General features: G+C 56.1%; 3 protein-coding genes across 8 annotated transcripts; all 3 read left to right on the top strand.

The window, feature by feature from the left end:
• Positions 1–4512: 4512 nt before the first annotated feature.
• On the top strand, positions 4513–31093 carry STARD10 (StAR related lipid transfer domain containing 10). The gene is made up of 7 exons (XM_087433410.1): positions 4513–4609; positions 4973–5283; positions 26835–26982; positions 27612–27715; positions 28448–28565; positions 30389–30441; positions 30673–31093. Exons 2-7 carry the CDS (start codon positions 5077–5079, stop codon positions 30916–30918), a joined length of 876 nt encoding a protein of 291 aa, XP_087289536.1. The 5' UTR covers positions 4513–4609; positions 4973–5076; the 3' UTR covers positions 30919–31093.
• A 2018-nt stretch (positions 31094–33111) lies between these two features.
• Positions 33112–94030, top strand: ARAP1 (ArfGAP with RhoGAP domain, ankyrin repeat and PH domain 1). 5 transcript variants are annotated; one of them, XM_087433407.1, is made up of 34 exons: positions 33112–33188; positions 54128–54679; positions 65789–65958; positions 66577–66644; positions 67296–67426; positions 67563–67718; positions 68090–68159; positions 68464–68584; positions 68993–69195; positions 69971–70077; positions 72730–72929; positions 74845–74930; positions 76121–76303; positions 77376–77550; positions 78728–78862; positions 80709–80844; positions 81124–81226; positions 82088–82283; positions 82561–82612; positions 82722–82885; positions 83050–83262; positions 83593–83698; positions 84128–84275; positions 84364–84450; positions 84538–84606; positions 84933–85050; positions 86457–86570; positions 86786–86931; positions 87469–87501; positions 91208–91290; positions 92003–92053; positions 92144–92207; positions 93469–93618; positions 93861–94030. In XM_087433407.1, the coding sequence occupies exons 2-34, from the start codon at positions 54171–54173 to the stop codon at positions 93876–93878; spliced, it is 4365 nt and encodes a 1454-aa protein (XP_087289533.1). In that variant the 5' UTR covers positions 33112–33188; positions 54128–54170; the 3' UTR covers positions 93879–94030. The 5 variants fall into 5 exon arrangements, with proteins under 5 accessions (XP_087289533.1, XP_087289534.1, XP_004434017.2 ...); XM_087433408.1 differs by lacking the exon at positions 33112–33188 and adding an exon at positions 45287–45304; XM_004433960.3 differs by lacking the exon at positions 33112–33188 and adding an exon at positions 49843–49925.
• Positions 94031–105231: 11201 nt separating this feature from the next.
• Positions 105232–197145, top strand: PDE2A (phosphodiesterase 2A). Of its 2 annotated transcripts, XM_004433957.3 has the most exons (31): positions 105232–105401; positions 132359–132431; positions 165174–165263; positions 168888–168976; positions 176103–176212; positions 177035–177090; positions 182558–182617; positions 183209–183362; positions 183596–183648; positions 183844–183918; positions 184019–184060; positions 184590–184658; positions 184922–185052; positions 187732–187843; positions 188305–188344; positions 188482–188545; positions 188960–189032; positions 189183–189360; positions 189585–189697; positions 190345–190422; positions 191325–191447; positions 191928–191998; positions 192287–192409; positions 192727–192814; positions 193059–193106; positions 194124–194198; positions 194361–194460; positions 194719–194831; positions 195248–195286; positions 195424–195530; positions 195879–197145. In XM_004433957.3, the coding sequence occupies exons 1-31, from the start codon at positions 105331–105333 to the stop codon at positions 196087–196089; spliced, it is 2829 nt and encodes a 942-aa protein (XP_004434014.1). In that variant the 5' UTR covers positions 105232–105330; the 3' UTR covers positions 196090–197145. The 2 variants fall into 2 exon arrangements, with proteins under 2 accessions (XP_004434014.1, XP_087289530.1); XM_087433404.1 differs by lacking the exon at positions 105232–105401 and having other exon boundaries at positions 132309–132431.
• Positions 197146–220090: the final 22945 nt, after the last annotated feature.

The raw sequence follows: 220090 nt of genomic DNA, 5'->3' as shown, positions 1-220090 counted from the left end.
GTCTGACAATTGTGACTTGGGTGCTGTCTGTACATTCCCAGGCCGGGCGAGGGACCAAGGTCTGTGTAAGAACTAGTGTGCGATTGTGTGGGGCTTTGAGGCTTTGTGATGTGGGTGTGGTGGTGCCTCAGGTATAAGGTTGCCAGATGTAGCAAATATTTGGGACATATGTATACTAAAAATGATTCTTTGCCTATCAGAAAATCAAACCTCACTAGGCGTTTTGTGTTTTATCTGGTGACTCTGCTTTGGTGCTCTGGGTGACCTGGCGTGCCCAAGGGTGTGTACCTGTGCCGGCGGGCCACACGTGAGACTAAGGAGGTGTGTGGCTGTGTGGGACTGTGACAGGACACCAGTGTGATCATATGTGGCTGTGACATTGTCACCAGGAGAAGCAAGATGTGGGTGACTCTGACTTGTACCATGTGCCTCTCTGTGACTCCCTCAGGCTCTAGCAGCTCCCTCAGGGCAGGGTTTGGGCTATTTGCTCAGTGAGGCCCAGCGGGGATAGGAGGCCCGCCCTGGGCAAACACTTAGATCCGGTTCCAGAGGGCACTGGGGTGCATAGCCTACTGCCACTCGCCATCAGACTGTAAAGGACACGTCCCTCTCAAGGCCAAGCCATTTCTGGGGGCTTCAGAGTGCTCTGTCCTGGGCCCTTCTGGAGGGGCCTCTGGAACCACCTCTCTGCTCTGCTGCTTCCTGGTGACATCACACAGGTCACTGCCCAAACTTCTAGAACAGTGCCCCCAGGATACTGCCTCATTGCCCTAGGCAACCTGGGAATCTTCTCCACCTAAACTGGCAGGCCAGGTTACCCCTGAGGAGGGTGTGGGGGGAGAAGGGGCCAGGTGGGGGCCTTCTCCTCATCTCCCAGAGGGGAGATTGAGGCAGCCATCCATCTGACTAGATGGTGAGTAGGTGGGAGCACCCAGGAGCAAGTCAAGACTTGGTGGCCCCTCATTGTCCAACACACTGGGCGGGGGGGGGCCCTGGGTGGAGGCTGAACCCTGAGGCTGAGAGAGGGTGGTGACTGCACCAAGGTGACCTCCAGGGCAGTGGAAGGGGGAGCATATAGTGGGGAGCAGGGCCAGAGAGGAGCTGGGAGACCTCGGTTCTTATCTTTGCTTTGTCTCTGTTAGCTGGGCCTTTGTTTCTCCATCTGTACAGTGAGGGGCTCGTTAGTCTGAGGGTTTTTAGTTCTGATGGGGACACAGTGGGGGCAGTTGAGGGGAGTGTTAGGGTCCAGGTCATGCGTGGCTCCAGGCAGGTGCCCTGACCCCTGCTCCAATAGCTGTCAGGGGGCAGTGAGCAAAGTCTGATGTGAGTCTCTCCAAATGATCCCTGCCCCCATTCCAGGAGTCACAGTCCTGAGGTACTAAGGTCCCCATATGGGTTCTGACTTGCTATGTGATCCAGGGGTGTCCCTGTGCCTCCCATGGCCTCAGCTGCTCTCTGTGGGGGGCACGTGTAAGACCCAGTGCTAGCTCAGCGCCCTGGGTAATGATTCCTCACATTCCCCTGACGCCTCTCATTTTGCTAAGCACCTTCTCCTGGTATACGCTCCCGCCTTCCACACCCACTCTGACTCCTGCTCCGTGATGCCCCATTCTGGGGCTGGGACCCAGAGAGGAGCCAGACCTGGGTCCTGCCCTGGGGGCCCAGAGAGGCACCTCGATCCACCTCCTGTGAAGGGGCCCTGTGGCTGGGGCGGGGGGCTGCAGGGGGCCAAGCAGGGTCACACTCCGCCAACTTTGTCCACTGTTTAATCTTTTATGAGAATCTTAACAACCATCATATCAGGATGTTACCTTAACACCTTTTTTGGTAACATGCCATTTTTGGCCGGTATATTCCTCCCTACCCCTGCTCCAGTCATTTTTTGGTTACTTATTTGGGCGTGAAACTGACACGTGTTCAACTCTTTTCATTGCAGTAATTCTCAGAGAGTAAGTAGTAGTATTCTAGATGAGGAAACTGAAGCTTAGAGAGGACATGTCACCTGCCCTAGGTCACACTGCTAAGAAATGCTGTAGCCTGGATTTGAACCCAGGTCCACAGGCCCTTTGCACTGCCAGGCTGTGGGAGGCAGGGGTGGCCAGTCCTAGGACTCTTCTCCAGACTCCTTCCCCAGGCCCTCCCTCCCAGCCCTCCCAGGCTCACTCTTCTGCCCTTGAGCAAACAAAGCCCGTCTCTCTTCTTCTCAGGGGTATTTGAGACAGGATATGAATCTGCTTTGATCTGGGCATGTTTGAGAGGCTGTCATGAGTCCCTGAGCCAGAAATTCCTAAATTCCTGGGGGGGAGGGGGCTTCCAAGGGCAAATTAATGATGATTAGAATCGAGAGTGATGCCCATCTGCCCACCCACTGGCCAGCTAGCCTGGCCAGAACCCAGGACCTAGGGATGAGCACAGGGCATGGCCATCTAAGCCCAGGGGTACCAGGTCACCCATCTTTTCTGACCCAAGACCCAAAAGATTCATTCTTGGTTAATCTGTGTTTGGATTTGAGTGATGGTTTGGTTTCTGCCATCTGTACCTCCAGGAGTTTGTGTGTCTCCTTCAGACTGGCAGCTCTCTGGAGGTGGGGAAGTCCTTCTGTCACTCTGCCCTCACTGCTATCTCCTGCTGTCACTCCAGCCTTCTCTCTTTTACCTTGCACTGAGTGATGGGCATGAGAAGTTTACTGCCCTAGTGCCTGCTGTCGGCTGAGATGTGGGCTATTGGAGCCCTAAGAAGGCAGGAGCCACCAGGCCAGCGCTCCCCTCTCTTTTCCTCACGGCAGACCCTGGAGGCTACAGTTAACAAGCAGGCTCTGCATACCCCTCTTTGGTTCTCCCACCAGCCTGGGTGTGAGGCTGTCAGATAAAACCATTGAAGCCAGGGGAGGGGCCATGACCTGCCTAGAGTTGGGATGGAGGTAAGTAGCAGAGAGCCAGAGCCCTGGCCTCCTGAACCCAGAGCTACCCCGCTGCCACGCAATCCCATACACCTAAAGAATGTGTGTTAGAAGGGGGAGGGGTGCTTATCTGACAATGCCCCTGCAAACTGGAGATCTAAGGTCATCACACAGGCCTCATGGGAACCTGCAACTCATTTTACAGGATTTACTTTGCAGAATGCCCCTTGGGCTCAGTTGACATCATGGCTTCCTGCTCACCCACACCACTTTTAAAATTGGGCTCGATTCACAAACATCTCGGAGCCCTAAGCACTTTAGGAAGAAACACTTCTATTTGTGAACCCACCGTGACAACTCCTCATCTTTAGCGCCTTTAGGAAAAGCTGTTCCATCCCAGAGCTCTAGGATGGTGAGGCTGGGAGAGTAGACATTCTGATTCCCTCATTCTACAGATGGGAAACTAACGCCCAGAGAGGATGGGGCAGCCAGAGCAGAGGAAGGAACCCTGGGGTGGGAGGAGGCTGAGACCCGGGTTCTAGACAGGATGGCCATGTGCTCACTGTGTGACACTGGGCAAGTGGTGGGCACTTGTTGGGCCCTGTTAACTGACCATCCAGGGGAGCTCACCGTGGGCCCTCGCTGCCCTCTGTGGTCAAGGGCTAGTCACTGAGGTCAGTGAATGCTCAGCCTTGGGCGCTTTGCCACACTCATACTGGCCTGGCCTCAGAGAAGTTGAACTGTTGGTCTCAGTTCACACAGAGCAGCTGGAGGCAGAGCTGGCACTAGGACCCAGGGACAGGTGGCAGCCTCCCAGGCTGGAAGGGGTGACTGGAGTGCTGGTGGACTTATCTCCCCTGTGGCTATGGAGTTCTGGCCGGCTCTGCCTGGGGAGGGACAAGGGAGCCCCAGAGCTCGGGAGCCAGATGCTCTTGAGAGCCTAGTCTAGTCCATGGGAGGTGTGTGGACACACGCATGAGTGCTCAGGATGGTGGTGGTGGACAAGGGCCAGAGTCCAGGGCTGGAGGGGAGCCTGGTTAAAGCTCTCAGCTGGGAGTGAGACTGGAGTGGAGATTTTGCCCAAGTCCGGCCAGCCTGTGAACTTTGAGGCTAGTGGTTGGCGGGGAATGCAAGCTGTGGGCATCTCTGAGTTGCTCTTGATTGTGTCTCTGGGGTGTCGTGTGGGGGTGTCTCTGGGTTGTTCTGGGGACAGCGTGCCCGCCTGTAAGTAGGCTGTTGCAGAGGTCAGTACCTGTGAGTAGGGGAGGGGTGTGAAGAGAAGGCGTTCACAGTTAAGTTCCAGAATCCCTCTTGTAGCACCTCCTCGCCCTCCTCTCAGAGCCAGCTCTGTCTTGGCCCCGCCCCGCCCCGCCCCCAACCCCCGCCTGAGGACTGGTCCCTCCCGGACCTGGTCCCCTCCGGGGCGGGCGGGGGCGGGCGCTAGGACCCTGCGGGGCGGGGCGGGGCGGGGCGGGGCTCGGAGCTCTGTCAGCGGTACCTCCGCAGCCTGGAAAATACCGAGCCCGGCGCGCGGAGCCGGGGCCCCGAGCCCGGCGCGCGGAGGGGCAGCGAGGGCGGGTGCGCGCGGGGCGGGGCCGGCGGACCCACGGCTCCTCCCCCAGAGCCCCGCGCGGCCCCGGTCGCCCGGGCAGCGGCGGCGGCGGCGCGGGCACCCCGGCCCGGCGGGCCCCGGCGGAGCGGCGGGCACAGGTGAGCGGCCGGCCCGCTGCGCCGCACCCGCCGCCCGCCCCGCGCGCTTCCCGCGCTGGCGCCGCCGCCGAGTTAGTTGAGCCGGTCCGGCCAGCGCGGCGCGGACGCCGCCGGACCGCCCGCCCCCTGGGGCCCGGCCTCCCCCGGGTCCCGCGGGCCCCCGCACCGATCCGCAGCCCTCGCTCCGGCCCAGGAGGGCTGGGGTCGCTCCTTAGGGGGTGGCCCCGTGACTGCCCTGTGCCGGTCCGTCCTCCCCAGGGGGCCAGCCCCTGCCTGTCTCGAACTCTCCACCTGCCCAGGACCCTGGACATTCCCACCCGCGCCCCCAACGCACTGACTCCGGTCCCCAAACCGGTCTTGCAGGTCCCAGGAAGGTGGCGTCAGCATCTGCAGCCGCGTCGACGTTGTCGGAGCCTCCGCGGAGGACCCAGGAGAACCGGACTAGGACCAGGGCCCTGGGCCTCCCCATGGAGAAGTCGTCTGCCTCCACGGAGCCCCAAGGGCCTCGGCCAGTCCTGGGCCGCGACAGCGTTCAGGTGCCGGACGACCAGGACTTCCGCAGCTTCCGGTCAGAGTGTGAGGCCGAGGCGGGCTGGAACCTGACCTACAGCAAGGCCGGCGTGTCTGTGTGGGTGCAGGCTGTGGAGATGGATCGGACCCTGCACAAGATCAAGGTAGGTTTCCCCTGCCCCACGTGCGCCTCCGCTGCGCCCTTGCCGCCTCTGACAAGGAGTTTCCTGGTCCTCCCGCAGGGCCACAGACACCTGGTTGTGCACCTCAGAAAAAGTATCCTGCCAGGAAGCAGGAGGAGGCACAGTTGGCTGGGCAAGCCCCCATCACAGAGATGGGACAACTGAGGCCCAGAGAGGGAGTGTGACTCACTCTGGCTCACTTAGCCGGAACCCAGGCTTCTGCATGCCCATGCCTGCTCCAGAGAGGTGGGCTGCTGCCAGGTCCGTCTAGGAGAGTGGTCTCCCTCGGGGACCCCTCTGCCCCCGGAAGCCTTCTCCTGCTCCCCTACTTGAATCATCCCAGGTGGGAGACTGAGCCCATCTCTTCCTAATTCCTGGTTCTCTCAGCCTGAGCTGGGTCTCCTTCCCCACTCTCTGCACCCTTGGGTGCCAGGGCCCTGATTCCTTCCTGCCTGGTGCTTGCTCTTCCTCTTTCCCTCCCTGGCAGCTCCCTGAGTCTCCTGCAGGGACTCAGGACTGTGGCTGACGGATCGTGAAGGCAGGGCTTGGATGACCCTGTCTTACACAGAGCCAGGCGGGGGGATGAGGTCGCCAAGGGAGGTACCTCGGCCCCCTCAGCCAGCAGCCCCTCCTCACAGCCCCATGATTTTCTTCTCTTTGCCACCACAGGGCAGGCTTGGGGTTTGGGACCCCATGAACCCACCTCCCTTGGGGGACTAGGTGGGGCAGAGGCTGGTGATGACTCTGGTCTAGAGGCCTCAGTAGCTGCCCCAACACATCTGGCATTGCTATGAATGCCACATTTCATCGGGGGCAGGTCTCTCTTCCAGGGTCCTGGCAGTGGCTGTGTACTTCACCTCCCTTCCCTTTCCCGTGCCCTCCCCTTTTTGCTTTCCTTCTGGAAAACCTGTGTGGAGGAGTGTATTCCTGTTGCAAGTGGGGCAGGGCACTGGACTCAGGGTGCTGCTACCCTCCCCTTATTCCAGCCCCTCCTGTTTGGAGCTGCTCTCTGACTGAGCTTGGGCATCTTGGCCTCACACCGGGGCCAGAGTTGCCTGACCTTCCCTCTCTGACTCTGTGCCTTTCTGCCTCGCCTTATCTTAGTCATTTACAGTTTTGTCCATCTGTCCCCATGTGGCCTTCTGGCTTGCCCCTTCTGCCTTCCCTTCTCCCCTCTATGACTCTCTGTCTGCACTCTGGCCGTCTGACTGTCTCTTACTCTCTGTGTTTCCATGTGTGTCTCCCCATTGGGGCTCTCTGCCAAGGCCTGAGGACCCTGGGCTGGGAGTTTTGGCGGGGGACCTGACCTATGTCTGAGCCAGAGAAGCAGGGAAGGGAAGGGCAGCTGATATGTCCCAGCTTGGTGCTCTCTGAGGGTTGGTACAGGTTCTATCCCTGTACCAACATCCCCAGCATCCAACAGACAGAGCAGGGATGCTGTGGCTGAGGCCTCCTGAAGTGACCCAATCATCCCTGAGGACTCTGGCTCAGACCTGCTGTGTGACCTTGGCAAGCCACTCCCCTTTCTGGGTCTCAGCTTTTGCATTTATCAAACAAGAATGGGATGAGAACACGGAGGCCTTCAAAGAGTTATTGATGGGGTCAAATGCCATAATGTTGACTAAGATGGGAGCCCAAGTGGAGAGGAGCAGGGGCTCTGGAGCCAGGCCAGCCTGAGTTCCACTCCTACCTCAGCTGCTGTGTGACCTTAGGCGAGTGACATCACCTCTCTCAGCCTCAGTTTCTTTGTTTGTATCCCAGCATCCAACAGACAGAGCAGGGATGTTGGTTGAATGAAGGAGAGAAGGAGGGAAAGAAGATAGGAACAAACTAAATGAAAGGTGAGCGAGGTTGTTGTGAGAACAAGGTTGTCTTCCTGACTATGACCTGGGAAAGGCTTGAGGCCGGTGCTGCGCAGTGGGGTGGGGAAGTGTAGTTTCCAGAAGGAGAGTAAGGGGAAGGTCTGAACTGAGTCCAGTACTCCCACCCTCTGTGTCAACAGGGTGGAGCTGCCTCCTCCATCTGGCTTGGTTAATGAATAAACCCAGCCCAGTCCAGGACTGGAGTTGGCGGGTTTGAGTCCAGACTGCCAACTGCTGCAACAGACAGACCCCTTGTGGCCAGATCAGACTTGTCAGGTGGCTTTCCTTGGGAGTGGAGGAGACTTGGAAAGACTGGGGTGTTGTGGGCTTCTGGTCAGGGCATACACCTTCCCTGGCAGCCAGGACCCCGACCCTCCTTCCCTCTCAGACTGAGCAGAGGTTGGAGGTGCCAAAGGGCCCTTTGAAATCCCTATTTTGTACTCCCCTCTCACTGGGGTACAAGTATGGACATTGAGGTCCAGAGAAGGGCAGAGGGGCCAGCCCAGCGTCACACAGCCAAGTCCCAGCAGAACCAGGCTTGGAACCCAGATCTCCAGCCTGCCAGCCTAGCCCTCTCTGTTCTGTGGAAGGAGGGTTGGAGACAGGAGGTGAGCAGAGCTGGGGCCCAGGTTAGAGGCTGGGGCCTTGGTTATGGGCATCCTGGGATCCCTGATCCTCTTAGCACAGCCAGGTAGGACTCTGGGAGGTGGGCAGAGGTCTCTGAGCTCCCCATCCCCAAGATTCCAGGAATCCCATTTCTGATAAGAGCCCCTGCTCTGAGCCAAGCATTTCTCTCTATCATTTAATTTACCCTCAGGCCAGTCCTGGGCAGTAGTAGGCTTGTCTCCATGCTACAAACAAAGAAACTGAGGCTGAGAGAGGTGATGTCACTCGCCTAAGGTCACACAGCAGCTGAGGTAGGAGTGGAACTCAGGCTGGCCTGGCTCCAGAGCCCCTGCTCCTCTCCACTTGGGCTCCCATCTTAGTCAACATTATGGCATTTGACCCCATCAATAACTCTTTGAAGGCCTCCGTGTTCTCATCCCATTCTTGTTTGATAAATGCAAAAGCTGAGACCCAGAAAGGGGAGTGGCTTGCCAAGGTCACACAGCAGGTCTGAGCCAGAGTCCTCAGGGATGATTGGGTCACTTCAGGAGGCCTCAGCCACAGGTGTTTGTTGAGCTTCTGCCCCCTCCCCAGCTCCTGCCCCAGCCTGTTCTGGGCCTATCCACTGAGCTGAGCAAGCCAGCTGCCCCCTTGACGTGCCTTGTGCTTGTGATCCCAGGATAGGAGTGGAATTCCACCTATCCATCTACCTGATTGATTTCCTCTGCCTCATCTCCCTTCTCCCAGACTTATCTTCTCCCTGCTCTTGTGTCCAGAGGTCCCTGGAAGCCACTGTGGCTCTGGGTGCAGCATTTGGAGCCAGGACAAAGGGAAGAGGCTGTGGGAGGCCACCTCCACCCTTTCCCTCTCTCCTGGCCTGCCCCCAGGCCTGCACTGTGCTCTGGGTGGTGGAGAGGAGGCAGATACCACCTCCTGAGAGGTCAGGTCTTGTCCCAGAGGCAGACATGCTGAACATGGATCCTGGGTCCAAGCTAGAGGACAGCTTGGAACCTGAACCCAGGTCTCAATGCCCAGGCCAGGCTTCCCCACAGCTCCTGTAGTGGTGTGAGAAATGGGAAACCAGGGGATCTGTCAGTCATTCAAGCAGGGCCAGCTGGGGAAGAGCCTGGGGTCCAGTCCGGGCTGTGGTATCTTCTTGCTGTGTGTGTGACTGTGGGCACAACCCTGCCTCTCTCTGGGCTGTTTCTCTATCTGTGCCATGGGGTTCTCCTGGCTCCAAGAGCCTCTAAACTCAGTGCCTGTGCTGGGGCCCACAGGAGAGGGATGAGGAACGGGGGACGAAAAGCAGGAGATGACATGGCCTGCCCAGCTCTGCCCTGGAGGCTCACGTGCTCAGGTTCTCCAATGCGGCTGCATGCCCAGCCATGTGAGAGGCAGAGGAGGAGACCTGGCCCCTGTCCTCAGAGGTTTCCAGACTCTGGTGGAGAGAAGACTCACAATTCCAGGTGACCCCCTCCTGAGGTAGATGCTCACAGGCTGATCACAGAGGCAGGTGTGGGCCCGGTGGGCAGGGGCCTTGAGGGGCTCGGCGGCTGAATTAGGAGTGTGAGGTCTCTTGAGGGAGTGTGGCTGAGAACCTGAGGTTCCTCTTGCCACAGGAAGCTGGGCAGTGGGGACCTGTCTCCTCTGACTTCCTGTCCTACAGCGCCTCCCCTTCCCCTTTGGAGAACGCTCCAGTGCCCCCTCCCTGCCCTGTCTCACTGTACCCCTGCTCTCACACGCCAGGCCCCCTGGGTTCCATGCTCTTAAGCCAGTGCTCAGGGCTGTCTCATCTCAGTGCTTCATTCTCTCCCCCTGTGACCTTCGGGATCACCTCAGGGATCTGCAAGGGCCCTTCTTACTCTTAACAGTCTGTGGGACTCAAAAGGGTCACGGGGAAGGTGGGGGCAGGGGCAGGGCCAGGTGTTCTCTTTATGTCTTTGCACTGAGTCTTCACAACTGTCCTGTGCTGTGGGTCTTATTAACCCCATCAAACAGATGTGGAAACCGAGGCTCAAAGCAGGAATTCACTTGTGCAAAGCCAAACAGCTAGAAGGTGGCAGCAGCAGGATCAGAACCCAGGTCTTTGGGACTCTAAGGCTGAGATCTCGCCACTCGCTCGGTCCTGCTTATTAGCACCATTGGGCCCTCTGTCTCCAGGACCCTGTGGCTTACAACTTACCCCTCTCTTCTGCCTTGGGTCTTCCTGTGCTGTGTCACTGTGGGAAGGCACCCTGGAGGGGACCCAGCTGGGCAAAAGCCCAGTCTTCTTATCTGTGGGTGGCAGGGGCAGGAGTTAATCTAGTTTTAGGGCCTTGGACTCGGTGAGTTCAGTTCGGGCTGGCCTCTGCCACCTGTGGGGCTCAGTTTCCCCATCTCTACAGGAAGTTGCTGGGCAGGTGGGTTTGTAGAGGCCATCCGGGCCTTAGGCCATGGTAGGGGGGTCTGCACTGCTGGACACAGAGTAAGGATGGAGAGCTAAGGCCTTGCCAGTCTGTGCCTTCAGAGAGGTCCCTAGATGGGGCTTCTGAATCCAGGGTTAGGCCCTGAGGACCCCTGTCCTGGCTGGCTCTAGCTCTTGGCCTGGGGGCAGCTGGATGAAGTAGCTCCAGAGCTGTCCTCAGGGAACAGGCGCCCAGAGAACATGACCTGAGGTAGTCAGGGTCCAGACCTTCAGGTGGGGGAGCTCAGAGGAGGGAAAGGTCACAGGTTGCTGGAGGCTTTAGGGAAGTCTTCCTGGAGGAGGTGCTTGGGTTTTCCTGCGGCAGTAGGGGAGAGAGCACAGGATCCAGAGTCCTGGCCATGTGGCCTTGGGCAGGTTGCTGCCCCTGCCTAGGCTTTAGATTCCTCATCTGTCAAATGTGGATAGCAGGGCTGCCCTGCCTGACTTCCGGCACTTCCTTCATTCATTTGCTCCTTCGTGAACACTCACTGATAGCCTCTGCGCCTGGCCTCTGCTGGAGATTGGGGATGGAGAGGGGAATCAGACATGAACTCTGCCCTTGAGGAGCTCCTGGTTGTTTGCTGGGACAGACACTTGTCACAGAAGCTGTGGACACCCAGAGGGGGCCTTTGAACCAGGCTTGAGGGCCAGGGAAGGCTTCACAGAGGAGGAATTCTCAGGTCATCCCTTTGGAATTGGGTGGAGAATGAGGAGTATAAGTTTGATAGCATCGGGAGCATTCCATACAGAGAACAGCCGTGCAAAAGCCCGGAGTGGGGAAGCAGGGTAGCGCGTTAGGAGAACTGCAGGTGGTTCAGTGTGGGACGTGGAACTCAGGGGGCTGGAGGTGATCAGAGAGCTGGACCAAGGCCCTAGGACTTGGGTCCTAGAGGTCCTGGAGGTCCTGGGGTGCCAGGGGTGGGTTTTAGACAAGGCAGGTGTAGGAGGAGGGTGCTGCCATATTTGTCTGGACAGAGGGGCTGAGGCCTGCGCCAAAGCAGGGGCTGTGGGGGCTGGAGCAGGGGATTGCGTGCAGAGAGATTTAGGAGGGATAATAGTGGGGACATGGTGGTTACAGCATAACTCTTTGCAATGTGCAAACTTTGAAGTGTTGTGCAGGCCGGGATGTAAAATGGTATGGATGTGCAGCCCCCCGGGGGTGAGAAACCAGTGGGAGTGGGGTGGGTGCCTCCAGTCAGTGTCCCCCAGGGCTAGAAGAGCCCTCAGCCTCCAGGCTGGCTCAGGGCCTCCACGCCCAGCTCCCCAGGCTCTGGCTTTTAAACTTTAACGAGCCCCAGCTCAGTTTCCTGCCGAGAGTCTTTAAAGTTTCAGGAGATGAGAGAAAGGAGGGAGTCCTGGAGAGAGATGGGTTTTCTTTCTTCCCCTGCATCTCCACGCCTGGGGGTGGCCAGCTGGAGCCAGGGCTGTGGGTGCCATGACCCCAGAGGCCTGAGACTCTTTGGGGAGCTGGGACCTTGACTGGGCCGCTCCAGCCTGTTCCTGAGGGGCCAGTGGGCACAGGCCGGGGTGCCAGGTTGCCACCGAGATAGATGGGGCTAGAAGCCCTCTTCCAGTCCTGCCCCTTACCTTTGCCCCTTACCTTTGCAGATGAGCATGCTCCAGCAACATGTGGGAGGAAAGCTGCTCAGACCAAGTTTCAGGCTTTAGGGGTCTCTGTCCCTCTCTGTGCCTCACTTTGTCCTCTCTGACATGCTTGGGCTGGCCTCGATGCTCTGGGGCCCCTAGAGCCTTGGAAACACAGGCAGTGGAAGAAAGTAGCAGGCCCAGAACTTAGTGGTGGGTCCCATGCCAAGTACAGACTCCTCTTACCTGTCATTAAGGAGAGCCTGGGGCAGGTGGCACAGGGCAGCTGGAGCTGTTCTCTGGGGCTTTAGCATAACAGTTGCCTCCCTGCCTCCCACCCTGGCTCCCCGAAGGAAGGCAGCTACTTGCTACCTCTGATGTCTCTCTAGAATTTTTTGGGACAGATGAACAATGCCTGCACACGTACATCCCCCACCCCCGCCATGGGAATTGGGGGTAAGTACCGACTGGTCTCCCCTGCTGCGGTGCCTGGGCCATTTACTCTCACCCTGGGTTGTGGGTTTCATGCCACAACCTGCATCTACCCCTGGTTCCCTGAGATCCCCTCTGCCATCTCCTGGATGCCCCTCTCTGTCTTTGGACCCTTCCAGATTGCCTGGCACCTGGTACTGGACCAGGGAGGTGATAAGTCTTAAGGCAGAGGCCTGACAACCAGAGAGGATGGAGTTCCCTTGTGTGTCTCCAACATTCGTTCATTCAACACATATTTATTGAGCACATACTGTATGCCGAGAATATCCAGGAATTTCGTGGCAAACCAGACAGATCAGACCCTGCTGTCATGAGGGATAACATGTCCTATATCCTGAGGGGGAGCCAAGCAAAACAGAAGCAAACAAGTAACTAAATAAGATACCAGATGGTGGTTGTGTGTTATGAGGACAGGATGATGTGATAGGAGTTGTCCGGCCTTCTGTGTGTGGGCCTTCTGTGTGTGGAGCTGGATTGTGGGCGATTGAGTGTGTGATATGGTCCTTAGTTGGGTGGACGGTGAGCCCCTCAGGGGCAGGACTGGGTCTGCCCCAAACTGTCCAGGTGACAGCCCTGGGGCAGGCACCTGACAAGGGTCATTAAATCTGTACTGAGTGTGTGTGTGTGTGCACTTGTGCATGCCCAAGATTGTGTGTCTGTGCCTCTGAGTGTGAGACTGTGTGTGTTTCTGTGTCTGGCGTTACTCTGTGTGTGTGAGTCACGCCCCCTCACTGCAGCAGAGTTGTCTGTGATCCAATTATGTCTCCTCAGCTGTCTCCTGGCGCTCCCGCCCCCTGCTCAGCTCTGGCTCTGCCTCGGTGTTCCCCTCCCTGCCTCCATCCAGCCCCTGTCCCTGCCTCTGGGCCTATCTCTGGGTCTCAGAGTTTCCCCTTAGAGTGTGTTTTCATCCCCGTCTCTGATGGTCACTGCCTCTGCCTTCATGTCTCTACTTGTCCCTTTTCCTCCTTTTTTTTTTTTTCTGTCCCAGTTATTTGTTCAGCAAACCTCTCTTCATGCCTCTCACCCACTCTTCCAGCCACGGTGCTGGTGCTGGGGAGCTGGAGATGGATCAGCCCCAGTCCTGCTCTCAAGGCCTAGTGGGGAGACCGATGGAGACAGTGACAGCCCTTCGTGAGAACTCAGGCGAGGGAGGCCAGTGGCTGACAGCATGGTGGGGGCAGTGGTGTCTGGGTGGGACCTGGGGGGCCCAGCAGGAGGCAGGTGGCATGCTGAGAAGGTCTTGTTGAGTCTCTCAGTGAGGTAGACTCGTGCGGCAGGGGTGCGGGCTAAGGGTGAGGAAGGAGCAGAGGCAGAGCCAGAGTGAGGAGGACATTTTAGAGTTAGGATTTGATCCTGAAGGCAGAGAGAGAAGGCAGAGCCTTTCAAGCTGGGCAGTGCCATCATCAGCTCTGGGTTTTAGAAAGCTCCCTGGCTGCAGGGACAGATTGGCCTGGGAACCAGGAGACCAGAGACAAAGATACAGCCGCAGTGGTCCAAGCAAGGATGGTGAGGCCTGCCTGGGGTTGGTGAAGAGCTGTTGGGAAGGTCATGGCTGAGTGGAATCCCAGGGATGAGTGAGGGATGAGTCCAGAACCTGGCCCAGGTTCCAGGCACAGGAGGGGAGCGGAGGGGAGTGGGCACTGGGGGTAGATAATACAACGGTAGTGGACATGGTGAGTGTGCGCCTGTGGGCTGTCTGGGGCGTGATGCCCAGGAGGCTGTTGATGCAGTCTGGAGCTTACTAGAGAGCTTTGGGGGCATCAGGTCACTGGCAGTCCCTGAAGCCATGGGAGGTGTTTATCCAATTTGTCTTTGTCTTGATGTCTGTGTGTCAGCCTTGGCCCCTGTCTTGTCTCACTGGTCTCCCCCCACCCCCTCCCTTTTCTCTCATTCTCTGCTCTCAGCTCTCCCTCCTCTGTCTGGCTCCCTGTTTCCCCCAGGGCTGGAGCAGAGTGGCGGAGGTCCAGACCAGGAGGTCAACTTCTGAGATGTCAGAGCAGGATGTTTCTCATGCTGCAGAGCTGGGGCCTGCCACTCTGAAGCCTGGGGGGTGGAGATGGGGGTCCTGGGAGACTGAAGGAAGGGAAGGGGGAGGGAGGCAGAGCAGGGATGAGTCACTCAGCCCTGGATGGAGAGCAACCGAAGGGCCTCGCTGGTCTGCCTGAGCAGACACGGGGAGCTCTGTCTAGGGGAGGCGTGGCAGCACCTCCACTCTCCACCGCAGTCTTGGGGGGGTCCACTTTTAGAGAGAAGATGGGTTGGGCGTATCCAGTGCCAGATCTCCTTCCCTTCAGAAGAGAGGGCCACAGGGCTTGTCTAATCATTTTACAAGTGGGAATCCTGAATCGGAAGGTGGAGGAAGGAAACCCTGCTTTGGGCCTACAGCATACCACATGTGCTCTCTCTGTCCTTCCAGCTCACCTCACTCCAGGCAGAGCCAGCCTTAACAGAGCCAGACTAACAGCCCCTGTCCCTACTGTGGACCCCCCAGGGATGGTCTTCATCTGGCCAGGCACTGGCCCACCTGGGATTCCCTGGGTCCTTCACAGAGCAGAGCCTGGTTCTTAGGGAACAGCCTCGGGGGTGGACTTGGGGTCACTGGGTTCGAGGCTGGTTCCTCACTTCACTTTTCTGAGCCACCATTTACAAATGGGCATAATCCTCCCCCCTCTCAGGTAATTGAGAAGATGGAATTAGGTGAATTTGCAAGGCCCCTAGCACAGAGCCTGGCACAGAACTGGCACACCATTCACATTTGCTGAATGGATGGGTGAATGAACAGCCTGAGGTGCCCAAGGGACAGCTCCATTTCCTCCCGCCTCCATCCTTGTTCACTCAGATTACCTCATGGAACTGCACAAGCCCTCGCCTTCCCGCAGCCGGTCCAGGCCATCTCCAGGCCCCAGGCTCATGCCAGCACCTCTGCCAGCAGCTTCCTCCTCCTCCTTACATCTGGGTGCCATCTGCTCTTCTGCTCATCCTTTAAGACTCTGCTTAGGTGCCCCTCCCTCTACCTGCATCCCTGGCTTCCCTCTGTTCCTGCCCCGTCCCCCGCAGGGTTGTCATGCCTGTGACCCAGCCCAAGGGTAGTAGGGCCCTGAGTCCCCTCTGGCTCCACTCCCAGCATAGCCGCACAACACGGAACATTTCCAAGGTAACTCAGCATCAGCACGGCAGCCTCAGGCCCCGTTTCAGCTGAGTCCAGGCTTCCAGGTCCAGGGAATGAGGAGCTCGGGATTCTGGACAACACTCTTTACTTAGAAAAAAAAATGTATAGTTTCTACATCTTGCATAAACTATATTGTACCAACAGGAACAAGAATCCAAACATGAAAAATAACTCAGGGCCTCAATTCCTGAGTAAAACTTTCCTTGGTTCCTTCTAGCTCTCATTCAAGGATGCAGATAATTTATACATAGTTTAGACCATGGCACAGGTACAAGTTTGTATCCTCTTTTGTTCATTTAACATTGCATCTGTAGAAGTTTCTCATATTGCTCTAGAATTATTAATTCATGAACATTTCCAGCAGCTGCTCCCTGCCAGACCTGTTCTGGGTTCTGAGGGTTCAGGGGCGGCTCAGCTGTGCCCCTGCCCTGGAGGAGCCCACAGTCCTCAGTAGCTGGGCAATGATCATCCAGGTGATGTGTCATTCTTAACCCAGCCAGGCCCTGCTATTGGTGGTGTTCCAGGATGTTCTCCAATTGTTGTTACATGCCATCAAATCAGCTCTGACTCCTGGCGACCCTGTGAATGATGTCCACATTGTCCTGTCCTCAACAGCCCTACTCAGCTTTTGTAGACTCCTGCCTGTAGCTTCCTTTATGGAGTCAATCCGTCTTGTATTTGATTTTCCTCTGTTCCTGCTGCCTTCTACTTTTCCCAGCGTTATTGTCTTTTGCAAAGAGTCCTGCCTTCTCATGATATACCCAAAGTAGGACAGCCTCAGTTTTATCATTTTTGCCACCAGCGATAGTTCAGGCTTAATTTGCTGTGGGACCTACTTGTTCGTCTTTCTGGCAGTCCAGGGTATCCATAGAGCTCTCCTCCAATGGCATATTTCAAATGAATCAGTTTTTTCCTGTCAGCCTTGCTCACTCACCAGCTTTCGCATCTGTACATAGTAATTGGGATTATGAGCATGTGGGTAATCTTGGCCTTGGTCTCTAATGACACTTCCTTACACTTGATGATCTTACCTAATTCTTTCATTGCTGCCCTTCCAAGTCTCAGTCTTCTCCTGGTTTCTTGGCTGCAGTCTCCAGTTAAATTGATGACTGAACCAAGGTAAACAGAATCTTTAACAATTTCAGTGTCTTCATTGTCTATGTTAAAGTTGTGTAGTTCTTCTGTAGTCATGATTTTTTCTTCTTTAGGTTCAAATAAAGTCCTGCGTTGGCACTTTCTTCTTTCACTTTCCTCAGAAGTCGTTTCAAGTCATTGCTGCTTTCTGGCAGTAAGATGGTGTTGTCTGCATATCTTAGATTGTTGATATTTCTTCCAGCAACTTTCACTTCTCCTTCATCTGAGTCTGGCTCAGCTTTTTGTATGATATGTTGTGCATACAGATTAAACAGATAGGAAGAGAAGATGCACCCTGTCTGACACCTCTGCCTATAGGAAACCATTCTGTCCCTCCATGTTCTGTCTTGACAGTGGTTTCTTGTCCACAATACAGGTTACGCATCAGGACATTCAAGTGCTGAGGCACACCCATTTCTTTCAGAGCAGCCCATAGCTTGTCATGATCCACGCAGTCAAAGGCTTTACTATAGTCTATAAAACATAGACTAACCTTCTTGTGAAATTCTCTGGCGCACTCCAGTAGCCAACGAATAATCACAATTAAATCTTGTGTGCTTTTCCCTTTTTGAAATCCACCTTGGACATCAGGCATTTCTTGCTCCACGTAAGGTAAAGGCCTTTGCTGCAGCACCTTGAGCATCACTTTACTTGCATGGGAAATTAGAGCAATGGTCCTGTAGTTACTGCACTCCTTGGCATCTCCTTTCTTGGAGACTGGGATATATATTGAGCGTTTCTAGTCTGTAGGCCACTGTTTTGTTTTCCATATTTGTTGGCATATTCTTGTTAGGATTTTGACAGATTCAGTCTCTGTGGCTTGAAATAATTCTATCGATATCCCATCTACCCCGATTACTTATTTCTTCCCAGTACTTTCAGGGTAGCTTTCACTTCACTTTCTAGAATTATGAGTTCTTCCTCATAGGAATCTTCTTCTAAGGAGTCTGTCATCCATTTGTCTCTTCTGTACAGATCTTCAGTGTACTGTTTCCATCTTCCTCTATTTACTCTTGCTCAGATAGGGTGCTTTCCTGCTGGTTGTTCTGCATTCCTAGTCTAGGTTCAGATTTCCCTTTGATTTCTTGAATGTTCTGGAAGAGACCTCTTGTTCTTCCTTGTTCGTTGTTCTCTTCTATCTCTTGGCGTTGGCCGTTAGAGTGGTTCTCTTTATCTCTATGTGACAGTTGCTGAAAAGCCGCTTTCAGGATTTGAACCCTGCTTTGTCACCTTTTACTTTTGCTTCTCGCCTGTCCTTAACAAGTTTTGGTTTTCTTCTGTCGTCCATGTCGATTGTTCTTTTTACTTCAGGCATTGTCTTTTCGCATTCTTCTTTAATAATATTTCTAGTTTCAGTCCATAGTTCTTCAGGTTCTTGGTCAATGAAGTTTAACAATGCAAATCTGTTTATCATGTAGATAAACAGAGAAGCTCACACAGGTAGACTTTGAATTTGTTGGGAATGTTGTTTACATTATATTTGGCACTATGATTCTTGTAGTGTTCTTCCTAAGCTTCACTCTGATATTTGATATGAACAGTTCGTGGTCAGGACCACAATCTGCTCCTGGTCTTGTTTTGGCAGAGAGAATACAGCTTCTCCATCTCCTGCTTCCAATTACATAGTCTATTTGATTTCTATATTGGCCATCTGGTGATGTCCATGTAGACAGTCACCTGTTCGGTTGCTTGAAGCATGTATTGCAATGGACAGATTGTTGGCTTTGCAGGAATCCTTGACCAGTCTCCTGCTTCGTTTCTGACCCCTAGTCCAAATTTTCCAACGATGTTTGATTTTGCTTTATTTCCTACTTTTGCCTTCCAGTCACCTATAATTACTATCATGTCGTGTTTTGGTGTATGATCAATTTCTTCTTGAATATTTGCATAAAAACTTTCAATTTCATCTTCTTTAGCATCTGTAGTTAGAGCACAGACTTGGATGATGATTATGTTCCTAGGTTTTCCCAGAAGTCTGATTGATATTATTGGCCAGACCTTGCATTATAGCCCCTAACTGCCTGTGCTATATCTTGCCTCAGTATTAGAGCCACATCATTTCCAATATATTGTTCTCCAATATATTTTGCTAATTACAAATACAATAATATAGTCCTGAATATTGTAACAGAACTTTTTTCTTATTTTGTGTTTTTTCCTGAGTGTAAATTTCTGGTCCTGAGGTTCCGGGAACTGAGTTGAAAAATACATTTTTATGATTTTAAAAATATTTGCTAAATTTCTTTTCAGAATGGTGGAAACAATTTTTGGCAACAGTTTTACCATATCCTCATAAGCAGTGGGTATTTTATATATTTTTGCTAATTTACTAAGTATAAATTGGTACCACAGTACAATTTTAAATTACTTTTCTTAAACTATCAGAACTATTAAAGATCTTAAAGTCCTGGCATCTCCCCTGAACCTGTCTCTGACACCCCTTACCCCTAGACTCCATTTTATAAGAGGATGATGGCAGAAGTAGTAATCAGCCTCAAGTGCCACAGAGATTTTTACCAGAGTCCAGGAGGTTTTCATGACGACTCTTCCTTCTGACTTCCACAGAAGCACTGAGGGCCACTGGCCACGGCCCCAGCGCACTAACGGTCAGAGAAGCTCACACAGGCACAGCCTCTCTGTTGGCTCACCTGTCTGTTCTGCCATTCAGGCAACAGTTCTTTACCGAACTGTGCCAGACACAGGGGAAGCCAAGATGAACCGGGGCCACAGCATTGCAGGCAAGTCAGTGTGTCGCAGTGTGTGCTGATGGACGGAGGCACTAGGGGTGGAGGAGTGGCAACCTGAGGAATTTAGGGACAGGGTGGGCTGCTTGGACAGAGGACAGCCAGGCTGAAGTTTGAAGACAAAATAGGAAAGGAGCCAGCGAGGGGAAGTCCTGGGAAAGCATTCTGGGCAGGCCTCAGGGAGGAAGGGCCTCAACCACTCACTGCAGGACTGATTAGACCTCTCTCCACGTCCCCCTTTCTGCCCCACCCCGCTCCCCCTGACCCGTGTCAGTGCCCATGAGCTACTCTTGACATTTGTTGGGGGGATTTAGGGGAAGGTCTTAGGGGTCTCCATTCTAGGGGCCCCAGAAACCAGAGGCAAGGGCAGGTGCCCTGTCAGCCTGGCTCGATGCCGGCTCCGTGGGGCCTCTGGGAGGGGCAGAGTGGAGCGCCCTGAAGCCAGCAGGCGGTGAGTGGGCCCTGGGAGGAGACTGGGAGCAGACAGGGCAGAGGGGCCGCTGGAGCTGGGCGCTCGTCTGCTGTGTGCCCCCGGCCAGTCTCTGCTCTCTCAGCGCCTGGTCTGACATGGGGAAGGCAGTGCCTGGCTGTGGTTATAAGGGTGGAACCTCTGGTTTGTCAGGGCCCTGGGGTAAGAGGGCTGCCCACCCACTTCCTGTCTGTCTACCCTGTAGAGGGACCTGGGGCATTTCTGTGGTTTTAAACTTTATTTCTTGTCCCTGTATATCCTTCCCTTTGGAGACTAGCAGGAAGGTGCTCCTCTCAGCAGGGCCTGAGAAGTTAAGGAAAGCTGCTGCTGTGGCCTGGGGCTGGAGGGGGGGCAGCAGGGGCTTTATGTACAAGTCCCATTTAATCCTCACAGCTCCACTCTGAGGGAGGATTATCTGTTTGACACATGAAGATACTGGGACTCAGAGCTGATGTCCGTTGCCCAAGCCAAGGCCACACAGGCAGGATGTGGCAGGACAGAGGCCTGTCTGACCCAGAACTGCTGCTTCACAAATAAATTGTGAATCTGTGGGGCCCGGCTGGGTCTGGTGGGGCCACGCGGTGGCTGAAAGGTTCTCAGAGGGGGCTTCCAGGTGCAGAGTTCCAGTGCTGGGTCCTGGAAAAGCGTGGCCCTGTCTTTGAGCCCAGTGAGGTCTGAGGATCAACTCAGGAGCTTTGTTCAGAGGAATAATCTCTGAGCTTCGCCTCCCTGGTCAGCAAGCCCTCTGAATCCAATGAGTGCTGCATAATAACCATCATTTAAGACAGTCTCCGGTTCCCAGGGTGTTTGTTTTAGCTGGGCCAGTCCTGCCCCTTGATGAAGGTCGCAGAAAGTCCTGACACTTTGGGGTCAGGCTCACCCAGGCTCTGGTTCTCTGCTTCACCATTGTTAGCCATGTGGCCTTGGTCAGTCATTGTACCTCTCTGGGCCTCAGTTTCTGCATCTGTAAAATGGGGATGATGATACCCATCAGGGTGTTGGGAGGGTAAGAGATGATGTCTGCACGGGATGCAGCTTGGTGCCCTTGACAACTGGCAGAGGTGGTTTGGCCTAAATTTCAGCCCCTGTGGGGCCCACAGTCCAGGTGCTGCTGTCTCCTTTGTGGGATGAGGAATTAGTGATTTGGAGCACATGGTCATGGTTATTGAGGTTGTGGCTATTGTTCAGGGCTGTGATTGATTTGATGCTTAGCACCCCACCCCCAGTTAGGAACTTGGCCTCTGATTTGAATATAGTTCTGTTGGGAAAGGGTGATTTGCCTAACAGTTATTCCTTTAAAAACACTGTCTGCTAAAATGCAACGTGGTGAGCAGTCAGCACAGCCTATGGGATGTCTCAGAGCCCAAATGAACCCCTTACCCTTTTCTGGGCCTCAGTTTCCCCAGTGGTAACCTGAAGAGTGGTGAGTGGTGGTGGAAGAGATCATCTCCTGGGTCCCTTGGACTTTGGGATGACCTGTGTGCCCCACATAGCCCATGGGCAAGGATACTGGAGACCTGCTGTGGGCGGTCTTGGGGTGAGGGCCAGACTGGGTCCACCTGTCTGTCAGTTTGCTTGTTACTGCCCTGGCCTTTGGCCCTCAAGGCCCTACCACAGCCTCATGGAGGGAACCTGACTTCTTTTCCCCTGTCTCAGGCCGGCTATCTCCCTGCGTCCCTCCCACTTCCCTCCTCCTGTGGAGATTCCTCCTTCTCTAAGCTGAGCTCTGGGAAGGCCCCCTGGAGAAGCAGAGAAGCGCAGGGCAAGGGGTGGAGAGGGGACAGGGAGAGAGAGAGCGTGGGCAGTGGACCCTGTTCTGTCCTTATTTATTTAAGCCTCCACGCCTTTGCACTCACCAGCCCCTCTGCCTGAAATACCCTCTCTCCCCTGTCAGTAGTTCAGCTCCTTCTGCTTTTAGGCTCTGTCGCCTTCTGCTCCCATACTTCCCACAGCATCCAACCTGAGAATGCCTCTTCCCTCGGGGCCGCATGGGGCTGGTGCTGGTCCCAGGGGTTCTGGGCAATCCCAGTTCTCCAACTCATGGGGTTTGGACAGAGCAAATGCAAAGGGATACAGTCTATAGTTTCTCTGGTGTCACCTGCTCCCTCTGGGCCTCAGTTTTCTCAGCTGTAAAATGGCTGCACGTCAGGCTCCCTGCGGTAACCAGGCTTCAAGGGCTTTGCAGCCGAGCATGGCTCCTTGGCTGAGCAACAGCTGCACACCTCCACCCGCCCCCGCCCACCTTCAGTTCTAGTTTGCAAGGGGAGCTCCCAGGTGTCCAGCTGAAGTAACTGACTTGCCCAGGGCCTAATGGCTGTGGGTTCTGGTAACAGGCCTGCCTACCAGGTGCTCCCTCCAATGACTCACCCCTACCCCCACCGGTCCTTCCAAAGCCTCTTAGAATTACACCTTGCTGGTGTGGCAGCTGGCTGCAGCTGCGGGCAGGAACAATGCTGGATGTAATTTACCCCTCAGCGCAGGCGCTGCCTCCTGGGGGCTGTGGAAAGAGCCTGGCCAGGAGCCAGGCCCAGTGCCAAGGGATGGGGACGCCTGAGGACGAGGACGCTCTCTGGACTAGCCACCGGCCTGCCTCAGTTTCCTTACCTGCAATACCACTGCCACAGCCAGGATTCTCGCCTTCCCAGTACCCTTCTCCCAACAGGGCCCTGCTGCTGGCCTTCCTCCCTGCGAGTCCGCCATGAGCCTGGGAAACTTTTGATGTTTCCCTCTTAATCTTAAAGATAAGATGTTATGCAGAGTTTACAGTTAACTGGTGCCCGTCTGTCTTGCGGCTCTGCGCGCTCCGCCCACTGCCTGCTGTCTCAGAGGGAGGACTTTGGCTCTGAAGCCACAGCAGCCCTGATCCAGAGGCCCGAGGGAGAATGGGCAGTGTGGGCCCCTGCTCAGTGTGCCCCCGCCGTGGTGCAGCTGGGCCCTGGGCGCAGGGTGCCTGGCCCGAGGGAGGAGGCATTCTCAGGTTGGATTCCAACCTACGGAGCATATTTCTGTTGTCCCTGCCCCTCCGTGCTGTCCGTACGCTCACTGTCCAGGGCAACATGTGTGAGGACTTGCAAAGCCAAACTTGTTTCCAAACTTGGATTTAGAGAAGTTCTGGTTTCCTCAGAAGCCACACTCGAGTGCTCCTTGGTGGTTAAGACTACGGGAAGATCCGGTTTTGAATCCCTGCTCTGCTGCTTTCTTGCTGTCTGGTTTGGGCAGCTTGGCTCAGTCCTCTGAGTCTCAGTCTTCTATTTTGCAGCAAAGGAATAATTCCAGCTCGTACATTCGGGGTGAAGAGCGAGTGTGTGTTGAACGTCTGGTGCAGCACCCAGACCTCCACATGGCTGCTCCACAGAAGGCTGTCTGGATGCTCATGATGGAGCCAGATTGGGCCTCTGCCGTCTTCTCCAACCCCTTTCTCACCATCACATCCCTCCCATCACTTTGTCCAGTCACTCACTCACTCATTCATTCACTCATGTTTCATTAGTCTCCTTCAGTCTGACATAGTTCCTGAGTCTTTCCTTGCCTTTCATGACCTTGACACTCAGAGGCTAGTTATTTTGTCCCTCATTTTGAGTTTGTCTGGTTTTCCTTATGATTAGATTTAGGTTGTGTATCTTGGCAGAAATATCACATAGGTGGTGCCTGTATTCTTTTCATTGTGTCCTGTCAGACAGCACCCAGTTGTCACTTGTCCTGTTACTACTGATGTTCACTTTGATCGCTTGATTAAGGTGGTATCTGCCAGGCTCCTCTACTATGAAGTTACCCATTTGCCCTTTCTAAGAAGTATTTGATGGGAAGGCACTTTGAAACTGTGTACTCTGTTCCTCATCAAACATTCAATTTATTTATTTATTCATACCTGTATATACATTGGTTTCCTATTTTATTCAGTGGAATATAATCTGTTACTATCATTATTTATTTATGTTTATTATTTATTTGTTTATTTTTGGTGAGGAAGATTAGCCCTGACCTAACATCTTTTACCAATCCTCCTTTTTTTTTCTTTCTGTGAGGAAGACTGGCCCTGGGCTAACATCGGTGCCTATCTTCCTCTACTTTATATGGGACGCTGCCACAGCATGGCTTGACAAGCGATGCACCTGGGATCTCAACCTGTGAACCCCGGGCCGCCGAAGTGGAGCATGTGCAGTTAACTGGGGCGCCACCGGGCCAGCCCCACCAATCCTCTTTTTGCTGAGGAAGATTATCCCTGGGCTAACATCCATGCCCATCTTCCTCTACTTTGTATGTGGGACACTGCCACAGCATGGCTTGATAAGTGGTGTGTAGGTCCACACCCAGGATCTGAACCTGTGAACCCTGGGCTGCTGGAGCAGAGCATGTGAACTTAACCACTATGCCACTGGGCCTGCCCCTATCATTATTTATTTTAAAGATTTTATTTATTTATTTTTCCCCCAAAGCCCCAGAAGATTGTTGTATGTCATAGCTGCACATCCTTCTAGTTGCTGTATGTGGGACGTGGCCTCAGCATGGCTGGAGAAGCGGTGCGTCGTTGGTGCGTGCCCGGGATCCGAACCCGGGCCGCCAGCAGCGGAACATGCGCACTTAACCGCTAAGCCACTGGGCCGGCCCATCATTATTTATTTTAATACGCAGGTCATCCCAGCTTTAGCCTGTGGTAGAGTGGCCACCTGTCCTAGTTTGCCCAGGAATCTTTTTTTTTTTTGTGAGGAAGATCAGCCCTGAGCTAACATCCATGCCAATCCTCGTTTTGCTGAGGAAGACTGGCCCTGAGCTAACGTCTATTGCCAATCCTTCTCCGTTTTTTCCCTTTTTCTCCCCAAAGCCCCTGTAGATAGTTGTATGTCATAGTTGCACATCCTTCTAGTTGCTGTATGTGGGACGCCGCCTCAGTATGGCCAGACAAGTGGTGCGTTGGTGTGCGCCCGGGATCCAAACCTGGGCTGCCAGCAGCGGAGCGCGTGCACTTAACCCTAAGCCACGGGGCCGGCCCCTGCCCCGGACTCTTAATGCTAAAACTGGGAAAGCCCCAGCAAACCCTGATGAGTTGGTCACCAAATCCGTGGGAGCCCTTCACGCTGGCTCCTGTGTCTGCTGGGAAAGGTCCCTGTCATTCTGTGAGTACTACTTTACTTTCTGGCACAATAAGATGTCCCAGGTTCATCCTGTACTAATTCTGACCCAGCCCCAGCATAATGCATTTCTCCAAGAAGACCTGGAACCAGCACTTTTTGAGTTTTAGGCTGCACCATACCATGGGAACTGGAGCAGATGGACTCATTCACTTCCCTACAGGCCACACTCTTGTCTGCCTCTGATGAGAGGGTTCTGCGCCTGAGCCCTGGCTGTTCTCTCTGTTCACACCTTCCAGACTGAGCTTGTCCATGAAGCCTGATCCCCCACCCACCCCGCAGAGCTGACCTCCTCCTCCATTTCTCCCTGGGCAGTTTTGGGCACCTGTCCATTTCCAAGTTGGTCTCCTTCCTCGACTGGAAGCCTCAAGGACAGGCCCCAGATTCATCTCTGACTTTTGTGTGCTCCACACCAGGCTGGAACCGGGGGCCATTTGTTAAATGATGGATGTAGTCTTACCCCTCATGGAGCAGAAAAGCAAACAGGGCAGAGAGGGAGGGTGACTTGTTCAGGGTCTCACAGTGAGTCTTTGCAGGCTGGAGTCTGTCCTTGAACTTCGGTTTTCTGAATTCCAAAATGGGGCTAATAGCTCAGAGCATTGCAGTAAGAATAAAATGCTGCAATGTCTGGTGTGATGCACGTATAAGGGTATAGTACCTGGCATGTGGTGAGTGCACCTCTCAGTATCTCTGCGGGGACCTTATTATTTAAATTTTTTCATTATTGCAGAAGCAGTACTATACATTTTAGAAAACTGGAAATACAGACAGAAAAGAGAAAATAAAACCATCATATTTTTATCATTTAGAGATCGCCACTGTTAACACCTTAGGAAGTATGCTTCCTGAGCTTTTTCTGTGCGTACATGTCCCCCCGCCCAAATGAGAGGAGGACTGGGGGATGGCAGTGGGACCCCTCCCTCATGTGGTTGCATGTATCCCCTTTCTAGTAGAAAGGAATGTGTGTTGTTCCCTTGGCACTGTCTGAACGCCCAGTTCTGGGAGACCTTTTTAAACTACACAAGAAAACTTGTCCATTTGCTGAGGGGAACTTGAGCCTGAGGTTTGGGCTCTCAGGTGAAAAAAATCACAGAACAAGGGCATGGACTGAGTTTCATCTTGCAGAGTGCAAACCTAGTGAAACCTGGTTCTGTTTTTACTTGCTTTCCAGACATGTGATCTGGGTTAAATCCCAGCTCTGCCGCTTAACAGCTGGGTGACCCTGGGCAAGTTACTTAACCTCTCTGAGCCTCAGGTTCCTCCTTGGATTTCTTGCTTGGCAGAGTTGTTATCAGGGTTAAATAAAAAAGGAAATCCTTGGCTATTTTCTCCCCTAGGTGGAAAGCTCTTTGAGGGCAAGGCTAATAAATAAAAAAAAAATCCAAAGATGTTTGTTGAGAGAAAAAAAAAAAAAGGAGAACAAATGGTATGACTGGGTGACAGAAGAGAAAGAAACGCATTTAGGCATTTGTGTGTTCATTCATGCTTTCATTTCATTTAACATGTGCCCATACGAGGCTTGAGCCTCCACCCACGAGGACCTCTCAGGGGTCTGGGAGGGCACAGATAGAGAGACTCAGTGTATGGAGCCCAGAAGGTCTGGCTGAGTAATTCAGGAAGGCTTCCTGGAGGAGGAGACTGGGACGATTGGGAAGGTTTGGTGGGGGCTGAGATGGGGGAGATGGTCTCCGGATACAGGGGCTGTCTGTCTCCTGGCACAGGTGGCTTCTGGGAGGGTTGGACAGGGCTTGTGGCAAGAGGGGAGCCCATGCTGGCTTCAGAGGCTGCTGTTCCTCCGTGCCCTCCTTCTCCTCCTCTCCCCTTTGCCTGTCTGCTCTCTGGTCCCCTGGCCATGGCTCTGAGCCCTGTGCAATGCTGACAACCCACATGTCTGTCTGCAGTGCCGGATGGAGTGCCGCGACGTGCCAGCCGAGACACTCTACGACGTCCTACACGACATTGAATACCGAAAGAAGTGGGACAGCAACGTCATTGAGACTTTTGACATTGCCCGCCTGACAGTCAACGCTGACGTGGGCTATTACTCTTGTGAGCAGGCACAGGCTCTCTGATCCCAGTCCCCTCCGCCTCTGTCCAGGCCTCCAGCCCAGCCTCCTCCTCCCACCTTCCCTTCTTGTGGGCTCTCCCATGGCCAGGGGGCTCAGAGACCTGAGTGCTAAGACGTAGGGCCACCCTCCCTGACATCCCTGTCCACTCCCAGACCCTTGGGCACATACACATGTACACTCAAACACACATGCACTCCCATGTTCATGTATACACATTCCACACAAACACTTGCATACACAGTCATAGATGCAACCCAGAGCCACATGTCACATGCTCACAGTCACACATTTTCATGTACACACACTCACAACAATATGGTTGTTCTCCCATACACTGACATTCATGTATACAAACAGGCCCAGCCACAAGGTATGGGCTGTGTGAGGTTGTGAGGAGCAGGGATGGCCGGAGCCAGGAGGGGAGAGGGTTCTGCTGTGTCTCTTTCCTAGTTCCAGCTCTGGGACTGTGGTCTGGTGGATGGGGGTACCTGTTTGGATCAGGGGGAGCCATCAGTTAACTAGGCATCCCTGTGTCTCTGGCTCTGCCACGCCCTCCCTTGCAGGCAGGCAGGCCAGAGGTCTGGCTGAACTGTCCCTTGCCCTCCACAGGGAGGTGTCCAAAGCCCCTGAAGAACCGTGATGTCATCACCCTCCGCTCCTGGCTCCCCATGGGCACTGATTACATCATTATGAACTACTCAGTCAAGCATCCCGTGAGTTGACCTGCCTTCCCTGCTTGGTGGCCAGGGGAAGGTGCCAGGTAGGGCTGGGCTGGCAGGCCTAGTCTGGGGAGGGGCGTGTGGCTGCTACCGTAACTTCCCTGTGACTTCAGGCCAGGCATGAAGCCTTCCGGCCCTCAGTGTCCTTCCTATATAAAGAGAATAATGGCTCCTTTCTCCCTCCTGAGACTCTCAAGCAGATGAGGAGAGTGCAGTGTGGGCCATTACTGTGGGCAAGCAGGTGGGATGGGCTGACTTTGGTTGGTTGGGCCCTGGGGCGGGCTGGCTGGGAAAGAAGAGAGCAAGAGGTGAGAGGCAGGGTCCTCTGGCCCTCCGTGAGGCTGGGCTGCCTTGATCTCCATGGCAGGGAGGACAGGCAGGTACAGCTGGCCTGGGCAAGGATGAGAGAGAGAGTGTGTGTGTGTGTGCGCGCGCGCGTGTGTGTGTGCGCGTGCGCGCGTGCCCATGTGTGTGCTCCTGAACCCTGAGCCCAGCCTGGGGTCTTTCTGGAGGGGAACAGGAAAAGCTTAAGAGGGGCAGAGAAAGCTTAAGAGGGGCAGGGATGACTTAGTCTGACTCCTCCCTTTCTCCTCACCCCAGCATCAGGCCTGGCCTGGAGTAGACGCCAGGGGATGTGAACTAACTAACTCTGTGTGTGTATGTATTCACAAAGGCACCTCCTGTGCCCCCACCCTGATCTCACCTCCCTGTGCCTTCCGTTCCCAGAAATACCCGCCTCGGAAAGACTTGGTCCGAGCTGTGTCCATCCAGACGGGCTATCTCATCCAGAGCACGGGGCCCAAGAGCTGCGTCATCACCTACCTGGCCCAGGTGGACCCCAAAGGTGAGGGCTTGGCCCTGGCAGCCTATCATGGGATCCTTCCCTATACCACAGGGGACGGGGCTTGATCTACTAGGGACCTAGAAGGACCTCTGTCAGGAGCTGTTTTGTATTTTAGGGCATCTCCATCCAAAACATCATTTGAACTAAGGTTTGAGTCTTTACAATGGTTTGAAAAGCAGGGGCCAAGGTGGTAGCCACTGCTCCACAGTGAAGCTTGGCGCTCCTCCCTAGGGTCCCACAGCCCCATGTTCTGACTTGCTCTCCACTCCCCAGCTGCTCCCACTCTGTCTGTCTTGCTGGCTCCCATCCTCTGCCCATCTTGGAGGCCTGGGTTTTCCAGGCTTCAGTCCTCTTTCCCTTGGGAAGGCTTGGCCACTCCCAAGGCCTCTGTGGCCAACTGACCACATGTCCCTCTCTGCTGAGATCCAGACCCCTGTGGCCTCTGGCCTCCTGGACATGTCCCTCAGGATGTCTTCTAGGACCTGAGACTCACTGTGTCCAATACTGAACTCACCGTCTCCCCTCCTAATCTGCCACTTCTCCTGAATCTCCGCCCTCCAGTCACCCATGCCAAGAACCTGGGAGTCGTCTGGGGCTCCCTCTTCTCAGCTCCCAAATCCAGTCACAGATTCTTATTGATTCTACCTCCTAAATAGCTCCTGAATCGCTCATCTCTCCATACTCAGCCACCTTGTCTGTCCATACCAGCTACCAGAGGAATTTTTCCAAAACATTTATTTTCTCATGACTCTTCTGCTTAAAATTCTTCTGTGACTCTCATTGCCCTCAGAGTGAAGTCTGAGCCCCCTCCCCCAGTCTCCCAGGCCCTCCTCACACCTTACACATTCCCACCTCCTTGTCTAGTCAGCCCTTTCCCTCAGCCCAGAAACCCTTCCCCTCCCTTCCTCCCTTACTCATCCCAGGGCTGCTTCAGATGTCACTACCTCTGTCCCTGATGTCCATAGGAGTCACTGGCTCCCTGCTATGTGCGCCCATACCCCTCTAGCAGAGCCTTGGCACACTGTTGGGCCTCCCCAACAGCGAGTTCCTCTCTGGGTCTCCAGGGCTGGCCCAGGGTGGGTATCATTGAGTGAATGTGGAGTGACTGAGTGACGGAGTGAATGACTAGAGTGTCCACTCAGGGGACTTAACGCAGGCCTTATATTGATGCCCTGAGAGCATCTTTCCCTGGTCACACCCTAAGGTCCACCGAGGGCCCAGTGGCCCAGGCTCAGGACTCCCCAGCACCTCACTGAGTGAGTGCGTTGGGTATCAGAGGCAGAGCAGACACTTGGAAGTGAGACAGGGTGGAGAGCTGGGATTCCAGGTCAGGCCAGGCTGGGGTGCTCAGTTAAGAGGCCTCTGTAGTCAGCGAGGTTTTCCAGAGCTGGGGGCTTGGAAAGACAGGCAGAGGAGGGGCTGAGCATCAGGGTCCTTCATGGTAGAGGGGCTGAGGTGAGAAAGGATGTCAGTGTGAGTGGAGGAGAGGCGCGGAGGGTGGGAGCTTGGTGGGTCAGGGTTCCAACCCACATGTAGCCTGTGGTCACCTAGGACCTGTGGTTCTCTCCCATGCAGCCCTCCGGGGCTCAGCAGAGGCGGGGGACACACGACAGAGTTGAGTCTGAGGAGCTTGGTCTGCGGTGGAAAGAGGGAGTGAGGATGAAGTCCTATAGGACTTGCCTCACACCTTCCCCTCCGCACAGAGAAGAGGTGGCCTCCCTGGAAGCCCGGGCTGGAGGGAGGGAGCTGGTCTGTGTTTGGTGGGGGCTGCCTCCCTGAAGCTGCTCCTTCCCTTCTCCTCACTACCCTTCCCTGCCTCACAGGCTCCTTACCCAAGTGGGTGGTGAATAAGTCTTCTCAGTTCCTGGCTCCCAAGGTGAGTGGCCTTAGGACTTGGGGAGTATGGCGGCTGGGGGAGACAGTACCAGGATGAGGGGGTGGAGTCAGGGATGGAGACTGGGAGCCAGGGGGCGGGGTTAGGGTTGAGGGGCGGAATCACGAAACTGGGGCAAGAGGCAGGGTGCTGGGAGCTGGGGGCTGAGCCGCTGGAGGGTGCGGGAGTCCCGCGCCCCGTTCTCCCCTGACTCGCTGTGCGGCGGGTCTGCAGGCCATGAAGAAGATGTACAAGGCGTGCGTCAAGTACCCGGAGTGGAAACAGAAGCATCAGCCGCACTTCAAGCCGTGGCTCCACCCGGAGCAGAGCCCGTTGCCCAGCCTGGCGCTGTCGGAGCTGTCGGTACAGCATGCGGACTCGCTGGAGAACATCGATGAGAGCGCGGTGGCAGAGAGCCGGGAGGAGCGCTCGGGCGGTGCAGGCGGGGAGGGCAGCGACGACGACACCTCGCTCACCTGAGCGTGGCACCACCACAGGGACCGAGACAAGACTGGGCGGAGCCCGGGGGTGGCGGATCCTTCCGCGCTTTCTCCCCTCCCCCACCCCCTGTACCTCCTGGGGACGCTGGGCTTAGGCCCAGGCTGGCGCTGCGGCCTGGCTGGACACAGCCCCAATAAACGATCCCACAGCCTCAGCTGGCTCATCGCTGTGCCTGCTTCCGACCTCCCCGGGGCCTGACCGCTGCCCTTGGCCCCATTGTTCCACAGCTCATTTTGTTAATTTTATTAATTATTTTGCTCCTTGAGGCAGCCCCCCATTTCCCCATGTGTAGCTGGGGCAGTGTGGGGTGGGGGCGAGGTGGTCACCCCCTCCTTCTGTTCATGGTGTGTTCTGTTCTCCTTGTGTCTATTCATTAGTTCACTCTTCATCCATCCACCTGTCTTGGTTGCACTTCTGCCATTCACCCCAGGCTATTTGGCTACCTTTCACTGCTCTAAGAGAAGGAACAGGTCTGGACAGAGGCCCTGGGATGGGGGTCAGAGGATGGAGTTCTACCATGTGACCTTCAGCCCAAGGCCCCTTGGGTCCAACCTATGGACTGGGGGTCTGAAGCTCTCCAGTTGTCACAGACAGGACAGGGAGAGGTCACTGGGTCTCAGAGCACACCGCTTGGGCCCCAGAGCAGAGGTTGGGGCAGCATGTTCTGAAGGAAGGAGGTTGGGGTTGGGGTGAGGGTCATCAGACTTCAGTGCAGTGGAGGGACCATGCCCTATGATTCGAGCCCTCCCTAGGTCATTTTGAAGACCTCAGGCCTGTGTTAACAGAAAGGGTGGGGCCCCCAGCCCCTTGCCAGTGGTCAGAGGCCAGTTCTGTGTTCCACGTGGCTGCTTTGAGGTCTAGAGGGATGCCTGGGCCTCCCCTGTTCTCTGCGGCCCCCAGGTGCCCTCTGCTGCCCGAGGGACACCCTATGCTCTACCTCTCTCCAGTGTTTTTGTATGTACCCCACTGAATCTGATGCTAGGAAGTTCTCCCCAAGGTCTGGTCTTGCCCTCCCCTTCTGGGAAGTGACTTGCATTAGCCTTGTCAGGAAGACACAATCTAATTGGAATTGACTCTTTTCTAGAGAGGCAAGGTGAATGTCCAGTGTGGGGTAGGCAGGAGGTTCTATAACTCACTAAGACTTGGGTTCCAATCCCAGGTTTGCCCAACACTGGCTTTGTAACTTTGGCAAGTCCTGGAATTTCTTGGAACCTCATTTCCTAATTCATAACCTGAGGGGATGCTTTTTGCGTTTAAGCAGAGGTATGAGGATTGAGATAAAAAGAATAAGTTGCCCAGCACTGGGCCTAGCATGTAGTAGGTGCTCAAAGTAATGACTCCCAATCTCAGAGTAAACCCCCATGCCCCACCCTGGTGAGAGCCATTCTTCCAAATATCTCGGTTGGGCATTTGGAGAAATAGAAGCATGGAGAAGTTAAGGTCTCTGGCTTGGCTGTGTCCAGAGGTGCCCTGGATACAGGACACCGGAATGCCTGCCAAACCCCAGGGCCGTCATGTGTGTGTGTGTGTGTGTGTGTGTGTGCGCGCGCGCGCTGACAGGATAGGCAGGAATCTCGCCATCTCTAGGCCAGCGAAGGTGCCCCGGTGCCAGGACCTCAGGCTGCAGGCTTCAGCCAAGGAATCCTTGGGCGCTCTGACTGAGCAGGACTCTTTCCCATCACCCTGCCTCTGGGGGAAGTGGGCCCAGGGAGAGAAGTGGCATATCCTAGGAGAATGAGGTCGGGAAGAATTTCCTGGAGAAGGAGGTCAAGGATCTTGGTTGTTCTGCTTCCTACCGCCTCTTACAGCCCTGGGGGTCTGGGCCACGGGGAGGCAGGGGGCTGTGTAGCTCATCCCTCCCAGGGGCAGAGTCACCAGAGAGGGATGGCAAGAAGTAGGAAGACGCAGGAAGAGATGCAGACTCAGCGGGCGGGGGTGGTGGGGATAGACCTGAGCCTCAGGAGACAGAGACAGACCTGCTCCCAGAGGGGGCAGGGGAGGCACACAGATCGACCTGTCCGCAAAGCGGGCCAGGGCAGCGGACTCAAAGACCGGGACTAGGCGGGGCCGGGGAGGGGGCGGGTCCCTGCCCCTTCTCCGCCCCCCCTCCCCGGGGCGTCACGTGGGGCGGGCGGAAGCGCCCGGCGGGGTGGGCGCGCCCGGGCTGCGGCCGCGAGTTGGCTGCGGCGGCGTGAGTCTGTGGCGGCGCCGGGACCCCGGGTTCCGCGTGGAGTCTCCGCTCACAACAGGTCAGTGCGGCGGCCCGGGCTTCCCCACCCTCCGCCCCTTCGCCAGTTGTGGCCCGGAGTTTCCCCATTCCGCAGAAGGGAACGCCGAGGCCGCGCGCCTCTCTACGCCCGGCGCCTACTTCCGCGGGCATTTCTCCCGGGTCGTGTTGTGTGTCCTCCTGTCTGGTGGTGGGGGTGGGGGTCGTCTCCTGAGGATGGTCGCGCAAGAGATTGTAGGGAGGAGGGCGAACTGGTGGGACAGGGGGCTTCCAGCCGTTAGTCCTTCGGTGACGGCTCCCGGGATCCGGAGCCAGCCTGCCCTCGGGCGTCTTGCTTTTCTCATCTGTGAAATGAAGGCTCCCACCCCGTTGACCTCGGAGGCCTTTACAGCTCTACACCTTCCTGTGACCTGTGCCCTGGACCTGGGTCTCCAGCGACCTTAGGCAGACTACTTCCGGTCTCTGCGCCTCGATTCCCCACCAGTAAATGGGGGCATGGCCTCCCAAGAGCCCCTACCTGGCCCAATTGCCGGAAAAAGGAGCAGGTGTGTGTTCACTGAATGGGGTCAAGCCGGGAGTGAGTTATTGGGACTGGAGAGAGCAGACTTGGAGTGCAGACTGCGGGGCGCGGACTGGTTTTTGATGCTGGGGAACTCTGGTCAGGAACCATCACAGTGTGGCTTTCTGGCATATGCGCCCTCCTCCCCCAAAGCTCCTGTCCTGAGGAGCCTTCCCTGATCCCCAGGTTTGGTGTCGGGGGAGGGCTGCAGGGGCAGATAGATATGGGGAGGTACTGAGAGAAGGATCTGACTGCACTGCTGAGAAGCAGGGTCCAGACAGAGGCACCAGGATGCCTGTCCTCGGAAGGCAGACAGTGCCCAGGCTGGGGGAGACCTCCCAGCAAGCTCATTACAGGGTAGAAGGAACTCAGCAGAGTCATGAAGACAGGTGCAGACAGGTACTGAGATGGAATCAAGGACTGGGACTCTTGGAGGGGGAGGGAGGGGGAGATGACTGGAATGGGCTTTAGCAGTTAAGTGGCAATTCACGAGGATAAGCACCCTCCAGAGGAGGGCATAGCTTGTGCAAAGGCAGGAACTGGCTTGGTGTGTTTGAGGCATGGAAAGGAGACAGTGTGGCTGCTGGAGGCAGCAGGGGCAGAGTGTAGAGAGAACTCTTTCCCGTGTCCCATGGCTGGTTGGGGATTGTCCAGACCCTGGCTTGGGGACCCTGCCTCCCCATTTGCCGCTTGTTCACTGGAGAAGGGCAAGAGGGGGTTGTCCCAGGCAGAGTCCTGACAACTGGTGCTGTGAAAGTGGGCAGAGGCAACCGGGGGCCCAGATTACCCCCAGGCTTTATTGGGGCATTCAGGCCTCCCCACTGGGCCCCAGCCTCACCCCCACCACCTCTCGGGCTCCAGCCATGCTTTTCTACACATCAAGCCTCAGCCCTTGTGCAGGTTGCTTGCCCCCCCCACCCCCCCGCAAAGTTTTCTCCCCATGCAAATCTCCTAGGTCCTTTGGGACTTCAGAGTTGGGCTGCTTATTGCCTCCTCCTGCCTAGCCTTTCAGGCCTGTGAGGTGGCACAGCTTAGGAAGGGCCTCCTTGGAGCTCTGTGGGGAAGGGACCTGCAGAGCCACGGGGATGGCTGGGACCTGGGGCAGTTCCTGTGCACTCACCAAACACTATGTGACTCTGCAAGTCCCCAGACTCCTCAAAACCTCCATTTCTCCATCTGCAGGGTGGGGTGATAAGCCGGGGTCCCATGCTCCAAAGAGAGGCTGTGCTGGGGCAAGAATTGGGCCTGAGTCCAAATCCTGCCCTCAGCAGTGTGTTTGACTGGAGAAAAGGGAGAACCTGGGGGGAAAGGGTCACTTCAGAAGGGGAAGGGGCTTCTGAGAGTCCTAGGGGCCAGTGATGGACTAGTGTAGTACTAAGCCTAGGGCATCCGCTGGAGAGAGGGGAGTCCCCTCCACTCTCCGGGGCCCTCTCCCCTCCCCTTTGGCCAAGCTCAAAGCCAGCCGGCTGGTGCCCAAACAAGTAGCCTCTGTTCCCGGGGTGGGGGGAGGGGAGGCAGGCCTTGGGCTCCAGGCCCGTCCATCCAGCGCTGACCCTGGCCCCCCGCCCTTCGCTTTGGATCTTAACCCTTGGGGCCCTGGGCTGCTTGAGGGCTGGCACCCATTGCTCACCTGCCGTCCCCTCCACCTCATTTCAGGCTCCTAAGGGTTCTGTGCAGCAGGAGGGGTGAAGTGGGACCTGAGTTGGAAATGGAGAAGGAAGGAGGGAATGGAGGTGAGAGGGAGGCTGGAGCAGATGTGGCCATGGACAGTTAGAGACCAGTTGGCCCAGAAACTTTTTTCACAGATGGGGAGACTGAGGCCAACGGCCAGAGATTGGACCATGATCATACAGCAAGCCCTGGTGGGGGTCAGGACTGACCCTGACTCCCAGTCTGAGCCCTCTTGGGGAAAGGAGGGTGAAAGGGAGGGAGTGCTCCTTGATTTGAGTACCTGCTGTGTACCTGACACTGCACATTTGTCACTGTATGTAACTTTCCATCATTCCGTGAGACAAGGATAACCTCCAGTAACAGGGGAAGAAACAGCCTCCGAGGGAGCTGAGTAATAACCTCAGTGAGAGTGACAGTGTCAGCAAATGGCACATAGCACAGTTGTTGGCACTTTTTTGTGTGTTAACCAGTTTCATCCACCCAACAACTCTGGAAGTTTGGTACCATTCTACAGATAAGGAAACTGAGGCACAGCGAGGTCGAGTAACTTGCCCAAGGCCGCAGCAAATAAGTGGGAGAGGCAGGATCAGGACCCAGGCATTTGCTCCTTTGGCCTGGTTTCCTGTCCCCCAGCCTGACCTCACCGCTTGAGCTCAGTCCAGGGTCCTGCGCAGTGAGGGCCTTTCCCCTGGGTGGGGGCCAAGGCAGCCTCCAGTGGACTTCGACCCCAGCTAAGCAGAGGGCCCTCCCTTCGGAGCAGAGGCCAGTCCTTCAGGCAACCCCTCTCACCCCGTCCTCTGGCCTCAGTCAGGCTGGACTCGTCCCCCTCCTCAGCCCTATGAAGGGGGGCATTTCATGTTTCAGGAAGGGGTTCTGTGCTCAGGGTGGTTGCCCCAGGAGTCTGAACAGCAGGAGGATATGGGGGGCCCTCAGAGATCCCTTACAAGTGTACCCCTGACAGCTTGGCCTGCCACAGACTCAGTACCAGTACCACCAGGCCTGATCAAAGACTACATCTTGTCCACGTAACCCCACCCCTGTCTGGCCCCAGACCTCTCCATTCCAACCAGGGCTCCAGGGAGGACAGTCCTAGCCCAAAGAGGCCAGTGACCCCTGGTGTCAGGGATGGCCTGGGTGGGGGGCAGTGCATGGTTGACCTCCACAATGACCTTCCTGGGGAATTTGTCTGGCTCAGCCTTTGGAGCATAGTTCAGAAGAGAAGAGTCTGTCCCAAAGTCAGGACATCTGTCCCTGACCGTTGGGGCAATTGGAGGGGCTAGGAGGGGATGTGGAATTAAGAGACCAGTTCAATAACAAAATTATTATTTAATAGTAATAATAGTAATAATAGTTGCTGGAGCTACTGTTTTTGGAAGCTTGCTGTGTACCAGGTGCTGTGCTAAGCATTTTATGTGCAGATTTCGTTTAATCCTCAGCAATAGTCTTAAGAGACAGGCACTGTTCCCATTTTACAGATGAGGAAACTGAGGCCCAGAGAAGTTAAAGTGATTTGCCCAAGATCATCCATTGCGTAGAAGTGCCTGGAGTCTGAATTTCTATTGCTTCACAGTGAGAACCCTGAGCGCTGGGACACACTGCAGGCAGAGGAGATCCAAACCCTGTCCTACCCCGGGAACTCCCAGTCGGAGTGGTGGGCAGGGACTGGAGGGCCGCCTGGTCAGGTGACATTGGTGGTGACCAGCCGTGGGGGTGGGATGCCTGCAAGGGCATCCTGCTTGCAGACTGGACTGACTCCTGTCAAGTCCTCAGCCCCCATGGGCCTAGCTCTAGGATGAGCACTTCCTGGGAGTCTGCTCACTGCTTTTGTCCTGTCCTGTCCACTCGGGACACTGTTGAATACGGTGGTCCTCGCAGACCATTGAGCTGATGAGGAAACGGAGGTCAGTAGAAGTTATGTGACTTGCATATGGTCTTTCAGCCAAGAAAAGGGAGAGCTGGCGCTGGCACCCAGGCAGGGGGCTCTGAGGCCTGTGGGTCACCTCCCTGCCTGGGCCTGGTCAGGGCCTCGTGAGCTTCCTTCAGACACTGCCCACCTGCTTTGTCACAGGGTCCAAGCCTTTCTCCCTGGTCAAACCGGGGTCCTGACTCCTCTTAAGGTGCCTCTTAAGGGACCTGGTACAGCTGGGTGCCAGTGGTTGAATGAACAAATCTGGGGAACATGGTTCCAGAGCTAAGAGGCCAAGAAGCAGGGACCAGCTGTGGTTAAGAGTGTGGTGCTCAGGCCCAGGGGGGTCCAGAGAAGGATTCAGGGGTGAGAGAAACCCCCAGCCCCAGGGAAAGATGTGGCAAAATCTTGCTCCTCTTCATTGTCTCCATTGTTGTGTAGGGCAAAGATTGTGAAGGTAAGGGGGAGGGAGAGGAGGATTGGGACCTTTCATGGCCATCCCTCTGTCCGCATTCCCAGGGCCGGGAGCCGGAGGTCACACCTGGAATCTCAGCTGCCCAGGGCTCCTGGGGGAGCCTGGCCGGCGCTGCCTCCTTCTGCCAGGTCGGTGCTGGCTCGGCCCCTAGGACAAGGGGAGCAGCAGCAGGGCTGAGCTGCCACTGCGTATCACCCCCAGGGGCCTGAGTCTCCTCTGCCACCTTCCCTACTGCCCCAGAGGGCACTGCCCCGCCCCTGGGCATCCCCTTCTCTCCTCCCCTTCTTCCTACCATGATGCAGGGCTGTGCCTCTGCCTGTAATCAGGCCTGGAGTCAGGAGCCTGTGGTCTGTCCCTGGCCTCCCCTGGCCTCAGAGTCAGTGAGAGGCCTCAGGCTGGTCGCTTATCTTCAGTGGACTCAGCTTCCCTGGAGCTTCAGGGAGGGAGCAGGAAGCAGCAGCTCCTGGGACCTCCCAGGGTCACCAGCCCCCAGGTGTGGACAGGTTGGGACAGGAACCAGCCAAACAGGGCAGGTGAGGCTTCTCCCTTCCTCTCCGCTCCCATCCTCCCTCTTCCCACTTTGGGCAGCTGGGATTTTAGGATTCTGAGTGAGATTCTCGGCATCAGGGAGTCAAGGATTCTAAGGTTTTATGTGCCCGCAATTCCCAGCTTCTGAATTTCAGAAATTCTAGGTTCCAAGAGCCTGCAAAGCCTTGAATTGGGCTGGGTGGACCCTGAGTTGAGGCTGAGCCTTGTGCCACACCTTGGCTGGCTGGCGTCAGACAGACAAGGCCTGGAGAGTTTCTCGGGGCTGCTGGGGGGGGCAGTGGCCCAGCTGGCCTCCTGGCTCCGTGTGCTGTCTGCATGTACCACCTGCAGCATACACACCCGGCTGCCCTCTTTTAAGAAATCTGAGGACGAGGCTCGGGAAGGGACTAGGTGGTAGAAGAAGAGAGAGCCATCTTGGGGGAGAACGGGAAGGGGACGGACAGGGGCCAGGCCTCCTGTTACTCGCTGGTGGTGGGACTGTCCTCCTGGATTCCAGGACGCGGTTGAGGGGAGGCCCAGGGAGGGCTGGTGGCTGGCCGGGTCACACAGCAAGATCTGAGCCACTCTGCTGGGCGAACCAGGTCCTCCTGGGGCCAGCATGGGATGTGGCTCAGCAGGCCCAGGTCCAGCCTTGATGGGCCAGTGCCAAGCTCAAGGACCCCAACAGAGTCGTGGACGGAGACCTGGTCCCAGGAGCCCGAAGGGAGGCGTTGCCCCTCCTCGGGGGTCAGGGAGGCTGGGCCTTGGCTGAGGGCCTTCGAGTATTTCGCAGTGCCTCCTCCAGCTCCTTCCCGTGCCCATCAGGAGCACAGCAGCTGCCCTCAGAGGGCCCTGGGCATGGGAGTGGGAGCTGCCATGTGGAGGGGAGGCGTGTTGCCTCCCCATGAGGAAAATGCCTTCCTCCTGGAAGACTTCCTGGCTGGGTGAGACCACATCCCCCTGGGGGAACTGTGTGTGCTTGTGTGCACACGCGTGTGCTCCCTCGTCCTTAGAGGGAGGACCTGTGCTGTTGCCGTCTGTGGGTGTGATCAGCGTTTGGTGTCCCAGTGGTTTGAGGTAGGAGGTGCCCGGTGCTGCACCGGTTGATATGTGAGCTGGCGAGGCTTTTACCCACTTGAGTGGGGCCCTTCATCTAGGCGGGCCGCTGTGTGGGTCTGCAGTAAAATGGGACAATTTGTTCCCAAAGGCTGCCCCAACCTGGTAGGCAGAAACGGACCTCCCTGAGGGGAGGGTTGGGGACTGAGCTTTGCCAGATGACAACAGGACAGCTTTGGGGTGGGGTCTCTCTTGCTTGGTGAAGGGGTGCCAGAGCCTCAGCTGAAGGCCTACCTCTCCCCTCAGACCGGGGCTATTCCTCCTCCTTCTGTTTCCTTCTCAGTTCTAAAGATGGACCTGCCAACCCTAGGGAGGCCAAAGACCCAGGGAGCATCTAGTGGTTCTGGCCCAGGACATGAACCAGGACACTCATCTGCCTCTACTGCCTGTGGCCTGAAAACCCGTATTTCGCAGTGCAGGGCCAGCCTAGCCCACTTGGAGGTGGGGGGTTGCTCCAGTATCTCTAGGGTCACCTGAGGGGACCTTCCCCTCCCAGTTCTTCCAAGGAGCAGGCTAGTGGAAGTGGGGGGCTCAGGTTGGGGTCCTGGGTCCTGGTCCTGACTCATGTGGCCCTGGTTAGGTTCTTGCCCCTCTCGGGGGCTCACTACCCCTTCTGGAAGTAGGGAGGGTCGGATTAGGTGGTTCCTAAATGCCTGAGGAGCAGGTGGTTGGGTGTGGGGTCCCAGGAGTAGGCAGGGCTGGGGTCTGGCAGGCAGGAGGGGAGAGCTATAACTGGGTGGGCTCTGGGGGGAATGGGAGGTGCCTGGTCTGGGAGGCTGGAGGCCAAGTTCTGGCTACACTTCAACCACTGATTGCACTGTGACTTTGGGCACATCATCACTTGCCTGGGCTACTTGCTTGCCATGTGTAAAACTGGGAGATGTTCGTTCAATCATAGATATTCACGGTGAGCCAGCCTCGGGCTGGTAGCTGGGGACACAGAGGAATCAGCCCCTGGTCTTGCCTTCAGGGAGCACACAGCCAGGGCTAGGGGTGAGAGAGAGAGAGTGTATGTGACACGGTCAGAGATGGTGACATCCTGGTGTGATCAGGGCTGTGACCATGGGAGTCAAAGACTGCTTCCTGGAGCAGGTGACACTTACACTTGAAGAGTGAGGTAGAGAAAGACGTTTCAGGCAGAGGGAACAGTATAAGCAAAATTCTGGAGGCAAAGTGTCAGGCATTGGAGGTGGAGGGAATGGGACTGGAGAGGAGGAGCAAGTGGCAGGAGCCAGAGGGTGGAGGCCTTTGGACCCCTGCTGGATAGTGGGGAGCCTTGGAAGCGGTAGGCAGGCAGAGGAGAGGCAGCACCTGCCTTGAGTCGGGGGTCGGGGGTGGTTGGTCTCAGAGGCTCCGGGAAGTCTAGGGTACTTCTCACCTGCTCCGGAGAATGGTTGAGGGGTGGGCAGCATGAGGCGGGGTCGGAGAGTCAGCACTTGCCCGGTGTGGGTGAGGGCTCCCCCAGCAGCGCTTATCAGGCCAGCACAGCAGGAAGTGGCTGGGGCAGCCTCCGAGGTGGAGAGTAGGGGCAGGCCCAGCCTGGAGGGTGCCAAGCGCCTCAGAGTCTAATCTTTGACTCCTAGACCTCCGGTCTGAACCTTGACACCTGCCTTGGCCAGCCCTCCCTCTCCCTACCCGTCCAGCAGGCCCCGTCCCGTGCTCCTGAGGAGGGTGAGTCAGGCCTTTGTGGATGTCCATTTGTCCATGTCACACTGTTTATCGAGCATTTGCTGGGCACTTCTAGCCATTGGGGATGGAGCTATGAATGAGACAGTGCCCCTGCCTTCCAGCTGAGAAGACTGACGGTGAACAAATGAATAGATAATTCAGTGCCCCACAGTGATAAGTGGGATGCTGAAGAATGAGACAGGCTAAGAGACTGAGGGGGCACTCCCTTTTACATGGAGTGCTCAGGGAAGGGATCCCTAGTGTTTGAGAAGGTGCCGGACGTGGTAGTGAGTCACGCAGACGTCTGGAAGAGCCGTCGAGGCAGAGGGAGCGCCAGTGCCCAGCCTGGCCTGGAGGTGGCAGCACACGGAGTGGGCTGGAAGAGCCGCGGTGTGGCGGTGGCAGGGACAGGCTTTGGCTTTTACTCGGAGGAGGTGGGAAGTCGCTGGGGAATGAGAACTGGTCGGGTTTGGGATCTGTTTTGAAGGCATTTTTACATTTTTTCCTCACAAGCCTGCAAGGTGGAGCTGTCATAATTCCCATGATACAGATGATGGAACTGATACTCATCTGAATTCCCAAGCCTCACAGCAGTGGGAAACTCTGTCTGCCTGCCTGTCTGTCGCCCGTGCTCCATCCCCAAAGACTCTGCTGCTCTTCACGGCTTCCTGCTGTCTAGACAGCAAGGGCGAGTGTCTCAGCTTGGTCTTCAAGGCCCTTCTCAGCCTGCACACACCCTCCCTCTCCTTTTCCGGCCTGACCTGCCTGTGTCCTCCCTGGTCCCTGCCTGTCTCTGCACTGTCCCCACTGAGGAGATGGAGAGGAGGGAGGGGCCCAGGCAGATTCAGATTCTAGCTCCTGTGTGATCTTGGGCAAGTTACTTAACCTCTCTGAGGCTCAGTTTCTGCCTCATCTGTACAGTGGGCTAAAACCATCCACTTTCTCAGTTGTCGTGAGGATTATGTGAAACAATCCGTGTAATGTGTTTAGCACAGTGCCTGGTAGATGGTAAGCACTCCATAACCACAACCTTCTGTTTTAAGCAGGGACGGCTGGATCGGATAAGTGGGTTAGAATGTTCCCTATGAGTTGGAGAGGAGAGGCTGAGTCAAGGAGTCTTTCTTGTCTGCTGTCTGATTATATGGGCGGGAGGCTGAGCTCACACATCAAATTGGGGGCCAGAGCCTGTGGGGCTGGTCCCCCGTCTCCCTCCCTTCGGGCCCCTGCCCTGCCTGTCTGGTCACCTCTACCCCACCAAGGCCGGTAGCTTCCCCTTTCAGGTGCCAGTAGGAAGGGGCCCACTGATCTTCTGGCTTCTCTGTTCCAGGGGCCACCTAGGGAGAGGGCAGGTCCGGGTCCCTGTTCTCCTGGGCTACTAGTTCTGGGGTGCAGGGGAGCCCCAGGCCCCTGGGGTGGGCAGGTGCATCAGGTTCCTGCTCAGCTCAGAGAGGATGGAGTCGAGTTGCCTTGTGAGCAACTCACTGTCCTGTGTGAGGACTCACACAGGAGCTTGTCCTGTGAGCAAGTCTTTGACTCTGGTTCTGTCCACTCCTGCCGCCCCGGAGTCTGTCGTCAGCCCTGTGCACTCCCACCCCCCTGTGGTCAGCCCTGGTTCTGCCTCATTTACGGTATTGAGTCCTCTCCCGCCATGGGGGGCAGTGATCACAGAGGAGAATCTTCCTGGAGTCACTCTGTAGCACCTCAGGCTCCCCCTTGCCTGTGGGGGGAGGTGCGCCCTGCCCTGCTCTGCCTGGGAAGTCCCCCGCCCAGTAGGTGTGTCTGTGACCCAGAGGCAGGGCACCAAGCTAGAGCCTGGGGTGCTCCTGGTCAGAGTGCCCCAGGTCTCCACAGGTGCTCTGGGGCTGGTTGGGTCACCCTTTAAGGTGGCCTGAAGAGTGAAGGGTAGGGGCGGGTAGGGAAGGTGGGTATGGGTCAGGGTTAGGGTGGGGAGCTCACCTGGTGGTGGGTTAGAGGAGTAGGTTAGAGGGTGCCCTGGCTGCAGGCAGGGAAGGGTAGGGGGCAGGGAGGAGGGCCCAGGAGTCCAGGCAGGCTGGGGAGGCCTGGGTGGTGGGGGCAGCGGGGATGGAGAGGAGGGGGTGTGTGGAAAACATAGTAATGAGGAGGCAGTTGGGGGAAGGGGAGGGAGTGGTCCAGAGTGATCCTTTTGGAGGTGGGGGTACGTGGTGGGGCCGAGGGGGATCAGTATGTCATAGACTCTGACAAGGCCTGGAAACCAAACCATTAAACTTTCAGCTTCTTTATTTACAAGTGAGGTACTTCAGACGTTCACACTTCACCCCCACACCTCACTCCCTCTCTGACCCTCTCCAGGGTGGGGCTTGAGCACGAGGAGGGCCCAGGTGAGGTTTAGGGGAATGTGGGTGAGGCTCGGGGCTGGGGTGGGGTCAGATGCTATCTAAAGCACAAGCCACAGGGACCCTGGAGTCTCGAGTTTGCTCATGGACCTCAGTCCGTTTCCCACTTGAAGGTCCGTGGGCTGCACTCTGCTACTGGCCTCTGGGTCCCCGGGCAGGGCGACCTTATTTGATAAGCTTTGTCTCAGACCTTTGGGAGGGTAAGACGGTGGGGGGAGGGAGCAAGCTTTGGGTCTGTTTCTCATTCTTCAGTCCAGATGGCCCAGGAAATCAGCAGTTTCGTTTGCAATAGTTTTCGTAGTAGTCTATGCGTGTTGTATTTAAAATCATAACGCTACTTTATAATGATGGTTTTGGGGAACAAACTGGAACAAACTCCATTCTAATAGACTTAAAATACTTTTATCATTTTTTCTTGTAATTATTAAAGTGATGAGCAACTGTAAAAACTTTAAACAGTATAGACATGAAAGTTGTAGAAAGTGATAGTCTTTCATGATTGGGGTGGGAGTTAGGGCTAGGCCTGAAATTGAGGTCAGGGATGTCACTGTCCCTTAGTCTTTAATGTGTCTTGGTCATGGATAAAACTGCTTTTACATTTTATTAGGGGGGTGTTAATGGGGCTGCCCCAAGGAGGTTGTTAAAATATCCTGCCTCTCACCAAGGCCACTGTATGGATGTGTGTGTTGTACACTGCGCAAGGGTACCTAGTGGGGGGAGGAGGGGGAGATCTGGGAGAAGGAGGACTGAAACCCAGTTTGCTCAGAGGCTCCGCCTAGGTTGGCGGCAGCCCTGCTTTCCCCAGAGAGGGAAGCTGGTGAGTTTAGTGTGGGATGGGGAATGTGCGGTGCCTGGGGCCACCCAGGAGGAGGTCCAGGGTGCAGTGGGGTATGCAGTCTGGAGCCCTGCAGGGGACATGGCTGGAGACAGAGTGTGGTAGTCATTGGTATCTGGGGTGCTGAGAACTCCAGGATGCTGAGAGGGTCCAGACTAGAGCCTGGCTACAAGGCCGGCACCCAGGGCTCCTCTGGTCAGGGCCAGCCAAGGCCTTGGGGCTAGGAGCAGGAACTGTCTGTCTCAGCAGTAGAGGAGTGAGCAGAGGATGAGTGAGCGTGGCCTCTAGTACACACGTGGTGACGTGTCACGGTCATCTGGGTGACAGCTCTGCTTTGTGGAAGGGGAAGCTGAGACTCAGAATGTGACGTGACTTGCCCAGGGCTTCAGGCAAGAAGTGTCGGGGCCAGGTCTGGAACCCAGGCGTGCCTTGCGATTCGCGGGGAGGGCGCTCTGGCCTGGAGTCCAGGGACTCGCCAGTAGCCCCCAGCTCCCAGCAGGTGGCTGAGGCTGCTCTTTATGCACCCAGGTCCTTGGGGCTAGGAACAGGAAGTCACTGCCCTGAGGGCTGCTCCTTGTCAGCCCCCTCCATTCGTGGGACCCCAGAGGACAGGCTGGCGCCACAGATGGGGTGGGGCAGAAATCCGGTGCCGGGGCCAGTGACAGGGCAGAGACTTGGGGCTGGAGTAGGGCAGGAGACCCCTGTTTTGCCTCCTTGGGACCAGTATGCAGTGGCCATGAGTCCCTGAGAGACAGAAAATAGGCTTCTTGGCCCAGCAGTGAGTCAGCTGGCCGCCCGAGGGCCCACCTGCTGCCTTGCCTGGCAGGGCTGAGGGAGCTGGCTTCTGCAGAGGGGCGGGGGCCGCTTCTGCACCCTCTGCGCCAGGAACCCTGCCCCCACCTAGTTCCTCATATCTAAGGGAAGTGTCTCCAGTCCTCTTGCCTGCATTAGCGGAGTCCTGCGAACACCCAGGCGGGCGGCAGACCCAGGTGGCCCTGCCCATAGGTATCGCCTGATGATTGGGCTGGGGGGTGGGGGTGGGGGGATTGGGCATCGTGAGGCTCAGGGGCAGTTGTGCACACTCGAGTTGTTGGTAGGGAGTGTGGGGACTGAAAGCTGTGTGTGTGGCGGGGGCAGGTCTGCTGTGTGGCTGCTGTGTGGGGTGGGAGATGTGTGTCCCAGGAGGTTGTGTGAGGTGTATGTTTGTGGTATGGGTGTGGTGTGGTTTGTAGACCTGGCCTGGCCAAAGCTGGGTGTGTACTGTCCTTGGTTCTTGTGTGGGGAGCTCTGAGGGGTTTTCTGCCCAGGCTGCCTGGGGTGGGAGGCTGTGCAGGAGAGGAGGAGGTGAGGGGCGACAAGCTCAGGCCTCAGGTCTGGACTGCTGGGGCTGCCTTCCTCCCCTCCTGCTGCCCGCACCGCTGGGGCGTGCTTTGAACCCAGAGCACAGCTCTGTGCAGAGGGGGAGCTGAGGGTGCAACCTGGGGCAGGGTCTTGGCCGAGGGGGCTCTGGAGCTGAGTGTAGAGGGAATTAGGACCTTCAAGGCTGCCCTGACCCAGGCCTGACTGTCGCATGCAAATCGGAATGCAAAGGAGGCTCACAACCACACTGGTCAGCAGGCTCTGCGGGTGACCGAGGGAGGGCGGGACCCCAGACTTCCCTGAGTGTTACTACTGTCCTTTCACAATCTTGTTCCTAGCACACTGAAATCCCGTCGTCTCTGGATTGGCCGGGTCCTTTCCCATCCCTGGGCCTTGCACACTCCTTTCTTTTAGCCTGGAAGGACAACCTCCTACTTACCCTTCCAGGCCCAGCTCAGGAGTGCCCTCTGAAGCCCTGCTGAGTCCTCCAGACAGAGGCAGTCACATCCTCTGAAGGCCCCATTGGCTCTAGCAAGGGACCTGGGCAAGTTTCCACCTCACACGGCCTCCGTGAAGTGGGGTAAAAATCCCAGGCCTTGGGGTTGTCCTGAGGACGACCGAGAGCGAGGTGCAAATCTGCAGGGGCTGGGCATGCGGTGGGCACTTAGAGAGTGAGGTGGGAGTGTGCCCCTCCTTGGAGAAGGCTCTGGGCCACCTTCCTGCTGGACTGGCGGAATTTGTGTCCCTAGTCAGTATGGGCAGGGATGGCACGAGGGAGATGCTGGGCTGGGATAGAGAAGGGGCAATGAGATTTAAACTCTGCCCTTGGGGGTTGAATTGGTAGTTAGAGGACAGAAGGGCGAAAGCTTTGGCTCCAGCCAGAGGGACTCAGGCCAGACTTGAAGAAGGACTGGCTGGCAAAGATTAGAGATTCCAGACGACCCTTACTTACCTCTGGACTGAGTGCCCTTGTGAACCCAGCCAGGTCCCGGGCTCTACTGTGGAGGGCAGGGGAGACAAGAGGGGGTGCAGACTCTCAGGATACCCCAGGCCAGGCTGGGGGTTGGGTGGAGGTGGACCCCACAAATGGAACAACCAGAGATAGAGCAGGAGCAGTGCTGAGCTGCATGGCTCAGCCTCCGAGGCCTAGGAGCCCGAGGGGGCTGTCAGGGAGGACTTTCTGGAGGAAGCAGCCTGAAATCAGTACCTGAAGGTGGGAGGATGTGGTTTATTTACTCATTGTCAGCAGACAGTTTCGGGGGCTCTCATGTGCCAAGCTGGTGCCTGGTGCAAAAAGTGAACCGGAGGGAGTCGTGGGCCAGCGCAGCCTGGCCGGGGCTGGGGGTATATCATGGACGGTTTGGGCAAGTCATTTCCTCCCTGTGGGTGTTCGTTTCTTCATCTGTGAACGTCAGGGCTGGAGCAGGTTGAGTGACGGCAGAGGAGCTGGACCTGAGGGTGCTGGGAACATGGAAGGGCTTGGAGCAGGGTTGGGACTGTGGCTGGCCCAGCAGAGAGGCACTGCGGGGAGACGGGAGAACAGGGGCGAGTGGAGTGGTGGGGTGTTGAAGTCTGCGCTGGGCCCTTGGGGTGGAGGAGGGGAATCCCCCAACTTGTAGCCCTGCTGTCGCAACAGGATGACACTCCCCTCTGCTGGGTCCCTGCTTCCCTGGGGGTGGAGACTTGGTGATGTGTCGTGGCAGCTGAAGGGCTTCAGCCTCCAAACCAGGGCCAGGATTCGGCGGGTGAGGAGTAAGTGGGCACTTGCCTCGGATGCAAAATATAGGAGGAGTGCCAAAAAGCTCAGTAATCCAGATAAGTGATATTTTTAAGCAATATTTTTTTAAAAATCAAAATTAATGGGAAAAAAACCCCAAGATAAACAAAATATCAAAATTTTAAATAAAGAGGTTCAGTATTGCCATTCTTTCTTTGCCCCAGGCTCTAGCCTGACTCAGCAAGATACTGCTCCAAACTTCATTTTTCTAGGAGCTGCCTCCTCCAAGAAGCCTTCCCTGACCCAGCCAGGGCCCTGTGGGCTGTTTTCGCTGGCTGGGTCATGTTTGACCTCCTCCAGCCTGAGGTGCCTGGTCCAGGTCTGAGGTCTGGCTCATGCTTTCAGCGCCTTGAACAGCTCTGCCCTAGAGAGGTGTCAGTGCGGAGTCCCCGGAGTCCCCGAGTCTGACCTTGGCCTGAAGGCTTTAGTGCAGGAATAGGAACTTGAGAGAGGCCCAGGAGGGGGTGGGGCCCTTCTCGGGGACAGAATTGGTTTCCTGTTTCCCCGCCCTGGTCATTCCCCTAGGGTGGCTGGGGCCTTCATCACTCAATCCGTGTTGAACCCTTAGAACAGTGCCTGGCCCGCAGCCGCCGCCGTTATCGTTCTTGACCACTTTGGAGAGGCAGTGAACAGAGTGATTGAGAGTCGAGAGCTGCACCATCCAAGACAAACAGAATGTGAGCCACAAGTGCCATTTAAAATGTTCTGGTAGTCACATTAAAAAGAAACTATTTTATAAATAAAATTGAAATTAATTTTAATATGTTTTATCCAAGTATCCAAAATATTATAATTTCATTATGTAATAAATAGAAAAAAATTATTGAGTTATTTTATATTCTTGTGTTTTGTACTAAGTCTTCAAAAGCCAATATGTAGTTTATACAGCACCTCTTATTATGCATCCACATCTTGGGTGTTCAGTAGCCATCTGTGGCTACTACTGGTTGCTGTATTGGACAAAGCAGACCTAGACTGTATTCAAACTGCCCCATCCTAGCTGTGTGACTTTGGGCAAGTTACTTAACCTCTCTGTGCCTCAGTTTCTTCATCTTAAAGTATGAGGTACGTACCTCATAGGGTTCCTGTGAGGATTGAATAATACAAGGTGCTCAGGTACCTGGCATATGGTAAGGACTATTTATGTTGTCTATTGTTCTTTTTTTAAAATTGTCATTTAAGTAGCACTGCCATTTTGTCCCCAACTCTTTCTGAAGTACTAATTACTTAAAATTTATTTTTAAAATACTCACTTTTAAAATGTATACCTATTTTACTCCCATCCTAAGAAATAATCTTGGAGTCTACCTAAGATGAATACCTAACTAGTAAATTAAAAATGTTCACGAATACCCGCTAAAGCCATCACGCAGAGCCCAGCAGTTAGCGGCTGACCCTGCCCATTCTGTTACCAGAGCAGGAACCGTGGCTCTGCCCCAGACCTGCCTGTTCCTCCAACTCCCAAACAGCACCTGGGCCATCTGCTCTGTGTGGTGGCCCGCCCTTAGGATGGCCGTTCCCTTCTCCTCCTGCCTGGAAACACCCTCTTTGGGCTCCCACACGTGTTTAGGAGCAGGGCGCCTAGGGTCTCATGCCCCTGCCTCAGTTCCCCCTTCCCCGTCCTCACCCCACCCCGTGGCTCCCAGGCTTGGTGGAGGGGGTCCTGTCTCCCCAGGTCTCCCCAGGGTCCCCCATCTCTCTCTGACAGGCTATGTGTTGTGAGGGTGACTGCCTCAGTCATAGAGCTGCATCTGGCCCTCCCTGTGTCCTCCCTGGGGCTCATCCAGCCTCCTGGCCAGGCCCCTACACATCCCAGCTGCTGGTCCTGGGGGAGGGCCCGAGAATGGGGAGTCTTGACTCCCCTTTACCACCTGAGTGGCCCCCACCTCTGAGCAGTCCTGTCTGTCTGCCTCCTCACCCCCGCTGGAAGGCCTTCCTCTCGTCTAACCTCCATCCCCAGGCTTCTGTTAGGCTCCCGGAACCCTGCCTTCCTCTTCCTTCTCCTCCTCTCCCCTCTTCCCCTTCTCTTTTTTTTTTTATTTTAATTTTATTTACTTATTTTTCCCCCAAAGCCCCAGTAGATAGTTGTATGTCATAGCTGCACATCCTTCTAGTTGCTGTATGTGGGACACGGCCTCAGCATGGCCAGACAAGCGGTGCATCAGCGCGCGCCCGGGATCTGAACCCGGGCCGCCAGCAGTGGAGCACGAGCGCTTAACCGCTAAGCCACGGGGGGCCGGCCCCCCATCTCTTGCTTCCTTCTCCTCCCTTTTCCCCAACCCTTTCCCCCTTCTCCTGTCCCCCTCCTCCTCCTTCCCCCTTCCCTCCTCTTCCTGACCTCCCTCTGCTCAAAGTAGCCTTGCCTCATGGACTTTCTCCTTCACCCCTGTCCTTCCATCCACCTCAGGCCAAGATGAGGAGCCGTTGAGAGTAGCTGCTGCCTCCGGGAGGACCCGGGCGTCCTGGGCAGGCCAGCCAGTGAGTCAGGAGGTGAGTCGGGGTGGGAAGGCCGGAGCCAGGCTGGGTGTGGCAGACTAAGCCCCAACGTTGCAGCTGGGGAGGTGAGACCTGAGGTCCCATCTTCCATTTTGAAAACTGAGTCTGAGAGGCAGAGACGATGGGGCCCAGAGACCTTGCGAAAAGCCTCCCAGGAAGGCTTTGGAGGGATGGGACCGGGCAGGCACCGGCGTTGGGAGTGTAGCTGCTTGATTCCCTTTGTACCTGGTGAGTTATGGTCTCTCTCATTCCCAGATGATCATGTAATCTTTTAAATTTTATTTATTTTTTTGAAAATTGTACAAAATTAAAAAGATACAGAGGGTATCGTAAAAGGTAACCCTCCCTCACTTGTCCTCCCATCTGCCAATTCTCTGCAAAGGCGGTTTCTTGTAAACCCACCTGGAAGCATTCTCTGTGTATGTGTGCATGTATGTGTATGTATACTTTTTCTTTACCCCAGTTGTTTATGTCATGAAACGCTGTTCTGCACCTTGCTTTTCCACCTAACAGTAAATCTTTAATATCATTTTATATGAACTTCAGAATCTGCCTGTCTAAACAAATTCCAGTGGGTAAGTTTGGTTGGGATTGTGTTACAGCTTACCCCTGAAAGAGCTGATGTCTTTATAATGTTGAGAGCCGGCTTATCCAAGAACATCGAATGTATTTCTGTTTGTGTCTTTCTTTCGGTCCCTCAGAGCCTTTTAAAAAATATTCACATAGTTCAAAATTTAGGTGACAGAAAAAGATGTGGAGAGGAAAGTCTCCCTCCCACCCAGAAGTGCTGGACTTGAGCTTCTGGCTCCTTCCAGGGCCCCGGGAGGGGCCCGGGCAGTGTGTGCGTGTGGTCGTGTGTTTTTGTAAATTTTTACAAAGGTAAGATACTCTTTTTTTTTTAATTAAAAAAATGTTTTTATTGCGATGTAATTGACGCATAACATTATATTAGTTTCAGGTGTACAACATAGTGATTCGATATTTGTATATATTGCAAAATGATAAGGAAGATACTCTTGTATTCTTTTTCATAAAGAGGGCCACCACACTGTGTAAGCGTCAGGCCCCGTGAAGTCGGGCTCTGCGTCTGCTCCCTCCGGTCCCCTCAGCCTTCAATTTTCCTCCTCAGGGGCAACCAGCCTCACCTTGTCTCGTGTGCATCCTTTCAGAGATGTTTTATGCATTTACCCGTAGACGCATACTGATCTATCCTCTCTTTTTTTTTTTTTCACATAAAAGGCAGAATGTTATATATACTATTCGGCACCTTTCGTTACTCACTTAACAACCTATCAATATGTCAGGAGTTTCCTCATTTCTTACGGCTGCTCGTTATTCTCCTGTATGACTACACTGTAATTTAGTTAACCATTCCCCAATTTATGGATGTTCTGGTTATTTCCAATCTGTTGTTATTATACACAGCGCTAAAGCCATAACCTTTTTTATTGTCGTTTCGGATGTGTGCTGATAGGACTGCAGGAGCCGGGCCCGAGGGTGGCTGGAGGGAAGGGCAGAAGCGCTGGGGTTTTCCCAGCTGTGTGCAGAGGCACTCCTGCTGCAGGCCGGGGAGGGGAATGCCTCACCTCTCACCGCTTAGTGGGGAGGTGAAGTTCCTTTTCGGATGTTTAAGAACCATTTATATTTCCCTTTCTGTGACTTTCTTATGTACGTATGTGTATGTATGTATGTGAGTATGTGAGTGAGTGAGTGAGTGAGTGAGTGAGGAAGATCAGCCCTGAGCTAACATCCATGCTAATCCTCCTCTTTTTGCTGAGGGAGACCAGCTCTGAGCTAACATCTATTGCCAATCCTCCTCCTTTTTTCTCCCCAAAGCCCCAGTAAATAGTTGTATGTCATAGGTGCACATCCTTCTAGTTGCTGTATGTGGGACGTGGCCTCAGCATGGCCGGAGAAGCGGTGTGTCAGTGCGCGCCCGGGATCCAAACTCGGGTCGCCAGTAGCGGAGCGCGAGCACTTAACCACTAAGCCACGGGGCCGGCCCTCTGTGACTTTCTTTGTTCATATTCTTTGCCCATTATTCTGTTAGGTTATTGATCTGTTTCTTATTTCTAGGTGCTTTTCAGTTGTTAGGGAAATTCACCCTATGTCGGGGGGTGCGAGTGGCGGACATTGCCTAGTTTGTCATGTGTCTCTTGGCTTTCCTTATGGTGTTTTTTATTATACAGGAATGTTTGATTTTTATGTAGTTGAATATTTCCCACTTTTCTTTATCCTTCTGGGTTTGTATCATTTCCAAAAGGCTTTTGCCTCTCTCAGATGATTTTTTAAATCCTTTCGTGGTTTTATTTTTTATAATGCAATCTTTGATTCATCTGTAATTTATCCTTTTGTAAGGTGTGAGGTAGGGTCCAACTTAGTTTGTTTCTAGATTGTTCCACAGCTTTCCCAACAACTTAATAATCCATCTTTTCTCCACTAGCTTGAGTTACTTTTATTGTATACTAAATTCTTATATATATTTGGGTCTATTTTTGAACTTTCTGTTCTGTTTAATTGATCTGTCTGTTCAAGTGCTGGTAACATGGACTGTTGTAGTTACTGTGGCTTTATATATTTTAATATGTAGTGAGGCTGATTCTCACTCTTTATGCTTCTTTTCCCCACCCCCCCACACCTCCAGAATTTTCCTGGCGCTTCTTGCCTGTTTGTTTTTCCACATGAACTTTCAAATCAGTTTGTCTGGCTCCAAAAAAAAATTCTGTGTGTGTATTTAATAGGATTGTGCATATGTATAAATTAACTTAGAATTAATATCTTTATGATGTTGAGCAATGCTGTGTCTTTCCATTTGTCCAGGTCTTCTTTCTGCCCTGCGGTAACTTCAAATTTTTCTTCCTATACCTCTTGCACATTTCTTATTGAGTTTATTCTTGGTGTTTTATATTTTGTGATGCTATTGTGAATGGGGTCTTTCATCCTGGTTGCTACCTGGTTATTGCTTACGAGTACTGACTGCTGTTATTTATTTATTTTTGATTTCTATTATATTAATTTTGAAATCGACTATCTTACTAAATTCTTTTATTGTTTGCAATAGTTTCTCAATGGAGCTTTGTGGATTTTCCAACTAAAAATTCATATTATACATATTAAGATATTCTAATAGATTATCTCTTCCTTCCCAATTTTTATACCTTTTGTTTATTTTTGTTCTCTAGAACTTTCAGAGCAAGGTGAATAATAATAATAGTAGTAATAATAATAATAAAAAAGAAATGGATATCCTTGTCTCATTCCTGACTTGAATGGAAGTGGTGCTGGTTTTTAGTTTAAGGAAGTATTAGTCCCTTTCTATTTTAGTAAGATTTTTGTTTAAGTCTGCTGGGTATTGAGTTTTAGTATCTGTGGAGATGATCAAGTGACTTTTCTCTTTTGATCTGTGAATCACTTTCTCTTTGCATCGTCCGTTTAGTGACTCTTGCCAGGCCAGGAGCTCTTGAGAGTGGGGGTGGGACCTGAGTCCCCATTGCCCTGTGCAAGGCTATTTTCAATGAACAAATGCATGAATGGCCTTTTCTATACATCACCCCTTTTCCCCCCTTGGTGGTGGGAGGGGTGACTCACTCACAGGGCCTGGGCCCCAGGGGTTTGTGATGCTAGGCTGACTTACCTCCTGGAGCGTTCCGCTTCCTCCAGGGGCTTGGAGGTGGGGCGAGGCTCAGCTCTTAGACTGGGCCTCTGGGGGGACCAGCAGTGGTATCCCTCAATCCCACCTATACTCACTAAGCCCCTGGGCCTGGCCCTCTGCTGGGAACTGGCACCTCAGAAGGAAATGGGCCCTTGCCTGGGCTGTGCAGAGGGCAGTGGAGGGTGTGTGTGCCAGACACAGCCATTGGCCAGCCTTGCAGCAGTGGCTGAGGCTGTAGATGGGGGTTTGGGGTGCTGCCAACTCTGGGGGTCCTGGAGGGCTTCCTAGAGGAGATGGGAGCTGAATACTAGGCCACAGCGGTGGGGCGGGGGTGGGGTGAGAGTGTCAGGTTTCAGGCAGAGGGAAAAGCCTGTGTGTTCAGAGACCTGTCAGTATCTGGCCTTACCTGGCACAAGAGGCACAGGGGAGAAAGTTCAAGAACAGAGCTTAACCCTATGGCATGGGAGAGCCACAGAGGGTTGCTGATTGGGGAACTACACCTGGGCGGTCATGCCTCTGACCTGTGCCCATCTGTCTGTTCCAGGTCTGGACAGAGTCCTGCTGGCTGGCCTCTGCTGGCAGTAACCATGGCAGAGGCTGGGGACACAGCGCTGTCGGTGGCCGAGTGGCTGCGGGCTCTGCACCTGGAGCAGTACACCGGGCTCTTCGAGCAGCACGGACTGCTGTGGGCCACCGAGTGCCAAGGCCTCAGCGATGCCCGCCTGGTGGACATGGGCATGCTGCTCCCCGGCCACCGCCGCCGCGTCCTGGCTGGCCTGCTCCGTGCCCACACGCCCCCAGCCCCTGCCCCCCGCCCCACCCCGCGGCCCGTGCCCATGAAGCGTCACATCTTCCGCTCACCGCCTGCGCCCGCCACTCCACCGGAGCCACTGCCCACGGCTGGAGGGGATGAGGGGCTACCCCCAGCCCCACCTATCCCGCCCCGGAGGAGCTGCTTTCCGCCTGCCTGCTTCTCTGCCCCCTCCACAGTTGCCCCAGACCCTGTGCTGCCTCCGCTGCCTGCCAAGCGGCATTTCGCAGAGCTAAGCATTCCACCCGTGCCCCCGCGCACTGGGTCCCCCCGCCAGCCAGTGAGGTGAGTGGATGCCGTCCAGGGTGGGAGGAACATGGCAGAGGATCCTAAAGGGTGGAGGGGGCGTTTGTGGCCTTTTGCACTGTGGTAAGAAAGGCATCTCAGTGGAAGGAGCAGCATATGCAAAGCTCAGAGGTGGGAAGTGCCATCTGGGACACTCTGAGCAGACAATGTGGCTGACTCTTGGGTGGTGTGGCTGAGGCTTGTGGATGGTGCTGATGGGCCATGCTGTGAAGGCCAGGTGGGGAGCCAGGAAGGTTTTAAGCACAGTGATGAGATGACAGCTGAGTACTAAAAGGATGACTTTGGCTGCTGGTGAGGTTGATGGGGGAGGAGGCTGGGAGACCAGTGAGGGGGCACAGGGCCAGGTGAGAGGCCCCCACGCAGGCTGTGCCAACACGACTGCAGAGGAGGCAGATTGGAGCGGGAGGCTGGCCCTAGAATGGACAAGACGTGGGGACGGCCTGGGCGTGAGCAGAGGGCACAGGGAGCCGCAGCGGCATCCAGGTTTCCGTCTTGGGTGGATAGTGGTGTCATCACTGGTCTGGGGACCCAGGGACAGAAGTGAGTTTGGGAGGAAGTCTGGAGTTCAGTTTGGGGCCTGGTGAGTGTGAGATACTGCGTGATGGGAGGACATTCTGGAGTCCGTGTGGAGAAAACAGAGAACTTAGGGTGATGAGCCTAGGGTGGAGAGCCCGGGACGGGGAGCCCAGGGTGGGGGCCCCAGGATGGGGGGCCCAGGGTGATGAGCTCACCTCAGGAGAGAAGGAACTGCCCAGGGCCTTGTTCTTGTGTTCCTGTCCTCTCCCTTCACACTGCTCCTGCCAGCTGTCACCAAATCCTGGGTACACTTCTCAGGCCACATCCTACTCACCCTTCCTCTGCCTCAGAACTGTTCTCCCCTCCTGGCTCCTGGTACTCGTGAGTTTCCTCCTACTTCTTGGACGTTCCATTTTAACCTCCTTCGCATATGCCCTCCCTCCTGCCGTTTGTGGGGGTGCCTAGCCGGGAGGGAGCATCCCCAGCTGGGGCTGGGTATGTGTTCAGGGGTGTAGTGGAGATTCATTGCAGTACTGGGACCAAGTCAGCCTAATCTAGGAAGGCTTCTTGGAGGAGGAAGGGAGGTGCAGAGAGAGGTCTCCTGGTCCCTGTTACATGTGTTGCTTAATGACGGATATGTTCTGACAAATGTGTTGTTAGGGGATTCCACTGTTGTGCGAACATCATAGAGTGTACTTACAGAAACCCAGATGGTATAGCCTGCTACACACCTCGGCTCTATGGTGCTCATCTTATGGGATCACCGTCGTCTATGCTGTCCATCATTGACCGTTAATGTGGCACCTGACTGTGTTGTGCGCTGTGCTGGGTGCTTTGCTTACGTGATCTTGTTTGATCCCTGCTCAGGCCTTCTGGGGGATTTGTGCCCTGTTTTCAAGCAGAGAAACTAAGGCTCAGAGAAGGGAGGGGAGCACTGGCTGAATCCAGTCCAAGTACATGCTCAGGGAGCCCCTGTGGGGAGGGTGTGGAGGTTTTCCCACCAGAGAGGGGCATTAAGTAAGGGGACCGTGAAGGCCAAGCCAGGGCTGTGGTGTTTTGAGGTTTGATTGGTGGAAGCACAAAAAGGGTTTTGCCATTCCTGATTCACACAACTGGAGGGCGATACTAGGGTCCCCCAGGAGCCTGGCTTGCAGCCTAGATTGGAGTTTCCTGTTGCCACTGCGCCCTCTAGTGGCCATTCTCCTGCATGCAGCAGTAATTTCTATTTCCTTTGACTCCATCATCAGGATGGGGAGAGAGAGAGAAAGAGCGCGAGTGTGTGTGTGTGTGTCGGGGAGGGCCAGGGTGGAGTGGGTGAACAAGGGCAGGAGACAGGGCCTTGTCCATATGGAGCTCACGAAGGCTGAGGAGGCAAAACCTCCAGTGGGGGAGTTGAGGCCTGGGTTCTAGGAGGCCGTATATCTGGAGCAGGCTCAGCTATCTGTGTGACTCTGATTAAGAGCTGCTCTGGGCCTGTTTCCCCATCAGGTGCCCTCTTTGGCCCTCCTGGTACTAACATCTGGGTTCAGGAGACTTGCTGGGTAGAGCAAGGGTGCTGTCCACACCCCAGGGTACCAGCCCCCACTCTCAGAGCCCCAGTCTGAACTTAGCCTCTGGGGGAGGCCAGGGTCCCCTGGACAGGAGTCTGCCCTTTGTAGCTGGAGGACCCAAAACTCATTCCATGCTGAGAGAATTTATAGGCAATTATTCCTTATAATTTGGGACTATTCCTTGGGGCAGCGTGTGGTGGAAGGTGAGCTGCCCAGCGTGGCTTCCTGTGTCCGGGGGTCTTTGACATTTGGGAAGCTGGGTGTCTGCAGTCCTAGCGCCCTGGGCTCCCAAGGTGTACGGAGTCTTTAAAGCTCAGTGGTAGAAAAACTCATGGCAGGTGGAGCCTCATCCATGTGTAACAGGTGAAGGCCAGGCAGGTTGGGGGGCAGGATGGAGCCTGACTGGCCACCCCGTCCCCTCACAGCCCCTTCCCATGACTCCAGGGTCCATGGTACACGGTGGAAGACTGCTCAGCCTGGCCTGCTCCTGCCCCCCTTGCAGGAGCTTCCTGAAGTTCCTGCCCTTGCTTGCACCCTCTCGTGATGGGGCTCTCACTCTCAATTGCAGGGCCTCTTGCACTAGATCATGCGGTGACTGAGTGAGCATTACTGCTAGGCCCCCGCCATCACCAGGCTCCCCAGCGGAATTTGGGATTCTCTGCTGCATGTGCGTGTGTGTGCTCTTGAGGTTGTGACTGCATGTGAGGGCACCCCTAGTGTGCGTGTTTGTGCAAGCTGTCAGGGTAGTAGGTGTCTGTGTATTCACACGTCTGCACAGGTCCTAAGGGGGGCGATGTGTGATCCTGATATGTACACGCAGGTGGGGATTCATACAGTTTCAGCGGTGATGTGTGTGGTGTGTGTGTGAGCTCACCAGGGCCTGTGTGCACATACATGTGCCCATGTGTCCTGGCCCAGTGGGGACTCCAACAGTCCGTTTGTGAGTGTGAGTGCTGTGGGTGGTGTGAACTGGCATGTGTGTTATTTGTGTGCTATCAGGTATGAGCCAGTGTGTGTACCTGCGTGTGCATGTGCTGACAAGAAGATGAACCCACTAGAGCGTCAGCTCCGTTAGGGCTGAGATCCTTGTCCATTTTGTTTACCGCGGAATCCCCAACATCTGGAACAGCTCCAGGTGCCTGAAAGGCCCTCAGAAAGTGCGTGTTTGAGTGAATAGAGAGCTGCATGAGCTTCCGTGCTGCCCACGCTGACTCAGCATCCAGTGCATGCCCTCAGCGCACATCGGACTGGACATTAGGGTTAAAGGGCCCTGAGCTCACCATCCCCCATCCCTTCCCGTTACCCAACCCGTGCCGCCCCAGACGTCTAGGAAAGGAAGAGGCCTTCAGAGGAGACAGGCAGAAAATCGGCAGGGGTGGGGTCCCCTCCTCCCTCTCCCAGCTGGGTCAGGACTCTCAGAACCAGGCTCACCATTCTGCCTGGCCTGGGAGGACCCCACTTCACCCCTAAATGGTCTGCACCCCACCATTATTTAAGCCTGTAATAGGGAACTTGCTGATGAGTCCAGAGATGCTGAGAAACTTGCTCAGAGTCACGTAGCCCAGCAGAGGGGAAGCCCATGTTCAGACCCTGCCTCCTGGCCTGGGGCCCAGTCTGTTCAGCTCCACGTGTCCTTGATGTGAACCCCTGAGCCAGCATCCCCAAGAGTGGCAAGGTGGTCATTTGTGATCCGAGGTTCCAGGGTCACTCTACAGAGCCCCACCCAGAATGCTCTGGGCCTCAGTTTCCTCCTCTGATACCTGGATGCCTGGAGATACCTGGTGAAGAGGGAATATTTGCCCAGTGGGGGCAGCCGCCAGCTGGAGTCAGACTGCAAGGGCCCCCTGCCTGTGCCCTTGACTGCCCTGTAGCCCAGCCAGTCCCTGATCTTCCTGAAGGCTCATCACTTGTTGCTGGGGCAGAACTTGCTCCCTTCAAAGAGCCTCTTTCCCAGCCTCCCTGGGCCTCCCTGTGGGGGTGGGGAGGGGCCAGCCAGGGCCAGGGCTTCCTGGGTATCCACTCTGTAAGGCCCTGCTAGATGGCACTGGGGTGGCTTGTCCCATTCCTGCTTGGGGGGGGGGGGGCGGGGCGCGGCCTGGGAGCGGGGAGGAAGTGTCTGCCCCAGGGGATTCTGGGTGACTTTTCTCTCTTTCTCAGTCAGTGTTTTCAGGAAGTGTGTGTGTTGGCCAGGGCTGCAGGGGGTGGGGGCAGTGGAGAGCAGGAAGCCAGGGGAGACTAGAGCTGGATGCAGAGAGAGAGAGAGGCACATACACACACAGACAAACACACTCACTCCCGGACAGATCCACAGATGTTTCTGTGTGTTATACACAGAAACACACGCTCAGACAAGTGATAACAGACACGCAGAGACACGAATCACAGGCGTGCAGAGCCATACGTGGACCCAGACAGTCCTCAGACGCCCCCGGGGAACGGGGACCAGGCTGTCTGCGAGACAAGCCAGGTGGGCCACAGGCTGCGCGGGCAGCACGCAGCACACTGGAGCACTCGCTGGGCCCGCCTGGCCGGAGCCGCGGGCGTCTGAGGGTGAGGAGGGGCACCCTCGGGCTGGGCTGTCAGGGGGGTGGGCAGGAGGAGGGAGGCTCCTCCTGAGGGCCTGGGAAGACAGGAATCCCTGTCTGTCTGTGTGTCTGTTTGTCACCTCTGGCCGGGTTTTCTGTGGTGCTTTTCTCCTCTCTCCCTTGTTTGCTCTCAGAATTTTCTCTCTCCTTTCACTTACTCCACATTTTCTGTTTTTCCCCTGCCCCTTCCTTTTTTCCCCTTCTCTCCTTCCTGCCTCTGCCCTGGGCTTTCCAGGTCTCCCTCTCCCGTAAGCCTCGCTCCTGTCCACTGGGACCCACGGTGCCTGTTGCTGGGCCGGACAGACTGCTTCTCTGTGGGGTCTCTGCCCTTCAGGGACCTGGTGCTGATCTCCTCAGTTCTGGCTCCCCGCACCCCACTGAGGATTCCCTCGGGAGGCTTGGGTGTGGATTCTCCCAGTATCAAGTTCAAGGGTGCTGTGGCTCTGGGCAGCTCCTACCTGAACCCCCTTGCCCTCCCCCCGAGTGCAGGGTGATAGGGAAACCTGTGAGGGCTGGCGCTTCGTTGGCATGGTGCCATCCCTCCTTTCCGGGCTGGTGTGTGGTGGTGCCTGTGTTGTTGGGGGCTGGGCTGGCCTCGCCCCCCACCAGTTGTTGTGGATCCCTAATGAACTCAACAACCCTGTACTTGGGTCACGGGGAGCATAAAGATGCCTCTAACCAGGTCCTGTCCGTGCGCCTGGCCCTGGCCTGCGCCCTCGGCTCAGCTGTCTGTAGGGCCCAGCAGACACCTGCACCTTCTCCCCCTGTCAGGCCAGCCCTGGGTTGGGCACCCAGGCTGGGCACTCAGTCCTGACCTCCCTGAGGGCTGAACTTCCTCCCGCTGCTGCCCTCATCGGCCAGCACAGGGCCAGGCCTGGGAAGTGCACAGAGCTGCCATGGGAGACCTGGGCCTTTGCCTCCTCCTGCCCACAACAGCTGGGCTGGCCTGTGGGGAAGCTCAGTGTAGGCCTGGTGTTAGAAGGTGCCATGAAGGACCCCACAGGCTGTGTAAGCTTTGAGGAGGGAACAGTTGGGTGGACTTCCTGGAGGAGGAGGCATGTCTTGAGCACAGTAGAGTCGATGATCTGGGTCATTGTGGGGATTAAATGAAAAACAGCCCCCAGCAGAATGCCTGTCACATAGTGTGTACTTTGCAAGTGGTAGCTGTTGTTCCAGGAAGAAGTGCTAAGAGCTGGGTGAGGCCTTGGTTGTGAGGGTGGATGCTGGGTTAATCAGGCACCACTCTATGGAGGGATGGGCAAGCTGCTGACCTTCTCCAGTGATGAGGATATGGGTGGGAGGGTGGTCATTCAGTCATTCAACACACATTCGCCAAAGCCCCCTCTGTGTTGGATGATGCCATGGCCCAGAGGGGGATTGGCCTGAGGGGGCTCCCAGCATGTGCAAAAGCTGAGAGGTATACCACAGACATCTCATCTAAGCAAGTGAAACCCCAGGAAGGGCTTTCTGGGCTGTGGCCTGGGCAGAAGTATACAGAACAGAAGCAAGGAGGCCTGGAGGGGCTACTTTCAGGTCTCATGACGGAGCAGGAAGGACAGGGGCAGCCATGGAGGAAGCAAGAAGCAGAGGACTGAGGGCCAGGCCCTGCATAGCCAGGGCATGGATGAGGAAGTAGACAGCTGGGAAAGTTTGCCCCCGTGGGAAGGGGAGGTCGGGGTGGGAGACGGATGTGTCCAGATCACTGGGCCTGACCCCGCCTCTCGGCCCTGCTGGTGAGAGTCCAGGGGCTGGGATTTGGCCGGGTCCCTCCACAGACTGTGTGATACTTGAGGGGGTAAGTCCTGACTCCAGGACAGGGTATAGCCTGGGTCCTCGGTCCTCTGAGGTCAGTTCGGTGGAGCAAACATTGACAGACACGACAAACTGAGAGATCAGAAGCGTGGAGGCTGGAAGAGCCCCAGGAGGCCCCAGCCCAGCCCAGGGCATGAGGGGAGGCACAAAGTGGAAGGGGAGGATATGTGATTTGGACCTTTTGAAGGAAGAGTAGGAGGTGGCCAGACAGGGAAGGGTATTCCAGGTGGAAGGGACAGCATATGAAAAGGCCTGGTGGTATGCATTTATGGGATGCAGCTCAGTCAAGGATGGCTGGACTGTGGGTGTGAGATGAGTTTAAGACCAGTCTGAGATATTCCGGCTGCTCCACTCTGCGGCCCCCCTGCCCTTATGGTGAGTTCTGGTTCCTTTGGCCAGAGATTGACGTGGACAGGAAGATGCGAAGGGAGAGCCAGGGGCCACCCTGGAGGAGGAGGCTTTGAAGCAGGTTCCTGGCCCAGCCTGTGGAGCCTGAGCCTCCTTCAGCCAGAGCCATGGTAAGAAAGCCGTGCTGAGGACGTGTGCAGTGGCTCTCCTTACTGAGTTATCGGTCAGCCTGCAAGCAGATCGGAAGGGAAACTGGGGCTCAGAGTGAAGTGACCTGCTTTGTGAGGTCACAGACTGGCTAACAGTCGAGCTGGGATTTGAGCCCAAGTCTGCCTGGCTCCAAAGCTCTGGCTCTTAACTGGAGTGACCACACATCTCGTTTAGCCTGCAACAGGCTCTGATTACACCTGTGGCCCTGACACAGTTGTTAATAGTGCCTCTTTAACTCTCAGAAACATTCTGGTTTATGTGGTGGATTATATGGTCACTCTACTCTTGCCCATTCTGCCTCGCGACCCTGCCATGGCCCCCAACTCCTAGGCGGAAGACTGGCGTGTGTATTTGCCCTAATCCAGTACAGCAGACCTTCTTAGGCTGAGGGCCCCGGCTGGGCTGGCTCAGCCCCTGCCCCTGCCCAGGAGTGCCCGGTCTTGCTGTGGGCGTAGAGGGGAGAGCGGATGGGTCCACATGTCACGTGGATGGAGGAGGAAGGAGCGGGAGAGCCAGGCGTGGGTGCAGGGGGAGAGCAGCTCTGCGTGGGCGTCTTGGAGGCTGCCTGGAGGACAGGCCCATTGAGCTGTGTTTTGAGGTGCAGATGGGCTTTCCATGGGCTGGGATGGCAGGGAGAGGGCAGTGAGGAGGAAGCAGTATGAGCAGAGGCTTGGAGGTGGGGCTCCTGAGCACATGCTCAGGGTTGGGACCAGTCTTCTGCTCTAGTGGGTCAGGGGAAACATCCCTGTTGGGCCTCAGCTGCAGACTGGAGCTGGGGCCGCTCTTAGGGTGCAGGTGCTGAGTGGCCAGGACTCTGGCTGGGGGGGGACCGTTCTGTGGGCACTGTCCCTTCCCCTGGGGTTTTCCTTCATGACACTACTTCTCCTTTTCTGGGCCTGGCCCTGACTCAGCACGGCCCGGGTCGCCTGTGGTGGGCAGGCAGGGGTCAGCCAGGAGGCTTCCTGGAGGAGGTGGCTGGAATGAGGCCTGGAGGTCTATGAGGGGCCCCTTTGCTCCCACCGTCTTGGCACATAGCCCTTTTCCTGCAAAGGCTCTGCTGGGAGAGGAGCCCTTTGCATCTATTCCCCGCTCCCTTCTTGCTATGGTCACAGTGGCCATCAGAGCTGTGATCACATTCCCTCTTGGACGGAACGTCCGCTCCAGAGCTGCCTGGATCCTGAATCAGAGCGGCAGTGTGAGAGGCAGGCCTCAGAGAAGCCCTCAGATCCCGGCTGTGGCCTCGTTCCGCACCGATGGCTGAGCTTGCGGGCTGCGGTGCTGGACTCCCTGGGTGAACATTTCCGCTGAGGGGTCAGGGAGGAGGTTCTTCATGTCTCTGTGCCTCAGTTTCCTCATCTGTAAAGCGGGGGTAACAATGAGCCGCACCTTATAGATCCCTAGTGATGAGTAAATGAAGGAATCCATGTAAAGTACTGAGAAGATGGCTGGGAATACATACACGCACATAATTAAGAAGAAGTAATTAATCCAGGTCTTCATTTATTTATTAATCCCCGCTGAGCGCTGGGCGTGCACTAGTGAAGAAGGGAGATGTGGTGCTTGCCCCAGGGAGCCCACCTGCTGGGGAGGTGGGCCTCGGGGGGGCAGATCCCTGGCAGGTGATTCGGACGGTGATGGGGGAAGATTGGGGGGCCAGAGGTGGGAAGGCCGATGCTGCGTGGACTCCAAGGATGGTCTGTTGCCACTACCTTCCCCTCAGCACTGGCCCTCAGTGCCAGGGGAAATGGGGGAGCCAGGCCCACTCAGCCCTGCTTGTCATTAGAGGGGCGGGCCTGTCCGCACCTCCTCTGGGCCTGTCTGACTGGTCCTGGCCCCACAGCTTGGAGTTCTGCTCTCAGCTGATGACATGCCGGGCCCCCAAGGGCCCCTTCCTCTTGGAGTCTGGGAGGCTTTGCCTGTCAAGAGGTCTCCAAGGCCATTGCACCTGCCCAGCTGGGGGCCCACACCTCAGGTCATGCTCTTGGGCCTGTGGGTAGTCTCTCAGTCTCTTGTCATCTTTTACCCTTTCATTTGCTTCTCTTCTAGCCATAAGGGCCAACCTATCCACCTACCCACCCATCCATCCATCCACTTACCCACCTGTCCATCCATCCACCCACTCACCTGTCCATCCATCCACCTGCCCACTGGTCCCTCCCTCCACCCACCCATTTCACATGCCCTTGTTGCTGACTCAGCCAGGCCCCTCACTGGGCCGTGGGGATGAGTCGAGTCCGATGCTGCCCCTGCCCTAAAGAGACTCAGGGTCACGTAGGGGAGACAGCCTGGTGCAATGCCCACCAGGGCGTCTTCTTAAGTCCACTTAAACATTTGGGCTCCCAGGACTACCATAGGCCCTCGTGGCCTCAGATTCTGTGTGAAGCATATAGGGAGGGAGCAGTTGCCACCAGGGCAGTGGTAGGTCTTCCTCTGCTGTGGGGTCCTCGGAGCAGTCAATGCTACCGACCACACAGCTGTCCAGGACCCATTCTCTGTGGCCCTCCAGGGGACAGCTTGGGGCAGGGGGACTGAGACTCACAGTGGACAGGTGTGGGAGCCACCCTGGCTTACAGAGGGGCCAACGTGTCTTCTAACAACCCCGCAGGTGTGGTTTCAGGTCCCTGCATGGGATGTGCCAGGCAGAAGCCACCACACTCGGGCTTCTCCACCATATTGAGAGACCACTCACAGTTTCTCCCAGTCAAGGGGCAGTTCCTCACTCAGGCCACTTTTGGCCACTTTTGCCAAAGGCACTGTGGCCTAGGAACCTGGCTGACATCCACCTTTAGCAAGTGTCTAGGGGAACAGAGTGAGGAAGCCAGCTGAAGGTCAGCTTCTCACCCGGAACGGGAGGCTTCCGTTCATTGTTCCCCACAATGGAGAGGAGGCAGTTAGCGCGCAGGGCGATGTGGGAGTAGCCGCATGTCCTGAGAACACACGGACCGTGGAGTCAGGGCTCAGGTCCTGGCTTAGATGCTAGACAAGACCTGGCCCAAAGGAGGGAGATATTTTTAAAAAGTGTTATTTGGAATAATTTGTCTGAAACTCCCAACAGAAAGGAAATGGGCAGGGACGGGGGGAGCATGAAGGAGGGGTCAGGAAAGACTTCCAGAGAAGGGGCCTTGACTTTGGGGTGACAGGATGCATAGATGTGCTCCAGTCAGAGACCAGGGAGACGGGCGTTCCCGGAGAGGGCAGCAGCAGGAGCCGAGGCCTGGCGCCTGACCACGTCCAGTGCTTCTTGCTCTCGCGGTGGTCGCACACTGTCAGTCTCTGCCAGGACCTGCGGCCGTAGACCAGGCTGAAGACAGCCAGCGGGAAGGGTTGCCTGCCCACCCTGCTGCTCCTCCTTGGCCCCTGCCAGACGCCTGGGGCCAGGCCTCTAGGGCTCAGGCACCTTGTTCCAGCTGGTGGGCCCTGCGCGTCCTGTGTGCTGGCACACGACACCCTTGTCTTGGTGAATCCTCCAACCAGGTCAGCGACGTAGTCCTCACTTTACCGAAGAGGAAACTGAGGCTCAGAGAGGCTAGGTGCTTGCCCCAGGACACACAGGAACTAAGACTGAGGCAAAGTTCAACCCCCCCCTGATGCCAGAGCCCTTCGGGAGACACTCAGCCTGCAGGGAGCAGTGTGGTCTGTGCTGAGACAGAGGGGAGCACCGTGGCTGTGGGAGCCTAGGGGGCCCCGAACCTGGCCTTGGAGTCAGGGAAGAGTTCCTGGGGGGATGGTAGTGGAGATGAGGAGCTGGTGTGCACGAGCAGTGGGGTGGGATCAGATGTTTGTCACAGCAATGCAGGGCCAGCTCATGCAGGCCGAAGAAGGTGCCTGCATCCTTCAAGCTTTGGGGGGCTTGGAGGGTTTAGGGCAACGGAGTAAGGCGAGGAGGGCTGTGTGGAGGAGGGCTCCTGTCTGAGTTTGTGGAATGAATGAGTCTTGCTGCAGCTCAGGTGAGCTCGGGGCTCAGTGGGTTTGGGTCCTGACTCTGTCGCATGGTGACACTGACCCAGCTCAGTGACTGAGCTGCACTGAGCTAACCCCTTGGTGCCCAACTTTTGATCTGTTCCCAGCCTTCCTGCCAAGGAGGAGGAGTTACTGTCACCACCACTGTCATCCCCCACCCAACCAGAGCCTGAGGAGCCCCCGACCACCTTCCCTTGGGGGCATCCTCAGCCTCCATCTCCACCTCCCAGCCCGCCAGAGATCCCCCCGAAGCCTCTTCGCCTGCCCCCAGAGTTTGGTGAGTGCCGGAGGCAGGCATGGGTTTTGGGCGGGTGGCCTGGGATCGGGGCCCTCAGGAGTCTGCAGGGCTGCAAGGATCGCACTCCCCTTTTTGTTGAGCCCTGCCACTGACCTACTCTGTGGCCCTGGACAGGTGAACCCGTTCTCTCCATCCTCACAATGGAGACAGCACCCACCTCTCTGACCTGCTGACTTTTAGGTGCAGGCACGTGGCAGACTTTGAGTTGCCCGTGGTCTAAAGTCGGGGAGTATCTCCCATGGTCGTGAGTGGTTGGCTTTTCCTCAGATTGTCCGCTATTCTTGAGTCTTGATTCTTGTTGCTTTTTTTAGCCTTTTTTGAACAGTCCCCGCCCCTGACCCCGAATCCCGCTGCCCATTCATACCTCCCTGTGGTGGCCTGGCCTCTTCTTTGGCCACCCCCTGGGACCGTCCTACGAGGCCTGAGACTATAAATAGCACTTCCTGTCCGCTGTGACTTTTGTTTGAAAGCCAGGCCCAGGTGGGGGTGGGTGTCTCTCTCAGGACGTGGGTGACCTTTGTGAAGCCAGGCCCAGGTGCCCAGGAGGGGAGGCCAAGCTCCTTGCTTCTGAGTCTCCCCCATCCTATCTCTCCCCAGATGACTCTGACTACGATGAGTACCCAGAGGAGGGGCCAGGGGCCCCAGCCGGCGTGATGACCAAGAAGGTGGGGCAGGTGGTGGTGAGGGTTTGAGCTGTCTGCCTGTCAGCATGGAGGGCGGGCTGCCCAGCTGCCTTTCAGACCCTGGGACCACCAGATAGAGAAAGGCAGCTGGTTCCCTGGGGAGTTCCCTTCCCCCTTCACTATCTGCCATGCAGGGGTGTCAGGGGTCAGGCACAGTCCCAGAACGCTGGGCCGGGGATCTGGGGCTCTGGTCTGTGGCTCCAGCTCCAGTGGTCAGCTACATCTGGATGGCTGTGTGTGGCCTCTTCCCTCCCTCGGTGTTTTGCGCACATCTGTCTTGGAGTGTCTGCCCCTCTGTCTCTGTTTCACTTTCTGTGTCCCCATGTCACCCTCTCTCTGCGTGTCTTCACTCTCTATCCCTGAGTCTTTTTCTCTGTCCCTTTGTCTTTCTGTCTTTGTCTGTGACCTGGGCCTGTGCCTGCACTGAGTGTCTCTGTCCCTGTGACCCCGTCTCCCTGGGTCCCTGTGCAGTCTGCTGGCAGGGGAGGGGAGTGTGAGGAAACAGAAGTAAAAGTACCGAGTTGTGTGGGTCCGAGATGGAGTGGATGGAGGGGGATGTGGCAGCCCCTGGGTGGGTGTGATCTGGGGCTCAAAGGGAAGCATTTCGACACTGAGTGGCTCTTGCGGGGGCAGGAGGAGCCCCCAGTGAGCCAAGTCCCACGGGCCGTGCGTGTGGCCAGTCTGCTGAGCGAGGGGGAGGATCTGTCCGGGGATGACCAAGGGGGTGAAGATGAGGATGACCACGACTACGAGGGCATCCCCAAGTGAGTGTCCACTCCTCTTTGGCGGTTCTCCCACCCAGGCTCCCTCCTTCTCCAAGGCCAGCCCCCCATCTCCTCAGCCCCCACCCTGCGGCAGCCCCCACCCCGGCCCCTCTCATTCCCTCTCCTCTTCCCCCAGCGGTGGATGGCACACCAGCAGCCTGAGCTCATCCTTGCCCAGCAGCCTCCTGATCCCCGAGCTCCCACCACACCCCATGGACGGGCTGCCTGGGGACCCCACCTCCATCACACCGGTCATCAAGGCCGGCTGGCTAGACAAGAACCCACCACAGGGGTGAGTGAGGCCTGTTGGGTGCTGCCAGTGCTCTGCATGGGGTAGGCGGTGCTTTAGTGTTCTGGTACCATGGATCCAAAAACCAGAGGAGCCAAGGTTATTTGAGCAGGTCTCCTTTCAGGCAGACTGTAACCACCCATCATCATGTGTTTTATGACCCCTAAAATTGGGAAGTCCTTCTTTAAGTCTGATTTCAGTTATTCTTGCTGTAGGTAAAGTCTATCTTCTTCTCAGTGACCATTTGGGATCCTCCCTTGGCCCTGGCTATTCCTCACTTTGTATGGGGCCGCCGGAGAGGGCTGGGGTAATCCTGGAGGACTGGGTAATCCCCAGTCCTTTGCTCTGTTGTCCCTCTGCCTCTGCCTCTCCAGATCTTACATCTATCAGAAGCGATGGGTGAGACTGGATGCCGATTACCTGCGGTACTTTGATAGTAACAAGGTGAGGCTTGTGTTGGTCCCTGGTGTGACGCCTCCTCCAGCCTGGTCCTAGGCTGAACCCCGACACTGGACGCAGGTGGAGCTGGGTCCTCACCCGAGCTCCGGTCTGACTCCTTGCACCGTGTCCTCCTGGCCCTCTGACCAGCCATGGGCTGTGGTCAGGGTCGGCATAGAGGTTATCCCTGACCACCTGTGGGCCGCAGGCCTGCAGCCTTCATTTCACTGAGGCTGAGGGGGTCAGGGAGGGGCTGGGCCTCTGGGGCCCCTCCGCAGCCCCCACAGTTCAGCTCCTCTCTCTTCCCCAGGATGCCTACTCTAAGCGCTTTGTCTCTGTGGCCTGCATCTCCCGCGTGGCTGCCATTGGGGACCAGAAGTTTGAAGTGATCACGAACAACCGGACCTTTGCCTTCCGGGCGGAGAGCGATGGTGGGGATTGGGTGGGGAGAAGACTGGCAGTTTGGTCTGATAAGTGGGGGAGGAGAACCAGGGTACATCTCCCCCCACATCAAACCAGAGAGGAGTCAACCCTGTGTGAGGTGGGGGAGGGCAGGGGGCACCCCCTGACCGGCTCTGTGCTTGAGACACCCACTGAGTCCTCTGAACCACACGTTCTCATTTACGGGGAAACAGGCTCGGGTAGGCGAGGTGGCTTGCCTTGTGTAAGTGGCACAGCTGGGATTGGAGCCTGAGCTCATCTAAGTCAGAGAACTCGGAGATGGTCAGAGATAGGTGGGCTTTCTGGCGGAAGTGTTGCCTGAGGAGCCTGGAATGGGGAACCCTCAGCGGGCTCCCTGCCAGGCTGAGCTGGCCTTACTCCTTCCCCTTTGCCTGCAGCGGAGCGGAAGGAGTGGATGCAGGCCCTGCAGCAGGCAGTGGCCGAGCAGCGTGCCCGGGCCCGGCTGTCTAGCGCTTATCCGTTGGGTGTTCAAGGCTCAGAGCAGCCTGACCGTGCTGGCAGCCTGGAGCTACGTGGCTTCAAGAATAAACTGTATGTGGCCGTGGTAGGGGACAAAGTGCAGCTCTACAAGAATCTGGAGGTGTGAAGGGGTCAGCCAGGCTGTGAACCTCTCCCCTGCCCCCTGCCCACCTGGTCCCTCAGCCTGTCCCCTGCCCACCTGGTCTCTCAGCCGTTCCCTTGCCCACCTGGTCCCTCAGCCTATCTCCTGCCCATCCTGGCCCCTCAGCCCCTCCCCTGCCCACCCTGGTCCCTCAACCAGTCTCCTGCCCACCTGGTCTCACAGCTCCTCCCCTGCCCACCTGGTCCTTCAGCCCCTCCCCTGCCCACCCTGGTTTCTCAGCCAGTCTCCTGCCCACCTGGTCCCTCAGCCCTGCCCCATGCCTGCCTGGTCCCTTCGCCCCTCCCCTGCTCACCTGGTCCCTGAGCCCTGCCCATGTCTACCCTGGTCCTCCCCTGTCTACCGTTCCCTCAGCCCCTCCCTCTTGCCCACCTGGTCCCTCAGCCCCTCCCTGCCCACCTGGTCCCTCAGCCTGCCCGTTTTCTTTCCTCTTTCCCCTGACAGAGCCCAGCCCTTTGCCTGCCCCCCTTCCTGCCCTTAGTTCTGACCCCATCCCCTGTCTGGTCCCTGAGTGTTACCCTCCCATCACCGCCCTGGCTCCTGCACTCCCTACGTTTGCTACGTGGCTTCTGAGCTGGGTCTCTTTTCCCATGCCCACATTCCTGAGCCTTCCCTTATCTCCTTCCTAGGCACTTTCTAGTCCCTAGGGTCCTACCTCCCCCTCCTCTCTGCCCCCTCCCTGGGCCTTGAGCCCCACCCCCAGGCCTTGCCTCACCCCTTCCCACCTGCCTGCCAGGAGTACCACCTGGGCATCGGCATCACCTTCATCGACATGAGCGTGGGCAACGTGAAGGACGCAGACCGGCGCAGCTTCGACCTCACCACCCCCTACCGCATCTTCAGGTGAGCCTCCCTCCCCTTGCTCACTTGTATCCTCACTCCCTCCTGGTATTTTCCTCTGGCATGTGAAGCTACCTCTTCTTCTAGGATAGATCTCTCCCCTCCCTTCCCAGCCCTGCCCGCCTCTGCTGTCTTTTTCCTTCACTTGCCAGCCTGCTCTGATCCCTCCCCTCTAGGAAATCTCATTTTCACCCCACCTCCCTCTGGCCATCTCCATCCTCCCTTCCCCGCCACACTGCTCCCAGAGTTGTCCATACTGACTCTGCACCGCCCACTCACCCTGCCGTCCCCTCCAGCCTGCCCTGCTCCCTGAAAAGTGCTTGTCTGTCATTAATACTTGCTCGAGATCAGAGGCTGCTATTCCCTCCTTGTCTCGTAGGGTCTATTCTGGGTGCTCCTCCCTGAGCCTCCAAGACTCTACCATCCTGGCTTCCTCTGACCTCAGCCATCCCTCAGCGGTCTGTCTCTGTCCTCTGTCCTCTCTCTGGGCAGGCTCTCCCCCTCCCGGGCCTTCAGCTGCCACCTCTGAGGCACTGTGCCGTGCCTGGGTTCAGAGCCTGTGATGAGTCAGCTCGACTACCATGAAGGAATACCACAGACAGGGGGCGGGGGCAGTGCTTAAACAACAGAAGTTTATTTTCTCTCAGTTCTGGAGGCTGAAAGTCCAAGGTCAAGGCGCCACCAGGGTTAGTTTCTGGAGAGGCCTCCCTTCCTGGCTTGTAGACGGCCACCTCTTCACTGTGTCCTCACACGGCCTTTCCTCCGGGCAATGTGGAGAGAGAGAGTCTTGTGTCCTTTCCTCTTTATAAAGACACAAACCTCGTCAGAGTAGAGCCCCACTCTTATGACATTATTTAACCTTAATTACCTTCCTAGGCCCTGTCTCCAAATGTAGTCACTTTGGGGGTTAGGGCTTCAGCCTTTGAATTTTAGGGGGACACAATTCAGTCCATAACATCCTGGGTCGACCACTGGGTCACTGTGTGACTTGGGCACATCACTTGGCTTCTCTGTATCTGTTTTCTCCTCTCTGAGCAGGACACGGCAGTCTTGGTAAAGCTGTTATCTGGCACGGTGCGCAGTGACTGCCTGGTGGACGCTAGCGTTATCATCCCTCCATCCTCATCGCTTTTGCCCTTAGCTCAGATTTCTGTCTCCAGCAGGGTCTTTCTCCTGATCTCTAGACCTCCATGTCTGACAACTTTGTGGACATCTTCCCTCTTCCTCTTCAACTCACTGTTCCCTCCTCAGGTGCCCTGTCTCAACCCCGGGGGACCCCTGCCTCACCCGTTCACCCCTGTGCAAGCCTGTCTTGCCTGCCTTGCTCTCTCACCTCCACCTGGTCCCTCCCGTCTGCCTCTCACCATTTTGCTCTTGGCCTGTGGGCCCTCTGGCCTGGTGCCTGCGTCCTCACCCTTCTGCTGCCTGTCTGACTGTCAGAGGGGTCTTTTTTGTTCTTTTTGTTGAAAGCCAAGTTTCTTTTTTCTTTGCTGAGGAAGACTGGCCCTGAGCTAACAGCTGTTGCCAATCTTCCTCTTTTTGCTTGAGGAAGATTAGCCCTGAGCTAACATCCGTGACATTTTGTATGTGGGTCGCCACCACAGCCTGGCTGACGAGTGGTATAGGCCAGCGCCTGAGATCAAACCCATCAACCCAGGCTGCCGAAGCAGAGCACGCCCAACTCCAACTGTTATGCCATGGGGCCGGCCTCAGAAAGCCAAGATTTTATTTGTTCATTTCTTGCCTTTGGAGTACTCTTCAATGACATCCTTGTCCTGAGATTCTTTGCCATCATCCTTTCACTATCAACTGCAACCAACCACTTTCCAGAGGCCACTTTCCAGAGGCCCATCCATTCCCCTAGTTTCTCGTTGTCATCAGCCTCGATGAGGTTGAGTTGGTGTTCAGCACCAAGAGCCTCCACTAGCCTGGCAGACGTAGGCTCACACAGTTGGATGCAGGCACACAGACATGGGCTGGGTGCTTGGCCAAGGCCTTGGCAGCTTCCTGGGTTCCACGTGCTGGTCCATTACAGCTCCAGCATCAGAGCCTTCTTTGGCCGTGGCAGTGGGTTATGGGTGGAGCTGAACCTGAATGCACACACGACTCAGTGGTGGCAAGGAAAGAGCCAGAGGGGAAGACGTCTCTGTACCCCCACCCTCCTCCCCACTGAAGCCCTCTAGTGCTTCTCCATTGTCCTCTGGATGCACTTTGACCTCCTCTGCCTGGCACAGGCTTGTCCCTCTCTGTCTCCCACCTTCTCTGCCAGTCTGCCCATCCTGCCCACAGGTGCTGGAATGCCGTGTGCCATCCTGCCCCTTTGCACATGCTGTTCCTTCTAGAACACCTTTCCACCTCTTTAACTGGCTAAGCCCTTCTCATCTGTCAAGTCTAAGTGCTGGCATCATTTCTTCCCAGCAGCCTTTTCTACTCCCTGGGCGGGGCAGAACCCCCTCTGGGCTCCAGCCCCCAAGCTTCTCTCAGGTTTGTGGTGTCCTTCCCTTTGTCCAGAGCTCCCTCCCCCCGTGGACCCAGGATGCCTCCCTGTTCTGACTAGGAGCTTTCAATGCCCTGTTCCCCCCAGCTTCATGCTATGCCCCCCTCATGCTGCCCCCAAATCCCTCTGAGCCCTCCCCTCTACTTCTGTGTCCCCAGCTTCTCGGCCGAATCGGAGCTAGAGAAGGAGCACTGGCTGGAGGCCATGCAGGGAGCCATTGCCGAGGCCCTGTCGACCTCGGAGGTGGCCGAGCGCATCTGGGCCGTGGCCCCCAACAGGTTCTGTGCCGACTGCGGGGCTGCGCAGCCTGACTGGGCCTCCATCAACCTCTGTGTCGTCATCTGCAAGCGCTGTGCAGGTGTGTGTGGGGTGGGGCCCCAGGCCAAGGCCTGACAGGGCTGCTATGTGGGGATGGCAGGTGGCCTGTCTGGCTGGAGGGGCTGGAGCGAAGATAGTAGTCAGAGGTCATTGTCTTCCTTCCCACCCTTACTCACGTGCAGTCCTTACATTGCAAAGCAGGGATTCGACTTCTCATGTCGTGGGTGGGGACACAGAGGCACAGGGAGGGAAAATGGTTCATTTGGGGTCACCTGGCAAGTAAGTGAGTCTGGATTTGAGCCCAGGCCTGTTGAGGTCCAGTGCCCTGTCACATCAGAAGAGTGGAAGGGGGTGAGGCAGGAGGGCATGGCAGGGGCCAGGCCGGGACAGGGCTTTGCCTGCAGAGGGAGCAGCTGGTGATTCATCTGGAGGGGGATGGGAGGCAGGGTGGGAGGGACGTGGTCAGACTTGTGCATCAGACTCTGGCTGGTGGGTGGAAGCTGAGTTGGAGGGGGCGAAAGGAGAGGCCAGTGAGGAGGCTGCTGCAGGATCTATGAGAGAGAGGAGGAGGAGGAGGCCTGGCCTGGGGAAGCGATGGAGAGCATTCGAGAACGATTTAGGATGTACGGCGTAAAAGTCCCGATGACAGATCAGATGAAGAGGATGAGAAAGAAAGAGGGTGGAGCCCAAGATTCATTCATCTATTCACTCAACATTTATTGAGGGTCTGTGATGTGCCGACACTGTGCTAGGTGCTGGGGATTCAGCCCCCATGGGAGCTGACAATGCCCAGGTGGCAGCTTTGGGCGGTGGGACGTGGGGATCCAGGGGGAGGAACAGTTCTGGGGAAGTTGCTGAGCTCAGTGAAAAACGCTGAAGCCTGTGGGACGGTCAGGGCAAATGTCCAGGAGACTTGGGCTGTGAGGTCTGGGTGCAGGAAAGCGATGGCTCGATGGAGACCAGATTAGGGAGGCGTTCACGGAGGGGTGAGGGTGACTGGAGTGGATGAGGGGCTCCGCAGGAGGTTGCAGAGGGAGGTGGGGCCGAGGCCAGAGCCAGGCAGTGCCGGGCACTCCTAGTGCCCCCAGCCCCTCCCCGCTGCAGGGGTCCTTTGTGGAACCGATAGCTGAGCAGGGCTGCGTTCCTTCCAGCACCAACCCCCTCTCTCCTTTCATTCCAAGAGATTTATTAAGTGCTCGCTATGTGCCAGGCTTTGTTCTAGGCTCTGAGGCTAGACCCTAATGCCTGTAGTCAAGGGTCCTGCTCTCCTGCAGCTTCCTTTCTAAAGGGGAGAGGCAGAAACTACATACACAAACCAATGGAACCACTAGAAGTATCAGGTAATAACAAGGGCTAGGCAGAAATGTGTTTGTCTGGGAAGCCTTCTCTGAGGAGGTGTTGTGTCAGCTGCAACGATCTGAATGACAGGAGGGAACAGCCCTGGGGAGACGGAGGAAGAGAGTCCAGGCAAAAACAACAGTGAGTGCAAAGGCCCTGAGGCAGGAATGAGCAGGGACAGTTAGAAGAGTGTGGCTGTGGGTGGGGCATGGGATGGGATTGGAGGGGAAGCAGGTAGGGAATTTAGATCTAATTCTGGGGAACCACTGGAGGGTCTAATGCAGGGATTTGAAGGGAATTTGCATTTTAAAGAGATCATTCAGGCTGGGATGTGTGGAGAGTGGCCTGCGGGGGACCACTCGTGGCTATAGGGAGCCAGCTGGGGGGCCGCTGCAGGAGCCCAGGTGCCAGTTTCAGGGCTCAGTCCTGTGTTGCGGGGAGGAGGGGTGTGTGGCTGGATTCTGGAGCTGTGCAGGAGGTGGAGCTGCAGGCCTAGCCCCTGGGTCCTGCCCGTGGCCTCTCCCTCTGTCCCTGGATGGGCACTGTGGGGGGGGGGGGTGAGTGCTCATGTGAAGGAGAGGGCCCCAATGACCCCGAGTCTGGCCCTCTGTCTCCAGGGGAGCACCGTGGCCTGGGCGCTGGCATCTCCAAGGTGCGGAGCCTGAAGATGGACAGGAAGGTGTGGACGGAAACACTCATTGAGGTGGGAGGCCCCTGCTTGCCGCCCACGTTTGGGGTCTGCCCCACTCAGCTGCCGCCTGGGTCTCCCAACCCGGTCTCCTCCATCTCCCCGACCCCAGCGCTCTGGAGCTAGAAGAGACCTTTGGGATCATCTGGTGGGTGGGGATTTGGGAAAAGTCGATTTTTGACAAAGTCAGCAAACTGGCCAGTGAGCTAAGCATGTTTTTACAGTGTTAAAGGGTTGTAAAAAAAAAAAAAGAAAGAAAGAAAGAAAGTGTATACAACAGAGACTGTGTGTCCTGCAAAGCCTAAAATATTTACTTAATTTCATCTGTACTCACATGTGCCAGTGGGTGTGAGTATGTACGTTTGGGGGCACACTCGTGTGCATATTTGTGCCTGCATACTTGGGGTTCCCAGGACCCCTGTGTGTGGTAGTTCCATGGGAGAACCTGTAACAGGAGGCTGGCACAGGGCCTTCCTGACAGCCCCAGCCATGCTGCTGCCTCCAGAGCAGTTTGGGTGTCACGTGCCCTGTGAGTTAGGGTTGAATCCCCAGTTTACAGATGAGAACGTTGAGGCCCAGGGAGAGAAAATGACTTGGCCGAAGTCACCGAGTGAGTCAGTGGTGGCAGGAACTGTTTCCGCTTTGTTCTCTGCTGTGACCCCGGCACCCACACAGGACCTGACAGAGAGGCCAGGTGGGGAACCCAGGAAATGGCTATGGAACGAATGATCAGCAGAAGGAAAGAATGAATACGCTAGGCCCTGGAATGCTGGACCGCTGTGCTCCCCCAGAATCGCCCCCCAGCCTCCCGCCGAGCTCAGAGAGGAGTGTCAGGGACTGGAGGTGTTTCCAGAATCCCTGCCCACCCCATTGACTGACAGCGTGGCCCCTCCCACCAAGCTGTGATAACCTTGGGAATGCAGAGTTCCAGATGTGGGACCGGGTGTGGAAATAGCCAGGCCCGCAACCAGGCGCCTGGCCTGCCTGCCTCTTGTCCCATCACTGAGCTGAGGAAGTGGGCTCAGGCCAGGGCTGGTTGGGGAGCACCCACGGCCACCAGCAGGCCAGGCTGCCCTCAGCTTCCGGGATGGGAAAGTGGGCCGGTGGCCTGGCTCTCCCGGCCTGACAACCTCAAAACCAGGATTTTGCCGGGCACAGGCCCCTGACCGTAGGCTGCCCCTCTAACCTCTTGCCCACACCCGCAGCTCTTCCTACAGCTGGGCAATGGCGCTGGGAACCGCTTCTGGGCTGCCAACGTGCCTCCCAGTGAGGCCCTGCAGCCCAGCAGCAGCCCTGGCGCCCGGCGGCGCCACCTGGAGGCCAAATACCGCGAGGGCAAGTACCGCCGCTATCACCCGCTCTTTGGCAACCAGGAGGAGCTGGACAAGGTCAGGGCACTGGGCCTCTGGGGCCCCTTGAGACCACCCCCTTTCTTCTTGTCCCCCCATTCCTCTCTCTCAGCCCATCTTTTCCACCAGCTCAGAGCGATGAGCTGGCATATGGGGAAACTGAGGCCCAGAGGGCGGAAGGGCCCTGCCTAAGCCACAGGGAGAGTTGGGGCAAAGCAAGGAGGAGCCGGGCCTGACCCTTGGGCCAAGGCCATGTCTCCAGCATCTGTCTGCCTCCCTCCCCTCCTGATTCTTCTGTCTCCCGCACCCTGTCCTGCTCCTTCTGAATCCTGCCAAAAGGAGTGAACTTGATGGGGATGCTATTTCCTGTCAGGCTCATGAAAAACAGCTGGCTGCTCTGACCTACCTCCCCCTTCCACACCCTATTCAAGATGAGGCCCCCTATGGGCCCCAGGCCCCGAGAGGCCGGGAGCCAAGCTCCGTGCCCTGGTCTGGGTCAGCCTGAGTGGGAGGTAGCCTGTTCTGAGGCAGGGGGATGCCACTTGTGACCTCTGTTCGGCCTTCAGCCCCTCCCCCAAGCAGCCCCACCCAGGCAGGCTCAGTCCAGCTAGGAGCCCAGTGGGAGCCAGGCCTCCACCTCCCAGGAACCCAGGCGTCCAGCCCCCAGCCCAGCCCAGTCTAGCCTGCCAGCCAGGAGGAGTGTCAGCTCCCATTGGTTGGGAGGGCTGGGCAGGCAGTGAGGAATTCAAATGTGGGAGGAATTAGCTACAAAGCACCCCCTCTGCCCTTCCACAAGGCAGAGGGAGCTGGAGAGCCTCTAGAGAACAGGCCTGGAGCTGACAGGGTCCTGGGGGCTGCCAGCAGGGGTGAGGCCTAGGCCTCTGGGACCCCTGGCCTCTGCGGGGCAGCCCCTGCCTGCCCTCCCCCCTCGGCCTTTCTCTTCCTTCTCCTCTCCTCTCTGTCTTTCTTCCTCTTCCTTCTCTCCTTCACCCTGAGGATGGGCCCCCAGACCTGGGTGTCTCCTTCCCCTTCCTCCCTCTCCTCTTCCACGCCCCCTTTCCCACTGGCCCCTCGCTCCGGCTTGGGCTGACCCTCCCCTTCCTTCTCCCAGGCCTTGTGTGCTGCAGTCACCACCACAGACCTGGCTGAGACCCAGGCGCTCCTGGGCTGCGGGGCTGGGGTCAACTGCTTCTCAGGGGACCCTGAGGCCCCTACACCCCTGGCTCTTGCCGAGCAGGCGGGACAGACACTGCAGATGGAATTCCTTCGGAACAACAAGACCACGGGTGAGCGGCCAGTGGGACTGTCCACCTCGAGGGCTGGGGCCTCCCTGCTGCCAGGGTCTGGGCCTTTGGAGGGGATGCTGGGTGGGGGGGCCGCCAGCGGCTGTGGGTCGCCCTGGGAGATGTGATTTACATACCACTCGAGCTGTAATTGCAGCTCCTTGAGGGGCCCTGGTGCAGCAGTGTGTGTATGATTTGGGGTGTGTTTGGGTTTGCACGTCAGTGTACTCTTGTGCATCTGGCTGCCCCTCCGTACGCGTGTCCCTTTGTGTCTCTGCGTCTCTCTCTGTGTAGAGAGATGGGGTCCCTCCCTAGGACTCTTTGTGGGTCTCTTTGTAGGTCCCTTCCTGACCTGCAGTGTAGGCCTTCAGGGTGGTGTCTGTATGCTAGTGTCTGTGTGTCTCTGAGCGGCTGTGGGTCTGTGTTTCCTTGCACCTGGGTGTGTTGAGGGCTTTGGGGTTTGTGTCTGTGCAGAGTGTGTCTGTGTTGCTGTGTGGGTGTGATGCATGTCTCCATGTACGGGTGACCCACCAGGGCAGCCCTGTCTGCTGCTGTCTGGGTGGGGCTCTGCCACAGACTGGGGTTGGGTCCCGTTTGGCTCCCACTCTGGGGGTGGGTGAGAGGGGATAGTGGGGTGAGCACTGCTGGTCATGCCCAGGGCTGGCCTCTGGGGCCACATCCCAGGACAGAGGGTGGAGCTCGGCAGCCGGGGCTCTGGGCTCGGGGCCACGGGTGGGTGGGGTGCGCTGGGCTGGAGAGAACCCAGGTGTCCAGGGAGGCACAGGAGACCACCCAGCTGGCTTGGGCTTTGGGACCGCTGGGAGCAGGGCTGGAGCCAGGCTGCTTCCTTAGCTTTGCATCATCTGGGACAAACCTCCCTCTGGAGATTGTTAGTGAGTTTGCCCAAGGTCCCCATCATTCTCGTGTGTTGACCCTGTGCCTCAATGGGGAAAGTGCTATGGGCTGGGCTGGGGAGTCAGGGGGTCTTCCTGGAAGGGGAGATACTGGAGCTGGGCCTTGGGCGAGGGGAGAATGGCTGGGGGAAAACCCTGGATGTGGAGTGAGAGGGTGCCAGTCAGGGGACCCCTGAATGAAAGCTTAGATGCCCAACCTGGTGGGATGAGGGGGGACACCCTTGGATGGTGAGCATGACCAGCCATTCTTTCCCCTTTCCCAAAAGAGGTACCCCGGCTGGATTCGATGAAGCCCCTGGAAAAGCACTACTCGGTGGTTGTGCCAACTGTGAACCACAGCGGCTTCCTCTACAAGACTGCTTCTGCCGGCAAGCTGCTGCAGGACCGCCGTGCCCGAGAAGGTGGGTGCCGGGCCAGACTCCGCCCTGGCCATGGCATTCTGGCTTGGTGGCAGGGCCAGGGAAGCCAGGTGAAGGTGCCAAGTGCACTGTGGCAGAGTCATTCTGAAGGGCTTCCTGGATGTGGTCTCTGGTACACAGTAGGTGCTTAATAAATGGGCTGATTGGGGTGGCAGTGGGGCACAGCACTGCAGAGCAAGTCACTGCCAGGGTCTCCTGTAGCCTGAAGAAGTCTTTATTGAGCCCCTGTTGCTGGTGGGCCTGTGCTGGGCGTCTGGTATCTGCAGCCTGCGGAGGTAGGAAGTTGAGGACTGAGCTTAAAGCTCCGTCCCTCTCTCATCTCTGCCTTGCGTTCGCTCCCCAAAGCCGAGTCAAATCCACGTCCTTATGACATCCCACAAGGACCTGCACGTCAGCCGCCCCACCCCGTCACCTCGCTGTCCCCTCTCCCCTCACTCACTCTGTTCCAGCCTTACTGGCCTCCATGTTGTTTCTCAGACATGCGTGTTCACTCCCACCAGGGCCTTTGCATTTGCTGTTCCCTCTGCCCAAGATGCTTTTCCCCAAATATCTGCATGGTCAGTCCCTCACTTCAATCAGGTCTCTATTTAAATGTCACCCCTCAGAGACTTCAGCCTGGACCACTTTATCCAAAATAGCGCGCCCTATTTACTCTACTTTTATGCTACTTTCACACCACGTATTGGGCACTAATTTGTCTTATTTTTGGGTCTATCTATTGGTTCTCTGTGCCCCACTGGAATATGAGTGCCTCCTGACCGCCACTGTAGCCCCCAGCACCTAGAACAGTGCCTACTGCCCAGGGGGCACTTGGCACATCTCTGCAGGGTGAAGTGACTGAGGCAGGGCTGGTGCTCCTGGAGGGAGCTCAGCCTGGGGAGCAGGCTCTGGCACTCACCGCCCTCAGAGGGCAAATGTCATGTCCTCATAGACTGGGCGAGAGACAGTGCCTGCTGGGGGAACATTGTTGAGGCCCTTGCTCACTGCATTCCTCAGCACTCCTGATGAAGCCCTGCAACTCCCCAAGAGATTTCTTCAGAACTGTGTGCTGTTCACTGCCTCACTGCCCCCAGGGCACTGTCCTGGTCTACCTCCCTCTGCTGACAATGTCCTTTATGGAACTACCCGAGTCATCCTTTTTGCCCTGGGTGCCAGGAAGCTCTGCCAGTGTGAAGCTTCAATGCTATGAACTATACAAGCCTGCATGGCCTTGATATTCTTTTCTTTCTCCCACCTTTCCTGGTCCAGATTCCTTTTCTGCTCCCTTATGGGATCTTGTCAGTCTCCTCAGAACCATTCATCACAGGAGGAGGCAGAGTATAGAGCGCTGGGTGCTGCTGGCAGAGGAGGGGGGGCTACGAGGGGGGCATGGAAGGCATCCTGTGGCGTTTGGGCTGGCTTTGAAGGATGGAGAGTATGGAGGAGGGGACAGGGTGAGCAAAAGCAGGGAGTGTGGGGTGTGTGGTCAGAGAGGCAGCTGCAGGGGCAGGCCCGGCAGGGCCTTGAATGCCAGGCTGAGAGGGGCAGGCTTTGTCCTGAGGAAAAGGGGGGCATGGAAGGATTTTGGGCCGAGGAAGGACGGAGTCTGATTTTAGCTAGATCACTTTTGAATCTTGGAAGAAGCGAGGCTAGGAGACCAATGAAGAGGCTGCTGCAGTGGTCCAGGGGAGAGCTGTGGTCTGAGGGGAGGAGGATGGATTTGGGGGAATCTTGTGAGTTAGGATGAAGAAGACGTGGGTCAGGTGGGAGTGGGGCCCAGGAAAGATGCAGGGTAGTGTTCAGGTGAGGGTGGGCAGCTCCCTCATGGCTCCCCTGCCCAACTTCTCAGAGTTCAGCCGACGCTGGTGTGTCCTTAGCGACGGGGTCCTGAGCTACTATGAGAATGAGCGGGCAGTGACTCCCAATGGGGAGATCCGGGCCAGCGAGATTGTGTGCCTGGCAGTGCCCCCTCCCGACACTCACGGGTGAGTGCCCCTGGGCAGAAGCACAGACTATTCTTGCTGTAAGGTCCAACCCCCACTGGGGAGACAGGGAAACAGACCCAGAGAGGGGCAAGACCTCCCCAGGGTCACACAGCAAACCCAGCTGTACAAGGGCTGAACCAGGTCTCCCGAGGCCCCAGTCTAGGGTTTTTCCACCACCTCTAAGGGGGCCAGGGGAGGGGCAGTCACGAGGGCTGCGGGTGCTGGGGGTGGGCCAGGGCGGGGTGCGGTGGGCCTGAACTCTGGCCTGTGAGTCTACAGCTTTGAGCACACCTTTGAGGTGTACACGGAGGGAGAGCGGCTGTACCTGTTTGGGCTGGAGAGTGCGGAGCTGGCTCGTGAGTGGGTCAAGTGCATTGCTAAGGTGGGCCTGGGTTAGCGGGTGGGTGTGGGGGGAGTCTGCAGGGCCCAGGGTGGGGCCTCCTGGCCGATCCCATGTATCCCAGCTCCCCACCTCAGGGAGCAGGGGCTGGATGGAGGGCAGCAGACACAGGGCTGGCTATTTGGGCCAAGGGCCTGACATAATGTGCAGCCCCCTGAGGGGAGGTCAGAAGACCTATCTCAACTGTGTGGAAGAAAGGCTGTGGGCCCTGCACTCCATAGATGCTCAATACACGTTTAATAATGAATGATAGTCAGAGCCATCTTAGGATGGACAGTGCTGCCTCCAGGGGGAGTGAGCTCCTTGTTCTGGAAGAAGGAGGCAGGGACACTGCAGAGGAGAGTTCTGCCCTGGGGACTAGAGCCAGGTGCCCTCTGGGGTCCCCTGTGTCGTGAGGGCCTGTGACTCTTACTTGATTGTTCATTGATCAGTTGTTTGTGAGCCTCCTGATAGTCATTCCTTAGAGCCCAGGGCACCCAGATCAACCAGTCTGGGTCCTGGCTCTTCAGTGGCTGTCACACTGGTGGGGGATACAGGTGGGGTCCAGACAGCACCAACACTGAAATCGGTGCTACAACAGAAGGCAGGAATGCTTTGCCACTGTGGGGCCCCAGAGAAGGGTCATCTCTGATGGTGTCTGGGAAGGTTTTCAGAGGAGGGCACTTCTGAGTGGGTATGAAGTGGGGCATGATACCCGAGTTCATTCTCTGCTAGGTTCTGCCCTGGGGAAGAGAGAGGAGGCAGCTGGGTGGGAAAGGGGCACGTGCCCACAAGCCAAAGAGCTGGGGTGTCCTGCGCAGGCAGTGCTGTTGGCTGATGCATCTCCCCCGGCCTCCCCACCAGGCGTTCGTGCCTCCCCTGGCTGAGGATCTGCTGGCCCGGGATTTTGAGCGGCTTGGGCGCCTACCCTACAAAGCTGGCCTGAGCCTACAGCGGGCCCAGGAGGGCTGGTTCTCCCTCACCGGCTCCGAGCTCCGCGCTGTCTTCCCAGAGGGGCCCTGTGAGGAGCCGCTGCAACTTCGGAAACTGCAGGAACTTTGTGCGTGGACCCGGACCTGGGCCCCCAACCTCCAGGGAACCCCATCCTGGGCTCCCAGGCCCCCAGCCCTTCCCTGGAAGTCTGAACTCTACCCTGACCTGGCCAGAAGGAGCCAGCTTGCCCTCCCATGTCCTCTCCTGCCCTTGGGGTGTATCTCAGTGACCCCATGTGTTGGCGGGTGGGTCCCAGGGGTGTGTGTGCCCAGAGAGCCTCAGGAGGGAGCCGGTTGGGGACCATGAACAAGGCCTGGGCCTCACCTCCACTGGCCCCTCCACAGCCGTCCAAGGGGACAGCGAGAACCAGGTTCTGGTGCTGGTGGAGCGAAGGAGGTGAGCCCTGGCCTCCCTGAGGGGCTCTGAGAAGCCTGTGGCCATCTGACAGGCCTAGGAGGGGTGGGGCAGGGGTAGACCCCCAAGTGACTGACTGTCCCTGGCCCAGGACGCTGTACATCCAGGGGGAGCGGCGGCTGGACTTCACGGGCTGGCTGGGGGCCATCCAGAAAGCAGCGGCCAGCTCGGGGGACACGCTGTCGGAGCAGCAGCTCGGAGACTCAGACATCCCGGTGATCGTGTACCGCTGTGTGGACTACATCACGCAGTGCGGTGAGCCCCGCCCCCAGGACCCCTGCCCCACCCGTCTCAGGGAGACTGACCTCCTGCCCGCCTTCCCAGGATCCCTTTGCAAGTAGCGAGGCCCCGCCCCGTGACCCTCGCCTGCAGCCCCTCGGCATTGTCCCGGCCCCCAGCTCAGCCCAACCCGTCTCCAGGTCTGACCTCTGAGGGCATCTATCGCAAGTGTGGGCAGACGTCGAAGACGCAGCGGCTGCTGGAGAGCCTGCGGCAGGACGCTCGCTCTGTGCGCCTCAAGGAGGGCGAGCAGAACGTGGATGATGTCTCCTCGGCGCTCAAGCGCTTCTTGCGGGACCTGCCCGATGGGCTCTTCACGCGAGCCCAGCGCCAAGCCTGGTTGGAGGCCTCAGGTGCGCCCTGCAGCCATGCCCAGCCTGTGACCCAGGCCAGTGCTGCCGCCTTGTTCACACCTATCTCACGACTCCCTCTTCCATCACGCACATCACGCCCCAGCGGACAGGCGCTGGTCCCCTCCCTCCTCTGCTTCCCATTTCCATTGTTGCCCTGTACAGAGCCAGGGTCTCCTGGAGGTGGAGAATTCCTTATCCTTGCTGAGTGCCTGGCGGGGTTTGACTTGGTGGGGGGGGCAGGCAGCGCTGTCACCTAGGGTGAGAGGCAAGGGGAAGGACAGGGGAGGTGCTTACGGGGGGGTCCTGACCTGATCTATATCCCCCACCCAGAGATTGAGGATGAGGAGGAGAAGGTCTCCAGGTACAGAGAGCTCCTAGCGCATCTACCCCCAGTCAACCGGGCCACAGTGAAGGCCCTCATCGGCCACCTGTACTGGTGAGGAGTGGTACTACTGCGGGGCTCCGGGGGTGGGTGGAGAAGATTCTTCGACTCCCCATCCTGTCGACTACCCTCCCCTGGGAACCAGGGAGGCCTGGAAACGGAGTGTAGACTTATGATGTGCCTGGATCTCGGACACTTTTTCCCCGGCTTACTTCTTGCAGGGTGGGAGAGTCGAGGGGGTTTCAGCTCGGGGCCAGGGGACCTTGGCCAGGTCACCCAGCTTCCCAGCCCTCCTCCTCCCCGGGACCCAAGACATGGCCAGAAAGACTGTCCCCTCTTCCCCTTAACTAGTGGTCCACTCGGACCGGGACCTTCTCTGGCCTCACTCTGGGGGCCAGTCATGGGCCTGTCAGGAATTGGGAAGGTGAGGGGAAAGTTCTGGGTAGGACTCCTCACTCAAAGCCTCCGTCCTCCCCTCTCCAGTGTCCAGTGCTTCTCAGACACAAACCAGATGAACACGCACAACCTGGCGATTGTGTTTGGGCCCACGCTCTTCCAGACAGACGGGCAGGACTACAAGGCCGGCCGCGTGGTGGAGGACCTCATCAGCAACTACGTGGTGGTGTTTAGTGTGCGTTCCCGGCCAGTGGGCGGTGGAGGGCAGGGCTGAGCCTCCCGGCCAGCAGTGACCATCTGTCTCTGTCCTTCCCCCTTCCCAGGTGGATGAAGAGGAGCTGAGGAAGCAGCGGGAGGAGATCACCGCCATTGTGAAGATGCGTGTGGCTGGTGCTGCCAGTGGGACGCAGGTGAAGGACAGGGCCTGGGGCGGGGGACTCAGGCCAGCCACCTATACCCGCTGCCCAGCCCTCCATCTGAGCCCTGTCTCCCCACAGCATGCTGGTGACTTCATCTGCACCGTGTACCTGGAGGAGAAGAAGGCGGAGACCGAGCAGCATGTCAAGGTGGGGGACAGGGACCTAGAAGCCAAGGAGCTAGAAGAGTCACCCTGGGCCAGGCGCGGGTTCACATGGTTGGGGGAGCAGGGCTTCCATCCCAAAGGGACCCCCAATTTGAGACCTGTGTCTGGCTGGTGCTGGGCCTGTCTCTTCCCTTCCTTCCCACCCAGCTCATCAGAGACACCCCACCACTCTGAGACACCCCCTTGCATCCCAGGACTCTAGAGGTCCCTGAGAGGGGTGGGCTTGGCCCTGGGATCACACAGCAAGGTTGTGGCAGAGCAGGAGTGGGGGACGGGATAAGCTGATCTCGTCCTCCACGGTCACCACAGATCCCAGCATCCATGACAGCTGAGGAGCTCACCCTGGAGATCCTGGATCGCAGGAATGTGGGCATCAGGGAGAAGGACTATTGGACCTGCTTCGAGGTTAACGAGAGGGAGGAGGCAGGTGGGTGACCACCGGGACTGGGGCAGGGTGTGGTGCAGCCTGTTGTTGTCTGTGCTGCAGCCCTAGTCTGTCCTCCCTGCCCCGCAGTGGGGTGACAGTGTGGTGGAGGGGATTTTGGGTGACAGAGTTTCTGTCATGCTGTGATCTCAGTGATGATGGTGTGGTGTGCTGGCGGGGATCAAGGTGATGGCTGTAATGTAGCTGGTGGGAGGGACAGTGAGGGGATGGATGGTGTCGGCTATGACGATGCTTTCTCAGGGGTCATTGAGAATGGTGTTGCTTGCAGGGGTGATGCTGAATTTGATAATGGGATTGCGGGTGACACTGTTGGTGGTGAAGGGGGTAGCTGGTGGTGATGACCTGCGAGAGGAGTGGGGTGGGGTGGTGGTGTGGATAAGGGTGGTTGTAAAGGGGCCGTGGTGGTGAAGGGGGGTGATAAAGGCATTTTAGGGTGAATGGTGGTCTTGATGGCAGTGGAGGGTGAGAGGGTATCTATTCATGTTTTACTGTTATTTGTTGAGTCCAGGCTCTGGGCTGGGGAGCAGACACACAGTCCCTACCCTTATGGGGGTTAGTCTGGTATGGAACAGAGACATTAATCCTGTGATCACACCAAAACCATATGACTACAGCTGTGTTCACTGCTGGGAAGGAAAGGGCCGTGGGGCCACCAGCGCTTATAACAGAGTCAGAGTCCCTGAGCTAGGAGGTGAAGGAAGAGTAGGGGTTACTTGGTGAAGAGGAGTGGGAATAGCACAGGCAATGGCCCTGTGGTGGCCAGGACACTGCCTTCTAAGGAGCTTGAGGTAAGGGCAGTGAGGGGGTTGTGGCATGGAGTGGGGCTGGAGATGGAGGCAGAGGTGGCCACGTGGGGCCTGACAATGATGCGAGGCCACTGAATGGGCAGTGATTGGCACTTTGAAAAGATTGCCGCTTGCCACTGGGTGGAGAGAGGTGGGGGAGAGGGGAATGAGAGCACATGCAGGAGGCCACGTCAAAGGCTACAGTGTTAGTCCGAGTAGAAGATGGTAATGTGGCCAGGGGGGTGGCCATGGAGGCAGACAGAAGCAGAGAGATTCGACATGTGGAGGGAGGTGAGAGGGAGGAGGGTTTGTTTCTGGCTGGAGTGGCCTGGTGGGCGGTCTCTTTGCCCTGGTGGGGAGACACAGGGAGGATCGCTGGCTTGGTTTTAGACGTGTGGGGTTGGAGCAGCGTTGGTCCCAGCCAGATGTGTCCAGCCTGAAGCTCGGGTGTGGGAGGGCTGGTCACGGTGATGTGTTGTGGCGCTGGGAGGCGGTGAGAGTGCACGGTGCCGGTGGACATGTGGGTGATGTGTGTCCGTGTGCCAGCCCTCAGTGCTGGCAGGCCACGTGGCCCTGGTGACAATGGGTGTGACCTCTCCGCAGAGCGCCCCCTGCACTTTGCGGAGAAGGTGCTGCCCATCCTGCACGGGCTGGGCACGGACAGCTACCTGGTGGTGAAGAAGCACCAGGCCATGGAGGCCATGCTGCTGTACCTGGGTAGGTGGTGTACCTGGGTGGCTGGTGGGTCCATCCATCCAGAGCCAGGGGTGACCTGGTGGTACCAGGCAGGAGCTGCTCAGGCTGAGGGCGCCAGGCGGGCAGGCATCTTTGGAGGCTGGGGCAGTTTCCTTCGTCCTGGGACCCTGCCCTAGGTGTCTCTGTCCTTGGGCGGGGGGTTGGTGCAGCCCATGCCCACTCCTCTCCTCCCGTAGCCAGCCATGTGGGTGACACCAAGCACGGCATGATGAAGTTCCGTGAGGACCGCAGCCTCCTGGGCCTGGGCCTGCCCTCGGCTGGCTTCCACGATCGCTACTTCATCCTCAACAGCAGCTGCCTGCGGCTCTACAAGGAGGTCCGGGTAAGTGGCCTTGCTGAGTCCTGCCCTGGGCTGGGCACCTGCACCCGAGTGTGCTCAGACACCCATGTACAATCATCCCCCTGGGTCTGCCAGTGGGTGCATCCCCATCACAGGGTCTTGGGACAGCACAGCAGTGGAGGAGAGCTGTGGACTCTCAGAGACCCTCCTGCTGTGCTCTGGAGCCCCACTAGGCCCTGGTACCTGGATGCCGTCACATCAGGCACGTGCTGTCTCACCTGGGCCTGGGCCTTGTTGCGGCACCCACAAGAACAGGCTACCCGGTGACAGCCCCAAGTTGTGGCCCATGCATGTCTTGTCGCTTCACAAGTCGTCCCTCTTCCCGGCCCACTCCATGCCCACTCTGTCCTCATGCCAGGTGTCCTCCCACACCAGACTCCAGACTCCATCCTGGCACCACCCCCCCACCCACCGTCTTTTGCGCATACATGCCGCATCCCACCACGCACCACTGCACACACTGCTCTGGCTCTGGACCTGGGCCTCCTTCTTCCGTAACCCTGATCCTCTATCAAACAGAGCCAGAGGCCGTGGAGCGGGGCCCCTGAGACCGTGAGTAGCTGTGGGCCAGCTGCCAGCTGCCTTACACCACCTGGGGGCCAAGCGAGCCTAGGGGGAACAGGAGGACACAGCCAGAGCTCCTGGCCATCTCCAGGCATGGTTCCCTGCCCCCTTGCCAGTCGGCACTGGCCTCCGTCGTGGGGCCAAGACTCCTGCCCTCTATCCCCAACCCTGTCCCAGAGTCATTTCCCTAAGGTAGGGTCCGCCATCAGTGTAATGCTCTCGAATTTTCCACAGGGCTCAGTGTGAAGGCTGTGGAACCAGTAATGGAGGCCCCTAGGTTTGAATTAGAGCTCTGATCCCCGTCTCCTATCCCCCCTTGAGAGCTACAGCTACTCTCTGTCCAGCCGTGGAGACAGTTGCAGGGCTATCAGAATGTCCTTACTGCCCTGATCCTAAAATGCCAAGGTGGGACTGCAGAGGCCTGTGGCATATTCCCCACCTGTGATAGGAGTTCCTTCTCCACCTCCCTGGCTGGTTGCCAGCCCTTGTTTGCAAACCCCTGGGAGAGAGAAGCTCCTCTCCTCCCTCGGGGCTGCCCTGTCTGTAGAGGGATACTTCTGCCTGGGAGAAGGCCCTTGCTCGGGTTTAGCTGAGAATCTGCCTCTCAGTATGTCCCTGTGGGTCCCAGCTGTGCCTCAGAGGCCACAGAGCAGAGATACCCTGCAGAGACAGGCAGCAGAAGCATGTTTCCAAGCCCAGGGGTCAACCTGAGCTCCCACAGCTGCCCCACCAGTGTCTCCAGGCCTTCCTGTCCCTTGTGTCTCCTAAGGATATCTGGACAGACCTGGCTGCCATGGAGGGAGCAGAGCAGATAGAGCAGGACCCTCACCTCCTTCTCTTTGTACATTATACCTCTATTAATGCATCCTGGGCTCCTGTTGACCCTTGTGGCAAATGCCTCCTCTTCTCTCCTTTGCCTTTCTCTGATCACTTTCTTACTCCTGGGCCTGTCCACCCCTCCAGTCAGTTCCCCCTGGTTCTGGGATGTTATTTCCCTGGCCCTCTCCGTCTAGCGGTGCTTAGCCCCTTAGAGCAGAGCAAGACCATCAGTGTGGGCAGAGGGGAGGGAGGATGGCTGAGCACTTGGAAAAGTGGCTGCCGATCCCTTGGCATGGAGGGAAGAAGGCAAGACGGCTAGAAAAAGGAAAAAAGATCTAATGTTTATCAAGCTAGGCTTGGTGCCCCGGCCCTTCACATACTGGGATGTAATCTCACCACTGTCCTGTGAGGAGGGCGTCATCCCCATTTCAGAGGTGAGAAAGCAGGCTTCGGGTGACTGGCTTGAGGCTGTCTCTGGGTGGTAGACTGTGATTCAAATCCAGATTTGTTAGCATCAGAGCTCCAGCTCTTTATCCCTTGAAGTATAGGAATGAAGGACTCAGCAGAGAGGGCCTGGCCAGTGCAGGGCTGAGTGGTGCTCTTCCCAGGGGCAGCGGCACCTGGGGCCTGACTGGAGCCCCAGGAAGGTGTGTTTTGGCTCCCGTGGTAATCCTGGTATTTGCTGGTGTATGAGGCAGCAGGACAAAAGATTTGAAATTGGGACAGTCCCTGGCAGTTCAGGATATGTGAACACCCAAGCCTCGTCCTGGGGGTCTCCCATTGTTAAAGACCCATTGGCACCTGGGAAAGGCACATTCTAGAAAGATCTTGGTTCCAGCAGTGGTCTTTGAGCATCAAGGAGTGAACTTCATTCTCCTCCACTGACGTCAGACCTGAGAGATGCTGGAAACGTGAGCTCTTTGATTAGAAATAAGTCTTTGGGGATCAAAAAAGATTACGTGGACTGACATCTCCTCTCCCCGCCATAGCCCCCTCAACCCTTCCTGTCTCGGCCATGCTCATGCCATAAGTGTGCCACGCGTATGCCACGCACACCGGAGCCTGGGGAAGCGGAGGCCTGAGGATTGTTTTTCCAGATTCTCAGGGAGCCACAAGCTGGTTTGAGTTCGATTCCCACAGTCTCTCCACGCCCTGACTGGAACCATCATTCCTGTCGCACCCCCGTTCCTGCTCCTTCCACTCTTGATTCAATTTACTCCTCACTTCTAGTTCTCTTCCCCTCGCACCTGCAGCCTGACTTCTTCCAAGCCCTCAGCCTGCTTTCCATTCCCTCAGCCTGATTCCTCCTATATCTGCAGCCCGGTTTTCCCCACATCCTTTCTTCTATCATGCCCAGAGCCTAGTAGTGTCCATGTCTGTAGCCTCATTTCTTTTACAGCCTCTGTCCCAGTCTTTCCGTTTCCACTACCTGGTTTCTTCCAACCCGCAGTCTGATTTGTTCAGTGCTCTCAGCCTTGCTTCTTCCCTGCTTGCGTGTGGGTTTCTTCCTTGTTGCGTTCTCCCCACACCTTGTTTCTCCCAGATCTGCAGCCTGATTTCCCTTCCCACTGCCCTGTTTCCTCCCTACCTACAACCCTGATCATCCCAGTCTGCAGCCCAGGCTGTTCCAGGCTCTCTTGGGCACGTGACCTTTGTCAGGTCAAGTGCTATGTGTGGGAGACATAGGGCTCCCCAATCAGGGCCTTGGTCATTAGGGGGGTTGCGGGGAAAGCAGGGTGAAAGGTCCCTAGTAAGCCCCTCTGAAACCACACACCCTGTGACAGCATCAAAGTCTCCACCAATCCTTAGGCAGCCCATCCTTTTGTGACCTCGCAGGGAAGTCCACCAGTTCCCGAAACTCTCCACTTCCCTGGCCATTCCCTAGTCTCCTCTTTTTGTTCCTGCTGAGGAGCCATGCCTGGGGGTGGGTGGGAGCAATGGTGGGGAACAGGGTGGAGGTGGCTCAGTCTTTGACCCCCAGTTTTGGTTGTAAGTGAGTCCCCCATCCCTGCCGTCCACCCTGGTGCCCCTGCTGGCGTCAGGGGTGCCTGGTGGGGGCAGGGCCTTGAGCAAGTGGCTCCCAGAGCAGGAGGAAGGCTCATTAATCTTGACCTCCACCCAGCCTCTTCTCCGGGGGTCATTGCCCCCATCCCCCTGCCTCCAAGCCAGCCTGCTCCTTCCAAGCCCAGACCCATATACAGAGGTGGGGGCCAGAGGTGAGCATGTCAGTGACCTGGTGCCCTTCCCCAGTACATTGGTCTTTTGCTTCCTGACCTAGACCACTGGGAAGTTCTTCCTTTGGTCTACCAAACAGCCATTCTGCTTCAGCTTGAGTCATTAGCCTTCCCCTCATGGAATCAAAGAGCTAGTAACTGCTGACCTGCACGCCTTCTGTTCACACGGTCAACCCTGGAGCCTCCGTGGGGCAGGGAGGGGTGAGGAATCAACAACCTGAAACAGACACAAGCAGCAGCCGAGGCTCTCAGCTCACACTCGCTCGTCAGTTCGGTGTCAGAGAGTGTTGTGCAAACTTTTCCCTCCACCGACCTCTGTTCAGCCGAGGCTACAAGTCAGTTCTCCAGTTTGCAGGGCAGCGGGGAGGGACTGGGAGTCTGCTCCGGATGCCCCACTGCGACGGCTGCCGCGGGGACTGAGGGTTGACTGTCTGACGCTGCTGCAGGGAGAGAGGCCTGGGGCTTCGTTGGGAGAGATTGTGAGCAGGGAGGGCTTTGCCAGGAAGGCTTCCTGGAGGAGGTTCCCCGTGCTGGGATGCAAAGGGGGCTGGGGAGAGGGAGGAGGGTGGTGCTCAGTTGGGGAGCTGCCGCAGAGCCCGCCCTGACTGACTGACTGCCCTCTCCGTCTGCCCTCTGCCCAGAGTCACCGGCCTGAGAAAGAGTGGCCTGTCAGGAGTCTCAAAGTCTACTTGGGAGTGAAGAAGAAACTGCGGCCGCCCACCTGGTGAGCGGGGCCGGGGCCTGCGGGGGCTCAGAACTGATGGGGAGGCACAGCCAGGACTGTGAACCTGACAGGGGTTGGTACAGTGGTTCTGAAGGTGTGGTCCCCACGCCAGCAGCATCAGCATCACCTGGAAACACGTTAGAAACCCCGATTCTCGGGGGCCACCCAGACCTGCCGGATCAGGGATTCTGGGATGGGCCGGTGGTCTGTGCCCTAACCAGCTGCCTAGGGAACTCCAATGCTGCTCCTGTTTGAGAACCACTGGCCTGGATTGAAATCTTGTCCCTGACTCACTCTGGGACCTCTCTGTGCCTCCCTTCACATCTGTAGAATGGGGAAAATAATGGTACGCCTGTTTCAAAGGACGATTTTATGTTTTGAAAGTTGAAAAGTGGTGCATAGCCACTATTATTGTTACTAATTGCAGTCACTAGACTTGGTTTCCTGACTTTTTCCTCTCATCCCCTGGCTGTGCCTGCTTGTCGCTTGGGGACTAGGGCTGGCCTGGGGTGGGGTGGGGTGGGGTGGGGGGTGGCGGAGCCTAGGGCCTGGGAGGCTGGTGGGGGCTGAGAGGAAGAGGCAGCGGCCAGGATGTGCTGTGCCTGTGAGAAGGTCCTGAACTCTGGCCCAGGCTTCTGGGCTCTGTCCTGGGCACCTAGGCTGTGAGGCCTCTGTGGGCTGTCTAGTGACCCCACCCACTCCTCCTCTGCAGCTGGGGCTTCACGGTGGTGCACGAGACAGAGAAACACGAGAAGCAGCAATGGTGAGTGAGGGCCCGGGCCGAGGAGAGATGGTAGCATGTCCCGCTTGATTGGGTCCCCCTCACTGTCCACGCCTGTGCCCTCCCCTGCAGGTACCTCTGCTGTGAGACCCAGATGGAGCTCCGGGAGTGGTTCGCCAGCTTCCTCTTTGTGCAGGTACCCGGTGCAGGGCGGAGGTGGGGTCCGGGGAGGCTCTGTCATGGAGAATGGCTATGGTTGCTTCTTTTCTATTCAGGCCACCAGTTGCTTCAAGATTTTGAGTTGCTTTTAATTCATTCATTTGTTCATTTACTCAGTAAAGCCTTCCTAGTGCCCACTCTGGTCCAGCCCCGAGCCAGGCACACTAGAGACAGAGGACGCAGACCCCTGCCCTTGGGCACTCCCCTGTGGAGAGGAAAACAGACCCAGGTGGCCTGTTACAGTCCAGTGTGGTCAGTGCTGTGGTGACAGAGGGAAGCCAAGGACCCTGCCTTGTGGAGGTGGTGGGTGGGGTGGGGACAGCAGCAGGGAGGGGGTGTCGTGGGAGCTGTCTTTGGGGACCAAACAGAAAGACAGGTGGCCGTGACGGCTTCTAGGCAGAGGGAACAGTTTATGCAAAGGCACAACAAGAAAACTGCAGGCTGTCCAATAGGGTGTGGAGGAAGAAGCCAGGAGTGCCAGAAGTTGGCACAGGAAGGGAATTGGGAGCAAAATCTCTGAGAGCTTTGAAGGCCATGCCAAGGAAGCTGAACTTGACCTAGTCGGCAGTTTTAAGGGAGAATTTTAAGCAAGAAAGAGTGGTGTGCAGGTTTGAGTCTCAGAGGGCTCGTTCTGGGTGTGGCGTGCAGGAGAAGGTGGACTGAAGGGCCGAGCCTGGCGGTGAGGGGGGCCAGTGAGGTGGCTGCTGCAGTGGGCCAGGCGGGACAGGCTGGGGAGGACTTTGAGCCAGAGCAGGGCCAAAGATCGGGGGTTGGACTTAGAACAGAGGTTCTTAAATGAGAGCTCAGAATTGTTTAGGGAGAAGGGAGACAAAACTGTACCAGGGCACTGGGCTGAGTTGTTTTAGCTCTGAGCTTCCTGGTAGTCAAGGTCTAAAGGGAAACAGGGTAGATTCTATAGTTTTCTTGGCTCCTGGTGAAAGGAGGCAGATGTGTTTCTCTAGAACTGTTTTCTTGGTGCTGCATTCCTGGAGCGGTTTGTTTGTGGACCAGAGATGAGAGTTGTTTAGTAACATAATTGGCTGGGTCTTGCCAGGGATACAGTCATGTTCTCCTAACAGCAGCTGCTTTTCATATCGACTGGGATCAAAGCTGAGGGTGTCACCTCAGACTGTAGCAGGAGACATTCCTGGGAAGGGTGGGTGGACCCAGAGCTGAGTGTCTGAGCGAGCTGAAGCCGAACCCAGGCCTCAGTGCCCCTCCTCTCCCCTGCTCCCTAGCACCACGGCCTGGTGTGGCCCTCAGAGCCCTCACGTGTGTCCCGCGCGGTGCCTGAGGTCCGGCTGGGCAGCGTATCGCTGATTCCCCTGCGCGGCAATGAGAACGAAATGCGCCGGAGTGTGGCCGCCTTTGCTTCGGACCCCCTTTCTGTGAGTGGCTCTCCATCCCCATGGGCAGGGGGCTGGCGACGTGGCTGGAGCCTGCCTTCCACCTGACTCACCTCTCTGCTTCTCCTCTCTGGGTGCCCCGCCACATGTCCCTCCATTCTCGGTAGGCATCCTCACAGGCCCCTTTGGTTCACATAGTTCACAGGAGCCCCCTCTCTGGCCCCTGGGCCCTGTGAGCCTTCACAAAGTGCTGATGGAACCTGGGCTTCTGTGCCTTCCCACAGCTCCTCCGAAACGTCTGAGCACAGGAGCCAGCCCCTGGCTCTGGGACTCTGCTGCCATGAAGCCTTCCTGTTCAGACACCCTCATGTCCTGCGTGCCTGGTGTGAGCCCTCAGGGGGTGCATGAGGAAGCCGCACCCTCACGTCCTGACTGCAGCATGGGGTTCCCTGGTCGGGGCAAGGGGGGCAGCAGGGTCTGCCTGAGGAGGAACCCCTCACCTGTTCCATCCAGGCGCTCGGTCCTCCTGGTCTGGCCTGTGCCCCCCAAGGGGCACCCCCCCTGAGTCTGAGGGGTTGGAGAGATGGGCATCAGTCAGGAACTCTGGAGGACCACCATCTTTTCAGAGGCTTGAGGCCCTGGGGCCCCCGCTGGAAGGGAGCCCACCCTCTTGCCACAAACTCCAGAACAGCAAAAAAGGGATGCTGTAAAGGAACACTCAGCTGGGGTGGGGAGGGGGCTCTTGGGTAAGTTTCTACAGGGTCGAGAGCTGGACTTTGGGGACTTCAGCCCCCGTTCTGGTCTGGGCTGACTGGGAGGGCCCAGGCTGCCCAGTGCCCCTTCCCCACTTTGGGGACCTTTTGATAATATAAATATATCTGTATATTTTATCCTGTGGTGCTGAGGCCTGTGATTGGTTAGGGGTTTCGGGTGTCCCGGGGTAGGAGGGGATAGGAGGTCAGGAGACCCAGAGGTGAGTGCCTAGTGCCCTGAAGCTGGGGACCTGGGCTCTGCTCTCTCCAGGCCCTGAGCTGTTCAGACGCCCTCTCCGGCCCCCCGCAGAGCCTCAGCCTGGCTCTGCACCATCTCCATTGTGCTCCTGTGCAGCCAGGGTGGGGAATGCCGGTCCTGATCCTGGCCAGGACAGACCCCCACTGGACTGAGCCCCTCTCCCTGCTGCAGACTGAGAATCTGAGCCAGGGCCTGGGGGTGGCACATGAGTGACTCAGGGCAGTGCCTCTGGACACACAGGGTCACAAAGTCACAGGGGCTTTATTGAATTAGGAAGAAGGGCCTCAGATTACCCTTGGCTCCTGGGCACACCCCTCCAGAGGCAGGCCCTGCCTTGAACTGGGAAGCTGCCTTCGCTGGGCACTGCCTGGCCATCTCCAAGAAGCAAGGCCCTGGCAAGTTGAGGAGATAATGAGCTGTTCAGAGAAGGATTTGGGACTCCTTGGGAAGGTGCCAGACACCACATTCCCACCTCTGCCTAGAGCCTCATTACTGGCCTCTCTCCAGGGGCCCAGCGGGCAGACGGGCTGACCTCCCAGCCTCCGCCTCAGCCTCAGCCAGTGGGGCTGGGCAAAGGAGGTGGAGGATGGGTCATGTGACCTCTGACTCATGTGATCTGGCTCAGTGGGGAGGCCTGGGTGCCCGTGGGGGTCTTGGGGACCTGGATTCCAGGTTCCTTGTTCCTGTCTCTTGGGAAGTGGAGGTAGATGCTACACTGGAATGAGTTTCCTGGCCGGTTTCACAGGGGGCTAAGCTCCTTAGTCTCCCACTCATCTTGCCCTAGGTGGGCTGCTCCAGGCGAGGCTGACTATGCCACCTGAAGCCAGGACAAGACCTTTGTCCAAGTTCTCAGGGGCTGGAGTTCTTCCCTGGACCTGACCTGGGACCGACCAGCTAGCCCTGAGGCCCAGAGAGAGGGTGGGTGAGACGAGGTCCCTCCCCGCTAAGCTGCCAATGTCATTGCCCCAGCTCAGGGACAGGCTGCAGTGACTGAATTCGGCCACCAGGGGGCAGCCACAGATAGCTCAACATTGCTGGTCCCAGAACAGGTTCTGGAGGGTCCAGTGTGGCCGTCCTGCCTCAGGCCTTGCTTTTGGAGTGTAGGGTGGGACCTGACCCTGCCTTTGACCCCAAGGCTGGTGATATTCTGGAAGGCAGCACAGTGCGGGAATGCACTTGGGACAACCAGGCTCTAGGAGCCGGAAGGAAGAGGGAACAGCCCTTTACAGTGGGTCAGCACCTATGCCTCCTCCTGGAGAAAGCTAGGCCCAGAGAAGGGAGGTGACTTGCTCAGGATCACACAGCTCTCCTAAATCAGCCCTGAGTCCCTTTCCGCTGCCTCACTTTGGGGAGTCTCCCTCCTCCCCTCCCCTCTTGATTCCAACTCTGCTCTCTTCTGGGTGGCCCTGTTTGTCCCCTGCGGAAGGGGACCTCAGCTGTCAGGAGTTAATGATAGCTTAAAGTGCTTTACCTTGGGATCGGAGATGACATCCCAACAGGAGCCTTCGGGCACAACCTTAATTATGGCAATGACAGCAGTGTCAGGTGGATTAAGGCAGGAGGCTCTGCTGGACTTTGTCACAGGATTCCTAGAAGTGGGGCCTCTTGGGACCCCGGGGTGGTTTGTTCACAGAGTGAGGTTGGTTTGGGGGGATGGATGAGGAGCCCAGAGCTGGACCTGCTGAGGGGTGGGGAGCAGCTCTTGGAGAGCGAGGGGGCTTCCTAGAGGCGGAGGTGCCCTGAGCTGGCCCTGGAGACTGGAACCATGCCAGGTACACATGGTGGGGAAGGGGGCAAGTTGGGGTGGGGGCGAGTTGAAGTTGGGGGAGGGGTACAGGGCTTTGAGGGTCAACCCAAGTCCGAGCCTAATCGCAGGGGGCCACAGGGAGCCCTGGGGGAGAAGGCTGTAGAAGACCGAGCCTGGGTAGTGTGAGGGGGAGGGTATTGTGGATGGAGAGGAGCCTCAGGGGGGAGAGTAGGAGGAGGGCTGGGAGGAGGAGTGGGATGTCAGTCTCTCTTCCGCCTCCTTCCTGCTCAACCTGCCCTCCCTGCAAGGCGTTCAGCAGCCATGGAGGGCCTTTGGGCCTCAGGAGACCCCTGGGCTCCACAGGAAATCGATGGGGCGAGGGAAGGGAAAATGGGCCCTGCCTCCTCCTCCGTTCCCCCTGAGCCAATTGGAGGGGCCTGGAGCTGGGCCTTCTTTCCTGGCTCTGGTGGCTTCCAAGGCCCCTGCCCAGAGCTGGCTGTTTTGGAAAAGCATGAGTCTGGATGCCAGCTGGGCAGATGCCAACGCTACCATCTCCCTACACAAGCTGTGTAGCTCTGGCTGAGTTCCTGAGGTCTCTGATCCTGGGTGTTCTCATCTGTACTTTGGAGATATTGATAGTACCTACTGATGGGAGGATTAAATGAGCTAACAAGGGTGGCGTACCTAGCACTGCCCCCTCGGTAATCCCCTTCCCACATAGGTCTGGGGAGACGTCATGGCATCTGGAGTCCTTTCCAGGCCCAATATATTTTCATTCAGCAACCCTTTCTTCAATACCTACTGTGTACAGAGCTTGACCGAACACTGAGTGGGAGCAGCTGAGCAAGTGGGGTGGGGGAAGGAGGAGTATTGATCAGGAAAGTGGGGTATTGATCAGGAAAGGCTCCGTGGAGGAGGTGAGCCTAGAGGGACAGCAGTGTTTCTGCAGGTGGCTTGAGAGGGAGACTCCCAGGAGAGGGATGTCATGAGCCGAAGGCCAGCTGCTGTGACCCTGCAGAGAGCACTTGGTGTGGCTGGGGCTGGGTGCCCCATGGGTGCTGCAGGGCTTGCTCCCCCTGCCCTGTGTTGGGGTCTTCGCCTCTACGTCCCCCTCTTAAATATGACCACATCCCAGTCTCATGGGCTCCTTGAGTCTTCCCCCAACAGAAAAAGGAATAGTTCCTATTCCTGTAGTCAGCTCTGTGACCTAAGTGACCCAGACCCTAATCTGGGCAGTCCGTCTGTGTCATATACGCATAAGTACAGCTGGCGTAGGTTCAGCTGGTTGGTAAGAACCTCCCAACCGCTACTCCAATATGACACCTCCTTCAGGAAGCTCCTCTGGATTGCTCTTCCATCCAACTGTGCTGTGTGCACTTAGGGTATGTGTGTGTGTGCCCAGGTCACTTGCACCCAGTGAGGGACTGGTCCAGGGAAGTGCTGTCAGGGACAGGGTTTCCCGGTCAGCCCAAGCTCATCCAGCCCTAGCGTGTCCCCTCTCCCATGCCACTTTCAGCCTGTGGAAATTTCCATACTTTCTCTGCCCTGGTTGTAGCTCCGACTGCTGTATTTATCACCCTGGAGACACAGTGGCACAGGCACACACATGCCATGCATACACTCATGCCCTGCACACACGTGATGCCTGCACACCTCAGCCTGCACTTGCAGACACCCACAGGCACGGCACGTGTATGAACGCCCCCACACACAAAGCTCTCTAGGAAAATTGCCCCCCTTCCTCCTGCTCCTCCTCCTCCACTCTGTCCTCCCACCACCACCCACCTCAACACACTGAGACCAAAGAGATGGGCTGGACGGTGCCTCCCACCAGTTGTCAGCCTGCAAGGCACTTTCCCCTCTGTGACTGGAGTGTGTTCTTCCCCACCGCCCCACCTTCCCCTCCCGCCTTCCCCTCCCGTCTGTCCACAGCTCTCCTAACCCTTTTCCTTTCTCTGCCACTTCCCTGCACTCCTGTATCTCTCCCTCCACCTCAGTCACTCTGAGTCCTCTCTTTGTCACTCTTTTGACCCTCTGAGGGGGAAATTGTCCTTCCTCCCTGCCTTCCCTCCTGAGGGGCTCAGGACAGGGAGTTCACGGGGGCTGACGGAGACAGAGGGACAGGCCAAGGGGGCCCGAGGGCCTGAGCCTCCCTGTCACGTTCAGTCCCTCCTCCTGGGTGAGGGGAGGGCTGTGTGCCTGGCACCATGGAGACCAGCGTCATGGCAACACAGCCTGGGTGGGCACAGCCTGCCTTCTTTGGGGGGGGGCCCCATAGCCCCCAGGAGGAGCTGCCAAGAGGCTGAGGAGGCGGGCCTTGTGCTGGTCCCCAGCAGTCACTGCCACACCCGCTTCCAGCTCATACCCCCCCCAGGCACCTCCACCCTGACCAACTCTCTCTGCACCACAGCTTCCAGTGCCACAAGTCACTAATCGCAGTGGGGGGAAATCCTCTTGCAAACACGAGCTCCAGAGCTGGGACTCTGAGGGCTCATTTATAGACTGAGGGCCAGAGAGGGCAGGGGCCCTCCCAGGGGCACACAGCAAGCCTGGCTGAGCTCCTGACTCCAACCTCAGTTCTTTCCTCTGTCTCCCGCCTTCTACCCAGGTCAGCGGTCACTGGGGAAAGGGGTCAATCCAACCTGGGATCCAGCCACCTGGGAGGTCTCTAGCCAGTCCTTAGTGTTGGCAGTAGTAATGATGCTGAGAAGCCATTAGGAAGCACCCATCACCTACTGGGTTGAAGCTTTGCATGTGTTATTTAATCCTATGACAAACCTGTGAGGAAGATACTTTTTGCTCCCATTTTATAGGTGAAGAAACTGAGGCAGGGACTTGCTAATGTCAGGTGACTAATAAGTGATGTAGCTGGGAGGGGACACAGGTCCTTCTCAGACGGTGCAGGCGAGCCAAGGCTTCATGCCCGGTGCCCTCCCCAGCAGGCGCTCTTTTCTAAATTAGTGACAAACTGTGTTGTCAGTTCTTTCCTTCTGGAGAGAGTTAATGAGAAAGATCTGGGGCTTAGTCTAGGTCTGGCCTTAGGGTTTCTAGAAGCCAGGAGATTATTTTTCTAAGAAGATAGAGAGGGAACAGAGCTTCCTAGTGTGGTTAGCCCTAGGGAAGACCTCCCTTGCAGTCCAGCAATGCGGAAACTAGCTCGCAAGCCCCGGGTCCTTTTAGGGTCATGTCTGAGCCCAGGCTGGAGCCTCGGGATGGAGGGAAGAGACCCTGCCTCCGGGCCCAGCCTCAACTTGTCTCTCGACCTTGATGGAGTCACGTTGCAGCTGCCTTCCTCCTGGCTTATGTAATCATTCAAATATAGCAGCTGCCTTTATCCCACTGAGTCACACCCCCTCCTGCCCCCCCTCAGGTGCGGGGAGTTAAGGGGGAGGAGGGAGATTAGGCCTGAGTGGGTGGCTCAGGGCCTCCTGCAAGGGGGAGCCTGGTGTGCCTGAATGGAGGGTGGAGGTGGTGAGGGAGCTGGCGCTGGGGCCCCAGGGAGAGCAAAACCTTCCCCAGAGCATGAAGCCGCAGGGGCCACGTCTGCCCTAACTCATCCCTGCAAATTCCTCCTCCCTGGGGAACCCTTCCAAGCTGTATCCACAGCCTTCTCTCCTGGGCCTCTGCCCCAGCTGGAGGAAGAGAGAGGTGGAAAATTAAGAGGAGGAGGAGGTAGTCTGGTGGGGCAGTGGTCAGGAGTCCCTGGTCCTAGGCCTGGCCCTGCCCTTTCCTCACTGTGTGACCTGGGCCGGTCTCTGCGCTCTCTCACCTCAGTTTCCCACTCTGTCCCAATCCCAGAGAGGGATTGGACTCCACTGGCTCTTGCGTCTTATGCTGCCTGATTCATATCCCTGGAGGTGACCTTGACCTCAGGCAGAAGGCACTTCCAAGTGTCTGGTGGACTTCCCTCTTCTCTTCCTTTTCTCTGCCCGCCCCAAATCTGGCCATCCTCCCTGGGTCAGTTCAGCGCCCCCACCCCATCCAGGGGGCAGTGTCGGCAGGAAGGGTCACTGGATTCTGGGCTGAGGGGCTGAGCTCTGGGTGCCTTTCCCTTCCCAGAACTTGCCATCTGTTCCACCACTTCATCCCCCTGCCTGGCAGCAATGGGGAGTTCACTGTCCCCACGTAGGGTCACCCCTTCCCTCATAGGGCAGCTCTGACTGATTCTGGAACCTGAAGCAGGCCCACAGCACCCCAACCCTTGGTTCTGGGTCCCAAAGCCACCTTGTTCCTGAGGTGTTGAAGAAGCTGCTCCACCTTAGAGCTCTTCTGGAGGCTGTGGCGGCCTTTCCTTCCTTTGTTGGCAAAGGCCTTGTCACCCATGGTGTGATGGGTCCACGCTTGGTGTGGGGACGCAGGGAACTATGCCAGGCCCTTGCCAAGGACATCGTGCTCCTCTAGCCATTGGCCTTGCAGCCACAGGCGGCAGCCTCCTGGCCGAGGAGGAGGCGGAGGAGCATTGTGAGATGGCTCCGCAAGCTCCCCACTGCCCGCCCCCTGGGCTCCTGTTGCCGAGACCTAATGTGGGCCCATCCTGGCCCCCAGCCACAGGGACTCACCCAGGGGTTTTCAGGCCAACCCTCCGTGAACTCCATGTTCCGCGAATTACCAGCCTTCCCTCGGAGAGTTGAGGCTACTTCACACTCTACAGCCTCATTCTGCCCCTGGGGGAGAGGGGGATCCCCACCAAGCAGGTCAGTGAGGCCCTCCCCACCACCAGCAGTGTCCCCACATGCACCTGCGGCCTCTTCTCGAGGACTTGGTTCGATGTGATCCTGGACTGAGCTCTGCATTGTCTCATTTCCACACTCACCTGTCTCTCCTTCCTTCCTACTTTTGTCTATTAACATTTCTCATTTGTGGGGCTGGCCTGGTGGTGCAGGAGGATTGGCATCGGATGTTAGCTCAGGGCTGATCTTCCTCACACACAAAAAAAATTCTCATTTGTACCTGGTGGGACTGCTCAGAGGCTGGGGACTGGGGCTGAGGTGAATAGGACTTTGGCCTGACCTTGAGGAAAACATGATCCAGTAGAAGAAATGAGATGAATCTGAGTAGGGGGATGAGGTGGTGGGATGGTTGGCAAGTTAGGGAAGGGAGAGGCAGCCAAAGGCTGCTTAACCCAGAACCCGGTCACCTCCCCTGCCTGTTCGGTCCGCTGTGGGTGGAGGCAGGGTGTGTGCTGAACTGGCCCAGGAAGGATGGGGCAGGATTTAGGATGGGCAGAGGAAAGAGGAGAGAGACGTCAACCTGGGAGGGGAAACAGACTGTACCAAGTCAAGGAGGAGGAAAGGACTGGCATGTGCTTGGGGACCAGACCCTGCTCCATCTAGAGCAGAAGATGGAGAGGTCAGTCAGGGCCAGATCATGAGACACCTCAAATGCCAGGCTGAGGAGCTTGGCTTTTATCCTGAGGCCATGGGGGAGCCATGCAAGTGTTTTGAGGAGGAGTTACATGGCCAGATAGATGTCTTAGAAAGCCGGCACTAGGTGCAGGGTGCAGGTGGAATAGAGGGGTTGAACTGGGGTAGGGGACTGGAGAATGACCGGGGGAGGGGGAAGGAAGCTGGGGCTTGGGGGATGGAGGGAGTGGACAGATGTGAGAGAATTACAGAGGGAGAATTGACAGGCCATCAATACAGATTTGACACAGGGAGTGGAGGAGAGGGAAGAGGCAAAGCGACTTTGAAGTTTCCAGACTGGGCATTAAAAGTTTGCTGATGCCTTTGATAGAGACAAAAGATGTGATGGATGTTGAACATTTGAGTGAGGAGCCTATAGGATGTCCCCAGAGGAGATGTCCAGGAGGCAGCCTGGACCAGGCATCTGGAGCTCCAGAGAGAGGGCTGGGCTTCAGGGGGCACTCGGAGTTGTTGCTCTGTTGGGAGAAGGCTCCATGCTCCATAGGAGTGGGGTGGAGAATGAGGAGAGACAGGCGCGGTGCTCCTGTGTGGAGCACCCATACTGAGGGAAGCAAGACAGGATGAACCAGTGAGCGAAGCAGAGGAAGGGCTGTCTGGAAGGTGGGAGGGAAACAGCCTCGCAGGAGGCGGCGGGGGAGGGCGCTGAGAAGAAGCCGCCGCCTTGGGCGATGAGGAGGTAGCTGGAGCCCACGGGGCCTGCAGTCCTGCCGAAGCGGTGGACGCAGGGCGGAGGCTGGATCCCAGAAGCTGCATCCTCCCGTCGCTTTGGGCAGCCACCTGCCTCCCAGGAGCATTCCACCTCCCTTCAGATCCCAGCTGGCAAAAACCAGTGTCTGCTGACCGGCTGCGGACGGTGGGACAGGGCCTGTGGACGCGGTACACACGGATCAGCACCCTGGAGAGCGGCCGGGACCCGGGGGCGGGGCCTACGGCGGGGCGGGGCTTCGGTTCCCGCGCCGGCTGGTCTTGCAAGCCAGTTCAGGTGGAGGAGGGAAGAGCAGGCCCGGACAGTCTCGGACCGTCTTCCCTTTCTGGACCTACACCCTCCCAGCACTGCCCTACAGGACTGCCCCACTACCCCAACATTTGGGGCTGTTACTCCCTCAGCCACGTCAATTCAACCTCTTCAGGGAAGGGGAAGGGAGGAGCATGGTGTTTATTGGGAACTTTACAGATGTTCCCCAAACCTTACAACTCTTCGAGCTTGGAATTTATGACCCCATCTTTCAGATAAGAAAACCAAATGGAAGTTCGGAGAGGTTAAAAAACTTACCCAGGACACGTGGCAGAACTGGGATTTGAACTTCCGACCGCCTGACTCTTAAGTTCTGGAGTACCCAGTATCCTGGATCTTGCACCTTGTTCCTGTAGACTCCTTAATTCTGGGGCAGCTATGGAGTCTGGTGTGGGGTGGGATGGGGAGGAGACCCTCCCTCCCACCTGACTCCCATGTGTATATTCCCAGGAGATTTCCGAGGACGAGGCCTCCACCATGGTTTCCAGAGTGGGAGGGCAGAAAGGAGGCTGAGGGCTGGGTGAGCCCTCAATGCACCTGCTCCCCCCACACCCGGGAGGCGCCCTCCTTTGAACTCCTCTGACTCAGCTTTTTGCTGCCAGGCCTCAGGGTGTGAAGGGGAGCTGTGAGAGGCCAAGACTGGACATGGTCCAGGGCCTTGGCTTTCTGAGCTCGCAGAATGTCTCCCCAGCTGGCAGGCATGGAGCAGCCAGTCCCAGGGATGGGTCAGGCTGAGAAAACAGTTTGCCCAGAGCTTCCAGAGATCTAAAATTCTACCTTCTGGGGCCACAGTGGGAAGGAAAGGCTCCCTCACATTTTCTTTCCTGACACTTCCTAAGCCATGAGACAACTGTTTTCTGTAGCCCTCAGCCTGAACAGGCCTCTTGCACAAGCTCGGTCATTCCAATTCACACCCACCACTGTGCACCCCATGCCCTCAGCAGGGGTCAGGTTTCCACTCAGTCTCATGGGCTTTCTGCCTGGAACCTGGTGTGTGTGGTGGGAGTTATTCCCCCCACAGCTCAGAGAGGTGGGGTTACTGGTGAGGATTACATGTGTCTCCTCTAGCCTGGAATACACCCTTTTCTCCTGGGATCCCCTCCTTGCCTTTAAAGACCCAGCTGATATCCTCTCTTCTGGAAGTGCTCACCACCCCCTGACTGGGTCAAGGGCCTCCTCTGGGCACAACAGACCTTGTGCTTCCCTCTGTCACACTGCAAGTCCCCCCCGCCTTGCCTGGGTGCTTCTCCGAGGCAAGGAACAGTCTGAGTCATAACTGATGAGGTTGGCCAGTGGTAGGTGTTTGTGAATGAATGAATGAGTATGTTAGTGGTGGAGCCAGAACTTGAACCCCTATCTTCTACCTCAAAGTGTGGAGCTTTTTCTCCTACATCCCACAGTAGCTCATCCAAGTCTCAGCTTTGCTGTGACAACTCCCTACCTGTCCCATTGCCTAAAATGCCCCCATCCCATCGGGTTAAGGCTTCTTCTGAGGAGTCCTCTCTGGGGACAGGACAGAGGTGCTGCAGGCCATCCCCCATGCCTGTAGCCTGTTGACAGTGAAGGCCATGTAGAGCATGCTGTGGCCTGTGTGCCCACAACTCCTAGTAGAAGTCCATGCTGGAGCATCCACTGCCACAGTGTCCCAGCTAAGCAGAGCCAAGAGATGGACTCTGGACAAGGCTCTGCGTCCAAAGACAATCAGCAAAAGCCCCCTGAGCCTCCTGTGTACCCATCTTCGTGCTGGGGATGAGCCCTAGGACATAATGCAAACCCAGTCAGGGAGCCCAGAGGAGCTAGTTCTGCCTGGAGCCTGGCCTTTCCATACCTGAGGAGGGTACAGGAGTGTCCCCTCACCCTGAGGGCCTCTGTGATGGCGTAGCAGAAGGTCTGGGTCCCGTCCACCTACCCGTCATCCCCACATCCCATCCTAGCCCATGAACATTACAAATCCCTCATCCTCACACCTCTCTCTGGGCTCCTCTATTGGCTGCTTCTCTCTCCATTTCTGTCTCTGCTTTTTTTTTTTTTTTCCTTTTCTTTGTTCCTCTGTGTGTGTCTGTTTTTCCCTATGCCTCTCTGATTTCTGTATTTCCATCTTGATCTCTGAGGGGCTCTCACCTGTCTCTCCTATCCTTCTTCAAATGTTTCTCTCTGCCTTCCTGTCTGTTTCTCTCTCAGTGCCTCCTCGTGTGTGTGAGTCTTTCTTTTCCTCTCTCCCAGCCAGTCTCTCTCTACCCCTCCCTCCCTCTCTCCCTCTCTGTCTGGGCCTCTCTGTTCCTCCTCCCTCCTCCCTCCTCCTTCTGCATTATCAGACCTGCTCCAACCTCCTCCCAGAGCCAGCCTAGCGGCAGAGGCAGTGGCGGTGGGAGAGACAGGCGGAAGCAGCTGGGGCAGCAGGGCTGGATTGGGGTGTTAAGTCCAGGCTGAGTCGGGGACAGGCTGCTGCTCTTGGTCCCCGTGCCTGCTGGGCCAGGCGCCCTTCCTGGAACCGCAGGCAGGGTGGACAGGGCGAGGTGCCACCTTAGTCTGGCTGGGGAGGCAGACGATGAGGAGCGATGGGGCAGGCATGTGGCCACTCCATCCTCTGCAGGAGCCAGCAGTACCCGGCAGCGCGACCGGCTGAGCCGTGAGTACTATTGAGGGGCTGGGGTCCGGGTGAGTGGCTGCACTGGGTGAGCGATGCCATGGACAGGGTACTGGAGTCCCTCCAAGGAGCTGGGGTTGGCGTGGAGCTGAGCCACGTGGGAGGATTGATCCTGCTCCTGGGGCGCTGGGTTGCCTGGAGTGTAGCCTGGGGGGCCTCTGTGTAGGGTGGGGGTGCTTCGCATCAACCTAGGGGGTGATGGGGCCAGGGTCCCATAGAAGAGGCTAGTGGCTGGGGGAGGGGTTGTTGATGAACCTGAATCATCCCTTCAGGGGCTGGTGTGGGGAGGTCGGGGGAGCAGGGTGGGGGGCGGTTCCAATGAGCTCTGGTGGAGGCTGTTAGACTGATTGTGGAGCCGGGAGAGGGATGATGCTCACGACCACGGGGCGTGTGTTTGTGTGTGTGTGTGTGTGTGTGTGTGTGTGTGTGTGAGAGAGAGAGAGAGAGAGAGAGAGAGAGAGAGAGAACATGAATATGAATGAGGAAGAGTGGCCGTGAAGCAGAAGAGGGTCTGGGAAACTGCCCTCCATGGCATTGGGATTGGGATTCAGAGCTGCCAGTTTAGGCAACTTGGCCCCAAAGCACCTGTCCCAGAGAGAGCCATGGAGCTGGTTGGAATGAGGCCCCTGTGCTCCAGCCTCGTGTGCACGCACGTGCAAGGGGATGCATGTGCGGGTGGCGGGGAGTTCTGTGGACGTGCCCCTCCACCGTCTGAGGGCTGCCAAGGTGACAGGCGAGTGACGTGTGTGCCTCCGAGTCAGCGGAGGTGCAGGTCTGTGCCAGGCTATGTGAGGGTATGTGTATGCATAGGGTGTGGGGGGAAACGTGGGGTGTAGAGGGGCTTGTAGAGTTCTGGGGTCCTTGGTGGCTGGATGTGCAGCGGTCTGTCAGCATGTGCGAGCATCCCAGTGTGACTGCGAGGGTTCATCTGCGTATGTCTGAGTGCAGGTTGGGATGTGTGTGTGTTAGTTTGAATTTATATGTTGACATGCATGTTAATACGTGTGCTGTATCTGCAGAATAGAGTAACTCAGTATTAAGCGTGTTGTTTGATTCCATGTGCATTCACGTTGGTGTGTATATTTGTTAGTCTGTAAATATTAGTGTCACCGTATGTATGTGTGTGGGTGTGTATGTGGATGTGGATGTCTGTGTTAGCATAAGTGTTCTGGTTTGGGTGTGTGATCATGGTGCTAGTGTGCATATTGATGCTTGTGTGGTTGGTGTGTGTGTGTGCGTCTATATGTGTGCGTTCATCTGAGTGTGTGTGGGTGGCTGTTTCCTTCTCCTGGTGTTGAGGACACAGCTGGGACACTGTGGCCCACTGAGGTAGGGCGGGGGTGGCTGAGTGTGTGACCACCTCTGTGAGCCCAGGACAATTCATTCTACACCCTATGGGGAGTTGCAGAAAAGAAATAAGCAATAATGGTTCTGCCCTCTGGGGCCTCCTAAGCTTCCTAGATATAAAATAGCTTGAGAATAATTAAGCAGTAAGGACCAGGATCAAGCTAACAGGTGGGAATTGGGGTGGGTACCGCATAAACAGAGGCCCTGGGTTGGAATCAGGCATCTGCCTGGAGCAGTGAGGAGGCTGGAGGGGTAGGCAGGAGCTACATCTTGCAGGACTTGGAATTCTGGGCCTCTTGGGCTTTGTCCTGAGGGCCCTGGGGAGTCCAGGAAGGTTTTATGCAGTGGAGGGACATAATCAGATATGCGTTTTAGAAAGTTGCCTCAGTGGCACTGTCCAGGCTGAACTGGAAGAAAGAGATGAGGGCATGGAGGCGTGGAGGCCAGGCCAATGCGGACATCAGTGAGGTCTGGGGCCCAGTGGGCCAAGGGGCAGACGAGATCAGGGGCATTCTGAAGGGAGAAGTTGGAGGGCTTGGGAAAGAGGATGGGGAGGGAGCATCGAGGTGGCTTGGGCTTGGACTAGGGTGGGGGGTGCAGTGGGAGGACCTGAGGGGCTCAGAATGTCGAGAAGGAAGAGCTCCTGGAAGGCTCAGGCGAGTAAGGTAGTGGAGAGACACCTGTGGGCTTTCCAGCCAGGCTGCAGATGGTCAGAGATCATGGACCCATCTCTTCCCAGACAGGGAAACTGAGGCTGGGGCTTTGGCACCCTCCTCTGGCTGCAGGACTGGGGCTGAAGCTCTTCATCAGTCCCGAGCCTCAGTCTCCTCCCCGCTCAGGGCCTGCACGGACCTCTCTGCCTGAACTGGGTTGGCGCAGTGAGGGTTAACTGCCTTTATGCTCCCTGCCCCCCCCCGCCCCGCTCCCCCTGCCCACCGACCAGCTCCTGCCACTCTTCCTGCTTCCCACTCTAGCCTCCTGTCCCCGGGGATGACTGATGGCTTGGCTGGGATCTAGCCAAATGGGGGAGGCAGAACTCCCGGCAGCACCCCCTTCAGTCTTAATGGGCTGGGAGTCTCACCCTCAGCCGTGCTGCTGTCGGGTCAGGCCTGCACTCCTCGAGCTTCTGCTGCTTGGGCCTCCCTCATGTGCTTCCATTCCTGCACTCATCCATTCACTCATTCATTCATTTACTTAACAGGGATTCCCCAGTGCCTGCTTGGTGCCCACTGGGCTGGTCACTGGGGACACAGAGAGGACACTGACCCAGACCCTGCTCTCAGGAGTGCCCAGTCCGATGAGGGAGGCAGAAGTGGAAACTTACAACTCCGTAGTGGAAACAGTGCTGTGCAAAGGGAAGCCTGGGGACTGTGGCAGCCCACACCTAGCCAGGGCTTCAGAGGAATACTTATAGCTGGGTCTTGAAGGATGGATAGGAATTTCCCAGGCAGGGAAGAGCAGAGAGAGCAGTGTGTAAAGGTGGGTAGATGTGAAAAAGCGCGGCATGTTCAAAGGTTCACAGAGTTTGGGTTGGCAGGAGCGAGAAGGGCGTTGAGAAGAGGAAGAGAAGGCAGAAGGGACCAGATACTGTAGGGTCTCAAATGCCAGGCTAAGGGGCTTGGACTTTTCCTCGTAGGATTAGGGAGCTGGGGAAGGGCTTTTGAATAGCAAGCCTCCCCTGGGAAGCCCTCCTTGGTTCACCCTCCCTCTGACCCCGTGATCCACCCTGAAGTCTCCCTTCGTGATGGTACAGGATCAAGAATGCGGATCAGACTCAGCCTTCCCCTGTGACATCTCCTGTGTGTGAGCTCCTTACCCAGCCAGCCAAGGAGTTCCTCAAAGGCAAGAGCCACGTCCTCATGCTGCATAGCACAGGGCCGGGCACCCAGGCTCAGTGCAACCTCCAGGGAGGAGAGGACATGAAGAGCATCTGGACCACATTTTAGCAGTTGCTTCACTCCTCTCTGCAGCTTGCCCGCAGATCTCTCCAGCCCTGCTTACATACCCCCAGGGACAGGATGCTCACCCATTCCCTCTTGGGCAGCCCTTCTCTTGTAGTGATTATATCTGCCCTGGGCTCCTCTACAGGGCCTGGCCTTGTGTCATTTCTCCATCCTGGGTCACTGTCCTTCCTCCTGAGCAGGGCTAGGCTGGGGCATAATGGTTTGAGCACATCCTGGGCAAAGGTGGGGAGGGATGAGCAGCCTTTATTCCAACTACAGATGGTAAAATTGAGATGGGGCAGTCCCTGACTCCTCTCCAAAAATAATGATAAGGAGGCAGGCATGGCCAGAAAAGGGGATGAGGATAGACAATAGGAAGGACTTTCTAGAGCAGCTGTGGAATCTCCTGGCTTCATGAGAGTGAGCTGTGGGCGTGAAGGGGAAGTCTCCCAGGACAGAAGTCATGATTGGAGGCAGAGGCACTCTCCATCCCTGTCCCTCCTGCAGGGGAATGATGTCATCAAGGGAGGGGAACTGGAGGGGCTCAGGAGACAGGGGAGGGGGATCGGGATGCATTCTTTCCTTCATTCAGTCAGCAGCCATTCACTGGGTTGTGCCCAACCAAACATGGCAGCCCTGCGGGGAGATGGACAGAGCCAATGACCATGTGGAGGGAAGGCCGTGGTCTTCCCTATCTCTCCCAGTGACAGGGGAAGGCATTTAAGAGGAGGGGCCTTGGGGCTGGCCTCAGAAGGAAGAGTCACTTCTCCAGGCAGAATTGAGGGAGAGCTCCAGGAAGAGGGAATACCATGTGCTAAGGCCTTGAGGTGAGCACAAGCATGGTTTTGTTGATGTGAGAGTTCAAAGTGGCTTAAGCATTGAGTACAAGGATGGAGGAAGGACTGGGCACAGATTGAGCAGGAGAGGAGCAAGGGAATTGAGGTTAGACTATAGAAAGCACTTTCTGCTACCAAGGTGTCTGCCAACAGACATGATGTGTAGGTGTCATCATAAATTTCCAACTTCTTGGTCTCTCCCAGTGCCCCCACCAGGGCCTGCTGAGGTCGCCTCCTTGCTTGAGAGTGGGGTGTTCAGTGAACAGAAACCCTGCAAATGAGGGAGAGGCAGCGACTGAAAAATGTGGACCCCTTCCAGAAAGTGGCATGCAAATGAATGCAAAGTAATATGCAAATCAGCTGGCTCGGGCTTGGCAGCTTTGGCTTGGAGGAAGAGGAGACATCATCCTCTTCCATGCTGGCCTCCCACCCCCTCTGCCCCAGCCCCCAGGACAGCCGGAGCAGCCTTGTCTGCTGCTCTGAGTGCCCCAGCTTATCTCAGATTGTGGCATCCAGGGCAGGGGCCACAGCCTCCCTGTCAGCACCCCCGTCCTCTTGGGAAGTCGATATATTTAGTAACAGAGATGTTTTCAACACATTTATTTCCCAGCTGCCCACTCTCTGGGAAAGGCCAGGTCCCCAGTGACATGACCCACTTCTTGAAGTCCCTGAAGTCACCCTTCTCACTGCCCTACCTGAAAAACAGAAGGCAACTGGGGCTTGGTACAGCAGAAGGGATTTAAGTCGGACATCTGGGAGGACTTCCCAACAGTGTAGTTGCTGAGGTATGATATGTAGACCTTGGGGCTTCTGGGCTCTCACTCTGGTTAGCTACCCTGGGTTCAGAGGAGGCTTTGAAAATAGAATAGAGAAGGTGGCAGACAGGTGTAGGGTCAAATTTCTGCACCACTGCTCTGTAGCTGTGTGCTCTTGGGCAACTTACTTAACTTCTCTGAGCCCTGTGTGAATAGTGGAGTAGGAATAATAATCCTTTCCTGGCAGGATGACTGTGAAGAATCTGGAAGTGGATAGCTTAGTGCCAGGCATGCAGCAGGTGCTCATAAAGGTTAGCTGCTGCCATTATGAACCACCCACACTCACCTACACTTTTAGAAAGATGCAGTGGGGGCCTGGAGGGGGAGAGACCAGAGCTAGAAGCCCAGAAGCTGTCATCGTGTGGGAGAGAGGAGGAGGGCTGAAATGGAGCCGTGGTGGTGGGAATGGGGAGATGTGTGGATGCTCTGTGGGAGGGGCCGAGGGGCCTCAGAGACATGTGACCACCTCCCTAGGCTGCGCTGTCTGGCCTGAGACTAATCCCCAGAGAGTACAATGGAGGAAAGGGCTTGGTGAGGAAGGGTTTAAGCCTGTGGCCACGCCCGTGGCAGTCTGTGAGTCATTCTGGGAGTTGTAGTCCAGTGTGAATTTCAGTAAGTACACTTTGTCCTGCCTCCTTGGATCCAAATCCACACCCTGTTGCTGGGGCTGGCGGGGGCAGGCCCTGGAGGGTGCTGGGCTATGCGGGGCCCAGAGGTAAAGCAGCCTCAGTTCCTTCCCTCAGGGATCCCTCAGCCTGCTGTGTGTTGAGGGGTGCAGGTAGGGACAGGGATAAAAGGATTAAGCCATAATTATGACTCTTCACACATTCATGCAGAAGTTTACAGCTTCCAGAGCACTGTTTTCACATCTATGATCTCATTTAATCCTCACCACAAACCCAAGAGACTGCAGTTTTCTGGATGAAGAAACAGAGGATCTGAGAGGGGAAATGATTTGCCCAGAGGTATTCAGCCAGGGGCTGGTGGAGCCAGGCCTGGAACACAGGCTGTCTGCCCCCAGAGCTCCCGTTCTTCCCGCGGATTATCGTTCCAGATGGCAAAGGCCAGGCTTTGAAGGCCAGGCACGACATGGGTGATTAGACATCTCAGCAGACGAGCAGCTGGGCGGAGACCTGGCTCAAGCGACGGAAGGCAAGGGCTGGGCTCCTTGGGCTGTGAAGCTAAGAGGGGACTAGCCGGCCCCAGAGATCTGATTCCAGGCTGAGAATTTGGACTTCTCACTGTGGCCCCCCCAGGATCTACCTGAGGGGTTGAGCAGGGGCAGGACTTGATGAGAGTTGGGCTTTGGGAGGGTTGATCTCACAGCCTGGGCTGATGGGTTGGCTGGAGAAACTCCAGACAGCCCGAGGCTTCTGACCTCCATCCTTGCTGCAACCTGCACTTTGCTCCCCTTCCTCTTCCACACTCCTTCTTCCTCTTCTCCTTCTCCTTCTACCCTGCTCCCTTCCACCCCAGCATGGGGGTGATGACCGTGTACCACAGAGCTGTGCTGTAATGCCACATGTCATCAGTGTCACATACAGTCCCTTCCAGCCTGGATCTTCCTCGTGTTTGAAGGGCCAGGGGGAGGGAAGAGGCTGGACAAGGAGCAGGGATGAAGGGGAGAGAGAGGGCTGCCCACTGTTCTTCCCTTCCACTGGGCCGGGGGCGAGAGGGCCCTGCTGAAACAGCCTAGGGAGGGAGGCAGGCTGAGGAGAGGCTGGCGCCCACACAGCAGGACAGACACACTGGAGGGATAAGCCAGGAGACACGACATTTTCTCCTCTCAGTTCTGGGACCAGCTTAGATTTGGGAATGGACTTAGAATGACAATGCAATTGGGATCTGGGTTTCTATTGGATTGTGATTTACTTGATCCTGAGATGGGGGGGTGAGAGTTTTTGGTTTCTTTGTGTTTCTTTGTGTGTGTATGTATGTGTGTGCCTGAATGTGAGCTTTCAGTTGTGCACATGTGTGTATGGTTCTGAGAGGGTGAGAGTATGTGGACCAGTGTTTGTATAAAAGTGTGGACATATTCGTATGTATGAACATGTGAGTGTCCATTTTTATGCCTGATATATTGGTAAATGGTTATGTGCACGCGAATGTGTCTGGTGTGTGTGTACCTGTGTGCAAAGTGTTATGTATATGTGTTCTAGTAAAAATGTGTGTGGGTGTGTATCTCTCTATATGGGTGTCCGTGTTTGAGTGTGAAGCGTGGGTGAGTGAATTTGTGTGAAGGCACACGCACCTGCTCTGCTGACCCAGCCAGGCCACACCCAAGGTCTGGCTACTCCACACTTTCTCTCCTGGGTCCCACCTGCCTGGAGGTAGAGGCAAGATATATGTCGACTTGGGCTGAATGAGCTGTCATGTCAGGGGCTGGGCTTCCCTCAGAGGACTCTGGGACCCCGCTCCCCCCAGTCAGTGAGAGCCCCAGCAGGATCCTACAGGTTGTCTTTGTGTTCAGGCTCCGGTTGGGGCAGCCAGGGTCCTGGGCTATCAGATAGAGATGCTGGACTTGGCAGAGAGATGACTAGGTTCCATTCTCCCTGGGAACTCTCAGTGGCCACACCTGCACCCCATTAGAGAGTTTCAGGGACTCCAGTCCAGTCTTGTTGTATAGATGCAATTATAGAACCCCAGAGAGGGGTAGTGATCAACCCAAGGTTACACAGCAGGATCCAGGGTGAGATGGCAAGGCTTGGAGCAGAGAGAGGAGTGTGCCTGGCCTGGAAGTTCTCCCTCTCGCCAACCTCTCCAGCAGGCGGGGAGCTCGGAGTAGAGATCCAAGTCTGGGGCAGGAGGCCGCCTCTTGCACCGGTGCATTTCCACTCCTCCCAGGCTTCAGATGCTACCTTTGAAGTTTCTACCAGAGCAGCTGCCTGCTGTGAGCCTCCTCCCAGGAACTTGTGAAGTCTGCCATTCCGTGGAGCATGGAGACTCCATGGAGAGGAGCCCAGCGGTGGGTGGGACCAGGGGAGGGGCCTCCTCTGGAAGCCTCAATTTCCTCATCTTTGCATCAGATGCTTTTTTAGGTTTCTACTGTTCTAACAGTCAAAGCTTTCTTATAATCCCTCTTTGGGCTCTTTGTACTGAGACAGCACGGGGCTGTGGGGGGTCCTGGAGGCCCAGCTTGGCTCTATGTGAGGGAGGCAGGGCAGTCCCAGTGGGAAGGGGCTGCCCTGGGAGGGAGGGATGAGCTTCCTGTCCATGGGGCGGGGACGTGTGAGTAGGGGCTGGGCAGCCTGGTTAGGGAGGCTGCAGGTGAGCCTCCTGCCCCAGCAGGGAAGTTGGTTGCAAACTCTCTGAAGTCAGTTCAAGGTGGAGCTGCCATGGAGGGGTCAGAGAAGGACACACCTCAGCCCTGGGGAGGTTGGAGTCCCAGAGTGCTCCTCCTGGTGGCCTGGGCAGGGGAACGGTGTGAGGTTAGACTGTCCAGCTGGAAGCAGGGAGATCCCCTTCCCTGGGGAACCGGAGAGAAATTTGTCATTCTGGAGGTTTGGGATTGGAGGCAGGGGGCTGCCTGTGAGGACACTCTGGTGGAGATGGGGGTGCGAAGGGTAGGACTGGGCCACTCTGCAGCAGCTTTGCTGGTTTAGCACTGGCCAGGAGGGAGCAGACAGCAGACAGGCAGACAGGCAGCCTACTTTGTGCTGAGTCGTGGGGGACTCTAGGGTGGGAGGCTCGTGGCTGGGGGCTCTGACATTGGCTCTGGGGGGGCAGGCGTGGAGGCTTCCCAGTGCTGGGGCCTGGGCAGGAGTTGGGATAGGAGAGGAGAGAAGCTGGCAGCCCGGTATTGCATGCTTCCAACGCCAGAGAATTCAGTTACCTTAAAACTCCAAGTGGGGTGGGGTTTGGGGGCTGGATGTAGAGCACTAATGTTTACAGAGTTAAAAATTTATATTTTTAAATTACCTTGTTTAATCACCTCAACTCTCCTTCAAGGAGCTAGCCCTGTTTTGTAGAGGGGAAGCAGATGACACAGTCAAATGGTTTAATTGAAGGGAGTTTGATGAAGCAACTATTACGGAGGTGGGGCAGGATAAGGGAACCAACAGGCCATGTTGGGGTACTGAGGACTAGCATCCAAGAGGCCTGCGGGGCCAGGAGGGTGCTCCAGATCCGAGAGCAGGGGTCATGGATAAGGGGCCACCCGACAGAGGCTGTCACAGGAGGTGGGGTGGGTGAGGGTGCAAATACCCCGAGCCCGCTCACCTCTCACTCTGCTCTCCCACCCTCATTGGCAGAACCCCACTGGAGGCCAGAGGGCGAGGGCTCTGAGTGAAGCAGCACTAGAGGTCAGCCTCCGGGGCACAGAGCATGGCAACAAAGAGTGGAGGCTTGGAGGGGCAAATGGGTGATGAGAAAATGAAGCCCAGAGAGGGTGCTGGCTTGCCTAAGGTCACACAGCTGGTTGGTTTCAGAGCTAGGGTCAGAAGCCAGGTCTCTGAACACCCACTTTGTCATGTTCCCTGAGGCCTGGTGGGTGCCCAGTCACCACTGGTGCTTTCTGAGGGCACTTGCGTGCACCTAGTCACCTACTGCTGGGCTGGAGCCACTTCCTGCGGTGACTGCCCTGCTCCCTGTCTGGACAGCACTGGGGCTGCTGAAGAATCTCATTCAGGCCATGGGTTTAGGAAGCTCCAACTGGAGGGTGAGTTAGAGGGGCTGGTGAGGAGGCTGGTGTGCAGACCCAGGTGAGAGGCAAGAAGGCTGCATGGGGTGGCTGAGGACACACGAGTTGTGTAGACAGGTCTGAGGAGGAGTGACGGCCCCCATCGCCCAGCTCACCCACCTGAGCTATGGCCCTCGTTCCCCAGTGTCCGCCCACCAATGCAGGGCTGTGTGGCAACTCTAGACCCCTCCCAGGGGCATCCCTCCCTGCCTGTGGCTCCCACCCTCGAGAACACCCATCCATGGCCCCCAAGAGCAGAGCTGTGTCACTGCTGCCTCGTCTCTTGGTAACACTTATGACCTGTCTGCTCCCAAGTCTAATCAAAGTCCTCCTTTCTAAGACCTTCGCCCTGGAGTTTGATCTCGATCCTTCTTGCTGTCCAGAGCCTGGGCCTTGGGCCTCCTTGGGAGATGAGTCAGTGTGTCGGCCCCCTCCTGGTGCTGGGGGGTTAGGGGCTTCCGCCCAGCCAGCTCGTCTGAGTGCCCATGCCAGTGGGGACCCACTTTCAGCCTCTCCTGGGCCTCAGGCCACTGACTCATTCTCAGGGTTAATTAGCATCTCTGGTGCAGCCTCTGCCCTACTAGGTAGGTGCTTGACAACCATTATGTGCTCCTGTGGACACCTGGAGTCCAGCTCTAGCACCCCCCCACCCCCACCCGCCCCAGGCTTCTCCTCTGGCCCCAGCTGCCTGAGCTGAGAGACCAAGTGTCCCAGCCACACACATACAACTCTGGGCATGGGAAACAAACACAAAGAAACAGAAACACTCAACAGACAGAAGCCCATACACAAAGAAGCAGACCATAGTGCACACACACTCAGAGACCCACACCACACCACACGTACAACACAGACATCAGTATACACTGAGAAACAGACACAAGATGAATCTAAAAATTAACCTAGAAACAAAAGAAACAAAATGAACTTCAACACACATGCACATAACCTAGGTATACGTAACCAGACTTGCAACACAGACATGGATTCAGCACTCGCATGGTGCAGACCCACAGAAACATTCACGTTTGGCGTAGACACAGACTACCGCAGGTAGCCAGACTGAGCTACCTTTGGTTCCTCACCTACACAGCATCTCTTACCTCTGGGCTGTGGCATATGCTGTTCCCTTTGCCTGGAACACCCTTACTCGATGCCCCCTCCCTTCACCTGGCCAACTCCTATCATTCTTCAGGTCTTGGTGGCCCTTCCTCATTCCCCAACCTCGGAGCTCTCTCCTGCCACATAGCATCATTGACTGTTATCCAACTAGTCTTTGACAAGTTTGGGGATGAAGGCTTTAGCCCATGCCTGGTGAGTGACTGTGGTTGTGAGTGGGTGATTAGGGCTGAGAAACTGGACAGAGACAAAGATGGGGGGCAGTGAGTCAGGAATAGCAGCGAGGATCCCTGGCTGCTCAGGGCCTGAGCAGGCATTTAACCCACAGGCTGGCATAGCCAGATGCCCTCTGCCTCATTTTTTCAGGCTCTGCCTGATTTCTTTTGTGTTTCTTCCAGGCCTGCTGTCTGACCCAGTTCCCTCCTTCCCAAAGCCAGGCCTGCCTCTCGCCACCTCTCTGAGCTCACACATGCTCACTTGCCTTCTTCGGTTGGATGTACCCACCTCTGCTTCTAAGCCTAGTGAAAACCTCATTATTCAAGGCCTGGGGTCGGAGGCATGTCCTCTGCACATGGCTTCCTGACCCATGCCACTTAGTGTGGCAAAGGGAGGTGACAGAGGCGAGTGATTATGAGCCTTGGGTACTGTCTCCTGGTTCAAATCGCAGTTCTTCCACTTCTTAGTTGCAGGACCTGTGCGAGTTCTGCCACCTTTGTTCCCTCATCTGTAAGAGGAGGACAATAATAGAGTCCACCTCATTAGCTCTGCTGCAAGGATTCAATGAGACGGTGTGTAATGCACCTGGCATGCCGTTCGGCTTCCTCTCTGGGCCGAGTGAGAGCAGGGGGAGAGCTAATGAGATCAGGGATGGGCATGTGCACCCAGGAGGTGCTAGGTGAGTCCTTGCTAATTGGAACGGAGTGAAACAAACATCTGCTGTGTGAGTACCTACTATGTGCCCTCCATAGCTGGTTCTTTGCCCCTCCCCTCCTCCACTTCTGCATGGTGCCAATCCTGCACAGCTGTTATGCTGTGGAGGCTCAGAAGGTGGGGGTGTGACTTCTTTGGTAAATGTATTTTTATTTTTTTACATCCATTTTACTGAGGTATGATTTACATACAATAAAAGCACCAATTTAAAGTAAATGATTCAATGAGTTTAGGTAACTATATAGAGTCATATAACCACCATTTCAATCAAGAAAATAATTTTTATCATCCCCCTGAACTTCCCTTGTGCCCTTTGCAGTCAATCTCCTTTGGGGAGTGACTTCTTACAGGGCCGTGAGAGGTGCTGGGTTTTCCTTGAGCTGACGACCTGGGCACATAGAGTGGGGCTGCCCCAGACATGCTGGGAGACACCCAGGAACTGCTTGCCCTCTCTGGGCCTTGGTTCCTGAGGATTGACAGAGGCAGTGAGGCCAGGGAGGGGAAGGGATGCTCAGGCCACAGTCTCCTGAGGGTAGGCTCTGGGTCTGAGGGCTGGGTCGGCTGGCAGTGGTGGCCTCAGAAATGCACAGAGTGGGCAACAGAGAGTGGAGAGTTGGTGTCCCCACAACCTGCCTGTCCTCAGATCAGGTGTGCCCTGTGGCCCTGGTGGAAATGGCCATACGTTGGTCCAGATTGGAGCAGGGGCCTGTCAAGATGACGTCACTTTTCTCTTAGTCTCCCCTCACCAGGGGCTATAAACCCCTCTGTGGATTAGCAATTCCCTGAAAAGAAGGGGGGGGCACTTTTGTTCCCCAGTTCTAGAACCAAATATTAAAGCAATTATGTAACTAGCAATAAATTACTTAAAGTAGTGACTCACTCAGCTTAATTAGAGCGAGAGCAGGGAGGGATTAAGGTATTTTTAGAGCACACACCTCACTCGCTCCTGTGGAGGGAGGCCTCTGTGCAAGGTGGAGGTGGAGGAAGGGCTGGGAGCTCATAGAAGCACCCCAGGTGTCTGCAAGGAGATGAAAGCTGATCCTCCACCCCATCGAGGTCCCAACGAAGAGGGGCCAAGTCAGAGCTGCAGCAGGAGGGATTCAGATCAGACTCAAGGAACACTTCCAGTGGTGCTTGCTGGAGAACTGGGACAGGTAAATTAGCTTATGAACTCTTTGAGGGCCGGGACTAGGTCTGTGACCGCCTTCCCCACCCAGAAACAGAACAAGAATGAGACTTGGGATCAGACACATCTGGGTTTGAATCCTGCCTTTACTGGTTACTAGCTATGTGGCCATGGGCACGTTACTTTATGACTCCAAGCTTCAGTTTACTTCTCTGTAAAATGGGCATAATAATGCCCACCTTCATATATATTGTAAGGATCAAGTGGGTTAATGTGTATAAAGCAAACCCCAGTTCTGACTTTACAGGACCAAATTCTCCAAAAGGGAGGGAGTTAGGCCTGTTTTGTTCACTATTGTATCCCAACCTCCATTCACAGGGCCACACATAGTAGGAATCCAATAAATGCTTGTTGAGTGAATACATGTTAGTTTCACTCATTTTCCTGCTCCACATGGGTTCTTGGTTCAAGGTTTTGTAAATAAAGGAACTAGCTGAGAGGAGGGCAGGGGTGCCTCGCAGGTGGAGTCTGGCGGTTCTTTGCGGGGCTGAGGAACAGGTGACTTCCAACAGGAAAAAGCCGGACGTGCAGGGTTCAGACTGGGAGGGTTCAGGACCACGGACAGCACCAGCCTGTGTTGATGGGCGTGGTCTTCCAGCTGCTGGGAGGGTAGCTGGGATGAGAGGGTCCACCCTGTGTGCCCTCCACAACCCCAAGAGGGAGAAGGAGGAGCCAGTGGTCCAGTCTGACTGGGGAGACCAGGACCCTCACCCACCATCACCAAAGGGGAGTTCAGAGGAGGGTGGGTGAGTGCAGGGTGCGGCATCTTGAAAGGCTTCCTGGAGGAGGGGACGGGATTGGCTGGGAGGATTTAGGCTGAGAGAACATCCAGGCATCTGTAAAACAGAGTAGTAATTCCAACACTGTAGGTTTTCTGGGAGGGTTGAATAAGTTACTTTTTAGGAATGCCTGGCGCCTATCTGCCTGGAGAGGGCACAATGTATGGGCTCACTTCCTCCCCCTTCCCTCTACCCCTTCCCAGCCCCTGTGACACAAGGAGGGATATCCTCCTGCCCTACTGGGGACAGGAGGGCCTGGACACCTGCTCACAGACGCTGGGGTGTGAGGCTTCATATCCTGGCCTTCACGGACCCCCACCTCTGAGGTTGGACTGAGCTGGACACACAGTAGGTGCACGGGACAAACTGGGGGAAGGTCTGTGCTCCTCCTTCCTTCCAGGGCATTGGGAGGCTGAGGGGAGAACACAGCTGGATTAGGGTGACGGAGTTTAATCCTTGACCCTCTCCCAGGCCCACAGCCCCAAGACTCCTGTCCCCGTGGCCACTCTGATCAGCTCTGACCAGCTCTCCTCACACCTCCCTGGCCTCCCAGGGCTCGGGCCATGAATTGGTGATGACAGCGTCACAGTATCGCTATGACGACCAGGAGCGTTCTTAGCCTCCAGGCAGGGTGCAGCAGCAGAGGCCAGAGAGCCCTTTGGGGTGTGTGTGACAGGGGCTAGGGCCCAAAGGGGAATGGGAGAGAGGTGAGTGGGGGATGGGGCAGGGACCAGGGCATGGGGGCTCCATCTGGAGTGGACTAGGCTTCATTCAGATTGTTAGATCCAAAGGGACCTTGGGGACAGTTGTTGCTCTCCCTCCCTCCTTTCTTATCTCTTTTCAGTCCTCCCTCCCTTCCTCCTCCTTCTCTTCTTTCCTTTTTCTTTAAGCCCCATTACTGTTCGAGGCCCTGAGCTGCCCACCTCTTCCCCATCCTGGGAATCAGGCCTAGCCCAGCCCTCACCCTTGGGAGCTCAGAGTGTGATGGGGACACAGACACATCCTGGTCTAGGCTCCAGAGAAGGTGTGTGTGGGCCACCGGTGGCTCTGCAAGGGGGTCTGGCTTAGTTCTGCCAGGGGCTGTGCAAATGGCTTTGCAGAGGGGTGGTACCTCTTCTGGCCTTGTTGAGTGAGGAGGAGGTTTTCCAGTGGAGAGGCAGAGGTCCAGGGGTGAACTGGTGACCCCTGAGGCATGAGTCCGGAGGTGAAATGTACAGAGGGATGGGGGATGGAGGGAAGTCCAGAGCAGCCTAAGTGTAGGGTGTGTAGTGGGGAGCACAGGAGGGCGGAGCCTGGGAAGGGCTGGGAGGGAATGGCTGCAGTGAGGAGTTGGCAGTTTGTCCCCCAGCACAAGAAGAGCCCTGAAGATCTTTGTTGCAGTTTCTTGTTTGATTTTAGGGACCGGAAAACAGGCTCAGAGAGGGAAAGTGATTGATGAGCTCACTGAGGTCATTAGAGACAGACAGACTGGGCTCTGCTAGGGTCCTCCTAGACCCCAGCTAGGACCTCTTGCCCCAGACTTGCTGGCCAGGGTTTTTCCAGGTAACCACTACCTCCAAAAGGTGGGGAGGGCCTGTGGGTGACTTTGCCCTCAGTTTGAATGAAATTTGCATAGGCAAGGGCTGTGCTTATGGCCCTTTGTGCCTCTGTGGGATGGGCTGGGAGGGTGTGTGGTGGTGAGAGTGGGGGAGGGCATCCAAGGAAGGACCTGGGAAGTTGGGGGCTTGGCTAAGGTCAGCAAGGGATTAGGGTCAGAAATTGATTCACACTTGGGTCTTTGGGCTCCCAGCCCAGACACCGTGCCACATCCCCTTACTCCACACCCTCAGGGATCTCTGACTGAGTTGGGCTCCTGTAGGAGGTAAGGGCATCTCTGAGCCCCTCACACTCTCCTCAGGGCTCTTCCTGGCCCTGGGGCCTGATATTGGGCCTGCTGTGCCTGGAACATATCTGGGCAGAGAGAGACATTTAACCCCACTGTCCTGATGAAGAAACTGAGGTCCCAAGGCAACAGTAACTCACTCAGGGTTACTGAACAGGTCGGTGCTGGGCTGGGCCTGGCTGCCTGGCCCTTAGCTTGTCCACACTTCCCCCACCTCACAGCTGTCCCTTGACGCTCTTCCATCCCGCTGTGCAGCATTGCTGGGCCCGCCAGCTTTGATGGATGGTCCCACAGCTCAGCCTCCCTCCTATTCCTTTCCGGATGCTAGGCCGTTAGCCTTGTAATCACCAGTCCTGCCTGGTGGCCGCCAAGCCATCCATCTCCCCCACACAGCCTCGCCCAGCACAGGTGGTTTTTTTTGGGGAGGTGCAGCAGGTCCCTTCTCTGAGGCTGAGCTGAGAGTGCAGCTGTAGCCCCTATTCCAGGGGAGTCGAAGATGAGGGAGCAGCCTACGCCCCCTTGCTGGAGCCCCAGAAATCCCTCCTGGATCTCCCAAGGGTACCTACACATGCGTGCAGGCACACACACACACATATGCTCACAGTCACAGTAATAAAGGCTTCTATGTATCAAAAAATACTGTATGCCGAGCATTGTGCCAGAGCTTTGCGTGTATAATCTCCTTCATCCTATTAGTTGGGTGCTGTTGGTAACCCCACTGCACAGGTAGGGAAACTGAAGCTCAGAAAGGTTAAGTGACTTGCACAGGGTCACATATCCAGGAAATGGAGGAGCTGGGATTTGAACTCAGGTCACATGGCTCACATCTTGTATTTGCATCTCCTCTGCTCTACTGACTTACTTATGCATGCACACACGCACGCACACACATGCACACGTGCACACACGTGTATGCACGAACACGAGCCTCCATGTCGGCCCTTGCACCACCCATCTACCTGGACCTCATGGGAGGTTCCTGAGGAATAGGAAGAGTGCTGGGCTGAGGAAGAGATGAGGGGTCACTGCTCATTGTCACCAAGCTGCCCCCAGACTCTCACCCTGGCAGTGACACTGATCAGCTGGGAGACTGCATGGAGGAGGCAGCCACCAGGCATTGGGCAGAGGAGACTGGGAAGCAGTTGATGGATTGATCATCCCTGCGGCACCGCCTTCCAGGAACCGGGGCCCAGGGGACTGTGGCGCCAGCGGTCGATCTTTTGGGCTGCAGCCCAGGCCCAGTGTGCAGGGCGTGTGTATGTGGAGTGAGGCTGGTGTGCAGCAGCCTGCTGTCCCCTGTCCTCCCCAGCCCCCTGCTCTCCCTTCCCCCTTCGTCTTGCCTTTCGCTTCAGCCTGCGACCCTACACCTTCCCCCTGCTCCCACCACCGCCCCCACCATGGGCACTGCAGGCGGGAATCAAACTACCAGTTCCCAGGCACCTGTGCGCACCTACTGCTGTGGGGCCACCCTGCCCCAGAGGCTGCTCCCGGGGTGGGTGCTGCGAGATGGGGGGAGGGCAGGCAGGGAGGCCAGGGGCCAGGAGCCTCAGGAGGTGCGGGTGAGCCCTCAGAGCCCTCGCTGGACAATTTAATGAGATAATGAAGGTCAAGTGCTTCACACCACCAGGGGCACGTAGTGGGTGCTTAATTCTTCCTTGTCTTGTTCCTCCCTCAGGAGTCTGGAGAGAATGAGGCTGATGCGGGTGGATGGGGTGCCTCTCGGGGCACAGGAGCTCCCAGAGCAGCTGTGAGGTGCCACTGACAGTGTTAACAATCCCAGGAACAAGTAGCGCCAAGAGAGATGTTAATACCTGACACCTGACAGGGTTTAGCCAAGCGCTGTCACCCATTCTGACATGGGGAGGGGGGACCTCTGGTGCTGGGAGGAGTGGTGGCCAGAGCAGGGCTTGGGACCCTCCCCACCCTCCCCCCTGGGGAGGGCCACTGAGCAGGACTGGATCACCCCCTTCTTAGAGCGGTTGCCTCCCCCCTGACAGAGGGGCCTCCACCAGGCTCTCCAACTTGGGTTCAAGTCCTGGTTCGACTGGGGGTGGTTAGGACAAAGTCACTTTCCTTTTGGGGGCCTCAGTCTTCTCATCTATAACAGGTTAGGGTGGAGATTAAATGAGATATCACCTGTCAAGTGTCTGCCACTTCCCTGCCCCCAAGGGGCCAGCCTGCTCTGGGTTCCTCAGGGCCTGCCTTCCCTAGTCACAGCCCCAAGAGGGGCAGCTGTGGGCCATCTCTTCACTGGATGCTGCCTGCTCCATCCTTGGGTCCCCAGTGCCCCAAAGGAGGGCCTGCTTTTGAGGAAGAAGGAAGAAAAGGGGACCCATCTTAGGCTCTGTCATCTTCTTGTTCACTCTGGCAGGCGGACAAGTGTGTCTCTCTGTACTGCTGTGCCTCTGACTCAGGTGAGGGTGGGGAGAGAGCTCTAGACTGGGATTCCCAAGGCCTGACTTCCCGCTGTTTCACATATGGCCTCACTGTAGCATCTTGGGCGGGACCTGTCCCTGGGGGTAAGAGAGGCACGGGACCTCTGACTGGTCTCTTTTCTAAGGGTCTGTACCTAGATGATTCTGTGTTCTGGGCGAGAGGCCGGGTGGTGGGGTGTTGGTACAAGGCTGGTGACACCACACCACGGATGGGCAGACCCAGGAGGAGGGGATCAGGACTGGGCCAGCTCAGGACTCCTGTGACCTCGGTGCCCTTGTCCTCGTACTGCCCCGTCTTGCCCCTGCTGCTGTCTGCTCGGCCCAGCAGTCTGCGTTGCTGCGCCTGCCCCTCCGTTCCTAGTCCTCTCTTCCTTTATTATCTTCCTCTATATTGCCTCCTGCCTCAGGCTTATCTCCTCCTGTCACGCGTCCATCCATCTCTGTCATTCCCCTGCGGTTCCTCCTGCTCTCCAGCACACCCTCTCCCTCCCGGGAGTCGGGCCTGTCTGGGAGTCAGTCCCTTCTGGCCGATTGTCTGTCTGAGTGGACTCTGTGACTCTGGCCAGCTCTATCATCTTCCACCTTCTCGCACCTCCCTCTCTCTGATGGTGTCTCTGCCTTTCGCTGTCTCTGGACTCCCTTTGTCTGCAAGTCTCTTTCTGCCCTTATCTCTGGGTCTCTGTCTCTCAAGGCCTGCCTGGTCCTGTCCCATCTGTCTCCTTCTTCCCCTTGCAAGCCTGGCCAGGGCAGCAGGTCCAGCCCTCCAGCCTGGAGTACCGAGTAGTCTACCCTCCCCGTCTCTTGCTGGCTGCCTTGGAAGCCCCTACGATGCCCTGTACCCCGCACCACACCCGGGCCTTGTTGCTAGGCCATGGGCTGGCAGCATCTGGCTTCCATAGCGACGGGTGCTTGGAAACAAAACACCACGTCTCCCAGTCCCACCACCGAGTCTTTGCGGACAGAATGCCTTTCGATCAATCAGAGCAGGAAACGTGGCTGGCTCTAGGCTGCCTCCAGCTTGGGGAGGCGAGAGAAGAGGGGAACACGGTCTCTGCCTTCTGGATTTTGGGGGCCCGCTGGCTTGGGAGGAGCTGCTCCAGTGTGGCCCTGAAGCTGAGGGGAGAGCAGGGAGGGAGCGCCTCGGGCTGTTCTCAGGAGTCAGCCTGCTACTGGGAGGCACAGATTTGCAAGGGGCCAGGTTTGGATTGCTGTTCTACTATTTCTAGCTGTGTGACTTTAGGCAAGTGACCTCATGTCCTGGGACCTCGGTTTTATCAACTATAAAGTCAGGCTAATAATATCACGAGGATTAAATGAGAGAATCAACGGGTGGGCCTGGCACTTAGATGGTAGTCACTGCTGGTATTCCCCTCCCTTCCACTTTAAAGTTGTCTGAGGTTTTATTAGCAGAGAGGAGGGCGAGGGAGCCCTAGGAGTGGACAATGGTGTAAGCAAAAAGTTGGAGGCCCCAATACAGCTCCCACATACAGGGGGTCCCCGCAGCCCTCTCCCTTACCTGGTATTCCCAGGGATTCAAGCCCATAGGCCGTCAGGCTCTCAGGGGTGTGGAAACCCTGGTGTTGGGGTCCTGCAGTCCTGGCATCTCAGGCAGTTAGAGTATAGAATGTTAGAACCTTGGGCTCCTCCATTCTCAGGACTCAGGCTCTCGCGTTCATAGAACGTAAAAAGCACAGACTCTTCAAATAATGGGATGTTATAACAGAGGCTCTGGTTTTCTTAGAGCACAAAGCTCTGCGAGTTCTTGGAACCTCAAAGCCACAGACTGGGGCCTCCCTGAATGACAGTTTCTGAGTTGGCAGATAGTTTTCAGAGCGTGGGGCCTTGGGTCCCTGTTGCTTAGACTTTCTTGTGCCTTGGTAGCCCTTGTGGCCTCAGCTCTGAGCAGCCCTGGTGTGTGTGTGTGTGCGCGTGCATGTGTGTGCATGTATGTGTGTGTGTGCATGTGCGTGCGCATGTGTGTGCGTGCATGGGGGCTGGGGTCAGTGACCGACTGCAGCCTGATGCACTCTGGCGCAGGGCCAGGCCGGGAATAGCCGGTGGAGGAAAGCTGGGCGGCTCATGGGCTGCAGCTGTCCAGGCTGGGCTAGGTGGGACTCTGGGCAGCCACCCTTGGCTGAGGACTGGCCTGCCTTCCTTCATCCACCCGGGCTGCCAGCCAGGGCTCAGGAGGAAGCACCTCCACGTGGCACTCCTAGGGCTGGAGTCAGAGCAGCCCCTCAAGGTCCTGCAGACTGGAGGGCAGGAGGTGCTGGTGGGGGGAGGAGACAGGGTGGGTAGGGCCATAGGGGATGAGAAGGAGTGGCTCAGTGAGGGGATGGGGATGGGGATGGGGATGGGGCTCAGTGAGGGGGTGGGGTTCAGTGAGGGGATGGGGATGGGGCTCAGTGAGGGGATGGGGTTCAGTGAGGGGATGGGGATGGGGCTCAGTGAGGGGATGGGGCTCAGTGAGGGGATGGGGCTCAGTGAGGGGATGGAGTTCAGTGAGGGGATGGGGCTCAGTGAGGGGGTGGGGTTCAGTGAGGGGATGGGGTTCAGTGAGGGGATGGGGATGGGGCTCAGTGAGGGGATGGGGCTCAGTGAGGGGATGGTGCTGAGCACTGCATCTCAGCACTGCATCTCAGCACTGCACTCTCTCTGCTCTGCCCCACACTCCTGAGGATGGTGGTTGAGGTTGGGGGAGCCTGAGCACCTTGAACCCACTTGCCTGTCCCTGGGGTAGGCTGAGAGCCAAGAGCTTGTTTTCCCACCTCTGCCCAAAGCTGGATAGGTTGGTAGAGATGCTGAGAAAGCTGGGATCTGCCTCTCCTTTTGCTCATCTTCCTTCCTAGTTTCCATGGGAATCTTGGTCCAGGATGATCAGGGTTTGATAGGATGGTGTTGTGGGAGGAGTCAGCATCAGGCAGAGCCATCCCACCTGGGAAGGGGTTGGCTGTGAAGAAAATGAGCTCCATGGCCCTGGGAGTGTGCAAGTAGAGACTGGATTGCCAGTCAGGCTGACTTCAGAGAGGGGCTCAGAAGGTGGTCAGTAGGCCTCTTCCTTGGGATGGGTGGGCTTTGCCAGGTGGCCCCACCTTCCAGGCATCCCTGGGCCTCATTGAGGGGGTCACCATGCCCTGGGCTCTGCTGGCTGTGGACACACGGAGCTGAATCAGATCCAGTCTCTTCCGGGAGGAGCACCGGTTCTGATGGGGGAGGCGTACAGGGAAGCAATACAGTTGGGCAAGTCCTACATAAGGGGACAGACCGGCTGGGAGGAAGTTCTACCACTGATTTGTATAGTCCATAGATGTCTTTTTGAGCAATTCCTCTGAGTCAAGCCTCGCTCTAGATGCTGGGGTCACAGCAATGAGAAAAACAGAAAGAGTCCTGTCCCCTGGAGCTGGCAGCATAGTGGGGAGGCCGAGCGCCTGGCTAAAGTGCAGAGGAGTGATGGGAAGTGCTGGCTGGAGGGTTGGAGAGCGGTGAGGAATGTGGCCAGAAGGCAGAGTGTGAGCTTGACAGGAAAGGAAGCTTTTCCAGGGCAGTTAAGGGCCTTGACGGCCAGGACCAGGGCTCCAACTTTATCCTGTGGGCAGTGGGGAGCCAGGTGGGTGTGGGTGAGGCAGGGCTGGACTTGGGGGAAGAAAAGATTATTCCAGCTAGTACAGGCATCGGGGAGAAGGATGCACTGGGGCAGGTGTGCCCACCTGTGCCTCTGTGTTTAGGAGCCATGTGAGCGTGTGTATAGGGCTGTATATGTGTGTGTAGGAGTGATGGGAGTGTGTATGTGTATCTGTGGAAAGACGGTGAGTGTGTGTCTGATTGTGTGTGGCCTGGGGCAGCCTTGTGTGGCAGAAGAATCTTGGGGTTTGCGGATGATAAGGAATAGATACCAAGGCCTAAGGTGCACCAAGGCCCGAGTCCTCTGAACCCCAGCCCCGATGTGAGCCGGCAGGTCCTGGACTAGTCCTGGACTAGAATCCTACAGGTTCCCTTCCCCCTCTAGAGTCTTAGAGCTGGCCATCTGCTGCAGACAAGACAAATGCATATGAAAATAATATGAAAATGATATGGAAATGGATGAGACCTGTGGCTGACCCACCGCACTTCCCCTCATCCCCTGGGTCTGAGTTTACTCAGCCTGTGCTCTTTCCCACTCAGAGCTGCTGCCAGGACTCTGGGAGCAGGCCCTGCCCACTCAGAGCCAAAATCCATATTGTCCCCAGCATCTGCCTGCAGCTAGATCATTTCTCTGTGAGGGCCACCCCCACATTTGGGGCCACACCCAGTGGACACACAGAGCTGACCTGGGCTAGTGCACAGGCAGCACCCCTGTCAAGTGTGAATTTGATCATACACACACACACACACATTTGCACACACATTCGCACATGAATGCATTCGTGCACGGTACTTGGACATTGTGCACACATACAACTGTACTGATGTGTGCATACATACACCTGTACACAGACACATACCTATCTGCACACACACACATATGCACACTCCTGTAGATACATACACATCTGTGGACACACACACAAGTTCAGCTATACCATGCAAGTGTCACCCTCCCTCACAAAGATATAACCCTACAAATTTGTACTCATACCCTCTCCTGCCTTCACCCACACCATGCCCACAGCCCAGGATGCAGGGCCTCACACATACACACAGCTGCCTAAGGGTGGCTCGCCCCTCCCCAGGTGCACACTCATGCCCTCCCCAGGGCAAAGCATTGAGGACAGGCTTGGAATGGAGGCAAAATCCACAGAGATGTCCGCTCTCTCCAGGGTACTTCTTAGGTTGTCCCTCTGCAGGGCCCCTTGGATGGTCGGGCCCTATTTTCGTCCGTGGGCTCGACCCCAGGTCATGGAGAGACTGAGTCACGCACATTCTCTCCTGAGGAGCCTCCCATATTGGGATCTGGCCCTTGCTCACAGTCCTTGGGCAGGGCATGCCCAGGCAGGCCTGCCTGCCCAGGGGAGCTGCCTTCTGCCAAGCTAGGCCTGCCTGGATCCCGCCTCTCTCCACCTGAGCTGCCCTCAAAGAGAACCAGGCCAACCTTCACAGCTGCTGAGAAGTCTGAGCCAGAGCGGGCCTGAGGTCACTCAGCATGTCAGGGCAGGACTCAGGTTTGAACCTGGGCCCTGGGGGTTTGACCATGGTTAGCAGCAACAGGATAGGTGCATGTCAGGCAGCAGACAGGCTCATGGGAGCAGGACACACAGTCATGGTGGGCAGTGGTGGGAGCAGATTTGGGGTCTGTTGAGGATCTGCTGGTGCCAAGTGTGAGAGATGGAGAGATGGCGAGGAGGAAGGTCTGCTCGCCTCCTGGGTGAGGAAGTGCTTTGTAAGCACAATGGTCCACCAATGGGAGGTGTCATTATTATTAGGAACGAGGGAGGGCCGGTTCCTGGACAGGCCCTGCGGTTGAGTGGGCCTGGTACCCAGGTTGCCAGGCTCACGGCTGAGTCACCTTTTCCTAAAACACCCAGTCTGAGGTAGCTGGGCCACCGGGCAGCTTAGAGTGGCCCGTAAGGTGGGAAGACCAAAAGAGGTGGCTGAGGGGCTGGGCCAGCCACTCCTGAGCCAGAGCTGGGAGGACAGAGATGGGCAGAGGGTTCGGGGACTGGGAGTGTAGGCCCCTCAGTCACTGCATTGTTGGGGACAAAAGGAGAGGTGGGGAAATCTGTTTTTTCTCACATGCCTTTCCTCAGGAGGTGGAGCATGAGTTTAAGCCACAGAGTGGAGCCAGATGGCCTGGGTTTGAATTTTGGCTCCACTACTTACTAGCTGTGTGACCGTGGGCAAGTTACTTAGTCTCTCTGTGCCTCAGTTTTCCTTATCTGTAGAAAGTGGCTAATAATAAATCCTACCTCACACTGTTGTTGAGAAGATGAAATGTGAGGCACATGGTAACTGCTCAATACGTGTTAAAGCCCCCCAGACACAGAGCCCCCAGCCCCAGATGCACACACACCCAGCCTTGCGGGGCCACCCCTGACCCTCAAGTATACGGGACTGAGGTCAGCCAGGGACAAGATGCAGCTAACCCAGGATCCTCAAACCTGGCAGCAGATTAGCATCACCTGGGAACATTTAAGAGTATCTGGGATGGGGCAGTCCCAGACCTGAGCCCAGGTGAGAACCCAGCACAGAATCACAGAATCACAGAATGTAGAGTGGGGGGCAGGGATGTGGTGGGGAGTGGAGGAGTCCTAGCCTTGGAGGAAGGGTTGCTTCCTGGCCGTGAGAGCTCAGGCAAGGCGTGTCACCTTGCCACCTTGAAGAGCCTTGTTTGGGAGGGGGCTGGTTGGAGAATTTCAAGGATAACATGAGAGAATGTTTGTGAAAGGGCTCTGTATCCTGCCAAGCATCAAAAGAAAGGTTTGTTTATTGAACCTAGTGTGTTAACATTTCACAGATGGGAAACATGAGGTTCAGAGAGGTGCCTTGGTCTGCCTAGAATCACACAGCAAGTCTATGGCAGAGTTAGGATTGCTTGAATCTGAAGGAATGACACAGAAGGAATCTCTCTGAGTTGAGGGTCATAGAGCATGTACCTGGAGCTCCAGCCGTTGAGCTGCATATGAGAGACCAAGTAAGATTTAAGAACTACTTCTGAAGAGGTGAGCGCTGTGGAGGTCTTGCCTAGAGCTGGGAGCCCAGGAGAAGGTGGCTGTGCCACGCCAGGGTTGGCTCTTGACTGTGGGGTCTGAGATGGCCTCCCCTGAAGAACAAATAGCTCTGCCTGGTGGCTGTAACAGACACCTCCTGAGTACCTGTGTCCCACCCAGGCTATCCAGACTCCAGGACTGAGCTGGTGAAGAGATTCGTGCCCTGGGCTTAGACTCAGTCCTTACAATAGCTCTTAAATTGGTCACCCTCTTTACAGAGCAGGAGACTGAGGCCAAAAAAGGGAAGGGAGGCCCCTTTCTGGGTCAGAACCTTTACACATCTTGCAACGTTTTCTACAGTGTTAATAAGTTGGACAAATTGCCCCCGGTTTGAAGATGCAGTAAAATACATTGACTTGGCCTGGATCACTTAGTGACAGACAGGCTCCCCATCCCTCCACATGCCCCAGACATGACTCCCAGGAAAGATGCAAGAAGGGAGACCCAGAGGACTAAGGTAGCATTGGATAATGCTACCTTACGATAAGCAGACTGACTGGATCTGGAGGGCAGTGGGGGTGGGGTGGCATGGGCAAAGGTCTGGAGGTGAGAATGAGTCAGTCACCCTTCTGAGTAGAGCAGGAAGTATAAATTTAAGGAACGGTGGCTGCAGTGGCAGTGAGAGGGTCAAAGCTGGAAAAACAAGTCAGAGCTGTTATAGAGGGTCTGGCGTGTCAGGCTGGGGGTTTGGGCTTTATTGTGCTGGTGGTAGGGAGGCACTGAAGGTATCTGAGCAGGGGAAGAAGCATGTCCAGAGCCGGGCCTCAGAGAGGTAGGAGAAATCCTGGCATGGAGGGCCTCCCCCTGAGCTGTGGCACAGCCAGGGCTCTGCCCAGCCTGTGTGCCAGGTGCCTGGACTGTGTCCAGGACTGGGCTCAGTGACTCAACATTGAGGAAATCACTCCCCAGAGAGAAAGGGCCCAGATGAATCAGCCCAGTGAGGTGGGGAGGCTGGGGGCTCACTGAGTCACCCTCCAAGAGGTGGTGGTGGGGGCTAGTTGCAGAGAGAGGGGTCTGCAGTGCAGTGGGAAGGATTCAGGTCAGACCACAGCGAGGGCTGTCCGGGAACTCTGGCTGCCTTCCCACCATTACCGGCTTTGATTCTCCTGGCAGTCCTGTGAAGGAGATGGGAAAACTGAGGCCCAGAATCCTGGGAGGGGATCTGACCAATGTCGTGCAGCAAGTCGCTGGCAAAGGCCAGGCGAGACCCAAGCGCACCCTCCAGTCCAGACATGTCCCACTGCCCCAGCCGATCTCATGCCAAGCGGACCTAGGAACCGGGTGGGTCCAGACAGGGAGCGGGCCCAGGTGACCCCTCCCCCCTCCGACCCCCAGCCAGGCAGACGGCAAATAGGGCCGGGCTGCGCCTCCGCGATGGGCCAGCAGGGGGCGCAGGAGCGTCACGGCTGCCGCAGGCGCCTGAGCACCGAGGCCGCTCTGCGGAGAACTGCGCTCCGGGCGCGCGGGTCCCACCGCGGGACTGTGGACTGTGTGGCCCTGGGGCCTGCACCCTCTCCGGCTTCCGGGGACGCCAACGCAGACGTGCTTGCCCAGCGCTGGGGGCCCAGTGCCCCTACCCCCCGCTCGGGAGTGGTGCGCCTGTCTGTGTGCGCGCTCGCGTGTCTGTGCGCACGTGTCTCCCGCACAGATTTGCTACTGCTCCCAGGGCCTATCCGTCCCGGAGCGACCTCTAAAATTCTCCCTGACTTCCCCCTTTTTCCTGGAAGAGGAGCAAGCCCAGGCCTCCTTGTATCGTATCAGCGGCCGCTTCCTCCCTATTCCCCCCCTGTACTCCCCCTTCACTGCGCTGGTCTCTGCCTTGGGGCTCTGGCCTGGCTGGCTCCAGGACTTTCTAAGTGGTGGGGAGAGGCCGTGATCAGACAGGGTAGGGGCTCTGTGAGGCCCCTTCGAGGTAGTGAAAGGAGTGGCGAAGGGGCAAGAGAAGGGAGCGAGGGCTGAGAGCCGGCTACGGGCGGGGGATCCTAATAGCGGACAAGCTGGAAGAATCTTGAGAGTGGAGAGATGAGGCAGGTGAGAGCTGATGGGGGGCTCTAGTGGGGGTCCGAAGATCGCACCGTCTGAGAGGTGCTGTCCAGGGTTGCGGGCAGGTAGGCGGGGCTGGGGCGGTCGAGGGGCGGGGAGTGGGCGGGCCGGGGCGGGGCCGGGGCGGACACTCGCGCGGACCCGGCGAAGCTGTCGCGGACGCGCTGACCGAGCGCAGCTGCCGGGCCGGCGGGCGGGCGGGCGGCTGCGAGCATGGTCCTGGTGCTGCACCACATCCTCATCGCTGTTGTCCAATTCCTCAGGCGCGGCCAGCAGGTCTTCCTCAAGCCGGACGAGCCGCCGCCGCCGCCGCAGCCATGCGCCGACAGCCTGCAGGTAGGGGGGCCCCCCGCGCTGGGCACGAGGAGAACCTGCTGTCGGGCGAGCGCCCGGCCGGGTCCTCCGCGGAGCGTGCAGTCGCCGGCTCCGTGGTCCGCCCTGCCCCTGAACCGTCCTCAGGGTGCGGACCCCTCCCCTAGTTCTGAATCCCACTCCTGTGCTGGGACTGCAGCCCATACCCGGAGTCCTTGAATCCCCAGCTCACAGTCCAAACCTCACCCCAGACTCTGAACCCCTTTCGGATCCGGAACTCCACCCCAAGCACTGAACTCCCAATCCACAGTGGGACCCCAGTCCACACGAGAGCTCTGTTCAAACCCAGAACCCGCTGCCTCCCAGATCAGCGGAGGACCCCTGCCCAGACCCCAGAACACCCACTATATATATTGGACTCCAGGTACACCCAGAACACCTGAACCCCCAAGTCTCAGCCAGAACCCCACCTCAGAGCTGGAGCCTCACCGCAAACCCCTGAACCTCTACTCCACAGCCTCATCTGCACCCCCACCCACATTCCTACTCAAACATCAGGACTTCAGTCCTCTCCTGGGACCGACCCCAGGGTCCAAACACCTCTTTTCATCATGGTTTCTCTCCTTCTCGGCAGGCCGCCCTCCCACCCTTATCCTGCTTTCCCTCCCTCCCTCACTCCCTCTTGTACAGGAGGTCCCCTAGTCTGTTCCAGCTGGTCTCACCTTCTCCTCTCATTTCCCTCTGTGTCTGGTGGTCCTGCTTTATTCTCTGGTTCTCTTCTGGCTTCTCGGAGTCTTTCTGGGCATCCTCTCTCTCTGCCCCCCTGTTTCTCTCTTGTTTGGTCTCTTTTGCCCATGTGACCACTTCTCTCGGTCTGTCCGTCACTCCCCCCAATTCTCTAGGTGTCTATCTTTGTTATGGGGTCTCTGCCTATGGTCATCCCTTCCGCTTGTATCTGCCTCTGCTTTTGGGTGGTGAGGAGGCTGACTCAGAGTACCTGGCCAGTGTCCCCAGGACCTCCAGCCCCCCCATGTTGTCAGGCATGGCATGGTGTTGGCGCTGGTAGAAGGGACTAACATGGAGTGTGCAGCCCTTGGGCGGTGCCCAGGGATCTAAGGTGGGTGGGGATTGTGTGGTGGGGCAGTGGGGTTCATAACTTATAAACCGCCTCATCCCTGCTGTCCTGGTCTTGACTAAGGGCAGCTGGGGGCCTGGGATGGGGGAGGGGAGGAGTAGACTGCAATCTGGTGTCGGTCACCTGTGGTGGGAGGTGTGCAGAGCTGGGGGAGTCTGGGTGTATGTGTTTGTGTAGGATGTTGGGTGTGCCTTGTGTGTGATCATGTGTGTTGTGTCATGTGGTATTGTGTGTGTCATCACAAGTGGAATTATTTGGGGGGATTTGTGAGGGCTCATGGTGAGTGTGAGGATTGCAAGTGTATGGCGTTGCATGCCGTGTGTGGCTGGGGAGGCCATGTGGTGGGTGTGGAGCAGTAGCTGTATGTATGACTGTTGTGTGTGTAGGGAACTTATGGTATGTGGTTGTGTATCTGTGGGGTGGAGTTGTTGTAGGGGCAGCTTGCTTGGGGGATTGTGTGTGTGGTTGTGTATGTTTGCTGTTGTGTGTAGCCAGGAAGAGCCACTGTAGGGGCCTGATGAAGTGTTTCATTGGATGTCTTGGCAGGGGGGTGGTGGGGGTATGTGTGTGCCCCAGTGTGTTTCCAGCCTAGCTGACTGACTTAGAGTCACTGTGGTACACTCTAGGCTTGCTTGGGAAATATGTTAGGACCTGTGTGTTGGTGTTTGAGTGTCATGTGTCTGTGTGGTGGCTGTTTGTGCAACTCTGGGTAGGAAAGAGTGCAGCCAGGGCTGAGGGGTCCAAGGCAAAGAGCCGGTTGACTGAGTGTGTATGTGTGTGTATGTGTGTGTGTGTGTGCCCACGTGTGTGTGGGGAGGAAGCAGTATGCAGGCAGGATTGTCCATGCCGAGAGGCTGTGTGTGCCCACAAATGTGTGACATTTTGGTGTGACATTAGGTGTGTACATTATCTATGCAGGGTGTATCTCCATGTCTGCGTGGTGTGTGTGTTGAATTTAATTGGATGTGTTTGTCTGTGGTTGGGGAAGTGAGTGTGGGGTGTATGAGGTGCATGGTGGGAGATTGAGTGTGAGTGTGGTGTGAAGTGTGGGTGTGTGGGCTGTGTGACTTTTTGGTGTGACGTGGATTATGTGATCTTTTCTCCCTGGGAGCTGTTTATGTGTGTGGTGAGGAGTGTGTGAGGGGTGTCCAGTGAACTGGGGGTGTGTGTGGGGTGAGGTAGTGTTGAGGGCTGTGGAATGTGCTGCCAGGGGTAAGGGAGTGTGAGCAGAAAGCATATGGGGTGAGGAATGAGGTACATAATGTTTGGGGTGTGTGGGATACGGCAGGTGTCCCATAAATGTTTGTGGAGTGACGTGTGTGTGCAGGGAGGGCTTGGCTGCCATCCTGTGCTTGCTTCCCTCCCAATTAGGTCCCCAGAGATGCCCAGTGACGTTCTCGTGTGGCCCCCCCAAGCCGGGCTGCCTACCCTTTGCCCTTCATCCTCCTCACTCTGACCAAGGCCTTTGTCTTGGGTTTCCGGCTGAGCAGGCGCTGGACAGGCAGGCGGCGGGCGATGTCGCGGTCCGGGAACCTTTGTTCTTTTCCTCTAGGCTGTCTGGTGTTTTGGGCCGGGATTTGGAGGGGGCGGGGAGAGGATGCACGTGTCGCGGGGTCACTGTGTTTACTACCACCTCACAGTACTCCGCAGAGGGGAGGAGTCCAGGCGCAGGCGCTGAGGCCTGGATGGCATCCCCGGTGGCGCCTCCTTGGCACAAGAACAGCTTGGGCCGCACTTGGAGTTGGACGAGTTTGCCAACCATGAGGTCTTAGTCCCATGGGTGGCCCAGCGCCCATCCTGGCTCACATCATCTCTGGGGTGCCGAGCAGCCAAGCGCTCCCTTCTGCATGCTGGCCTGTCCTCTTCCTTTCTCTGTGTGGCCCTTGGGGAGGGTCCTTGGGCTGGGAGACAACCAGGAAGACCTCAATCTATCTCCACTTTTTTTTGAGCCTGTATCTGAAGGGGGGAATAGACTCTGTCCTCTTATCTGAAAAAGGAGGCTTGGTCACACCTTTGGGGACCGTCTAGTCTGATGGGGGACATCTCATTTGGTAGGAGGATCCAGATTGTCCTCTAAAGAAAGCTCTGGGGAGACCTTGATGGGCAACCTGCCAGCAGGTATTTGAGAGCCTGAAAGGCCAGGAATCCTTATGGTTGGAAGGTACAGAGACTATCAGAGTCAGTCAGGGGAAGGGGCTGGGGGCTAATGCCTCAGCATCACATTCCAGAAGGTTCTCCAAAGTGAGTGGGTTTGAGCAGGGCCTTGGGTAGGCAGAGAAATGTGGCCTGGAGCTGAGGAAGATTCTGGCCCAACTGGAAAAAGGGATCTTAAAGGCAGCTGATCCTTCCCAAGCAATACTGTCTGGCTTTGCATGGCCATCCCTTGGCCTCCAGCCATCTCAATCTTCTATGTCACCTTTTCCCATCTGACTGTCTTTGGCCAGATCATTGTCATTGTCATCATCATCTTTTAGGCAGCTCTTTCCAAATTCCAAGCTCCTTTCACAAATGTCTCATTTAACAGATTGACTCATTCACTTGTCTAAAAGCATTTATTGAGAACCTGCTATGCACCGGGCAGGCGCAGTTTTAAGTGCTGGGATCATAGCTGGGGTCAGAGCAGTGACCAAATAGGCCTCCTGGGGCTCCCACCTTCTGTGTCTGAGGATGCTCATTTTGATTGTCAGATGTCCATAATCCCCTGTAGGATTGGCAGCCCAGCTGCCATCTAGGGAAACTGAGGCACAGAGGAGGGAGGGGACTTTAGGCAGCCTCCTTTTGGGCCCTCCTTTTCCCAGCCTTACCAGGGACTGAGAGAGATTAGGTGACTTGTCCAGGTTTCACAGCAGGGTGGCAGGGCTGGTCCCAGAATACAGCTCTCCTGGCCGCCAGGCTGGGCTCCGGCCCCAGCACCACGCCGTTCCCTGGCTGGCCTCCGTGCTGCCTGTGGTGGGTAAACGATTATTAATGACCCCCCTGGCAAGGAGACAGGAAACGTTTCCCAGCCACAGCTGGGGACCTGCTCCCTGCCAGCCCCAGCCATCCATGCCCGCCCTGGCAATGGTGTCCGCATTGACGTTATCTCCACATCGCCTTGGTCTTCTTTGCTCCTCCTGCCCATCCACCTCCCAACTCCCTTTCCTCTCAGGGTCAAAGGATAAGAAGAGACAGCTTTCTCTTCTACATCTCTGTCTCTCACCACTTTCTCCAACCCGATTCATCTCCACCTTCTTCCCTGCCCCAAACCAGCCAGAAGTAACCCCTCCTCTAGGAAGCCTTCCCTGAATGCACTGCCAGCCCTTCCAGTGGCCCTATCCTGGGCCCTGGCCACTGGATCTCCCTCATTGCAGACTCTGGTCCCCTTTGATGGTTTGCTCTGATGACCCTAAGGCTGGGCTAGGGACTTCCTGTGGCCTGTCCTCAATTGCTATCTTAGGACTGACTCATGGAGGATTCTCCCAGATGCTTCCTCCAGGAAGTCCCCAGCCCAGCCCAGAGACTCTCACTTCCTCTGAGCATCACAGCTCTGCCTGTCTATGCCACTCACTATATACTGCCAGGTCCCCATCGGTGGCCATTTAGTGAGGACATACCGTGTGCCCGTCAGAGAGGGTAGATGGAGATGAGCACAGTGTGGGCCTTAATGCCACACATGACCCCAAGTCTGAGCAGCAGTGTACCTGCGGTAGACAGACCTAGGTACCAGGGCTGACGGTGGGCAGGTGATGGGGTGGGGAGGGGGCACAGACAAAGATCGATGCTGGTAGATTGTGTGGTGAGGGCAGTGCTGGAGAGAAACTCGGGGGCCATGGTGGGACAGAGCAGGGGCCCCTGCTTCAGCCCAGAGTGGGAGGGAGGGGCAAGTTGGGGAGCTTCCAGAAGGAAACATATCCAGACTGAGAGCTAAGGGATGAGCCAGGAGAAAGTTCCGGACAGAGAGAGGGAGAGAATGTGAAGCTGGTGACAGACAGAGGGAGGAAGCGCATGGTCCTGCAGTTCCGTGGAGCTGGACCTGGATGCCAGGGTGGCTGAGTCGGGGGGACTCAGGGGAGGTGGTGAAGCATCAAGAGACGAGGCTGGTGAACCTGGCAGGGGCCAAGTTGTGCAGGACTTACAAGCTATGTCTAGGAATTTGGATTTTTTCCAGAGGGAACTGGGCGCTAGGGGAAGAGTTGAAAGCAGTGCAGGGTCTGCTCAGACCTGCAGCTTAGGGAGCCCCCTGGGCCATGGGATGGAGAGCGCAGAGAAGGGGTGAGGCAGGAGGCCGGGTCGGCTGTGCAGAGACTGGTGCAGTGTGGTCCAGCAAGGGGTGATGAGGCTGGGGCAGCGAAATGCCAAGGATGGATGGGTGGGGACAGAGGGGCGAGGGGTGGAGGAGGGAGCCAGTCAGCTGTAGAGGTGAAGGGAGACAGAGAATGCCCCCCACCCCGGATGTCTGGGTGGGCAGTGAGGGAAGACAGGGCTTGAGGGCAGATGCCTGGGCCTGTGTCAGGGCCCTCTAAGGACCAGAAGGTGTCAGGAAGGCCTCCTAGCTCAGGAGGTTTGAGGCTAAACGGAGACTAGGAGACCTGGACCCTGCTTGCAGCTGCTGCGTCCTCCTCATAGCGTGGGGACTCGGGGTCTGCCCTGGGCAAAGAGTGTTCAGAATTCAAAAATTAAAACAATCTGTGAAATGTAATATTTAATAAAATTCAAATCCAGAAACGTATGAGTACATTCCAAAATGAGTTAAAATGTGAATGTATGAAAATGCGAAACATACAGTGATGATTCTAATATCAATTGTAAGCCTCAACTGCGTCCCTCCACTTGGGATCAGGCTCCCTTGAAGCTGCCGCCTCTGGTGTGGCCCGACCCCCAGGGGTTCCAGGACCTTCCAGTCTTGTGTCCAGGGCGCTTCCTCCGGGAAGCCTGTCCTCTGGCTGGTGGCTGCAGGTGGCAGGCATTTTGCTTCTCCTGTCCCCAACCCTGAGGGATTTGGCCCCTTGAACTCCTCCTGTCTATGGTTGCCTTTATTTGGGGGGCCTAGAGGGTACAGACCTAGGGAACGGGAAGGGTAAGGGAGTTGCAGGAGCTGAGGGTAACAGGGGCTGAGGGCTGAGGTGCTGGCTACAGGGCCCAGTGGGGGTGGAGTGGGGGAGCAGGAGGAGTCGGGGAGGGCCTGGAGGGAGAGTTAGGGGAAGTGAGCAGAGCTGAAAGAGCGGCGTCGCCCCAACGTAAATACTAGCGCACTTGGCCCTTCGGCCCTCTGTATCCCTGGGTTCCCCGTCCGTGGATTCAACCAACCGAGGTTCAAAAGGCATACAATGGTTGTGTCTGTACTGAACTTGTATAGACTTTTTTTCTTGTTCTTATCCCCTAAACAATACAGTATAACAGCAATTTACATAGCATTTACATTGCATTTGGTATTATAAGTGATCTGGAGATGATTTAAAGTATATGGGAGGATGTGCGTAGGTTATATGCAAATACTATGCCATTTTATTCAAGGGACTTGAGCATCCGTGGGTTTTGGTATTTGCGGGGGTCCTGGAACCAATCCTTCAGATACCGGGGGACGACTATATTTCAAAATGTAGAAGTTGCACCATTGCTGGGACTCTAGAATGTTGAGGTCCCATTTTGCAGTCTCGGGATTGGGCCTTGCTTGGCTCCCACTCTGGTAGTCTTGCACAAGGCCGTTTTCTGGGCTGCATTTCTCACCTGTAAGGAGGAAGTTGGGGTCAATGTCTCCAGGGGTGTATGACCTCTAGCTCTAGGAATGGATAACTGAGAATTAGCGTTCTCAGTTTGTGGGGTTCGAGCCTTCCATGTTCTCAGCTCCTGGCCAGGCTGTGCAGATGTGTGGCGGTGTGATTCCGACATTCTGTGACTTTAAGATGCTGAGGCTCCAGGAGCTGAAGATGCAGACATTCTGTGAATCCAGGATTCTAGGATTTGATGACTTGATGATTCAGTGATTCTAAATGGGGCTGCTGGGAAGAGCTGCAACCACCTGCCTTGTTAATGTTGATGTTCAGTTATTAAAAACATAACAAGAAGAAATGGCGACAGCTCGCATGGTGGGCAGCCCCCACCCCCAGTGAGGGAGGGGAGGAGGGGCTGGGCTGGCGTTAGTGGGGAACGAGAGACCCTCTCAACCTGGGTCAATAGGCTGTCTCTCTTGCCACAACAGAATTGGTGTGTGTGCACGTGTGAGATCTGCCACTCCCTAAGCTTGCCGGGTAAGGGGTCATTCCCTCCATCCCCCTACCTCCATTCCTCCCCCATTTCAGACTATGGCAGAGAGAGGAGTGCCCTTCCCTCACAGCCCCTAAAGTCTCGACAGAAATGTTGACAGTGAAGGAAGGAGAGGCCTGCTCCCCCGCCTTCCCGGGCAGCTCGGGCGTGAGGGGAAAACAGGACATGAGCGCTTCCTGGACACAGACACGGAAGTGCACGAACCCCTGCCTGGGAGGGCCCCGAGGACAAAGGGCCTCAGACTAGGGCAGAGGCCAGGGCAGCCAGAAGGGCAGTGTGGGCATCGGCTGGTGACCCGTCAGCACTCCTTGAGCACAGGCTGAGGAGGAAGGACCCTGCTCATGCCCTGGGGGTGGCTGTGAGAAGGGCTTAAGGAAGGGGGGTCCCAGGCCGGGGAGCCTGGAGAGCTGATGACCGATGGGTGCTCCCCTGCGGCGCGGGCCCACGGCCCAGCCCGGTACAATGCCGGCCCATTTGTCCAGCGGCTTCCTGCCTCTTGGGTTGTGCACATGCCTCAGTACCCACACCACCCACAGTCAGGGAGGGAGCATCCAGGCGGGAGAGAAGGATCTCAGCCCTCTAGGGAGCCCGCTCTGCTGGGTCCCTAAGAAACTCAGTCCTGCTGCACGAGTCCCAGCCTGGTGGGTTCACACCTCAGGTGACGGTGCTGGGAGCTGGCTCAGATCCCACAGCACAGCAGGGCCTGGAACCCGGCTTCCTGACTCCAGTCCTGGGGGCTCCCCATTGCCGCAGCTCCACCTTTCCCTTGGAACACCTGGGGAGCAGGTGTGGAGGCAGGACTTGAGTTAGGGGGACAGAGCCCTTGTCTGTCACCCCTCCATCTTTCTCCTCCCACAGGCCAGAAGGCAGGTGGGGTGGCAGTAGCTGCTCCCTGTCATCCACAAGGCACCATTGTCTACCACATCCTGTCTTGGCCCTGAGGACAGGGTCCCCAGCAGGGAACCCCTCCCCCGCTGCCCAGCCCGCAGTGGGCCTCCCTGGGGTTCTCCTGTCTCTTCACTCTGCCACTCCCTTCTTCCCACTGTCCCCTCCCTCACTCTCATCTCCGCTTCTCCTCGGGCTCTCTCCTCATCCCTGTAAGTTTCCATCTCTGGCTGTCTTTGTGTGTCAGTTTCTCTCAAAGGATTGTTAGACTTGGAAGGGCCCTAGGAGATCATCAAGTCCAGCCCTTTTATTCTCCAGATGAAGAAAGTAGCTCAGAGAGGGGACGGTCCTGTCCGAAGTGGCACAGCCTGGGTCACAAAAGAAGACTGCCCTTGGTGTCAGGCATCTAGGGTTTGAGGCCTGACTGTGTTAAACCAACCCGACAGGCTTCTCTCCTCAGCCCTGAGCTGTCTTCCCTTCCTCTTCTTTGCCCTGACTGCTCTCTTCTCTGTCACTGTGCCTGCTGCCTGGCTGACCCATGCCTCAGGCAGACCCTGCCTTTGGGACACAGACCAGAGCTCCCGACGCCATGACTGGGATGTGCACCCATGCACACATGGACACACAGACACATGCCACTACATGCATGAGTACATACCAGTCCCAGGTGAAAACCTGTATCGCATAGGTGGAAGGCTGTCCTCAAACCTAGTGTTCTCTTCTGTGGGGCACCACACACCTCCTCCAGGGAGCCCACCCAGGACTTCTCTACAGACTGTCTCCACCCCACCAGCCCCTTTGTGACAGCTGAGTTCTCTGAGCCTAGGTTTCTCCTCTGTGACCCCAAGGGCGTGGCTGAGTCTCCCCCTGGTCCTGGAGCTCTTCTTTCAGTGTCCCCTCCTTCTGTCTCCAGAAGAAGTCTCCAGGAGAGGCTCAGCTTCCTGTGACTGGGTGGGGAGAGCCCTGAGGTCCCCAGAGGCCAGTGGGACAATGGGGAGGCAGTGACAGATGAGACATTGTGTCTTCCCCAAAGCTGGTTCCACCCTACCCTGACCTCCTGGCTGGTGTCTGGGGCACAACTTTGGCCTGTGGGCCCTTTAGGACTAGGGTCCTGGTCTGACCTCACACCCTTGACCTCTCAGTGCAGAGGTCAGAGAATCAGAACCCCTGACCCCCCAGCAGCAGTTCTCTAACGGGAGGCTGTGGAGTCCCCAGACCCCCAGGGCACCAGCGGCATATTAATGGGGCAATGTAGCTGGGAGGGGTGAACTGGGCCTCTGGGAGGGGTGAACTGGGCTGCTCTGACTGTGGGGTGGGCAGGAGGGTGGTACCCACTGAGGCTGGGCTGGGATTGTGAAGACGCTGTGAGGGACCAGCTGTGGCTCCCCCATCCTGTCCACCATCCTTGCACTTGACGTCGGGTGATGGGGAACCAGGGGGTGAGGGGCAGGAGCCTCTCCAGGGAGAGGAGGAGGGGCCTGAGGGGCAGCTGGAGAGTCGAGTGAAACTGGCACTGCCTCCTCTGGGGAGAGGGAGGTGGCTGTCCCCGGCCGCGTGGTGGGTGGACCGTCGCTCAGGCTTGTGGACAAAAGGGCTGGGCCCTGGGCTCAGGTACTTATCTCAGCCCTCGTCATTTCCTCTGCCAGACATGGCTGGATTAGTGGGGTCATCGCGCAGAGGGAAGGAACAGGCCGGAGCTGGTGCACAGCAGGCCCTACAGTAGACTCAGGCACATGGGCCACCTTGTCACGCCCTGGGCTGCAGTCAGTCCCCCGTAGAGGCCCAGCCATGTGGCCATAGTCACTCTGGGAGATGGCTACCTCTAGACCGTCACCCTGCACACAGACCCAGTCATCCTGGGTGATGCTCAGGCCCAGCTGCAGGCACGGCTGAGCAGGGAGACCCCACAGGACACAGGGACACATGTGGGACAACCAGACACCCTGCCACAGCCACGCCATAAGCATCCACACACCAGGTGCAGCTACTTTCACCCCTGTGGTGACCCAAGGAGAGTCACAGATTCCAGCAGTCATGGGAAGGCATCCAGGACCTGGATGAGAAGAGGGGGGCACAAGGCAGGGAGCCCAGACCCACCCCCCCAGCTCGCTGAGTGCCTGAGGCTGTTTATTTCCTAGCAGGGATGGGTGTCTCATCCCCCTCCCCCTCCCCATCCCCACCACACGCTTCTGAAGCTGCCAAATCAAATCAGCCCCTGCGCCCGCGCCAAGCTGGCATGGCGGCCAGCAGCTGACGGGAACAAAGCCAGGCTCAGAATATCCCGTGCCTGTGCCTGTCCGATGCCTGGGTGTGCTTGCCTCGTGGGGGTGGGAAGGGGCAGCCGTCCCCTAGGCAGTGTCTCTCAGAGAGGCTGGGGTGGTGGACACCGCCTGGGTGGTGGGTTCCCGGAGAACCAGTGAGCAGGTCCCGGTGTGTCTGCCAGCACTCGGGGGTGGGGGCTGGGGAAGTGGTGCTGATCTGATGCAGCTTGGAGGGTCCAACTGGAGCCCAGACGACTGGGCGCCAGGCGGGGGCTGGGGGCTCACACATATGATCACGTTCATTTAGGATTCACAGGAACCCCTGTGCGAGCCCCACCCAGGGAGTGAGTGAGCTGGACATTGCTGATCCCCTTTTGCAGGTGGGGAAACTGAGGCTTAGAGAGGGGTAGTGAATTTCCCTGGAGAGAAGCAGACGTGGAGGGGGCCTCAGAAGGGGTAAGAATGTGGTTGTTTCCACTCCTGAGGAGCCCCAGGCTGAACGAAAGAGCTCGATTTTGTTCTCAGAGTCAAGTGGCAGAGAATACGCCAGAACCAAAAGTGCCCATGGGAAGCAGGAGCAAGAAGGGAGTGTGGGGAGAAAGCAGGGTGCAATCAGGCAAGGCTCCCTGAAGGAGGCCACCTGTGGGAGCCAGGAGGCCCAGCGCCTGCTGGGGCGGGGGCGGGGGCAGGCTGGGGGGAAGGGGAGAAGGCCTGCCCAGCCTCAGCTCCTGGCCTTCTTGTCTCTGCAGCCAGCCAGGACCTCCTTGCACAGGAGCCAGTGCCCCCGGGGAGTAGAGACGGCCAACTGGAGGTGAGAGTCAGCGGAGGGAGGAGTGGGTGGGCTTGGGGGGTGGGGGCACAGGCTGGGGGTCAGTCTGAGCATTGCCCCCACCCCTGGGAGGACTGGGAGGCTGGAGCCGAATCCCTGCCCCATCCCCTCCAGCCTAGGGTCACCCCACACTGAGACTGCCTTCCCCACCCTATTCCTGCCTGGGGTTCCCTCCCCCTGAAGATTTGTCCTCCTCCCAAGTCACTTGGGAGTCATTTCAAACTCCTCCCTTGTCCTCCGCACCCTCATCCAACAATTCTCTCCCCTAAGTATGTCATGAATTCCTCTCCTCCTCTCCATTCCTGCTGCCTGTCCCAGTCCTGGTCATCTTTCCCCTGGACGGCTCACTGGCTGGCTGCTTTCAGTTGCCCCCCCCCCCCATGTGGCTGCCAGAAGGATCTTTCTAACACGCAAACCTGAACTTGTCACTTGCTCAAAAATTCTCCTTGCTCCCCATCCCTGTGCTCCCCATCCCCGTGCTCCCCCTGCAGCCCCAGCCAGGCCACAGTCCCCCCTTCATCCGTTCCGCCTCCCAGACCCGCTCCTGCTGGCCTCTTCCTCGCTTAGCTTCCCAAATCCCTCTGGGCTCAGCTCTAGCCTCTCCTCCTCCGGGAAGCCCTCCCTGCCCCTTGCACTCCCTCCTCTGAGCTCTCCTGCCCTGGCAGTCAGATGCTGGGCATTCTGCTGTCTGTGCCATGGGCACCCTGTTTTCTCTGTTAGGTGACTCTGTATGTCTTCCCCTCTGAACTCTGAGCTCCCTGAGCCAGAGGACTGTGCCCTTTTCATTCCTGAGTCTCCCACTGCCCTCCAGAGGGTGCCTGGTGAGGACTCAGTAAGTGCATTTCCTTTAAGATGAGGGGTGCCATCCCCAGCCCCTGACCGTGCCTTTAGGGTGCCTCGTAGGAATCTTCAGTGCTCAGAGGGGCCTTGAGCAGCAGATGGGATGGGCTGGGGACAGGGAAGATTGGCACAGAGGAGGCGTGTAAAATGGGACCACACGGCCAGACTGGCATGAGCCCGCTCTCGTGCCCAGGCCTGGCCGAGAGGAAGGGGAGCCTGCTGCTGTGCCAGCCCCTCCCCTGTGCCAGGAGCTCCCCTGTTTAATCCTCACAACCTCCCTCTAAGGCAGGGCTGTTCTTATTCTCCGTTTACATTGGGGAAGCTGAGGCCCAGCGGGGTCACGCAGGGAGTGCATCAGGGGCAGAGCTGAGAGTGGAGCCCAGATGTGTCTCGTGCCCAACCCTCACTCTCTCCCTGCCCTCGGGTAAGATGGGAAAGGAGCCACCCACACAGGGCCTGGTGCACAGGGCGCTCAGCATGGGCTCACTGCTGGGACGTGGGCCGAGCCCTGAGAATGTCCCTACCAGTGGGGGGGAGGGGGGGCCTGGAAAGTCATTATTAATTTATTTATGGCCATGGAATTCCTCATGGGGCGGGGGCTCCCCCCGGAGCTGGGACAGATGGCGTTCCTGGGAGCCAGCAGTGTCTCAGCAGCCGCTGCCACCTGCCAGGAAAGACTGGATTTGTCATCCTCCCGGGAAGCCAGGAGGGAAAGGGCTTTGGAGAAGCTGAGACCCTTCTGGGCGATGGATGCTGGGCCCCGAGGGACGGAGCCAGGCCCAGGCTCCTTGTCTGTGCCTCTGTGCACAGCCCCCTCTGCCTAGGCCCTTGGCCCTGCTCCTGCAAGTTCAAGTTCTGCCCCTCCTTCCCAGCCACCAAGCCTCACCCTCCCATGAGCCTCCTTGGATCACCCCCATTTCCTCCCTCTATTCTCTCCGCCTTTCCTCTGCCTGCGTCCTGCTGCCCCCTCCCTCAGACCGAGGATCTCAGGCTCTGAACCCCTCAGCTCTCAGCTCTGTCCTGTCGCCCAAACCCACACCCACCCGAAGATGGCTGGTGTCTGCCTGGCCTCTTGACAGAGCCTGCTCTATTTCTGGGTTCAGTAGCACCCCCTCCTGAGTGCCCAGGCCCACGTTCAGCCCCGCTGAAGAGAGACCCGTTGGCGCCCTGGGGGACTCCCCAGCCCAGAAAGGACAGGACTGGAGAGAGTAGGAACTTGAGGGTGTTGCTCGGACTATAGGGCCAGCTGGAGGGAAAGAGAGAAAGGGATGGGGAGACTGCTGAGGAGCCCTCCTGTCAGGGTGCAGGCAAGGGAGACACGATGGCCTCAGCTAGTGGACAGACCATGGGGTCGGATGGGCATGAGTTCAAGTCCCGGCTTCACCACTTCCTAGGTATGACCTTGGGCCAGCCCCTTAGCCAGCCTGAGCATCAGTGTCCTCACCTGTCAGAAGGGGCTAAGAAGCTCCATCCTTACTGGATGTAATTGCAATTATTGGACGTAATCACAGCAGAGCTGTTGGGAGAAGTTGCAAAGACAGTACATGTGAGGTGCCTGGCCCAAAGCAGGTCCTTGGAGGGAGGTGGCACCCTTCCTGCTTCCCTCAAGGATGAGACCCTTGGAGCCAGGACGAGGCTGTGCACCCGTGAGACAGGGTGCACTGCGGGGCTGGGCCGGGGTTCATGGAGGTTCTGTGGGCACGGCACACTCTCCTGGCACTGGCAGTGGGGGAGCCAGCAGAGCAGGGCTGCCAGCACCCATCCCTGCCCAGCGGGCCTCTGTGCAGCACACTCTCTTGGGATGGCTCCCTGGCCCCTGTGCCAGCCGCTCAGGCTCAGCCTGGAATCCTCCTTCAGGGCCAGGAATGCTCTTTCAGGGCCAAGGCCATCACTCTCTCTGGATGTCGGGGCTGAGGCAGTTCAAGCAGTGAAGTGAGTACACTGGGTCCGTGCCCTCTCTGTGCTGGATCTCAGGGCCCAGCTGGGAGCTTGGGAGTTCCTGCTGGGGTGGGGCTTGGGGAAGAGGCAGACATGGTCAAGGGCACAGGTACCCATACTAAGCACCCTAACGTGCTGCCCAGCACTGGCTCCTCTGTCATTGCCCATGGGATAAGTAAAGGCCACCTCCTTGGCATGGCATTGCTGACCCTGCCTGCTGGGCCTCTCGTGTCCACCCCTTGCCCACAGACGCTGGCTCTTCCTGGCCTCCCTGCCTTTGCTAGTACTAACCCCGCTCTCTGGAGAGCCTTTCCCTTTTTCCTCCACCTACTCTGTTTTCAAGCCCCCAATTAGATGTCACCTCTTCTGTGAAGTCCTCTCAGATTGCTTCCTCCACCTCCGGTCTAGTCAGTCTTCCCTCTTCTGGGCACTCACAGCTCCCAGGCTTCCCTGAGCTTACAGTCAGGTAACTTGTTACTTCATGTGGTTGTGTATCCTTTTGTTGTAAACACCTGGGGGATAGGAACCAAGGCTGAGCCTCCTTTGTCTCTCCTGGGCCCACGTGGGGCCTGGCATAGGCCTGGTATATAGTAGGTGCTCAATAAATTCTTCTTGATGGAATGAGAATGTCTGTGACAGAGTTGGAGTGATTCCAAGAAGATTAGGGGCAGTCTTGGAGACTTCCTGGAGGAGGCAGAACTTTGGAACTTTGAAGGATGGGGAGGGTCAAGGCCACTGACTGATGAGGCCAGAGATCAGCTGGATAGTCAGAGAGGTCCATGTGGTCAGCTTCTGAGAGGACAACAAGGACCAGCACAGGACTGGGAACAAGCAGACAGAGGAGCCTGGAACAAGGACTCAGCCCCAGACGGGGCTGTAGGAGGCTGGCTCGGTGCTGAGAACCCAGCTCCAAAACCTCTCTGCCCCTGGGTCCTGGGCTGAGCAATGCTTGGTCTCAGAGTCTGGGGTCAAGCTGAGGCCACCAATGGTGAATAAGTTGGCCCAGTGTGGGGGATGGTGGTAGGCAGGGGCAGGATCCAGGGTGGTCCCATAAGGTAAGATTGTCGTAGGGGTTGAGAAAGGCTTCGTGGGTGAAAGGAGCAGCTTGTGCAAGGGCCTACAGGCAGGATGCCCCCCGGTCTCCACAGGAGGAGGCCCGACATGTCAGTGGTGCCCAGGTTCCTGGACAGGGAGCACTGGGCTGGGGCTGGAAGGGCCGGGGCAGGCTGCACTTTTCAGGCCCATATTTAAAAGTCTTGAGTGAGTGCTCCTAACTGGCAGATGTGCTAGCCTCCTCCTGGATTCTGCACATCAGGAGCAAGTGGTCTCGATGATGCCCCATGGCCCCGGGGGAGCTGCTGCCAACAAGTTGGCTGTAGCATCTGGCATCCATGGGGGCCCTGAGGCCCCGCCATCTGTCTGTGCCCACCTGTTGGACTGTACAGGCCCGGAGTGTGCAGGGACTTGGGGCCAGGGAGGCAGTCTCAGCTGCCACGCCAGCCTGTCTCTCTGTCTGTCTGTCCATCCATCTGTCCACGCGCCTGACTGACTGAGGACAAGGCAGAGATGGGCAGACACAGGTCCCGCCATCAGAGAAGCCTAGTCTGGAGGGGGAGGCGTCAAGCACCAGGGACTCACAGCCAGAGAAGACATAAGCTGAGGCTGGGCCAGGCTTGTGGGCAGGTCAAGGTCCAGGGAGGTCCAGCCCCTTGAGGGCTTGGAATGGAGGCTCAGAGAGAGGCAGGGACTGGCCCAGAGGCGCACAGCAGGTCTGAGGCAGTGCTGGGCTAGATACTGCGGGCCCAAGGACGAGCTTCCTTCAGCTGCCACCTCCCCCACCACCCTGCCTGGCCCCTGGCTGTAAACACAGAGAGAACAAGTTCCGTTTCCCGGGAAATATTTATCTCAGGCCGTGTGGGGAGCGTGCGCTGGCCTCTGCGTGTCCTTCCTGTGGACTGGTCTGGGGCAGGAGGTGAGGGGGTTTGGCAGCCGTGGGGGGCAATCTGTGGGGCCCCCCAAAGGAAGGGCTTGGCCCGAGGCTCCTGCTTGGAGCCAGACTCTGAACGCTGGTCTGGGGAGAGGAGGGAGCTGATGGAGAGAAAGCTGTTTTTCTCCACATCCCATCACATAAGCTCCCCGTCCCTCATGTTCCCATCTTCATCCCTGTCAGCTCTGTCTCCTCCCACTTCCTGCCTCCAAGCCTTTGCTCCTGTCTGGTGCCCCGACCTGGGATGCCTTTTCTTCCTCTTCCTTGCATTTCCCAGCTCTCAGCTGGCTTCCTCTGGGAAGCCTTCCCTAACTCTCTAACCCCCTAACCCTTTGTCCTCCACCTTCCACCCTCTGTCCCTCTCCGGCTCCCAGCAGCTTCACGCTGAGCCCCAGAGACCAGCTAAGGTCTTGTCCCAAGCTGTTCAGACAGTGTAGACAGACTCTTCTAGGCTGCCTAAGGGCCCCCCTCCTGGGAAGCCCAGGCCTGGGCACCCTGGGAGGAGGGCAGGGCCCAGAGGTCACCTCCTTCAGTGGAGCCGGCAGAAGCCCAGGTGCACGGGGGTCCAGGTTGATTGAATGGGGGAAGATCCCATGGGCCCAGCCAGAGTGAGGCGGGCAGAGGGGCCCAGCCTGGGCTCTTGAGCTTCGGGCTGTGTATCCCAGGCTGGGCCGGGCCTGACTGGGGCCCTGACAACAGGAAATCCTTGGAGGAACAAGCAGTGGCTCAGGACTCTGAGCACAACAACAGGAAACAGCCTTGACACGGAGCTGCAGCTCGTGTGCCCAGCAGGGTGGGGGTGGGGGCAGCTTGTGGGACCCAAGGTGATGCCGAGGGTGACACTGAGACACTGACTGTGGGGCAGTGGGTGTTCTACTGAGTGTGTGACACTGAGCTTGTGACATTGTGTGATATCAAGTATGTGACCTCAATCATGGGATACTGTGTGGAGAGTAGGTGAGTCACGGAGCATGACACTGTGTGACACTGAGTGATACCAAGTGTGTGACACCACTTGTTGAAGACTGTGTGAGACAGTGGATGTACCACTGAGTGTGTGATACTGTGTGACATTGTGTGATGCTGAGTGATACCAAGTGTGTGACGCTAAGGATGTGACACCATGAGGATCAAATATGTAAACACGATTGAGTGACACCGTGGTCCTGAGTTTGTGGCTGAAGCATCTGGTACTGAGTTGTGAAACCAAGTGTGTGCCCCAGGCATACGATAGAGTGAGGCTGAGTGTGCATCCAAGGGTGTGACATGAAGTGACAGCAAGTGCGTGAAAACCAGTGTGTGAATCTGGGTGACCCTGAGCCTGACACTGAATGTGTGATGCCGTGTGTAATGGTTGTGATGATGTGAAATGTGAGCACGTGACACTGTGCATGATGCTGTCGTTGAAAGACCCTGATGGGCTCAGGCAGGGAAGTGACATGGTCCAATTTATGGGGTTTTTTTTTTGACTCACACAAGTTTTTATTCCACTGATCTACATTTAGTATCGCATTGTTTTAGTGGTAAGGGAACTTAAGAATTAACAATGCCTCCTTGCTAATACACAGCCCTCCACATGCGCAGGGTTCTGGGACTGGAAATACTATCTAATAAAACTATCATTTTGAGTATTGAACGTTCTGTATCACTTTTTCCTTCAATCTGTAGATCAACTCTTGCTTTATTTCTGGAAAATTTGCTCTGGAGGAGGAGTATATGTGGGGGACGAGTTGGACGGGCCGAGAAGAGGGGGCAGACAAGTTGGAGGCTACTGCAGCCCCCCAGATGGGAGATGGTGGTGCCTGGGCTCAGGGTTTGTCAGAAATGGACGAACTTTGGAGATATTTGGGGGGTAGAAATGACAGAACTTGCTGACCAATGAGAGGAGAAACGGAGGATGGCTGCCAGGTTTCTGGCTTGAAGAACCAAGTGATGGACGATGGAGATGTTGCTGAGATGGGTGAAGACTGGGGAAAGGTCAGGGTTAGTGGGATGGGAGAGAGCAAGGCAGCAGAAATTAAGAGACCTGTTTCGGACAGAAGTCCAGCATCCAGTTGAAGATGTCCAGTGGGCAGCGGAGGCCGGGCTGGGGCTCTACTGGGAGTCGACAGGCATGGATGGTTTATCAAGCCGCAGACCTGGCTGGGATGACCTAGGGAGAGCGCATAGTGAGAGAAGAGGCGAGCACTGAGGACTGAGCCCCAAGCCCTGCATACTCCATCGTCTAGAGGTCGAGAGGGTGAAGAGGAGCAGCAAAGAGACAGAGGAGAAGCGACCAGGGAGGTGGAGGTGACCAGGAATGTGAAGCCGGAACCCAGAGGTGGGGAGAGGTTCACAGGGGAGGGATGCAGCTGCCCCATCAGGTGAGGTGGGAATGGGGGATTGTGCTGGATTGGGCCATGTGCCACAGTCAGCCTGACCAGAACCACGTCAGTGATGGAGTGGGGCCAGAAGCCAGATGGCCTGGGTGGGGGTGAGGGGAGGTGGAGACAGAGCATAGTCGGCCTTCTGGAGACGTTTGGCTGTAAAGGAATGCAGAGAAGGGCGCAGCCACTAGAAAGAGGTGTGAGGTCAAGGGAGAGTAAAATTATTTTATTATGGAATATTTTAAACACACAATAGTAGAAAGAGTAATACAATCAGCTTGCCATATAGCCATTACCCAAATCCACAGTTATCAAGATTTGGGCACATTTAGTTCATCTATCCTTCCTCCCCCACTTTTTTTGTTTCATTTTTCTTTCCTGAAGTACTTTATTTTCAAATTTTTAATTCTGGCAAAATATACATAAAATACCATCTTAACCCTTTTTAAGTGGATAGCAATGTTAAGTATGTTCACATTGATATGCAACCATTCTCCAGAACTTTTTCATCTTTCCCAACTGAAACTTACACCCATTAAACAATAACTCCCCACATCACCCTCCCCCAACTCCCGGCAGTCACCATTCTACTTTCTGTCTCTAAGAATTTGACTACTCCAGGCACCTCAAATAAGTGGAATCATACAGTATTTATCTTTTTGTGACTGGCTTATTTGACTTAGCATAATGTCCTCAAGGCTCATCCATGTCGTGGCATGTGACAGGATTTCCTTCCTTTTTGAGGCTGAGTAATATTTCATTTTATGTATATATCACATTTTGTTTATCCGTTCATCCACTGATGGACACTTGGGTTGCTTCCACCTCTTGGCTATTGCGAATAATGCTGCTGTGAACATGAGTGTACAAATATCTCTTCAAGACTCTGCTGTCAGTTCTTTTGGGTATATACCCAGAAGTGGAATTGCTGGATCATGGGGTAATTTTATTTTTAGTTTTGTGAAGAACTGCCACACTATTTTCCACAGCAGCTGTACAATTTTACATTCCCACCAACAGTGTCCCAGGGTTCCACTTTCTCCACATTCTCACTAACACTTGTTATTTTCCAGGTTTTTGTTTTTTGGTAGTAGCCAACCTAATGGATGTGAGGTGGTCTCTCATTGTGGTTTTGATTTGCATTTCCCTAATGATCAGTGATGTTGAGCATCTTTTCATGTGCTTACTGACCATTTGTATATCTTCTTTGGAGAAATGTCTATTCAAGTCCTTTGCCCATTTTAAAATCAGGTTGTTTGTTTTTGTTTTTGTTGTTGTTGAGTTGTAAGAGTTCTTTAGGTATTCTGAATATTAACTCCTTATCAGATATATGATTTGCAAATATTTTCTCCCATTCCGTGGGTTGCTCTGCTGAAGTATTTTTAAAGCAAATCCCAGACATGATGTCATTTCACCAAAGATGTTTTTTTTTTTAAGGCTGGAAGGTCCTGGATGATGCTGAAATGTGGCAGTGCACACAGAACCAGCTTGGAACTGTGTTTATGACACTGTGTGCGGGTGACGCTGTGGACATTGGGACCGTGGTGTGTGACAGTGGGGATGTGGGATGCCCTGAGTGAGGGTGATACTGATAGTTTCGCTATGTGTGGCCCTGTGACACTCAGTGATGTGTGATGCTATGGACATTGTGAAATGATTGTGTGTCACTCAGTATGTGGGACATGCCATGTGAGGGCGACAGTGGTCATGTCCCTGTGTGTCGTCCTGGGGTGATGAGTGTGACACAGAGCGGGGTGCTGCGTGAGAGGGAGAGGGATGGCGGCTGTGCTATGGGTGACAGGGGTGTGTGTGATCCGTGTTGGATCAGCCCCAGCCTCAGCTGCTGACCATCAGAGGGGACAGGCATCATAGAGTGGACGAAAAGAAACACCCCACAGGGACGGAAGTGGTGTCTGGGCCCAAGTGTGAGCTGCTGTGAGGCCTCCTCCTTGCTCTGAACTCCCCAGGAAGGCTTCCTGGAGGCAGGATGGGGCCCTTCAGTGGGTGCCGCAGGGTCGGCGTCAGAACCAGACTCTGGTATCAGATGGCCCTGTCTGTCTCTGACGTTCAGCGAGTCATTTTCTCTCTTGAGCCTCAATTGCCTCCAGTATAAAATGGGGCTGTTGGGAGGGTTACATGAAACAGTGCTTTTAAATGAAGGCGGTACCTAGTCTCTTGGGGAATACCACCCCTCCTGTCCCTCTGCCCAGGCACTTAGTGTGATGGGCGTGCAGAGAGGGTGTACTGAATGAGTGATGTCGTGTTCCCCTATGCCCACAGACCCCCACCTTCTGTCCCCTGTTCAGCATTGTCAGTGCCCCCTGCTCCCACACCCTCCTCTCCCGGCTCCTGTCCTCACCTGCTGTCAGCTTCCAGTCCAGGCTCCTGCAGCCTCATTCAATTAGGCCGATGCAATTTGCTCAAGAAGAAGCCCCATAATTTGGTTAATCACACCAGCAGGGGTTCTGGCCTGAGTGGGGAGGGTGGGGATGGGTAGGAGGTCCATACCAACAACTGAAGAGACAGTTCTGGAAGTGCCTGTCTCTTGAGACCCCCATCCACTCCCTTGGGCTTCGTTTAGCAGCTTAGAGTGCAAAGCTTGGGTCTCCTCCACTCCAGCTACAGAGGTCTTGAGACAGGAGCTTGGACTGACTGGGTTCTCTTGTGTCCCTGGGAGGGTCCCCGGCCCTCTCCGTGTTTCAGTCTCCCCGTCTGACAATGAGAGTTGAGCTGGGTGGGGGTTCTGAGCCTCTGGCCAGCCTAGCTGGTCTCTGCATCCCAGGTCTGGTCAGTCCCCCTCATGGCTTCTAGAGGGCCTTCTCCTGGGCTTTGGGGAGGGAGGGCTGGGGGGTGGGTCATGGGGACAGAGCCCCCAGGGAAGTTAGGAGGGGGTGGGTGTCCTCAGAGCCTCCTCTGGAACATGTCCACCCAAGTTCGTAGTCAGAGACCCTCTGGCCCCAGGCTGCCCTCCTGGAGTGGGGGCAGGAAGGAAGGGAGCTGCAGTGTCATGGTCACCTGCAGGGCCACAGCCTCCAACCTCCAGGCTGTGCTTGGCACAGGGGCTCCAGCTGAAGTGGGGCAGCACTGAAACCCAGGCCTTCCTCCCCTGCTGCATTTACACAGAGCGGGGGTCACCTCTTCTAACTTGCACAGAGGTGGCCTCGCCCCCTGCTGGAACCAGCTCAGGCAGGATACGGATGGTTCCCCTTTAGTCTTCTTAGCAGCTCTGGGAGAGGGCGCCATTTTATAGATGAGGAAACTGAGCCCAGGAAGGTTCAAAGACATGTCCAGTGCCACACAGGTGACGTGTGGCTGGGTGGAGATGTGAGCCCCGGTCTGGCGGAGGTGATGGGAGGGCACAGGGGAGGAGAATCAGACCCCCTGCATGCACAGACGCCAACGCTCTCAGCCACACTCATTCAGAGACAACACCAGCCACCAGCGCCCTCACAGTACCTCCAACAGTTACACACTCACTGTGCACAGCCAGGCTCACAGAGACGTCGACCACCCAGATCACACCCACGCGGACACAGGCCGTGACAGTCACCCGCACGTGCAGATGGCTCATGCAGAGGTGTGGACGCAGGGGTGCCGCCACATTTACACTCACACACATTCTCCCACAGAATCACACACTTTCACACAGACATTCCCCTAGTGACCCAAGGGACATATTCTGCTGTGGTCACATGATGGCCTGTGGGGACACCCATTATGAGTGACTAGTGGGCCGGCCACACACGTGCTTCGGTCACCAACAAAGCGGGAGCTCCCCGCAAAGCGAGAGAAAAGGTCAGTTTTGTTGAGTGTAACGGTTTTGGTGAGCATATCCAGAATTTTGCAATCAAAAAAGTCACACAAAAGTGATTTTAATTTTCATTTCCAAGACAAAATTTATAGAAGGTGGGGGCGGGCATCATCATCTTTGTATGGTTTTGGGCTTTTAAAGCAGCTGCACAGATTCCCAGGCACATCCTGGGCTCACATGGTAACCCAGCCCTGGGCTGCGTGTGTGTGTGTGTGCACGCGTGTGTGCGTGCACATGCGTGCTCGGTGGCTCCTGGGTCCTTGGGATGTGAGGAGAGAGAGTAGGAGAAGTTCCAGAGACGCCGGATGTTTGCTCTCTGGCTTTCTGGGCCCTCCAAAGGCAAATAACTTTGGATGGCAGCCTGCCTGCCCGGGGAGGGTGGGTGGGGTGGTGGGTTGTGTGAGGAGCCTGCCTCTGCCTCTGGAGCCCCGCTGACGGGGACCCTGCATAATGATGCAGCGTGACCGAGGCCCGTGGCCAGCTTCCCATGGGCTCGTGGGCCTATTACCTCCCCTCTCTGGGGCTCTGTTCCCCCATCTGAAAAATGGAGGCAAGGAGGAGGTGAGACTGGATGGGCATTCCCCTAGAGACTGAAATGGAGAGACATTCCAGGCCTAGGGTGCAGAAGAGAAAACCAAAGCTGGGGAGGGGAGGTGGAGGAGCCAGTAAGCTCCAGGGTTCAGGCAGGGCACGGGGCCCCAGAGCCTGCGGTGTCTCCCCACCAATGTCCCCTCCCCTGGAGAAGGCTGTGCCTCAGGGCCGACATCTGCTCGGGGGCCCCTCCACCCAGCCCCTTGCTGACCTGCCGAGGGGAGCAGTGGAGGGGATGTGGGGACTAGGGGATGTGGGGACGAGGGAATGTGGCGACGAGAGTCCCGTGGGCGCTGGAGGACAGGACCGGGGAGTGAATGGCGCGTGGCGCTAGAGCAGAGCAGAGCAGCTAGGCCTGGACGGACAGGAGGGGAGAAGAGAGGATGGGCCGGTGCAGAAGCTGGAAGTGGAGGAGCCAAGGCCTGGAGGTGGGAGGGCCGGAGGAGTGGGGGCAGTGAGCTTGGAGAGTTGGGAAGAGGCTGGAGCCTGCGAGCCTGGAGCCTGGGTCGCGGGGGTCAGCAGGAACAGCAGTGGCCCTGACCTGAGTGCTAAATGCTTTACAAACAGTTCCCAACAGGCCCTGGAGCTCAGAGCCTATCGGGGCCCCAGGGGCTGTGGCAATCTTGTGCAAGGGAGAGACACAGTCAGACTTAGGTTTTCACAGAGCACTGCAGGTAGGGGTGGGGGCAGCTCAGAGAGGCCCCTGCTCTGGGGAACATAGAGGGTGGGAGCCCAGAGGCTGGGGCATGCCTGAGATGAACCCTGCCCAGAAGATTCCTCACTCCGACCCCCAGAACAGGAGGGCTATTTTTAGGAACAATAAAAGTGCTGACACATTCCTGCAGGGGCAGGGAGGGGGAGGGGGTGCCAGGAGCCCGCGTAGAGGGAAAGGGTGGACCCCACTCCTCCCGCCAACTCCGGCCTTGTCTTCAGGGTCTTCCCCTCAGGGCCTGGGAGGCTTTATGACCCTGGCCAGCCCTGCATCCCCAGCCCCTGTCCCCAGGGCCCCTCCCGGCTCTTGTCTGTCCCTCTGCCTCTGCCTCGGTCTTTGTCTCTGTCTCTTTCTCCTACTCCCCCTCCCTGGGATTTGGGCAACAGCTGGGATGGGCCAGGCCCTGAAGATAGAGCCAAATACAGTCCTGCGGCCCGGCTGTGAGGCTGTGGGAGAGACACATGCCAGAGAAGAACAGACAGACAGCAAGAGGGACAGACACGGAGAGCCCGGGAGGCTGAGAGATGGAAACAGAGAGCTCGGGACAGAGTCAGGGAGAGCCCCAAGGCAGGTGTCGATGGCAGTGGCAGCCGCTCTGTGTCCTGCTCCCTGCCTTGTCTGGGAGACCAGCTCTGCCAGGCCCTTGCTCCCTCCATGCCCACCAGGCTCTCCCCAGAGCAGCCCTCCCTCCCTGCCCTCTGCAGGCCCACCCTCCCCCTGTGCCAGGCCAGCGCCGTCTAGCATTTACCTCCCACTCCGGGCACTGGGTTTGGCACAGAGGGCGAGACGTGAGGCCCTGCCCCTGGCCTGAAGGAGATACCCAGCCTCACCCCACATCTGAGAGGGGCTCAGCCCATCCTCTCGCCAAGGCAGGGAACTGGAAAGGCCCCAAAGACAAACAGCGCTCATGAGGGAGGGAGCTTCCTGTGTCCTGAAGGGCTCTGGGCTGGGGCATGGCCTCCTGATTCCAGGCGAGGCCCTGGGCAGGTACTTTCCTGCCTCCCCGGGCCTTTGTCTACCCCCATCAGTCTGGGGGTTGGGCTCCGTGAGGCCTAGGGCCCTCTAGCTCTGGTCCTGTGGGAATTCTCAGGAGGCCTGGGAAGAGGACAAGTGACCCACCCAGGAAGGCTGCCTGGAGGAGGTGACCTCACTCATGAAAGAAGGTGACAGTGATAGTGCTCCTCTCGGGGAAGAGCCCTCCTTTGTGACACGTTGTCCGCAGCCCCGTCTGCACTGGGAGGCAGTCCTGGAGCACAAAGGGCCTCCTGACCCATGGAGATCCCTTGAAAAGGTTGCCAAAAGCTCTCATACAAGGCACCCTCATTCCTCAGGCTCCTTCTCTAAGACAGTCACTGTGTCAGACTTGGGAAATGTTGAGAAGTCTCAACTTTTTTCTTCCCTGACTGGAGGCCTCCGGGGGTCGTGGGGTCCACCCCTCTGCTCGGTGATGGCATAAATCCACACAGCCCATCAGCCCCTGGAACTCAGGGGTCCAACCGACCATTTGATGGCTCAGCAAACACGTCCTGACACTTGTGATGGGCTGGGGGATGCTGGGGCCCCTGGGAAGAACAGGACACAGCCTCTGCCCTCTAAGAGTTCCCAGTCTGATGGGGGAGCCAGAGGGGAAATGCATGGATGCAGGGATGCATGGACACAGGCCGTGCCATGATGGGGGTGTGCAGGCTGTAAGAGCCCCCAAAGAGAGGCTCAGATTTGCCTGACAGGGAGCAGCAGCAAAATGTTTCTGGAGGGAGGCCCAGAGACAGGAGGTCATTCATTCATTTATTCATTCATTCATGTGTCCAGTGTTCCTTTGGCCACCATTTCCTGAGAGACATACACTCTTTTCTGACACTGGCCCAGCCGGTCCCTCAGCTCCGTCCTCCTCTCCTGCTTGGGCCCCGTCTGCCCCTCAGAGGTTCTTAGACTGCTCTGTCCTGCTCCGGCCCATCATGAAGGCCATGTCAGGGGCTGAGGCTGAGGAGGGTTTGAAGACATTTAGGGTCATGGAACCCAGAGCTGGATTCCCAGCCAAGCCCACCAAGCCCTTTCCCCAGGGCCAGACTCCCTGGCAGGGCCCTGTCCTTGCTTGCACACCCTGGGGGAGCTCACCCCCTCCTCCTGCCAGGCTTCTCTTTTGTGGTATGACTGACGCACAGTGAGATTATGTCTGCCTCCTTGTGACTGCCCACTGTGCCTAATTCTGCCCACACGGGCCCCTGGCCAGGAGTTGGAGACAGTAGAGGCATCAGGTGACCAAGATGGTTGGGACAGCAGTGATGAGGGGGATGCTGGGGATGTGCTTGGGAGGAAGGCTGCGGCGTCGAGGAGAATGTGTATAATGGGAATGGAGGTCACTATTGGCTCTGCCATGTGGATGAGGCAGCCAAAGGTGGGGAGGGGGCCGAAGAAGCCCTGATCCTGTCCTGGCCCCCCTTGATCTGATGTCTGCCTCCCAGGGCCATCTTCCCCCTCCCGACACTCGCTCTTGCCTCCCTCCCTCTGCCCACTCTGGCTGTCCCTTATCCCTGCCTTTCCTGACCCCAGACCCTGTGCGAGGGACTGAGGGATCCCAGTGAGTCAGGCCCTCGGAGACCTGACTGTTCACATAACTCCTGCCTTCCCTCCCCAGCTCCTTCCCCCGTCCCATCCTTCTTCCATACCCCAAACCCGGCCCTTGAGGGATCCAGGGGGTGTGGGACAATCTGGAGGGCATTTTGGAGGAGGCGGGAGCTAGAGGAGAAGCTGAGACTGGCTTCAAAAGGGTGAGGGGCCCGGGAGGAGCTGGTTGTGAATATGGAGGGACGAGCCACCAGTGTGGGGTCCGAGCTCATCAAGGAGGTGGGGGACAGCCACAGGGGGAGGGGGGCTCCGGGACTGGGCTCAGGTGTATTCTACAGTGCACGTGTCTCCAGTGTGGCTCTGAGGCTGGAGACGCGGCCCTGTTGGAGTAACAACTGAAGCCAGAGTCTGCGAAGGGCAGGAGGAGGGGGAAGGTGAAGGGTGGCAGGTGGAATAAAGGAGAGAGGAGAGAAGAGAAAGACAGGGGAGGAGGAGGGGAGGGTGGGCCCTTCCTGTGGGGCTGGACTCCTGAGCTCCAAGTGGCCCCTTCCATCTACTCTGGTCCACGTCACCCACTGTCCTGCCTCAATCTTTCCCAGCACCTCCACCTCTCCCCTCCTCTGGGACCTTCCCTGAGGAGTCCCCTCATGTGGTGGAAGTGACACAAACCTGCTTCAGTTCTCACCTGAGCGAGGCCCCTCCCCTCTGATCCTTAGTCTCCTCATCTATAAAATGGGATGGTCACACGGGCACCTCTCAGGGTTTGTAGGAGGATTAGAGACAGTGTGTGTCCCTGGTTCTCAAAGTGTGGTCCCTGGGTCAGCAGCATCAGCATCATCTAGGAATGTGTTGGAAATGCAAATTCTTGGCCTCATTCCAGACCGGCTGTATCAGAAACTCTTGGGGGTGGGGCCTGGAGACCGCATGTTAACAGGCCTTCCAGGGGATTCTGGTGCACATTCAAGTCTGAGAACCACGGATGGGCACCTCTAGCACACAGTAGCTGTGCCCGATGCGCCACTCAAGCAGGGCACTGACATTCGAGCTTGTCCACCTGTGGCCTGGCTCTCTCTCCTGCCGGTTCCTTCAGATCAGGTCTCCCAGGGTCACCAAGCCTCTTTCCGCCATTCTCCTGGCCCTGGTCCAGCTCAGCCTTGTTGAGGGTAAGACTGGGCAGCAAGATTTTAGCACTTCCGGGCAGCTCTTCGCTGAGTATTTAAGGCACCAGTGTCGTTAGAGGCGGCTCCTTGGGCAGGTGGCAGGCGTGGGCGAGCGTGAGGGGAGGGCGAGGGAGCCGCCTTCCTGCTTCCTTGCCGTCTCCCGACCTGCAGGGCTAGGCAGACGGCGAGGACTGTGCGAGTCACAGGGCAAGCTTAGGGGGCTCAGGCTGCGGTCCAAGGCCTGGCTAAAGGGGGTTTCTCTGGCCTGAGCCCCCAAGAGGCCTCCTTTGGAGGAGTTCTGCCAGTCAGCCCGATGGAGTGGCTGGGCTTGCTAGTGCCAGGCCCATACTGGGCACAGAGATGGATTTGCGCCTCTGCTCTTGAAGGCCTTGTTCTCTGGGAAGATAAGAGACTGTGTATTTGCCCACCAGAACCGGAGGCAGGAAGCAAAAGATGCATCTGCCCTGGCCTTCCCCAGTTTCCCCCACCATGGCCGCCTTCCTGGGCTCCCCCATTCTGTGGGTGCCCACCTTGGTCCAGGCACTTTCTCCTCAAGTTTTCAAGGTGACTCCTTGGAGGTTTGGAGGAGGCGGGGGCAGGAAAGACAGGAGTGGGTGGGGGCAGGAGTGTGCACGAGAGAGATGGCATGAGAAGCCATCTGAGAGGAGAGAAGATTTGGAGGTGGGAAGAGACGTGGAGACTCTTGGAGGCGAGACAGGAGAGCAGCCTGCCACAGAGATGTACGTCGACAGAGGGAGGCATGGAGAGAGGGAGAGACCCACTAGGAGAGATCAGAGAAATGGAGCCAGAGATAGACACAGCCCAGGGGCAAGGAAAGAGGAATAGAGAGAGGGTGGGGCTCCAAGGTCCAAGGGGATCTTGAAGGCCCGCCCCCTAACTCTTCAGAGAAGGGAACACCAAAGCCCAGAGAGAGAGAGTCCTGACCCCAGGCCACACAGGGACCTAGCCCAAGCAGAGCTGGATGAATCAGTGTGTGTGGCCAGTCCCAGTAACACAATTTGTGTCTTGGGAGGTACTAGGCTATTGGCTTTGATGTTATACTTTCTTCTAGGCCACCAAGAGGGACATGGTGAGGCTTCCTTTCAGAGAGGGAGGTGTGGGCTCCAGGTTCTGGGCAGTGGGGAGAGCAATAAGAGGGTTTATGGAGGCAGGAAAAGACATAGAAACTCATGGAGATAAGACAGGAGAGCAGCTTGTGACAGTGACACTGACCCTCAAGAAGGGCGTCAGTTCCTGTGCTGGTGGCACCAGAGGAATAAGGCTAAGGTCTCTGGCTTCATATAATCCTAGGCATTAAGGAGTTAGAAGTAATTTAGTTCAGACCCTCTACCCTGCCCAAATGAGTGCAGAAATGCTGATTCAGGCCCAGTGCTGGCTCCAGAGGAGCCCTGACTCAGAACACGCTCCCCTTTCTTGGTACCTGGGGTGAAAGACTAGTGCATGGGGAGTGGCACTGTCTATGGTGCTGAGTGGCCCTGCCTCCAACCATAGAGCTGCAGGTAGAGAGCTGGGCAAACTAGGAAAGCTTCATCCACTCATCCATCCATCCATCCATCCATCCATCCATCCATCCATCCGTCCACCATCCGTCCATCCGTCCATCCATCCGTCCGTCCGTCCGTCCATCCATCATCCATCAGTCCATCCTTCCATCCATCCTTCCATCCATTCACATATCCATCCACCCATCCTCACTGAATTAAAACACAAAACCATAGACCTATATGTTGCAGAGCTAGAAGGACCCATTTTTACTAATGAGGAAACCGAGGCTCAGAAAAGGAAAGGGGCCTGCTAAGGCCGCACAGAGCTTCTGTAGTCAATCTGGGATAGGACTGGAAATCGCTGCTCTTTTCTACACACCACAAATTCTTCCCTGGGGACTGAGAAATTGCCAGGTTGCTATGCTGATATTTATACTGATGTTGGTTCCAAAAAGCTGCGAGGGCAGGAAATGTGACCTCCTTCACCCCACCCTGAGCCTGGTGTGTGTGTGTGTGTGTGTGTGTGTGTGTGTGCATGCTTAAGTGCATATTTGTGTGCGCCTTGTATTTATGGTTGCATTTTTAGCCGTGTGTGCATGTTTGTGTGAGGGTGTGTGCATATATGTTGGGCAGTGGAGTGCACGTGGCAATATGTATACGTGTGACACTTGTAGACATGCATGAGAGCAGGTATGGCTCTGTTTGTACTTTTCCTTTTCTCTTCTTTTTAAAATTTCTGGGGCTCTAGCCTTTGACTTGAGCCCCGTTAGTTTCCCACCTGTGCCTCCAACTCGGAAATTTCCCCACTTCCCATTCTCAGCTGCTCCCCACTGATTCTCTCCGCTGCTCTCTGAGCCCCCACCTCATGGAATTTGAGCTCTTTGCTCCCTGAGTTGCTGCAATGAAGGTGAGGTTGCTTTGAGATCTGGGGAGGATTTGGGGAGGAAGTGGCACTTGACCAAGCCTTGAAGGCCCCCTCGAGGGCCAGGTATGAAGTGGCCCTTCCCAGCTGCAATTCCTGCACCCAACACCCCCCACTCCTGGAGTGGGCAGGGCAGGGCCAGGAGGTGGATGGACAGAAGAATACCAGGTGAGAGCCCCGGGCTTCGTGGGCCATGTCTGCATCCAGCCCACTCTGGCTAAGGATGTGAAGCCCCCTCCCTGCTGCTGCCTCAACTCTCCCCAAGTTCCTATATGGTCCACCCTCACCACCATTATCCTGCCCTTAGCCAGAAGAGTCACAGAAAGCTGACCAATCAGAAGAAAGGCCAGACAGGCAGCCACCAATTCCGGTAAAGGACAGGTCAGGGCAGCCCCCAATCCAAGTAAAGGGCAGGTGGAGGAGCCTACCAATCAGAACAAAGGACAGACTCTTCTCTCTGAGCCCCTGGGGAGGGAGCTGGGGGTCAGGTGCAGAGCAGGAGCCAGACAGGGGCCAGAGATCCAGGGACTTGTGTGCTGGACCTGGCTTTGCCCTGACTGGCAGGCTGACCACAGACGGGACATTGCTTCTCTTTGAGCCTCAGTTTCCTCATCTGTCAAATGGGGAGACTTAGCTGTCCCAAGCCTGTGGCTTTGAAAATTTTCTCCCTCTACGTCAGAGCTCACTCCCTCAGCTCGGCCCTCTTCTCCAGCTTGCACAGCACACATCTCGACCTCCACCGAGGGCAGGGCCCCCCAGGGCTCAGCTTGTCCACCCCCTGCTCCAGGCAGGAACAGACCGAAACCAGCACTGCCTGCTGGGGTCCTGTCTTGGGAACCCCAGTCTGAGGAGCCTGGGTTGGCAGACTTTATTTTGGGATTTTGGGGGCATCAGCTCTTCCCCCGCTCTTTAGTCTGCAGAATTGACCTCCAAAGGCCACAGTAGCCTTGGTGCAGGGGTTCTGAGCCCTGGCCCTGTGAATCCATAAGGAAACAGGTGTGTCTGTACCGGAGGGGTCTCAAGGCTACCGGGGTGTTTCTGCAAGGGCCTGATGGTCTGTAGCTGGGTGGCGGGTGTGTGGCGCTGGGGGGCGGGGCTGTGATGAGGAGCGTCTAAGGGTTAAAGGACAGCTGGTCCAATTTGGGGATTGTATTGTTTGGCATCAGCAGCTTCTGATGTCCAGGGGCAAAGACATATCCCAAGACCAAAATGCGTTTGCATCCTTGAGCAGTGGGGGGGATCGAGGGAGACTGGGGGTTGGGGAAAGCAATGCCAAGTGAGCATTCGGGACGAAAGCCCACTGCTGCCCCCATCCTGGGAACACAGGACTGGGTGGGAGTGGGGCAGGGGAGAAAACTGAAGCCAAGGAGACACAAGGGTGAAATCTGGAGCTGAAGCCTGGAGTCCAATGCAAGACTCCCCTCTGTAGTCTCTCTGACAAATGGGCATTTAGCCCATTCTTGCACACCCTCAGGGAGGGGGAGCTCACTTCCTCCCTCTCTCCTGGTGGCCTTTGCATATGTTGCATGGCTTTGCCTGGAAGAAGGTCCCTCATCCCACTGGGCCAAGGCCAGCCTCCTGTGAAACCCAGAGTCCAGTCCCCCTGCCCAGGAGAGTCGGAGAGATTAGAGTCGAAGACTGAGACCCCTGGGTCTGCTCTGTTTTAGGCTAGGCACCCCCAAGTTCTCCAGTCTTAGTCACATGCAAGACTTGGTTTCTAATTCCCTCCTTACATGGGTCACCTCCTCTGAATGAATCTCATCTTGTCCTCACCTGGGACACAATGCACTGGAGATAGTCTAATCACCCTATAGAAGTGGGGGAACTGTCATCTTCCCTACTCAGGTTAACAGATCCTTATTAATATGGCCGGTAGTTTCAGCATTTTAATTTATTACCAGCCACACTTACACTGTGGGCTCATGCTGACCTTGTGGTCTACTGAGACCCTCAACTTCATATCATTTTCACATGAATGGGGGCCAAGCCATGTCTCCTTCCTCCACCAGTTAATCACTTTGCTTCCTGAACACAGATCCAGCCATCCACACGGAAGACATCAGAAAGAACTTCCAAGGGCTAGCTGGAGGGCATGGCAGGGTAGACGATATGAGTCACGATCCTGACTTGGCCCTGGATCCCCTGTTCCATTACCTTTATCTTTGATCCCTGTGGCTCTGGCCAAGTTAACAGAGGGAGAAGCAGGGACCTTTCTTGTCTCTGTTCCGGCTCTCCAAGGACGAGGCCTGTGCCTGGGACAGGAAGGCTGGGAGGCAGTCAAGGCTGACCTCTCCTTCTCCTCCCATCTGGCCAGGGGCTGTTTCTCCCACCTTGTGGGCTCATGCACTCCTTGGACTTGCTACTCCCAACCCAGCCCCTCACTGGGCTGAACAACGAGCCTGGCTGAGACCACCTCCCTCCGGGGAAAGTGAGTGGGTCTCAAGTTCAGCAAACATTTTGCCAAGCACCTACTCTGTGTGGGTACTCCGAGGCACTGTAGGGCTCAGTCTTGTTTTACCTTCACGTCAGCTTGTAGGAGGAGATAGCCACAGTTGTCCCCGTCTACAGATAGAAGACTGAGGCTCGGTGACTTGACCAGGGCACACACTGCTAATAAATAGTGCGGCTAGGATTCCAACTGGGGCTGTTTTGTTTGCTTGTTTTGCTTTGTTGTAATGTGGAAGCTTGTGCCTTCCCTACTTAGCTGGCTGTCCTGGGCTAAAGGACAAGAGGCCTGGACTCTAGTCTAGACTTGACCTCTTGCCTCACTGTGAGTTCTTTGCTAAGTCCCTGGCTCTCCTCTGAGCCCCAGTTTCCCCATCTGCAAGATGAGGAGACTTGGACATTCTCGGGCCTTAAGACCTGTTGGATTCTGAGATCCTAAGATCCCGGGGTTTGAGTGTTTGAGAGCCTTGGGCTCTGGTTTAACCTGGGAGCTTGTGCTCACAGGCACCTGGGCAGATGGGGCTGCCCCGGCCTGCCTGGCAAGGCCTCATGGCCCTTTCCTCTCTTCCAGGATGCTTTGCTGAGCCTGGGCTCTGTCATCGACATCATGGGCTTGCAACGGGCTGTCAAGGAGGCCCTCTCTGCCGTGCTCCCCAGAGTGGTAGGTGCTGTGCCCCACATTTCCCCCGCCCCCCAAACCTTTGCCCAGCTCTTTGCTGTACGTCACACAGGGCTGAGAAGGAAAGAAGAGGCAGGGTCCCTGCCCAGAGGACGCTCATGGGGAAGTGAAGAGTTTGGGTAATGTTCTGAGAGGGCTTCCTGGAGGAGGAGGGCTGAAGCTAAGCCCCAAAGAATGAACTTACATAGGAATCCTGGAATGCCTGAGACAGAAGGGGCCTTAGAGCTTAATTGGAAAGATGGCATCTCAGATGATGGAAGGGATTCACCTAGGATAACAGCCTGGGCATAGTGGAGTCAGGTGGGCTTTGGAATATGTATAGCAGGAGGGGTTGAGGGTAGACGTGCAGAAGAGCTTCCTTGATGCCAGGTCTGGGAGGTGCTGGAATGGGGCTCAGCCTTGATGAATGGATCTGTGCTGAGTTAAAGTGTCCTGCCTGGAGACAGGAGGCTGGACAAGATGATCTCTAGAAGCCTTGAAGCTTCTCTCTGACCCAAAACCATGCAAAAGGTTGCAAATTGGGGGCAGGTGGCGGGTGGTGGCCTGGGCCCACGGACAGCAGGTCACCATGGTTGCCTGGGCCCAGAATGCCTTGGTATGGGGACTGTGCCCCTCTTCAGCTGCCCCAGGCCACTCCCCAGCCTGGCTCCAATGGCCGCTGTTCATCCCTTAGGCAGTAAGATGGATAAACCGGCCCTGAAGACCCAAAGCAGCAGTGTCTTTTGTGACAGATAGAGGGAAGCAGGGGACTGTTGGTCTGGGGAGGGGGTCTGAGCCAGCCTAAGGGGAACAGAAGACTTCCTGGAGGAGGAGATGCCTAAACTGAGTCCCCATAGCCTGGAATGTCCTCTCCCCTACTCCAGACACCAGCCAAAGGCAGCCTCTGCTCCAGGACATAGGTTAATTCAGAATGTGACCCCCCCCACCCCACCAGAGCCCATTGTATCTGAATCTGCTTGATGGATGAACTGCTGGAGGCCCAGAGAGGGAGGGTGCTTCCCCCAAGGTGACAGCATGACGGGGACAAATGAGGCTTAGCACCTAAGCACCCCCGATCCCTCTCCTCAGCTCTGCCTTCTCAAAACCTCCTAGAAGTTCAGAGCACAGGAGGAGGGCTAATGAGTGAGCTTTATTGAGCGTGAAATTGGTAGGAAGTGGGTGGTGTGTTGGCACCCAAAAATAAATCCTCCTGGAGAAGGATGGGACTGAGGCAACATCTGGCCTGGGGTGGAAACAAATCTGGAAAGGAAGGGATGGGGAGGTTGTCAGGTCAGCATCCTCAAGGCTGCCCTGGGCCCCTCTGTGGCCACCGAGGCTGCCCTGTGAGGGGGAGGAGGTGACTGGCCAAGTCTTCACAGGCAGGGTGGCCAGTGGTGGTGCCAGCATAGATGCCCTGTGCTGGATTAAGTGTATCCCCAAAGCTGGGGGCAGGAAGACAGCTGTGGTTCAGGCGACTAGGTTCCTGGGACAGTGGAAATGTCTACCTTGGTCCATCCAAGAGACTTGTGAGCTAGGGAAGCCCAGATTTGGGGGAGCCCTAGCTTGATTGTAGGGAGGAGCTCAGACCCCCAAAGAAGTGGGGGGAGATGGGAGGTCTGCTTTGCTTCCAGGGAGTGGGGGAAGATGGAGGGGTCTACTCTGCCTCCAGGGAGTTGAGGGGGATGGAGGGGTCGGCTCTGCTCCCAGGGAGGCGGGGAGCTGCAGGGGTCTGCTCTGCCCCTGGTGAGGGGAGAAATCGGGGAGGGGTCTCCCTACCCCGCAGAGAGGAGAGCTGCTGGCACCTGCTCCCTCATCAGCAGCCATTGTGGCAGGCAGCCCCGAATGCAGATGGTGCTGATGTGTCTGAAATGGTTCCCTCCTTCTCGCCAATAAACTCAGCTAATTTTAACCCGGAGGGCTGAGAGTGAGGGGGCGGGAGGCAGACGGACTTCCGGACGTGCAGTGAGGACCTGTCCTCCTCCCTCTCCCCCACCGGATTGTCTGCCCCTCTCCCTGCCAGGGCAGGACTCTCTGTGTGGCCCTGGGTGCTGAGTGGTCCCTTAACCTCTTTGGGCCAAATCCCTCAGGCCCCTCCCAGCTGCTGCAAGGGTGGAATGACAAGAAGGGGGCTGGATACAGATGAGGAGCGGGCGGCCGCCTTCTCCCCACTGATTTCTTCACGCCTAAACTCCCGCCTAGACCCTCACCAGGAGGACAAGGGGGTGCCAGGCCTCGCCTGTGTCTGCCCTTCTCTCTCCCCTCAGGCCCTCTCATTCCCAGCCCTCACCGCCACTGAGCCTGGCTCTGGTTCTCTGGAAGCAGGACTGGGACATCTCCTGGGGGCTAGAAGAGGGTGGGGGCTGGCTGGGGACAGCCAAAGGCAAGAGTGGCTGGCAGGATTGTGGACTCACAGTCACGAAAGGCAACTGCTTCTGCTGAGAAGGACTCCACACACCTAGCTCCAATGTCACCTCCTCCAGAAGCCCTCCCTGATACCTCAGCAGAGAAGAGAGCCCTCCTTCCTCCCACTGAGAACACAGTGCCCCTCAAGATACTTAGCTGGGCGTGTGGGGGCCCCCTCGCTGGGGCACAGGCTCTGCTGGGCAGCACTGGCATCCTGGTCTCCCTCGTCACACAGTGTGGACAGTGGAGACGCTCTGCAAGGGGGCGCTGAACAGGATTGGTTGTGGATCCCTGAGGGGAGCCAGGCCTGCTTGGAGGGAATGTGGATTTTGTCCTGGGGGTCAGTGAGGGCCACTGCTTCTGCCACTATCTGGTCTGGAGCTGAGGCCCAGGCTGCTCTGGGCCCCTGGGGCGGGCGGATTGATAAGCCGAAGACTTGACAAGCTTCGGGCAGAGCTTTGGTCTCACTCTAGGGAGGCATCATCCCAAATACAAATCTGCTCCTGTCTCTCAGGGCTCCCCGCTCGCCTGGCAGCAGCCCCTGGCAGCCTCCCGCAGCTCGCTTTATAGGCCCTTCCAGCTCAGCCCCTGCTGACCGCAAGCCCACCTCCTGTGCCCCCCGCCCCCACTGTCAGTTCCATAAATGCTCCATGCTCTTTACAACTACAGACCTGCTCCTGGGCCCAGAAGCCATTCTTCTGTGCCTCATTCACTCCCTGAATGTGTCTAATTCCCACTCCACTTACAGCTTTAAGGTCGCTTCCTCCAGGAAGCCCTCCTGGCTTGGGTCATGGCGTGTGGTTTCTCATAGAGTTGTTTGTGTCTCTGAGGTAGGAGGGAAGCTTCCGGGACATTCTAAGCCCCTCCCACAGTCCGGCCCTGAGTGGACAGTCAGTTATTGTTTGCTGAGGCTGGAGTCACCGCTGGGAAATATCCCGGGGTAGCGGTGGGAGGATGTCTCCACCTTCAGCCCTTCAGCCGTCTCCTCAGTTCCTTGGATTTGGGGAGATGGATCATGGATCACTGCCTGCCCAGAGCCCCTCCAAGAGGGGAGGGTGGGGTGCTGAGTTCATAGGGAGTTTTTCCGCCCTGGCTGCTCTGAGAGTCACCTGGGGAGCACAGACCAACGGGGCCTGTGTGCACTCCCCAGGGCCCTGTGTACGGGCTGGGACTGGGGGCAGGGAGGACGTCTCCGCAGGGTCTCATGAGTGCCTCCTGTCCTAGGAGACCGTCTACACCTACCTGCTGGATGCGGAGTCCCGGCTGGTGTGTGAGGAACCCCCCCACGAGCTGCCCCAGGAGGGGAAAGTCCGGTGAGCCATTCTCCCCCGCACTGCGCTCACGCACGGCCAAGGACCTCAGGCCTGGGGCCCCTTCCAAGGCTTGGTCTGACCCTCCCCATCTGACCTGGACCTCAGCCTCCATGCTGGGTGGGGTTCCTTGGCCGTGTCCCTGACTCCAGCACAGAGGGGAGAAGCAGTGTCTTCTCTCGTGTTGGGTAGGGGGAGTGGATGGCACAGCAAAGTGCCAGCGGGTAGGTGTTCTCCTAGAGAGCTCTTCCGAATTGCTGCGGCCTCCTCAGAGCCGCGTCTCAGAATGTCTCAGAATATCGGGGCTACCGTTAGCACCCCAGCAGAACTGCCTGGGAGGTTCTCACGGGTCGCAGAATGCGGGTCCCGCGGGAGCGCGGTGTCAACCCGGCAGCCAAGAACAGGCTGATCCCAGGCAGCGTCCTGCTGTGGTTTTGGAGCCCGACTGCCTGGGTTCAAATCCCTGCTCCCCATTTCCTGGCTGTATAATCTGGGGCAATTTGTAACATGGCAATAATCATAGTGCTTATCTCACAGGATTGTTGGGAGGATTAAATGAGTTTAACACATGTAAAGCACTTAAAACTGTATCCACAATGAATGCTAAATGTCTGGTTTTATTTCCATTAGGCTAGAATGTTGGAATCACTGGCTTTAGGAACACGGGCTCAGTGCCCCATGGTCCACTGATACCTCTGAGCCTACTGAATTCAGCCTCCTTACTTTTCAGATGGTCAGACAGCGTGAGACGTGTCCAACGCCACATAACTGGTGTGAGGCAGAGCCAGGCCTGGGACACAGTCTCCTGGCTCCTGGCCGTTCAGGGGACAGTGAGGGCAAGTGGAACTTAGATGAGAAAGTGTTGACGGGCAGGAGTGCTGGCCCAGAGGAGGGCACGCCGCGGAGGACGTGGTCACTGCCTTCTAAGCACCGCAGGGCCATCACGGGCCCAGGGAGCTCCAGGTTGGGAGCTGAGGGCTGAGTGGGTGCCAGTGGGGCGTGACCAGAAGGCAGTGCTCTGCTCCCTGGGGGAGGGCTCTTCCAACAGGCCATGTGGTCCAGGGAGGTGGCTTTTCCAGGTGGTAGCTGAGGCTGGAGGTCCTGATGCTGGGGATGCTGATTGGTCCTGAGGCCCCTCCCGGCACTTGGAACCCTGGATTCCTGGATGCTGGTGTCTCCCCTGGCCCTTCTCCATGGAAGGGGCTGGTGCCTCTTCAGTACCCTGAGCCTTCCCACCTCCTGGTCTCCCATTTGACTCCCCCAGGGGTGGGTGGTGGGTGACACTCTCCCCTTCAGCACCTCCTGACAACTCCTCCCCAAGGTCTGTGTGAACCAAGCCCCAGCCACACCCCTCTCTGGCCTCTACTGTCCCATCTGTGAGATGGCAGGATAGGGCTGGAAGGTTTTTGGAATCTTACGGGAAAAAAATGCTATAATGTCCCCTTTTCTCCTCTGAGACAGCACTCCCACCCCTAATTCTCAAGAACTTTGCTTATTATGGGCTTGCCCCATCCAGGAAGTTTCCTCAGAACGGCCTGGGAAGGCCTTCCTGGTAGGGGGATGCAGGATCACGGGCTCAGAAGGCAGGAGGGGAGCATCCTGCAGTGTTGGCTCTGCCCCTCCAAGCCTGCAAATGCTCCCTCAGGCTTTCTGCTGTGAGGTGGCGGGTCTGCGGTCCAGGATCTTTGAGGGGGCTCAGAGCCTCTGCATCAGTATCCCCACCACCAACCACTTCAGACTCAGTAGAGCCTTTGGAAAAGGTACAAAAAAAAAAGCAAATAAAAGTGAATGTTCCCATGCAATTATCCCAGAGTTCAGTGGAGATGGGGAGGCAAGTGCCTGCTGGGAGACAGAGCTCAGAAATCCAGGAGGCCTAGGAGGCGAGGAGGCTGAGGGGACAAGAGAGGTGAGGCAGTGGGGGCGTCCTGGAAGACCTGGAGATCAAAGTTCATTCAGGCTGGTGAGGATTGGGGGTGAAGGTTCAGGCAGTCCTCTCTTCTGAAATCTGCGCTCTGCCCACCTCTTCCCACCATGTGTCTGGAGGTGAGACCTCCCCACCTCCACTGCCAGGGCTGAGAGCTCGGCATGTGGAAGGGGGGAGAGCACTGGAATAGGAGTCAGACAGGCGTGGATTCTAGCCCAGCCCCATCCCAGCCTAGGTGTGTCCCCTTTCAAACCTGTTTTCTTATCTCTAGAATGGAGATAACAGTTGGACCTGTCTATTGGCCTAATGAGATAACAGATGCCTGTGCTTAGCCGGTGCTTAGCCTGTGCCCAGCACACAGTAGGAGCTCAGTGATTGCTGGTTGCCCTCCACCCCCAACACAGCTACTCACTGGGTGACCTTGAGAAAGTTACTTCCCTTCTGGCCTCAGTCTCTTTTTCTATAAAACAGGTAGGTTGGATACAAGGTCCTTCCACTGGTGACCTCCACGGCTCTGGCCCCATCAGGAGGCCGAGGCACTCGCCCCAGGCTGACGTGGAGCCTGAGGCTCTGGCAGTGCCCGCGGAGGGGGGTGTTCCTCCAGGAAACCCTGAAGGGCCGGCAGGGCTGGCAAACAGCAACAGGTGTGAAGTGGAGGCAGATCATAAAGACAGATAAGGGCCCAGGAGAAGGGGCAGAGGATGGGCTCAGGGTGGGGTGGTGGATGCGGGGTGGACGTGGGCCAAGGGGGAGAAGGCCCACTAGCTCCCCAGCAGCCCCCAACCACTGCCCCCTACCACTTCGCGGGCTGCCAGATGCCCAGGTGCAGCCCCCAATGTGTTTGGGTTCCTGCCTCCCGTGCTAGCTCGTGCTCTCTCCTCCCCTGCAAAGTCCTTCCCTGCCATCTCCATCTGGACCGATGCACAGTTCCCTTATCCCCCGCGGCCCAGCCAGAGGCCCTCTAGGAGGGCCATAGTTCCCTGGCACTAAGGAGGATCCAGTTTTCAGAAAAGGTGTCTGGGCTGTGGTGGCCTCCCTCAGGGATAGGTCTGTCCACAAGAAGAACCCTGAGCTGGGGGTCAGGAGGCCTGGGATCCAGGACAACGTGGCTGCAATCACAGTCCCACGCACTCTCTCTGGGCCTCAGTCTATGCTTCTGTGAGATGATAAGATCAGGCACTGTGATGTCTGAGGGCTGATCCAGCTCTGAATTCTAAGGGTGCAAGGGGCCTCGGGCTGGAGGGGAGAGAATCCTGGAGGGCTGCCTGAGCGAGGGGGCTTCCTGGAAGGCTTCGCCTCCCTTTTATTTGTGTCCCCTCGATCTCCCAGCCTATTTCAGTCTCCAGCCCTGCTGCCTTCCTCTTCTTATTGTGTCTCCTGCCATCTTAAAGCCTCTGATTACTCGCTGCTGAGTGCAGCAAAATTGGGGGCTTTTCAGCTGCAACGGAGACACCGCCCACACCCACCCCAGCTGGCTGTCTCCCTCTGCTACCGTTTGAAGGTCCCAGGGCCCAACCTCGAGAAACTTCTTCCTCAGAGCTGACCTGGTCCCCTCTCACTGCAGAGTCAGTCTGTCCCTTTGATTCATCTTGAGGGACACAGGGAATAGTCTGTTCCCGTCTCTGGAGTCTCACATTCTGGGAGAAGAAGAGGAGAGGGAGAGGAGGGTCCAGGTCCTGGCCTGAGTCATAATTTGTCTCCGAGAGAGATGACAGATCAGAGGAGGCTGGGGCTCTGGGAGGGGCCGGGGGCGCTCAGTGAGGGGGTGCTCAGTAAAGGGGATGGGGCCTCGCCAAAGAAGGGGCTCAGAGGAGGGGTGGAACGGGACCTGGACACTCAGCTCTTTCCAGGCCACTGACTCCACCAACAGGGAGCCTTTCCCTCCACTCTTTCCACTAAACAAATAGTTGTTAAAGGGACGGAACCATCATAAAATCCACGCCCGTTCCTCGCCCCACTCTGTGCCCATCTGTCTTTATTGTCGCTGTGGCAGAGCATGACCACCCAGGCACCCAGGCTGAATCATTAGCCTTCAACCTGGACAGCTGGCCCGGGGGTGTGGTGTCCCCTCCCCCCCCACCATCAGGCTGGCAGGGGGTCAGGGAGGCGGGGATGTCAGGAGGGGAGAGGAGGCAGGGCAGGGCTCTGAGTTGAAGGGAGAGCCATGACTGACGGGTGTGGGCAGTACAGGAAGCCCCCACCCCCATCCCTCCAGGGGGACAGCAGTTCTGGGAAGGGTGCAGCAGAGGAAAAGGGCTCACCTGGGGGTGGGCTGAGTTGAGCACAGCCTGGGGCTGTGGCGCGCCCCTGCCTGGGTCTGTGGGATGTGGCCGGGCCCCAGGGGGAACAGATTGCAGAGCAAGGTGCCAAGGCGTGGGGACTCCTGAGGGTTGAGGACCCTTGGAGGCCCCCGTGCTTGGTGAGAGATCTGGGCCCAGTCAAGGCTGACTTGCCCCAGCCCAGCGTCTCCTCTGCTGTTCAGGGGCCACTGAGACTCTGTGGCCCTCACTGAGACCTGTGTGTGCGCTCAGATTCTCCCTCTCTTGTAAGAGTCTTACCCGGCAGCCAGCATGATCAGCCTGAAATCAAACCTGACCTCTACCTTCCCCTGCTCAGGTCCCTCCCGGGGCGCCCACTGCGCTCAGGATCAAACCCAGCTCCTCAGGGCCCTGGTCCCTCTCCACTGTGCTCCCTGCTGTCCAGCCACACCAACCTCCTGGCGGCTGGAGCACCCCACAGACACACATTCTTTCTCTCCTCTGAGGCTTTGCACATGCAGTTCCCTCTGCCTGCACATCCTTTTCTGTCTGCCCTGACAACCTCTGCATGTCCCTTAGGACTCAACTCAGGCATCTCCTCCCCCAGGAAGCCTTCTCTGACCCCACTTCCATCCTGCACCCGGGTAGGCTGGCGCCCACTCCTCCTCCCTTTGTCAGAGCGCTCATCCCTACACTGGAGTGTGGTCTGTATGTCAGTCCTCAGTACTGAACCTGACCAAGAAGAACCCCGAATACATACTCTGTGGAATGAAAGCCTTTAAGAAGAGTGTTTCCACAAGTATTTTAGTGGAGAAAACTTGCTCCGGCTCTCGTATGGGGGATGGATTTAAGGGACCTGACGGGAGGCAGGAGGCTGGGGGAGAGGCTGCTGCAGGTTCAGGGGAGAGGTGTCTCTGTTTGAGCTGGGCAGTGGCTTGGAGTGGAGAGCAGGGGACAGTTGTGAGAGAGGCAGGGGAGATGACCCACCCATTGGATGGGAGAGGTGAGGAAGAGAGAGGCAGCTAGGACAATTGGTGGACAAGCCACAAGGGACTCGATGGATGGTTGTGCCACTCTGGGGTAGTGGTGGAGGATAAGTTCAGATTGGGACGGGGTGCCTTTGGCAACCTCAGGGACATCCTGGGCGGGCCTCCAGGAGTCCTTTGGGTATCTGGGGTCTGGAGCTGTTGAGAGTGGGCACTGGAGAGTCATGAGGCCACGAGCACAGAGGAGGGAGTTTTGTGCAGAAGACAAGAAGGGCTGAGGGCAGATCCCTTCATCAGGGTCCCGGGGGGCGGAGAGGGAGAGGACAAGGCAGCCATGAGTTTGGGGGTGGGAGGGGGGAGTCAGGGGTCAGTGGGATGAAGTTGCAGCGCTCACTGACCAGCAGGACGGGGACCAGCGCCACCTTGTGGCTGCCCAATAACCAGGTTATCAGGGCCAAGTGGCTGGGTGGGGTCCACAAGAGGGGGTTTGGCTGAGGGTCACCAAAGCCAGCCTCCTGCCTCCATGAAGCCCAGCCTTCATCAATTTAGTCATCAGGAAACGTGGCTGCTGTTGCCCTCCTGCCACCCTAGATCCCTATTCCTTCCCGGGGGGATTGGAGACAGCTCAGAACTGGAGCCCAGCGCTCCAGGAGCCGATAGGTCCAGGGTGTGAGGGCTGGAAGTGGGGACATGCCACTGGTTCCTGCAGATTCTGAACCAAGAGGCCAGGAGAGAATGGGTCTGGTTCAGAATGCTGCGTGACCTTGACCGAGATGCTCATCCTCTTTGGTCCTCCATTTCTCTAGCCGCTGTGACCTCCTGATCTGGAGACTTTCAGACCAGCTCCTCTCTCTTCCTCATCTGACCTTTGCTGGGCTCCCTTAGTGACCCCACCTGCACACCGAGTCCCAGCCCTGCAGGCTTCTCTTCTCTCCAGGCCAGGCAGTTCCTACAATCACAAGTGGAGGCAGCATGAGGGATGAGGAACCGAAGCCAATTAATCATCAGGGAGTGACATTTGGTGAAAAATCGGGCGCTTAATTAAGCAGGGAGAGCCAGAGGCTGGGGAGAGGGTGGCATGTGCGGTGAGGGCAGAGAGAAATTCCTTCTTCTACACCAGCCTCCTTGCTTCGGTTCCCCTCTCCCCTCCCCTCCCGCACACCTACGCCCTTTTCCTCCTCAACACTTGTGCCAATCTCCTGTTGGAGGCGCACACCCCCTCAGGTCCTTAGGAAGGTTTAGGCACACTGGTTAGGAGTGTGGGCTCTGGTGCCTACTGCCTGGGTTCGGATCCTGGCTCTACCACTAATTAGCCGTGGGATCTCAGACAGGTTACTTAACCTCTTGGTGCCTTAGTTTCTCCACCTGAAAATGGAGATGATGATCATATTTAATTCATAGGACTGTTGGGAATTCTGAGTTCATCTGTGTAAGTTGCTTGGATGGTGCATGGCACCTCGGGGATGTCCGATAAACTGCAGTCGTGATGATGATCTCTGGAGGCCATCCTGTGCTTGGTACCGAACATTGCTCTAGAATGGTTTTCTGAGGATGATGATGGTTAGGCTTCTACTCTTCTCCACCCTAGAACTCCCTGGGAGGCTCAGAGAGGTTAGGTCACTTGGCCAAGGTCAAGTGGTAGCTGTGGCAGGATTTAACCAGGCAGCCTGGCTCGGAGCACGTGCTTTACTTGCTTTGTGGGATTTGTGCTGGGCCCAGAGGTGCCCTTCCCATGTCGACCAGCAGGAGGCGGCAGAGGCCAGATTGTGGCTGCCTGCCCTGCTACACGGGGGGTCAGAGTCCCCGACTCTTCTCTTTTTGCCCTCCTCGTGTCCACCCTGCAGCAGGTCAGCTTGTCCAGATCCTCACAGATGTGCAGGTCCAGCCTGCTGTGTGTTCCCAGGCTGGGGCCTGCTCCTCTGATCCAGGGGCTGAGAGGTGGGATCATGTTCTCTTTTCAGAGAGGCTGTGATCTCCCGGAAGCGGCTGGGCTGCAATGGACTGGGCCCCTCAGACCTGCCGGGGAAACCCTTGGCCAGGCTGGCGGCTCCACTGGCCCCTGACACCCAAGGTAAGGCTGGGAGCTGGGCAGGGACAGGGGAGGACTGTGGCCCCTGCTCCCCAGATCACCTCTGTCTTCTACCCCATCTTCATCTCTGTCACCTTTCTCTAGCTCTGTGTCTCTAGCAATTCCTCTATCTAATTCTCTCTCTATTGTGCAACTAATCCCTCTGAGCCTTGATTTCCTGGTCTGTAAAATGGGGACAACAGAACCTACGTTGAGGGGGTGTTTCAAGGAGGAGCAGATGGGCTAACGCATGTTGAGGGCCTGGAACATGCTAGGGCTCAGTGGCCACTGGCCGCAGTGGTGACGTGCTTGTGCCGGTTGCTAGACGGGCTGTAGTTGTTGCCATGCTCCCTCTGTCACTGTCTCTGTTTTTCTTTCTCTTCCTCTCCATGCCCCCTGTCCCCCATGTCTCTCTGCCTCGTGTCTCAGTCTCTCTAGGTCTCTGTCCTCTGTCTCGATGTGGAAAGTGCACAAGACTGGGAGTCAGGAGACCTGACTTGCTGTGTGATCTTGGGCAAGTCACTTCCCCTTTCTGGACCTCAGTTTCCCAATCTGTAAAATAGGAGTGCTCGGCCTTACCTGCCTCCCTCCCTCTCAGAGTTGCTGGGAGGATCACCAGAAAGCTGTCAAGTGAGGGGGTTTCCCTCTCTGCAGGGGTCGTTGCTGTGGTAGGACCCATCTGTCTGTCTCTCCGGATCTCTGGGTCTCTGTGTCTCTGTCCCGGCCTCTCTCTGTCTGTGTCTCGTCTCCCTCCCTGGGTACTGGCTCAGTATCTCTGAGCCTCACTGGCCCCGCAGGACCACCTCATTGCCCTCTCCCCCTCAGTGCTGGTCATACCGCTGGTGGACAAGGAGGCCGGGGCTGTGGCAGCCGTCATCTTGGTAAGAGCTGTTGCGGGTGGGATGAGGGGAGAGGAGAGCAGGGGAGGGAGCGGTGGACGGAGCCTGTCTGGGGTGTGTGTGTGTGTGTGTGCGTGTGTGTGTGTGTGTGTGTGTGTGCAGCAAGCTGGGCTGGAGCTGTGGGAAATGAGGGTCTGGGAGGAGTCCCACACCCCAGCCCTCTGCCCCACCTTGAACGGGCAGGACTCAGTCACTGGCACAGTCAGCAACTTTCGGAGGGATGTGCATGCCCTGTCTGCACTCTCAGCACGCGTGGAGCCCCTGGCACAGCCTTGACCTTGCTTCCTCTTTGGCATCCTCCCAGATGGGATGGGGGCAGTGTCCTGAGAGGGCATGAACACAGTGAGGAGGGAAGGGCCTGAGAGACACTGAGGACGGATGGCTGGACACAACACTGACAAATAGTGACTGTGTGGGAAAGCCAGTCAGAGATCGGGATGGCCGGAGCTAGGGCATCTGGGGAGAGGAGACCCACGGGGAGCAGCTGCCTGGGTAGGCATCCAGCCCCAGCCAGACGCATGGCCGAGGCTCGGGCAGATGCCAGGCAACAGGGCAGGCTTCCTGGAGAGGGTGATGGAGGAGAAGCGGGGAGTCGGGAGGGAAACCCAGGCCGGGGCTCCCCTGCCCTCTGCTGCCCCCTCGCGGAGCTCCCTGGTGTCAGCTCCATTGGCTGGGGTTGGCTGAGCCCTGCGGGGCCCGGTTCTGCCGCTCTTCCAGGCTCTTCTCCATATGGAGGTGGGCGTTCAAATCTTTGTCCTGTCCTAGGAACCGAAGGGTTAGAGCCCCAAATCGCCATTATTGGGGGTCTGTTTCAACCGAGGCAGCCACCACCTCAATAAGGGGCTGACTTGGGGGTGCGGAGAGATAAATGAGCGGGTCTCGGTGCGCCCCGGGGACCCCTCCCGAGCTCATTAGGACAGAATTAAAGGTTTCCGAGGCGCCTGACCTTTCCAGAGCTGCCGGTGGGGGAGGCGCTGGGAGTGGGGGGCGGCAGCGGGGAGAGGAGAGGAAGGAAGGGATCCTTGGCTTGGTCTCCTCGGCCCCCATCTGCCTGACGGAGGGAGACGCGGCCCCCTTGGTTTCTCCCACAAGCTGCTCCCCCACCCCCAGCTTCTGTTCCCGCAGGGAGCGGATCTGCTGTTGGCACCAAGTTCTCAGCGCCGCTTCCCTCCCTCCTTTGCTCCCAGTCTGTGCCGGAGCCGGTCTTCCAGGAGGACCAGGGTTGGGGGCAGTGTGCAGAGGTGCGGATGGGAGGCAGCGGCCCGATGGCCCACTTCTGTTGAGGAAGGAGAGTCCGGGGGTGTCAAGATGACTTCCTCTGTTGGGGCTGTGAGAGCTGGGTCAGAAGAGAAGCAACGCCTGCGAGGGGAAGACTTTGGAATGTTGTTCCTCTTGTGGGCAGGAGGATGGTTGCCATGACCGCTGTTCACCTGGGCTCAGGTTGGGCTAGGAGTCCAGGCTTTGGCCTTCTCCGGGGGGAGAAAGCCTGTGTGGATGTGTGTGCTGTGTATTGGCGAGGGGATGGGGTCATGTTACTTAAATTTGACACCCTAGCAAAACCTTGCTCTGCGCTCTCCTCCGGGCTGGGTGCTGGAGCAGAGAGAAGAGTCAGACCCACTTCCACCTTCCAGAAGCTCTCAGTCTGGGGGAAGGCGGGGACACCCTCAGACCATCACTGGCCAAATGGACTAAATGTTACCAGCAGGCGCTCCCGTGGCAGAGGCTGGAGCAGCAAGGGGTGCCTCACAGGGGAGACAGCATTTGAGTGGGGCTTTGGCGTGTGGGTAGGAGGTCAACAGGCAGAGAAGAAGGGAAAGGATATTCTAGACAGAGGGAACAGCACAAACAAAGGCAGGGTGGGGAGAATGGTGGAGGAGTTTGGGGGAGGTGTGTGATCCTGGCGAGGCTGAGGTGTGGGTGGTACATGCTGTTGAGCAAGATGCTACCTGGGGCTTTGGCTGCCGGGAGAAATTCCGTCCCCTCACCTCCTCAAACACCCCGGGCAGTGAAGAGCTCTGGGAAGGTATTTGGATTATTCACGGTCTGCCTCTCCTCCAAGCCTGTGCCTTCCTCCTCAAGTAGAAACCTACTTCTCCAGGACACCCCTCTCCCCAGTGCATACACATCTCACAGATCCTGGCCTGCTGCTCCATCCCAGGGCCCCCGGGCCACAGGATCTCACATCCTCTGAGAGGCAGCACAGGCAGTGCTGGACCTCTCGGCTGCTACCAGGTCCTGAGGGCAGAGGGTGCAGTGGGTCAAGGGGGTGCCACTGGGCAGATCTTTTGGGAGAGCTGACTCAACAGCTCCTTCCTCAACAAGCCCATTCCGTTCTTTGAGTCTCTGCTCTTGGTACTCATCCATCCCTTCATCCATCCATTCATCCATTCATCCATCCATCCTCCCACCCGTCCATCAATTGAAGACATATTTCTTCAGCACCACCAGGCCCCATGTGCTAGGTGCTGCAAACACAGCAATGACCGAGACAGACCAGACAGCCTGGAGGGTAGACAGACATTAAACAACTGAGCAAATGAAGGATAGAATTGCAAATGATGGCAAGTGCTAGCAAGGAAACCAGGGAGCCCTGCAAGGAATACCGGGGCCTGATGGAGATCCCGTCAGAGGAGGGCTTTCTGAGGAGTGTGCCGTCCAGGTGCAGGGCTGCCTGGCTGCGTTCTGGGCCCTGCGGCTCGCAGCTCGAGCGCCTTGATTGCAGATTCTTTGTGTGAAAGGAGTCCTGGCTTTGCTCTTCAGTTCCGGGATAATAAGTCCCTTTGAGGAGTGGGTGGCCCTTGGTCTCTGGCATTTGATGCATGATTTGTGCCCACTCTTCCCCCAGCTGTGCCACCCACTCCAGCTCCTTCCACGGGGACGGGGTGTTCATGCCATTAGCCATGTTGAACTGGGTGAGGGTGAGGGTGCGGGGGCTGTGCTGGGCTTCCAACCCTCTCTATAGCCCCAGTGCCCACTAACGAGGGCTCCCACTGTGCCCCAGACACACCCCCGGATTAGCAAGAGTAGGTGTAAGTGTCTGTTCTTGGTGAGCAAAAAGCCACGTGCGAGTGCTGGTGATTGTGTTTGCATATGGGGGGTGCAAAAGTGTGTGATGGCTCTTGGGTACGTGAACTCAAGTATCCTGTGTACAGGTAGGAATGTGCACGTGTGGGTGGGGTAGACACTGTGATTGTGGGTGTGGGGATGTCTGTGAATCTGTGCCTCTGTGTATGTGTGTGTGTGTGCACGTACATGCACACCTGAGTATCTCCGTGGGAGAGTGAGCGTGAGTATGAGTGTGTGTATGTGTGTGGGGGGGTGCTGAGGGTCTTCAGGAGAGTGTATATGTGTATTTGTGCACATGCTGGGTGGGTCCAATAGGGGGAGGAGGACTCCACGATCCCTTCCTTTCCTCCAGCCTCTGAGGCTCTCATTCCGTCTCCCAGCTCTGTACTGGGAGACAGAGCCCAGTTGCCCCCACAGCCCTAGAGAGATCTCAGCCTTCCCTTTTCCTGAGAGATGGGTCCAGGTGGAAGGAACAGGAAGGCTGTCCTCCCCCATCTACTAACAGGAAAATGCCAACATGTTTATGTAAAACACGTGCAAATGAGCCACGCCCCCAGCTTCTTTCAACAACCTGTCCTGTGGGAGCATAGATGAGGCCTCATCCAGAGCATAACCTTCAACACCCTCCTCGGTGGCCCAGGCCTCTTCCAGGTCTTCCTGCCGCCAGTCTTTTTTTTTTTAAACCAGTTAGTGGGCATCCCTGTATAGTTCTTTTTTTTCCCCTCCCCAAAGCCCCAGTACATAGTTGTATATTCTAGTTGTAGATCCTTCTAGTTCTTCTGTGTGAGCCACCGCCACAGCATGGCTACCGACAGATGAGTGGTATGGTTCTGTGCCTGGGAACCGAACCCGGGCCACCGAGGTGGAGCTCGCCAAACTTTAACCACTAGGCCATTAGGGCTGGCTCTCCAGTCTCACTCCCTCCAATTCACCCTACAGCCCATAAACCGTAGTCCACAGATGCTAAAGTCTGCCAGGGGTCCCCAGTACAATCAAGCTCAAGTCCAATTCCTTAGCCTTGTACTCCAGGCCCTTCTCCCTGTGGCACCACAGACCCCACCCTGCCCGGGTCCTCATCTCCCCATACGTCCTACTACCCAGCACCCCCAGGGTAGTGTCTTGCCTGCAGTGTCCCCTCTCTTCAGGCTCTGTTTGTCCTTCCCATGTTTCAGAGCCAGTTCTGGAAGCCTCCCAGGTGCTCTGTTCCTCTGAGCTCCCACAGCCTTTAGGTTCCCACCCACCCAGTGTGCCCTCTCCTCCTTTCTCAGGTATGAGGTTCTGTACCACCCAATCGCATCCCCCACTCCATCCCACCCCAGCCAGACCGTGAGCTTCCCGAGAACCTGCTGGTCTCCTCCTCTCCATCTGCTCCTGGCAGGGGACCTAGAGCAGAGGCGGGCAGGGGCTGCTGAGTGGAGAGGGAGGATGAAGGAGGGGACCCCAGGGCAGGCACTGTGGGAGCCCCACAGGTGGTGAGCAGCTCCGAGTGGGCACCAGAAGCTGGTGATGTAGGTGGGGAGCCTTGCTGGCAGGGCCGGCAGTGGGCCCCCAGACCGCCACTCCCCCGCTCATTTTCCTCACCAAGCACTCAAGCAAGGTTGGGGGAAGGGACTTCATGGAGTATGAAATATGGGCTGAGGGGACTGCTGATGACTGACACAGGGAAGCTGGAGAGGGACAGGATGATGGGGGTGGTGGTGGTGGTAAGAGTGGATCTGGGAAGGGGAAGGTATGGGCAGAGGAGGGGAGGGAGTGGGTGGTGCTGTCCCAACTCTGCCACTTTCTGCTGTGTGACCTTGGGCAAGTCACTTAACCTTTCTGGGCCTTGATTCATCTGCAAGGTGGAAGCTTGCCTTATGGGGTGGCAGGAATCACACGTAAGGCAGAGCACTTGATCACTCCATTCATTCATTCATTCGCCCATCCTGCCAAGTTCTCTGGGCACAGCAGGTGCATCATAAATGTCGGATCTTTCTCCTTACTCCAGACTTAGGGGCAGCTCAAACCCCAGCTCCGAAAGGATGGAGCTGGGAGGCTGAGGCTAACACCACTAATCCCTAAGGGCTCCATGGGCTGGGAGATGGGGAGGGGTCCAAGGTCACCCCCTTCCCTCACTCTATACCTGGATTGTGTTGTTGATGGGACAGTGACGGAAAAGGCAGAAATCAGAAAAGTTCCACTTCTTCAGATTAGCCCTAGAAGGCTTTCTGGAGGGGAGGATTTTCCTGGAGCCATCTGCTTGGTTGGAAGGATGGGCCCACAGACTGGAGTGCCTATGTGTTGGTGGGCACAACTGTCTGCTGGGCATGGGGAGAGCACTCTGGCAGACAGACGCAAGAGGCTAGGGGAGGTCACAGCTGGTCCCCCTCCCCCATCCCTCCAGGTGCACTGTGGCCAGCTGAGTGACAGTGAGGAGTGGAGCCTGCAAGCTGTGGAGAAGCATGTGAGTGTGGGTGGGGCTGGGGTAGGATGGGGGCTGCTGAAGACTCTCATCATAACTGGTGGGAAGGTGATCTGGCCAGGGAGCAGCCAGACCTGGGTTCCAGTCCACCACCATTGGGCAGTGTGACCTTGAGCAAGTCACTTAACCTCTCTGAGCCTCAGTTTCACATCTGAAAATGAGGATAAGAATAGCACCGACCTACTGAGGGTACTGGTGAGATAAGGGGGCTCAAATACCTTGTCAATACTTAGGAAGGACTGTCTACATAATGATATTGAGGCTCTTTCCTGAGATTTTATGATTTTGTGACTTTAACAAGGACTCAGACTCCCTGTGAGTGCCAGAGACACAGAGAAATCTGACGCTGCCCTATCTTGGAAGAGTCTGGGGGCTAGGCCGGAGACAAACCCCGTACTTAGCAGTTCCAGGGGCAGTGGGGGCCCACAGGAGGGTGGATGAGTTGTTTGGGACGGGTAGGGGCGATGGGCACCGCTGGCAGAGGGAATGGCTTGAGCAAAGGCAAGGAATCCCGCGGCGGCGAGCGCGGTAAAGGAGGGGCGAGTGGCTCGCTGACCGCTCGGCCCGCCCCAGACCCTGGTGGCCCTGCGAAGGGTGCAGGCCCTGCAGCAGCGCAGGCCCGGCGCGGCCCCCGAAGCGGTCCAGAACTCCCCGGCGGGGGCGGCGGGAGACCAGAAGGCCGGGGTTGTGTACAGCGACCAGGACCGAAAGATCCTGCAACTCTGCGGTGAGGACCCGGCTGGGGCGGGCCCTGGGAGCAGGGCAGGGCCGAACCTGGAGGGGAGGGCGGGGTCGGTGGCAGGGTGGGCGGGGCCTGAGAGGTGGGGCGCGGCCGGGGGCGGGCCGGGGTAGAATTTAGAAGGGCGGTCTATGGGCTGAGTGGGCAGGTGGAGCCCGAGGCGGCCCATTCCTGGGGGACGTCTATGGGCCCTCACTCTGACCCGCGCCCCGCCATTGCAGGGGAACTCTACGACCTGGATGCGTCTTCCCTGCAGCTCAAAGTCCTCCAATACGTGAGTCCCTGTGCCCCCACTGTGTTCCTCCAGGGACCAACGTCCCCGTGAGCCCTCCGTCTCAGTTCAGATTCCGACCTCCCGCCCCTCCTCTCTCCACCTACCTGAGCAGCCTCAGAGAGGCGAGAGGGTGGGGAGTGTGGGGAAGGGGGGTCCAGATCCGCGGTCACCCCTCGCTGTGTCCCTCCCTCTCAGCTGCAGCAGGAGACCCAGGCGTCCTGCTGCTGCCTCCTGCTGGTGTCCGAGGACAATCTCCAGCTTTCCTGTAAGGTGAGGGCCCAGGTCCACTGTGGGGCGGGGACAGGGACCCGGGTCCCCGAGAGGAAAAACCTTGCCCATCCATTAAGCAGTCCCGCCACTCTGCCCTCAGGTCATGGGAGATAAAGTGCTGGAGGAAGAGATCCGCTTTCCGGTGAGTCCTGCGTCCCTCCCTCCGTTGGCGTCTGCAGGCACAGCAAGGCCAGGCCAGCTAGGCACTGCTGGGACCTGCCCAAAGGGACGGGGACCTGCCAGAATCTCTTGGAATCTCATGGAATTATCTGGATCTTAGGATCTACTTAGAAATGTTATGAGAGATCACAACTCCCATTATCAGGATCCATTAGGAGAAATCTCTTACAATCTATAGAAAGGCTTCCTGGGACCTGTTCACTTTTATTGGAGTCTTTCTGGATTTGGCTCTCTTAGAATCTGTTGAGATCAATGGGCATCCTTGGAGTCTGCTTTTCTCTCTCCTACTCAGGGAAGACCCTGAAGTCCTCCATAGGGGATTCTGGTCAAGAGCAGACTCCCCCAGCCCCACTCTGCTCCTCAGTGTTGACTCCATCCACCATTTGGACTGATTAAAGAGGTCGTTGAAACTTCCAGACTTGGGGGCGGGGACTGAGATTGCCTGCCTCTGGGGAGAGTGGGCCCTGACTCAGCCTCTCTGCACTCCGCAGTTGACGACGGGACGCCTGGGCCAGGTGGTGGAAGACAAGAAGTCTATCCAGCTGAAAGATCTCACCTCTGTAAGCCATGGCCTGACTGGACCAGGGGAGGAGGCAAGGGGAGAGCCCACTGCCCAGTCCTCAGGGCCAGGGTCTCTGGGACGGGGCAGCCTAGGAATGGGGGAGACAAGCCCTGGGGACTTTCTCAAGCCACCCTGATGTCATAGTGCCTCCCATCCTGCATGAGTCCCTTAGAACTGCCTGTTGCAGAGGGTGGAGGAGGGCTGGGGGAGGAAAGCCCACTCCCTCCCTCCTTCCCTGCCCTGACTCACTTCCCTTTGCAGGAGGATGTGCAACAGCTGCAAAGCATGTTGGGCTGTGAGTTGCAGGCCATGCTCTGTGTCCCTGTCATCAGCCGGGCCACTGACCAGGTGGTGGCCTTGGCCTGCGCCTTCAACAAGCTCGGAGAAGACTTGTGAGTCTGGGTGGGGTGATGTGGATGAGGAGATGGAGCTGAGAGGCTGGGCGGGGCTCTCCTAGGGTAACAGTTGGGAAGGGTACTGGGCAGGGGGTACTGTTCAGCAGTGGTGGGCTGAATGCTTTGTTGGTGCAAGACACTATGGGATTCTGAAGGTGTTAGACCCTCGCAGCTGCTGCTGGCTGAGGCACAGGTAATTGTTGACTCTCCATCACCCATTTTGGCTTCTTTAAAATCATGTTGAGGTCCATGGGAGTTCGCCTTCTCTTTGCCCACTTCCTGCAGTTTGGATCATCCACTCGTCGGGTACTGGCCTTCCCCCCACTTGGCATCCCCTGTTTTGGCATTTCTGCTGAGAACTGCCTGATGGAGGGGCAGTGAGCTCTGGGATGGGTGGACTCTCTGGGACCCACAGAGCATCACTGACACAGTGGACAATGGCTAAAGGGAATAGGCTGGGGGCTGGGCTAAGCTGAGGGTCTTTGGAGGTATGGACAGGGCAGCTGTAAGAATCATGTGAAACAGAGGGGTGGGTAGGATACGGAGTCAGGTAAACAGGCTTAGCCAGGAAGGATAGCTCAAGAACTGGGGCCTAGAAGTGGTATCATAAATAGATTTCATGTCCTACACCAACTCATTAATTGGTAGTAGCTGCCTGAGCATTGTGTTGAGAATGGATCTTGGTTTAGTGAGAAACAGTGCTGTGATCGATTAGCCGTGTCTGTCCTGGGTGCAGGCTCAGGATGTGAATGCTGACCACACGTGGTCCAGCAGGTCTAGCAGTCTGTGCCTATCCTACAGGTAGGGAGGAGCAGGCAGGTGAGGGGTGGAGTCCAGATTCTAGGATGCAGAGATGCTGACAAGATGCTTGGGCCCTAGGACCCAAACAAGCAGGCTGGGTTTGAGGGCCTGGAGCTCCTGCAAGAAGTGGAGACTGGAGATGTTGGGACCAGAGAGGGGTCAGAAGCCCGCGGAGGGGGTCTGCAGGGGTTGGGGAGAGATCTGGGAGTCATAGGTCTGAGCAGCAGGACCTGTCAGCACAGAGCGCTGTAGACAGTTGGATGAGGCTAGGAAAATGAAGACAGGGACGAAGCAGAACCTGCTGAGGCAGGGAGGATCTGGGATCTGTGTCATTTGGAACTGGTGGGCATCCTAGTGATGGGAGCATTTATGCCATTCAGTAAACACACGTTGAGCACCACTGTGTCCAGCCCTGTGCTGGCCAGATGGCCTTGGGAAGGCCCTTGGGGAGGGGAGTGCAGAGTGAGGCTCCAGCAGGGGCTGTGACCTCTGGTTGCTGGCTGTGGGACCAGGTTCTGAGATGGCCCTAGACCTGGAGGAGAGGTGGTATCAGAAGGGAAATGAGATGGGGCCTTGGGCACAGCCCTGAGGCCCAGGGCAGGGGCAAGGCTATCCCTGGGTCCCACATATTTCAGGGAGTGAGTGCTGGATGATTGCACGAACCAAGGTGGGGCTCAGCTCAAAGCAGTGACTGCAGAGAAGCTGCCTGGAAGCCAGAGAACAGGGATTCCAGAATCTTCATCTGGGAGTGTGATGGGGCTGGTGGCAGAGGTAGGGTACAGTTAAGACATTTAGCAAACACCTCCCAAATGTCTCCCCTGTACCAGGCTCTGCGCTGGGTATGGTTCCTGCCTTCAAGACGGGAAGTTTATTTTCAGGGCATAGAGGGAGGAGGGTGGGAAAGGTATTCTAGGCAGAGGGAACGGTGTGGGAAAAAGCACGAAGGTGTGAAAGAGCCTGAGATGTTTCTCATCGTGATGAGGATCTTACTGTGGCTGAAGCTGAGAGACGCCCATAGATGAGAGGAGGGAGGTGGGTGGGACCAGACTGAGGGCCCTCAAATGCCATAGTAAGGAAGGTGGGCAGGCAGACACAGGGTGGTGGGGACTGGGATCTAGACCCGAATCACTGGACAGCACGCACAAGTGGGGGATCTCCCAGCAGAGAGGAGCACTGAGGCCAGCCAAAAAATGGGGAGGGGCCTGGGCAGGGAAATCGGGGTGGGGTGGGGCAGAGAGATAGTCAAGATCTCTGAGGCGTGCTCCTCCCCCGGCCCCATGACCCCCACCTGGAGAGGCTTACCCATGTCCCTGGACCAGGTCCTGCCCCATCTTGGTCCATCCAACCCCACAAAACTCCTTGGTGACAAATCATTTGGTGGCCAGATTGAATGGCCTCAGCAGGATTTGGGGCTGTTCTTGTTAGATGAGAGCTAGCTCCATGAGTAGGATGGGCACTACCCCCCCACAACCACCTGAGGGTTTGTGGAGGCACCAAATCAGGCCCGCAGAGTCTGGGGACAGTAGGGGCCCTGGGGAAGAGCAGAACACCCAGCTCTGGCCTGGGCAAGTCTCTAGTCTGAGGGAGAAGACCGAAGTCAGAAGAGGGAGACATGGCTCTGGCTTCAAGAAACAGTAGTCTGAGGAGAAAAACACCTTTTGATCTGTGTCTGAGGAGGATTAGCGCCCTCCCCTGAGGGAGCCTCCCGTCTGAGGGCAGGCTGGCCCATGCTGCCTGTGCAGTGGGCAGCCCCGTTGGAGGAGAGTGGTGGTTAGCTGGTGGATCTGAGTGGGCTTGCTGGAGGAACGGAAGTGAGGAGAAACGGGGAGAGCAGTCTGTCGTGCTCCCTCTCCAGTGACCCCGCCCCACCCCCAGGTTCACAGACCAGGATGAGCACGTGATTCAGCACTGCTTCCACTACACCAGCACCGTGCTCACCAGCACCCTGGCCTTCCAGAAGGAGCAGAAGCTCAAGTGTGAGTGCCAGGTGAGTAACCTGCCTTGCGCCTCCCCCAGGGACGGAGTCACCCTGCTCTCAGCCCCAGAGAGTCATCCATAAGGTAAAAGCCCATGTCTTTCTGGACAGAGGGCAGGGAGATGACCCAGTGCCTCTTAGAGAAGGGAAGTCGTGGTTCCTCGGGACAGCGCACTGGCTGCAGGCACTGTATGCGATCGCCCTCTAGTGTTCAATTTGGGTACTACAGCAACATCTGGGTGGCTAGAGGCGCAGGTGAAAGGGCATCTGAGACTCAAGATTTCTGTGCACCTTCACTGGGGCTATTCTTTCTCCTTCACGTAGTAGCCAAAGGATATAATGTAACTCTGCCAGGCTCCAGCCTGTCCGGAGAGCCCTAGGGGAGGAATGAGAAGCCCCTGGGGCTATTGGAGGCATGGAGCGGGAGAGGGTGACTACCTGGACCCATATGATCTCCATTTTCTCCTTTCCAGGCTCTTCTCCAAGTGGCAAAGAACCTCTTCACGCACCTGGGTGAGTGCACTGTCCCCCTCCATGCCTGGCTGTGGGGTGGGAGTGGGGGCTGGTGTTTGGGGGAGGTGGGGTGGGGGTGCTTGGCCTGGGCACTCCAGCCTGGTCTCACCACTGCCCCCATGCTTCTCCCTCCACAGATGATGTCTCTGTCCTGCTCCAGGAAATCATCACAGAGGCCAGGAACCTCAGCAATGCTGAGATGTGAGTGAATCTACCCCGGGTCGGGCCTCAGTCCTCATCGCCTCCGTCCCTCCCTCTTTTTTCCCCTCCACTGCCTTCTTGTGGGACCCCGTCACCGTTGGTGTGACCCTTTATTCCATGCCTGTGTCCCTCACTAGACTATAATATCCAATGACAGCAGGGCGGGGTTTGCTTTGCTGGCCGTGGGTCCTCAGCTCCTAACACAGTGCCTGGCACATAGTCAGCACTACAAAAAAAAAAAAAAAAATCATTGGGATGGACTAATTCTGGGGTCACCACCCCTGAGGAGAGCCTCTCACCACGGATCACTCCTTCCAGGCCTCAGAAATCTGGGCTTTGCCTCAAGTTGTGAGAAGTGGGGGGTTGTCGGAGAGGGGTGTCAGGGCCCTGTGGACCAAGGCCGTCTCCCCACAGCTGCTCCGTGTTCCTGCTGGATCAGAATGAACTGGTGGCCAAGGTGTTCGACGGCGGCGTGGTGGAGGACGAGGTGAGGCAGGGCCGCGCGGAGGGAATGTGTGGCCGTGGTCTTGTGGGCCGGGACTCCGCAGGGGATCTGGGGAGCAGGCCGGAGAGTCCATGGTCCGCTCTGTGGCCGGCCCCCAGCTTCTTTCTTCTTACTCCATCCCTATCCTGGCAGAGCTATGAGATCCGCATCCCAGCCGACCAGGGCATCGCGGGCCACGTGGCGACCACGGGCCAGATCCTGAACATCCCGGACGCGTACGCGCACCCGCTATTCTACCGTGGCGTGGACGACAGCACGGGCTTCCGCACGCGCAACATTCTCTGCTTCCCCATCAAGAACGAGAACCAGGGTGCGGGCCCGGCGGCTCCGGGAGGAGGGGCGGGGCGGGGCGGGGCCTGAGTGGGATGGGGCGGAGCCGAGCGGAGGGTCCGCACGCCTTCCCCACTGCCTTAGCGTCCCGCAGCAGAAGGGTCAGGGTTTCCCAGGAATGGGACGTCCCCTGAGGACACCTTGGGAGGGCAGATCCCCCCGGACACATCCACGGGCCGGTCCTAGCTCCTCTCCGGCCCCCAGAGGTCATCGGTGTGGCCGAGCTGGTGAACAAGATCAACGGACCATGGTTCAGCAAGTTTGACGAGGACCTGGCGACGGCCTTCTCCATCTACTGCGGCATCAGCATCGCCCACGTGAGCGGGGACAGGGGCCGGGCCGGTGCAAGACCCTCTGTTCTCCTATCCGCCTTGGCTCTCCTTGCCCTGTCCAGTTGGGTCTGTGCCCTGGCCCGGAACTCAATCTTCAATACCCACTGGTCACCTCTGGCCTCAGTTTGCCGTCTGAAAATTGGGGATGCTATGTCCTGTCCTGTCCAGTTAGCCTCCCAGGACCATGGGACACCCCAGTTGTCATTATTTCCCCCCTCTCTGGAAGCAGCCTCAATGCAAGCCCCTGGTCAGCTTCTTTTTGGGAAATGTTGGGTCTCATTGTCCAGAGCTGGCAGCTGTGGTCGGGGATCCAACCCCTGGGTCCCTGATGCAGTCCCTCCTTCTTGCTTCTCTTTCTCTGCTCTGGGCCTCGGGCTCCATCACTGAAGATGGGGCAGGCTCAGGAGGGGTGCAAAGTGCCAGAACAAATTCTGAGGCCCTGGAAGGAGTAAGGGGAGGTCTGGATGCAAGTTGGAGGGGGCTCCCTACTCTGAGCCAGAGCCCAAAGTCTGCCACTGGGGCCAGCTCGGGACAGGAAGGGGGTTCTGTGTGACCCCTTTGTCCCAGTCCTGGGCATGCTGAGGTTTCACGGCCACCTTGCTTGAGCCCCCTCTTTCCCTCTCTCCTCCTAGTCCCTCCTATACAAGAAAGTGAATGAGGCCCAGTATCGCAGCCACCTAGCCAACGAGATGATGATGTACCACATGAAGGTGAGGCCTGCCCGGAGCTTCTGTCCTCCTTCTCAGAGTCCCAGGGTCCCCTGTGGCCCACCTTTTCCTTCCCTGCCTCCCAGAATCCTTAGGGGCCCAGGACCAGGCTGGGCTTTCTGATCGCCCTCTCCTGAAGAGAAGATAGACCAGAACAATGCCTGGCCTCCTGCTCTCCTTCAGGGCAGCCTCTCCTCCAGGCTGTCCCTGGTTCAGCCCAAAGGCTGGCAGCTGGACCCAGCCCAGGGCAGAACTTGGTTCGGGCATGTGTTCCCCCACCCAGGGATAATTCTTATCTTGGAAATTACTGCCTGCTGGGAAGCCCACTCAGGCCCTCCCCCCAGCTCCCTTCGGTACAGGTCATGCAGTCCTGGGCAGTCCTCATTAAGATATTCCATCCCGTTCCCAGACCCTGCGTCAGAAAGGCTGTCCTGGGCTTTTAGTTCAGAGTGTGTGCTGATCATTGTTGATTTGAACTTTTCTTCTCACTTGTGTCCAAACTGAAGGGTTCCAGACTTTGTGGATAGGGTCAAAACCATAGTTTTGACCTACGAAGGATTGAGGTTAGACTCTGGGACAGTCCTCCAAGAGAAGGAATCCTTGAGTTAGTGTTGATGAAAAGCTGACGTGGTCTGGGGGTGTCACGAAGGGGTGTTCCCTGTCCTTGCCAACAATAGGCTGTCACAGATGAGGTGGTCACAGACAAGGAGGCACCATAGGTGGGCTGCAGGGCTGTGAGGGGAGGGTGGTGCTCTCCTGCCCAGTGACAATCTGTGGAGTGGATGGCCCAGCTAGAGTGCATTCTGGGTGGATGTTTCTCCCCCACCCCCCGCTGTGGGAATTTGAGGGTGAGGACACTAGATGGGGTGAAGTCATCTTCTAATGCCCTGGCTGGTCCCTTCTAGGTCTCTGATGATGAATACACCAAACTTCTCCATGACGGGATCCAGCCTGTGGCTGCCATTGACTCCAACTTTTCCAGTTTCACCTACACCCCTCGCTCTCTGCCCGAGGATGACACCTCCATGGTGAGCTGGGCCTCCTCACTGGACTGCGGAGGTGGAGGGTGTGCAGCTGGAGATTTAAGTTAGATGTGCATAGGAACTTCCTGGCAGGACAGAGTCATCAAGGAAGGCTATAGAGTCTCCCTCAGAGATGAGGCGGGCATGTGGTCTGCCAGCATGGACCACAGGGCCTGCCAGGGCCAGGACTAGATGATCGCCGAGGGCTGCTCCAGCACCAAAGATGCCCAGGGCGCGTGGCCTCGGGTTGGCACCTCCCTCCCTGTTTTTTTAAGATTTCGTGTGAGCTTGGTTCCAGGAGTTCTTAGCTCCCGTATTTCTGAAAGTTCATGGCTCTGAGAATGCTCGGCTCTACCATTTTATGGTTCTCCAGTTTAGATCTCAAGTTCTAAGACTCCAAAATTTTGGAGGCTTCAAGGAGGACCAAGACAGGGGCCCCATCTTGAAACTGACAGTTCCTCTGCCCCCTCCCTCTGCCCTCTCCAGGCCATCCTGAGCATGCTGCAGGACATGAATTTCATCAACAACTACAAAATTGACTGCCCGACACTGGCCCGGTGTGTGCCCCCAGCCCACCCCCCGGCTCTGAGTGCAGACAGCCCTGGTCCCTGCCTCTCTCTGTCTGCTAGTCTCACACCTGTCGTCGCCAGCATTCTGGGAAGGGGTATCTGAGGACGACTAGGGGAGGCCCAGTCTTGTGGGGGAGGGGAGGATCCATGAGTGAGAGGCAATCCCCAGACACTGGGACCATGAGGAAAAGGAAGGAATGGGGCAGGGCAGAGCCTGAAGGGCTTCCTGGAGGAGGAGAGCCTGAGGCCCATCTGCTGCCCTCTCTCCTCCCCCAGGTTCTGTTTGATGGTGAAGAAGGGCTACCGGGACCCCCCCTACCACAACTGGATGCACGCCTTTTCTGTCTCCCACTTCTGCTACCTGCTCTACAAGAACCTGGAGCTCACCAACTACCTCGAGTGAGTGGCGGCACTCCCCCATGTGGTAGCCGCTGGGGTCCCCTTCCCGGGACGGGCACTTGACATGCCCCACCTCATGGGACCCTCTTAGCTGCTGGTGAAGAGGGTTCATAGCCCCATTTTCCGGGCGGGAGTTGCTTACGGTTGCATGCCCAGGGAGTGACGGGCCAGCCAAAGTCCAAACCAGGGCTTCTTTCCAGGAAGGGGACCCCAGTGTCCCGAGCTTCTGTCTGGGTGGACATCTCCTCCAGCCGTCCTTCCTCTGGAGGCTGAGGAGGGAGCTGTGGCTGAGCCTCTCCTCTCTGTCTCCCACCCAGGGACATGGAGATCTTTGCCTTGTTTATTTCCTGCATGTGTCACGACCTGGACCACAGAGGCACAAACAACTCCTTCCAGGTGGCCTCGGTGAGACCCTGCCCTCCTCACAGTGGGCGCCCTCCCGGGTGTATCTGGGGGTCTCACCCCTCCAGCCTGAGGAGTGGTGGGAGCTGTGAGACCAGGAGCTGGTCTTAGAGCCAGGAGGTGGCTCTCCCAGGCTGTGCACTGGGCTCGAGATGCGGGGGGCGGGGAGGAGCAGGGTGAAGCTGGGCCTAATGTGGCAGGCGGTCATCTATGTGAGGAGTGATGGAGTCTTCCTGGGCTTTTCCAGAAATCTGTGCTGGCCGCACTCTACAGCTCCGAGGGCTCTGTCATGGAGGTACCATCCTGCCCGATATCCCGTCACCATCATCCCCTTAAGGCCAGTGACTTGCAAAGTTAGACTGTGACCAGCTCCTCCCGTTCCCAAACCCCGCTCTCCAGAGAGGCTGTGAGAGCTGCAGCCCCCCTCGGGGCATGTCTGGCTCCTTTTCCTGGATGGGCTTGGAGGGGTGCAGGTGCGAGTCCGGCTGCAGGCTCTGCCCGAGCCCAGCTTTGCGAAGGGAGGACTGTATTTAGCATGTTTTTCCTTGCGTGTCTGGGAACACCCCAGCACCCCCTCCCTGCCAAGCCTGGGGCGGGCTTCATGCCCATCACACACAGCTGTGCCTTAGGTTGTTTGGTTTGGGCCTGCCGCACCCCCCTAGATGGGGGCTCCTTGGGGCAGGGACAAAATCTGAGACATCTCTGAGTTCCCTGCACTTGGCACAGGGTGTGGCACAGAATGGGAGCCAAACTTCCAAGGTCACCTTGCCCCATGCTGCCCCATGCAACACCCCTCCAGAGACTGCCCCTGCTTGTATACCCCCAGAGACGAGGGGCTCACTCCCTCCTAGGAGGCCTGGTGGCAGCCCTGCTTCTGCCCCCCGCGCCCTGGGGTCAGCCTGCTCCTCCTCCGAGTGACAGCCCTTCAGCCTCAGGAGCCAGGGCCTTGCCCTCATCTCCTCAGTGCCTTTCTTTGTCAGCAAACAAATGTTGGCTGCATGAATTAGTGTCGAGGACTCCGAGGAGTCATTTCAGGATTGTTCCAGCTCGAGAGGCCCTCAGAGTGTATCTCGTCATGTCCCTCCATGTGACAGCTGAGGCCTCTGGGGCTCAGAGCCGGCAGAGACTTGGCCAGGGTCACACAGAGGGTCAAAACAGAGCCCAGAAAGGGACCTGGGACCCCTGACTCCCCATTTCTGCCTGCTCCGCTCACCTTGGGGGCTGGGGCGGGGCCGGGCCTGCTCCCTCTCTCGGGGTCCATGGTGAGGGGAGCCCCCCGCCCGGCCGGGCTCCATCACTCCTCTCCCCCCAGAGGCACCACTTCGCTCAGGCCATCGCCATCCTCAACACCCATGGTTGCAACATCTTCGACCACTTCTCCCGGAAGGTGATGGGGCTGGGGTGAGGGCGAGGGCGTGGGAGCCGGGAGCTGGCCTGAGACAGGAGAGGGAGCCAAGGGGCGGAGGCTCCTCAGGGCCAGGGGAGTGGGTGGGGTGTCTGGCCGGAGGCTGTGATGGCTATCCCCGCTCCACCTCCCACCCCGGCCCAGGACTATCAGCGCATGCTGGACCTGATGCGGGACATCATCTTGGCCACGGACCTGGCCCACCACCTCCGTATCTTCAAGGACCTCCAGAAGATGGCTGAAGGTGCCTGCCTTTAGTCCTGGGCCTCGGGGTTGGGGAAGAACCAAGACAGGGATTTGCCTGGAGAGCAGCATCCCCTGGGGTTCAGACCTACCCCCACCAGCATCAACCCCCCAGGCAGACACAGCACCAGCCCTGTGGCTCGCATCCAGGGGCTGGAATTCCCTGAACCACTTTGGGGTGGGCCCTGGGGTCCTTGCCCTCAGAGAGAGGGAGCTAAGAGGCTGGCGCCTCTCTCTGACCCCATCCTCTCCCCAACAGTGGGCTATGACCGAACCAACAAGCAGCACCACAGCCTCCTCCTCTGCCTCCTTATGACCTCCTGTGACCTCTCTGACCAGACGAAGGGCTGGAAGACCACGAGGAAGATCGCAGTAAGTGCCACCCCTCCCTGGGAAGGCGCAGGCTGCACACTCGGCCCGGCTGGGTGTGGCTCCCTGAGCCTGAACACCCTCTCTGTGCTGAGCTCAGCCTGGCTGTATTTTGGGGAGACAGAAGGCTAGACCACCTCAGGGTGACAAATGACCTCAGAGTGACAAATGGGGAGGTTCAGAAAGGGACGTGGACTTGCCTGGGGTCACACAGCAAGTCAGTGGCTGGTGGAAGGTGGGCCAGAACCCAGCCACTCCTCGCCATCTGGGGCCACCCCCTGCCAGGCTGGGGATGGTGAGGACAGGCCCTGAGGTGGGGCTGAGGGATGCCTCGTTTTGCCCCCTTGGGAGTGGGCTGTCAGAGGACTCGGGTGGATGGATCCCACTGGCAGGATGTGACGAGAGTGTTGGCCTTTCAGGAGCTGATCTACAAAGAGTTCTTCTCCCAGGGAGACTTGGTATGTGGGGAGTGACCTCAGGGTGTCCCCAGTGGGAGAGGGCTCCTGGCCTGGGGCCGGGTGGGGGCTGCATTATCCTGACCCTGGTGGCTGACGGAGGCAGAAGAGGGGCAGGTCTGACAACTTGGTGCCCGCAGGAGAAGGCCATGGGCAACAGGCCGATGGAGATGATGGACCGTGAGAAGGCCTACATCCCCGAGCTGCAGATCAGCTTCATGGAGCACATCGCGATGCCCATCTACAAGTGAGTGAGCTCGCGGGGACCCTCCATGGGGAGCCTGCTGGGGACCCTGCACAGAGAGGGTGGGGTGGGACGGGCTGGCTGTGGCCACCACAGCAGACACAGGTGCTGGGCTTGGCCTGAACCAGCTCCATCTGATCCACCCCACTGCCTCTGGGCACAGCTGTCTCCTACTTTGCCCCTAAATGGGCCCCTCACATGGTCCACTATGGAAAGAGGCTGTCGTGTCCTCCTTGAGCGTCCAGTCCTGCACCTCACACTCTTGTGGAAGTTCTCCCTGGGGTACAGCCTTAATCTTTCTTGCTGCTCACGGTCTGACTTCTGACCTCTAACCCTCCCCCATGCCCTCAGGCTGCTGCAGGACCTGTTCCCCAAGGCCGCAGAGCTGTATGAACGCGTGGCCTCCAACCGTGAGCACTGGACCAAGGTGTCCCACAAGTTCACCATCCGCGGCCTCCCCAGCAACAACTCGCTGGACTTCCTGGACGAGGAGTATGAGGTGCCTCAGCTGGACGGCACCAGGGGCCCCGTCAATGGCTGCTGCAGCCTTGATGCTGAGTGAGCCCCTCTTGGACCCATCCCCGCCCAGGCCTCCTCCCACAGCCCTCTACTGGTCTGCCTGGATGCACTGGGACCAGAGCCACAGGTCCTGGGATCTAGACCAGGACGTCTGGTGTGACCCCGGGCAAGGACCGACCTTCCCGGGCCTCAGCTTTCTCGTCTGTAAATGGGAGCAAGACTTCAGCCTCACCGAGACTTTGTGATTTGTCCTCTGAGAGCACAGGGGTGACCAATGAGCAGGGGGACCTGCTCTGCGCCTCTGACCACACCTTGGCCAGTCCTCGCCAAGCCACTCCTTCTCGGAGGCAACCTGGATGGTTTCCCCTGGGCCCATTCCTGCCCCACCGGATCTGTGCCCTTTCCCCTCTCCAGGATCCTCATGAGGGGAGAAGGTGGGTCATCTGAGAGCAGAGGGTGGCCTCAGAAACAGTCGTCAGCTCTGCTGGAGGACTGGAAATAACCCCAGGGCCTCAGGTGCCCCTGACGATAGCCACTACACTTATGGTGGGGATGGGGACCTGGGGAGACGCAGGGGCCCCACGAGGAAGCTGCTGGAGGGGCATATCTGGGGAGAGGGGCTCAGGAGGAAAGCAGGATGGGAATTATGAGCGGGAAGGACCCTGGGCTGGGAGACAGGCCCTGGTGGGTCAGCAGGGCTTCGCCCCTGGCTGTGTGACCCTGGGCACGTCCCTCCCCCTGTCTGGGCGAAACAGGAGGGTGAGACAATCCGTTCTCTAAGACCCCTTTTAGATCAAAGTCCCCACAGCTCTGTGGAGTCCCAGGAGAGGCCGGGGAATGTGCCTGCTGCCCTAGGGTGGAGAGCCCATCCTGAGTCCCTCACTGGTCCCAGAGAGCACCCCCTTAGCCCAAGGCCCTACCCCGATCCCTGCAGCCAGAGAAGGACCTGGCCTCAGCCCTGGCAGGGCTTCTCACCTCTTCAAGGCCATATCCACCCGTGACCCGGGGCTTGGGAGACCCCATAGGGCCAGGCCACTTGGGTCAGCCTGGCTGCTGGCTTCTCCCGTCTCTGTTTTGTTCTGTACGTGGTGTGGGTGGGGGGAGGGGGGCCACCTGCCTTACCTATTCTGAGTTGCCTTTAGAGAGATGCGTTTTTCTAGGACTCTGTGCAACTGTTGTATATGGTCCCGTGGGCTGACCGCTTTGTACATGAGAATAAATCTATTTCTTTCTACCAACCCTCCCCCCTGGGGTGGTGTGCAGACTTTGTGGATAAGGTTGGGGGGAAACAGAATTGGGGGCGGCAAATGCCCTTTGAACTCCCTGGCTACCGGAGCCCCCATCCCTGGAGCCGAGCCCCTCTTCTGGGAGAGTCATAGACCTGTTAGGGTACCCTGGGCCAGTCCTGTGCCAGATGGTGGATGGCAGATGAGGAGGCCTGGGCATGGAGCAGTGAGAGGACATGTTGGCTGGCAGAGATTGTGCACTGGAGAGGGAGAACTGAGGGGCTGAAGCAATCAGAGAGGCTGCCTGGAGGAGATGGCCTGGAGCTCCTCCTAGACCCTCTGTCTGCTAGCCAACTGGTCATGAGTGGCCATACAGCCAGGGCCTGGGCCTCTGAACCCCCTCCTGGCCTCAAGGGTGCCTGTCTGTGTCCCCATAAGTCCCACATCCCAGTTTCTCTGAGTCCTGCCAAAAGGGGTCCCCCATGAGTCTGACTTTACACCAGATGCGGCCCTGAGCTGTGTCTGTAGAGTCAGTCCCCTGCTTTCCTGGCTGGGACGGTGTTTGCCTCTGCACCGACAGAGAAGGGCCAACTCCAGATTGGGGGCCATGAGGAGGCTCTGACTGACAAAGTCTCCAGACCCCATGCCCTCACTTGCCTACACCCCTCCCAGCTCCTCTCCCTGTTCATCTCTCCAGGTCAGTAAAGGTTGATATGTTAAGGGCCGGGCACTGGGATCTCCTTTTCTGGGGGAGGAAAGAAGGGAGAGCCAGGAGGAGATGGACAGGGCCATCCTGCAACCCCCCACAGTGCCGCCGGGGGGCAGCCTTGCCTTTGGGACCACGGAGCATCTGCATCTCCTGCCCCACAGCTTGTCGTGGTTTGGAATCTGCTCCTCTGGGCTGAGTGGTCTCAGGGCTTCCAGCCTTCCCCTGGGGGCGTGGGGTCCAGGCCCCGCCCCTGCCCGGCCTCTGCTTTGGGCTCCCCCGTCTGTCTCTGTCCTCTCACAGCACAAGACCAGGCTGACTGGTGGGCCCCAGGCGGTCCTCCTGGCCGAGGCTGATGGGTGGCTATTTTAACGGTGCCCGGCTGACTCCAGCATCATTGTGAGCTGACGGAGGTGCTCCTCTGTGTGTGACCCCAGCCCTGAATGTCATGTGTGTCCCTCTTCCACGAGCCTTTGGGCGAAGGGGAAGCACAACACAGGGCCTCACTCCCCCTCCTGTGCACCTGCTGTCTGTCCCCAGCCCAAACCTCCCTTGAGGCCATCGAATCCCATTCGAGGCCCATGCTGACATCCCTCCTTGCCACCAAATTGAGTGAACCACTCACAGATATTTCCTCATGCACGTGGGACCCTGTGCTGAGACACAGAGCTAAATTTGTCCTTGTTCCTGGCCTGGAGGGTCTAAGAGCCTGGTGGGAGAGGCAGATCCAAAGTCAGATGCAGGCCATGACAACCCTATGGGACACCTGGCCACGGGCTCCCAACAGGATCATAACCCTGAGAAGAACCACAGTGAGGTTGGAAGATGAGCAGGTGTTTTTCCACGGGCAAAGGCAGCCAGCTGCTGCTGGTAAAAGGAACTGCTCCGACAAATGTCCAGAGAAGGGGAGTGACTGGCTCTTGGGGAATGGGTGTTGTGGGTGGGGAGATAAGGCCAGATCATGGAGGGCCTCGCATGCCAGGCTGTGGAGCTGGGCTTTATTTGATGGGCAGTGGGGAGCCAGGGGAAGGTTTCAATAGGGGAAGGGCTCAGACATGCATGTTAGAAAGATCCTGCTGGAGAGCAGAGAGGACTGCAAGGGGAGGGGCTGGGCAGAGATCATTCTAGGGCTGATGCTCGGTGCCCTGGGCTGGGCGAGGGAGGGAGGAATGCAAGACCTGAGGGACTGGTGAAACTTGGTGACCAATTGGAGGGGGCGAGGGCAGAGGGAGGACTGGGGGTGGCCCAGAAGGTGGGGTCCATGCGGCCCCATGAATGGCCCTGGGTGGCTGCTCAGCGCCACTCTCACCTGTAAGCAGGTATTAGGTGGAGCCTCTGGCAGGAGTTGAGCTCCCTGGGAAGATGGGCAGGGCAGTGGCTTGGAATGCCAGGGGAGGATGGATGGGAGGATGGATGGGAGGATGAGTGAGAGGATGGATGGGAGGATGGATGGGAGGATGGGTGAGAGGATGGATGGGAGGATGGATGGGAGGATGGATGGCAGGATGGGTGAGAGGATGGATGGGAGGATGGATGAGAGGATGGGTGAGAGGATGGATGGGAGGATGGATGGGAAGCGGGCTGTGTCTCTGCATGGAGCCTGCAGGCAGCCCTCACAGGTCAGAGAACACAAGACTTGGCCCCATGGCTTCTTGTAGCTGCCCTGCCCTCCCAAATTAAAGGTTTCATTTTACACAAAACCTCACAATGGTCCTGTAGGGTAGGTACTATTATCTCATTCTGTAGCCAAGTAGCCTGAGGTTCAGGGAGGTTAAATAATCAGCCAAGGTTGGGGTGTGAACCCTGCCTGCCTCACTCCCCTCTAAGGGCTCTTTCTCTAGGATAGGGAAAGGAGACTCAGGTGGGCAGGGTCTCAGTCGGTCTCTGCAGGACTGTCATGGCGGGTAGGGTGGTGAGCAAGTGGATTGAGGCTCCAGAGAGGGATCTAGGATCAGCTCTGTGTGCCTGCTTTGCTGGGCCAGGAGGGGCATGAGAAAACGGGTGATGAGGATGACGGCTTGTAGTGCAGCCCCTGGCCACCAGGTGGCGCCCAACCTATGCTGTCCTCAGCTCCCCCGAGATCCAAGAAGGGTATATGGGAATGTGTGTTGTGGGGGCTAACCTCACTCCCTTCCACCATACATGCCCCTCTCATACAAACACGGATGGCTTCTCACACAGACACACGCACACACAGACACACACTCATTCTCTTTTACACACAGACACATTCTTCACACTCTGCAGACTCCACGGGGGAAATGGGAAATGTTTCTGAGGGACTCCAGCTTCTTTAGCTGCTCTCTGAACAGGACTGAGTTCCCTCAGTTCTACCTGAGACCCCATGTGCCCTGGGGGTGTCTGACTGCTGAGTGGCCTCCCTCTGCAGGAGGATCCTGAAGGCAGGGCCAGCCTTATGATCAGGGGTGGGCAGAACCCCTCCTCTGCACATGAAGTAACTAGGAGAGGGCACTGCAGGGAAGGCCCTGCGCCGACCAGGCCGGAGAGTCAGAGCAGGATGGAGCTGGAGCGTGAAGGGGCATCAGGAGGAGGCTGGGACTCAGGGGGGTCTTGGAGTTGGGATGAGGAACTGGAACAGGAGGTGAGGGCATTGCAGAGAGACCAGGAAAGCAGATTGAGAGGTGCAGGGGCTGTACCCAAGGCCTCAGGCTGCCCTCACTGCTCAGCCTCCCAGGGCTCAGTCTGCTTGAGAGAGGATGGGGAGGGGTGCTGTTTCTACAGCCTCAGCTGCAGTCTCCTGGGAGGGGCCGGGTGCAGGGATGTGAAGGGGTTAGGGGTCTCCTCTGAGCAGAAGCTGGGTCCCCAGGGAGTGGGGCAGCTGCTGCACCAAGGGTAGACTCTGGACAGCACCTGGGGAGAGAAGGGAGAGCTGGGGTTGAGGAGGGAATGAGGGGAAGGGCGGAGGGGGAGGCAGCATGGCTGGTGTGGGGAGGATGGAGAATGTCAGGGGAGGCCTCCTGCTGACAGAGACTGGCACCGCTGGGTTCTCTCTCCTGAAACACAAAACAGAGTCATCACCACACACCGAGCCTGCTCTGCGTGCTATCCCTCCACGGCTTTCCTTCCTCTCCTAGCAGGGTGAGCCGAGATTCCTCACCGGTCTCGGTTTTCCCATCCGTAAGCTGGGATGATGAGTCCCTGGGGAGGCCTTCGGGATACAGGAGGGTGTGCTGGGAGGGAGGCCACGTGCTTCTGGGGAGTTTGTGTGACTGAAATGTGTGCACAGGCGGCACAGCCAGACTGTTCTGGAGGGCATCGTAGGATGGGTCCGCACAGGAAGCAAAGTGCACCATCAAGGATGAAGATCGGCCGCCCGGGTGTGAGAATCACACCTTCCTGCCAAGATGGCTGCCACTCTCCGTTCCTAAATCATCCCTGGAGAAACTGTAGGACGGAGCAGGAAGCATGAAATTTAGGAACTAACAAAAATAGCCTGGGGTGCAGTGGGGTGAGGGCGTTGGGGAGATAAAAGCGAGAAGCTGGGTTGGAGGAAAGCGCTTGCCTCGCCCCATGTTGCCTTGGACCATCAGTCGTCGCCTGCCCCCCACCTCTGCACAAACTCCAGGTGCTTCTTCATCTCCTCTTGGCAGTAGCTGGAGGAGAAGAACCTCCCTTAGAGCAAAAGGAGCTGAAGGAGCATCCTCAGGGGCAGATGAGGAAACAGACCCAGAAAGGGCAGGGACCTCTAAGATCACACACCAGCCCCCATTTCCTGGTCCAGGGTTCTCTCCCCGTCCCAGGGACAGCAGGCTTTGCTTCCTCGAGTCACCAACCTCAGGCCCCACCTAAGACTCGGCCGCAGCCCAGGCCCTGGGGAGCTGGCTGTTTCTGCCACATCACCATGCCCCCGCATCTGTCTAGTGCTGGGGACGGGGCGGGGAGGGTGCGGCTCAGAGCAGCTGGCCCTTTTTTCACATCTGCCTCTGCTCCATTCTGGCCCTCAGCTCAGATCTCCGGGCACTGCGTGTCTGTTAGGGGAGTGTGCTTTCTCTCCTCAGCTGGACTGGGAGCCCTGCAAGGGCAGGAACAGACCTGCCTTGGCTCTGCTTTCCCACATCCCTCCTCAGAGGTGGGTGCATGGTAGGTGCTCAATACAGCCATACAGACTGATAGAAAGGGCAGAGTCAGGACCCCAAGGCGTGCAGTGCTCAACACTGAGCGGACCACTTGGGGGAGACCCTCTGAAAATCTCCAGAACTTTCTCTCTATGCAGCCCTTTCGTCTCTGGCACTCCGCCCTGTAAACTCTAGCCAACCAGCCTCTTCAGACCTTAACTCCATCTCCTCAACTCTGGGAGATTCCGGGCTTCTCCTGGGCTCCCCCTGCCTGCGCTGTGGTCTCTGTGGGCAACGGCAGGGCTGACCGCGTGTGTCAGCTGCCTCTTAGGATCCCGTTCACTGCCTCATAGCCAATGCCTCGAAAACCTTGAGTTCATACATTTTGTCCATTTTGTTGTTGTTGTTATTTCAGGCAGGAGAGTAAATGTAGTCTTTATTACTCCATCTTCAGTGGCAATGTAAGTCTGTTGTATTAACTTTTATTGCAGTATAGTACTCCATGGGTGAATGTATTTTGAGTATTCCATTGTATGGATATCTATTTTTTTTATCTATTCCTATTGTTGATTTAAATCTTCAAGCTTCCATCTGGGACCATTCCTTTCTACCTGAAAACACCCTGTTGGTATTTCCTTGAGTGCAGATCTGCTGCTGATGAATTTTTCTGGTTTTAATAGTTTGAAAATGTCTTTGTTTCTCCTTTATTCTTGAAGGATGTTTTTGCAGCTACTGAATTCCAGGTTAGGAAGTGTTTTAAATCTTTTAGCGCTTTGAAGATAGCATTCTAGTCTCTGTTGACGTCCACTGTTTCTGAGGAAAAGTCGGCTCTCCGTCTTCCTATTGCTCCTCTGAGAGTAACGCGTCCCTTGCTCTGGCTGCTTTCAAGAGTTTATCTTTGCTTTTGGTTATCAGTATTTTTATCGCAATGTGCTTAGGTATGGTTTTCTTTGAATTTATCCTGCTTGAGATTCATACTGTGTCTTGAATCTGTGATGATTTTCCTTTTCCTCGATTCAGTCTTCATCAAGTGTAGATAAGTGCATTTCCCATAATTCCCAATGCATGCTAAGAAAGTTCTACAAAATTATACTGAAATCCTAGGGTAACAAGAAACAATGATGCAAAGATGAGGAAAATATTTTAAATCAACCACTAGATTCTCGTCCTTGGGGTTCGAACTCACACCCCTCCTGCAGAGAGGAGAAGGGTCATCAGTCGAGAAGGGCGGTCTCTCTCCTTAGCTCCTGCTCTATAACCAGGTCTCTGCCCCTGACCAGATCTCCCTACCTGGAATCAGGACTTTCCACCCTCTGGTGGCTGGCGAGAAGGAAAAACGACTTTGTCTCTCTAGTTTAAGTTTTGCCTTTAAATCAACACTTACATTTTAATGCAGAACAGTATAGTATTTCATTGTTTAAGACTTCTCCATATCAGAATAGGATTTTGGATTTACCATTGAAGGAATTCCCTTCATGACAGTAAGCAGATCCCTGAGTGCTGAGTTCTAGTGCAACAGAATAAAGAATAGCCAATGGGCAGCCAGGGTCCCCCTGCCCCGGTGGATTTCTTGCTCTTTGCTTTGACCATTGGGCTCCAAGTGCACCTGTATGAGGAGCAGGGAGCATCAGGGAGCGACCTTCACACTTGTATCTCTATCCCGAGCAGCTCATTGGCTGTTTCCGTGGTGAAGCAACGTGGAAGCGCCCTGTACCTGGTCTGGGTAACCGTTCTCACCAGTCTTTGCACCCGGGCGAACCCTCTGCGATCTGGCCCTGCTCACTGATCCATATATCTTTCCCGAATTCCAGATACAAACATCCAATTGCCCAGTCCCTTCTAGATTGCTTTCCTGTGTTACAGATGCTGGAAAACTAAAGTAACATTTCCCACACCCCACTATAGCTTGGGCTTCCCATGTGAGCTGGGTTCCATTTAGAAGGTGTCCCCGATAAGCCATGGAGGTAGAAGTACATAAGGGCACTGGTGGCTGCATGCAGGTAAATGAGATCACCTGGAAGCAGCTGTGACGGAGGTGTCTGGGTGTCCTAGGGGCACCCAGGAAGGAGTTTCTAACAGCTAGCCCCTCACATAGGTGCCAAGCAACAGGTGGCATGGTGGTGATGTTTCCACTAGAAAATTCCCCTGGTGTGGCTGGGCGTTTCGGCTGGCTGCATCGCCCCTGACCTTCAGCCATGCAGCCCTGAGCCTCATTCTCTTCTCCTTCCACTTAAACCTGTGTGGACTGTGGCGGGTACCAAGAACCTCAGCTGACAGCTCTCTCAAAGCACTGAGCCCATTGGTCGTAATTGCCCGTCTCTCCTGATAAAACGTGAGCTCCTTGAGGGAGAGACTAAGTCTGGCTTATTTCTGTATCCTTAGCACCCAACACAGAGCCTAAGACAGGGTACATGCTCAGCAAAAATTGACTGCTTAAATGAAATGTCAGTCATTATGAACCCAACCCGAGCGGCTGTGTCCCCTGAGGAGCCTGGGCTGGCCTGAGCATCTTGAGGAGCATCTCAGGAGCGATCACGGACATGCAAGAGTTACCTCCTTCCACTGAGGAAAACAGTCTGCTAGGTGATGCCGTGCTGCGTGACGAGCAGTCAGGCTCCCATCAGAGGAAGTCGTGTTCACAGTGGAATCATGCTGCGTGACCAGTGCTGCGTGTCAATCGGACAAACGGGCTTCCAGGCCCCGGGCAGGCGCCAGGATGCACAGCGACATTCACCACGAGTGGGACGTGTAGTAGTGGGGCAGAGGAAAATCACCAAATTTACGTTATAGCATCATCCAGTCAATTTTAAAATATCACCAGTGGAAAATGCCTCCCTAAGGAAATGTCCCTACGTATCTGTTTCCATCTCATCACGTGATCTGTGACTCCTTACCCTTGGGTCCTCCTGGTCACCAAACACAGGCCCCCAGTTTGTGTTCGTTCTTGTTCTCTGAGCAGTTTTTCATGACGCTCTTCAAAGCTGCGAGATGGGTTTACAGAGACCCTCTGGTTGGCTGACAGGTATCTCAGCAAGAGAAGCAGTGGGGCAGCAGAGAGCGATGCGTAAGGGTGTGGGGTCTGGCGTCAGGCAGACATGGATCAAGTCTCTGCCATTTCCCTGCTGTGTGACTTTGTGCCAGGCACTTACCCTCCCTGAGTCTCAATTTCCTCATCTGTAAGATGGAATAATAAACCTTCTTGAAGTGGTTATGACGATTAAATGAGAAAAGGCATGAGAGCCTTTGGGCGCTGTCAAAGCTGCCAGATTTCTGAACTGCAGAGCTTCATCCTATTGCATTTCTGGGAAAGAGGACTAAACTTCATCTTTGGTAAAGGTGGAGGGGTCAGAGGAGCGGGCCCAGGAAGAAAGCTTTGGCGTCAGACACAGAAAGGGCAGGTTCTAAAGAGTTTGAAAGAGGTGACTGTGGCATTCTGGGTCAGCGTATTGAATTGTGTCCCCCAAAAGATACGTTCAAGTCCTAACCCCTGGTGCCTGTGAATGTGACTTTATTTGGAAATAAGGTCTTTACAGCTGTGATTAAGTTAAGAGGAGGTGCTTTTCAGAAGAAGGAAATTTGGATATAGAGACACAGGGAGTAGGCCATGTGAACATGGAGGCTGAGATTGGCGTGATGCTGCCATAAGCCAACCAATGCCAAGGACTGCCAGTAACCACCAGAGGCTAGGAGGGAGTCCAGGAAAGAACTCCTCTAGAGCCTTCAGAGAGAGCATGGCCCTGTCAACACTGTTATTTTGGACTTCTGGCTCCAGAAATTTCTGTTATTTGAAGCCACCCAGTGTATGGTACTTTGTTATGGCAGCCTGAGGAAACTAACACAGTGGGTAAGGCAGGGGAGAGGTCCCTCAGGTCACAGGGCAGATGGATTGGAGGGAGGAGGGGACTCAGCTGATCATTATTTTCCAGTTTTGGTGTCTTGGTTCCAGTTGGCAAGACCATCTGGGGCACACACAAACAACACCCGGCCCCCTTGCCTGAGGGTGACAACTCCTCAATGCAATCTATGATTTATGCTCCCGATGCTCCTTGCCCGTCAGGCCAGGGCTGGGGTCACCTTAGACCACATCCATCCCGGCTCTTTCCCCTTTCTTGTCCTGCTTGCCTCACTCCCCTACAGGTTGTTTCTGACAAGCACCCCCATCCCTGTCAGCCCTGCGGTCACCATCATTCAGAGTATTCATTGCACACTTCCCCAGGCCCCGCCTGTGCTGGCTGCTGGGGGTGGTGGTGCAGAAGCATTAAGGCAGGGCCCTGTCCCGAGGGAGCTCATAGCAACCTGGGTGAAACGTTAATTAATTGATTAATAAACTAGTTAATTAATGAATGAAACACATTTATTGAAAACATACTATGTGCTGCCCCCGGCCTTGGAAAGGCTGTAGAGAGATCAGCAAAACCGGACACCAAGCTTACAGGCTAGCTGAGGGACAGATGTCAATCAAACAAACTCACAAGCAAATGTGAAGATGCAGCTGTACCATCTGGGCCACTAAGGAAAAGTCGATGGTGCTGCCAGAGCCTCTGACGGGGGAGCTGACCTGGTCGTGGTGGGTGGGGGGTCTTAGCTGAAGAAGAGCTGCCTGGGCCAAGACCTGAGGTGAGTAAGAGTTAACTAGGCACAGAGGGGAGGGAACAGCAGGAGGGAGCACGGCAAGAAGGAGGGGCTTCAAGAAGGGCAGTGGAGAGGGGTCGCTGGGAGAGCATGAGAGAGAGAGGAGACTGTGTGTAGATGAGACAAGGGAGGCAGGCAGAGGCCAGGCTGTGTTGGGGAGTTTGGGCTTTTCCCAAAGGGAATGAACAGTAAGGATTTTCAGTAGGCAGGTGACGTGGTGAGAAACGGAGACAACCACTCTGGCCGCAGCGTGGAGAGGAGACTGGAGGGCAGGTTCAGGCTGTGGGAGGACCAGTCAGGGAGCGCTTGCGTCAGTTCAGGAGAGAATGTGGCAGTAACATGGCCCAAGGTCCCGGAGGATGGGGAGAAACACACAGATCTGAGAGGTGGCCTTGGTGACGGGCTGGGTAGGATGTGTGGGAGGGAGAGAAAAGGGTTGATGGTGACTCTCAGCTTTCTGGTTTGTGCAACTAAAAGGATGTTGGTACCATTTGCTGGGAGAAGGATCCCTAGAAGAAGACTAGATCTGGGGGAGAAAATCCTAGGTTCAGGCAAAAGTTCTTTGTAAACCATAATAGTTGCAGGAATGTCAGCTGTTACCACCTACTCATTCAAAAAATATGTAACAAATGCTTGCTACATGCTGGGCCCTGTGCCAGGTGCTGGAGGTTAAAGAGAAGGAAATTCACATTTGGTGCACAGCTCTGGGAGGCAGTGGCGAGGAGAGATTAAGATGCAAATCGTGATGTCGGACAGACTTGGTCCCGAGACCTGGCTCCACAGCTTACTGGCCGTACGACCTCGGACAAATCAGTTAACCTCTTTATGTTCGGGAACTTCTGTAAAATGGGATTGCCATCCTGTCCCCTAGAATGTTGTGTGGATGTAGTGACAATGCATGTAACACCGTTAGCACAGTGCTTGGCACACAATAAGTGCTTAATAAAAAGATGGTATTATTGGTTCTGTATGTAAGGCCCTGTCATATGTCATTCCGTCTAATCCTCGCAGCAACATCGTGAGGAGAGCATTAGCACTGCGTCTCATTTTACAGAGAAGGCAGCCCGGTTGACTGCCTGCCCAACAGCCTCTCCCCTCTTCCTCACCAGAAGGAAGCAGGTTTTGTCTGGGTGTCCGTCATGCCGTATTCAGGAAAGCTGGCCTCCTCTCTTGCCTCAGGGTGGAAATCCTGGTTACTCTAAACTAATCATGGTAATGCCATTCCCCCAGCCAATGACTGATTCAGGCAGTCATGTGGTCCATTCTGGCCCAGTTATGAACTCATCCAGTTGCCCAGGAATGTCCTGGTTTAGCACTAGTAGTGCTGAGTCCCAGGAAACCAGTCAGTCCTGGGCAAACTGGGATGACTGGTCACCCTACTAGCCACTTAGACCTGAGGAGAGGACTTCTACAGGGGTGTGTGTGTGTGTGTGTGTGTGTGAGGGTGGGCATCCAGAAAACTTTCCTTGCTAGGAATAAATGCTAAAGACATACATATTAGCAAAAGACCCAGAGGAGCGTCATCTAGAGAGCTGCACTTCTTCCTGGCAGCTGTTGGGAAGGGATGGGGATACAGACAAAACTCTGGGTGATTTATTTGTTCCTAACTAGTGTGTGCTGAGCGCCTGCTCTGTGCTTGGGAGTTTACATATGTCACTCCACTTAAACTCTGCAACAGCCCTGACCACTTTCTGGAAACAAATTTGTATCTGCAATCGCTAACACAGAAATTCTAAGACTACATTATGAAAACATAACCAAAAATGGCAACCGTTCTTTATGCACAAAGATGTTTACTGCAATATTATTTTTCAGAATTACTTTTTATATTTTATCAAAGATATGTAGGCACATGGTTAAAAAAAAAAAGCCAAGCAGTACAGAAGAGCTTATATGGTATAAGAATCCCCAGCTCTCCACCTTCCTGTCCCAGTCTGGTCTCAGGGACAAGCCCTCTGAACCACTGCTGCTTTCATATTGCTTCCTGCTGTAGACCAGACTAGGACCCCTTCAAGAGCAAACACTACTTTCATTTCTTTCACAGCCCCAGGACGTGGCCTTGGGACTGGCAGGGAGTGAGTATTAAGTAAATATTTGTTAAATAAAGGAAAAATCTGGGTGGTCAAGGGAAGGAGGGCATTGGAAGCAGAGAGAAAAACGTGGGCAAAAGGGCAGAGGCCCCTTCTTCCTGACTGACAGGACCCTCATCTAGTTCAGGGTGGCTCTGTCCCCTAAAATTGCTCACCTCCCACACTCCCTTGCAGCAAGTAGAGACCATGTGACCTGTCCTAGCCAAAGAGATATAAGCAAAAGTTGCTGAAAAGTTCCAGGAAAGGTTTTTAAAGGAGACCTGAGGCGGTTGGCATAACCCAGGGCCCTTTTTTGCTCTTCCTCATTCTTCCTTCCTGGAATAAGGATGTGCTGTCTGGAGGCTTAGCAGCCATCTTGCAAACACATTCTAAAAATGAGGGACCAAAGCACTAGAAGGCGCTGAATTTTCGAGGACATCGTTCAGCTCTACCCCAGCCTGAACTGCTCATCTCTAGACTTGATGTTAACTGAGACAAATAGTGCTTTTGTTTGTTTAAGATCATATAATTAGTTTTTCTGTTGCTTGCTGCTTCATGCGTTCTTAAGGGAAGGAGAAGGAAAACGAATAGCCAAAGTTGATGGTTGTTGATAGTACAGGGGATTCTGAAAATTTTCTGTAATAAAAAGTCTAAAAGAACTACAGAAATTAAAAATACATATAAGTCATCCTTGGAAATATGATTTTCAAAAAGTTTTGCAAGACATCTAGACTTCAGAGCTTGTGGCTATGTCTTGTGACCATACACCTTAACCTCTAAAAAGTCTGTGATTTTGACTGGTCATTTTACACTAGTGATGACATTTAAATTGACAACTCGGTTTTGGGGGGAGGTACAAATACCTGTGAAATTTCTCTGTTTCACCAGAAGGGGATCATTGGCATGGCATCTTCCTCAATATTCATGAGGTAAAATAAAACCACTCTGCAGACCTTCTTGTTCAAATAAAGAGTTTGAGAGTTTTATCTGATATAAATTAACAAACTAATGGGAAGCTAAGGGCAGAGGTTGGTGACCCCATGTGGAGCTCAAATATGAGCCAACCAAAGGGAGGCAAAATTAATATCCATGGATTGGACACTTCTTGTGCCCCACCTCACACCCTAGCAGTCCAATTTTGAGTCCAGCTGTTGCTGCAGCAGCGGGATCTGTGCAGGCTAACCCAGCAGGGCTGGGCCGCAACTGACTGGGTTTCTCTCGCTTTCTGCCCAGGGCTCCTCTGAAGCCACAGAGGGACATGCCTATGGGAACTCACAGACACTCACGCATGTGAGGCCTGAATGTGGGAGCCATTAACACTCCAAGGGGCAACGCTTGACGAACAGGGGATGAGAACCAGTGGATAAATGCTCCTTAGTTCTGAGACGCACTTCAGAAGGTCCTGTGGGATCAAACCAACCCCTCGGCTCAGCCTTGCACTGGCTTTCCCTCCCTCTCTGGCGCTAGCTCCCCAGGTCCTGTAGTGACCAACTCATCCCAGTTTGCTTGAGACTTCCCTGATTTTAGCAACGGGTGTTGGGGAAGCCTTCAGTCCCCAGCAAACTGGGATGGCTTGTCACCCTACACCCTGCCTCACTCCTGCACTCTGGGATCGCCTCCCAAATAAATCCCCTCTAGCAAGTCCTTGTCTTGGGCTCAATTTTCAGAGAGAGCCAAGGCAATGACTAACCGTCTGGGTCTCGCTGGGGTACCTGCCTGTCTCAGAGATCTGTTTCTAACTGATTTGAAACAAGGACATCAAGTTGCAGCTGGCGAAGAACATCTACAGAGCATTGGGAAGTGAAAAATTGCAGTTTTTGTTTCCTATTGTTGTGAATTATTGTCTAGTGGATTTTGCCAGATAGATATTCATGGACAAGAATCCAGACAACACAGGTGGAGTCTTATCTGTGAGCCTGTCAACAGTCAGAGCAAATGGAAGGGTCTGGTGCTTCTGTCTCCTGGAATGAATGTTTCCAGTTTCTGGGTTAGAATTTTATCTGTTTCGAAGCTGGAGTGTTTTCTTTCTGTTTGAATTAAGGCCCAGCTAAGTGAATTTTCCCTAGAGGCTCCAAGAGGCAAAGCTCTTGACCAGAGCAGGTTGTTTTCCCCCAGAAACAGGGAACTACTGCCCCCTAGAGGATAAATATGTGTGTGATGGTTCAGGGAAGCTGCGAGCAGCTGTGTGATTTTCTCACGGTATGCATGGTTTCTTCTCCTTAGGGACAAAAACACTACTGCTTAATCTTTCAATTGTCTGATAATTTCACAGTTTCTTCTGTTGTTTGAGTTGGAGGTTTGCTCCCCTTGTAAAAGCCCAGCTGCACTGTGTTTGAATTAGTGTGAATTAAGGGATTGGGAGTGAGGAACCCAAAGGAACTCCCATAGAGATTTGAGCTTGCTTGTTTCTGGAGGATTGATCTGGACACCCCACAGATGACAATGAGTTTGATAGCAAAGATACTTTTGGATTAATTAGGCCTCCTCTGTAGATTTGTAGAAAACACTTCTACAGTGTCTCTCAACCCTAGTGGACTTCCTATTTGTATTGGTTTCAAGAGATCACTGAAATAAATCTTATATAACTATATAAGTGATACCGCTCAAGACAAGGTTGACATGAGGGAAACCGTATTGTAGAAGAGAAACCCTACTGTAACTTTGAATGACCTCTGACTAACTAACCCAGCCAGATATGCACCCTCTAGGAGATCTAACTGCTCTGTAGATTTTAGGACCCCTGCTTGTGCATGTACCTCCAGCTGCGATAAGATGATAACTTTGTTCTTTTGAGTTCCTTAGGAATGGGATAACCCCCCGAACAGAGAGTCTATGCTGATAGCCAACATCAATGCAAACTGAAAGATCTGGTGTGGCGACTCTCAGTCTGTAACACCAGAAGGTCAACATTCCTACCCCCTCTCCAATAACCCACTGGCCTATATAACTGCTGTAAGATTTTGTGCCCCCTTAAGATGGTTCTTTCGGACACAAGTCAGCCATCTTCCCTCTTGCTAGCAAGCTGTAATAAAAAGCCCTTTCTTTCCTACCTCCTTGCCTCTTGACTATTGGCATGTCTTGCAGCAGGCAGACAAACTCCCTTTTTGAGCGGTAACATAAGCTTATATAAATCTAGGATAAAGGGATTCATTCTTTCCCAAGGGGAAAAATTAAGAAATCAAGCCACACCTCCAATACTTCAAATGTGCTAGACCCTTACGGAAAGCCCTCCAGGCTGAGAGAAAAATAAAAGAAAATCTTCCAATCACAGAACACCATGTTTACAAGGAGACTTGAGCTGTAAATTGCACTCTGTAATTTATGTTAATACACTTAAACAGATTAAACAAATTAGTCTTCAAAGGGAAGACTCTTTTAATGGTTTTCTACTTAGAAAAACGATTTTCAAGTGAAAAAATGAAACTACTCAACTGAGTATTAAAACTTTTGGGTAAAAGGTAAATTTTATATCCTCATAAGAATGAAACAAAATATGCGTAAATAACCTTGGATAATAAGCTGGGTTGTTAATATAAATTTCACACTATTCCTGTTTTCAAATCTAAGCCCTTTCTTCAAAATGTTTTTGGACAGGAAATGGGAAAATCTAACTTTGGTTTAATTCATGGTTCCTGCTGAGTTACAAAATAAGTATGCAGATCAGGCCCAATGATATGCAAATTCACTCCAGGCCAAAAATTGGTATTCACAAAGGTTTTAAGAAACCCTCAGTACTAAGACTTCTAATCAAAGTTCAGAGAATTCCATTACTTTGTAAAATAAATATAAGGAAGCCCTTGATCCCCTCTGCCAAGTGGTTTGTGCAGCCACAGCCTAGGTGCTTCCTCCCAGGGTCTGTGAATTGCGGGCCTTCCTTTCATTGCTGTCGCACCGGACACCACCGCCCAGCTTGCATTTTACCGAAGACAAAGAGATTCCGCATAGTCTTCATTTGAATTCTGCTGGGAACCCCCAAGCTCCCTCATTTCGTCTCCAGAGTTCCCTTTTTCTAAAGTAATTTGTCCCTTGTTTAATTATCGGGAGAATATTACCGGTAAATGGCAATGTGTACAAAAATCACTGACACTGCTCTTCAACTTTAGTTTTAGTCTCGTCAAGAGTTTTTCCTGGGGCGGCCCCATGGCTTAGCGGTTAAGTGCGTGCGCTCTGCTGCTGGCGGCCCGGGTTCGGATCCCGGGCGCGCACCAACGCACCGCTTCTCTGGCCGTGCTGGGGCTGCGTCCCACATGCAGAAACTAGAAGGATGTGCAACTATGACATATGACTATCTACTGGGGCTTTGGGTAAATAAATAAAATTATAAAAAAAAAAAAAAAAAAAGAGTTTTTCCTGCCATTTTTTATGTTGATGACCCACCTCTTTCCCAAGTGAAGCGAATCAAGCTGTGGGCCTGCCTGAGAGTTCCAGATTCGCCTCGGAAGATTTGTGATGCTTTGGGCTCAGAAAAGCTAGGGTTAACATGCACACCACGCCCCCTGGTGGCCACACACGTCTACTGCTTGCGCTATTAAATGCTCATGAGCAAACTCCGTTGCTGGTACAACTCAGAGAAGCTCCTAAGTGTCTGCTTGAGGGCTGGACCTTTCACTGCCCTGATTCAAATGAACACCTTAGCATTTTCCAACCTGTACACAAAGCTGCTCTGTGGATGGGAACCCTTCTACCCTCTCCTGCACACAAACACTTCAGTCAGTGTTTCTCCTGAATGTTTCTCATTTTATCATTCGCTAAGGAAATATCTGGAACAATATAGTTGTTTGAATTCTAAGAGAACAATGTTGGCTTCTGCTGAGTCAGTATCTGGTATTTTAATTAGCTCAGCTTTCCCTGCTGCACAGGCCAAGGACATGTCTTCCAAGGGCAGAAGGACCTTCACTGCCCACTTGGTGGTATGAACCACCTACTGCTTCTGTCCCAGCAGCTCTTCCCCTCACCCTTGGGGGTGTCCTCTGAATGTTGGTTTTGTTTGACAGAGAATCTTGCCAGAATCCCATATTGTAGACTCTTTTTTTTTTTAATTGAAATTTATTTATTTATTTATTTATTTATTTATTTTTGGTGAGGAAGATCAGCCCTGAACTAACATCCGTGCTAATTCTCCTCTTTTTGCTGAGGAAGACTGGCTTTGAGCTAACATCTATTGCCAATCCTCCTCCTTTTTTTTTCCCCCAAAGCCCCAGTAGATAGTTGTATGTCATAGCTGCACATCCTTCTAGTTGCTGTATGTGGGACGCGGCCTCAGCATGGCCGGAGAAGCAGTGTGTCGGTGCGCGCCCGGGATCCAAACCCGGGCCGCCAGTAGCCGAGCTTGCACACTTAACCGCTAAGCCACGGGGCTGGCCCCAAATTGTAGACTCTTGATCTGTATGGGTCTTTGAGAATCTTTGTGTTCTAGAGAAAGAATGTGTTCTGGGTATGAATATGCCTTCTGTATGATCCTTCCCAGTGGTGGAATTAATCTTAAGTGTAACAGAAGCCCTCCCGGCCGGAGTGGGGTTGGGTGGAGCAGAGGAAGCTTTGACATCAGCTGCTGTCTGTGATTAGGAATTAGGGGAGGAAAGGGAAAAGAAGGAAGTAACAGCCAGCCAATCTTGCCTGTGTAGGTCCCTTATCAGATGGAGTTCTGCCTTATTTGTCTCCCACGTATTTTGCAACAATGTGCCTTTGTCAGCTAGGAATTTTACAGGCAAAGGTCGCAATAAACAGACATAAAATGGAAAAATAAATAAATACAAGGAAATTAAGTGTTAATGCATGTGTCCTTAATATTCTCAGTCAAGGCAAATCCTTTGATAAAATAAATTATATTGTGAATTTTAGTTAAAAGATGAGTATAGGTCTTCTCCTTGATTTTACCACAGTGGGAAATGAAAAAGCAAATGTATTTTAGTTCCTGCAAGACTTTGAATTTAATTTTTTACTCTCCCCCCAAAAGCTAAATTAAGTGAAAATTTCAAATTTCTTGATTATTATTCCTTAGACTAATATTTAAGAGTATGTAAATGTAAACACGAGCATTCAATCAAATTTAATTCTTTTAAAGAACCAATATTTTATAAATTGGTTCTTGTACTACTGGAACTTATGTAATACTTACGTAATATTGCAAACTACATGCATTACAGTTTTCACTTAAAAGCGGATAATGTTTTGCTATCATTTTTCTCTTACAAATTCTTATAATCAACAATGATTGCTTGTTTAATGTTAACAAAATGCATTTTCTAAAATCTGTAAATGATTCTAAATCATAGGTGATGGAATGTTATATAATATAATTAATGTTACTTTTGTTTATTTGGAGATTTTTAAAGAAATTAAAATCCAGAGAGACAGAGAAAATAAAGAATGTGGTTACCACACAATCCCCAGACAGATTTATAACCTATGTATTATTTCCTATGTATAAGCACATTTGATCTTTGAAATATTCAAATTAAGAAGATAAATTAATCAATGTGTTACAAACATTGCTTTGTAATGTGATTGATAATATTCATTATGATTAAAAACTAGAAATTGTCATTTAAGCATTTTGGTTGGTATGAGTGTGTGTGAGTGTGTGTTTAACCTGAGACATGGGCTTGCATTTGAAGGGGATCAGGATATGCCACCCCAAAATATGCCAGTTCGGCATAAGATCTATTTTGAGCAGAGCCATTTGAGTTCCTGGAATCCCTTATCTGCCTAAAAGCAGAGCCTCCCAAAAGAACTCAGTTGTCATAAATCTGTAATCTCGGAGACTAGAAGTTGGCACTGCATCCAAACAGACGTTGTCATGAGACTATCATGTCTCCCATCTGTTGTCCCAAGGCCCCATTTATCTTTCCAAAACGTCATTTGTTTTCCCATGAGTGCCCTTTCTCTCCCTCCTCTTCACCTACTATGTTAGGTATATATGTCCCAAATTCTAACCACTCCTTTGAGTTACTCATGATAAATAAATGGCAAGCCATAGGATATATTGGAGCATACGAGGAGGCCATTTGGTGTAAAACTAATTCAGCCTGACCTTGTTTTTCCAAAAGGGACTGTGGCCTTTGAACATACATTGTATATCTGCTTTAAGCAATTAACATGTCCCAAAGACAAGAACAAATGCCTTTAAGATAAGGCGGCAGCATTCCCCACATTGGCATTTCCTTAAGGATAAGCATTTCTCCCTAGGCTAGATTTTGATTGCTGTGCTCATCCTGTGACCACTCAACTCGAGACAACAGACCTGCTACCTGCTGCGCCCATCAAGACAGCAGACCTGATACCTGCTGTGTCCATCAATCGCTGTGCCAACAGGGCAATTTCGTGCAAAGGGACATTGCAATCATATGTGATACATGCTCTTTGATGGCATATAACCACTCTGTACACCCCCACATCTTTGGAATGCTCCATTCCTTTGTGAAAAGACTCTCCTGGGCTATATGATCTTCAAATTTGCCTCACAATAAACACACCCCAATTTTGATTTATAGATTGGTTATGGATTATTTGCATTGACACTCATTACTGAGTACTCCCGAGTGTATGCTTGTTACATGCGTAAATAAACTCTGTTTTTTTCTCTTATTAATCTGTCTTTTGTCAGTTTAATTCACAGACTGCAGTCAGTGAACCTAAGGGGTAGAGGAAAAGGTTTTTTTCCCTCCCCTACACATTCAGGAGGCTTATTTGGGAAGTGAGCCTAGAAAGCAGAAGGTCAGGACGTGGAGGGTGGAACAGGGAAGGACCAAAGCCAATGTAAGATGCATAATGGGGTGGACCACTACTGTGAGCAACTGGGGCTTGATCCTGTGGGCTCTTTCAAGGAGCTTTATGAAATGAGTCTCAGAATCGTCCCACTGGGGGCAAAAGGGAGGTATTTTTATCCTCTGGCTTACGTCCTCCATTGGTTAAGTGTTGCCCCATGGAACTTTGCCTTCCCCCCACTTCTGGGTTGCACAGGTATGAATGCAAAGTGAGTTCTCCCAGGCATTCTGTGCCTCTGCATTAGAGAAACCTGGAGGCAGGAAGCGAGAGGCAGAGCACACCTGAGGAGAGATGTGTCCACAGGAGCCAGCCAGATTAATAAGAGAAAAAAACATAAATGACTGGAATTGTAGGTTAGGCTAAGAGACTGTAAGGTGGTGCAGAAAAGGTGTTCGATACAATGCACATGCATACGTATTGAGGCATATTAAAGTTAATGCTTAAAAGACCCTCATGCATAGTTACTAGTTGTTCAGAGAAAAGAAAAATGGTTTTTGGTTATGCAGTCTGCTCTCAACACGAGGGAGTAAAATTTCTTCTGTATTTCCTGCTTTGGTAGCAAAACTTGTTGCCTCCTCTGAATCTGTGCTCTCACTTCTCAGAAATCTGTTCACATTTGTGTTGGTTCTCACCATACTCTTGAGTACTTCATGACTGTAGACAGTTGTGAAAAAACCCCACGTTTCTTCTCCAATCAAGGAACTGAAGTTTCTTTTTTTAAAATTGCTTATGTCACCTTCTACTATGGCTATCATAAACTATTGTTACTCTGATGAATAACTGAATAGGCTGTAGCCACTTCCTGTTCTCAGCCACTGTTATCCTCATTTTTAATCAACCAACGTCTTCCACCCTCTCTCTCAGCTATTGCTCTACTCCAAGATCAGGCTCTGTATTCACAGCCTTTGGAGACTGACCGGGGTGTCTTTTCAGCCGGGCCATCTTCAGGGCTCCTTGGCAGCACCAAGGGTTTTCCCTCTCACTTTGTAATTGTCACCCATGGCATGGCACCAACAAACACGAAGGGAATTCCAGGAACCAATAGCATGTTTGGAATGCACCAGAGTTTTCAGAACTCTTCAACCGTATTATAAGAACTACATGCTTTTCAAGACTACAATGTTGGAAAACCTGTCAAGACAAGGAGAGCAACTCAACTCCCTCTCCCAGACTTGGGAGTGTAGCCGGAGAAACCGGGACCCTGTCACCATAGCCGAATCAATGAACACAATGACAAGGGATAGAGGAAAAGAAAAATGGTTTAATTTTGCCAGCAAAATGAGACTGTGGTGGGCTCATGCCCCAAAACCCACAGTCCTCCTGAGGCATTAGGAGTTGGGGTTTTTCAAGGAAAATCTGTGGGAAAGAATGTACTGTCTATGTGAGTGTGACCATTTGCTGGGGGGGAATGTTGCAGGGGGGTCCCAGACATTCTGGCACTGGGCCAGCTGTTCTCTCTATCTACAGCAGGAGGTTTAGGGCTCCATTGATCAATCTTCCCACACCACCCGAAATTGGGCCCTGAGAGAGGAAGGAAACTGCCGCCAATTAACGGTTACGAAGTTGACAAGGTTTTAGATAGAGGAGGGGGAGCTGTGGCATTGCAGTTCGGCGTTCTCCCACCAGCCTGCATTTGGCCGAGATAAGGGAAGCTGGAGGTGTCCTCCATTTGTTTGTCTCCGTGATGAATGGTGGATTTTGGCACCAGGAAGCCAAGGAGTTGAAGAGTTTTAGCTTCTTGATATATTCTGGATATCAGTTTCCCTATAACAAACCTCAAGATCTGGTAATTAGCCAGAACTTCAGTGTGAAGCCACCTGGGCTTTAACAATTTGTTACTTCTATTTGCCTTGTGGAATTCAGGGATACAAAGGTTAAAACAACCAATATCTACACATAAATGTAACTTAGAGCAGCAGGGAAAGGGGATGAGTGTTTCTTGGTTTTTAACCCCATATATGCTGGGTTTAATGTAGGGGAACTGCTATCAGGGCCGGCATCAGGAGGATGACCTCATACAATTTATTCCAGTTGCTTTCATGCAAGTGAAGTGTTGGCTGCATGAATAGATTTTAATAAGTGTATGCACATTTAAAGCAAGCCCAAGTGATACCAGACTGGGTGGGACTGGGGTCCCGGGTGAGACCCGCCCTTAGTGTGGGTTCTTGAACTTGCGCAGGAAGGAATTAATTCAAGAGAGGGTTGGGAGAGATTATGCAAGTTTATTAAAAGGCAGAAGCTAATAATGTTATAAACCAATGTTACCACAATAAAACATAAATAAACATAAAAGGCAGAAGCTGGGCTGATTAGAGAGAAGCTGAGGAGGGAAAGCAGGCTGGGCTGACCAGGTGGAAACTGACGGACCAGCCCCAAGTGGGGTCTGGGGTCCTGATTTATAGTGGGTGAAGTGGGCAGCTAGGGACTGGTCAGTTTGAAATGGGGTGTCGGGCTGGCAGCTGGGGACTGGTCGGTTTGAAGCGGGGATGTCTAGGCAAGGGGAGGCGGATGCTCGCGGAACGTGGAGTTCCTGGAACTTGTGAGTCGCGGGCCGACGGTTAATCCCAGAAGCTGGGTGACAGCTGCATCCTGCAGCTGCTCAAGAGACAGTTTTTGCTTCTGCCCTTCCCTGTCTCACAAGCACAAGACTTGCTACAATGTCTCTTGGCAAAAGAGTTCCAAAGGTTTTCTAAAGCTTTGGTTTTTGTCTGTGAATAGTTGGATGACCCTTGCTTATGAATAGTTGTAAAGCCTTATTGATTTATGAATGCCTTTAAGGCTCACATTATCTGGAGTCAGGGAAGGAGTCATTGCAAAATAGGGTTCTAGGAAAGACAAACTAGTCAAGGTTTAAGCAGAAACTAGACTAGAGTGGCCGGATTCTCTTCCCACAGCTCTTGTGAGCATGACATCTGCTGTAAAATGAAAACCGGGACTCTCCACATGTGATACATCCGTGGGAGGCCTGTGCAATTTCTGGTTACTCCCCATGGCCACTCCCTGGCAGACATTTGTGGACCAGAGGATGGTGTCAATTCTTTGAAAGCACTAGTGATATGCATCTAAGCATTCTCTTCCTGGTGCAACCTACCAACTGACCTACATAGACAGAGTAATGGCAAAGCTGTTGACTGTGATCACCTGGGTTTTGTCAAGGGAAGACATCACTGTGACTTCACTGGAAGGGACCTTACCAAGCCTTGATAAGGACTAAAATGGCCGAGAGGTGCCAAGGCTTTCAGATTTAGACCCTGTGTTATCACTTTAAGAAAATGTACACCACCCATTTATGAGCTTCTTGCTCAGAATCTCTGTTTTTCTCTTAAACACGGCAACCAATGACTTGCTTCTCATTTGAGGTCCAAAGAGGGTATGACAGCTTTCAGGAAACTCCTGGCAGTGTTACAGAGCAGCAGGCTGGCCCTCAGCTCTAACCCTGACCTGCGGTTAATTAGATATCTATAGGGAAAACAATGAAATTTGGTTCTTCCTTCAACCACACACCAAAATCAATTCCACGTGGGTTAGTGATCTATATGTGACAAAACAACAAGCCTTCTAGAAAATA

Source organism: Ceratotherium simum, chromosome 7, assembly GCF_057802395.1.
Source record: "Ceratotherium simum simum isolate JZ-2026a chromosome 7, ASM5780239v1, whole genome shotgun sequence".
Classification (NCBI taxonomy): domain Eukaryota; kingdom Metazoa; phylum Chordata; class Mammalia; order Perissodactyla; family Rhinocerotidae; genus Ceratotherium; species Ceratotherium simum.
Note: the sequence above shows the minus strand (reverse complement) of the source record. Positions and strands in the feature narration are given on the sequence as shown.

Coding starts and splice junctions, on each gene's coding strand:
- ARAP1 (XM_087433407.1), top strand. CDS start 54,171: ATGGCAGAGGCTGGGGACACAGCGCTGTCGGTGGCCGAGTGGCTGCGG. Junction 78,863..80,708: donor GGACCGCCGTGCCCGAGAAG/GTGGGTGCCGGG, acceptor CCAACTTCTCAG/AGTTCAGCCGACGCTGGTGT. Junction 91,291..92,002: donor AAACTGCGGCCGCCCACCTG/GTGAGCGGGGCC, acceptor CCTCCTCTGCAG/CTGGGGCTTCACGGTGGTGC.
- STARD10 (XM_087433410.1), top strand. CDS start 5,077: ATGGAGAAGTCGTCTGCCTCCACGGAGCCCCAAGGGCCTCGGCCAGTC. Junction 5,284..26,834: donor GGACCCTGCACAAGATCAAG/GTAGGTTTCCCC, acceptor GTCTGTCTGCAG/TGCCGGATGGAGTGCCGCGA. Junction 27,716..28,447: donor ACTACTCAGTCAAGCATCCC/GTGAGTTGACCT, acceptor TTCCGTTCCCAG/AAATACCCGCCTCGGAAAGA.
- PDE2A (XM_004433957.3), top strand. CDS start 105,331: ATGGGGCAGGCATGTGGCCACTCCATCCTCTGCAGGAGCCAGCAGTAC. Junction 184,061..184,589: donor AGGAAGAGATCCGCTTTCCG/GTGAGTCCTGCG, acceptor TGCACTCCGCAG/TTGACGACGGGACGCCTGGG. Junction 195,287..195,423: donor TCTTCTCCCAGGGAGACTTG/GTATGTGGGGAG, acceptor TGGTGCCCGCAG/GAGAAGGCCATGGGCAACAG.